The 258,949-nt window shown below is 40.8% G+C and overlaps 4 protein-coding genes and 1 long non-coding RNA gene across 21 annotated transcripts; 2 read left to right on the top strand and 3 right to left on the bottom strand.

Moving 5' to 3' along the window:
- Positions 1–662: 662 nt before the first annotated feature.
- On the top strand, positions 663–30,030 carry CKMT2 (creatine kinase, mitochondrial 2). Of its 2 annotated transcripts, none has more exons than XM_079995699.1 (10): positions 663–798; positions 13,717–13,878; positions 16,536–16,734; positions 19,733–19,828; positions 20,261–20,482; positions 23,532–23,617; positions 25,949–26,072; positions 27,654–27,788; positions 28,245–28,370; positions 29,781–30,030. In XM_079995699.1, exons 2-10 carry the CDS (start codon positions 13,727–13,729, stop codon positions 29,898–29,900), a joined length of 1,260 nt encoding a protein of 419 aa, XP_079851825.1. In that variant the 5' UTR covers positions 663–798; positions 13,717–13,726; the 3' UTR covers positions 29,901–30,030. The 2 variants fall into 2 exon arrangements, with proteins under 2 accessions (XP_079851825.1, XP_079851824.1); XM_079995698.1 differs by having other exon boundaries at positions 672–798; positions 13,677–13,878.
- A 12,574-nt stretch (positions 30,031–42,604) lies between these two features.
- Positions 42,605–49,014, top strand: ZCCHC9 (zinc finger CCHC-type containing 9). 4 transcript variants are annotated; one of them, XM_079995959.1, is made up of 6 exons: positions 42,605–42,721; positions 43,998–44,363; positions 46,187–46,337; positions 46,531–46,623; positions 47,689–47,757; positions 48,251–49,014. In XM_079995959.1, exons 2-6 carry the CDS (start codon positions 44,004–44,006, stop codon positions 48,367–48,369), a joined length of 792 nt encoding a protein of 263 aa, XP_079852085.1. In that variant the 5' UTR covers positions 42,605–42,721; positions 43,998–44,003; the 3' UTR covers positions 48,370–49,014. The 4 variants fall into 4 exon arrangements, with proteins under 4 accessions (XP_079852085.1, XP_079852086.1, XP_079852087.1 ...); XM_079995960.1 differs by having other exon boundaries at positions 42,719–42,860; XM_079995961.1 differs by lacking the exon at positions 42,605–42,721 and adding an exon at positions 42,768–42,901.
- Positions 49,015–49,583: 569 nt separating this feature from the next.
- On the bottom strand, positions 49,584–78,767 carry ACOT12 (acyl-CoA thioesterase 12). 3 transcript variants are annotated; one of them, XM_079995958.1, is made up of 16 exons: positions 78,439–78,767; positions 74,303–74,367; positions 69,566–69,626; positions 67,872–67,973; positions 66,816–66,951; positions 64,468–64,624; positions 62,077–62,196; positions 60,823–60,973; positions 60,272–60,327; positions 58,017–58,080; positions 57,217–57,303; positions 56,125–56,256; positions 54,953–55,086; positions 53,254–53,382; positions 51,717–51,840; positions 49,584–50,579 (listed from the first exon to the last, which is right to left on the bottom strand). In XM_079995958.1, the coding sequence occupies exons 2-16, from the start codon at positions 74,353–74,355 to the stop codon at positions 50,436–50,438; spliced, it is 1,650 nt and encodes a 549-aa protein (XP_079852084.1). In that variant the 5' UTR covers positions 74,356–74,367; positions 78,439–78,767; the 3' UTR covers positions 49,584–50,435. The 3 variants fall into 3 exon arrangements, with proteins under 3 accessions (XP_079852084.1, XP_079852082.1, XP_079852083.1); XM_079995956.1 differs by lacking the exon at positions 78,439–78,767 and adding an exon at positions 78,051–78,407 and having other exon boundaries at positions 74,303–74,372; XM_079995957.1 differs by lacking the exons at positions 56,125–56,256; positions 78,439–78,767 and adding an exon at positions 78,051–78,408 and having other exon boundaries at positions 74,303–74,372.
- A 7,487-nt stretch (positions 78,768–86,254) lies between these two features.
- On the bottom strand, positions 86,255–218,106 carry SSBP2 (single stranded DNA binding protein 2). 10 transcript variants are annotated; one of them, XM_079995730.1, is made up of 19 exons: positions 217,915–218,106; positions 180,013–180,085; positions 177,922–177,983; positions 176,493–176,577; positions 137,722–137,811; positions 124,988–125,071; positions 122,600–122,659; positions 121,437–121,503; positions 120,343–120,413; positions 117,432–117,523; positions 114,150–114,198; positions 113,295–113,330; positions 111,215–111,269; positions 109,868–109,938; positions 109,351–109,429; positions 107,564–107,592; positions 104,290–104,388; positions 98,098–98,768; positions 86,255–97,230 (listed from the first exon to the last, which is right to left on the bottom strand). In XM_079995730.1, the coding sequence occupies exons 1-18, from the start codon at positions 217,971–217,973 to the stop codon at positions 98,739–98,741; spliced, it is 1,191 nt and encodes a 396-aa protein (XP_079851856.1). In that variant the 5' UTR covers positions 217,974–218,106; the 3' UTR covers positions 86,255–97,230; positions 98,098–98,738. The 10 variants fall into 10 exon arrangements, with proteins under 10 accessions (XP_079851856.1, XP_079851858.1, XP_079851865.1 ...); XM_079995732.1 differs by having other exon boundaries at positions 117,432–117,499; positions 217,915–218,093; XM_079995739.1 differs by lacking the exon at positions 217,915–218,106 and adding an exon at positions 217,338–217,427.
- Positions 218,107–236,677: 18,571 nt separating this feature from the next.
- On the bottom strand, positions 236,678–247,664 carry LOC307226849. Of its 2 annotated transcripts, none has more exons than XR_013843581.1 (4): positions 247,348–247,664; positions 240,399–240,445; positions 239,277–239,427; positions 236,678–236,819 (listed from the first exon to the last, which is right to left on the bottom strand). It is a non-coding gene; the product is annotated as an uncharacterized lncRNA (long non-coding RNA). The 2 variants fall into 2 exon arrangements; XR_013843582.1 differs by having other exon boundaries at positions 239,277–239,337.
- Between the last annotated feature and the right edge of the window lie 11,285 nt (positions 247,665–258,949).

Genomic DNA, 258,949 nt, shown 5'->3' with positions numbered 1-258,949 from the left:
CATTAGTTATTTTGCATATTTCTTGTAGGACTAAACGGAAACTAGAAGCCACTCCAGAACTGGCCTTACTGAATATCTTCCAAGACAATAATGCACATTCACACTGCAAAGAACTCATAAGTCATCTACTCTCAGCAACCCGGAGCATCATAATTAGACATTGGAGGGACCTGCCAGGAGTAAACATGGGCCACTGGTAGCAAACCATATGGGAAACAGCCCTACTAGAAAAGCTCATCAACAAACTGAAACTAGCACGGGAACAAACCAAAGAGGATGCCTTCACCCTGGTGTGGCTCCCCTTTATTATATCACAGCCCAACAAGACAACAACAGGAACCCACTGACCACATATGAATTGATATGGCTAAGCTGACCCAACATCCCCCTCCCACTCACACACACAAACAAAACTCACTGCAGTCAACTATAGGCAACCAACCATGCCCTGCCACCGCCAACAGAAACCAATAAATATTTTTTTCCCATAGAGAAGTGAACAAAAATGCCAAGATTGAAAAATATTTCTCAGTAGTTTGTGCACTGTGTGGAAGATGGGGCCAACCAGGTCACCCTCTTGCTCCCTCAAGGACATGGCTGTGTAGCCAAATATTTTGAATAGACCTGAAAGGAATGCAGTTGGCCAGTGCAATAAATACTTCTCCCTTTCTTCCCTCCCCTGCCAGCATCTCATTTTGCTCCTCATATGACCTGTAATTTTGTCACAGCACTACTTGTCTGCTTCACACTTCTTTGCTCCCAGGCTCGTTGCAGGACGTGTCTGGCTTCAGCTTCAAGGTCAGTTGGACTTTGCCTCTGTTTATTCACCAATGGCAGTGACATTTCGAATGGGAGGGTTATTAAAAATGTTTTGAAAGTGCCATAGATTGTAGCCTTTTGGGAGATGCAGTTTGCTCATTTGCATAAGTACTCAGAAAACGGCGACCGTGAGATTTGTCAGGCTACTGTGCTTCTGACCCAGATAGCGATACCAAAACAAACATGTTAAATATATGAAAATAAAGCCTTCTTTTATGCAAATGGTAATGTTTCTGCAGGCAGCCTGCTGAGCAGACAACTTAAAAAATGTCAGCACTGTCCATAAATGTGTTCCATTAACTAAAGAGGCTGAAATGGTATTGTAGATGGGCGTTTTTAATTGGTGTATCCGAACACTGTATCCTAAGATTTGATCAGTATCGAGATTTATCTCTGTCTGAATTGCCAGCATCTCTCCAAATTGGCCAACTGATCTCAGTAAAGAGTTTTGCTTCATTTACATGCCTTGTTTGGTTTCACATCTACTCAGAAGTAAGCCCCATCAAGTTCAATGAGGCTTACTCCAAAGGGATTACAGAATAACAGCCCAGATTAACAAGTACTGTCTTATTTTTGTGTAATAAGCAAACATCAGATGCTGGGGTTTTGAACAAGTTAAAATAAACCCACTTCCAGGTCTATTCTCTTCTTTATGAAAGCAAACAGTCCTTTTTCATTGCTCCATATTTCATAAGATTGCACCGCAGAATTCCGTAGAACCCTACAGTAACAATTCTAAATACACTTGCTTGGAAGTGAGCTCTGCTGAACACAGTGAGACCTCTTCCTAACTAAATATGCATATGAATGCTCTGCTAGAGTGTTCCTTGTTTTTAAATTTTAGATTTGGCAAGCCTGTAAACAGATCTATTCTGCCAGCAGAGGAACTCGAGAGATTAATTATCGTTGATTATAACCTCTCCCTGTCTCTTTTAGTCTAATCGGCAAACTAGCTATATTAGAATAGTTACATAATATAACCAGAGCCATAGACTGTTACCCCTATGCTGTATAGAGTACAACCACTGTATATAGGAATTTAAGTAACCATGTCCATAGATTCTGTAGGTCTATTCTGCATATGATTTAGTTGGATATCACCCACAGAACACATATTTTCTTTGAATGCAGCTTCTACCAAGTGCTTAGGATCACAGGTCAGACCACCTTAGACTGCGATAATATGACATAAATGGTTCATCAGGTAGTGTAGTTTAACAGTTTGTGGACTAACTGTAGAGTATATTGAACTATTCTTTACCATGCTGGTGTTAATAATCAAACTGTATGATATAAAACTACTAGTACCTTATGATAATCCACAGTGATACAATATCCTAGCCTGACAGATGAAGTGCATTGTTTCATTTGCTTACATAATTGAGCGGTACTGAATGTACACAAGTATTATGATTAAAATTAAGATTTAATTAATTTTATGTATGTATTGGTTTGTTCATCTGCTTACTTTCTGAATTTATGAACTCATTCTTCAGTACTGATACCCAAGGCACTGGATCAGGACCTGACTAGCAAAACCTTGAAAGACATTTTTATACCTTAGAAACAGAGCAGCCATTATTGTTATTTGATAACGGAGATAGTTCTCAATTACAGATACCAAAACACTCTTTGATTTTTAAATATGATATTTGGGTTTTGTTTTGTTTAAGCCAGTGAAAGATGCAAATTTGTTCCTTTATCAGCTTTCTACTCTGTTTATCTTGTTGTTTCTTTGCTGTTTACATCTGTGCTGTATCTCAGTGGATGCATAACATTTAGCTTAAGCAACAGCTTAAGGTGTCTTGAAAAAGTCAAGAGTCACATGATCCATATGATGCATTTCTATTCTACTAGGGCAGTATTTTATCTACATCTATTTCTAAACGGCTGAGTTTCCTGCCAGTAGAATTTTTTGCCTAAAAAGCAAAACAAAAAACCAAACAGCCATACTCTTCCTAATATTAATGAAAGAGGGAAAGAAATGAGCAAAGAGTGCTCCTGCCACAACCATTTCTCCTTGCGCAGCTCTAGCTTCAGTGCTTTAACATGCAGTTTATAAATTCACTGTGCTTAATCTGACACCGTTTGAACATGAAAGCCAAGGGGACAACTGTCCTGGAAAATGTTGCCGATATGGGAGGTGCTAACTTTAGGTCAGCTCTGAAACTCCTGCCAAAAGTAACACGAGGGGTCTTTGCTGTTCTTAAACTGAAACAAATAGGAAGTGCTGGAGCTAAGTGTAGTAAAAGACATATCCTCTGACCTGGAAGACCTTTCCCTAATTTCATATTGGGGGGGGGGGGAGTTAATTGTGCTTAGTTAGTGATGAGGAAATTCCTTTTGCACACAGCACCCAACTAACATGATACCCGGGGCTCAGATTACAAGGCTTGGCACCTGCACTGAAAAGGAGTCTGGGGCCTGACTCTGGTATTTCCTGCACCAAAAAATAGTGCTGAAACTGGATTTCTGATTGTCCTAGTTGCAGTGGGCTTGCCACACTGACTCTGCTAGAGGATGCCATGTTCTTCCTTATGCAGATAAACCCATAGGGCAGAGTTTTCCAAACTGTATTTTGTGAAACGTTAGTGTCAGCTGCAGTGTGTAGGTGTGTCACGCAAATGCTACCAGGGCTGGAAAGGGGTTCGTTTAACCTGCACTTTGCTGGAGTATATTTCTGTCTTATTTTGTGCTCCCCACTTCCCCAAGCAGTAAGAAGCCCATGAGCAGTGCTCCAGTGTTCAGGATCCTTTGAGGAAGGTGGCGGGGGAGAGATAGCAAGCACACCGGAGACTCATAATATGTCTTTCATATTAACACATATATACATATTAACACATATAACAACCAATTGGATGTAAGCAGACTCCAAAAGCAGGCAGCACAACTGCTAATCCTGCATCAAATTCTACAAAGCCAAATGTATCCTAAAATGTGTCATTTCGGAACTTTCCCCCATGTCTCTGCCCAAATTCAACCAGCAAAATAATCTCTTCCCTCTGCTTCTCAAGCTCAATGCAGATGCTCGGCTGCAACAAGGTCATGACCTCAGTGGCTGCACTTTCAACATTTATGATTGGCTACAGATGTGTTTCAGGGACGCAGGTGGCGCTATGGGTTAAAGCCTCAGCGCCTAGGACTTGCCGATCGAAAGGTCGGCGGTTCGAATCCCTGCGGCGGGGTGCGCTCCCGCTGCTCGGTCCCAGCGCCTGCCAACCTAGCAGTTCGAAAGCACCTCCGGGTGCAAGTAGATAAATAGGGACCGCTTACCAGCGGGAAGGTAAACGGCGTTTCCGTGTGCGGCTCTGGCTCGCCAGAGCAGCGATGTCACGCTGGCCACGTGACCCGGAAGTGTCTCCGGACAGCGCTGGCCCCTGGCCTCTTAAGTGAGATGGGCGCACAACCCCAGAGTCTGTCAAGACTGGCCCGTACGGGCAGGGGTACCTTTACCTTTACCTTTACAGATGTGTTTCATCAGGAGACATAGCTAGCAGTCCTGCCTTCCTCTCCATGTATTCAGTATATGCATTTGGGACGGGGGTATCTGCACACTCCTCCTGCTCCTCACACAAATTATCATGGATATTGTTCCAGACTAGAGCATTTAGCCCTCTTCGTTGGATCACTCATCTAGTTTGCCAGGCAAAAACTTCAGTGGTGTTTATCAGAGAAAAGTCGAAGTCATCATTATATAATATCTACCTAAAGGTAGCTTGTCATTCTTTAGCAAGAGATCCCAGAGCACATTATGAATGTTCCAGATATGTTTTGGGACTGGACACTGACTAAAACAGGGTGATGCCAGTGTGAATCAGAGGGGAATGTCTGCACCATAAGCATATATATTTTTTGCTTTCTTTTATCTTACTTGCACAGCTGTGCTTAAAAAGATTTAAAAACATAACCCCTTGATGAAAGAAGCTTAAATTCTGCAGCGAGAATAAAAGGGACAAATGGAAAAACTGTCAGTCTCCACTATACATTAATATATTCAGTAGAGCACTTCCTGTGGGCATCTGAAATGAAGCAAGCCATTACCAGAGAGAAGGCCTTCTCGGTGGTGGTGCCTCAGTTGCAGAACACTCACATTTATTGTCTTCTTGGTACCAGGCTTTTCAAATGAGAGCTGTGTTTTTTTTAAAAAACAGTTCTTTCAAAGGGGTGCTCTAGTGTTGCAGTTGAGATGGTGCACCTGCTGAACTACCTAAGTTGTCACATAGTGCAGTGGGCATGGGAGAGTGGTTTGCCTGCAATTATTTACATGAAGCAGAAGCCAATTTGAGGTTTCTGTTGGAGAGGGAGGTTTGGAAGAGAGATTCCTACTCTCTCATGGCCGATTAAGCACAATAGTGATTGCTACCAAGCACATTAAAACCTGGTTAGATTTACATTTACCCTTATTCACCTTTAAGCAAACATTCTCCAAGAAAATACTTAGGCTAGAATAAATCACAGACACTTATGCTTTGCAAATAAGGGAATGTTTTACTCACAATGTTTCCAGAAGTTACAACAAATAAGTCTCTATCTGCTGGCAGTAAAATGAAGATGAAACAGGGAGAGGATGACGTAGAATTACAGCGGTAAATTTTGCTTAGTTTAGGGTGAAATTGAAAAGGAGAATGAATTTATATTTAATTGGCTAAAAGGGTTGTTGAACAATTGTTTAAAAAAAAAGGATGCAAAAAGGGGAAGGTATGGGGAAGTCCGAGAAAAGAGGCTTATGGAAATAAGGTTAAGAAATTATGATTTTTTGTGTTTGTTTTCGTTAAAAATTGGAAAATTAATAAAAAAATTATTAAAAATAAAATAAAATAAAATGAAGATGAAACAGGTTCCAAATGACTTTAAAAGGAAAATATTTTCAGAAAGCTCCATGCAATATTGGGATTAGTGAATATGCAGGGTTTAAAATCTAATTTTAGAAAGACTGAACTCACTTGTAGTGAGCCATGACTGCATGACTTCTTGATTGTCCCAGGAAGCAGGAAAAGAGAGAGAGAAAAGAAAGAATGGGAGGGAGGAAACAAAAGGCTGTAGGGAGGTTACTAGCTCCACCTCCACTGGCACCCCTGAGCTCAGGTTAACCCTTTCTATGCATGCAAGTGTGAAGAAGAAGAAGAAGAAGAGTTTGGATTTGATATCCCGCCTTTCACTCCCTTTAAGGAGTCTCAAAGCGGCTAACATTCTCCTTTCCCTTCCTCCCCCCACAACAAACACTCTGTGAGGTGAGTGGGGCTGAGAGACTTCAAAGAAGTGTGACTGGCCCAAGGTCACCCAGCAGCTGCATGTGGAGGAGCGGAGACGCGAACCCGGTTCCCCAGATTAGCAGACTACCGCTCTTAACCACTACACCACACTGGCTCCCTGTGTGTCAGTACTCACTGTGAGTCAGTAATTGTATATTACAACACTTACAATGGGCTGTGGGAAGTTGGGGAAATGCACTAAGGCAAGGGAAAGAATCCAATCAAGAATTAAAGGGCTGTTTTTGGATATACTCAATATCAAATTGAAAGTAACACTTCCTATAGTTGCTTTCTTATATCTCATTTTAAGCAAATAGATAGATAGCAATCCTAAGGAATATCATGGTTTGAATCTCTCAGCAGAAGGGACCGAGGGGCACTTTTGTTAAGGTTCGTCCTTGATAAAATAAAAATACATTGGGAGCAATTAAGAATAACTTGTGTAAGTTTTAGTGGCTAATTGCCAAACTATTGAATGAATTCTATTAAGTCAGCAACTAGTCTTCTGAGTATTTGATTTTCTTTTATTGAACGAACAAGTACTGTCTGCTTTGAAAGCTTGGATCACAGCACAAATCTGCTTGAAGAAATTCAGGAGAAAGGTGAAAGCTTTCAAGTGTGTGACCTTCTACATTGACTGCCCTCCATTCCTTGAAGTTCACATATCAGGCTCAGGTTAAGAAATGTTGCTCTAGAAAAAGCAATTAAATTTGCTCCATGTTTGTGGCAGTCAGCATTAGCTTGAAAGGTCAGTGATAACAAATTAGAGCAAGGGCCGCTTTTGAAATCTGTGCACAAAATTAAAATGGTGTGCTTTGTTTAGTCACCAGTGTTCTCTGTTAATTACTCCCACACAAAATCAGCTGCCTCATCTTTCGAATATGTCATGCATTGATCCCTCTTTTAATTCTCTTATAAAATGGAATTGGGGTGCCATAAATGCACTTAGCAGCTATCTCTATCCTAGCTGATGTGAGTTTCTCCATTGCTGTAGTCAGACACCTTTTGGCATTTTATTGCTAAAAGACCAAGTCACCTTGACTACTATATTATTGGGACAGGACAGTAACTCCCTGGTAAAGCGCATGCACGCACAAAACCCTGAGATCAATCTCTGGCATTTCCAGGTGGGCAAGTCTGTAAAGCACTACTTTCTGAAACCTTTGAAAGGAGAAAGCCCAGTCAGAGTGGTAGGCAGCCCTCAGCTTGGTAGACCAACGGCAATGCAATAAAGCAGCTTTCCATCTTCCTAGCCACAACTTGCTTCATCCTGGTTGCAAATGGAACTCTCACAACCTTTAACTATGACCCATTCAGAGACTCTTTGGGAAAGCTGAAGTCTCTTGGATACGTGTTGGGTACTGAATTTATTTATGAATGTGTCCGCCCCAGCCACCACATTATGTTTTAGGGAAGCCCCAGGGCAGCTTATAATACAAGTAAAAAACCCCAGATGAACCATATTAATATGGGTCCTCGGGGGTTTTTTTCAGGGGGAACTCACTGGAACTCAGTTCCAACACCTCTCAGGTGGACGCCATTGGCATTCTAAGAGAAAGAGGGAGGCATTCATGGTGAGTTCCAGCACCTCTTTTTCTAGAAAAATAGCACTGTGGGTCCCTGTGAATTAGTTGAAAAGGCGGGAGAGGTTCATATGCTGGGAGGACTCACCCAGATAGAACTTCCAGCTGTTCGTGATCAAAGAGGTCTAAGAAATAGTCCTCTAGCCAGAGTAGGATTGAACCATCTTCTAAAATAGGCAACTTTATGGTGCAACTCTTCCCATCTCTCTGCAGAAGTAAGTTCTGTTGAGTTCAGTGGGTTGCATTCCCAGGTACAGGACAGCACCCTCTGTGTCTGGCAGGACTCAACCCCACAGCATGACATCAGACAGTATTTCATTACTGTTGCTGCCAAGCTCCAGACAAAGAAAGTTTCTTATAGGGAAACCAGCCAGACCAGCAAATGTGCCTCTTAATGGCAGTAGTGCACAGTGGATCATGTCATACTGGCTGACTCCTATAAGAATTTCCAAGTCAGGCTTGTTCTGGTCAGAGCAATAACCAACAAGGCTGCTATGTTTTCCTGTAAGAGACCACCTTTGCTCCTCTAACTTGACTGGAGCATCTGGTATTACCTAGTTTGTTGGAGCCATAACTTTGATAGATGTGCTAAGTTATCCATGCTTCCCACAACTGGGTGAGAAGTCTAAATAGGATTGTCAGGTTCCAGGTTAGGGACACTAACATTATTTCAACCAGGGTTCTGCTCTCTCTGCTTGGATTCAGATTTGGAATATGGAAAGGAGGAAGGAAGCTATTATCACATGAAATAATGTACAGAATTGCCTTGTCCTCAGCATCATGCTCACTGTGCTCTTGCTCTTGCTCAAATTCCTTGCATTCAGTGTTCCTCTGTGGGAAAAGGCTGCATGGAACGTGCAGGTTATACACATTAAGGGTCTCTCCATGTGTTCAGTGTACAAGTTCCCAGACTAAGTGAAAAGCGGCATGAGACATTTTCATACAGTAGGTCTTAATATAAGGCTATCAGCTTGGTGGAAAATCAAGGGCAATATTTCCTTTCCAATTTCCCCTTCCAGATGCTAGGAGTATGGATAAAGAAAAAGCTGTCAGTCTGAAAAAAACATGCCATTGAGACATTGGGCATCGTTTTGTTATGTATTTGAGGCATTAGTGCTAGGACGACACATCATTGGCCTCTGCTGTAGGGCATCAGGATATGTCACAGTAAAAGCAAACAAAACACATTCAGTTCAGCAGTATTGTCTAGGCTGCTCTCCAAGAGTAATGGGATTTAATATAATAACTTCCACTTGCAGTAAAATAAAGCAGGGAAGTAATAAAGGCACCAGCAATGTGAGGAATTATACTGCAGATTCACATTGCACTCAGCGGCGGGGGGAAATACAGCACACAAAGACCCACAACTTTTCTGAAACCCAACTCTGACTACCAGGAAATAATTCCCGGGAAAAGTATAGACAGCGCAGAGGCTCAGAAGTAAAACAGAATTGCACTAGCCAAAGAGTTGTGGCTGACACCTGCAGCACCCTTAACTAACTACAGTTCCCAGGATTCTTTGGGGGAAGCCGTGACTCTTTGAAGTGGCACTATACTGCTTCAAATGTGCATCGCCAATGGGGCCAGAGTATTATTGTGGCTCCATACTTCGAATCACAGAACTGTAGAGTTGGAAAGGACTGATAGGAATATTTTGCCTGATGTGGGGCTCAAACCCACGACCCAGAGATTAGGAGTCTTATGCTCTCCCGAGCTATCCCAGAACTGAGTAATGCATGCTCTTTACAACACCTAAACAGAACCCTCATTGAAGGGTGTTCTAATGAATGAGTATATGTTGCAAAGTGGACCCTCAATCATGCTGCTGCCCTCCCAATATGCATTCATTCTAGACACACACATATACAACATCTGCAACAGATTTATGGCTGTGTGCATTCTGATGAAATAGTTATCGTGCAAAAGTATTGAAATTACCACATCTGAAAGGAACTTTAGAATCCCCTCACTTACACCCCTTCGTTCCCCCGCCCCTCATTCCCCACAAGCTTGCCTACTCTCATCCTCCTTTGTGTTCTCCACCCACTCCTGTCGTTCTGTGCCTTCTGTTATGCATGCCTCACATATAGGAGCATGTACTAATTTTAGATGCTAGTTAAGAGCCAAGGTTGATGAAACTAGCATAGGGGTGAGAGCAAAGGCAGCTCAGCTTGCTCCAGGATCAGGTGTTCTATCAGTTAATGTCACTGGAGGTTAAGGGCACATGAAATAAGCCACTGGGAAAAGCAGGACTGAAAGGGCTACCAGCTAGTAGAAATGTTTGAAAATCCAAGGCGTGTGAATTAGATTTATGCACAGCAGATAATGTCTTAAATAAGACCACAACTGCAAGTGAATTTCAAAACCAGGTCATTGTAACACCAAATAACCTGAATAAGGGAATGAATCACACATTGTTTTCTAACACAGAAAAATCCCCCTCTACTGAATTTAACTGTATCTTCAAATTACCTGGTGGAGTGTTGGTGTGAAATGGTTTCTGTGAACTAGAGCCTTTTCCATGTAAACCACATCTGGACACGGGGTGAGGGGGTACAGCAATGACACCCAGTAAGGCTTTTTACAAATAATGTGATCCTCTACCCTAACGTTCAGACTTTTAAAGCAAACATCTTGTTGATATCATTGAGGCTTCTGCCATTTCCACATTGCAATTTTCTGATGTATCCAGCTCATTGTATGAAAGGGCTTCAAGGTGTAAAAATAATAAGTCAGCCAGTCAATCAATCAATCACTGCTAGTACAATGTACATGATGACTGTGTCACATTCCATTACTTTAAGGAATGGGTGGGATATGAAAACAACTTTTCATGCAGTGCCTCCTTGCCAACAGAAATGGCATGAGCTAGCTAAACATGACAGACCGTCTGATGCCATTAATGTTACCTGTGACTTGATGGAATATCCTACATTCAACAGGGGCAATGCACGGGTTATTTTTATGAAGATCATTGTCTTGTTCTATTTTCTTAATTTTGACAAATCACCAGTCTAAGAAAATACACTAGAAGGCACAATCCCTTGACAGAATAAAATGCAATATGTATCATTCAGAACAGAAGCAATTCCAGCAATTTCATACCCCTTGGTATGACAGTATTTCTTGACCCTCATGGCTATTTTGAAGTCACAAGAATTAGGTACTTCTATTAACTGCAGTAAGCATTTAGAGATGGGCTCCCCCAAGCTCAAAATGGCCTGAGATTTCAGTGAGCCTTTTGCTATGGAAAAGTGGACCTTAAAGGCTGTGTTCAATTAACTAATTTAATTTTGAATGTGAAACTAGACACTGGTATCCTATCACACCTCTAGCATAAGCCCTTTGAACTTTATAAAGATGCATGTGTTCGATGGTGGGAAGAGGGTTTCTGCTTGCTCTAAAGCAGGTCTCAGGACATTAGCCTGAATATCCTCTTAAAAAGCTATTATTTATCTACCACAGCAGTGGTTCTCAACCTGTGGGCTTCAGTCCCCCGGGGGCCTGCAGAAATATCCCAAGGGGTCCATGAAGCAGGTGACAGCAACCAGTGGCGGCAAGGGGGGCACTTCCAGCAACTTCTGAGTAAATTCCCAATGGACGCTCTCCCATTGCCAAACTCTTGTTTTATCACAGTCCAGCAGGTGAAGCGGCCATCACTTCTGCCTGGCCACAGCACCACCACGGACTCAGCTGCCACACACAAATGTACACACACAGAAAAGGATCAGTTGAACTAAAAGTGAAGGATGAGCTTCTTCCTTCACTGCTAGCTGAGCTTATACCCATCCACCTCAATTCAAACATTCTCAGCCTACTGATAGAAAAACGCAAGCCAGGCAATGCAGTATTATGCAGCGTACAACTGAACTCACATGCACGTTCAACACTTGTATATATATATTCGGATGCTGCTACAGACTGCAAGGTTACAAATATGCAAGAGCAATACACTCATTAAGCCTGCACATACCTTAGATCTAAAGTGTAAAAGAGTCCCTACCCAAAAGCAATGTGCCACAGACCAAGCAAAAAAAGAGAGCAAAAGAAAAGAAAGAGGCGGCATATATGACCAAAAAGCATAACACAAAGTCAAGGATCAGAGATCTCTGCCTTCTGCAAGAGCTAAACGTTTCTCTTAAAATCTTACACCAGCCAAGCAACCATCTCTTAGTCTTTCCCATTCCTTAGCCCATGGTCCACAAAGCACAGGTCTGATCTTTGAAAACATTGAGGAGCAAAGAGGTGTCCCATTGGAACTTGTGGAATAACCAACTATTGAAAATCTGGGGTTTAAGTACAGTTTGGAGCCAACTATTCTCTACTGAGAGCGGAGGGGAATGCTGGTTGAGTGAATACTGTAATGCCCTTATTCCTTTGAACAATTACTTATTTCCTGTATTTTTATCCTTTTGTTTACTCCAATAGGTTTGAAGTTGAAGGGACATGAACCTAGTCAGCAATGGCTAACTGGCGTTGCAATGAATAAAAAGTGAATTAATTTAAAAGTGTCACTTAAGTTCAGAGTAGTTTTTTTCTCATTATTTATTGTCTTAACGAATGGAGCCTAAAATTAAAACAATTACTGAGGGGTGTGTGTCCATGAATTATTTCGAGGTTAAAAGGGAGCTGTCGTACTCCTGAAGTTTGGGAACCATTGGGCTATAGTAAAAGGTAAAGGTACTCCTGCCCGTACGGGCCAGTCGTGTCCGACTCTAAGAGGCCGGGGGCCAGTGCTGTCCGGAGACACTTCCTGGTCACGTGGCCAGCGTGAAGAAGCTGCTCTGGCGAGCCAGCACCAGCGCAGCGCACGGAAACGCCGTTTACCTTCCCACTATAAAGCGGTACCTATTTATCTACTTGCACTTAGGAGTGCTTTCGAACTGCTAGGTGGGCAGGAGCTGGGACCGAAAGACGGGAGCTCACCCCGCCACGGGGATTCGAACCGCTGACCATGCGATCGGCAAGCCCTAGGCGCTGAGGTTTAACCCACAGCGCCACCCGTGCCCCTAACTGGGCTGTAGTAACTGCTGCTAAATGATGAGGTTCGGAGCACAGTGCATACATGCATTACAGCTTCTGTCACCTTGGAATGGGCTATAATGTACCCAGAATACATGGGTCTCTTACAAAATACAAGGCAGCTACTCTGTGATTACAGCAAAGGAACAATAGATGGGCAAAGTAGGATGATATTCTTAATCCATCTTGACAACTGGGTTTCTAAAATAGAGACCAGTCCTGAAAATTCAGGTATGAATACCCCTCCCTCGAAGCACTATAAAACTAGGCTACAAGAGGACAGTTGCTTTTTGCTTCTCTCTTTCTCTCTGTATACTTTTATGGTTTAGGGACCACAGCCACTTATTTAATAGCTGCTTCTGAGATAATTGTAGATCACAAAAAAATCACAGTAGCTCGAAGCCATGAAAGAAAAAATTGAAGAATTAGGTTTGCTCCTGTTGCCTGTGTTTTAAGCCAAACATTTCTACTGAACTGCTGGAATTATTGACATGCTTCTTTTCCTTTGTTCAATAGGTCAGTGCTTCTTCTTAGTGATTAAACCCTGATATGTGAATGTGCATGTCTGGAATGCAGAGACGAGTTTTCAAATGATATTTGCACTGAGGACTAATGGAAACTGGCATTTGCCACTGCACAGACCTATACAACAAAAGAAAACCACTGATACTGAAACATATTTCAACAAATTGGTAAATGAAAAAAGCTAACAGTGAGGGGAATCATAAAGGAGATAGTGCTGAGATAGCCAGGATGGACCCTGCTAATTTAAAACCTTTAATGGACTGGGTCCTGGCTAACTTGGCACTTTCTTCTTTATGATCCCCGCCATTCCAATATTTAAGTTCAAAACTAACAACTTGAGTTGGGCTTGTAGAAGACAAGACTAGGTTTGAAACATCTGAGACTTCTGATAAATATGTGCCTGCCTCCATAAAACAATCAACCACTTGGCCCCATTGTCACCGTTCTCATATTATTACTAATGTACCTATTTCAGCTTTCATTGCAGATTTGTGTGCATCTTCCAAAACTAATAGGTGACAAAAGATGGCCAGTACCTTCTCACGTCTCCTGGCTGGTCGAAGAACTGCAGTTCTCTTTGCAACAGTTAGTACCGGAGCGTTGACCACCGGATACCTGCTGAATAAGCAAAATGTGAAAGCTGGATCCTTTCACAGACAAAGACTATTTCCTCCAAGGTAAATATTTTGATTCAAATCATTGATGAACAAGTGTTGGCGCCTGTTGTTTGAAGAGCCTAAGTGTCTCCACTGAATACTATTTGGCAGTAAAGAGAAAAACAAGGCTGTTGAGTGGGAAGAGAGTCCAAGAAGCAAAGGTGTTGAGGAACAGCAGGTGAGAAGGTTGAAGAAGCAGGACAGAACTAGCAATGGACTTAGGTCACAGCTGCACCATACATTTAAGCGGTGTTTTTTTCCCTTTAAAAATGTTTAGGGCTACTCTCATTTTGACTCAAGAAATCACCATTTTATAGTTCAAATCGGGGAAAATGGACAAAAGTACAAAGATTCACAAAATGTTTAGGGGTATGCATACGCCTGCGTACCCCCCCCAAAAGCACTGCATTTAAGGCACACAGGTATACCACCTTAACAGGCATGGCTCTTTCCCCTCCCCCAAGAATCCTGAAGACTGCAGGTTACGGCTCACAAAGCTACAGTTCTCAGCATCCTTAAGAAACTTCATTTGCCAAGATTCCTTGGGGGAAGCCATGTGCTTTAAATGTATGGCTCTGAGTTCTAGAAGACCTGCTCCCTGCCGTCTGGCATTTTCCCACTTGCCCAGGGAGCACGGGGCCCTGACTGATTCCAGCTACAAAAGCTGAGTTTGCCGAAGTGGCCAGAGACCATCTTGGCTGTGTCTTAGTGCAGACCCTGGTTGTCGAGCCTGAGCTTCCACAGCCACTGCCCACAATAAACTACCATGGGCAGGATTTGCCGCAACAGCAGCAGATATATTCTATGCTTGCGATAATATTTTATTCTCTTGTTAATTTTACTGTTTAAATGTGCATTTTGTATTTGACATGGGACTCAGCTAGATTGGGAAAGAAAATGCGTTTTATATTATTTGTATGTGCATTTTAACACTGTGATACCAGATGGTGCTGTGGAGTTCCATTTTTGCCAACCCGATTTCTCATACGAAGTTTACAACGCATTTAACTGAAATGCTTCTTTAATGTGTCTAGATCCAGCCCTACTTTAGTAATGTTTTATTTTGAATTTTTTTAAGATAACATTTTAGTTTTCAGGTAATTATGTTGCTTTGAATGTATACTTGATTTATTGAGTAATGTTTTATTTTGAACTGTTTTGTTTTATGTTTTTATGTATGTTGTAAACCACTTAGAGGTTTCCCCCCCTGAAAATATAAAGCAGTATAGAAATGACCCGGAATAATAATTATAATTATAATTATTATAATTATTATTAAAGGATAAAGTGATCTGAATGGGGCAATAGAGGCTGAACTTCCCAAACTGATTTGCGTTTGAGGGGCACACAGAACACAGCAAGCTAGAGTCATAAAGGTACCCCTGACCATTAGGTCGAGTCGCGGACGACTCTGGAGTTGCGGTGCTCATCTCGCTCTATAGGCCGAGGGAGCCGGCATTTGTCCGCAGACAGCTTCCGGGTCATGTGGCCAGCATGACTAAGCTGCTTCCGGCGAACCAGAGCAGCACACGGAAACGCCATTTACCTTCCCGCCGGAGTGGTACCTATTTATCTACTTGCACTTTGACATGCTTTTGAACTGCTAGGTGGGCAGGAGCTAAGACCGAACAACGGGAGCTCACCCCGTCACGGGGATTCGAACCGCCAATCTTCCGATCAGCAAGCCCAAGACTCAGTGGTTTAGACCACAGCGCCACCCGCTGCTCCTTATAATAAGTAGGTGTCATTTTTAAACTCTCCCTTCCACAGAGATTCCTGTGGAACTAATTATAATAAATCTCCCTCTTCCTTATGAATGATATTATTTACTTCATTTATCACTCATTTTCCTTCCAATGAGTTCATCCCATTTTACAGGGAGGTTAGGCCACAAGTGGATGGCTGACCCATGATCACTGAATGAGCTTCATGGTTGACCAGGGACTTGAATGAGATTCTTCCCCAGCCCTGATCCAATAGGTCAACCCAGCCTTCACCAATCTAGTACCCCCTCCCCCTGACTGTTTGAACTACAACTCCCATTGGCCTCAACTAGCAATGGTTGGGGATGATGGGAGTTGTAGTCCAAATCATCTGGATGGCAATAAATTGACCAAGCTGCTCTAAACATTACAGCAAGCTGGTTCACTTCCGTAATATCTCTAACAAGTATCAAAACAGTAATGAAAAAGTTATGTAAATGTTGTGAGCAGATACATTTCCAGGAATCCTAGTTGAGCTACATTGATTAATACCAGCTGCAGATTCATCTCATTAAATTTACTTGCACTTTAATTTTGCAGATTAACACAAAAAAAATATAAATTCTGAAGGTCATTTGTTTCCTTTCCATCTGCCAAAGTGCTTCCGTCCACTACTGAAACTGTGGTTTCAGCTGGAAGCCAGCATTCCCCCAGGGAAGCACAGTATGTTTGCTTCCCCTACAGATTGTATAAGCCAACAAGCAGCCACACTTCCCAGTTCCCTACCATTTTCTTCAAACCATAACATATTCATAGTGTACTTTCTTTTTTCTTTTTCTTTTGCTAGAGGCATAAAAGCAGATAGGCAAGTAGGATGCCAATTCTGCCCACCTTCCCTGATATGAACTTGAAAATGTAACCAAAGACTGCAGATCAACATGAATGCTTTACATTCCGTTTCTATTCTTTTACCAGTGCAGACTTCCCTGATCTTCGTAAGCACAACAACTGCATGGCTGAATGCCTCACTCCAGCAATCTATGCCAAACTGAGGGACAAGATGACTCCCAATGGCTACACGCTGGATCAATGCATCCAAACTGGTGTTGACAATCCTGGCCACCCTTTCATCAAAACGGTCGGCATGGTTGCAGGAGATGAAGAATCTTATGAGGTGAAGATTTTCTATTATATGCTGCCATCCACTTGTTTAGTTTGTACATTTACTAGATGAAACAGTTAGATAAACACAGATTCTGCACGCAGGGTGTAGTTTTAAAGGAAAATAGGACACTAGAGTGTACACAAAACACAAGGCATATGGATAATGATGGTAGTTGTTTCTCTTCCTTGTGGGATTGTTTCCCCCCTAAGCGGGAAGTTCAGTGAAGAGAAAACACCATTAAAGGCACCCTCTGTATAATAATATCCAGGATAATAAATGCAGGCACAGAAGACAATATTTTATTTGCCTCCTGTAGCTGTCTTGTCTCTTGCTGGTAAATTCAGCTTGAGGTAAAAAAGTGGAACTGTTGTTCACTAAATTGAATGAAGCAGAAATTCTGCTGTAAAAATGTGTGTGCATGCACGCGTGCGCACACACACACACACAAAAGCATTCCTATACACAGACAGCTATCAACATGGCTGCCCTCCCCAGATCAAGTAAAACAATAGAAATACAGTAGTACCTCTGGTTGCGAATGGGATCCATTCTGGAGCCCCGTTCTCAACATGAGCAGAATGCAATTGGCGTCTGTGTGTGCGCGGGTCGCCACTTCTGCACATGCGTGTGACGTCATTTTGCGTGTCTGCGCATGCGCGAGCAGCAAAACCCGGAGGTGACCCTTTCCGGTACTTCCGGGTCGCCGCGGTACGTATCCTGAAAGTACGTAACATGAAGAGGATGTAACAAGAGGTATGACTGTACTTAACTAACTGACCAATCAACTAACTAACTATCCCCCCAACGAAAGTCCTGCCCCCCACAACAAAAATCCTGGCTATGCCCACAGCTATCAACAACAACAAAATCGACCTCACCAGGAAGCTAGCCTGGCTATTCCAGGAACTGAATCCAGGAACTAGAAGGGTCTCAGGCATACAGCGTACCCCCCCCCCAAATAAATCAGCCAAATGAGCAAAACACAGGCAGGATTTTCTCCCTACATTTCTTATTTTCCCCTTTCTATTTTAGGCTAGTTTCTAAGGAGCTTTAAAAACTATTTTAGAAGGGCATCCATGAAGTTCACAACAGTTGTTTAAGATATGTCACACTTGAAAACAGTCTCTTAACAATTGTCAGCACCCTTAACGAATGACGGTTCCCAAGATTCTTTGGAGGAAGCGGCAAAAGAGTGCTTTAAATATATGTGAACTGAGGCACAATGCATCCAAATATCCTGTCACTTTAACAAAAATCTTCAAAATCTTAAGAGTATTGATCTGAAATGACCTACTTTCTTGCGTCAAAATATAGCATGCTGATAACAGAATAAGTAGAATATTATTATTGGGTAGGAGGTTTTGTGGTATATGGGGGGAAACCTAGGCATAATTCTGGGGCACAATACAGCTCTTCTCCAGACTGTGACCTAACAGTCAGAGCAGATTTTAAATCCTACAAGAGGAAACAATAAAGGTTCTGGAGAAAACAGAGGAGATGGAGGCTGTGTCAGATGTTCCCTAATATTTAAACTGCCACTGCCAGACATACTGGCTAATTAGTATAATCAGAAGCAGAAGTTAGTGATAGGAACTATAATTTTGTACAAGGCTGGAAAAGATTTGCCCCACTATAGTGATAACAGTCTCTAGAAACTATTTATTAATTTCTCTCTCTCTTTACTTTTGATCTCAGCATTAGTGCTGTATATATTAAATGAAATTCAGGGTCTTTTTCTCTCTCTCACTCCCCACCCCCACTCCTTGCACGAACAAGCTACACTAGTTCCATTCTTGCCAGATTTGAAGAGCAAATCATCAACAAGCCCAGAAGCCAATTGGAGATATAGATAGATAGATAGATAGATAGATAGATAGATAGATAGATATCATATTGAAAATGGATCACTCTTCAAGAGCAATGGTACTGGGAATAAGGCTAAGCTACTGTCTAAGAGGGGGTGGAATTTAAAGTGCATGCATGGAAGTGATGTGGTTAGCCAACTCATTCAGTAACAGAGGAACGAGGGATATTAATGCCTCTAAATCGTGTCGCATTGTATGTTATGTATCTTGCCTTTTTAAAAGACGACTAGCAATTAAAATAAAATCCTCCTAATGCAGTACCGTTAAAAAGAAAAAGCACAAAAATCAATTACAGAACAGCAACCTCTATTAAAACAATAAATTTAGTCTGGGATAAAGTTCACATCTCCCCAATGCCTGCCAGAACTATAGACCCTAAATAAGTGAATCTCCTGAATATCCCTATTTGGGAGTTTCATAAAAAGGATGCTACCACCACTAAGAATGCCATGCCCCTTGTGCCAGCCAAACTTTTTACTGGACAATGTTGGCACCTGGATTTCAACAGGACTTACTTTCTAGTAAGTATGCTAATGACTGCAGCCTTTGTTAAATTGTGGGTTGACATAGCAGACGACACAGCGATTTCTCCAAAGCAGCTCTTTATTTTATAAGTTGGAATAGAACTGACTGCAAACAGCTCAGCCGGCCTGCTTTTATAGGCAGCCGGCTGTCAACATTGTAGCAACAACAACCCAGGGTTTCCCGCCTAAAATAACTGACGTGGACCTGAGTGAAAACTATCTACAGTATCCCCCTGCTGGCCCAGGGTGAGAACTTCAGTACATAACAGCCTTAATTTTAGAAGACAATCTCTGTCCTGATCTTATCAGTACAGCCCTGCTTAAAACCCAAAGGAAAAGAATAGGAACCCGATTTACTTGTCACAATTTTTCTTTCCGTGTGCTTGACACGTAACATATCAAAGTTCTGCCTTTCTCCGCAATATTCCTTTCCCATCATTTTCTTTATTTCTTCGTCTCTGTGTAGCTCTTTCCCCTTAAGATAGGAGGTCTGGTGTGTGGAATGGTTCAAAAAAGTGAGGAGAATGAAAACATATCAATTGCAAATACACAAAAAAGATGTAACCACCAAAGTGAATGGAAAATAATAATAATGAATATATGCCATTGACTCTACAGGAATTTGCTGAAATTTTTGACCCAGTTATCAAATTAAGACACAATGGCTATGATCCAAAAGTAATGAAGCATCACACTGACCTGGACTCTTCCAAGGTAGGTACAATTTAGGACCAATGTAAGAAATCTTATCTGCAGAGAAAAGGGGCTGAGGAATAACTATAAGAGTATATTGCCATGGATAGAATTAGCATTTGTGTACCTGTTTTCCAAGTAATATTTCTTACAACACATAGGACAGTGCTAGATTAACATTATCAGGTGTCTGCCTCAAATAACTGATTTTGAGTTAATGCCAAAGAACAGAAAATGATTTATTTCATGTATTACTGTTGAATTTTTACTCCCAGGGAGAGGTGCTTGTGGAATTTTTCTGCCTCGGGTATCAAAAATCCTTGGTCAGTCTTGGGTACAGTACTTCGCTTGGGGATGGGGAGCATCATTTGCTGTTCTCAGGCAGAACAATGTATTTTAGCCAGTCCTAGACAGCCCTTTCTGTGACACGAACTCCTTTTGTGTGTGGATCAGATCACCCATGGGCAATTTGATGAACGCTACGTCTTATCATCCCGTGTGCGCACTGGCCGCAGTATTCGGGGGCTGAGCCTACCGCCTGCCTGCTCCCGGGCAGAGAGGAGAGAAGTAGAGAATGTTGTAGTCACTGCTTTGGCTGGGCTGAAAGGAGATCTCTCTGGGAAGTATTATAGCCTGACCACAATGTCTGAGAAAGAACAGCAGCAACTTATCGATGTAAGTACAATGCCCAGCCTGGAGGCTTAAAGGAAATGTACGCCGCTTCCTTTTGCATACAGATGTTTTATGCACAGATAATTAGGCTATTGTTAATGTTGCATGTGAATCCTAAACACATAAAAATAGGCTGGAAAAAGTCTGAGAGGGCCTGAAATATTGCAAAAGGCTTAAGCTTAGGTATACCAAATGAAAGGTCTCTCTTTTGTTTGAACGATTATATTTAGGACCAATTTCGATATTTAAATAAAAATATAGTGACAGTCTGCATTTTTTATTTAATTAGTGCCAGTCTAGATATGTAAATGTGAATTGTTTTCCTTCATTTTTAAAATAAAAAGCCTGATGTGCAGTGGAATAGTGAGGTGGGAAAACAGTTTAGCCCTTTTCTCAATTCAAAAAACATTCTCTTGCTCCCCCCCCCCCCAGTCCCTGCATATAAACTTTCTCCCTGTAGGTCTCCCTTGGGAAGACAAATGGCAGGAAATGAAAGGGTTAAGCACCACCCTCAATCTTCCACTCACTTCTGAGGTTGCCTTTTAGTCAAAACCCCAAATTGGGGGCGGGGGCTGGTCCTTTGGGGCAAATGGGGCAGTGCCTCACCAACCGCAGTTTGCCCCCACTTGCCTGTCTTACCTCTTACAAGCCACCAGCCCCCTCCCCCTTAGTCTTCGTTTTGCCCTTGTAGAACACAGCAGGGAAGAGGATGGGGACAAAACAAATAGTTGGCTCTTCCTGTCACTTGCTCTGGCTCCACCTACTGTTGCCCTCTCTGCTTTCTGCCCCACCAATCCCAATGGGCACCAGCCACCATGTGTTTATGGGAGTGAAACCCCGGAGCTGTGTTGCATCTAGTATCTCCCTAGCCCAATGAATGATTTCCCTTCCAGAAAGTAAAAATGTGGATTTTGCCAAAAAGAGTTTTTGAGCTTTTTTTTAAAAGAAAATTCGCCAAATTCTACACTACCAACATGGGCTGCCATACATCCAGACTTCCCTGGACATTTCAGTGATTTTCGCCCGGGTGCTGATTACAACAGAAATTCCAGGCATATGACAACCCTATTAGATGGTAATGATTATATTCACCCATATTTGTAAGTAATAGGAATGCTTACTGTCAGGGACTCAGCGGGAGCGCAGGGAGGAGAGGAGATGGAGAGCGAGGGGGAGCAATCCGAGGGCAGCGTAGGAGAGGATGACAGCAGCCCAATAGATTCCGTGAGCCTCTCCAGCGAATTGGAAGATTCACAGAAGGGGGCGCCGATGGGCAGGGCAAGGGGGGACCCAAGGGGGACACCCCAGAAACAAGGGGCCAGCGGGGACTCCCAGAGCAGCAGTTGGAAATCAGGACCAGCTTCCCCACCAGAGCGTAGTGGGGGGGAGGAGTCCCAGGTATCAGAGCCCACATATTCACCACCAGCGAGAGAAGATGAGTCAGGGGTGGCCACGCCTCCATCGGAGAGCGAGGGAACGGTCAAGAGGAAAGTTGCAGGCTGGGCGCGCGCGCCAAGTTCAAATGTACAGGCGAGCAGCACAGAAGGTAGCCCGGATAGGGAACCAGGTCCTAAAGCCCGCCGGAAGGAGGGGGAAGAATCATCAGGGTCAGCGTCAGAGGAGTCCAGAAAGGATGAAACCCTAGCGGGCAGGAGGGCCCAGAGGAGAAAGGAACTTAGGAAGAGGTGGAGCAAGGCGAGAGTCTTAAACTGGTGTGGAAGGGGCAGAGACTCAGACGGGACTTCGCCGGTCTAGGGTTGAGACGTAGAGCTGCGCGCTGCGGCTTTAAAATGGAAACTGAACCTCAATAAAGACTTTTGTACATAACTACAGCCTAGCGTTGGTCCTCTGTGAGCTGGGACCTAGAGGCAGCTCTGACACTTACAATATGGTGATGTGTAAAGCAACATTAAAAATCACATCCTTGGTAATATTATCATTCTGGGTAATATTCATTGAAGTCATACCCATTAAAAATAATGGACTTGCATTACTTGGAGTGACATTGGATCTCACCCATTATTTCTATACTTCAGGGAGCAACAAGTGAATTGGTGTTGCATTGGACACCTTTACCTTGATTCCGAGTAATCTGTATAGAAGTAGAAACTTGTGTTTGTGCAAACCATGACATTTTCATCTAGCTGTCCACATGTCTCTAACTGTGGTATTTTAATTTTAAAGGTGATGGTACTGTAAATCAGGGAATACTGTAAAAAGCAGCACTGGATTTAATTTATACCTATTGTGTTCTCATGTACCTTGGTAACCTGTGCAGTGAAAAAATATGTACACCTAAAACTGCATTAAAGGGTGTATACATGAATGTCCTAATAAACTCTAGACACACAAAACAAAAATATTGCAGATATTTAACTTGCTGGTGGACTCTGCAAACAAGATCCATTAGCTCATACCCCACAATCAATAAAGAAATTAAGTCTATAAATGAGGAACACTGCACAGTTGAGCTGGGATTTATGCACCTGTAAATGAAAATTTGTTGGGGGAATAAAGATGGGGGGGGGAAATAATTCCGTTAAGAAATGAAATTCTATCAGAGGCTTTATTTATGAGTAAAAACAAATGGGAACGAGGAACATAATTAATCACTAATACAAAAAGGTCAGATCAACCTGACCTTTAGACTGCTATCATGTATTTTGATTAGGTCTCATGTCTGAGAAACCTTATCTTTAAGATTTTATTAAAAATTAGACACTGCCTAAAAGCTTTTGGCATACAAGTTGAATAATTGGTATAAAATTTCACTTTAATCCTTATACGTACTGTACATTGTTTCTCCTTTATATTTCTTTTTCCTCAGTGTGGTTACAACTCTCTAGAATCATTGCTCTTACAACAAAATAAAAACCTACCAAGTTATCTAGGGAAAGAATATTGTCATTTGCAGTGAAGAAGAATCCAGAGTGAATCTTTATTCGCTCAATGGTGGTGCTTGCATGTTCTTCCTTGCAATGATGATTATGAGACCTAAAATTCACTTCTTTCTTTCTTTCTTTCCCTCTGCCTTGCATATGCTGGTCTGCAGGACCATTTCCTATTTGATAAGCCAGTGTCCCCTTTGCTAACATGTGCCGGGATGGCCCGTGACTGGCCAGATGCCAGAGGAATCTGGTATGGAATATGAATTGTGCACGCTTAAGCTATGAACAAATGGCTTTATTAGTTCCTTCCTAACACAACAACAGCTGCTATTCCTAAAACCAAATGCATGCTTTTGCACACACACACTCTCATCTTCTTCCATTAATTAATTTTTAGGAGAAGTGCAGTAGCATACATAAAAAAGAAAGACAGGTGCTTGAGTCTATTAATCTATATCACCAGTGACAAAAAAGGTAGCATATAACCCTAGTGACTGGATTTCTTTCTTCAGTTCATAAGGAGTTTGATTCATAGAAAAGTCTGTGGACAGGGTTCTTCTCCCTCAGCAGCTCTCTAAAAAGGCTCAAGGAGACCCTGTAGAAAGGGATGCGCTTGAGGGAGGAAGGCATTATTCATAATAAATAATGGAGGCATTAAGTATAATTATAGTACAGTGGTACCTTGGTTCCCAAACTTAATCCATTCCGGAAGTCCGTTCCAAAACCACGGCTTGCTTTCCCATAGAAAGTAATGCAAAATGGATTAATCTGTTCCAGACTTTTAAAAACAACCGCTAAAACAGCAATTTAACATGAATTTTATTATCTAACGAGACCATTGATCCATAAAATGAAAGCAATAAACAATGTACTGCAGTAACACAATCAATCAATCAATCAATCAATCAATCGGTAGGTGAACTGGGTTCTACACAAACAAAAAAGAGCCGCAAAAACGAAAACACAAAATAAATAGCAAAAACAGACAGACCTCAGCGTAACACTCAAAACGGAGCACGTTCGGCAAAAGTTACTTCCGGGTTTGCAGTGTTTGGGTTCCAAGTTGTTTGAATACCAAGGTGTTTGAGAACCAAAGTACCACTGTATAAGCTTCTTATTTATACTAAAAGCAGTTTTGGATTGGTAGTATTATAGAAATTCAGTATAATAAAACCAATGTGGTTTATCAGTAAATAATTGAATGAAAAGGAAGCGAACGAGAGAGATCTCTAAATCATTTGAAGGAAATATTAGTTCTGTCTCCCTGATATCCTGAATAAAGGCTAATCATTTGTGAAGATTTATGATGCTCTGAAGGAATTTCTGTTTCTTTGGAATCAGTGATGTCTTGCTACTTTGATAATGAATGAATGCTTCAGGACTGAAATGTGTTAGGTACTTTACATGTACGTTCAAACGTGACAGTGTATTGTTTTAATTCTCTTTGTTACTTTTTTCCAAAGGAGTTTATTGTTTTATCTTTGAATGTGTCAGCTGTTATCATGTGTCAGTATGGGCCAAAGTATATAAACAGAACTGAAACCTGCCGTGTGTTTGTATCTAAATATATGCAATAAAAAGTTGCATGGGAATCTTAGCCTGGATACTTGAAAATAATCTGAGTGCAAATGAGCGATAAAATAGCAAAATATCCATTTCTTGCAAGACCCAGGTTTCACACTCTGCATCTTCAGTTAAAGGATATCAGGTATTAGGACAGCTACAACTGTCAGAGTAAATTCCCCATAAAGCAACTCCTAACCTCTTGAAATGTCAAGTGTTGTGCTACTTTATTAAGCAAGACTTGCAGTAGAATACAAAAGTGTTCAATGCAATGCAGAAACTGGTCAGGGAGCATCATGTATACAGCATGCCCACACACTGTCCTGAATGCTTTCTAGTAACCAAGAAGCTTAAATGAAAGTAGGCAACACAGAACACACTTGGCTCAGAAAGCATGCTGCTGTAGCTACCCTGAGGTACCATTTGCAGTTCTGCATTTATGTGCTTATGGGGTGGGAAAGTATTTCACTGAGCATAAAATGCATTTTTGCATGCCTGTTCTGTTGTGAAACACTTGAAAAAATGAACTAATTTTAAAGCAAAGTTGAATACGGTTTGGGCTTTAGACAGGATACACCTTCAAATGTTCCAGTTTCAAACTACCATAAACTAGAGAGGCAGATTCCCTCTTTCCCAATTAAAAAGGATGTGCACGCTTTCCCTTTCTCAGTTCCCATAGCAGCACATGCCTCACGCTGCGCTCATTTCAGAGAACAAAACGTACTCTCTAGCGTAGCAGTAGTTGAGTACCAGTGGGATCAGGACTGAGCAGTGCTCTTTATATAACCCTAGAAATGGGAATGATTTTATCATTGGTACTTGTTCAGTGGAATGAAATGGCAGAAATCTTCACTAACCCTTATCCTTAACCTTGCCACAGTAATAAACGCTCAATTCTGCCCACAACAGAGACAGATAAGAAAGGGGAGAGGTGAAACGAAACAATCAGGCGCCTATGAGAATTGTTGTTGAAGGCTTGTGTGACAGTAATACCAATGCCTTGCTCGCTTCCAACCAGGCACAACAATGACAAAACATTTCTCGTCTGGATCAACGAAGAGGATCACACCAGGGTGATCTCCATGGAAAAGGGAGGCAACATGAAACGGGTCTTTGAAAGGTTTTGCCGTGGATTACTAGAGGTGGGCATTTTACTGTGTCATTTTAAAAAAATGTTTCTGAGTTTTAAGCAGTGGTAGCTCTGGGGTTTGGGGGGCCCTGGGCATGACAGTCATTTGGGGCTCCTTAATGTTATGAGAGCAAGTCAGGCATAAACGTTTACTTAACTCTGTACATGAAGCTGCAATGAAAGTCATAATACATTCATTGTGGTCAATTTTTATTACAACCCCTCACATGCTAATTGTTGTAATTTTTGGTTCTGTTCATTGATCTGCCCATCAACCTCAAAGGTGCCTAAGAGGTCCACATAGCTGATGTTACCTGCTATCCCTTTCTACCCCCAAAGGAAGAGTCCCTCTTTCCCTCACTGCCTAGAACAGGCATAGGCAAACTCAGCCCTCCAGATGTTTTGGGACTACAACTCCCATCATCCCTGACCACTGGCTCTGTTAGCTAGGGATGATGGGAGTTGTAGTCCCAAAAACACCCAGAGGGCCAAGTTTGCCTATGTCTGGCCTAGAACAATATATTGCAGGCACACCTGCAGCTCAAAGAGAAAAATGTTGCTACCTGCTTCAGTCTGGTCAGTACAGCTCAAACCTAGGATGGATAATCTTCAGGTGCTGATACACAAAGCCTCCCCTCTCAAGAATGGCCAGCCAAATCTCCTGGCAAATGTTTTCCTCATAAGCAATGCAGCAAAAGATTGGCTGCATTTTAGTCAATTAATCAAGTAAAATTTCATTAAGTGGGTTACAGAACTAGTTTGCATATGCAGGATATGCATGGTGGGGGAAGTCACATCCACACATATGTTTAAAGCACTTTTATACCACTTTAGCAATCATGGAGAATCCTAGAAACAGTAGTTTGTTAAGAGTGCTGGCTTCACAGAGTTGCATTTGCCAGCAAAGTTGTATATTTTTTTTTAAAAAAAAGTTTTAATTCATTTAGAAATTTATACGTTGCTTTTCTATATAAACGAATACAACGCAGCTCACAAAGTTACTAAAACACATCAGAACAAAAATACTAAAAAATTAGTATGATATAAAAATTTCCCTAGCAAACCCAAATAGTAAAAGAGAAGTATTGAACAGCATTTCTCTTGGGTGTGAGTTCCATAATAGAGGCACCATGATAGAAAAGGCTTTCTCTCATGTCCGGGGATGGGGGTGGAGATTAAATTACAAACATGCACAAATATAAATAATCCACTTCCTCAATAAATTCTGAGAGACACTTCAATTTCAAAATGCAAAGTTGCAATTTTCACTCCAGTCGCCCAGAAGGAAGTCCCAATGAAAGTGAACAGGACTGTGTTTTCTTTAATACAAATACTTTGTATGGAGAACTAATACAGCGATCAAGCTAACCTCCCAAGTTGAAGCTTCAATTTAGAGATAATATTTTGTTCTTGCTTTCACTTGTGGAACACTATTGACGTCGGCGATCTTTAGTACAAGTCTCTGATGCCAAAGATGGATCTTGTGCAATTATTATACAAGCTGCTAGGAGCTGTATTTTAACAGAAAGCCAGCACTGTTAACAGATGGCACTATCTGTACCCAGCAGTTCATTGCCTTTTATTTCCTCTGTAGGTTGAAAGGTTAATTAAAGAACGAGGGTGGGAGTTTATGTGGAACGAACGCTTAGGATATGTATTGACCTGTCCTTCCAATCTGGGAACAGGATTGCGTGCAGGAGTCCACGTTAAGCTCGCAAAGCTCAGCAAGGTGCGTAAACCAACTCAAAAGGCTTTTAATCACGAATGTCGGTAAGGAACAGTCCATACAAATTTGTAGTGCCTGCTTAAGACACCTTTACACCTAGAAATGTATTGTGAAAATGAGGCAACCCTGTGTTGCAAACATATACCGTATTTTTTGCTCTATAAGACTCACTTTTTCCCTCCTAAAAAGTAAAGGGAAATGTGTGTGCGTCTTATGGAGCAAATGCAGGCTGCGCAGCTATCCCAGAAGCCAGAACAGCAAGAGGGATTGCTGCTTTCACTGCTCAGCGATCCCTCTTGGTGTTCTGACTTCTGAGATTCAGAATATTTTTTTTTCTTGTTTTCTTCCTCCAAAAACTAGGTGCGTCTTGTGGTCTGGTGCGTCTTATAGAGCGAAAAATACGGTACATCTTGAGGAGCAATCACTATTTTAGAAATGATATATTTCCTTTTATGGCAGGATCCTAGATTTGCAAAGATCCTGGAAAACTTGAGGCTTCAAAAGCGTGGCACCGGTGGAGTAGACACAGCTGCTGTAGCAGATATATACGATATCTCCAATCTAGACCGCATGGGTCGATCAGAGGTAAGATCCCCCCCCCCCATTTTAAACTGGAGCAAAACTTGGGGACAGCTTGTTATGCAAGCTATAGATACTACAGAATATTTTCAAGCTGAACATTTAATGTCTTCACATAAACACAAGCATTGTTAACAGGAAACTCTGTGGCACCAACTTGCATTTACTTGTCAAGCAAGACAACAACATGGAATGCGCCTCATATGCCAAAAGTATTCTTCTTAAAGAACATTTGTATAAATTAGATTATTTAGACTCATGTACTTCAGCCCAGTGATCCCTTATGAGCAAAGGTAAAGAGACTTCCACATAGGAATATTGGAATCTGTTTTATACTGAGCCAGACCATTTGGTCCATCTAACTCAGTATTGTCCACACTGACTGGCAGCTGCTCCCCAGAGTTTCAGATAGCGGACATTTCCAGCTGTACCTGGAGATGCCAGGGAGAAAGCCTGGGACCATCTGCATGCAAAGCAAGTGTTCTACCACCAAGGTGTGCCCCTTCAGTGCCTGCATGCAGTCTTAGGACACAGAAGGCCATTCTCATTTGTTTTCAATGAATGCATTAAGATGGTTGGATGGCATCTTGTACGCCCTCCTTCTGGAAACTCCTGCAGCCAAGCTGGTACCAAACGTATTGCTCTGCTTTAGTGAGGCTGAGGGGGGGGTGTCTTGTCATCTGGGCAGCCCAGAACCTCCCTACACTCTGCCCAGGCTTTGACCCTGGAGAGGTCACTTTGCTGCTGCTAACGCACCCCAGAGGTGCTAACACAGCAAAAACAATCCAGGAGGCAACAGTTAAGAGTTACAGGTATCTTCAGCCACAGTGGTTTGACTTCACCCTTGGAGGCACAATACATTGTCTCTCGAGACTGATGGATGCCAACAACAACTCCTCTCCCAAATTGAAATGAACACAACAGACAACAAGATATGGTGATATGAATCAGGACAATGACCTAATTGCATAAGCCTATGTGAATATTTTCAATGACTTCCTTGAGACCTGCAAAAATCATGCCAGACTGGAATAGATCCTAAACGGGTATCTGATCAATCCCCTTATATTAAAGCATGACTTACTGGGCCTATGCCACCTTTATAGTCTCATTTCTGTACTCAAATGACAACGGATCAGTTACCTGAAGAGGGGGAAACCAATAAATTCGATACATTCATTATCCCCAAAGTACTTTCAAACCAAGTAACTTCAAGACACAGTCGCCCAAAAGGACTGCAAAGTTTCATTATTAGACATGTATCCTGCAGTATATAAGAAAATATATTGTTCAGGGAGGATTCTTCTACCTAGTTTTACTGAACATGCGCATATGTTCTGTAGTAAATAATTATCCACAGAAAAACCAAGGTTTTTAAAGCATAACCTCAGCAAGCTTTTCTTCTTGTTATTTAAGGTGGAACTTGTTCAGTTAGTCATTGATGGCGTCAATTACATGGTTGACTGTGAGAAGAAGTTGGAGAAAGGTCAAGACATCAAGATACCGCCACCCCTGCCACAGTTTGGAAAGAAGTGAAGCAGCTTCCAATGAGTATCAACTGACCTGCCATGAGTCTGTTGTGACAGACTTTTAATTCTGTATATTCAGTTCCTTAAATACTGTAACTTGTCAAACGGGGAAAAATAAAAATAAGACCCTGTCAACATGTTCAGTAAAATGCTATCTGGCGCCCCAGGTATTGCACCCCTATTCGACTGCTCTTTGAAACGATGTGACCAATCCTGTGGTCCTGCTATGGGAACGTAAGGCCAGCATAATGTATCTGTGATGCCAGCAGAAATGAAAGCCAAGGTATCAATGCGTCCATACTATATCCCTGGGAACTCTTGCCACCTCCAACTGTTCACATTGCATGTCCCTGACACTCCCACAATGCCCATGCAGGTAGGCAGCAACCAATCTGCAGCAGCAGCTGGAATGATGTGATGAGCTCTCTTTGGCTATGAACCAGTCAAGCTTGATGCCGATACCAGGAGATTTTCTAGAACAGATAATTAAACGTTTGGTCTGTGAGCAGTAGGCCTGGGCAATATCCGGTTTTCAACATCGTCATATATCATCAGCTAAACATCACGATGTACTGATATATCCTGATGTCTGGAATAAGGATGGAACTATGTAGAGGCAAATGGGGTAATGTCCTGGCAACTTCTACTAGAAAGAGAGAGGTGGGGAGGTGGGGGCTGAAGGTGGTGGTGGCTTCTTTAAACTGCTCTGCTGAGGGGCGGGTGGGTGCACAACTGCCCGCACCTCAGCGGAACGGTTTAATGAAGCCCCTGTGGGGCCTTGATCTGCTAAGAGGTGGGTGGGAGGCTGCCAGGCCTTCGGCTGGTTGCCCAGCCCTACCCTATACTGCTCCTGCTCATGGGAGCCAGATTGGAGGGCTTGCTCAGTTTAGTGAGCCCCCATTCCACACTGGTTTATGCAAGCAGGAGCAGTATGGGGTAGGGCTGGGCAATTTCAGACATCATGATATATTGGCATATCAAAGAGTTTAGCTGCGGATATAACATGATGTTGAAAACCAGATACCACCTGTTGCTCTGCAGTGCAGCGGGAAGGAGCAGCATAATATAAAATCTTAGACTAGCAGCTCAGCCATATGTTTACTTGGATGTGACAGCTACTGATTTCAGTGGGATTAATTTCCAAGTACACTCAGGAACATAAGAGTTCTGTAGGATCAGAACAAAAGTTTCTCTAGTCTGGCACTCTGTTCTCCAGTGGCCAACTAGGTGTCACCCAGTTGGATGGTTGCAAGCAAGATGTGAGCATGATCCCCAGCAATCTGTCTTCTGAGGTATACTGTCACTGATACTGGGAGGTAATACAGACATTATGACAGTAGCAACTGGTAGCTTTATCCTCCGTGAATTTGCCTAAGGCTGAGCTCCTAGTCTTAGTAATGCTGTTGTTTTTGAGTGATGCAGACCTGAAGTTACATTCAGTGACTAACTAATTACGTAAGTGTAACTGGAGGTGCTGCATTACGCACAATGGCACACAACAAGCCACCAACTATTTATGCAGACATAATAATCAATATCACCTTCAGATGTCTTTTACATTTTATTTCTTGTCCGTACCCTTTTCCAAGTTTACTCTGCTTTCCATGGCATGCAAAAATGGCCTTTCCAGGCATTATAATAAGCAAATCGGATAGAAATGCGAGAACTCAAATCCCTGTAGCTCTTCACTTGGCATATCCCAGCAACGCTATGCTCTGTTGTTTGTATCAGCCATTGGTGCCACAGTCCCTTCGGCTAGTTTTCAATGAAGCTGGCCGTGTTTCTACCCCAGCCAAGTACATCCTGTTTTTGGCTCCTGCTGTAAATCATTACTTGGAGTGCCACAAGGGTGACAGCTCAAGTGTTTTGCAGAGAAAAGAATCTGGTGGAAATGTGCAGCAGGAGACAAACAGCACAGAGAGCTTGCCAGAGATAAAAGGAGTGTGTTGATTATGATTTCATCCCCACTCGAGAGGGTGGGGGTGGGGGAGAGATTTTAAGCATTTTTAAATCCTCCAAAGTGTATGCCAATTTTGTATAATTTGCCTCTTTTGTTTATTCCAGTTTCAAATGTCCTACACACCAAGGACATCCTACACATCAGTAATGGGTTCATCTCAGTTTGTGAGGGGTTGGATTAAAACATATATCTGCAATAACAGGTGTGATTTCAACAGTAAATCACAACAGAGAGGATGCATCAGAGACAAACTGGCAGACGTGAATGTTTGTGGAAGCCTTCCATGACTTATCGAGTCCACTAAAGGAAATCAATATAATAGAAAAGCTGTTGGTGAAGAATAAAGGTTAGGAGAGTAGAGAGAGCAGAGAGGCAAGAGCAGAAGGCAAATGACACAGATGCTGTCTGCAGTTAATCCATTGTTGCTCCTGTACAAGCCCCAGAGAAGAGGGGGAAATAGGCGCCTAGGCAGAGAGAAGAGTCTCCTGGATTGAATCTTATGCACAATGCATTTCACACCCAGTTATATCCACATTTAAAGAAGCGTTTCCCAATCCTGAGTCTCCATATGTTGTTCGACTACAATTCCCATCATCTCTGACCATAGGTTGTGGAAGACTGGCTTAAAGCCCTCTTATAGCACTCTAACCATCATGGCTTCCCCAAAAGAATACTGGGAACTGTAGTTTGTTACAGGTGCTGAGAGTTAGTAAGGGACACTCTAAGAGAGCTACAGTTCCCAGCACCCTTAAACGATAGTTTCAAGTATCCTTTGGGGAAAGCCATGGCTGTTAAAATGATATACAAATGCTCTAAATGTATGGTATGGATATGACCAAAGTTATCCTACAGCCTCTTTGGGATAAAGGAGAACAAGGCCATGCATTTTCAGAAAGATTACATGTAAATGTAGCAAATGTAAGGAAGAAAGATTGATAAAACTCCATCCACATGGTGAGAAAACTGAAATGTGATTAGGATGCTCAGCTAGAGACACAATCAGATTGCTGAATTAATACATGCAAACTCCATTGTCTAGTAACATATTATAATCACATTTTATAGAGAGAGCGTGCGCGCTATTGACCTTTCATTCAGATAAAACTAGTGCAGATAAAAGGTTATCAAAAGCTGTGGGGCTAGACTGATGAACAAAAGGAATATATATGCATTCTACCCTCACAAATGTGTGTGGAAGAAGATAATAAAAAACGCACAGTACCATTAAAAAAAAATCTTGAAATAAATGATCCAATTCATTTCCCTCTGCCATAGAATCACATTCTATTATTGATCATCTTGGTCGTCGTCCTCTGCATCACACCTTTAACAACACTGAAAGGTCACCTTGGTAATGCAAGGAATTGGTAACTCTTGAAACCTCTCATTTAATTTGCAACTGGGGAACTACTTGTGTTTTTTTCAAACTTTCCCAAGAGTCTCCCAGCAGCAGGAAACCCCCTTGCTAACTTGCACTCCCCCCCCCAAAAAAAAAACTTCTCCAATGCTAGAGAGGTTAAAAAAAAACAGGAAGAAGAGGTTAAAAAAAAAAACACCAACAAGAGACCAGGTACCGACTGATTCCCCTCCCCATTAAATCAGAATTGCACACAAGTAAATAAGTTTCAAACAAAAATCAAACACCGAGGAAATGCGAGTTTAATCCTGTAAACTAACTGAGAAGTGATGAGAGAAAAACTCATACCTAAGATATTTTCTGCCAAGCTCTGTCTAGTGATGTGAATGGAAGCAGCAGAATAGCAGCTTTCCTAGTATAGCAACTCAGGTATTTGGGAAGGGAGCAGAGATTCATGCCAGTCCGTACAAATTCTCATTTAGATGCTTCACTCCATAGTTTATACCAATTCTAAGCATGTTTAATTGAAAGTTAGACCCTTTGGGTACAATGCTGTCATGCTCTAGAAGGGCTTTTAGATCCAGTGAAGTCACTCCCTAATGGAAAAGACGGAAAGACAATTTTTTGCCCATTCCCTTTTCTCTCCATACCACTTTCTACCTTGTTCTGCAGGATCCTATAACTCTCTGGAGCCGATTTTCAGATGGGAACAGAATGGGGTGGGTATCCATTAGTGGATGCCTCCACTGGACCAGAAGCCTTTCCAAGAGCACAAGGCCACCATTGGCTTCTGAACTTGACTGCATTTATAGGTGATCCTACCCAATCCATGCTTTCAGAAACAAAACAAAGCACAAACAAAAATACAGTCATCCTTCAAAATTTGCACTTTTGCAATACAATCCTTCAGCTAAGCTATGTGTACAAAAATGCATATATTAAAGCAAAAGTGTTCATAAAAAACACATACATTCATGAAAATAGCATACAGAAATTCATTATATAAAGGAAAATTGCTTTGCAAAAATGTGTATCTTAGACAAAATTACTTATAAAGATGTGTATGTTGTGGGGGGGGATGTCACTAAAATGCTGCTGAATTTTCATGACGTTTTTTAAACATCCCACACTGATAAGGAAATATGAGAAACTGCCTTATACTGAATCAGACCACTGAGCAATCTAGCTCAGAATTATCTACTCACTCCCACTCCCATTCACAAAGTATCCAGTCTGCTCCTATTGCTGGTTTGGGTGCTGTGTACACAGAGTTTGTCACAATTTATCTTGTTATTTCTTATGGCATACTGCATAATGATGCATTGTCCCCTGCAAAAAACTCAACAATTTCAATTTGAAGAGAAGAATAATTACCTTGCTATGTTTCAGTTGGTAATACATACACAGTCTGACTAATCTTTTAGAAAGGGATATTCCCAGTCCTACCTGGATATGTTGAAAATTGAACCTAGGACCTTCCAGAAGAACAGATGTCCTGCTGCTCAGTTTTGGCCCTTTTCCATCTTGGCTGTGAGTTCTGGAAGGCTTGCTCCCTGCCTTGCAGGCCTTTCCCCACCTGGCCTGGGAGGGCTGGGCCCTGACTGACTCCAGCTGCAGAAGCTGAAACTGATGAAAGTCTATTCAGCTGGAGTTTTTGTTCAGGGTTGTTGTTTTTTTTGTTGGGGGTGGAGCTGTTGCTGTTTTCGATACTAATTTTTTGTATCTTTATTTTAGATCTTATTATGATTTATGTGGGAACGGTTTAATTTGGTTTTGTACTTTTTGATGTTTTACTAATTATTTATGGCTGTTTTTGTTATGCTTGTAACAAAATGTGTTTTTATGCTACAAGCCACCTTGAGCATAGTTTAAATGATGGAAAGGTGGCATACAAATAAAATTATGTATGCATGTATATCTTGTTTAGTCTGTAGGTTGATCTGAAAAGCATTAGAAATTCAAAGTGTTCTTTAAAAAAAAGAAAAATAGCTCTAATCAGTGATAACCATAGTCAAATGGTTAAATTTTATCAATACAGTTACTGTTGGACTTACATCTGTAGGAAATACTGTTGTTGCAGTCAGATATACATTTTATATAGTTTACAGTTATTTCAGTGGGGCTTGGAGGTAAAATATCTGTATTGTACCCACACATTATTCATGCTACAGATATGCTGCCGTGGAAACCAATTATTTCACTAAACTCTCAAGTACTGTGGCAAGAAGTCAGTATTTTGCAGTTTATTTTGCAGTTTATTAAAATCCATTTCAAAATGTCATTCATTGATTATTCTTTTCTCTATTAAATGCACTCTAATGATTTTTAAACCAAGGCCAGTTCTTTCTGTAGGGAAGGAAGCATTTAATAGTAAAGCAAACTGTTTCTTTGTACATATCTCCATCTACTGGTAAAACTCTGTAAAGCAGGAAGGAACATTTCAGCAAAGAGAAGGAAATATTATTGATAAGCTTGATAAGTTAAGAATATTTTATCAGGAATTTTTAACTGGAAGTACAGTATTTGACTCAATAACAAGGACAGAGTATATCTTTTGCACAGGTGTATAACTAAGAAAAGCGGGTTATTAGTATGCACAGCAAATTGAACGAGGGTATATTACTCCATAAGGGACGCAGGTGGCGCTGTGGTTTAAAGCCTCAGCGCCTAGGACTTGCCGATCGAAAGGTCGGCGGTTCGAATCCCTGCGGCGGGGTGCGCTCCCGCTGCTCGGTCCCAGCGCCTGCCAACCTAGCAGTTCGAAAGCACCTCCGGGTGCAAGTAGATAAATAGGGACCGCTTACCAGCGGGAAGGTAAATGGCGTTTCCGTGTGCGGCTCTGGCTCGCCAGAGCAGCGATGTCACACTGGCCACGTGACCCAGAAGTGTCTCCAGACAGCGCTGGCCCCTGGCCTCTTGAGTGAGATGGGCGCACAACCCCAGAGTCTGTCAAGACTGGCCCGTACGGGCAGGGGTACCTTTATCTTTACCTTTATATTACTCCATAGGTTGTTCCATTATATTAACTTTTGCCTTAAGGCCACATTAAATTATACCAACATCCGACGGCAATAGCTAAACTTAGATTTATGAGGATGGAAACTGCAGGTTGGACATGTGCCCTGCCAGGGTTATTTTGAAGTGGTACAATGAATCTTATAGATATATCCTTTACCATTTTATTGAATGGTCTTTATTATAGAAAATTTAAGGGGGAAATAACTTCATGTTAATAAACATCAATTTTTATTTTAAAGATTTTGTTTTAACTTTTCATGTAGGAAATAATAAAGCAAAGCAGAACACAAAGCAAGTAAAATATGTAAATAAAGTAGGATTTCTTCAGAAAGAGAAATGAAAATATCAAAACAGAAGTCTTCCCCTACTTTCAAAAAAGTGGGAAGGAAATAGATCAGGAGTGATAAGTTCTCAATAAATATAAGATGGAATATTTAATGGGCCTGTGATCATACCTCAGTAAATGCCAGGAAATGAATATTTGCTTTTCATAAGTATTTAAGAGGTTTTTTTATTTCTACAACAGATATGTGCCACTTAACCAGGGGTAGCAGGGAATCTGTGACCCTCCAGGTGTCACTGGATGACAACTCCCATCATCCTGGAGCACCAGCAATGCTAACTTGGGCTGAAGGAAGGTGGAACTGAAAACACCTGGAGGGCTTCAGGTTCCTTGTCTCCTCCCCTCCCATCTCAGGGAATGGAACTTCCATATTCCATGTGTGTGTGAATAACGTAGGCAGGAATGTTCATGAACAGCTTTTTTATGAAATTGTTTTAGTGTTTCTACAGATGCACTCTTTCCACTGGTAACAGTTCTATCAATAATACCTGCTCTCGGCCAGTTTTGATGGAGCTGAGAATTAGGCACCAAACACTGTCTCAGTGTCACCTAGTAACTTTCCTGCATTTCCAATGGCAGCTCTATAAGATACGTATATAGAAGTATGAGCAGCCTGGTCCTTTACAGAGTTAGAGAACTCTTAATCCGCTGAAAATCAATAGCACACCTAACCCTATACATAGAAACAGACTATAAAGCTTAACTTTTGAAGTTAGAAACTCCCAAACATTCACATTACTGTACTGTATTTGTAAATAACTGTCAACTGTAGGAGCATGCTCCCTCTAGTGGACAATTTAGTAATAGCTTCAAATAATTCATCAGCTCTCCATCTGTCCTAAACATCTAGGAGATTCCTGGAGCATCATATTCTACGCCCCTAACTTATGGGAATTTTTGTGATGTGGTCATGTTAGAACACAGCTGTGTATCCTATTGTAAGCAACTATTTTGGCACAGGCAATATGTTAACTTGGAACTAAAACTCATTGAGTTCAATTAAAGGTAAAGGTACCCCTGCCCGTACGGGCCAGTCTTGACAGACTCTGGGGTTGTGCGCCCATCTCACTTAAGAGGCCAGGGGCCAGCGCTGTCCGGAGACACTTCCGGGTCACGTGGCCAGCGTGACATCGCTGCTCTGGCGAGCCAGAGCCGCACACGGAAACGCCGTTTACCTTCCCGCTGGTAAGCGGTCCCTATTTATCTACTTGCACCCGGAGGTGCTTTCGAACTGCTAGGTTGGCAGGCGCTGGGACCGAGCAGCGGGAGCGCACCCCGCCGCAGGGATTCGAACCGCCGACCTTTCGATCGGCAAGCCCTAGGCGCTGAGGCTTTAACCCACAGCGCCACCTGCGTCCCACTGAGTTCAATTACTCCAAAGTAAATATAAATAAGAGTGAACTGGCCATATACTATACGCCTAGGTTAGTGTTATAAAGAATATGCCATGTCAAGTCTTGGGCTTGTGTGCTCCCGCTTCCTTGTCCCACTTCCTCCAAACGTGAGGAGAGTTAAATGTTTCCAATTTTATCTGGAACAAACCTCCTTTCCTATCTAAATACAAGAACTTGTGGTTTTTACCAATTAAATTTAGTTAACAAATCAGGATATCAAACCATGGTTTGATCCTGCTTGAATTATACAGTAATCTCTACAGACTGCAGTTTTCTACACTCAGATGAAAGCCTGCAACTGGGACTTTTAATTGTCACTCCATCCTGTGTAAGGGAGGAGACAAGAGAAAGAAAAAAGGTGTGGCACCTTTTCATCAGAGCTAAGAATGGTTTATCGCAACATCTATAAGTGGCCACTGAACCAGAGAATAAATATAAGAGTCGGGTGCTATTTAGAAAGCACAAGTTACTTTTTGTACAATATGGACTGCTATCATATATTAACCAAACATAAACATAAGAAAATAAAAACAAATATTTTACCTTGGCGGAGTTTTTGAGGCTGTGGGGTTTGTGTGTTTTTTAGGGCATACATGCTCAGGAACTTCCCTATTTCCCCCAACAATAACCGTCTACCCACCTGGTAAATGACACTGACTGTTTTTGAGTTGCATTTGTCCTAAGTACGTACAACTCAACTCACAGTGAGATTAAACCTACTATTCAACAATCTTGGGTTTCAGCAGCCTTAAAACCTAGATGGCCGGAAAGTGAGGTGTCAATGTCAAAATAAAAACAAGGCTGCTTACAGTCTGCCTCCCAACAAGTCCGTTTAAGAAGCCAAAGCAAGGCAGCAGGGTGGGGTGAGGGATGGGTGGGGAGCGAGTGACAGACATCCTGGCATTGACTCTTGATGAGAACGAGGATGTTCCCGTAATTGCAAAAGGTCTCCTATTTCGTGTGTGAACTTCTGGCATCTACAGTCATGGGAAACAGAAAGTGCACCCTCTTTGAATTCTGTGGTTTTACATATCAGGGCATAATAGCCGTCATCTGTTCCTTAGCAGGTCTTAAAATTAGGTAAATACAATCTCAGATGAACAACAACACATGGCATAAGCAAATCAGTCTCTTAAGCTTAAGCTAAGAAATAGTACTCTCTATGAAATTGAATATCAATATATGTATCAAGGCTTTGAGATTAGACCACTGAAGAAGCCCGGAAAACTACCTTGGGAGTGGGCTACCTGCAAGCCCCTGTAAAAGGGCCCCATCGGGGGCGAACAGCGGGCTCTTGATTACTTGGACTGCCAGGGCGAAACAGGTGCAAAACGCTGGCACCCTGTCTACAACTTCATTAACATCCATTTACAACTTCACTAGCATCTCTCGGTATTGTGAACAACACCGAACTTACCTTTTGTTGGTGTCTTCATGAACTTACCTAAAAAGATAAAGAAAACAAAAGACTGAGTTAAGCATTTGAAAAATCTATTGAAATCAGACATTATAAGTTCATCTTAGTCTGGATAGTTTGCAAGTTTCTGTGGCTTTGCACAAGGCTTTGTATTTTTCTCAGAAGAGTGATAAAGAATGTATAATTATTTTGGTAATTATTGTGAGTATATTAGTCACCAACGCGTTCCATAGGAATTAGTGGCTAAACAACAGATAGGAGCTGCTAATCAGATGCCCTTTCAAGTGTGCCCACCTATATAAAAGCCGAAGTTTTAGCAGTATGCTGGTCTGGAGCATTCAGGTGTGTTTTAACACAATGCCAAGGAGGAAAGATGACACAATGCTCTTAGAGTAGCAAGTGCTGTCACCCACGAAACTGGGAAGGGTTCTAAGGCCATTTCCAACTAATTTTAAAGTCCATCATTCTACAGTGAGAAGATTATGCAAAAGTGAAAAACATTCAAAACAGTTGCCAGACTTCTCAGGAGTGGACACCCCAGCAAATTCATCCCAAGGTCAGAACATGCAATGCTCAGAGAAATTTCAAAAAACCCAAGAGTTACATCTCACGCTCTACAGGCCTCAGTTAGCATGTTAATTGTTAAAGTTCATAACTGTACAATTAGAAAAAGACTGAAACGGTTTGTTTGGAAGGGTTTCCAGGAACAAGCCTCATCTCTCTAAAAAGAACATGGCAGCACGGCTTTGGTTTGCAAAGTTGCAGCTGAACAAACCACAAGACTTCTGAACAATGTCCTTTGGACAGACAAGACCCAAGTGGAGATGTTTGGCCATAATGCACAGCACCATGTTTAGCAGAAACCAAACACAGCATATCAGCACAAGCACCTCATACCAACTGTCTAGCACCATAGTGGAGGGGTGATGATTTGGGTTTGTTTTGCAGCCACAGGTCCTGGGGACCTTGCAGTCACTGAGCTCACCATGAACTCCTCTGTATATTACAGTACAGTGGTACCTCAGGTTAAGTACTTAATTCGTTCCGGAGGTCCGTTCTTAACCTGAAACTGTTCTTAACCTGAAGCACCACTTTAGCTAATGGGGCCTCCTGCTGCTGCTGCGCCACCGGAGCCCGATTTCTGTTCTTATCCTGAAGCAAAGTTCATAACATGAAGCACTATTTCTGGGTTTGTGGAGTGTGTAACCTGAAGCGTATGTAACCTGAAGCATATGTAACCCGAGGTACCACTGTATTCTAAGAGTCAATTGTGAGGCCATATGCCTGACAGCTGAAACTTGGCTGAAATTGGGTCGTGCAACAGTGAGGCATCTGATCAAGGCCTGTATTTTAAAATGAACTTAAAGATATATTTGCAAATGTTTGTATGTTTCATGCCAGGCAGAAACCAGCTGGCTAAGTACTTTGGCAGTTGTTTATCTTCCTGCTCTCCTGAACAAGGGCCCCCCTGATTTATAGCAGTAGCAGGAGACAAGTTTCTCAAAGTTGTAAAAGGGAATTACAGGCTGGGAGCAAATGTTACACTGACCCTACATATTACCGGATTCAATCAAGCTGGAAAAACACTAATTAAGAGTTGGTAAATAGTAAGATTTATTGTTTAACAGAAAATAATACCATGTGCCTCCCATCAGACTCTAGCCATATTTTCCTAAGGTTTAAGGTATACTGAGAGAGTTAAAGGGCAATAATTTTTGGGAAGAGCTAATGGGAAAAGCAGCTGGCTGGGAAAGGGGGGTGTAAACTGAAGAGGCTTCTTTTGAAGCTGTTTTTTACTGAGTTCCTTTTTACTTTGCAAAGGCCTTTTCTTCTAAAAAGCTATCTATGTTATGTATGAGATTTGTTGGCTTAATGTAATTAGGCAAAAGATTTAGAAAGTAAGAAATGTTAGATTCTTATGTTAGATTCTTATTTCATTGATGGTGTGTGAGAATGTGAACCCAAGATCTCTGTTTAGATAGAATTTAATACCACGAGCCATTTGTTTTAGCCATTTGTTTTGGAATGCAGGGGCAACAGGGGCAAAAGGTGATCTGGTAATTAAGGTGCCTTGTCGAGGCAAATGTAAGATATATGGCTACTTGTCTGCCATTTATGGATAGAAGGAAATATAGCTCTTTGTCTCCCATAAAAGGTAATAGGAAATGGGTGTATCTTTTATGATTGGTTCTAGCAAACAGCCAACAGGAATTTCAACCAGGCTGATTGGACAGAGGCAGCCAAAGGAGGAGCAAGGGGGCTGGGCTGAGGAAATATAAGTGCTGGCCATCAGGGCTGGAAGGGGCAGAGCTTTGGTAACCATATACCACTGTGCCCATCATTTATTTGTCTGACAAATAAATTATTATTTTAATTTCTCTATTGCTGCATTGAATATTTCATTCCAGCTAAGCGTTAACCACAAGCAGGGTGCTACAACAGGACAAGGATCCCAAGCACACCAGCAAATCTGCAACAGAATTGCTGAAAAAGAACAGAACCAAGGTGTTGCCATGGCACAGTCAAAATCCAGACGTCAATCCAGTTGAAATACTGTGTGGGACCTTCAGAGAGCTTTGCATAAAGAAATGCCAGCAAACCTCAATGAAATGAAGCAACACTATGAAGAAGAACCGGCCAAAATTACTCCACAATGATGCGAGAGGCTAATAAAGTCCTGCAGAAAACAATTACTTCATGTTATTGCTGCTCAAGGTGGTTCTACAAGCTATTGAATCAGAAGATGTACAAATGCTTTTTCACACACAGCTTTTCCATTTTGGCTTTATTTCTGTTAAACACATCAATGAGACGGTGTAATACATCATGTGTTGCCCTTCATCTGAGGTTGTATTTACCTAACTCTAAGACCTGCCAAGAAACAGAGGAGTTCGTTATTATGACTTCACATGCAAGACCACAGAATTCAAATTCTTTTTCCCATGACTGTATGCGCTTACTTACAGCTACATTAGCAGGAAACCAAGAAATGAGGGAAATGCATGGTGGCTTTCTTTTGCCGCCGCCCACTCCGCCTAAACCTGCAATCCTATACAGAGCCCGGCTCTTTTCAGCCCATTGAGGCTCAGGCGGGAAGCGCGCCTAACCCTGCACAGCGCCAGGCTGAACCAGCACATAACCTCGCGCTTCCCGCCTGTGGCTTCAGCTTCAGCTTCCGCCTGGTCCCATGGCAACCGCTCCGCCTCCACCCACCCACCTACCTACAGGAAGTGCAGCAGTACGGGCTCCGGACGTTTCCGGTGCCGCTCTCTCCCTCCCGGGCTGTGCGTTTCGACTGCGCCGGAGGCTTTCCGTGGCGCTTCTCGCCTCCTGACCCCGGTGAGTGAGGGACCTCTTGCTCGGGAGGCGGGGAAGGCGAGGCGGCGCCTGGAGCCGCTGGACACTTGCTTCAGGAGACACCCGGAGCTCGGCTGCTGTCCCGGAAGGCCTGAGGGCCGGGGGCTCCTCCGTTCCCTCGGTAGCTGCTCCGCACGTGTCCGCGGAAGTGAACATGCCCAGGTTGGAGTTGGGTGAGATCCCGGGCGGAGACCCTGCAGACTTCAGGCTTGTTGTCGGATCTATTTCGCGTTTATTATTATTACCCTGGGGTGTTTCTGAGCCTTTGCTGAGTCCCCGGAATTTTTGGTCAATGCCAGAACCAGGTTCGCAAGTCATAAATCATGGTGGTCGTTTTCCACCCTGTCGCTTTAAAGCAGTCTTATTTAGGGAAGGAGGATGCTAAGCCTCCGCTGCCTTGCAGCTATAACTCGTTCCTCCAGAAAACCCCCAGGATAAATCTGTACCCGCTGTGTTGCAGGACATCTTTGGGAGAAGGGAAGGTTAAGGCTACACAAATCCCCAAATGGTGTCCCTAAGACATTTGGATGACGCTTTGTACGCCTCCTTATGGCAACTCCTGCAGCCAAGCTGGTGCCAAATGTATTGCTCTGCTTTCCTTTGGACCACATCAGTGAGGCCAAGTGGGGGATTTGTTGTCTGGGCAGCAAAGGACTTCCATACACATTGCCCAAGCTTGTGCCCTGGAGAGGTCAGTTTGGTGCCGCTAATGCAGCAAAAACAATGCGGGAGGCAGCCATAACAAGTTACCCGTCTCCCCAGCCACAGTAGGCACTGTGATTCTCCAGCTGTTTAACTTAAGCCTTGAAGTCCACTCCACTGTCTCTGGACAGACGGATGGCAACAATTTAGGGAAGGATCTGTGGGTTAGGATTTTCTAGCTTATGAGTGGGCACCAGCAACCCTTGCCCGTCTGTTTCAAGTCATTCAGATCTACTTGCCAGTAGATCTCACTCTTAATTTCTGCCCGTCACTTTGTCTCCAGTTGGTCTCCAGTTCCGCTCAGACTGGGAACTGAAAGGGTAAAGATTGGATCTGAGGCACTGCCCAGAGGGGAATAAAAGGAGGCCTGATTCTGTTCTCTGCTTATCCTCCCCCCCCCCCTCCATGTTGTGGACTACAACTCCTATCAGCACCAGCTAGCACAGTTGTGCTGGTCTAAACAAATAGAAATGCTTATTCAGTTCTGGGTCCACCTCATTAATCAAGGCTGAACCTAATCCAGTCATGTGAACCTAACATCTTTTAAATCTCATAGGAAGTCATGACCAGGTGGGCACGAGCAAATGTCACCCACAACAAGAAGGCTCTGGATGCAACACCATGGGAACATATGAAAAATGATGCCACCGGAAGCGCAACAACAGATAGAAAGCAAAGCTCTTCAGACAACTTTTCCTTGAGAAGTACTCAAGGGAAGAAGAAAAATAAGAAGAAAAAAGACTATACGAATGAAGATGTCAACGGTTTTATGGAATATTTAAAACAGAACTCTCAGACATTGCATAAAGGAGAGGTGATCAACAGCCGTGAAGCAAAGGATGAAATAGCAACAGCTTTGAAAAAGGACCGGCGGCGAGAGGGGAGAAGAGTGAAAAGGCAGGAAATGAAAAAGAACACAATGGTAAGGTGATGTTCCATTGTTATTTCTTTTGGTGCCCGTTACTTTTTCTTTTCATAATGCAAATGACACTACTCACTCATATAAGTGAGATCACAATAATTTGTCTCAGTCCAGATAACCGTTAGTGAACACGTTTGTGTCTTGGCTTCCGTATATTATTGAGCATGCTTTAGCACAGGGATGGGGAACTTATGGCGCTACAGATATAGTTGGACTCAAACTCCCATCAGAGAAAATCACTCATGAGGACTTTCAGAAGTCATGCACAGCAGGGGGAAACAAAATTCTGTATGTTTCTTTACAGCCCCTGTGTGTTAGGTTAGGTGTACAAAGAGTGATGGCACTCATAATCCAATAGTTTAGTTATGCTACTTCACTGGGCATGATTATATTCTGGAGCAGTATCACCTTTCCAGAATTCACAAAGCATTTAGGGGATGATTATGATGTAGAATTTGGTACTCTTGGCATCAGTTTATAGAGTTATTTAATGGCCACGTATACTCTGGCTACCCATTTCAGTGTAATTTTCTGGAACGATGAATCCATAAGCTAGCTCCTACTCAAGGTTAAATAGATAAATGTGTGTAATTTGTTGTGCTTAAGTATGGTTTGTGGAACTGCTTTCAAATGGGGTTCCCTGGGTGTCTCAGGTTATACTTAGTGCTAGAAAAAGGGTGATGTCATTGAATGTTTAGGATCCTCAGCAAGAAGGTGTGTGCCTTTGGCTTTGACCTGGCCACAGTGATCCATGCGACGGTCATCTCCAGGCTTGACTACTGTAATTTGCTCTACGCGGGGCTGCCCTTGAAGCTGACCCAGAAACTCCAGAGGGTGCAGAATGCTGCAGCGAGGCTCCTCACGGGGTCTTAGCCATGGGAGCATATTCACCCAGTGCTTTTCAAACTGCACTGGCTCCTGGTAGAGTACAGGGTCAGATTTAAGGTGCTGCTTTTGACCTTTAAAGCCCTTCACGGCCTAGGACCCTCGTATCTACGGGACCGCCTCTCCCGGTATGCCCCACGGAGAGCCTCAAGGTCCATAAATAGCAATACCCTAGTGGTCCCGGGCCCTAAGGAAATTAGATTGGCTTCAACCAGAGCCAGGGCCTTTTCAACTCCTGGTGGAACGCTCTGCCTCATGAGACCAGGGCCCTGCAGGATCTGATTTCTTTCTGCAGGGGCTGTAAGACAGAGTTGTTCCGCCTGGCCTTTGGCTTGGAGCCAATTTGATTCCCTCCCTCTCTTTCTTTTTTCCTTTCCTTCTCTTGCGATGAGGCTACATTTTAATATTTTAATGTTTCAATATTTTAATGTTGTATTTTAATTTTGTTTTTAAGTTGTAATCATTCAACTTGTTTTTATTATTGCTTGTAAGCCACTCTGAGTCCGGCCTTGGCTGGGGAGGGCGGGGTATAAATAAAAATTATTATTATTATTATTATTTTCTCTGGATAGGTTACTCAAATACCATTGTTAAACGAGACGCTTGGTGAGAAGAATGGCTTTACTCTTTAGGAATCTTAACTTCAGATTAATGGCCAAATTAGACATGGTGCTAAAGATATAGTGCAGTTCTTTAAAAATCCAAATTCCATCAGTTTGGGTGGTGCCATTAACCTGCATGTTAAATGCAAAGATTAACCCTAAAACACTGGGGCTGTGTTACTCTAAACTATGCATCACTGGCTGCAACTTCATCAGATCTCATTGGTTGGGAGGGGGTAGGTAAGATTCATTTGAAATGTGGCTAGCAGAAAAAGAGATTGCTTTCAGTTCATATCTCTTTCTGCTCACTTAGTAATTCACCTTGTATCGCCAAAGGTGTGCTTCCACTGCAGAAAGCCAGGACACGGTGTGGCAGATTGCCCAGCTGTACTCGAAAGCCAAGATATGGGAACTGGAATTTGTTACCGCTGTGGATCTACAGAGCATGAAATCAACAAATGCAGAGCAAAAATAGATCCCGCTCTTGGTATGTGTAATATCTACAACCCGACTGAATGTTGGGCATGATAAAAGTTACATGCCTGTCTTAATATTTTTCAACAATTCACATAGTATTAATGCTTTTAACAATTCTAGATTACAGTAATGCTGGCTCACTGCAGTGTCTTATATAATCTTAGTGTGGATATTTTGATTGTAACATCATTGAATTCTTACAGGGGAATTCCCATATGCAAAATGCTTCATTTGTGGTGAGATGGGACATCTCTCAAGGTCATGTCCCGATAATCCTAAAGGACTCTATGCTGAAGGTGAGTGCAACTGTTGCACCCCCCCCCACCAAAAAGATAACTAAGTTGATGAACATGAGAGTACTCCCCCTTTCTTAGTTCTAGAAGTTAAAAGAGAGACCTTTATCAGTGGTGACCTTGTATGCTTCTCACCATTGTTTGGGAATTTTGGCTCATTGTCAAAGACATTGTTTGCCCCTTATCACGAGTATTTTTGACTGGTTACTTGAGAAGCAGTTCTAAAATTCCAAATGGATTCCCATATAGGTTTTTCAAAGTATTTACATTTGATAGGGGAAAAAAACCCCACTTAATTTTAGAGATACAGCAGAGTAGTATTCCATTATTCTCTTTAAATGTCAGCCATATTGATCCTGATCCAGAAAACCCGTAACACACCTATCTGTGCATGTACATATAGCATAGTTATCAATTCCCCACCACATGCACACAAGTTCTTGAATGTCGGTTGAAGTGTTTATGATAGTTGATCAATCAACAAAGTATAAAATATCAATATATCTGGAAAGCTTAAGATAACCAAAGTTACCATTTGCAAGAGCAGTAACCGGAAATATCAAAATAAGGAATCATTGGGTCGTGATTTGTAGAACAATGGGAACTCATTGTCTCAATAGAATCAAACTTCTTGATAGGATCTCACTTCATTGCTAATCAAGAAATTTGATTCTGTTTGTTTTAGCTTAAATTGAAACAATGGACTCCTGTCAAAGACTGTACTTTTTGTATTGGCTTGCCATTTGGACTCTGTGTATATTATATATATAACTGCCAACTGAAATAACATTTGTGTATAAAAGTGTATGCTACAACAAATCTTGTTAGCGTGTTGTAGCAAAAACAGTGAAGAACCTTGTGGCCCCTTAAAACTAACTCAGCTGCCCATCTGAATCAGCCTTGTAGTTTTGATGTGATGGAGCTCAAAAATACGAACAGTGAGTTTTGCTTCCTTGTGTTTATGAATTGTAAACTTGCTCTGTACACTTGACATCTGGCATTTGTTAATATAATTCATATATTGTGGTTAAATACTTCTTTTGTGTGTGTGTGTTTTATATTCTACAGGAGGTGCTTGTAGAATCTGTGGATCTGTTGAGCACTTTAAAAAAGATTGTCCAGAGAATCAAAATGCAGGTGAGGGATCAAATAATTTCTGTTTATCCTAAAGCATAGTTATATACCTGTGAACCATTCTATATAAATAGTGAACTTGACTACTGATTATGAGTTATAAAACGAGTGGCACAACCCTCAATTTCACCTTATTGACCACATCTTTAAACAGGCGATTAACTGGGGGTGTAATGCTAACTCTACATAGTGCATCGACTGTTGCAGGTAGAGATTGCATTCATTTTGATACGCTTAATTTCTGTATGGCTGATAGAAAGCAAGTGACATACAGAATTGAATAATCAGTTTCAGTGTTATACTGTATTGGAATTTGCAACTTGTTGCTGTCAGAAAGTTTTGTACAAAACCTCCATTGGTTTCATTGAGACTTATTTTGGAGTAAAGAGCATAAACTGGGCTGTAAAACTGCAATGCTGAATTACATATAAGTCTTCCTCAGCATTTGGATCAGAAAGCTGATTTCTTACGTATTCATTTATTTTTCCTTTCCTAGATCGAGTGGCAACTGTTGGTCGATGGCTCAAAGGAATGAGTGCAGATTACCAAGAGGTTTTAGACAGCCCTAAACCACAAAAACCAAAACCAAAAATAGCTAAAGTTGTTAACTTCTGACTGACTGTTAACTTCTAACTGCTGTCTGGCATCATTCTTTACAATTCTCATTGTTTGGCTTAAAGTTATAGTACTAAAAATGGACTGTGAACTGTAGTTCCAGAATAAGCCATAACTGCACTCTCCTAAGTGGTGATCACTTAATAAAACCCTAACTTAAATGGAAGCTTCCTAGAGAAGAGAGGAAATGCCTTGCCAGAAGATAAATTGCAGCAAGTGACTGCATAACAGTATATCTCTGAACAGAAAGTTAATCTATGCAATTGATTGTTTTCCAACCAGCGTGTCACTGGGTAATATAATATGTTACTCAGTGGAGAGTAGTGATACCAATAAACAAATGGGAAGGAGAGGTAATAGGTCAATCTGCTATTCGTAAATGAAACTTGTGCTACGACAGAAGTTATCTCCAAATGAAACTGAGTCCTATTTTAGTGTTGAAGTTCTTGACCTCACCCTGAACACGGGAATGAGACCACAGATGAATAGCCGAAAGCAAAATTAAAACATTGGTGGTAGCAGGGTTGATCTTGCAGCATGAACAACAATGAAATGATTGTGTGGTTTTTTAGTTGAATTAAATACTTGATGAAGCCATTTTCCTCCCCCACAAATAAACCAGTGTAATAAAACCACATGTATCAAGTTCTTGTGTTTTCTGAATAATTGTATTCTTTGCAGTGTTATGGTTTGCAATTTCATTTATGTTGACTACTTGCTGTCTGCTGTGACATCTGGATAATCACAGATTTAGTCTTTAACTACCATTCTCTCCTTACAAATTACTTACACTTCAACAGTTCCAAAGTGTATTTCCCGGATGATCTGTTAATAGCACTGCCCATGTGGCTTCTGGAAGAACTTTTCTCAGCGATACCAGTTTTCTTTTACTCTGGAGAAGCAGGAATGGTTAGCGAGTGGAGAGTGGCCATCTGCAAGATGCGCATCACATTTTGAGAAACAGCTGTAGCTCAGGTTAGAGCATATATTCGCGTGCAAGATTCAGTGACAGAACAGCACTGAAGGAAGACTGTGCTTCCTGAAATGTTGTCTTTGGGCCCCCAATTCAGTTCCTACTAAAATCTACTGGAATTCTGTCTGTTTTAGTTATTCATTGCTTTTCTGGGAAGTTCAATAACAAAATCCCAATCAAAACCCAATACAGGTTGATTTTAGTTATAATAAATAACGAGATGCTTATACAGCCATAAATCTAAATTAGCATAACCCTCATAGTTTTAATTATTTAATTCAAAGGTGCATGTTGATATAACTAAAATGTATACAGCAGCTCATTCTGAAAGCAGTATCAAGTAGTTTAAAATAGCATAGGACACCTATATATTCACATGCTGCCCCATTGTGCAAGCAGGAAAACAACCTAGGCAGCAGCAGTAAATCATTATGGTTAATGGCTTCCAAACAAGTCCGGCTCGATAAGCCAAGTTTTAACTATGGCATCCTACTCTTGTGCAGAGGGAAGAGCAAAGGAGCTGCATGAAAGCACATGGAGCTCATGCATGCCCTTACTAAGCCAGGACTTAATTGTTCAAATACAGCCTTGGCCTAAACACAGTATCTGTGTTTACAACTACAAGAAACGGGAAACACAACCTGACATTCTCAGGATTCTGAAATCAGTGCCTATTACCGAGTGTCATATGTGGATTATGTAACTGCAAAATCATGAATAACAAATACAGCTGTTAGTTGAGATTAACAATAGCCTAGGAAAATTATTTACAATAGAAATGAAAATTTACTTACAATGAGATTTTTTAAATAAAAAAATCAGTATTTTAAATTGTGTGCAGTAATATGTATTGCTTTGACAAGTTTTCTGAGGACTCCAAAAGAACAATGAAATGACTTGACTTAGTTACTGAATTTATCATTAAATAGCTCCATTGTATGATGATGTAGAACACTGTGATGATTTAGATATACAGGTCCTGAACATAAAAGTAGGTAGGAACTGACTTGCCAGCTTGATAAGTATTGGTGTTAATGACAGCTTGTGTACAAGATGTAAAGAATGGTAAAGTACTTGACACAGTATTGCTTAACTAAATGCAGTCCATTGTGCTACTCTGTAACTCCAAGAAATGAATGCACCCAGAAGCTGTATCCTCAATTGATTTTGATGAGCCATCAAGAGTTGCAGCAACATAAGGCATAACACCAGGTGTTCCTTGGATGCAGTAGGAAACCTTTAAACATATAGAAGGTTAACATGAGTTATGTGAAATAACCACTAAAAACATCTTGTTCTACTTCATACTCAACAACTTGGGCTTCATTCTTAACACTATTTCAGTGTATCACTTGCTGTTCAGAGCAGTATGAATATGCAAGAACGTTTAAATTGCTTTCTGTGTCGGCCTCCCAGATAGCATAGGAAAAACCTATGTTGGTGCTTCAAGCCACCACACAAGTGCAGATAGTACTGGCAGGCATGACTCTGTCATCTGGATTAACAGGGAAAGATTATTGAAGTGACCTTGCACCCAAAAGTAAGCCCTGAAGCCCTGTGGAAGCTAAGTAGGTCTGGGTCTCATCGGTGCCTGGATGGGTGACTCACGGCAGCAATGGGAGGCAGTGGCAGTAGCGGTTGTGGCCTGCAAGGACTCAGCAGTGATGGGAGTTGGTGGCAGCAACAGCAGCGACCTGCAAGGCCGTGACAGGGAGTGATGGCAGCAGTAATGGCATTGGCCTGCGAGGTCTCACAGTGGCAACAAGATTTGGCAGCGGAAGTGGTGGTGGCCTGTGAGTCCTCGTGGCAGAGGCCTGTGGGGACTCGCAGCAGTGACAGGAAGTGACGGTGGTAGCGGCATCCTGCAAGGCCTTGCAGCAGCAACAGAAAGTGGCAGCAATAGTAGTGGCAGCCTGCAAGGCCTCGTGGCGGCACAAGCAGTGGGGCTTGCAAGACCTCGCTGTGGTGGGAAGAAGTGGCCGCGGCCTGCAATTCCTGGCGGTGGTAGAAGCTGTGGCAGCCTGCTGAGCCCTGCTGCTGCCACCTAGCAGGCCTGCTGGTAGTCTGGCAGTCCCAGATTATTTGTATTCACTATGACTCATCACCATACTTTGGATTGTCCTGAGTACCACCATTTGGTAGCCAAGCCCAACCATTAAGTAGCAGCAGTTGCCAGAACATTGTCCTCTTTGCCTCTGCATCGTTCCTTCCTTTTTTCAGATACCATGGTATATCAACATATTGTGATGTTTAGGTGGCGATATATCACGATATTGAAAACCAGTTATCATCCAGCCCTACATATCCCAGAGAAAGGCACAGTAAAGGGAGTAAAGCACATAAAATAACTGTATTTAATTACAATGCTGCTTACAAAAGAGGAGTTTCCATCAGGGTAGATCAGGAATCCCGCACACTGGATTTCACGCCTGCAGTAATTCTCAGAAGATGGAACAGATGTCAAGGCAACTGACCTCACAGCTATTATGTAAGGGTCTCTAAATTTAATAAGAGTAGTGTTATCAAGAAGCCACAACAAAAATCTAAGCTGTCTAAAATGATCTTGTAGAGCAACTGTATTGGTCACAAGACAGTAGTTGCTCAGTTTTGTATTTTTCTGTGCAGGGGGAGGGTTGTTAAAACCTCGTGCCTTAACCCTGCACTGCACGGGAGGTTAATACATTTCTTTGTTTATGTAGCACACAATATAGTAACAAAGTAGTGATATGCAATGATTTATTGGTGAGTGGAAGGGGCTGGGGAGAAGTAGAAAGATGGCTCTCTCCATCTGCCCCTTCACCCTTACCATTGTTTTTCTTCTCTCTGCTTCTACATGCCTTCCACAGTAGGACCCATTGCGAACTCGTTCCAAGAAGCAGTGGCAGACTTTGGGCTTTAAAATTTCAGTGGCGCCCTGTGCAGCACCAAATTCAGTCCCGCTTGTCTCTTGCCCTCAGTGGTTCATTGTTGCAGTGCCCCCTGCGGCGACCTCTCCGCTTGGCGCCCAGTGTGGGAGAACCAGTCGCGCTCCCTTAAATCCGCCTGCCTGAAAGCATCTACAGTGGTACCTCAGGTTACATACGCGTCAGGTTACATATGCTTCAGGTTACAGACTCCGCTAACCCAGAAATAGTGCTTCAGGTTAAGAACTTTGCTTCAGGATGAGAACAGAAATCTTGCTTCAGCAGCGTGGCGGCAGCAGGAGGCCCCATTAGCTAAAGTGGTGCTTCAGGTTAAGAACAGTTTCAGGTTAAGTACAGACCTCTGGAATGAATTAAGTACTTAACCTGAGGTACCACTGTAATTGCTACTGCTGTTGCTGCAAAGACATTTGCTCTTGCGGCTCTTGGGACTCGGCAACCTTGCAGACAGGCAGCAACAACACCCTGTGTAAACCATCGCCATGTAAATAGTTCACTGATCCACCCAATAGTGAAATTTCCCCTTTCAGGAGAATATCTGTGTCCCATCACATAGAAAGGGGGACCAAAGAAATAACAAGCATTTTCAGGAACCGTTAATCTACTACCCTCGGGAGAGAATTTTGGTGCTGCAGTACTATGCTAGCAAGCCCCACTGATCAGCTGATTCTCCACACAGGCAAAAGTGGGTTACTTGACAAGCTTGTGACACTTAACCCAGAGATGGAGAGGCCAATTCTTCACCCCCGGTGTAGGGGGTGTTGCACAAATGACCTTTCAAACATGCACCTTTGCCTTCAGTCTTTACAAAGCAGTTTTTGCTATGTCCAGAGTTTCTGTGTAATCAAGACATCCCACATTTTGCAAGAAATAATTATTTCATCCAAACTCACAGCATATAATTATTTTTGGGTGTGTGGGTCCTGTTACTTTATTGTAGAAAGCTTGAAATTTACCTGCTACTAAATGGGCATGCTTTCAACTACTTACCCAGTCTTGCAAGGCTTTCTTTGAGACACGAGAATTAAAAAATCATCTGGCTTATTTCCATTAATTGATATGGATGTAATGTGATATATTTTGTCCTCTTCGGTCACATTCTGGATAACCTTACACATTCTGTAAGAACATGAGCCATACATTAGTGAAGTTTAGTAGCTGAGGTATCATGTAAAACATGAATTAAAGGATATGTTCGTTCTAATCTAAATTGTGACTAGGAATGTGCAGCTTTTGTTTCAGATTAAATAACTGTTACACATGACTTCGTTTTTTTCAGTAAACATTTAAACCAAACAGAATGGCAAAAAGAAGCTACATAGGAAAAGTGATTGCTCACTTCAAGTTCAGCTTAAACCTGCATCTATTAAACTGTATATAACCAGCTCTGCCTCTTCTTCCTCCCTTGCTCCACTTTCAAGTGCCGTGCTGACAAAACTTTTGAAGATAAAAATAACATGCTTTATTAATGCAGTAAAATGAGAAAGTCAATGTTTACCATTTCTGCCTTACTATTTACATAATTCTTCACCTGTTTCCCAATGCAGCTTGTTTAGGGCTCCAGCCCGTTACTTTTCAACATACTGTACAACACTATGCAAAATAGGAGCACATTTAATCATTTTGAAATCTAAGAGGTAGGATATATTTGGGCCAGTTCAACACTTTCACTGCTGACAAGGCATATCTTTATTAAAAAGCATATCTTTACAGAACTATTTCCTTGTCCAACTAACATGGTTAAAGTACCTTTTTCTAAAGACAATGGCCACATCTATACTATACATTATAGATCTATGATACCAGTTTAATAGTCATGTCTTCTCCAAAAGAGTTGTTAGGAGATCCCTATTCCCATCACAGAGCAACAATACCCAGAGTTCTCTGGGAAGAGGGACTGAGTGTTAAACCACTCTGAGAATGTCAAGCCATACTTCTCCCTAGTTGTTTTGCTGCTGGCCATGCTGAGCTAAACCTTGGCTTGGCTTAGCACCATGGTTTCCAACGTGGGACACACGCCCCACAAGGGGGCAATTTGATTTGGGGGGGGGGCAATTCGGGAATGCGTTACAGTGGTACCTCGGGTTAAGTACTTAATTCGTTCCGGAGGTCCGTACTTAACCTGAAACTGTTCTTAACCTGAAGCACCACTTTAGCTAATGGGGCCTCCTGCTGCCACCACGCCGCCGGAGCACGATTTCTGTTCTTATCCTGAAGCAAAGTTCTTAATCTGTAGCACTATTTCTGGGTTAGCAGAGTCTGTAACCTGAAGCGTATGTAACCCGAGGTACCACTGTATTAAAGTTAATGGCCTTTTAGGCTTCCTCCACGTGAATAGGAGTTCGCTTTTTGAATAAGAATTATATGTCATGGGAGGGGGGGGGAAATCAGGATTTCAAAGATACCCAGGTGGAGCATAGCCAAAAAAAGGTTGGGAACCACTGGTTTAGCATGTCATCTGAATCCGGGCTCATGCTTTAGCTCTCTCCAGACTATCTATGAGTTGTAACAAACCTTGGCTACAAAAGCTTATAAAAGCCATTGTGTATTTTACTTGAAACTTCTTCATTGTCCTACTGAATATTACGGAAATCATTTTGACAGATCGCTTTCTATGAAGGCAAAATCTACTTCAACCAGATCATGAGAGTGGATATGGACTTTAAAAAGAAAATATATATATGCTTACGAATAGTGTTTAACCCAGTGCACATGATGTCTGAAGTCAGATAAGAGGGAGAATGCTAGTTCTGAAGATATCCGCACTTGCATTTCAACCTTGACTGACAAAGCATCTGTCTCTTCAAGAGTAAACATTTTTATCTAAAAAAAAAAAAATTTTTTTTTATTACATGGGGAGAGAGAGAGAATTATGGATGAAGATTAACAATGTTGGTAGGTCCTTTAGCTTTTAAAATCAAATATGCAGGAAAGTATGGGTCATAACTTTAAACAGTATCAGCCATACAACATTATAAAAGTTTCTAGGAGAATCCTGCTTACTTTAATGGAATAGAACAGTGGTTCCCAATTAGCTATGTGCTGCAGACCCCCCGTTTTTCAAAATCCCAGTCATGGACCCCTTACTTTAGAAAATATTGGTATCTCTATGGTAGTTTTTGTTATGTGAATGGTGGCACAGACCCCCTGGGTGGGTTACGCGGACCACCAATTGGGAGCCACTGGAAGAGAACACTATAAGAGAATATTGCTATAATTTTACAGTGCAATCCTACTCCCTCAATGTTGTTGGCTGGAGGGGATGGGGGCAGGATACTCCCTAGGTAGAGAAGCATGTTGCTGGGGGAGGGGCTCCTTCACAATGGAAGTCCCAGTGCACCCTGTAGGGTAGGAAACCAGCTGCTGCCAGTAAAAAGGTAAAGGTAAAGGGACCCCTGACCATTAGGTCCAGTCGTGGCCGACTCTGGGGTTGCGACGCTCATCTTGCTTTATCGGCTGAGGGAGCTGGCGTACAGCTTCCGGGTCATGTGGCCAGCATGACTAAGCCGCTTCTGACGAACCAGAGCAGCGCATGGAAATGCTGTTTATCTTCCCGCCAGAGCGGTCCCTATTTATCTACTTGCACTTTGACGTGCTTTCGAACTGCTAGGTTGGCAGGAGCAGGGGCCGAGCAACAGGAGCTCACCCCGTCGCGGGGATTCGAACCGTCAACCTTCCGACTGGCAAGTCCTAGGCTCTGTGGTTTAACCCACAGTGCCCCCCGCGTCCCAAAATGGACTGTTTTAGCACAAGTTGTTAGCAGTTTTTGATCAGATATGTTAACTCCAAAACCTCTTGGATCACATAAGAGGCCCAGCTGGAGATGGTGCAGCAATTTTTTTAGGAAAAACGGCCCCCCACCTTCTTCGCTGGCCAGTGTGAGCTGGTGGGGTTTCGGATGTGGTGATCCATTCCAATCCATTTTGCTTTTTGCGGGCTGGGGTTAGGATTGCTATGCCCATTAAGTTTCAGCGATGAACAGAGTGGATATAGCTAGAGATATAAAGAATAAAGGCAAATAGGAGCTAAATTATGCAAGGAAAAGAGACAAACTGGACTTAGGAGCTGTGACAGTAGATTTGATCTATCAGTTTTGCCGTAGGCAGAAGGAGCATAATAGTGGCCTGGCTATTGATATAAGTGGCTCTAGATATGATCATCTGAAGGAATATCTCAAAAATACTTTGACCCATATTAATCAGTCTGATCCTTGAGAAGCCTGTTCTGTGTTGCACAGACATGTGAAGTATATAGACTGTGCATGACAGACAGGACCTTTCAAAAAAATATTTTTTAATTGCCTTTTTGCTGCCTTGCTTTTTTTGTATAGTTGCAAGGAAATGCTGAAAGTATTGTTATTATTCATCTACTTGAAGAAGAAAAAATTGGGTCTCATGTTTTATATCAATACTGCATACTGTTACTTACAATTGATTCATAAAAATACTATATAATGTTTATCTACTCTAAGCAGAGGTCAGACATCAGTTATCCAAAAGCACAAAACATTTCAGGTTAGTTTTACTGGGAAACTGTCACAACTGAGAATATGTGTTTCTTTCTTAACCGACCAGACTCAAAATCTTCAGCAGAAAAAAACACAAAGTCACATGAATAGTCACATGATCCATGTGAACAAATTGACATTCAAAGCGTGTCTTCTAGCAGCATACTAATTAGCAGTCATAGAAAGGGGGAGAAGGGAGTTAGTTAAAAATGTACATTTTGATTTCGAAGAGGAAGCAGACAAATAATTTTAACAGTTTTAGAAAATACCTTAACAGCTGCAGCTTTTAAATTGCAGAAATGTAGAGGACAGTGTCTAAGATAAAATTAATGACACATAATTACTTTGTAGTCTGAAAGGCCTCATTGTATTGGGACTTTCCATTCATATTAATTCTTTGAATTCGTAGGGAATTGTGTGTGTCTCCTGCACAACTGAGTACTTACGTAGTTCAGGCTAGTGCTAATCATTTCCCATCCAGGCTTTGCTGCCAGAACAGTCAATGCTGTAACATTGCTTTCGATTTTGTCTGCCTAAAACACAAAGCAAGGTAGTAACCAATGAGGGAAAATGTACAAGGCGCAGAAATTCCTATAATTTCTGGAATTTGGTTGCAAAACAAATATTTTGTTCTCTTTCTCTCCTCTTGAAAAAGACAGTGTCTGAACTGAACCTTTTCAACAGTAGGAGTATAAGTCTCATGATGATCAAGGTCATTCTGTTTAAAAGGAGACTAATTTGTGGCTGTGTACACATGGCATGTGTAAAAAGCATATGCCTTCTCTCAAAGAATTCTGGGAACTGTAGTTGGTTAAGAGTGCTGGGAATTGTAATTCTGTGAGATTTAAACTAGAGCTCCCAGAATTGTATGTGTGTGCTTTAAATGTATTGTGTGTATACAGCTATGTTTCACTGATCAATTAAACCAGGAGTAGACAGCCTATGGTCCCTGGCCTAATTCCTATGTGTGGCAAGGAAAGGAAAGATGAGGAGGAAGGGTTGTGGGGGCAGGAAAAAAGAGGGAAAAGGAGTGGTCCTGTTCCACTTAATGCCAATATATGGCCAAATTTCTGTGACTTGTTATAGGAAATATCCCAGATATTCTCTTATAATTCTGATTATAATTAAATATCAGGAGACAGTAAACAAAGAAAAATACAATCATCATACACCCAATTTTTGACATTTAGGGCCATACACTTAATCCCTTAATGTATATTATATATGCAAATGTTACTGATGTTACCTGATTGCCTCTGTCCCAGAAATCAAGTGTGCAATTGTTTTCCTGCTTCAAAAGAATGTATTTCCTGTAGTTGATACAATGCGGAAAGAAGGCCAAAAGTAAGCTTAGGAAATCCTCAGGGTGGAATTCATTGTTGCGCAATTTGACTGTGCTGTCAGCGCAAGCATTTCTGGTTACTACATGGAACCACCTCCTCCATGTGCTGTTCTGGGGTTTGTCCCGAACCAAACACCTGCACCCCAAGTCAATTAGGAAAACCCCGTTGCACTAACAGGATTCGTTGCACTGGCTCCTACTAGTGCAACTGTTTAAAACTTCTTAAAATTCCTCAAGTTATATAAAAATGACAAATCGATATAGCATTCACTCTTCCAAATATGCTGCAGCTAGCAAATGCTTAGTTTTTATAATGTGCAACAATCAGAACTAGGGTTGCCAGGTCCTTGTCTGGAGATTTGCCAGGTATGGTTAACTAAAATTCAAGGATAACCATTGTGCGGATGACAGAGGGGATGGGAACGGGTTCACATAAACTAGCCCCGCCCTTGACCTTGTGATGGTTGGCTCTTTTGTACATATAAGCTATAAATGCATAGACTCCACATATGCAATCTGCGTCCTGCAAAACTAGGGTTGTATCAAATTTAATTATACTCGGACTCTTCTTCTTTGGCGATCACTCGTAGCTGAGTAAGATTGTCTTCCATGAACACGGTCTTAACAGTGAGTCCAATTTTGGATCCATACATCCTTCCACAGTGGGGGCATAGGTTTCCGGGTGAGAGTTGATCAAGGTGAGGATTTGCCAACTGTTCCATCCTCATAGGACGTTTTTCACTTTCATTCTGAGTTCAAGCGTCTTCAAAGTCCACGTTACAGGTAGGTAGCCGTGTTGGTCTGCTGTAGTTGAAACAAAATTAAAAAATTCCTTCCAGTAGCACCTTAGAGACCAACTAAGTTTGTTATTGGTATGAGCTTTCATGTGCATGCACACCTCTTCAGATACACTGAAACAGAAGTCACCAGACCATGACCACCTTTGGTAAAGACTGTTCTCCAATTAGAACGCCCGCAGACCAATGTTTCCCAATTGTCAGTGTTTATACTACATTTTTTTAGATTTGCCTTGAGAAAGTCTATAAACCTCTTTGTTGACCACCAGCATTACGCTTTCCATTTTTAAGTTCAGAATAGAGTAGTTGCTTTGGAAGACTATAATCAGGCATCTGATCAACATGACCAGTCCAACGAAGTTGATGTTGAAGAATCATTGCTTCGACACGTGATCTTTGCTTCTTCCAGTACATTGACATTAGTTCACCTGTCTTCCCAAGTGATATGTAATTATTTTTTCAGAGATGCCATTGATGGAATCTTTTGAGGATGGAGAAGGCGTTTTAAGTGGTCCATGTTTCACAAACATACAGTAAGGTTGGTAGTGCAATAGCTTTGTTAACATGCATTTTGGTTTCCCTGCGAATGTCCTGATCCTCAAACACTCTGCACTTCAGTCAGGAGAAAGCTGCACTTACAGAGCTCAGGCAATGCTGGATTTTGGCATCAGTGTCGGCTCTTGTGGAAAGGTAACTGCCCAGGTAGGAGAAGTGATCAACAAATAGATCCACTGGAATTAATGGACTTAAATTGGTCATGAGTATGGTTGATGTTGGTTACAACCCTAGTTATCTACAAGGGGTTCTTAAATGCTCTAAGGCACTGAGATAGGACACAGGCACTTTACTTCCCAATTTTTCCTCCACCAGCATGGGAAAAGATTACCCAGCATAACACTTAAGGTAGGAGACAAGAGTTCCACCTGCTACTTTCTGTTATATTGCCTTGGAACATTAAAGCTGTCATCTCCAGACAAGGTGCAACAATCCTGCTCAAACATCAAATTGTTTATTAAAACAGACTTCTTTACCAGAGCTTATTAAACACAACATGTTATGGACATGCATGTCTGGAAAAAGTTAGGAAAAATCCTAACTATACCCCCACTCCCATAACAATCCCACATGGAGGAAGAGATTCCAGAATCTGTTGTGTTCAAAGCCGGATTTATATCACATTACTGTACACCAAAATGATTTTGTGTACAATCTGTGAGGAACATCTCATGCACTGATGTTTTCTGTTGACGTTTCACAAACCAAACATGATCAGCTCTACAATAGCAGCTGAGAAATAACATCAGCTGTACTGTTAATGGCATTTTAAACATTTATGCTGTCTTTGGGGCTTACTTACTGTACCTGGCTAATCTAATTTTCTTCCTTGCAATAGCTCCATGATATCGCCTTAAACCATCCTTTGCAATGAACAAAGCAAGAAAAAATAATAATTAGTTATAAATTTTACATTGTAGTTTTTCTAATTTTCAGAATAGCGGACAGATTGAATATAACAAGCTTTTTTAAAAGAGCATAACACAGACTTTACTGTGAAGCCAACCATCTAAATAAAATGTGTAAGTTAACTACAATACTGTCTGAAAAGTATAATTCTGGTTTGTCTTAAGATCACAAAACTACCACGAGTCCTTTTACCTGAGACTGGCAGAGTATTTCAGTCCTTGGCTATGAGTTCAATAATCGTCTTCTAGATGAAATATTAATCCAAAGCACTTTAGAATTAGTCCCCTTTATGGGACAAAAATGATTTATATATTTTTCATCTTACAAAACTCAAATAAATATTCACTTCTCCTACTGGTATACTATCCATTTCATAATTTCTAAATTAATAATCTGATTATCTTGTTTATGTACACAGTTATTCTCTCCCTATTTTTTTAAAGGTTCACCTTTGTAATAGATTTGACTCTGGGGAAGGTAATAAGTTCTCCATGTTCATTTACAGCATTAAAAATTAAAAAGGCACTGTTGATATGCCGAGCTTGGCCTTTGGCCCATTCCTCACAATTGAAGGCCTCAACACGAACTCCAACTTCAATGCTGAAAAAGAAGAGCTTTCAGTTAATTTAGCAGCTGGGGTGCGACAAATGCCGCACCGAATTACAGTATACAGAGAAGCTACAAGCTGTTTTTTTTTAAAAGGAGGAAATAAATTATTATACCTGCCATATTATACAGGTGAGCCTAAGCTCCATTGATCTAAATAGGGCATTTCTGTGCAGACATGCATGGGATTGGACTCCAACCCTATGTATACTTTTATATTTCTTGATCTCTAAAGTACAGTGGTGCCTCGCAAGACGAAAAGAATCCGTTCTGCGAGTCTCTTCGTCTTGCGGTTTTTTCGTCTTGCGAAGCAAGCCCATTAGCAGCTTAGCGGATTAGCGCTATTAGCGGCTTAGGGGCTTAGCGGATCAGCTGTTAAGTGGCTTAGCGGATCAGCTGATATGCGGCTTAGCGACTTAGAAAAAGGGGGGGAAAGGGAAAAAAAACCCGCAGGAACTCGCAAGACATTTTCGTCTTGCGAAGCAAGCCCATAGGAAATTCGTTTTGCGAAGCACCTCCAAAACGGAAAACCCTTTCGTCTAGCGGGTTTTCCGTCTTGCGAGGCATTCGTCTTGCGGGGCACCACTGTACATCAGATGTTAGTTAGGCTCTCACACCAAATGTTATGACATGACATACAACTTCCTATTCTGTGATGAGATTTACTGATTTGCTAAGGTCTGTTACTACCGGGCTAGGATAATGCATAATAACTGGTCAAAGGGAATGCGTATGAATAATGGAGCATACATACAAGAAACTACAATCTCCAGTTGTTGTACAAAAAACAGAGGGGAAATATATGAATTTTTAATACTTATGTTCTTGCTAGTGTAACAAAGAATGGTATAATTTCAAACTACCAGGGCTTTTTCTTTCACTTGGAACTCGCTGGGAACTCAGTCTTGGCACCTCTCAGGTGGGTACCATTGCCATTATAAGAGAACAAGTGAGGAATTTGTGGTGACTTCTGGCACCTATTTTTTCTAGAAAAATAGCACTGCAAACTACATTTTAATTTTTATATTCTTTACGCAAATTGAAACTGAAGCATTTTAGACCACACAGTAGCATTAAGATAGAGACAAGCTTACTACCTTTTCTGAAAAGTATTGTTAACTATAGCATTGAAAACAAGGCGGTCACCAACAGTTGAAGGTCCCCGGAATTTAAACATATCTACAGATTTCAAAGTTGGATGCAGCCTACACAGGCGACTGAAGGAGGAAAAAGGAAAGCAAATTAAAATACATATATTATCATGCTATTTCTTTTCATATCAATGCAACATTTCAGTATTTCTATGCAACAAACTAAGTCTGTAAAATGGAAATTCCAAGTTTATAGCTTATACTGGTTTTAATAAAGGTAGAAACATTCTCTTCAGTTAGAACTTCAGGCATCTGAGAATTGTGGTTTCTGGTATCTATATCTATTATTTAAAGGGGGGAGGGGGGACTGTTTGGCTTAGCTCTTCCATACATTAAATGCTATTTTTCTTCATTCGTTCATTCATTTATTTGATGAATCATTTCCCATGAAACATCTCAAATCGATTTACAGTATAATGAGGTATATAAGACAGTTACATATATAAAAACAGTTAAAAACAATTGAGTACAGAAACAATTTCTTTAAAAAAATTATAAACACTGGTATTTCTTTCCCTGTTTTGGCAGCCTCTAAATATATTGCTGCCAAACACATCACGGGTGGGGGAATGAGGGTCTGTGCCAATGTTTGGGCACCAGGTGCCATTTTGAATCAAGGAGGCAGACCCAAATGTGACTTTGGTGTGACTGCACCCATTTGGGGGCATAGGTCTGGCCACCTCTCAAGGTATTGTTGCTGAACTCTGCGCAAAGGTTCTTGAGGTTGGTATCTTCATTGAAGTTTGGACACTAAGTGCAATTCTGAATCGAGATGGTGAAATGAAACATGACTTTGTAGTGACTTCACTTGATTTTTGATGTGATGGGTCCAAACTCACAAAAAACACTCTTTTTTTCAAAAAGACAGGGGTTTTTTTTAGTTTCTAAAACAATCCCAGGCAGTGCTAGGCCCATTAGGCCCTATATATGAAAGGGGGGAAAATTAAGTCCTTGTGTGAGTTTATTTTAACAGAATGAATCTTATAAAAAGAATTTGTTGAGAATTAGGTATTGTTTTGTTGTGGTGGTGTTGTAGGACTGAAATTTCTTCCTAACCTTTGCTTAGCTTAGAGATAATACTGTTTTGCACCATTATTTATCTTTAGCCTTAACTCAATTACCCTTTATGATGTACCAGAATTGTTAAGCGTGCACAATTATCTGTTTCTAATTAATTGAATTGTGCATCTTTATAATGCATTCAAATTACTTTGGTTTTCATTAGGAATAATTTGCTCCTCCTATTTAAATTGCTAAATATCTCATTTGCAATACAACAATAAAGATAGAAGCAGATTAATGTCAAGAACGGAGGTGTAAATGTGTAGATGAAGTTTGCAATCTTTTTTCACTGTTAGGCCTAAAAACCTGATATTATTTTACTAGAAAGGTAAGCCCATATTTTTACAGACATGGTGTACCTGAAAGACCAAATCTCATTCTAGCAGATTTCTGTTTAGTTCATCTTTGACACTGCTTGGTTAGTATCACAGTATTTAAAAGAGGATATATATATATATAACCCTGTCTGAGCATATATTCAGTTTGTTCTTTGAGTACTGCTTGCTTTTATAAACCTCATTCTCATTCCTTGTAAGCCTGTGGTCATAGCAACTCTAACTGGCACCTTCAAAGGTCAAATCTAATTGTAAGTTGTTTTACAAAAGCTTTGCAGCAAGGTCAGCTATTTGTCAAGCAAAATAGACAGCTCTCTGTCACTGTTTAGCACTGTTTCTCCTACATTTTGGCTCATCACTTTTAAGTGCAAAAAAGAAATATTTTCAGCGTCTGATGTGTTATTTTGCTGCAGCTAAGCCCCATCTCCATTCTTCTGGACCAGATTTATTGCAGAGTTATTTGGGAACCATTTATAGATACAGATATATAAATGAGGCTGTGTGCTTACATATAAATGCCGCTCACTTGGGTCATTGGTGTTATGACCGTGTAAAACCTGTGACAGATTTGCAATTTTAATAAAATGAGCTGTTTATCCAGTAACAAAGGAAAGCCAGTTATTATTGGTATAACTTCAGGTTACAAATCAGAGCTACATGAATAATGAATGGGAATGACACATCCAGCACCCTGGCAATGAATCAGGCCCACTGGTGTGTGAAGGGAATTCTAATAGAAATTCTTGTCTCACACACACAAAGAGAGAGAGAGCTACATGTACCAAGCAACAGGGGGATGATGGAATTCTCTGCGTGATTAGATGAACATTAAACTACTAGACAAAGAGAAAAAAAGTCAGGCAGAAAGAAACCTTGCATTCCTCTCTAGGCTTGCCCAGTAACGAGTAAGACGGAAGGATGCTGAATAAAAAAATGGTACCTTGCTGAAATAACGGCCACTGTCTCCATCCAAGCCATAATTTGGCCACCAAATGTATTTCCTTGATGATTGGCATGCGGAGGCAAGACAAGTTCAGTGCTCTGCACATGGGTGAGATCTGTGGAAATTGCACCTTCTCCTTGATTGCAAACTTGTTCTGAAATGTATGAAGTGAATAGCCAAGGATGTTAGTGAAATGACAGACCAGTCCAATTATACTGTGGCTGCCACTGCCCTATGTCTTAGAAATAAAGCAGCTTCACTGAAATCAGCAGCGTGACTACACTTTGTAAGGTATGTATCCCACAAGACAATTCCAAAAGAGTTTATGGCTGTTATGAGAGCATAGAATACAGGTAATGTAGGGCTAGTTGGCTGACCCTGTTCTCTAATACTGTCAGACTAAAATTCATACTATGTCAGCTTATTAGAATTTGGATCATATAAATGTATGTTTTAAAGACAGAGAGAAATTGGACTACAGGTCTATTTAATACCCATAATTCAACAGGGGAAGGAGGGATCTGTCTTCCAGGGTGAAGAGATCTCTAGCAAAGCAAGATCTTTATATTTCAAAAAATGCCAATCATGCTAATCTGTCACATGATCCCACTTGACCTGAATTAAGTCTTTGGCTTCTGCCCCACTTACATCTGTTTTATAACCCCTGTGTTGTAGCTTGGATTCATCTGAGCGCTTTGCACTTTGGACCTACTTATCAAGTTGTACAATTTGTATTTAGAAGACAAATTCCACCTTGCTTCGTGCACTTTGTAGATGTTTCATGGAAAGCAATCTTAGCACAAAATAATTTAACACTTTACTTTTTTTGCTCTTTATCACTGTTAAGCCAGTGCTGGCTATGGTAGTGTGTTTTAAGGAGAAAAACTGCTTTACGGTGTCACAGTGTGCTGCTGCTTCTTTTTTTAAAACATGAGCATGTGCCAGTTCCATAGGTTGAAATGTCCTATACTGATTTCATCTGGTCCAGAGTTTTCCAATCTTGGGTCTCCAGCTGCATTTGGACTACAGTTCCCATCATCCCTGACCACTTTTGCTAGCTACATATGATGGGAGTTGTAGTCCCAAAACAGCTGGAGACCCAAGTTTGGGTACCCCTGATCTAGTCTAAGATAATTGCTAAACTATGCATCCTGCCCAAAAGGACTTTGTAAGTTTTAAAGGTTATGAGTGCAAAACATTTTCCAACATGGATAGTTTAAGTTTATGGAAACAACACTATATTATATGCAGCCACGTTGGTCCATTAGCAAATTAGCATAATACCAAAGGGACTCACCATTTATGCATTTGTCCCACACCCACCTCCCTGCTGCCCTACACCTCCTGCTACTAGTAAACAACAGTGACCCATGCACTGGGACGCTAGTATTGCAGATCTACCCCACCTTCTGAACAAAGTGAGGGGGCAGATGGTAGGGGAGGGATGTGAACAACAGAAGCAGACTGAGAATACACACAAACAAAAATGTGCGTATGAGTGATGAGCTCAAGGCACTTTGCATGTGTAGCTAACTTTTATTGGGATCTAATGTGGAACAGGGTGGCGCTGTGGGTTAAACCACAGAGCCTAGGACTTGCCGATCAGAAGGTGAGCTCCCGTTGGTATCTTCATTGAAGTGAAGCTCCTGTTGCTTGGTCCCAGCTCCTGCCAACCTAGCAGTTCGAAAGCATGTCAAAGTGCAAGTAGATAAATAGGTACCACTCCGGCGGGAAGGTAAACGGTGTTTCCGTGCGCAGCTCTGGTTCGCCAGAAGCTGCTTAGTCATGCTGGCCACATGACCTGGAAGCTGTACGCCGGCTCCCTCGGCCAGTAAAGCGAGATGAGCGCCGCAACCCCAGAGTCAGTCACGACTGGACCTAATAGTCAGGGGTCCCTTTACCCTTAATGTGGAACAGGAGATCTGTATGCCTCTACTTTGTGCTCTATTTGTCAATAAACAAAATATTATAAAATGCCTTAAGTTTCCAGAGATAGGAAACTCCATAGGAACCCAATCTGGATAATGCTTCCCTGAAACTCCTCATCACTTGGAAATGGGAAGCACACAGCAATGTGTCTGTTTTAGCTGTCCCCCATGTCATTATCTTCTAGGATCTAATTTAAGACATACTTGTTTGTTCCACTGGCACATAGATGGACTGGTATTCAATAGTCCAAGTGTTGCAGTCTGCTGCACTGTGTTTCATTGCTGATACTGGTTTGAATTATATGGTTTGAATTATATTTTATGCTGACCTCATTTTAATGGTTATTGTAAGGCCCCCTGGATACCTATGGGAGGAAGGGTAGGATACAAGAATAATAATAAATTCTAATGACTGACCACTATTCATGCCACATTCTTCCACCAGGTTCTTACAGACGCGTTCATGATCCAGTCGGATTTTTCTTCTCTCAGCAGCCAGGGTGTACTCAAGAGAATCCTGTGCAGTGACGAACTCCACTGGTTTTAAATCAACCTGAACAAATTAAAGATTTTTTAAAAAGGATTGCAAAAGTAAATTCTACTTTTATTATTTTATTTTATTTTATTTTATTTTATTACCTACCCTTTACCCTAAGTTCTCAGGGTGAGTTATTTACAAGTGAAAATACAGCATTAAAAGCAGTTTTAAACTTACAATAAAAAATGCAACCACAAACAACAGTGTGGGTCCTGAAAATACAGTATACATTTCAGGTGTCAAAGCCCTGGGTAAAAAGGTGTGTCTTCATTATCTGAACAACAGCAAAGTCTGCACCTCATTCTGCCACTTTTGTATTAAGCTGCATTAATAATTGGTAAGAAGAGATAGCATACCAACAGTAACTTGACATACATTTGCTCACATTCCAGATTTACCAAATGTTGGTTATTTATTTACACACTGGCGGAGGAAGAGGAGTGCGGGGGCAGCGCACTGTCCCCGGCAGCGCGATCCCGGTGGGGTGCCATCGTGGCTGTCCCCCATCCGCGCTGGGCGCCATGCCCCCGCAGGTGACATGGGACACCCCCAGGAGGCGCACCAGCCCCGCCCCACCTGCTCTCCGCCCCCTGGTGCCGGAGTATTTACACACACAGATACACACATCTTAAAATCAACCTAAGCTAAAATTTGTCTCAGAAAACAGAACTAGAAATGCAATGTGTAGCAGGCACTGAATGCAATGAAATTGTGGCACTTCCCCTTAGCTAGCCCATGGTCAAATTACCACAGTAAAAGCTTCTGATGCATGTTTGCCCACTACAGTTCTTCTGTGGTGCTACTACTCTGCTATCAGACAAACAATATTAATACAAATTATGTAAGGGTAAGCTGCCATGAACACCACAATTTGGTTTACAGACCATTCTGGAATCCATGTAAACTAAGGGCCATTTTTGAATGAAATATATCACCTTGCCATTATGTACTGGTTTTGCCACGTATGTAGAGAAAGCCACACAAATCAGTTTTTGGAAGGTGGTAAGAGGATCTTGCAATGTAACTTTGACACCAACCTACATGCAAAAGGAAACAACAACACCGGATTACTAGGAGTTATATAATTTAGAACTGGTTTATGTAATAATACTAGCATTCCCTTCATCTTAATAAAGAGCTGAGCTCACCAACTGATTTCATAATTATGTTATTATCTCCATTGCTTCCCAAGTGTCTTAACAGTACAATCCTATGTTACATCTTCTACTACTACTACTACTACTACTACTAATAAATTTATTATTTATACCCCACCCATCTGGCTGAGTTTCCCCAGCCACTCTGGGTGGCTTGGCTCCCAACAGAATATTCAAAACACAATAAAACATCAAACATTAAAAACTTCCCTAGACAGAGCCGCCTTCAGATGTCTTCTAAAAGTCAGATAGTTGTTTACTTCCTTGACATCTGACGGGAGGACATTCCACAGGGCGGGCGCCACTACCAAGAAGGCCCTCTGCCTGGTTCCCTGTAACCTCACTTCTCGTGGTGTGGGAACAGCCAGAAGGCCCTCAGAGCTGGATCTCAGTGTCCAGACTGAATGATGGGGGTTGAGACGCTCCTTCAGGTAAACTGGAGTTCAGTTTGGCTGCTCAGAGATACCTACTGAGTTCAGCGGGACCTATTCTCTGCTAAGTGCGTGCAGTACTGTAAACCTAAATACAACTGCTGATTCTATAAAATGTTGATTGGTGGCTAATTTTAAATAGGGTGGGGTGCTGAAAGGAGGGAGGAGACACTTGGGCCATTTCCAGCCAATATTTATTGATTTATTAAATTTATGTCCTGCCTTTCCTCCAAGGAGCTCAAGAAGAATACATGGTTCTCCAGATTCTCACAGCATCCTGTGAGGTTGGTTAGACTGAGACTGGTGCAAGGTCTTCCAGCAAGCTTTGAATTGACTGAGGATTTGAATCAAGGTCTCTTCAGTCCTGGTCCAACCCTCTAAACATTACATCACACTGGAGCTCTTTATAGCTTTTATAGTCTTTGTCGTGCATGACTAAACCCCATAAAGACTAATATAGACTTGAGGGCACATTTTGAACTGATAAGCCTGCAGATGTTCTGTATTTATGAACTTTTTCATTCAGTTTCAGTGCTCAACTCTTTAACAAACTGTTGGAACAAAATGTTTTGAAAAAGAAGAATGTAAACATTTAAAAATTAGCAGTGTACTGTGGCAGATACCGGTTCACTTGAAAGAGAAGCCAGAGGTAGTTCTGCATAAAGAGTACAAGTGTTTGGTGACCACAAAAGTTGTCAGAGAACCTATTTTGCGAGAGTGGATCTACTGAAACAGTATCATGGACATAGCCTCTGAGAAAGTCAATAGCTCTGGGCAGCTAGGGGGCCCTGGGGTATGTTTTGGACCTGTAACCCGGGGGTAGAAGACAAGAGTCATGTTGTGGCAATAAATGATTAGGAAATGTAGAGAAGGGGATAAAAACTAGTGAGAGAGATTTGAGTCCCCACTAAAGACATCCTATTGGCGATGGCCATTTACTTAACATGAATTCATTCTTTCATTTGTTTCATTCTGCCTATATAACACCATGTATAATCTCAGCTTAAAAACACACCAAGACAAACAAATGCAGTCTCTTACCTCCATACTCGTAGTGAATGCCCGGTTTACCTTAGCATTAATGCTGATAATCTGTCCGACTCTATTAACAGAAAAAAGCACCACAATCTCATTATACAAAAACAGAATATTATAAGCAGTTTCAGGCCTTTAGTGGCCCTGATCTAGCAATGGCAACACGACACTGTTAGCTACTGCATGGCCAGCCATCAATACCAGAGGGAGAGAGGGGTATTGGCAGAAATAAAGCATTTTGGCTCTGCAGGGCAATGGCAAGGAAGGTGACTTGCTGCTTGATCAGCCTCTGCCCACTGCCCACAGGCAAACTGCTGAAAACTTATCATAGAACCATAAGGTAAAGGTAAAGGTAAAGGGACCCCTGACCATTAGGTCCAGTCGTGGCTGACTCTGGGGTTGCGGCGCTCATCTCGCTTTATTGGCCGAGGGAGCCAGCGTACAGCTTCCGGGTCATGTGGCCAGCACGACTAAGCCGCTTCTGGCGAACCAGAGCAGCACACGGAAACACCGTTTACCTTCCCGCCAGAGCAGTACCTATTTATCTACTTGCACTTTGACGTGCTTTCGAACTGCTAGGTGGGCAGGAGCAGGGACCGAACAAAAGGAGCTCACCCCGTCGCACGGATTCAAACCGCCAACCTTCTGATCAGCAAGCCCTAGGCTCTGTGGTTTAACCCACAGCGCCACCTGCGCCCCTTCATAAAACCATAGAATTGTAGAATTGGAAGGGTCCCGAAGAATCATCTAGTCCAACTCCCCCCTGTAATGCAGGATTCTCAGCTAAAGCATCCATGACAGATGGCCACCTAGCCTCTACTTAAAAAACCTCCAAGGAAGGAGACAGCATAACCTGGTTTGGACTTTAAAGTGAAAGCGGAGCTACAAATTGTGAAGGGGTTCTTCCTCTAGAAGCGATTGCAATGCAGGTTGAGGCTGTTCTGCTATTTCCAAGGAGCGAGGACAAAAAGAGTAAAGGTAAAGGTAAAGGTACCCCTGCCCGTACGGGCCAGTCTTGACAGACTCTGGGGTTGTGCGCCCATCTCACTTAAGAGGCCAGGGGCCAGCGCTGTCCGGAGACACTTCCGGGTCACGTGGCCAGCGTGACATCGCTGCTCTGGCGAGCCAGAGTAGCAGGTCTTAATTACAGTAGAGTAGCAGGTCTTAATTACAGCCTAGTTTCAGCATGGTATATAACCCTGGTCCTGGAATCTGGTTTTCATTGCCAGGATCCACACATGTGAAGCACCGACAAAGAAAGGATATCTCAGTCTTGGATCAGGCACTCTCGCTGACTGCAAATGGTAACAGGAAATTCCATTAGGTATGTGGGAGGCCCAGCCAATGAGAGGTTGAACATTCTGTCCTTCCTCTGCACCTAGCATGGAAACCGAGTGAGCTGTCCTGCTCTGGTTTGCTGTAGGAGGAGCAGAACTCTCTGTTCCTCCTCTAGCAGCACTTCATCATGCTAGCAGAATTTTGTTTGCAGCTTAGAAACTTTTATGGACATAAAAACATAAGAAGAGCCTGCCAGGTCAGGCCCATGGCCTATCTAGTCCAGTATCCTATTCTGACAGTGGCCAGCAAGCTGCCTATGGGGAATCAGCAAGCAGGACACAAACACAAGAGAGCCCTCCCCTCTCACAGTTTCTCACAAACAGCATTCAGAAGCATCACTGCCTCCAACTCTGCAAGGAGAGCAGAACCGTGATGGTTAGTAGCCTCCTCTTCCATTAGTTTACCTAATCCTCTTTTAAAGCTATCTGTTGCTGGCCATCACCGTGGCCAGTTTTAACTATGCACTGCTTTCATTTATCTTACTTTGCAAGGCTGGAGCCACTTCCACACATTATGTTGCTGGTGCTGCTTGGAGCCAAAACCACACGGTTGCTTTTCTTTTCATTAGTCCCTTAGGAGCATAAGAAGCTACCTTACGCCAGGTAAAAGTATTTATTTTGTCCAGAATTGTCTACTTTACCTAACAGTGGTTCTATAGGGCCTCAGGTAGAGGTCTTTCATATCACTTGCTACCCATTTCTTTTACCTGGTGATGCCAGGGGCCAAACATGCTATCACCAAGCTAAGTTCCCTCACCTTGAATTTCGTACAACTATGTGGTTCTGGCTTATTCTTATATTTATGTCAGGGAAACCCTTTATTTTCAGAGTATCTCCCTGAAATGCTTAGAATCTAATCTCATTCTCCAGAACCCAGAGCTCCTGAAGGCTGGCGTGTGAACACTATCTAAACATTCTTTAAAAAGTCATTGTAAGGCCAGGGGCATCCCATCTATGGTTAATAATTCTGTTTATATATATAGAAAGTTCCGTTGTCACTGTTGAAAAGTACCCCGAAAGCCACTTGCTCTGAACAGAGGCTCTGGGAATTGGAATTCAGGGAACATTGCAGTGTCACAGACCATTGCATTCTCATTTGTAACTGATGGGGACCTTTTGAAGTGTAGCAGGCTGAATGCTCTCAGTAAGGGTACACAAAGAAAATGCAAAAAGAGAAGGAAATCTAAACTACAAACTTATGTAAAATAGACACTGCTGATGAATTCACACGGTATACAAACACAAACAACAATGTTTGTTCTTTAATGGGAGGGAGCTGTTTTCCCTGTAGGCAGGTTAGGTGAGGGGGACCATATATACCGGTAAGTAGCAGATTTTACTCATACAGGATGGATATTCAAAACTTCTAACCATCTCAAAGACAAAGCAAGGAGCATAAAAACCTGGAACAGTTACAGTTTGTCTATGCAGGGAGGAGAGATACCTAAACCAGCTTGGGGGGGGGGGCATTTGCAGGGAGAATTGGCGGGGAGGGAAGAGTTAAGGTTTCTCTTGCCTCCCAATTCTCCCCAGTGATTGCCTTTCTGCCATCACATTCATCTTACAACAGAAACATGGGGTTGGGCACCTCCTATTTCTCTTTTGATTTCTAGTCTTTTGGTGTTTTAGGAATTGACAGGCCAAAACATAGTTGTAGGAGTAATATTATAACTACTACTACTCCTACTACTCCTATTCTGATTTGGAGTGCAAGAGCTGAAGGAACAAGATGCATTGCTCTTAATTCGTTGTGCAAAAATCACATTGTTACAAGTAACTTTCTCCTATACTTCAGGAGTAGCCAACACGGCACACTCCGGATATTGTTGGGGTCCAACTCAAAGCCAGCAGAAATTAATCAGGAATTATGGGAGTTGGAATCCAACAACACATAGAGGCACCATGTTGGCTACCATTTCTATATTCCTTGTGGATTAAAGAAACACAGCTAAATTCTTGGGAAATGGGAATGTAGAAGACTTGGGGACATCTTGTTTTCAGCTTAGGAACAACATACAGTTCAAGCATATCCCAGAAATAAGATCCACTGTGTTCCACAAGACTTGGGCTACGTGCATGCTTGTTTATTCAGCATCCAGTGCACTCCTCTATCTTGTCATTTATTCTGAAATACTGTGTTTTGAGGCTTCCCTACCCCAATACCAGCTTGAATTGAGAAAAAGAATGACCTAGCTGCATTTTAAGCCATTAATGAGTACACACGAATCTCAATGGGGGGGGGCATAATATTAAATATCTGTGTGAAAAGTGATTCACGCAACACTATAACTGGAGCATCACTGTAAATATATTATTGTTTCTTCATACCAGAGGTAACTGCTACAATATGACCTTAGTGTGCATGGATATGGCACCTACATATGTATTTGTGCTCACAATAATAATAATAATAAAGTTGTACCATTTAGTAAATACTGCATGAACCCATCAGGCCTTGCTCCTCAGGAAAACACAGACTTGTAGTCTAAAATCCCACAGAAGTTAATAATTGCATTTGCCATCATTCCGTACTTTTACAACACAGCAGAAAGAAATGTTATCTTAGTTTTCAAAATTAATGAACATTAACATTAATTATAAATGCTTTTAAAGTTAATTAACACTCAGGTGGAAGGTTAACTTCATAAAACTGCCAGACTTCTCTCACATTAACAATCGAGACAAACAGTTGACTGGCAAAAATTGCTCGCTATTAGCTTCAGTGGGGAAACAACCCCCCCTTATTTCTGGAAGTTAAAAGCAAAATATATTTCTTGAGTTGCATGCACTTTTATGAATCCATTAAATGCATAATCTTTGAAAATGGGGGGGGGTGCCAATTTATGACTTTATGAATGCCACTCATCGTCATATCAAGAAAAACATTGTAAGATTTTTTTAAAAGTGGTTTCCTTTCTCAGTAAATGGTTGTATTTGTAGACAAACTTGTATCCCTAGCAGGCACTCCTATCTGAACTCCCCGCCCCCCCAAGTCACACACCCCTATCCTTGGGCTATGTCCCTCCCCCATGCCCTCCTTGAGTGTTGTGTTTTTGTCTCCATGTTTATTTGAACTATGATCATAATACTTGCTTAGCTGAATGCAGAATTGAGGGGTGTGTGTGTGTGTGTGTGTTGGATTTCAACACGGCTGGAATGTAACCTACTGTACAAAGGTAAGAGCCTCATACGTTCCTCCACCTCCTTCTGCTTCTGGCCCTTGTCCACTATTGTCATGAGGCCCCATGACAGAACATGGTCCTCAGGCTGAGAGAAGCTGCCCACCCTTAAGAGAATCATCTCCTATGTTCACTGGACCAATTTTTAATGTTCTGGTTAATCTCTGTTACACAGAAAATAAAGGAAGGCTGTGAAAAGTGCTGATAATAACTATTTGAAGGTATACCTGGCAGTCTCTTCAAACTGAATGTCATCCACCGATGCTGTCACACAGGGCATGCCAGCGTGTTTCTCAGCTTGGAAGAAAAGGCAATTATAAACATGTAAGCAATTATAAGTTTTCTCTCAACATGCCTTTGCCCTTAAGCATGGTTAATTTGGTTGTCTTCTAAGGGCCACTTTACACATATGATGCTTTCCTTCCAAAGATGCACATTGTTAATCATAGAATTGTAGAGCTGGAAGGGACCCCCAGATGGACATTCAACCTCTGCTTAAAAACCTCCAAGGAACGAGAGTCCACCACCTCCCTAGGGAGTCTATTCCAATCTCCTTTTTTGTAGCTTGAATCCATTGGTTCAGTTCCTACCCTTCGGAGCAGGAAAAACCAAGCTTGTTCCATCCTCCATGTCACAGCCCTTTAGCTATTTGAAGATGGCTATCCTTTCTCCTCTCTACCAGGCTAAATGTACCCAAATCCCTCAAGCATTCCTTATAAGCCTTGGTTTCCAGACCCTTGATTATCTTGGTTGTCTTCCTCTGCACACATTCCAGCTTGTCAACATCCTTCTTAAATTGTGGTGTCCAGAACTGGACACAGTGCTCTAGGTGTGGTCTGACCAAAACAGACACCATCAGGACACTATACTTCTGTTGATGCAGCCTAAAATAGCATTTGATGTTTTGGTTGCTGCATCACACTAGTGACTCACATTATGCTTGTGGTCCATTAAGTCTGCTAGATCCTTTTCACATGTACTACTGGCAATCCAGGTGTCCTCCATCTTATATTTGTGCTTCTGGTTCTTCCTGCCTAAGTGAAGAACCTTACATTTGTCCCTATTGAAATTCAACTTCTTAGTTGGGCCCAGTTAAGGTCATATTGAATCCCAATTTTGTCTTCTGTGGTACTGGCTACCCCATCTGGTTTTGTTATCCTGCATCTATTTTATCGCATTTACCAGTTCCAACTGCAGCTTCCCAACAAGCATACATGTTCTTCCCCCCACAAAAAATCTATAAATTCTGTTCATTTGTTAAGATTTATAGATAGCTTCATGACAACACTCTCTAAGTGGCTTACTTAGCAAGATTATCAATAAAACACAACTGAAGTCCACAAAACTGTTTTCTTAAAAATTATACGTAAGGAAATTAGTCCAGCAGCCCAATTACTGTGGTCAATTGGAGGCCTGTGGGAAGCCCACAAGCAGCTCCTGAATGCAACAGCATCCTCCCCACTTGCGATTCCTCACAAATGATATTCAGAGGCAGTATATGCCTCCGACAACTGAAGTAGAACACTGTCATGATCTTTAATAGCCAGAGAGCCAGAATTTGTCTAATCGTCTTTTAAAGCCAATAAGAACACGAAACTGGGCCATCTGTGAACTAGATATAAGGGTACTGGTGAGATAGTGCTTGAAATAATTTACAGCCTCTTGAGTAATGCTTAACTTCCAAAGGAAAAGATGGAAAACTTTTTCCCCCTTTTAACATTTGTAGCCTACTGTTCCTCCAAGGAGTTTAGGATATTTATAGAATTTTCTCCATTTCATCCTCATAATAAGGTTCATCAGGGCAGCCAGGCTTCAGATTTCTCATAAGTTTGTTTTTTAATTATTTGAACCCTAAGACCTACCAGGTAGAGTCAGGTGCAAAAGACATGCAGGATGCCTCTGAGCCTAGGGATTTTGTTTTCAGTATCAGAACTGAACTCAGGTCACATCCACACCATACATTTTAGGCGCATGGCTTCTTCCCCCCAAGAATTCTGGAAGTTGTAGTTTGCTAATCTAAACTATAGCACTCTCTGTGGGGAACAGGCAGTACAGATGCTAATCCTGCATTGGGTTTCCCAATATACAGCACCTGCACCATCTCTCGTTTTTAGCCAGCTCACTTTCAATACTCCCCACTTTCTCCCATGAGTATCTCAGATTCAAATAGCCTTTTCTGTTACACACACACACTCTCTGGCACAACAGTGGTATCAGATCAAACCTCACTGGCAAACTGGTCATTCAGGAAAACATATCCAATCCTATGTTACACCGAGAGAACACCAACCAATCATTCCTGACTATTAGCAAGCAATTGGCTTAACTAAGGAATGTCATCCAACAACTGTAACCATATACCAATCTTCATGGAGAGAGAAACTGACCTGGTGGGTAGAGTGCATGTGTTCAGTAGCTGTGCAAGTTCAGAGAAAACAGTACAGGCAAATGCAGGATGCAAAACATGGGTTTCTGGTGAATGTTGTTTAATTCTACTGCCGGCGTTGTATACAAATGTGTGAAAAATATGGCTTGCTCACTGTGGTGCCCATAACCACAACAGCAGTCCTGAGGACTTTTCCTGGTGCCCAAGAAGCCCCTGAGTATTCTTTCTGGATCCTCATAATTTTTACAAGAGATACCCTCAAAACAACCAACAATTCACAAGTCACCTCTCTATCTACAGAGGGTGTTCTGTGATTTGTTGGTGGGTTGTTGCCATCTTTAGTAAAAATGATGAAGATCCTTTAGGATCTCTGCCGCGCGTGTGTGTGTGTGTTGGCAAGCACTGGATATGTGCTATTGGATGTGAAATATACCACTGTAAGGTGGGGTGGGGGCGGCCCTTTGTAAAACCATACAAGTTCAAGAGAATGCATTTTAATTCTACTGCTTCCAACTTTTGTCCAGAGGCCATAAAAGCACACACACACGCGCACACACACAGAGAGATTCTCTTTTTGTCTTTTGTGGGGAATGGCCCAGGGCAGAGAACCTACTTGAAGGGTGGTGCACATGGCACTCTCTCAAAATTCCAAATTTGTCCATGGTGACCTCCTAGCTTAATAACTTTCCTACCTCATAGGAGAGTTGTGACAAAAAGATAAAATCATTCAGTAACTGGGGTTATATAAAAGAGAAAAACGAACCTGTTTTAATTTTAAAGCTGTGAAATCCCTAAATTCTTTACCAACAAAATGAGTATTGTAATTAAGCTAGTTTGCATTACAAATGCTCCAGTATACCTCACAGCCTTATTGAAGGAAGAAAAAACCTCTGGAAATTGCAAGTGCCAGCATAATAATAATTTTATTTCTAGAATGATACCATACTGAGAGAGAGAGAGAGAAAAAAATAAAACTTTACTAATATTTTTGTGCTCCTTAGTATCTGCTAATGAGCACATTATGCTGGCACTATGCAATCCTAAACTCACACAGCTGAAGGTAAGCCTCAATGAATTCAATAGGACTTACCTCTGAGTAGATATTATAGGATTGCAGTGTAAGGAGCTGGCAGCACCATTCTACCCATGTCTCCTCAGAAATAAGTCCCACTGAGTTCAACAGGGTTTCCTCCTGGGAGAAGTTGGCACCTGGCCTTACCTGACACTGCAAATCCTCGCTTCCCAAACTGAGGGTACTGTGCAAAGGAGGTAGTTACAGCATCATGAAGATGAGGATTGGGCTTGCTGTCTCTTATTACTTGCCAGACAAGTAAAAAAATCCAACGTTTGCGCCCTATCCACCTGTTAAGTGGATAAGAGCTGCACCAGTAGACTTTCTGCCTGTGCCATGCAACTCTTAGAAGGCCTGGAAGAGGTGGTGAACAGCCAGGCACCGTCGCTATCTTGGACCTCGTCAGAGACGAGGGGGCCAGAAGCACCCGCTGCTGCGCATCCCCCCACCCCCGGCCCTGAGGGTCACCCTGAGCGCCTGAAGCAGGCGGGTGGGAGAAGGGAGCGCTCGCGCTTACCCGCCAGGCAGGCCGTGGTGTCGATCCATTTGAGCAGCTGCCCCGCGCCCAACTCCCCGCGGTAGTTCGTGTGCGCGGGAAAGATGGTCTGGCACATGTGCACTTGCGCGGCCGCCATGGAGCCCGCGGTGCTGCCGCCTCCTGCGCCTCGCTCCCTCGCGTCTGTGGCGGCGCCTGCAGATGCAGCTGGGACCTTCGCATGCCCGCCTGCTTCCCGCTGCCGGGCTAATGTGTAATTAGGCGCAAGGCTCGCTTTCCTGGGCGTCGAAGGGAAACTGGCGGTGCCCTTATTTTGGCGGCGAACCAGCTCCCTCCTTAGGCGGCTGCGTCCTCGGCCTACGCGGGGCAGGTTCCTCGAAGCTGCTTAGTAGATAAGGAACGAGCGAACCTCGCCTTCTCGCCCTCGCCGGGTTGCTGCGTGCTTCCCGTCCTTTCTGCCTTCTTCTAGCTGCTACGGAAAATAAAATTTAAACGCGTGCGATAATAACAAAAGGCGCCACATTTTGATATATCATGCATTATTAAAACTCAGCTCGCGGGAGACGGACCAGAAAGTGGGCATGTTGAGCAGGCGTTGCGCAGCGCGAGAGCCGACCTCCATAAAAGTGTTAAGGGGTCGCCCTTTGTCATAAGCGACCATTATCTTTCCTCAGACTTAAACGGATATAATCAGTCGTCTTGCTAAGCAGTTTCACGCTGAAACTTCTCTGTCAGGGAGAATGGCAGCAGTGGAGGCCTCTGGGAAATCGAAATGACCCTTTGATTAGGGGGTTGCATATTTCACAAGTTCTCAACAGTTGAGCTGCTGGGTTGTTTTTTTTTATCTATTACCTTTGCAAAAGCTACTTATCAAAAGGAATGAAGGAAGTGAACCTCCAATTGCACAATAATTTTAAAATTATTATTTGAGCCCATCACAATATTATTGGAGCCCAGGCTTGAACCCACCAACACCATCCTCAAATAAGAATTCTGCTGAAATCACGTTCTGTCCAGTCATCCCCCCCTTTTTTTCTGCAATTGGTTGCCTTCCCATTTTTTCTAATTGTAAATTTAATGCTATACCTGCTGGGGATCCATGCAGGGTCAGCCCACCCATGAGGCCAGGTGAGGAAACTACTTCAGGTGGCAGGATCTACAGGGGCAGCAAATCACAATGTAGATCTTTCCCCCCCCACCCCACTTGTTCCTGATGTAAAACGGATTGCCTCTGCATCCATGCTTACTGAAGAATAAATGGCATCATTTTTTTAAAAAAAGTTTTATTTGCCAGATCTCTGTGCAAAGTAAATTAGAAGAACAGGCTTATACTAAGGGAACACTGGTCTGCAGAGTGGGGAAAAGTTGAGACGGTTAAGCTGACTGGTGTCTTGCCTAGAGGTTCCCCATATGACATCTTGTGGTAGTATCTGGGAAGTACAACTTTTTCAACAGTAAGGAGGCAATAAGATGATGGGGCAGGTGGGTGAGGGGTTACAAAATTCTCATAGAGATCTAGCAAATTCACATTTCAGCCTCTCTGGGATTTTTCTCACAGGTAGCTGTGTATTATATAGCATTCACTGCCTCATTTGTCCTTGGGTCTTCCAACAGCATGTAGAGGATTTAATAGGAAGAACCTGCAATGTCAAAGCTATGTGGAAAGTAAATAAATTGAATTGCTCAGTAGTTGTGCTTTATACCTGGTGGAAAAAGGAGGTGTCAGATTCAGGGCCATAGCTAGGGGGTGGTGAGGTGGGCCCCCGTCAGGGGCGCAGGCAAGGGGTGTGTGTGCAAAATTGGCTTAAAATATGTCCATAAATATAAATATTGCCACCGAAGAAATGGTTTTAAATAGAGGGTGAATTGAATGGGGGGGGGGGTCGGAGGAGAGACAGAAAGAAGAGCTAGGGGGCGCAATCTGGATGGTTCTGCCAGGGGTGCAAGATCACCTAGCTATGGCTCTGGTCAGATTGGAGACTTTTCTGAAGGGAGTGGATTCAGACTCAGAAAGATATAGGGAACAAAGCTAGTGTGTTTGAATCTGGATGAAATGGCTATGCTGACCTTACAAGTGTAAATCATGGCATGTAAGTTTACAGTGGAATTACAGAGCCTAAGTGATTATTGCATTACGATCCAATGTGAACCAGTCTTACAAGCAGGGTGTAAACATCTCCACAGGAAGAATGTGAGGTAGGGGCTGAGAAATAAGCGGTGCCATGGCAACAGGGTTGCATCTTATAAAAGAATATGGTGGTGTATCTTTTAAAATTATATGAGTAGGTGGGATAAAAAAAACAACAACCCAGCCAGAGTAGCAGGAAAAGGAAGGTAAACCTCGTTCTCCAAAGAACAAGCTAAGCACATGTCTGTTGCTGTTACTACTTGATGCTTTTAATGTTTTGTGGTATTATAAATTATTTATGCTCTCTTTTCTGAGTGTTCCTATATTTTAATATGTATGTATTCTCTTGTCCTGGGGCCTTTGGGTGAAGGGCGAATTATTTGTTAAATAAAAATAAGTAAGATTTATTGAGGGGGTGTCTAACAACCCTTCCCCCCCCATGGTTTATAGCCATACAAATTCTAATTCCCCTCCCCCTCTGTGTCCTGTTCAACAGAATAAACACCTTATTGTCCCTAGGATTTTTCTCAGACTCACTTCTTTTTTCTACTCTGTTACTCAGTCACCCATATAATTTTCTCAAGGGAGCTGCTTCTTAGCTTCTTAGCTGCCTGTCTTGCTTCTTTCTGGTTCCCAGCCATCCTTCTTGACTGTCCATCATCTTCGCCTTTCCATTCACTCCCTTCATGCCAGAAACATACTGTTGCACGCCACCCCAATCTCTGAGTGGTGCAAGATTCCAGGGAGTGAGGCAGAGTGGTGTCCCACACGTTACATGGTTTATTTACACACATATACAACCTGAGCCTGCAGTGGAGGGTTTTGCAGAATTAACACCCCAAAAGGGTATTGTTCATCCCATAGACACAACCTTGTTATTCCAGCAGAAATCAGCCTTGGCTTGCTCTCTCTCTGCCTTTCCATTCTTTCTGCTTTTTGCATCCAGCTTCTAGCTCACACAACACAACTCTCAACTCTGGCCTTTTGTCTTTCTGATTAACAGAGTTGGGGAACGGAGGCCCAGCTGTTTACCCTCTGGCACAGAGCCACCGCTTTGTTTTCCTTAATGGCCCATTACCCACATTGGCCTGGCTATTCCAGCACTTGAATCCACGCTGGATCCAGGAATTAGAAGCCAGACAGTCAGCCAACTCCATCCTACAAAAACTGATCACATAACACACTTCCTGCAAGCTTCTTATACAACCTCCTTTTTCTCAAGAGGGGTATCTCCATCTTCTCTTCCCTGAGATTTCAACTTCTTTGCCTTCTGCCCAGCCCTCTCGCTTCCTCTTGAGGTATACATACATTCATACATACATACATAATTTCATTTGTATGCCGCTTTTCCAAAGTTCAAACCATGCTCAAAGTAGCTTACAACATGAAAAATTATGCAACTACATAACAAAAGTAGTTATAAACAATAAATAAAATATTTAGAAATACACAACCAGCCTGAACAATTTCTACACCAATCACAAAATATATAAATGTGCAAAAAAAATCCAACAGCAACAAACTTCCCAACAACAACACCCCAGTTGCAATCCTAACACCATTTACCTGGGAGTCAGCCCTATTTAAGTCAATAGGATTTACTTTTGACTAGTTATAGTAAGGATTTTTAGTCCCCAGTCTTTCTACTCACCTGCACACATCTTCTTGTCTCTAGGGACATGTGTGAGCTTTGAATTCTGGTCAACCTGACCTTCTACTTCCAGGAGAGAAGCTGGACAGTAATGAAACATTCTGTTGTTCAGTTTGAGCTCCACAGCAAGCAGAATGTTTGCACACTCTTATATATCGGAGCTTCTGCTAAGCTTTGCCAGAAGATTTGGTATTTTAAAATATCAATGTTCCTTGGGTTACAATGTATGTATTCTATGCAAAGTTTTGTTCTTAGTCGTATTTAAAAGCTGTTTTGAGTGGTTTTGTAGTTGGACTATGGTCTATACATTTCTGACCTAATTATCTCCAGCTGAATTTCCCTCCAAATTAGGATATTTATATTTTGGCAGGACTTAAAACTATTGTTTTGAAAGCAAAGTGTGAAGTAACAATGCCAATCAATTTCCCCTTTGGAACACCTGATACAAAATATCATTTCTCATATAATCCAGCATTGCAGATGAATAGGTGTGTTTACAAATCATTATGCAGAACCCAACACTGAGTTTATTTCCATTGCCTGTTGTTTTTAAGAGTGAAGTTTACACTCAATTATCATTGGCAGGTGTTCATCAGTGAGGAATCTTGAAATCTCTGCTCAGGAAAACTGGCTCCAGCAGCTTTAGAAATTGCTGTATAATAATGTGTGTATAAACTAAGCATAGTGACCATTATTTTCTCCTCCTTGCCTTTTCCATAGTTTATAGACTCTCTTCTCTATGAATGTTCGTCACTCAAAAAAGAAGCTCTAACCTCAACAAAACGCTGGTATATTTTCAAAGCTAAACATGTTCACATTTGGCTTCAGTCACTAAATTTGGGTCCAAATGTACAGTGTCATATTTGAATTGTTTAGGTTTTCAGAAAAAATGCTCTTTTAAATAAACTCTTATGTTCAAGACACATCTAAGCTGAGTTTGACCCAGCTGACCAGAGTTTCTGCCCATAGTGTATCTGTTGTTTGCTATAAGATTAGGAACTGCAAAGCTGTTGGCATCCCAGAGCAATGCAAAGTCTAAATCTGCTCACGTATAAGCCTTCTTGAATTCCCTGGAGCTGTCTGTGCTCAGCCTGGATAATGAGATCTCTTTTAGGCAGCATAGAGGGATTCTGGAATTAAAAAGAAAGCGGGTGAAGGGGGAGCAGCCCTTCTAGTTACTGCAGAGAGGGAAGGCTTCTATTTTAAACTTCTCTGCAATAACTAGTTTCTAAGGAGGAGATTGTGCAGTTAAATTGTGAAGGGGGAAATCAAGAGTCCATTTCAAGGTTATACAGACCAACTTCAAGATCTGTACTGCATGTATGCTTAGCTGTTAAATATTTCGTATATTTATACAAAGGAAAAATATATAATCTGAAGGGATATGTAAGGAGACGATGACAGAAAGGGAGAACTGCTAGAATCCAAGCTAATGTGTTAAAACATCTAAGTATGTGTTTTTTCACCAATAAAGAGCCATTCTGAACGTGGATACCAATGATGTGTGGATATGTACTATATGTGCAAGTTTCTTCTTTGCAAACTGTGCATACTAGGATTCTGTACAATTACAGAATACACAGCCGAAGAAAACCATTCTAGCTTTGTCCTCTCCCATCCCCACCACTAAGTTCTTCAAGGACAATACTGAGACTGAGGAGGAGGAGGCTGACAAGACAGTGCCACCCCCTGGACTGGATGTATGGAAGCAGGTAGGTGGTGGCTGGGCGAAGGCAGACTGTTATTGGTGGGGCAGTGACCAAGGGCGTACCTAGGAGATGGTTAGGTTGGCCCCTGCCAAGGGCACAGGCCCAGGGGGTGAAAAAGTGTGCCTCTCCAAGGGCGCAAGTGACAGGAGGATGCCAATACAGCTCATTGTTGTATTGGGTGCAAACCTAGGTACGCCTCTGGCAGTGACTCCACTGCCCACGTCTCTGGCCTTCTGCAGCACTTTTTCTTTTGCTTCTAGGCCTTGCATGAGAACTACACTCACCCTCTCTTTCTAAGTAGAAGATCTCCCAATTTCAAACATTTGTATTAAGCCTTTCCCCATAGTTCTTGAATATTCTGTAAAGCAGCAGCAGCTTGATCATGGAGAGGAGGGGAGAGAAACCATGATAAGCAGGCAGTAGCTAGTTAAATTCTTTGACTAAGATTAATGCATGGCAAGTCTTCAGCTGGTGAACTCTGGGGCTTTTCTAATTAACAATATGTAGGATGTCTGAAATAAATGCAAATAAAGTTTTATAACATGCAACTTAAGAAAATCTCAAAAGGCAAAGCAGATAGCAAAATCTTCAAGTAATTTGATGTTCACACACACAATATAAATCCATTCTAGAATAGTTTTGTTTAATAACAAGGATCCTCTGTCATTGTTTTAAGTAATAATATATGTGCGCATTCACACACATACTGTACCTGAATTGGCTTTTCCTGAAGGTTGTTTTGCTCCGTGTTGTTAATAACTCTAGACAGCGAATCTTGACAAGGAGTTAATTCTACATTGTCTTCTCTCTGGGTGTACACATACACATAGCACATGGTACATCAGTCAGCTAACTAAAAAGGATGAACAAAACCCTGGTCAGTTGAACGTCTGACTTTTTGCAGCTCCACAGGGCCCCTTCCTGATCTCATTTCAGAAGTCAGAGGACAGCATGACACAAAGCCTTTCTTGTGTTTTTCAGACAGGTACTTGTGCCACATGGCAAAACTCATTTAAAAACAGAGAGGACTTTCCAGAACAGTTGGATACAGTATGGAATGGTTCAGAAGGAAGGAAAGACATAACTCACTAAACATGTCAGAAGCCTTAGATGTACCTAGAGTACTTCTATGGATTCCAGCCAGAATGTTTAAATTACTCATCCATCTTGAAATATTCTAGGAATAACAAGTGGAGTTATCAAGGGCAATTCCTGGATCATGATAACGACATAGCTTTTAAAGTACAACTTATTTTTGTAAAATGAAACTTTATTCTAAAATGTATCCAAAATTGCAAGACACAACACCATTAAAACAGATAAATACATATTTATGTACAGAGAGCATCAAAACACAAAACAATTGTTAATATAATTTTATACCATTTTAATGAGTTTCCATCAACAAAATTTTACAATTTAAAGAAGACTTTTCAGTTGCAAAACAGTTTTTAAATCATATGTATAAATTATGTCTACTACAACTCCAATACAGGTAAAGTAAAATACAAAAATAACCAATACTGAAATTCAAATACAAAACCCCAAAAAATGTTGCACAGGTACATATGTACACTTGATGAATTCATGCAGTTACACAGTGCAACAAAATTAACTGCTTTAGTTTAAAACTATCACAAAATGGAACAACCATATCTGCAAGCAGAAGAAAATATATTTTTGTAATAAATCATAGTGCATTTAGAAGTTAAACTTTATAAAATGATTGCTGAGTGATTTATTTCTAAAACTCCCCAGTTTGTTCTGACATTCCACTTAATTCTAAATTATACTTCCACTAAATAAAATTTTTGAACAGTTTAAAAAGATTTGATGCCAAAACAGTCCTGCCTGTTCAGTTCTTGGTCTTCAGTTTTGATATCAAATCTACTAAGCAAGGTATTTGTATCACTTATTTTCAAAGAAAATGTTTGTATTTTTTTTTATTTAAAAAGTGTCTAGTTTCTAGAGCACAGTAGGTGGAATTCAAAGAGATACCTCGCTTCAAAAAAGACACCAGACTTACTGTTATCTGTGTATATGTGCACCCAAGCACTCATACACACAAACTGTATATGGAGAGCCATCTTTACACCTAAGGCGTCAAACCCAACTGCCTTGATTGCACAAACACAAAATATCTCAAAGGAATTTATGGCTTGAATGACATTTCAGACAATTAGGTGGGCAGGTGCAAAGTAGGCTATACACTCGTTTGGTTGCTTTGCACAAAGTGCAGGTCACTTTGTAGAAAGTTCACGTTCAAGGAACTGCAGTAAAATATTGAATATGCTAAAATTGTTAAATGGCCAAAATACCCCAACCAATCTCATTTAAAAAAGTATTTGTTATAGTTTTCTCCACCTGTTACTTTTCAGGCTAGCTGCTGTTTGGTTTACCAAAATCCAAGTGTGTAGATTCCACTGGGATTCAGATTTCATAAAATATCAGATGAAACTTTGATAAGATGCATCTACACAGTATGATATTTCCATCTTGGAATTCTGTCGAAGTGCCAAGCATACACAGTGTTTTCAATTAGAGTCAGTGAAACACTACCTGTCTTTCATAGTGGAAAATACAATGTGCTGATAAAGCGTGATAAGGAAGGAAGCTTTCTAACAGTTGACACTAATGCATGAACCAGAATGTGTAGATGAATACAGTGCATTCTGAATAATGTTTCCTATTCTGTACATGAGGTCACTTGGACAAAGATTACTAGGAAAATTAGGCCTGTTTTTGTGTGTGTGTGTACTTTATAATCTTATGGCACTTTAAAAAGGGAATCGGCTACCCATGATGGGATATAGAATGAGATGTCAGCTGTACCCATAGTCAATAAAGTTTTTTGAAGAAAAGAAAGCAGGGAACTACTACTAAAAATCCATTGTTTTGGTTATCAACATACACTAAAGAGACACAGGAAGGGAAGACAATGAAAGGTAAACAGTGTAAATTGTAAATAATGTTGGGTACAGTTACATTAGCTGTCCCAAACTCCCCTAAACCAATTATAAAAAATGTATAGGTGCACTGAAAAGTATCATAAAAACAAATAGATGCTAAATAACTTATTCACAACATTTGCACCGCTGAGCAAACTATTACTACTCTCTCTCGTTTGATAGTAAAGCACTTAATGAAATCTCATGTGTGTTTTCTGAAAGAGTTGTTATTCTTGAGTTAAAGGGTCATAATAGGGCTTTGGTGTTGCTAAGATGTATTCCGGTATTACTATGGTAAATTCTCCAAATTGCAACTTGCTACTCCCAAAAAAGAACAATCTATGAGTAAAAGAAATTCAAGATTTGAGATAGCTGGTGCCGAAGTACAAGGCATATATCAGAAGCATAGGGCAAGTTTACAACCTTTGCTACTCCTTGGACCCAACTAACATTATCAGCCTAGCATTTGCAGCGGGCATGGTGATTTCCATGCTGTGGAGAAACAGATGGCCTGGAATAAGTGAAACTCCTCCTCCATGGTTCAAAGTTTTTCACTTTAACATGTGAATATGTGAAGTAGTAGCAGTGATCCCTAAGTACCAGGCCCCCGTGTCTAAGTAGGTCGCTAGGTAGGTTAACAGTAAGAATTACAGTCAACAGTGGTGCAGTTCTTATGGTAGAATGAAGGTGGCAAGATCAGTGCACATCTATTATCTTCCTATAGCTACTTTATATGTGAAACATGAGGTTAAACTGAAGTGAGGGTATCAATGGTATTTTAGAATGGCTATCCATCAAACTCACTTTAGTGGCTTTAGGGTGTTCAAATTTGTGCCTCATAATATCTAGGGGTGAAATAATCTCAGACAGACATAAATTGCTTAATGGAGATGAATATGTAAACAGAATATTTTCAGTTTACTAAACCATAGTAAGCACTAATAGAAGAGTCAGCATTGTCAAAAACATCTGTATTTGGAAGCACATTCTACTTAAGTCGTAAGATGGTTAAATAAAGGTTCTTTAGAATCAGGATATAAATTCTACGTATTGTAACCAATGCATTGTCTAAGTTTTTTTGTTAAAATGTTTTTACGCAGTTAAGATTCACAAAGATTAGTAAATAGTATAATATTTGCTATGTTAATGCAGTGAATGTTTACTATATAAATTATTCAAAGGTACAGTACAGTAGAATTTCAACCCAACATAGTCTTAATTTAATGAAACCCCATTGGTATACAAATGGGTTTAGGAGTGTATCGTCAAATAATCTGGATAAAATTATGTTTTGGTATCTGTACAAACACAACACTCAACCAACATACATGATAGCTTACTACAAAGGGACTCTGGCTGACTTTGATTATTTATCAAGTCAGTGGAATCCATTTGTGCTTAGCTTAGACCCTCATTGATTCTAGAGGTCTATCAAACAGTGATCCAGGTCTCTCAGTTTTAAACCAAAGGATGCTGCTGTTGATGAGTGTGTGTGCTTTCTAACGTATCTACTATTTTAAGTCCTTGAAATATTATTTGATAATTAAAAACTGATTTGCACAGCAAGTAAAGAACAGCACATTGATAGGCATACACATAGCTCCAGAATTTCTGATCACAACAGATTGCCCTGCTTCTTTAATTACTTAAGAGGTTACTCTTAAATACTCTCATTAATAAGCTGGGTTGGGGAGAAAGTATGATGTTGATGCTGAACCTGTATTTTAGAACGGCCTTCCAAACACAGATATCTAGGAGACTAATTTTGGGAAGTTTTGAATTATGAGAGACACTAAGGTGGAAGAGAGTGCTCATATTTACTATGTGTCAGTATTTAGGATTAAATACTGTTGGATTAGGTCAATTATGCCTGAAGCATGTTACATTTTAATTTAATTTTAAAAATAAAAAAATTGTCCAGCAGCACCTTAAGTTTGTTCTCGGTATAAGCTTTCATGTGCCAAGAACAAACTTAGTTGGTCTCTAAGGTGCTACTGGACAATTTTATATATATATATATATATATATATATATATTTCAACTGCGTCAGACCAACACGGCTACCTACTTGAATTTAATTTAATTGTCATTTTATAGCATTTTGACAAGGTTTGCTATACTGCATTCTATTTCAGTATTGCTTTTTGATGTTTTATTTAAGCACATTTAGATTCTGTATATAGGGCTGCACAGAAGCCGCAAGAATAAACTTGCTAGGTTTTCTAGATGGTCTGGAAGGGGCTTTGAAAAATATGGGACTTTTTTTTTTTTTTGATACTGCTATTAAAATTCTAAATGGATTGTCTCCCTGAAAGCTGTTTGTGTGGATTTTTTCACCTGACAGTCTAAAGTCTAGGTCTACCAGTCTCTATACCTTAATTTCAATAGCTAGTTTTCCTCTAGATTCATACATGCCCCAAACAAACATATTGTAGGCTGCAATCCTGTACACATTTACTTGGGAGTACAGTATGTCTCACTGAACTCTGTGAAACTTACTTCTGAATAAGCAGGCAGAAGATTGCACTGAAATAAGCTACAATGCAGTTGAATTGCACTAGAGTCTGCAAGCTACTCCTATAACTTACATGAAGTAGACTGGTTGGACTATTACATTATAATTTTATGTTGTCAGTGATTGCTGTATGGGCTATATGAAATAAAATGAGAAACTACTAAACATGCTTAATAAGTGTTTAACAATATAGGAAAAGGAGATTTTGATGACAGAACAGGTATATAAGACATATGGCTATACAATCAAAAACCAAGAATCGACAGTAGTAATGTGGTGAAAGGTTTTCTTACACAAAACCTACAATAATTTACAGCATATCCATAGTTATGGATGTTTATAATGCCAGTCTTAAACAAAAAGTAAATTGTCTACATAGAATAACTTGTGCAAATGTTAGCAAATTGACAATGGTTTACTGATGCATTAGACAACTGAAACAGACCTAACCCCAGATGTCCCTTTTCCTTTAAAAGGAACACTTTCAAGGCAGAAAACAAAAGATTTTGTCTTTTAACAGTAGGCACTATAAAAAAACAGATGCCACAATAAATTATTTTCAAGGGAATAATCACAAGAAATAAAAATTAGTTAACTAAAATGTACCTAATTATCCCTTTTAAGAAATCTGTTTTGGTAAAGATCTCATCTTTTCTGAAATAAAAGATATTACTGAATCATAGTCTGCAGAGAAGACTTTATTCCTTGTGGGTTTTACCATTATTTAAAGCCAAAACTCTGGTTATTATTCCTAATCTTTTACTAAATAAAACCCAATTTAAAATGGGTCATTATATTTTTATGAACATCTTTTGTTAGAAGGGAGCGACCATTATCTGTTTTGAATGTTTTAAAATACAATGATAGTCATGGTAATGTATGGGTTTCTGCATTGCATTTTTAAATCTTTCCATCCCATCCATAGAGCTGTAGATCCACTTCCCCCCTGTTAAACTAGCATGCACAAGTATTAAGCAGATCTCTGGGTTACAGTTCCTCTGAATAGCTTCTTGATGGAAGGATTTTGTATTCTTGCAGCACTCTATTGAACCCATGATAGGGACTATTTATACATGGAATTGCATTTCTGTATGTGGATTACCCCTGTAGATTCAGAGTTCTGTCTAAAGTCAAGAGCAGTCAGAAGCTTTATTGGTTACAAATCTTGTAATGCAGGGATTTTCCACAGAAAGATCCTTCTACCAGCACATATCAGCTCAACAACTGCACTTCTAAATCAATGGCATCATCTTGGATTATTAGCTTGTTGGTGTCTGTTTCAGTGTGAACCAGCTTTCCTATTGACAATGTTGACTTTCTGTGTATATTCAAGGGACAGTTTAATTTTTGGACATGTGTAATTTTCTTTATGCCAAACAGCAATATTCAGACTGCTGCCTGCTTGAATGGATGCTGTTTTGCACATCGTTAAATGCTCTACTCTCTTGTAAACTTCACACTGTACAAGATGAAACCCCAATAGGATGATGAATTCATGGCTACAGCTGAAAATACATTTTAACTGCCTAAAGCATGAGGCAAACTTCTATTGTGAATTATGATACTAGGAAAACATACCGTATACAGCAACAGAAAAAGGGGTCATTACTTACTAAATCATATGTTTATGCACTAATATGCATAATTTACAACATGAGTTAGCATTTCTGTATTACAGACCCTTGGGAAGCTCCACGCCTGTGTTTCTTGCATGAAACAAAGTGTGGGATGACAAGATCTATTTGAAAGTGTGTCTTTAAGTCCACACTTCACAAGCTTGCTGCACAAAACACTGAGGTACATAAAGCAAACACTTTTGCTTACTATGGCCTAAGAAATATGGGGTTTAATGCACAAATGTATCGTACCCCACTGCACTTTATCCTTTGTTTGATGCACATACACATGTATGTATGTATGTATGTATGTATGTATGTATATTCAGTAATGTATGGTGCTATTTGCCATGCATTAAGGAGTGATGGACTGAAAAAAGGCTTGATGTGGAGATACCTATATTACCAATTCCACCTTGATTTTTTTTTTAAAAAAAATCTGGCTAGATGTGCATTCCAGTGGAGAAGAAAAGGAAACGGACAGCCACCACAGAATTAAAAAAGCCACCATCTCAAAAGCCCTAAACCAGCAGCTCACAAACTTGTACTGGGCAGGGATGGGGAACCTCTGTCCTTCAGGTGTTGATGGACTCTACCTTTCATTAGCTCCAGCATGGTCAACGGTCAGGGAGGATCAGAGTTGTTGCAGTCCAACAACATCTGGAGAAAAACAGGTTCATCATTCCTGCATTAGGTATCTTGTTAATGAGCTTAGTTTATTGTGCAGTAAGACGTGTAGAATAGAGTATGTCTTGCAAACGAGAAATAAACTGCACAATAAACTAAGCTCATTAACAAGATACCAAAATATAAGAAATTCAGATTTGCTGAAAAATGTTTAGGAGTTTGATTTTCTGTGAGGGATGGAGAATTAGGGATGGAGAAAACGGGTGGAAAGACAAGGTAGCTGTTATGCCCATCTGTGAGCCTTGGTAAGCCATTGGTAAGTATTACAACAAAAGTGAATGGAGAAGGATTTGCAGAACATTAGCCATTATTAGCCATTATTAATTAATGGAACATTTACATTAGCTGAAGCAGCATACCTCTGAATGCCAGATGTTGGGAAAACATCATGGGGAAAGAGGTTGCCTTCATGCTTTGCACTTTTTGGAAGCACATGACAGCCACTACTGGAAAAAGAATGATGGGCTAGGTGGAATCTTGATCTTCCAGAAGGGTCCTGATTCTCTTAACTTTGGAGACTGCTAAGAACAGCCCTCATATATTATCTGGGCAGTATGAGTGTAGAAATAAAGAGGGTGGCGGTTTCCAACGTAATTTGAAATTCTTCACTTTCTGTGACTGGCATAACTCTTGTGTTGTTTGGACAGGAAAGCCCAAGAATTCAACATAAGCCATTTTTGTGGATGACTGTATGAATTGGATTATTTCTGTTGATAGTGGTTTGCTCCATAAAAAGTAATTAGAACCATTACACTACTCATGTAAACAGGGCATGCATTGGCTTCCATGTAAGATTTTGCCAATGATTTTTGTGTAAACTACTGTACTTATAAAAATAATTTTTATTGCGGTTGTCTCGATACTGTTTATTCAGTAATAATAAAAAAGCCAAAATGATACAAGGACTGTGAAAATACAGAACCTTTAATAAAAGTTTCTGCATTTCATGTGAGGAACTGCTGGACTATAGAATAGGTGTTAGAATCTTCCCCCAGGGGGAAAGTGAAATTCTATTAACTTTTTGGTCTCTAAACAACAAGAAGGAATTTGTGTTTTATATATATATATATATATATATATATATATCTGTGTAGAGGAATTGATCAGCAGGCAGCATCTATCTCATAATTCGTTAGATATATACATCTACAACTTGGAGAATACTACATGCAAATCATGTCCATATTCACTGGTTCAGGTCCAAAGTTAAGCACTTCTATGTCCCATTCATTTTAATGAGAGAAATTCAAACACGTGATCAATTATCTCATGGAAGCTGTGGTATTTAAAAGTGTGCAACATGGGCTGAATCATGCTCATTCTAATTATTGTCTGTGGTATAATCTAGAACGAACAGGATTATTCACTGAAAATTCAATACACTAAGCCTAAGCAAGGACTTCAGAAGTCCCAGTTACATAAGGAAAGCACTCTTCTCCATAGCTACAACTCCCACACCATATAATACACCGTTCTGAAGAGTCTTCAGAACCTCAGCAGCAGCAGCTGAGAAGACTGGAAATGCCCTAGGGCAGGCACACAACTCTGGATGCAACCCTTTAGATTATGGACCAAACACAATGATGCTAAAGTAGAAAAAAAATGTGACAATGAATTCCATTGTTTCTGACTACCAGCTTACATGTTTGATTTTAGGCATAATTTTTGAAAGTAAGATAGCAATGTCCAATTTAATAATGCAAAGCGAACATGCTGAGAATGTCTTCCTACCATCAAATCATTGTAAAGTATCTGACTGTTGTGGATTTCAAAAAGTTTTCTTAAAAAAAACACAAAAAACCCACAAATGTGTCTAGAAAATGGATGGTATCAAGTTATAAATAAAGCTTCCATGTTGGTCAAAAGTAGTATAACAAAAGGGGATATACATCTGACAACATCAATGGCAAATTCTCTCATTGCATGAGAAGCTTCCTTGCATATCTTACATTTAAATAACAAAATAAATCTGGATAAAAGTTATTATTTTGGTGATAAAACATGACTATGTATTCATATGAATACATACCTTAAGCATTAAGTAAGTAAAAAATGTTTCAGATAGGATTACTCAAAGTGGGGTGGGAGGGAACCAAATTCTTTCCAAGAAACTATTTATAGATAGGCATAGGTTTATACAGACATAGGTTTCTGTATTATTATTATTTTTTAAAAGCATAGGTCACTGTTGTGCAAAGGCTCAAAATACCAATGTTGAGAGTATTTGTGTGCCTCACAACTGACTCAAGTTGTTCATCTGAACTGAACAAGTTTATTTATGCTCAGAACTCTATTTCTCTGAAATCAAATTGAGACACTTTATAAAATTTGATCTGTGTATATTTGCCCTGAATTTCAGCTTATTTAAAGGAAAGTGATATATTATACCACAAGACTCTGCATAATACTTAGCATTTGAGGGGAGCAGGTGGCACTGTGGTCTAAACCACTGATCCTCTTGGGCTTGCCAATCAGGTCGGCAAAAAATCCACATGACAGGGTGAGCTCCTGTTGCTCTGTCCCAGCTTCTGCCAACCTAGCAGTTCAAACACACACCAGTGCAAGTAGATAAATAGGTACTGCTATGGCGGGAAGGTAAACAGCGTTTCCGTGCACTCTGGGTTTTGTCACGGTGTTCTGTTGTGCCAGAAGCGGTTTAGTCATGCTGGCCACATGATTCGGAAAGCTGTCTGTGGACAAACGCAGGCTCCCTCGGCCTGAAACGCGAGATGAGCACCACACCCCATAGTCGCCTTTGACTGGACCTTTACCTTTTACCCAGTATTTATCAAAGTCACCCTTAACAATTTAGACTATATTTCAGCTGCTGCTGAAATTGTATTGTGACTTTCAATGAATTAAATCAAGACAGCTTTCTGAAGCATTAAGCATGAGCTTGGTGGTATTCTTGAACGTTGCATGCCAAATTCCTTCATAAACATTTGTGTATTTCTTGAAAATAGCAGTCAGGGTACAAATTGACAATACTTGAATTATTTAAAGGACTCAGGAAGAGTCAGTGCAATAGTTACTGGCTAAAACTTGTGATACCAAGGCAAAGTGAGGGCACAAATGAAAGGTACAACTTAACAGTAACTACTCCCTCATCAAATCCATCTAACTCCATAGCCTCACTTACATCCAACATGTTGGCAGATAATCACAGTGATGATAGACTTTTAACCAACTTCTCTTTTTGATGCAAGATTCCAGGTTGTTATCCATAAGGATACAAAACACCCAATTTGATCTTACAAATAGCCTCAATCTTGCTATAGTCAATAACTAATTTAATCTCCGTTGCTTTCAATGGGGTCATTTCACACGCAACACCAAACATGGTTTGATGTTTCTCTGCTTACGCCTCCCTCTCTGCCTTCTTCTGCATGTTCTGCTTGATGAGTTATTTCCTGGTTTGCAGGAAACCATAGCTGGCCATTACATTCAAACTGGCAGACTATGGTTTGCCAACCAGGATTGTACATGAAGGGTTGAAGGGGGTGCTGAGCATAAGGCTCATTCCCAAAGTGTCAAACCATTATTTGATGTTTGGTGTCCTTAATGACCAACTGTAGGAGGATTTTGATCCATATGTTTAAATTAGTGTTAAATTATTTTCCTTTTATTTTATTTTTAAAAAAACTCAGTTGGCAAATGCTGTGTCCATTATGGATGTTAAATGACATCTAAATAAGGTGCCTATAGGATGCCAGTTATGCTGGCAACAATACTTTCAACTAGGACCCAATGTATAGATGAGAAGGAATTTAGGGTATGTACCAAATCAGCTAGGAAAGTAGCAAGAAAATGTTCAGCTGATAACCATGAAAAGAAAAAGAAAAAACAGATGAAAATGAATAGGCTTCCTGATATAAGTTTGGCAAATGTGACACAGAAACAAAAGCTTGAAGGAACTGTGCTAGGGGTTTACTCTTATGCAACCGTTTATCCAGATTTGGCTGAGACATATTACTTGGCAAGTGCTGGCAGAAGAAGCATTGTAAATTACAACAACTCATTTTATGAACATTAAAGATAGTTCAGCAGGAGATGGGGGGAAGGGGAGAGAGAATGTTCACCTTCAGACCATCCTCATGCCAAGTACAAAGAAAATATTTTAAACTCATTTTCAACAGTTTATATACATAGAGCCCACCCAAAATGATTCACTTGTCTACTTCAGTTATTCTGTCTCCATTACCTGATACTCTGTCTGCATCTGGCATTTTAAAAGCCTGCAAATAATTAAGATCTGGATTAGAAAGAGCTATGTATTAAACATTTATCGCTGTTTTCAAAAGGTAGACTATATTTGTAGCTAGAACTCTACAGCTTTTTTTGAAGGATACCTAGAGAGGCACAGACATGAATTCATATGAGTTTATTCAGGAACAATTTACAAGTATAAGCAGGATGAAAAAAAGGAAGGTGCTCTTTTAACTACCGACCTTCCTCTTAAAAAAAAAAATCCATATGATTGATCAGTTACTGTGTGAAAAATTTCCATATGCAGACCTGTGCTAAAACAATTCTATCGGCATTCCCACAGAAGAAAGTATTCGTGTCTTAATTAGCCTAAACATACATTTCTTTCTCTGGGGCAAAGGCAGGGTGGGGGCTTGGCTTTAAGGCTTGCATATGACTATAAGACACAGTATAACTGGATGCCTAGAATGTTAGAAAGAAACCAATATTTGGAAAACAATTTCCTATTTCAATTTTGTCTTCTATATTACTAGCCTCTATAAAGACTTAATAGGGAGTAGAAAGCAATTCAGACAAAAACACAAATTTATAGATAGCAGTGTCTTTAGATGTTGTATACAACATTATTAGCTCTTAATTTATGTGGTATACTGGGGAAGTGTGCAAACAGAAGTGGAAAAAATTAGGCACAGAGTAGATGAAAACATGACGTACTTGGGATCTATGTTCTCCTTCCATTCATGGAAGATTATTTGATCCAAAGGAGGCTTCCAGAGGATAGAAGGGGATGGAGACAATTCTCACAACTTCCCTTTACGTTTGCTCTCTCTTCCTGTGTGTTGCATGTTGCAATTCCTCTGTCATTTGGGCCTTAATGATAGTTGAAGGAATCTGACTTGCATTCCAAAGGGGTAACCAAGTTTGTTGTTTGTTTTTGTCCTGAAAAACACTAGAGACTTAACAAATTTATTATGGCATAAACTTTTTCTAGTCCACAAAAGCTTATTGCATAATAAATTTATAAGTATTCAGGATGCTACATTTAGGATGCTACTCTTTAAGATGCTACATTTAAATGAAGTAATCTGAATATTTGTATGGTCTCAGAACCATTGGAAGATTATAGATAAGGGGAAATTGCAGATAGTGGGTAAGGAAGAAGAGAGATTGAAGGGCCATTGAAGAAGGGCAAGAAACTTTCCTCCCCTCCCAACACAAAGTTAATAAGCCTTTAACTTGTAACAGGTAATTGGGAGTTAGGGTGTCAGTCATCCCAGTAGACAATTGTGGACTGTTAGAAAAAGCATGCCTTAGAATAGAATCTATAACTTAAAAGAAAAAATCTATTACTACATCTATGGAAGATCATACTAAATAGATTTTATTTTTTCGAAAGGCAGAAAGTCAAAACCTGCCACTTTTATTGCTGGATGCTACAGCAATCAAACCAGAGCCCAACACAGTAATGTTGTATTTCTCTGCATAGATAAAGAAGTTGAGATATACTCAGACTTCCCTTGAAAACAAATATTGAAGGATTTGCACCCTGATCCTCAACATTACCAGAAGTAAATCTGACTTATCCCAGTGGAGCTTATTACCATGCAAATATGTTTAGGATCGCAGTATTAGGCTTCTACGAAGAAACATGAAAAGAACCCCTTCTATTTTCTTTTCTCTCACTTTTTAGGCAAAGGACAAGTTTTATTTGTTAAGCAAGATTAATGTGTTTCTTCAGTTTCTTGAGATAGCAGTGGCGTAGCGTGGGGGGTGCCAGGGGTGCCGGCCGCACCGGGCGCAACATCTGGGGGGGGGCGCGAGTCCAGAGGGAAGGGACAAGTTCCTTCCTCCGCCGGGCTCCCCGCCGCCACCGCCAGCCTTGCGCCCCCCGCCGCTGCGGCTGCAGCTGCGCTCCACTCACTGCTTGCAGGAGGAGCAGCCGCTGCAGCAGCGCCGACGCCGCCACAAACGCCTGGCCGGGCACGGGCAGCCTCTGCACCCCGCCGCCGCCGCCATCCCATCGGCCCAGCCACAGGCGGCGGCTGCTTCTGCCGACTGGGAGGGAGGAGAGCTCCGAGGGGCCTCGTCGCGCCCTGCTCTCCCCAAAACCCTCCGAGAGGAAGCCGGCGGGCGGGCGAGGGTCTCCCGGCGGAAGGGGGCGCCGCTGGCTCCGGCTCTCAGCGCAAGTCTCAGCCGCGGGGGGGGGGGGGTCGGGCGAGGACGGAGCGCGGCTGGAAGCCCCCGGACCAGGCCGGGGGGAGGAGAGGCGCTCGCCAAGCCCGGATCTGGAGCGCCTCGGAGCGCGGGCTCCACCTACAGCCCAAGGAGAGGAGGGGGCGGGGAGACGCCCGAGGGGAGGGGGCTTCGGCTGCCTCGGCCCGCGGGGGCTCCGCAAATAATAAATTTAATAAATTCCTGCTGAGCCTTAAGGGGGGGGGTCCTTGGCTCCTTCGCTCGCCCCCAGCCCCAGTGGCGTAGCGTGGGGGGTGCAGGGGGGCGGCCGCAACATCTGGGGGGGGCGCGCTCGCACTCGAGTGCTAAAATCCAGGGGTTAGGGGGCGCAAATTACTTGCCTTGCCCCGGGTGCTGACAACCCACGCTACGCCACTGTGAGATAGTGTAGTTTTCAATTCACATGTTATTGGTATCAAACACAACCTTATGAGAGAGAGCCCTCTTAAAAGCAGTTTTATTCCTATCCATGATGGCAGACATTGACAAAAAACAGAACTTATCCGAGATCTTTTTAAAAAAATAACTTACAAAGCAGTGATATAAACAGCATGGAACAGTTCAGATGGGGAGAGGGAAGCAGTTCTTTTAATAGTTAAAATGTAAACATGAAAAAAGATGGAATAAAAGTCCCTATTTCTTATTTCTACTTAAGATGTCATGTGATAATATTTTACAACGTCCTGCAGGTCTATATATGTATGTGCGCATATCTATGTTTCTGTAACACACACATACATAATACACCTATCCCTACATATACATACACAGATAACTGTTTGCAGTTCAGTTCAGTCTTGGGCAGCTCTGATGTGCCACACAGTTGCTGAAACCAGATCAGGACCCACTTTCTTCACAAAACTGGAAAGATGGTTGGGGTGGGGGGAATGGTGGGTCCAATTGTGGCTGAGATTGTTTCTGTTAAACTGTACACAGGGATGAGTAATTTTTCTTCTTTAGTAGCTCTCTGGAGAGGGCCAACTCAGTGCAGCCTTCATGAAGAGACTTGGTAATGGATCACACACTCATTGTCATGCTGGGGGAATACTGAAAAATAGGAATTCACATTTTAGCAGCAACTCAATGCACCAATCCACTAATAGTGAGACTTGAATGCAAGTTTCTCATGATTCCCAGTCATGATTTCATGCGGTGTTCATGTGCATACTTCTAGCTTCCTAATTAAGAGAGATATAGATATCTTACCTACCATAGTATCAGAAGCCATATAAGTAAGTAGTCTCTGGTAAAACAAAACACTGCTACCATAAGAGCAACTATCAAGGTTACAAATCTGTAATTGGGTGAATTCCTTAAAGAAAAAAACAAGAACTTGCAGACTAGCAAGATAGCATTTGCGTGAATGAGGGCTGATGATAAGAATCAGAGTTTTGATCTCTATAAACTTTATGGAAAATTGTGTTCAGCACTTCATAAAACACTTTTTGGCACATAGCGTTATTTGCTTTCTTTGTGACAAGAAGAGCTGATGTGGTACCTGTCCCCCCCAATGTTTTGGACTGTAACTTCCATCATCCCTGGCCATTAGCCAAGCTGGCTGGGGCTGATCAGAGTTGTAGTTCACAACATATAGAGAGGGCACCAGCTGTCCATGTATTTGTTGGAGATTCATTCCCCATGTTTACAGTCATGAGATTGCTGTCTATCACATGATGGTGTATGTTTTCATTCCACAGTATGGGAAGTGATGGAGACAGGATGTTTGTGTTACTGTGTTCCGTGAAGTGGGACTATTGTCCTTTGTTTTCTCTCTTTGCTATCTGATGAGAAAGAGGCAGAAGCTAAGTCAGAATGCTCAGAGTGTATTATATGCTGTGCTATTGGTTCTGTTACGTAAACTGTGAATACTCTGCGGATCCCTGAGTGTGCTAATGCCTTTTGGCATTAGTCGCTGTGAAGTTTGGGCAGAAGAAAGCTTTTGAAGCTCCTGAACGATTGACCAGGAGGGAGAGAACGTGCCAGTCTGGCATGTGTCTCTGCCAAGGTCCTACATGAGAGTAGGACGCTCCTAACAGCATTAGGGCACAGTTGTTGATGATTAACCATATTCATTTGGCATTATTTCAGAAACATACTTTGGCTTTTGTTTAATATGCACATACTTCATCACAGAACCTGGACTAGCGCACATGCTTTGCAACACAGTATTTATTCATAGCACTTGAATCTGACACCCATAATCACATTGCTAAAGAGTTAAATGTTTTAAGTGCCAAGTGAATTGAAATGCCACATCAAGTCCAGTATTTAGTTTTAGGCAGAACTCCTGTAGATGTTGCAACTCAACAAAGCTGATTTTGATACTTAATGGCTACACTGAAAGCAGCAGAGAAATCAGTGTGCTGGGATATCAGTAGGTTAGCAAATGTTTGGTAGCTATTCAGAGAAAGTCTTTTAAACAACCTTTTAATTGAATTTCTATTTAGCTGCATCTCAAAGACTTGGTAAAATTTGCAGTGAGACGTAAGGTCAAACTGTAGAACGATTTTAAATAAAAAAGCTCCTAAGTTTTCCTCAGCTTCATTTACTGTATAGCAGGACTAAGAACCTTAAAACCAGCCAAGTAGAAAGTCAGTGGGTAGCAGTATCAGGGCAACTTATAAGAGTGGGCAAAATAATATATCCAATAAAATGACTTCACATGCCAATTCATTTAGCTCCCTTCCCCATTTTCCAAAACTGATTTTGTTCCATCCAATTTCTAAGTGAATTATGCTGAACTGTGAGGTAAGGGCAACTACATTTATTTCAGTATTATGGGATTCAATCTAAAAGAGCTATATCTTTTAGCAACACCCTTAGTGTTGCTCTGCTTACAGTAAGTCTTCTGTACGTGGAATGGAGAAGGAAGCCACTTTTGAAAATCCCCCTTATACCCCTTCCGCCCTCTACCCAACTTGCTCTGGAGGGACTTGCAATCCTCTAGAGCAGATTTGGGGAGGGGAGGGGAGGGCTGCAGTGGAGTCGGGGATATCAACAACAACAACAACAACAACAACAACAACAACAACAACAACAACAGTCCCCCTTCCCATTCAGCTGATGGAAATTTTACCATAAGCTTGAGTGGCACTGCTGGATACAACTCAGATTTTACATTAAGCCGGTTTTATTCATTTTTGAATAATTACACCTTGTAAATAATAATAATTGTAGTGATATTTTTCTCACTGCTAATTCATACAATGGCATATTTGTGACAGACACCCAATGAAAAAGCACACAATAGTCCTGGAAATATGAAGCTTTGCTTGAATTAGGGCAAATTTAGGTCTATTGATTCAAACAAAGTAGCAAATTCAAAGTAGCAAAGTATATCAAATTCAAAGTAGCAAAGTATATCAAATTCATCTTCAACATAAATAGTTCCAATTGGTGGTTCCGGCATCCTTTAATTCCAGTTGGAGCAAAACCATTAACTGGGTCAGCATAACTGATTTTTAAAAATATAGGATTCATTACGAGTTCAAAATCTAACCATAAAGAATGGAGTATGAGCATATTTTGAAGACTCATGAAAATATCTACCTTCAGTGCAATAGGTAAAATTATTTGTGAATGAACACTAGAGGGCATTATTGTTTATCATTACCTTAAAAGACTAATACAAATGTGCTCAGGAACATATTTTAATTCAGCCATTTCAGAATGACTTTTTTCAGTTGATTTAGGTAGCCAATAGCCTTGATGTCCATTGGCTAAAAGTTAGAATCTAGTGTTGGGATGCAATTCAAAGAACAGACCGAAACAAAAATTTTATATCATGTCGTTTGAAGAGTTTGGAATATAACTCATAATTTTTGCCATATTTAGGGGCCAAGAAGGTTTTAAATGATTGGAAGAGATCCACAATGAAATAGAGAAGCTAGTGGAAGCATCATGCAAGAAATAAAATAAAACAAAGGAAAAACCACTTATAGCCATATGAAAAAGGTGCAGCCTGTGGATAAAATAATTTATGAATTTTATCTACAATTCTCCTTATTACACACCATTTAGCTAATCAGTCATATCTGCATTGAGTTAATGTTTATTTGGCAAAATCCCTGTTGCCTATCAGTAGTAGCATCTAATTCTTTATTTAGGTTAATTTGTATAATGTTAACTCAAAAATAATTTTATCTAAACAATAAAATCACATAAGCAAATATTAAAATCAGAACATTAAAAACAATTCAGTAACCAGCAGTAATAATGTAGAAGTATTTGTGGTTCTTTGCAGACATGTAGTCCACTTTTTTCTCCACTAATAGTAGAAAGTAAACAAATGCATATTTGAAAATATTGTTTATAATAAGTGACAACTGCCTATGTTCTCATGGGAAAAGAGCATTACTTGGCAATGCAGTAATGTTAAGAGAGAGAAAAAATGGAACAGCACACTCAGAGCATGTACAAAAATAGCACACACAACAAGGTTATAGTTCATGTTTTAGTGTCTCAAGGGAAGTTTATTTTAATTTGCAACAAAATAGGAACAGGAAGAAACATGAACAGCTAATTATCCAAGGATATCACTATGGCATCCTATCAGTGTACAACTGTTTAATAATTAGGTCTAAAGGAAAAGACATACCCCCCCCACCCTATTGTGTTTTTAATTAGATTTTTTTATTATTGTAAACTGCTTTGGGATAAAGGTTTGCTGAAAAGTGGGATAAAAATGGAACAAAGTGTTTATTACAGTTAATTCCATTCTTACATTATAGTTATATATTTATATCCCACCTTTTCCCCTTGCAACTCAAAACAGCCAGGCAGTATCCTATCCAAGCCCATGCCCGTTTCTTTGCTGCATAGTGTGTCTTCCACTGCTCTCCAAATCAGCTGCAGCAGTTTTCCAGCATGAATGAAGTGCTCCCAGGAATACAATATGCCCAGGAATACATATTTACCTGTTTACCTATTTAAAACTCAAACCATCCCAACCCAACTTTCAAATATATTTCATTCTGAATTCTAGGATTATCTACCTCTGTCAATGACATTTTCATGACTCTGTGGAACAGCTGAATGACAATGGAAGAACAACTCACTGTTTAAGAGTTCATCTGCTCGCTGCTATAGAGCACTGCCTTCATGTACTAAAGTCTACTAATCCAAGCAGTAGCAAGTCTATTTTCTTCATATCCAGCATGCCCACTATGGGAAAGAACACTAATCCTGCCCATCAAAGTGTGCTTCATCATAGTAGCCTAATAATTTGTGGGGTGGAAGAGCAAGGACCACAACCATGATGAGCTACAACTTCCATTATCTGTGATCAGAGGCCATAATGGCTGGGACTGATGGGAGTGTGGCCAGGCATCTAGAAGGGACACCATGTCGACTATAGACCATTATGGGTTGGCATCGTCTTCTCAGACATCAGTTTATCAATATAGATATCTGGTAGTCTTTGGCAACACACTGTATGTGAGGAAATGTATATCACATTCACCATGGTCACATCTTCATTCTGTTACTGAACCCAAAGGCACAGCATGGTAGGGACACTTTTACTTAATGGTATCCTTGCCTATATAGGTTGCAAATCTTCATATAGCCAATCTTCATACTTTCAAATGCAGTGTAAAGCAGTTTTCAAAATTGTTTGTCACCACCATCACAACAAATCTGTTTGCACCGAAACATTGGGGTGGTTTTTTTTGCTCCCTTTCAAATAATACTTAAGAGCTTGAAAACTATCTGTTGCTTTGTGACACTGGTCTGTATTCCTTTGCTGATAACAGGCTATCAGACAGGTCCATATATACTTCACTACGAATTCAGCCCTCTTCAATAAATTCTGTATACAGGTTCAGAAATATGTTGAAGAAACTTTTTGAGAACAGCCATGCCAGCATTATACCATTTTCTGCAAAATCATCAACAAGACAATCTCTACTTGTGGAAAGAAGTAAAAAAACAGCTAATTTATCAGAATTGCCAAAGCACGGTGATCCTAGTACAATACCTGATAACAGGCTAAAAATTGGTGTGTGGGTGTATAATATACAATAAATAGGTCTATATTTTAAGCTTCATAAAACCATTTTATCCATAAGCAGAATCTATACTACAATCTTCACACATTATACACATTTTTCATGTTACTGTGTATGCCATTTGCATGATGCTTTCACTATTTCAGTATTTTATGGATCTTTTCTAGTCATCTTTGGCCTTCATATCCCAAATAAACTAGGCCAACTGTGTGAAAGTTATCGTCTCAAACATCTAAATGGACGGGTTGCAAAAATCCATTTTCAACCTTTTCTTTAAACGCATCACAGTAAATTGCAGGAAAATTTGCAAAAAACAACAACATTTAGCTCAAGTAGGTGGTGGAACAACAATGGCCTAAAACGTCTCCAGGAAATAGCAAGCTTTTAAAAGAAAAAGGTCCTAACAGCCAAACTCTGGATTCTCTTCTGAAAAACATCTGATGTGCGCTATGTTCAAATTTGTTTGATTGCCATGATTGTAAGCTTTCTAAAGGACTGAAAGTAATATAAACATGTGCAAGTTATTCAGTAGCAACCAAAAAATAAAATATAATACTTACACTCTCACTCTGAAAAGGGTTTAGAAAGTTTCCACCCATTTCACCATCATCTCGAGGGGTCCCGGGCTGATTGCTCATGCTCATATTACTGGGAGAGTTCTATTTGAAGAACACAACAGGAGAGCCAATGCTGTATGTATGAATTCATTCTTGTTTTATGTAAATGAAAGAATTTAAGGGCGAAAATATAAAACCCATAGCACTGCCACATTGTATTCTTGCCTCAATTCTCACGAGTGATTGACATATATTTTATATTTGCCATATGAGGTCCAAAGCAGAGCTCTTCCTCTATCATCCACATATATGTATACTCTCACATAGTGCACCACCAACAGATGTCTAGTTTCTCTTAGATCCCCTATTAAAGTCACCACCGGCTACAAACCAAAAATCAAAACGTGCCCCCAAAAGGTGTTAACTTCTGGTTTGTGAGGTGGCATATTGATGGGGGTTATACTTGGTAGTTTCAGGATGGCAAGGGAAAAAGCGTTGAACATACTTAATGCAGCTGTCTGGATTATGGCATTTGCATCATCAATACTGAATACATGCATTTTAATACATTGATCACAAATAGGATAAGTGATTAGAGATCATCAGGAAAATAATCCCTTATATTCAGGAAAATCAATAAGCTAAATCCATTTAATGGAACACGTATCAAGATTAAGTTTCAACCTTCTATAAATGATAATCTCGTTTGCATAATGCCCTCAGAGTGTTGATAATCCAATAACAAGTACTGTATTTTTCCTTCTATAACACGCAGATTTTTTCTCCTAAAAAGGAAGGGGAAATGTCTGTGCATGTTATTGAGCGAATGTGTGGTCCCTGGAGCCAAATGGCGCGAGGGGAGGCAAAAAAAATCAGGCAAAAATCAAATCGCGCGTCTCCTAGAAGGGAAACCTGAAAAGAGGAAGTGGCTGCTTTCCTGCATTCTGCCTCAGGGTCTTACTGCCCACCCACCTCTGTTTCCTTGCTGTGTTTGCTCAAACGGAACAAAGAGCAGGGAAAGCCCCTCCCCTCCAGGCAAGCAGAGGGGAAAGCAGAGTGTCGTCTCTGTGCTCCGTGCTGCTGAAAACATGCAGGAGGGAGAGAGAGAGAGAGAGAGAGAGAGAGAGAGAGAGAGAGCTGGCTGGCTTGGGTGGGTAGGTGAGGGAAAACTTTTGCCTTCCTTTCCTCCCTCCCGTTATACCCCTCTCCTGCATTCTTAGCCAGCTGCTTCTCTGCACACCTCTCTCGTGCTCCTTGTCCGTTCTGTGTTTTTCCTTCCCTCCCCACTTAAAATGTGGTTAAAAAGCATGGATCTACATGGATCCTCAGGATCTTTGCATTCAGTCACCCCAAATTCATCATCAGATCACATAGCATGTCCATGGCTATAGCCTGCCCCCCCAAAATCACGCACCCACTGTTGCCTGGGGCTGCAATGGTGCAAAAACGTGGTTAAAAAGCATGGATCTACATGGATCCTCAGGATCTTTGCATTCGGTCACCCCAAATTCACCATCAGATCACATAGCATGTCCATGGCTACAGCCTGCCCCCCAAAAATCACGCACCCACTGTTGCCTGGGGCTGCAATGGTGCAAAAACGTGGTTACAAAACATGGATCCCCATGGATCCTCAGGATCTTTGCATTGGGTCAGCCCAAATTCACCATCAGAGCACATAGCATGTCCATGGCTACAGCCTGCCCCCCAAAAATCACGCACCCACTGTTGCCTGGGGCTGCAATGGTGCAAAAATGTGGTTACAAAGCATGGATCCACAGGGATTCTCAGGATTTTTGCATTGGGTCACCCCAAATTCACCATCAGATCACATGTCTGTGGCCACAGGATGAAGCACAAAAATGATACATCCACTGTTTCATTCAGAATGTTTTTTCCCTTGTAGAGTGCGAGATTGGCTACATTATTACCAAATTAGAGAGGCTTTTAACGTGGACAAGAAACTAGGTTTCCAGGTGGAAAAATCGAAACTAGAAACGGAATTGTTAGAACCTAAAACTAAGACATTGTCAAGAATGTATAACTTGCTGTTAAAATGGAATACTCAGGATGAAATGGTTAAATCAGCTATGATTAAGTGGGCACAAGACATTGGTTATAATATTATGTTTGCAGACTGGGAACGGTTATGGACCACTGGTATGAAATTTACGGCATGTAATGCCTTGAAAGAAAATATTATGAAAATGATTTATAGGTGGTACATGACACCAGTCAAGCTTGCAAAGATATACCATTTGCCCGATAATAAATGTTGGAAATGTAAGGAAACTGAGGGAACATTCTTTCACCTCTGGTGGACATGCCCAAGGGTAAAGGCATTCTGGGAAATGATATATAATGAGTTGAAAAAGGTATTTAAGTATACCTTCTTGAAGAAACCAGAGGCCTTCCTTCTGGGCATTGTCGATCAGAAGGTGTTAAAGAAGGATAGAACTTTTTTTATGTACGCAACAACAGCAGCAAGAATACTCATCGCAAAGTATTGGAAGACACAAGATTTGCCCACTCTGGAAGAATGGCAGATGCAATTGATGGACTATATGGACCTAGCAGAAATAACTGGCAGAATCCGAGATACAGGAGAAGAACAAATAGAAGAAGAATGGAAGAAATTCAAAGATTATCTGCAAAAACATTGTAAACTGTATGAATGTTAATATGATGCAGGATATTGAGACAATGTGGCATTAGTGACAAAGCTGAAGGAATGTGCAAAGATGTTTCATTAGTAACCAATAAGAGAATCACAGTTTAGTTAACCTAAGGATGGAAGATAAAAAGATGGGTTAGCAGCAGGAATGGTTAACTTTAAAAGAAATTAAGACATATTAATCTGGTTAAAATAGGGGAAAAATCTGCTGAAACTAAATTGGAAATTTGAAAACAGAAAAGGGAGATGTGAGGAAGTCCGGAAAGAAAGCTACATGAAACCAAGAATTGAACCTTTTAATTTTGTTTGATTTTTGTTTTGTATTGTTTGTTTGTATTGTTGTTGTGATGTTTTGCTTTTTGTGTTACTATAAAATTTGTTGAAACTTTAATAAAAAATTATTAAAAAAACAAAACAACAGAATGTTTTTTCCCTTGTTTTCCTCCTCTAAAAACGATGTGCGTGTTATGGTCAGGTGCGTGTTATAGAGCGAAAAATACGGTACTTCATTTTAAACAAGGTGTTCTTTTGTTTTTAAGTGTTTAACCACTGTAATAAATCTGCTTAGAGAAAAACAGTGCCAAACATCAAATATATACTTACTTTGGAGATACTGTCCATGTCTCCTGAGCCTAAAATTAAAATGAAGATTCAGTTTAGTTGTGGATTTCATCACTGAGTCTTTTCCAAACGTGAATACCTTAAATTTTGCCACAACTACAAGCCTTTTAATTTCAATGGGTCCAATAAATCACTATCAATAGCATGACGCTGCAAGTTTAGGCATAAAATCCATATCAGCGATGGCTTGGGCACATAAAGGTTGAAATGGGAGGTGTGGGTGTTTGCTATCTCATAGTAAGAAGCTAGGTGTATCATATCAGGAAATATGGCAAGATTTCAGCTTGGCTAGAGTGTGAATTGGAAAAATGGTACAGGACCCAGACACCAGGAGTTTCAGCTAAGGTCATCGTTAAAGCAAAAGGGGGAGCTTAGGGAGCCTATCAAGTAATCTTACAGATACCATTCTATCAGGAGGTCCAGTGCTAGAGTACAAACAACTGCATATAAAGGGCAGGTGGATCTTTTGACCTTGACCAGTAGACTACTTTTTGGAATTATTTTGGAGCTTTGCTCTGTTGGATTATTTCTGTGTTGGATTATCCCCTGGGAGACCACTTCTAGTAGTAGACTGTGTAATTAGAAGTATATATAAGAAACCTTTTGTTGGTCTTCTCTTTATATAGTTGTGTGAAGTCTGTGTGAGACAGTGTATGTGTTCTCAATAAAGAGTCTGTTGAACTTTAAACATACATGCTTGAGCTGCACCAACTTGAGCTCGGTGGGTGGATTCCCAGGGACCAGAGAAAGGTAAGGCAGGAAGGAGGTTGTAGGATACCTCCAGGTCAAGTCCCCGTACCCAGTTAGTAATTCCACAAACATCTAAATCATACAGTCTACTCAGAGCTTAGCTGAATATATCATCCAATGTTTTTACATTTTAAAAATCATTTTTTTCTACTGAATATTTAACTTTTTTCCTTTAGGTTATGATATACTGCAAAATAATATATGCTTTTTCTTTTTTTAACCTATTGTGTTTCTGTGAAGTTGCTACAGCTCAAGTTGAGAAAATTGAAACAAGATGTATGCCATTTTTCTGCATTCTACTTGACTTATTTATTTATTTTATTTTATTTTATTTTTTGCAAATTCACACCCAGAGCATGCTACCACCAGCAGAGGAGTTGTTGTTTTGACATCCTTGCTCATGGGAAATGAACAAAAGTCACAGTTGTTTACCGTCTGTCTGCTGTATTGTGGCAACATCTCTGTATGAAACTGGTTGCATTATCATGAATGAGGAAGAAAGTGGTCAACCCAAGTAAAACAGTCCTGTCAAACACCCCACCAGTTGCCAAATGAGCAAAAGCTCTCCCCCTCCGCATAAACAGACTTTCCCACTCTGCCCTTGCTTGTTCTTTCAGTATTTTGATTTTGTAACTCAACCCTCAGTTGTTTTTTTATTTTATTTTCACCTTAACTTTAAGGAGAGAACTTCCAGGACTTTTAAATTTCCTGGCATGTTATCATGAAAACTTACTCTAGAATCATAGCATGTTGGGGCTTTCCACCTGTGCAGTATTATTTTAACTTCTAAAACACATGCAACTTAATTTATAAAGCACGATAGGAATCTCAAGTAGACAATATATATTTTGTATGTCAGGGTTTGTTTGTTTTTTGCTAGAAACCTGAGAATTGCCATTCAGAAATCAACTTCCCTGGCTGCAAAGAAAATTTTGAAAACGTAATGGAAGTAATTCAAAACAAGACATTCTGAAATGAACTCAGCACAGAGTTAAGAAGTCAAGGTGTACTACTCTTACCTAATGATCCATTCATATGATGTGAATCCATTCCACCCAATCCACCCATAGGGCCGTCAGACCCTGGTCCCATTGGAAACTGCAGAAAGTTAAAATACATCATACTACATGCTATTAAGTAACTTTCACCACTTAATAAATCTATGGTAAAGAATAAACTGCATGGTTAAAACTGGAATATGAATAACAATCTTGTTTCTATTTCTGTCAATCTTGTATTTAAACAGTAAAAATAATTATCTCCAGAAATAGCTAGAAAAAGAGCTAGGAAATTACCTAAACCACTAGAGATACTCACATAAGCAATATTTATATTAACATTGTTACATCAGAGTATAGCCTTGGAGCAGCCACTACAAACATTTCTATATTAATGAAAATTTAGTGGAGCAATGTTGGCATGTATATAAGTCATGTTCTTTCACATAAAGGGAGATAAGACATACAGGAATAATGTTTCATACACTAGTGTTTAAGCTGCACAATTTAAATATGTGTTTGCATTTCTAATATTTACATTAGGTCTGTTGGGTCCAGGAGGAACTGCATTCATTAAAGTGTACATATTGTCTCCAGAGTTGGTTGAATCTGAAACAAAAATATATGTAGGGGGTCACACATCTTCAATGGAAAACAGCCAGTGAACACAATAATTCAAGGCATGCTTACAGTGCCACGGAATTCAAGGAATTCAAGGCATGCTTACAGTGCCACGGAAGAACACGGAAGAACACATTTCAGAACTGCTCTCAAATTGGACGTACAGTACACATTATTGTTAACATCAACTGTAATGTATTTTGCTTATAAGCAGCATTCGGCTAGACTGTGAGCAAATGCTTGATAAGGGATTTGTTGCAGATGTTAAAAGGAAAACAGGAGCAAATATAGCATAGGTATGGACCAGCAGCAGTTTCCTTCTTTTAACATGGAAAATAACTGAACCCAGATGAGAATCCATTAGTATTCAAACTGAAGGACACCAATATCCAATCTGCTTTGCTTGCTCCATTAATGGTTCGTGAGAAGGCACTTCCCCAATGCTTGTGCAAGACGCAATGACAATGAGAAGTCTGGCCTTTCAAAATGGAAGAACTGAAGAGGTACAGAGGAGAACCAGCTATGATTTAACAAGCATCCAGACACAATTTGGCACTGGGCCAAAGGCAAACAGTTCTTGCCTTCTTGGTAATTTCTGCCTGCTGTGGATGCTCTACCAAAGGGACGTATTCAGGTTTGAAAGAATGATTCATAAAGCTGTGTTAAAGGTAAAGGTACCCCTGCCCGTACGGGCCAGTCTTGCCAGACTCTAGGGTTGTGCGCTCATCTCACTCTATAGCCCGGGAGCCAGCACTGTCCGCAGACACCTCCGGGTCACGTGGCCAGCATGACAAGCTGCATCTGGCGAGCCAGTGCAGCACACGGAACGCCATTTACATTCCCGCTGGTAAGCGGTCCCTATTTATCTACTTGCACCTGAAGGTGCTTTTGAACTGCTAGGTTGGCAGGCACTAGGACCTAACGACGGGACCACACCCCGCCACGGGGATTCGAACTGCCGACCATGCGATCGGCAAGTCCTAGGCGCTGAGGTTTTACCCACCGCGCCACCCTAAAGCTGTGTTAGTCTTCCATAATTAATAAAATTATAAGTTGCATCCATGTATAGGAAGATGGAAGTGGTTCAGAATCCTAAAGTGATTGCTGAAACGTTAAGCAAAATTACATACATTTCTCTTACCTGTGTAAGCTTTTTAATTATTTGTTGCCTAAATCATGCATTTCCAGTATTTAAAAAAAAACAAAAAACATTAAAAAAAATATTTTGCATTGCTTTGACATTTTCTGGTTAAAATTGGGATACCTGCTGGACTAGGCATGATGGGTGTTCCCGGTGGCCCCCCGCCTCCTGGTGGACCCTAAAAACCAAACCAAACCATTTAATTAATAAACAAACAAAAGAGCAGTCAGGATCACTGAAGAGACTGAAGTAAACAATATGCTTTTGAAGGGTTTCTGCATGTGACAGAATTGACATATTTTATTTCATCATTCATTCACTCAGATTGTTGAGCGCTTATCAATTTGGAAGTAAAAGAAGGCTATCCAAAAATAAGAGAGCAATTTCTACATACACATGGAACTCCCCAGTTATGTGCAAATATATGTCTATATTGTTTTTAAAGTAGCAGCTGAGCTTACTTGAACCATGACTGGTAGAAGCACCAAGGGCACTTTAACCAAGCTGGGAGGGGAAGGTGTGTGTCAGGCATGTAAGTTCTGTGCCTTCCTTATGCCAATCAGTTAAGGATCCCAAGTGCATTAGCCACATGGCAGCTAAAACAGCAAGCAAAGGGGATAAGAAGACAACCATAATATTTGGTTTTGGCTTAGCTAGCAAGGTCAGCCAAGAAATTTGGATCCTTCCTTATCAGATTCCATCTGGGGATCAAATTACACTACTGACTACTGGGGGGGGGACAGTAAGACAGACTTACAGTGGACGCTCGGGTTGCGAACGTGATCCGTGCAGGAGGCACAGTCGCAACCCGCAGCATTCGCAACCTGCAGCACCGCGTCTGCTCACGTGCATGCCACGATTCGGTGCTTCTGCGGAAAGCGCGATTTAGTGCTTCTGCCCATGCGCGAGCACCAAAACCCGGAAGTAACCTGTTCCAGTACTTCCGGGTTCGGCACGGTGTGCAACCCGAAAACGCACAAGCTGAAGCGTCTGTAACCCGAGGTATGACTGTACTTACATCTTAATTGCTAATTTCTCTCACATGTCAAAATTGTCACCACTTTGTAACTGTGAATTCAGGTTCAAATTTGTACACTCTATATAGAGCACACCTGAATATTCTAGTAAATTTGACAAGCTTGATAACCACGTTTTTTCCACACAAGCATATTAAGGTTTCACAGCAGGTTGTGATTTTGACACTTTTGCTACCTCCAGTTATCTAGACCAGGGGTGGCTAACTTCTTTTAATGCAAATTCCACATCCGGGGGGGGGGTGTGTGATCCCAGTGGTGGGCATGGTCACACCTCTCTTTCACACACCCATACCCCTTCATCTGGTCCCCTTCCTGTTCAAATGATTGACTTGATGACCACGCAAGGGGAAATATGTAGAGTACTGGGCTGGGTACAGAGCTTTAACTCTCTGGCCACGCCAGGCTTCTCTCTCCCTTTTCTGCCCTACTGGATTCTACTTTGCAGGATGAGGCTGGTGGCAATTGTGGATGTCAGATGTATAACCAAGTCACGCTATTCAATCTGTGCCAGTATGGCTATCTGCTTTGTGTATCGTTACGACATGGTTCTAATAATCCTCTAAAATCACTGGTTGTAAATATTTAATAACAAAAGTTTTAGATAAAAAATCTAGCTACATTCCCTAAACCAATTATTCGGATGATTACAATGGTGATTCTGCCACTTAAGATCAGGTTTTCAAGTCCCACTCAGTTTAAGTGAAGAAAATAGAATAAGTCAAAACAGAACGGAAAAAGTGTGAAACATGTTCTTATATTTCACAAAATTTTATTTGTGACTATACTGTTAGATACTTTTTAGACCCTTCAATACAAATGAAATTTCTTAAATTCAAGCTCATAATTGTGTTCCTCAAAACAGCTGCTTTTACTTTTTCATTATTGAAGACTATGCATTGTACCAGTTAGAGAACATATGCTGAAGTAAAACCCAGCATTCAGGGCAATTTTGGCAAGACTGTTAACTGTTTTACTAATGAACATCAACATATGTACTACAAATATATAGCAGACGCAATGATACAAAACAGATCAGCTGTTCACTTCTCAACCAATACACATGGGTTTTCCTCAACATCTGGACAACCATTTCTTAACCCAAATGAAACATAGCATTTATGCTAATGACTGCACATATATAAGCGGACACACACTAGCATACTCACTACATAATTCCCAGGTGACGCAGAAGAGTATGGTATCTGAAAAAGAAAAGAAAAGAAAACTGAGTTTTATTCCCTTTGAGATATAATTCTTTTAATTTTAAAAATGCTTCATTTTGAAATTTAAAAAGTTTCTATTTTTATTTTGAACAAGTCAGCAAATCACTACTAAAAAATACCAGTGATCAAGTTATATATAAATGCCCTATAAATAAATAAATAAATGCCACCTTACTACTGCCATTTCCACTATTTAAATCGTATTAAGTAAAGCTGAATATGAACATGCAGCAATTGTTGTCAGAAAGCATTTTGTGGTTTTAAATGTTCTGTATAAATCAGCAGAATTAAGAATGGAAGAATCTTTGTTAAACAAAACAGCTGAGTTCATACTATGAGGAGTAGCAACTTATTTTATATCACCTTTCTATAAAAAACAAACAAAGGCAGCTAACAAAATAAAAAACCACCACCAAACAATTAAGATATCAAAACATAATAAACTTAACACAGCAGCACAACAGGCTATTTTTAAAGTAGTGATAGTCATAAGATTATAAGGAATGGGTAAAAAGGTAATCCAACTGCCTTGTCACCAAAAGCCACCTGAAACAGAAATAGAAAAGCTAAATGCAAGGAAGATGAAAATAGACCTACAACAGGTACTGAATTCAGCTTATGAAAAGGTCCTTGGATGTGTATCTTGAGGGAGCAGAATGATCTTGATAGATAGTATTCCTGAGCCAGAAGGTATGTTGATAAAGTTATGAACAACTTAACAGTAAGTTTTGCTTTTTGCTTTTTTCAAAAGGCATAAAACAGGATTACAAATTCCAGTACATTTTGATATATACTTACAGAATTGGCATTTGTAGGGTTTGGCCAAGGTCTACCACCTCCCGGACCCCTAAAATATAAAAGTTCACAAGATAATTTGAGCTGCAGGAGAGGTAAGAGGAAGGTGAAATACAATTCTGAGAGTGGAAGTCTTTTTGTGCAGTGTTGGATCCTGCTCTTAATATAGAGGCCAGTAGCATCCTCTAGTCTAATAAAGACTTCCCCAGAAATATAATATAGACACAACCTTACACCATCTAATTGAAAGATAGACAAAGAATATTTTAGGGGGGGGAGGGGGGGAGGAAATTTAATGCTACAGTTTCCGGACAGTTAGAGGATTCTAAAACAACCTAATATAATACCATCCACCACTTGCTTTTGCATCCTTTGCCACTCCTGTGTTGTTGGAAGTCCTTCAGCTTTCTCCCAATGGAAGTGCAGAGTGTTTGAGGACCAGGACATTCACAGGGAAACCAAAATGCTTGTTTACAAAGCTATTGTACTACGCACCAACTTTACTGTATGTTTGTGAAACATGGACCACTTATAAATGCCATCTCCAACTCCCCAAAAGATTCCAACAACGGTGTCTCCAAAAAAAATTATATATCACTTGGGAAGACAGGCAAACTAATGTCAGTGTACTGGAAGAAGCAAAGATCACTAGTGTCGAAGCAATGATTCGTCAGCATCAACTTACTGGACTGGTCATGTTGTTTGGGATGCCTGATCACTGGGTAGAGGAGGAAAATCTGTAGGCATGCCACCCGTAGTCATTTCCTCCATAACACGCACAGACATTTCCCCTTACTTTCTAGGAGGAAAAAAGTGAGTGTTATGGTGCAAAAAATACGGTATTTTTGCACTGCTGAATCAGGAAATGGCATCCGTTTCTCTCCATCAGGTCAGGTTTACTGTAAACTGAATGGTGGGCATTGATAAAGGTAAGTACACGTAAATTGCATGTTGCTTCACCATTTTTCAAACTTCAGGGCTTGAACTTCCGTTTCTTGGAACTCCTGGAATGCTCAGCGGCAGGGAGGTCTCTCTTCAGAGTCCAACAGTAGTCAGCCATCATGACTGCGTCCCAGCGACCCTGATACCTGGTCTCCATCTCTCTCATGTCCTGATGGAATCTCTCCCCCTGCTCGTCACTCATTGAACCCAGGTTCTCAGGAAACCGGTCCATATGTGAAAATAGGTAGTGCATCTTGACGCTCATGTTGCACCCCAGGTTTCTGAAAGCAGTCAGCATGTTGCTGACAAGTTCTGCGTAGTTTCTGGCCTTATTGTTGCCAAGAAAGTTCTTCACTACCAGAACAAATGCCTTCCACGCTTCCAGTTACACTTCGTTCATTGAGTTTCCAAACTCTGGATCTCTGATGAACTGAAGGATCTGAGGACCATCAAAGATGCCAACTGGCACAAGTAAGTGAAGCAGTCACCATCCTTGTCCAGAGCCTTGGTGAACTGCTTGATTAAGCCAAGCTTGATGTGCAGCGGTGGGAAGACTATTCTGTCTCTGTCCACCAGAGGGTCGTTGATGACGTTCCTTTCTTTGCAAGGCACCAATTCCTCCCGCACAGGCCAGTCCTTCTTCGTGTAATGCTGAGCACGGTCCCTACTATCCCACATGCACAGAAAACATGGGTACTTGGTGAAGCCAGACTGTTGTCCCAACAAAACGTTCACCATCTTTAGGTCAACACAAATAAACCACTTATGCTGATCATAACCAATTTTCTCCAGCACATACTTCACCGCTTCATATTTCTCCTTCAGTGTACTCGAGTGAGCCAGGGGTATAGAGGCAAACTGGTTGCCGTTGTGTAGCAGAACACATTTCAGTGATCACTTGCTGCTGTCAATGAACAGTCTCCAATCTTTGGGTTCATACTGTGGCACTCCAAGCCCCATTATCTTAGTTTTGATCCCCCAACTTTATGCTTTGCCACACCTATTTATGGAAGATTTCAAGGTTTTATGACTTCAAACTGATCCCTTTTCGACATAATCACCCAGAACTATCGGACCTGAATACTTCTTGTCATTAAAATAATCATTTCCAATCAAAACAATTATTCAACATGGCATTTTACCCCCACCAACTTCTTCTAAAACGCTTCACACAAGCGTACATGTGAACAAAAACGTAAAAAAACGACATGTGGCCATAGCTCAAAAACTTGACCTGACTGAGCAAAACCAATGTGATTTTTGGATTCAGCACATCAGATTCGTCCTAAATCAACTGAAAAAACGCAGGCAACAAATTTGTTGTTGATCAGTGAATTATCGTCCAAAGCAACTACTCTATTGCCAACTTAATAGAAAGCGTAATGCCGGTGGACAACAAAACAGGTTAAAGACACTCTCAAGACAAATCTTTAAAAAATGTAGTAAAAACACTGACAACTGGGAAACACTGGCCTGCAAGTGCTCCAATTGGAGAATAGCCTCTACCCAAGGTGTAATGGACTTTGAAGAAGCAGGAACTCAGGACAAAAGGGAGAAACGAGCTAAGAGGAAGGCACCTTTGGCAAATCCTCACTGTGATCAACTCCCACCCGGAAACTTATGTCTCCGCTGTGCAGAGGATGTGCGGATCCAGAATTGGCCTCCACAGTCACTTACAGACACACTGTTAAGACCATATTCATGGAAAACTATCTTACTTAGCTACAAGTGATCACCAAAGAAGAATAAGCTATTTCTGGTAACTAATGAGCAAGTAACTATATGTCTGACAGGTAGCATATTATTACAATGTTACTGTCTTGCTTCCTTTATTTGACATATTTAACTTACTAACATAACAAACACTTCTAAAGTAAATGCATAACTATTTACATCTTTAATTCCATTTACTTCCAGAAACATGTAATACTGACAGACACCAATTGCCCCATCTTTACCACACCGCTAACATTCTGCATATCCAATGCCTTCCTTTCCTTATCCATAATAGGGTGTAGTACCATTGGCATAAACATACTGAAGATACAGTTGCTTTCAGTTATTGTTCTTCTGTTGTAATCTACAAGCAGAACTGCAATTGACTTTCAATATAGTCAAGATCTCCTGCTATGTTTTATCCATAGTAGAGAACATGACATATCTGCTGTGAGAGGGGCCACCAGAAGTTCAGCACACATTCATGATAAGCCTTGTGATGGATGTCAATTTGACTCTGGTTTATTTTTTAAAGGTTGATCTTTTAATTACATGTTATAAGGTTTAATGTAAAACAAGATTGTCCCTTTTTGGAAATGTTTTAGCGGCATTTTTATTTTTACTTACATATTCATTCCAGGCATTCCGGGGCCACCTAAAGCATTCAGTGGGGGTCTCATTGCACCTCCATAGTTCTGCAATGATAACCAAGGGTCAGACTACCACAAAACAAAAAAACAAAACCAAAGAGGAGGGGGGAAAGAAAGGACAGCAGGTTAATGACTTCCCTACACATCTGATTATTGGATAGGCCAGGGCCATTCATTTTCAGAATTTGAGTTGCTTGACTAAAAACAATTATTATTTCTACACTCTCCCTAATTTTAATAAAACTATTTAGCATTTCCTAAGAGTCTTATTATCTTAACAATGGAAGGATATGGGGCACATTTACAAATGTTAATTGATTCATGGAGATTGTAACATTTATGATAGATAATACAATTGTCTGTGAGGGACAGATTTAATATCCATTTCACGAAAGTTGACTTTGTATTCCACAGACATTTTGAGGGATTCAAATGGATACTTTTTTTAAGTAAACTGCCTATTTAGTGTTAGTATTTAACATTAGAAGTATATACTTATACTGAATAAGATGACTGCTAAGTTTACTTAATAAGCAATCTACAGCAAAGAGCAGGGGAATTATTCAGAAGGCATGAAAAATGTACTGAAATGCCTATGAACAGCCCATTGCTATGTTCAGGACAAAACGAAAATGTGCTCTCCACCTAGCTCTTAGGCTGTCATATATAGCAATTGATTCTGGAAACTGCGCTATTTACCTGGGGTGTGTGTGTGTGTGTGTGTATTAGCACATGGGTGATATCCAATATTTCCTCTTTGTCTCCCTCACCCCAGTGCACCTCCCCCCAAATTTGTTTCGTAAGATCCTTCAACGCCTTGAAGCTGATGTGCTGGGATGTGTGTGGGCTGCAGAGAGAAGGAGAGGAGATGAAAGTCCTGTTGCACAAGCAGAAGTCACCAGCGGACAGGAATAACTGGGTATCACCCAATGTACGTAGCTGTAACATGACCATCTTAGACTGTGTGTATTCTCAGCTATAAGAATTGTACTATTCAAAGAGAAAGCATGTCAATCTGTTGTGAGAAGGGAAGTCAGGCTTGAGTTCTTAAAAGTGGCCAATGCTATTTACTTTGTAAGTGTACTCATATAACACTTTTTAATTATAACAAAAATTAAAACAAAGAGCCCTAGATGAGTCTAGTCAACAAACCCATGCTGTAGGACATGTGCTCCAGACATGCCGATGTATAACAACATGCTTCTGGAGATATGTCATATTTTATTGAAGTCTTCCAGAAATAGAAGTCATCAAAATAAATGCACACATAGTAAAAGGTAAAGGGACCCCTGATCATTAGGTCCAGTCGTGACCGACTCTGGGGTTGCGGCGCTCATCTCGCTTTATTGGCCGAGGCAGCTGGCGTACAGCTTCTGGGTCATGTGGCCAGCAGGACTAATCTGCTTCTGGCAAACCAGAGCAGCGCATGGAAATGCCGTTTAACTTCCCGCCGGAACGGTACCTATTTATCTACTTGCACTTTGACATGCTTTCAAACTGCTAGGTTGGCAGGAGCAGGGACCAAGCAACGGGAGCTCATTGTGTCACGGGGATTTGAACCGCCAACCTTCTGATCGGCAAGTCCTAGGCTCTGTGGTTTAACCCACAGTGCCACCCGCGTCCCAATGCACACATACTGACATATAAAAACTGTCTCTTTTTAAAACTTTCAGCAAAAGCTTGACTGATTTTCATGCTATTCAGTTCAATTTTCTCTGATTAAGAATCTGAGGATTCATACTAGTTTCCACCTTGTGAAACTAAGATGTTTATTGAATACTGAAGCTAAAATAACTAAATCAGTTTCTATGCTAAAACTGTTGTAGGAAACGATTTGGATATTATTGATTCTGTGAAAGTATACAATTTCTGTGAAAGTATACAATTTTGCCAAATGGTTTAAAAATATTTAAAAAGGAAAAACTGAGTAAGTCTTGCTTGAATGATTCGGTATTATTAGGGACATATGAAGAGATTTACAGTGGAACCTCGGTTTTCGAATGTAATCTGTTCCGGAAGACAGTTCAACTTCCGAAACGTTAGAAAACTGAGGCACAAAGAGCGGCCTACCAATTCAATAGAGAAAATGGTAAAAAACAACAGATACATGAAGCAGAAACTGTTCGACTTCTGAGGCGCGTTTGATAACAGAAGCATTTACTTCCGGATTTTGGCATTCAAAAACCAAAGCTTTTTGCAATGGAGATGTCCAAAAACCAAGGTACCACTGTATATGGATAGGTTCAACAGACGGTGAATGGCCATCAATTAGAAAGTTTAATTATTTTTTCTTTCTTTCATGTTTTCTGTCTTTTAAAAACGATATTTTGCATTTCTCCAAGAAATAGCTAATGTAGCTATTAAACAAATAAGAAATACCAAAGGCTTTATTCTGAATGCAATTTCAGTTAAGTGGAAGAAAAATGAATGTTGCAACAAATTGCACATTTTTAAAACTACAGTCAGTGAACACAGATATGCCAAACAAACTATGGTTATGCCACTATTTCCCCCAGGCATTTAATACTCAGAAATATGCTGCTTCTATACCTGATGATTCATGGAATTAATAGGTAAATGAATCATCCATGTGTAGAATAATTTCTAAGTACAGGACGGTGAGAACAAACAAACAAACAAGCAGAAAATGTGATCTTCTTCATGATCTATTTTTAAGCTTCCAGACACCACTGTTGGAAGCAGAAAGCTGAGCTAGGTGGATTTTGGTCTAACCAAGCAAGGAATGGTTTCAGGGATGTAGCATAGGTGTTCTGTGGGAAGTCATGCCTTTACACATAGCAACTACAAATAGTTGCATTATAAATTCCACATGAAAAGTGGGAATTTTGATATACATGGCCATGTGAACTGCAACACAAGCAATATACCTGAGGTCCTAAGGGAACCATTCCTCTTGGAGGAGTCATTCTCTGCATTGGCCCACCCATATTTGGATGTCCTGGAAAAGACATGTATTAGGGTACAACCTTTAGTTCAATAATCAGGTTAGCTGATTAAAATGTCTTTATATTCAGAGGCACATTCTTAAATCAGATTTCCCCCCGCCAACAAATTGTTAATCATGGTTAATGCAAATATTTATCACACACACACTCATATGGCAGGCACCATCGTAGATTATTGTTCTTTCTTTAACACAGAGGCAGAGTCTCTTCTAAGATGGTGCTTGCCACAACAGTGGTTGCATTAGCTAAAAATAAAAAAAGCATTTTCTTCAGAACTTTAGCTGAACTCATATGCGGACTTAATAAAGCATTCAGCCCCAACAACCAGTTCACTGTAGACAAGTCATGGAATGAACCTCCACTTTTATGTTTAGACAAAAAAGGAAGCTGGAAGTAATAATGGAACTATATAATTTTAAAACAACTAATACAATTTGCTGAGCATTCTTTAACTGACAGTGCTAAATAATATATAACTACATTACATATTTCAATTATTCAAAAGGAAAACAGCTAGGAACTCGGGGTAGCTGCTGAATATAGCGCAAGATTCTGGGCAGAATGCAATAGCTTCTTGGGTAATCCCTAAGCAACGGTGACTTAGGAAAAGGAAATGCTATGATGGGTAAGATATTTGAATCATCAGAGACCTTTAGGTAAAAAAATACTTATTTATCCCCATCAATTCTGACCTCAATATGAAGAATGTCATTATTCAATTTATACTGCAAAAGTAAAATGCTTTAAACTCCAGAAGAACAGCATAGAAGCTGTTCTCTTTGCTTTAAGAACAGCATAGAAGCTGTTCCCTTTGCTTTAAGAGATGATGAACTACAAAGGTTTTTCCCTTGTATCCTATGCCACAGGACATCCATGAGAAGAACAACAGAACCATCCCACCTGCAGTTCCACAACTGTGTTCATTTTTGCCTGTCATTCCGATCGCTTAACATTCTAAGAAGTGAGAGTAAGATTTTTGAACCAACATGCTGTTATCTACTGATGATGCAGATTACCTTGTTGCCGTGTTGGATCCATTCCACTAGGCAATAATGGCTGACTTCCTGGGACACCTCCAAGTGCCTATAAATAAAAACACCAACATTTAAAAGTTCAATTATATATGAATAGAGAGAGGCTTATTTTTTTTAAAAAAATGCAATGTTTCAAATGCCAAGCAATATTAAATATAAAAGCAGTATTTTAATATTATTAAAATATTAAAACAGTACTTTATTGAGTTAGGTTTTTAAGATAAGCTACCACTGACTTTCCTTACATTTTCACAAACTACAATGATTTCCAGTTCCAAACAAGTCTATCATTTTGATTGTATTTAACTTTGATATTAGATGCCTTTTGTTAACCAAAAATTGCTGGAAACCTCAATAGGAATACCGCATAAATTCCATTGATTTCAATGGAATATTGGTTGAACGACTACATGAAAATTAAGCACGTATTTAACCATGCTAATTTTGGTCAAGTTTTATAACATGAAATAACACAATCAGTGCTGTAACCGTGCCTTATATTAAGCAGTGCTTTTTAGAATCCTGATATAAAATGAAAAAATCCACCCACAGGATTGACTGAGCAGACTTCTGAGTGCTCTTCCAGATGAGGCTTTTTGCTGTGCACTCGATCTATAAAGTAAAATTTTCAGAGGGTCCAATTCGTAAACTGCTGTCATTCTTTAAATGGAGGCTGTCTTTGTCTTGCCTCAAATAAAAAATGCAATTCCCCCCCCCCACCGCAAAAAAAAATTGGCCGGGGGCGGGGCGGTGAAGCACAGTGTGTGATGCCTTCATTTGCCCACCATGGCCGAAGGCTGTGAAGAAGGTTAGTGTCACATTAAACAACATTGGTTCTTCACTTCTGCAGTTATTTTTTCTTATCTTGTTCTGTTTTGCTGCTACAGACTGATAAAGGTTCAAGAGACAAAACCCCTCAGACTCTTGACCTAGACTTCTGGGAATCAAGAGGCTGATATGGTGCATTTCCAATAAAATTTGATTTGCATTGTCAAATGCCTGTATAATGTATGGAGTTTGTTGAAATTATTGTTCTCAAAAAGAAAGTATGCAGAGTTTTGACTTTTCTGGTTCAGTTTTCTCTTGCCCCTTGCAAGAGAATGATGCAATAATGAATTATTATTCATTAATAAAAGGACTGTTACCTGATTGGGTATCCTTAAAGGCGGCCTTGGGCCTCCTGGGTATCGGGGGGACATGAAAGGCTGCAAAAGAAAATAACTACATTAAGAACACAGATACAGCCATTTAAAATTAAATCCTAGAAAAACTTTGACACCAATTTCACAACCAACAATAACGTTAAATTATTTGAGCAGCGACATATGTTACTATACTTCTTAACTGACATTTATTGATTCCTGTAATCTGGGACTATCAACATTCTGGGGCCACTAAGCATCACCACTTCTGTTCTCAGAAAAGCAAGACCTACAACCCAGTTCTTGTAGAGCTGAAAGAAAACAGTGCCTACACTCATAGGAATCCTGTAATGCAAGTTAGGAATGTAGGAACAGTCCCTTTATACATACTGTGTTAGCACTTTTCTGGGCCACATGACTGTAAGCAGGGCTGGGGATGAGGTTAAGACACAGCTTACCAAGAGCATATAAAAGGACTGTGTCTAAGCTTAGCAAAGTCAGGCCAGGAGCTTTCCTGAGCTTGTTCAGAGGCTTAGACTGTTCCTCATGGCCTTAAAAACCAAACTTGGGGTGATTCTGTACAGTTCTGCTTGAGTTATGATTAATGTCAAGAACTTGGATGAGAAGCAGCTTGCTTTACTGTTTAACAAAAGGTTCTCCCTTATCAAATACCCACATTTTGACATAAAAAATATTTTGGTTTAGCTCTACTTGCAATTCAAAGAACAATTTCTTGACTTTTGTCTTGTCTATAAAAACTGTGAGTCTAGTACCTATATCTGCATCTTTGATAATGTTCCAGTTTCAGGGATTCACATTATAATTGTAGCTAGACATAGAACATTATTCTCTGGAACTTTGTTTACATGACACATAGAGAAGAGAATTAAAATAAAGATTACGATCTAGACAAAGTTTACAAACCCAATATATTGACAATGCAAATAAAAACTTGTAAATATTCATATAATATAAAAAATTGAGCTCTGTAACTGAGTCACTGATACAACTTGCAAGACCCAGATAGATCTTCATTTCCAAACTCTTACATTAATACAGCAGATGTTTGCTGTTAGGTTACTACGGTGCTAAATTCAATTATTTAAACTGCTCATTAACTGCATGCTAAACCCAAACAGCCTCTCTGCTAACTTGCAATGGAATCTCATTTTGTAGGCAGCTAGATATAGAAGTTTTAGGCCAGTATACTGCCTTTTGGATCAAAATAATTATAAAGAAGAGGTGTTTAGTTGAAGGAATAATCAAGAATAACCCATATATCACTTGAACACATGCTATTTATATGGAATGTCCTTGGTTGACTGCTGTTTTCCTAAACAGCTGCCAACCTCTAAGCAAGAACTTTAAACAGTAAGACATATAATCTAAAATGTTTTCTGAACATTACATAACGTTACACACAACACGCAGAAATACTACCTGATATCAAAATACTAAGAGATACCGATGAAAAAGGAAAATAGCCTTATTGCTGAACTTGATTTGTACTTGATTTAAATTATTACTGGTGTACCACAATGCCTGTAAGTCAAGTTGTAGTTAGACAACACAGAACTCTGAATTGTGTAGCTTGTGAAATGCCATGATCTATTAAATGATGGATACAGATCTCATAGCTCCCAAATCCCCCCTCCCCAAATTTTGGAAATGTTTACACCGCAAAGTAGGCACTATTTTGAAATACTCATTTGCTTAGTTCCCAATACCCCCACATAAGAAGCCTACACTTTCCCCTCAGAATAAGAAACCACAACTAAAGATCACTGGTATGTGCTCAAGAACTGAAAAAACAAAGCCAGGTTCTAGGCCTATTTGAAAGAAAGTAAACGGTGCCATAGGAATAAATTAGTATATGAAAACATTCCAAATGATTTTCCAACATTTTGGCATCAAAGGGTTTGGCAAGCTTAACGAACAATAGTTGAAACCATCAATTTCCAAACTATTATTACATTTGTGTCAATCAAATAATGGTTTAAAATAGTCAATTGTTGGTCCAAAACATATGAAAAATGCTACATTCAGGAATTTCAGAAAACCAGATAAGTAGTAAAAATTCACATGTATGAATACTATTGCGGAAAATTTGCGGGCCCACATTGTATGCCAAAACTGCTGTTACAAAGTACATGGGTATTGGGAAAATAACTAAGCAGACAGACAGACGAACAATACCACACAATTTATTAAGTAGATGGTGAGATTTATGGGGAAAGGGGACAGCGGGTAGGAAAAGTGTGGTTCAAAATACGAACCACTTTAGGTGGACAAGAGAAAAGTTAAATGATAAATCTGAAATGAGCAAACTATCGTTGTAATGGCAGTTGCAAGTAAAGTGTTGCATATGGGTGCTTTTGTATACCCTCCTACCTGACCATGAGGTCCCATCGTGGGATTGCTGGGGTTGTGAGTGGGGGGCTGTGCATGGGGTGAAGGCTGTGAACCTGCAGGTCCCTATGGATTAATAAAATTGGGGGAAAGATTAGAAACATTCTTTTCCTAGGCTATTTATCCCATTTTATTCCTTATTTAATTTTAATTTTTTTATTTTCCCCCAATTTCATTCCAAACTTCCAACACTTTTCAGGATGGAACATGACCTGAATCTGGGTGGCAGTTCCATCCAGGGTCTCAACACGCTACTTGCTCCAGTGCAGCGTACAAGCACCATTTTGAGTACTTTAGAAATGGTGATGAAAAATATTAACCCACTAAAAACCATTTAGCAGGACCACGCATATCAGACGCCCATTAACAGTGTAATTGCACATGCAGTCTTGCACTAGGAAAGACTTGTACCAGTGATTGGGCCAGAACAAACTACAAGAGACAAAACAATTTGGAATACTTCCACTGTAGAAATTGAACAGTGATGCTAGATGCAAAAATATAGAATTTCACTGGCTGAAGGCAAAAACTTTTGTTTACTTATCAAATCTACTGTATGTGCTTCATAACAGAGAAAAAAGTTTAATCCAAGCATGTGAAAAGTCAGTAAGATGTGGGATGGGGAGGAAGATTATTATTATTTTAATCTGAACACTTGTTTTGTTAATTTAGGTACCTGTAAATTACCCTTAACCAAATTAATACAATGAAGAATTTAAACCAATTTGCCATACTGTGCATAATAAATAAAAAAGTTTTATAAAATCTATTAGCTTCATTTTGAAGTTCAAGTGTTAACCCTGCAAAAAAAGCAATACAAAAAGAAATGCAACTGTACAAACCTCATTTTTTTACTCAAATATCCCATGGGATGAACTAACATCTATATGAAGTCTAGTTGCAAAACACAATGTTATTCTATCACACACACACACACACACACACACCACCACCACCACCACCACAAAACATTTAGCACCAGAACCTATAGAAAACAGAAAACAGTTTCCTATATTTAAAAACTGACTTTCAGGTAGTGTTTGGCAGAAGCAACAGAGCTTTGGGAGGCTGACATACAAACCCAAGATTAGTAAAACAACAACAGGCAGCAGGAAGTTACAAATGTCACAAGAGCAATCAAGCTGCCTACAACAGGACTCTGAAAACTGTGATCAAAGAAGGAGGACAGAAGTCAAGACGCACAGCTCTACACAAATGAATCCTAGGATTGTAGAGTTGGAAGGGACCTCCAGGGTCATCTAGTCCAACCCCCTCTAATGCAGGAATCTTTAACCTAATGTGGGGCTCAAACCATGCCCCTGAGATTAACAGTCTCATGCTCTACTGACTGAGCTATTTGTGTGGGGGAAATACTTGTACATTTTCCATGATAGAATAGCGTAAAGGAACGGAAGTAGAAGGATAAGGACTACATCTCACCAGTGCTGGCCAGATGTGAGAAAAAGCAGGGTGAGCACTTGTAGTACTCTGATAGTACTAACTCTACAGCAGGGATTGAAAGTTTTCTAGTATAACATATATGGGCTTTTAGCTCACTCATTAACAATAAGAAATTAGTTTTACTTATGACACTCTTCTTCAAAACACATGGCTGCAGCAGGGTGCCACGACAAATTAATTCCAAGATTTTATTATAGGATGCAAATTTGCTTTAACAATTCTGTGAACACTACTACAAGGGAGGAGAATGTCTTCTTTGGTGTGGATTTATGGAAAATATGCTCTTCTCAATTTTTTGACTGATGATGGTTCAAGAAATTGTGAAAACGTGATTCTAAAAATAATATTGAACAGGATGTTAGATATTACAGACACTGACAGTGTGGATGTCATCTTCTTTGCTAATGTTACTGCTAAAGCAGGGGTCATAAGAAATAAGTAAAAATAAATTATATCTAATTACCAAAAAAAGCATTTATTTTTTTTACTATGTTATGATGATAGTAAAATAGTAAATTGTGATAGCTGCCTTGGGTATCTTAGTAACAGAAGGTAGAGCAAAAATGCTGTAGTAAATTGCAGTGGCTAGGAACAGAGAGGAGGAAAAGGTTTAAATCAAAGCCAAGAGATCAAACAATGCAAGAGATACCTGTGAGTGTGCAGGTCACAACCATACTGACAGGACTTCAATTGCATTACACTATCATTTGTGCTCTGAATAGTACTGAGACATACCTATATCTACCTTTTACACTGCTTTATTTTTTCAGCTTACTTGGGCCTGGCACTAGCACTCAGCCAGGTTGGGCACAGTCCAATGGCCCCTCACTGGCCCAACCATGATGCCATTTACCTCTTTCCCCCAATGCTTTTTCTAGTAATGGGCAGCTGTTCCACTCCTGAACAAGAGCCTAGCTTGCCTCCCATCCATGGTGACTGTCTGCCATGTTAAATAACATGCCAAAGTAGGCTAAGTAATTTGCAAAGTATAAAAACTAATATAAACCTACCATTAAAATATAAATATTCTTAATTAAAATACACAATAAAACAGTGTGATTAAAACAGGACTCAGGTTGAGAAATCAAGGGAACGCCTATGTAAAGAGGTGAGTCTTCAAAAACTGGCAAACACAGCTGGGGCATATAATGCTCTGGGCTACAGACCTATGAAATCTATAGGAATCTATAGGCTGGAACATTGCATAATCAGTAACTTAAGATGGCTGGTGGCAACCACAGAAAGGAGCATAGCTTAGATCCTGTTAAAAGTGCCACCTTCCATCCACTGCTAAAACATGGCTGGCAACAGAGAGTGGTGTTACTACCACCACAAAAGCAGTGGAGGCAGAGAAAGCATATAGAGGCTGGGCTCTATCCTGTGCTTGGGTAAGAGGGAACTGTCAACCCCACAGCAACTGCCCCTTCCCAAGAAATCTGGTCCTAGCCCTAAACGTAATTTGTAAGAATATTTTTCTTCTTCTCTCTACCCAGTTTGCAGTGCCAAAAATGCACACCATTTGTATATTACACAGTAGTCTCTAATCCAAACAAAAAGAATGTACAAAAGAACATAGAGCACTCCAGTGGCAACAGACTTTCCTGCTAATAAGAATGTCACATGAACATTCTGGAAGGAGCACACAATGTTCACATCAAGAAGCGAACCACTGCTTATGCAAGATGACTCTGGATTAGGTACATTATATAAACATGTTTTTAGTTTTTCTGCAGTTATCTCCATGAAATCGATGTATTCTGTTCTTTTACACTAGATGTCTCTTGAGTGTTTGAGAACTGGCTAGCCTATGTTGAAAAGGTAAAATATATTATAACAACACGAATCACACTAGCGATTGCAAAATAGAAAGTCCATGAGTAATCCCATAACCAGCAGGACCACTTCTAGACAAAGCTAGTTTCAGAATATGTCTTTGTTCCTAAATTCTGAAACTAGAAAACTGAACTCCTGTGGTTCTTGTTACTAAAACCTTAAAAGGAAATTGTACATAAGAGGCTGCATTTATATACTGATGCTTAAATTAATAGTTTATGTATCATAACAGGATTCCTTTACTAGGAAAAATCCAACAAGAGTACAATGCAAATCCACAAAAACATTTATGCTTTGCTTCTAAACTGAAAATTATATTATATACATTTGCCCAATTTAAATAATTATCTGTTTTGAAAGCACATAGAAACAAGCTAAAATTGTTTGATGCAACTACATGCGCTAAAGAACTTTCTAAGTAAAACAATAGAGCATAGAACAGCATGTTAAGGCCAACTTAAACACCACCAGCACCATTTATCCTCCATAAGCTTCAGAAAATCAGCCTGTCATCAATACAAGTCTTTACTTTATTCAATTATACTGAGAAATGAAGTAGAACTGATCTGCTTGAATTTTGTACAAGCCAAAGAAGGACCACCACTTGTGACCGTGGGTCTGCCCCCAACACTGACACCAGTGGGGACATCTGCTAACACAAGAGCTATTTTTGGGTTATTCAGAAATTTGACTTAGTTTATGTTGTATTTTATATCTGCACACATGTACAGTACTTCATCAAAATGCACCTCTAATAGACAGTGAGCTTGTCTGCACATCGTGGTAAATTATTAGTTGGCATCTGTCTGTCTTGGAGACAATGGAAGAGCGCACCTTTGAAGGTGAAGTGTGAAGGAAAGTGTGAAATGGGGAAGTGGCTGTGGTTCCAGCAGCACATAATAATCTGTTATGCATTGTAACAAGTTCATGTACAGCGGGGAACTAATAAATGGCTCATTTGAGTGTTGGCCTATATTTTTATGTACTGTTAACTTTGGAACACAGCAGGATGAATGAATAAAACAATCTAGGAATTTATTAGTTTGTGTTTCCTAAGGGGTAGTAAACCTAAAAGAAAATGTAGCTTCAAAAAAGTGCCAAACATGGATGAATTCACTATGAATTGAATTGTCCTACAATCACTTTGCAATTTTTCTCCCGTATGCCTTTGGTGGCCATCAAAGGTCTGGCAATCCACTACTGCCCATATACATAGCTCATTTTAAAGGAATCCAGCTCTGCCACAATATATATTTAGATGAAAATAAAGACAACTCTTTCTTACAGCAAGACTATTCAGAAGTACTTCTTCCCAAAATATTCCCAACATGGTTTTTATGAATTTCAGGTCTTCTCACACCAACTCATACAGCAAACAAATGCAAAACCCCAAAGATTGGCCTGTGAATCAAGTTACAAAGCACTTGTATAATTTGTCTGCCTCAGACACAATAATCTTGACAAAATATATTTGTATGCCATGTTTTAACACATGCCACACAAATACTTTGTGAACTTCTTCATATGATCTTCATATGATCTTATGTCATCTCCCTGTCTAAAAAGTATAACAGCATCTCTTCAAGATCTCCATATAATTTTACTCATAATGGTTCAAACATCACCTTCCCATTCTCCACAGGACAGAACACAACACCTGGGATTCATACCATTGTTTTTTTTTCAATAGTCAAAGAGAATGAGTCAAATCTGGATTATCAGAGACATGCTGATTAATGCAAAGGCGAAACAAGTGCCTTTCCAGATGATAAAAAGAATTGTTTCAGGAAAATGATATCCTGCCTTCAAGTAATCTGATCGTTTAAAAATAAATAAATAAAAATTCAATAAACCCCAGCAAATGGGAACAGCAGCATTTGGAAACTGTATAATGTTAGTTTGTCTCCTGCAATAATTGGGTTCCATAACTTCAGGACACTTCATTCTGTCACCAAAATGAGGAAAGAATCAATTTGTTTTCACAGAATCAATATGTTTTCACAAGCTTTCTAGAACTTCCCAGGTATGGAGTTGAAGGAAAGAACTCTGGTCACTGAGACAAATGCGGATGCGAGGGTCTCTATGCATGAACCACACAGAAAATACCAGGAACATATCCTTCACTGACTCTGAAGAGGACAGCATTCGAGATAGACAAATATATCATTTCTGACATAATTCCACATTCTATATGTAAGTTGCAAAAGCTATTAATATCATTAGCACAAGGTAACTTACTATACATACAACTTCAAGATCCTTTGTAGACTAGAATCTGAAGAAAAGCTAATCATTTTAAAGCCATTCATTAATATTTAAGATTATTTTATTAATATATTCTATTCAACCCATTTTAATCAGAAAGAAAATTGAACTGGTAATGTCTTGCATTTAGTAATTTGTATCAAGAACAACAATGTGGCAATAGGGCTATTGTAACTTACTGTACTCAATATGCCATAGAAAAATGGAAAATCTCACATTGACTTTATGGTGTTCTGAAATCCTTCCTTAACATATAATTGTATCTTACATACACTATGACTATAAACTAGATAAACTACACTTCAATCCCAATACCAACCAACCGTTAAGTGAAAATGCAGGGAATATAGTAGCCACTAGATGGCAAGATAATCTTATATACTTCATATACTCATTTCCACAAGCTTTTACATAAGAACAGCATATAAAATGTGACTTTGAAACTAGCCATCAACAAATTTTCTCATCACTGCACTATCATATAAGAATGGCACTGGTAACAACACCTGATAATTCGGCAATTTTAAATTCTGTTAATATGCCCCATAATACACCAAGAAACGGTCCACATAACAAAGCAATCATGCAGTTATTACTGTTTTCACATTTCTTATATGTTCCTGCTATCACACCAACATTAATTTTCACCAGTCACTAGCAGAAGTTTAGCCACTGGTTATTTGCCTCTGAGCATCTGAGAAAATCTTTCTCTCAGAGCTTCAAGAGTTAACATCCTTACAGCATCTCCCTGGTGAGTTAAATATGAACTGTGTTCTATTCTCTGCATGACTTGACTTGGGGAAGGAGGGGTGGAAATCTATGTGCTGGATCCAGAGACCACAGGCAGTGTTCAGCTCATGTACAGGAGCTTTTCAGTTCTCCCTTCCAGTAGCAGCTCCCTGTACCTCCAAAATGCACCCCCAGGTTGAGGCCCTCTACCGAGTGGCACCACAGAAAGCAGAAGAACTGCCACCAGATAAATATTGCCTTCTCCCCTATCCATTTTCCAGTCATGCATCACTGAGGGTTGGGCCAAATAAAGATAGGTCAAGAGTTTGAGGCTCAGGTACTCCAATAAGCATTACCAGCAAACAACATGAGCAATAGTAATTGCACATACAAATGACTGCTCTAACACCAAATTTGGACTAATGCTTGGAAGGCAGACACTGTCCAGCAGCAGACACATCTGGGAGCAAATGAAATCTATTTAAACCCAGTCCTAATCACTAACAGGTAAATTTTCTAAAACAGAAAGCTATCGGCCTTTTCAATATTCTGTTTTAAAGTGGCTTAGATAGATAGATAGATAGAATTATTATTTTAAAAGTGGCTAAAATCTGATTCTCAGAAATCTTTAGAAGGAATGCACAACTGGCTATTACACGGGAGTATTTTCTATTCATTTTTATTCATTCATTCCCATTTCTATCCCACTCTTCATCTATTCACGATCCCAAAGAGAGACAACATAAAATAACAACAATGAGTAAAACATTGTGCTATCTTCTTAAAAGGGCAGACAGACTATCCATTAACCTCCAGCCAGCTAAATTGTATCAAACCCCTGTAAAAGACAATGGAAAGAGGTATGTTCCACTGCCTCAGAAAAGTAAATAATGTGGGTTTCACCCCAGAAGGCAGGGTAAGGATATTCTACAATTGGGGTGCTACCACATTGAAAGTGATATGTTATGTCATTATACCATGTGCTTCACCTAGTGGTGCCAATTTGCCATCTTTCGGTTTCATTAATTGTAACTATTTCCATTCCATGCTCAGAATCAAGTGGTGTTCCTCATCAATATTGCAGTATCACAGGTATTTTCAAGAGTTCTTTTTGAGAAAGTCCTTTGTTTAAAGGAAATTCCTCAAATGGCAAGGAGTTGACAATTTTGCTCAGCAGTGAGGAGCCGTTGCCCCTGCTGCTGCTGCTGCCTCCAATGTCGCTGTGACTAGCAATGACTTCTATTAATAACATTATGTGTTATTATGTAACCAATAAAGTTCTATACTGGAAGCATTGTGGCATTGCCTCCTGACACATGATGAGGTTATATCACTACCTGTCGTAAGCATAAGCAAATCCACATGTACCAAGAGAGCAAATCGGGAGACATGCACACACCGTGCAATGAGGCATAATTCCACTGCAGTTATTTCAAACACCAATTTCAAAAGGAACTTTTCCTAGCATTTCAGGACAGACCTTCCCTACCCCCGAAGTCAAATAACAGACATGGGTTTTGAAATTGAGATAAATAGCTGGATGAGTAGTTTTTGTTTAGCCCAGTTCTGCCTTGTTTTATTTGTTTCTCATTTAAAAAAAAAATCCGTACAGAGCAATCCTACTCAGAAATAAAATCCATTGTGTTAAATGGGGCTTACTCCTGATGGTGTTTGGAATTATAACCCAAAGCTATTGAATAACCCACGAAACAGGCCTTATACTGCTAAGCATATACAATGTGGTTAGTACAACTACAAGATTCCCTTCCACAGGTGAAATTTAAGCAGTTTGCACCATGTGGCATTGAAGTGGAAGCTGCCAGTATTCCTGGCCCCTGCCCTTCAGCACACACCTGTCAACATGAGGCTTGGAAGCACCAGGAAAGCACTAAATATAGAACCACTGGCTAGGGCAGCCATGTGGCAACATCACATACTGATTACACTTGATGCTCATTCACATATTACATATTAGCCAAAACTGAAAGCTTCTGTTTTGGTGGTGCCTGCTGTGGGGAATGATATTTAGATTCTGTACTGCATCCTATGGTCCAAAGTGTAGCATTCACACATTGGCACAGACTGCCCCTTACGACACAAATAGCAGAGGCACTGGAACAGGAAATGGCTTTTTTGTGGCAGCCACAGAAAACAAACATGGAAATCGGTTTCAGTATTTTCGCCCCAGCATGAATTCCCCACACATACTAGTTCACAACGTCCTAGACTCAAAGCCAATAGCACATATAGCAGGAGACTGCAATCCCTAATGCCTGAAAATGTTTCCTTCAGTGATTCTTTTCCCCTCATGTGTTGAGCATCAGAACTATGAACTACTTGTGCAAGCTCAGCATCTCTAAAAATGATGGCCCCAGATGTCTCGCTGCTCCTGTGGCTCATTCCAGCTCATTTCTTCCTCTACTTTCCCCTCTCTTATAAATGCAATTCAACACAAAGGTTCTCAATGGAACAGTCTCACTCCCTTTTTCCATGAGTTTATGCTCTTGTGTATTAAGGTGGCAGGGATCCTGCACACAGGAAAAAATCTTCCTGCTACTGGTTCGTAAGAAGCAACCTTCTTGATTATGTGATCTTTATGTGGGAGGGAAAAGATAGATGAATGCTATCACTACTTTAAAGCCAGCACTATGTGTGTGGCTGCTTGTTCTTTGCTACCTATATATTTGTCACTATAGTCACATAGTGAGTCTTCAATAATTTCCTTCAGAAAGAAACCTAGTATGTCTTACTATTCAAGAAAGTAAAGAACATGGAAGTTGCAGTAAGTGGTTAGGAGAGTCTGTTAAGTGCCTAACACTTCAAGTTAGTAATAAAAAATAATAGCAATTAAGGATATGCAGTCTAAAAGTATTTGGCCAATTCTATCCAACAGCTGGGTGTCATGATTCAAAGGTCACTTGTACAGCTCTGTATGCAAATATGCAAGCAATACACAAAGCAATGAGCGCAGCTAGTTATGTGAAATAGGAATCCACATGCGGAATAGCTATTTTCTTTGCATATGTTTGTGGAAATTTCAAACTGCACTCAAAATTAGCTCTGTATGCAGAAACCTGATGAGAATGTGTGCCACAGAAACCTAAGATGCTGCCAAGATTTCTGCTACACACCTACAATTTAGGGCACAGTACAGACAGCACCGGTGAGACCTGTGCAAATTGAGAGGGAAGTTTAAAGAACATCCAACACTTCTGCAGCAACACATCACCAGGGAAGGTTGATAACTGTGAGCTAGCTGCCACTGCAAAAAGTTTGTCCACCTTCTTATTGAACTTCTAAGGAATCCTAGGGTTCCCTGGAATACATTTCTGAAAACTACTTTCTATTCCAAAAAACCCCAGGAGGTATTGCCTTTTGTCAGTCAGGGAGCTCACAATAATTTTTGTTTTTTAAAAATTATTATTATTATTATTATTATTATTATTATTATTATTAACTTATACCCTGCCCATCTGGCTGGGTATCCCCGGCCACTCTGGGTGGCTTCCAACAGGAGATTAAAATTACATTAAAAAAAAATACATGGTGACATCTCCCCTTTAACTATGCTGGAAACATTGTTTTTGAACTAGCCTATTATTAAAATTGACTATCATAAGAGATCCAATGCGCTTTCCTGATGACCAATATTTTACTCAGCTTTATATAGCCCATCTGTTCTTTTATGTACCTTTCAGTGCCATTGGCATCTACCAGTTTCTTCAAAACAAACGAGGAAGAGAAGACGAGAGGGCTGGTGAACCCAAGGCTCACCACCAGTCATTCCTGCTCTCGTACATTATACCAAATCATGATTGAGTGTGATGTGTGAACCAGACGCATGTTCTGCATTGCATTTAGTTATGATGCCTTACCTAAGGTAAGATACTTTATTCAATGGAAAAAAGTAGTGATGATTCAATTTCAAAAGCATTTAAGTGTAGCCTTCAATATGTTTGAATTAACTTCCAATTTGCTTTTAAAATCAGATCATTTAAAAATAATAAGGAAAGGAGGAGGGAAGTATTAACACCAAAGCAACAAAGACAGACACCTACAAGGTGCACTGAAAAAAGTGCTTTTATTAGGCCTCGTGCATTTTGAGTGGCATGGGCATTGCTAAAAAATTAAAATGCTATATATCTAGTTGACTAACTCCCATAAAACACTTTTTAAAGAATTGAAATCATCAAAATATATAAATATAATTAAACAATGCTAAAAGCCACCCAACAGTGCAACTTTAAGTAAAAATAGCATAACCTATATAAAGATTAACTCTATTATCCAAAAAGGCCACCAGTCACAATCAACAACACAATTTTATAAACATACTTCAAACAACACCACTGAGACACTGAAAAAGTCACCAAAAAGGCAGCTGAAACCTCAAAACTATAATCCTTGCCATCTATCTCATACAAATTGCACTGGTAGAAACATAACCTCCTGGTGTTAAATTTCAACAGTCTGCATCTAATAGAGAAAAGCTCCCTTCTATGTTAGCCTTGTCCTTTGTTGCAATGTAATTCCCCAAGAATAAGCCCAGAGTAGGTCTCTTTACTCCTGGGTAAGTGACCAACAATTTCACTGGTCTGTGTTATCAAATGCGGAAAAGTGGAGAGACAAAAGAATTGCCCTCAAATGGACAATATAATCCTTAAATCACTACAGTTTTTATACAAGGATGGAATTAATCCTTTTGCTTCAGTAAAAAACCTCAAGGGTCATAGGTTGTGGTTAAATGAACTGGATGGTATTATCAAGGATTTGAAGCATCACACAGAAAGGAAATCCCAAGGGGTAGACACAGGTGGAAAAAGAACAGAGGACAAACCTTTAAAAAGACATGGGTCTGAATAACACAAGTTCTTTCCAGAGTACTGCAGTTTTAGTTATGATAATTAGACAATTTTTACAAAACCTGCACAGTTGTCCAAACTTGTCTTTATATTCATTTTTGATATTTAAAAAATAGTCTATCACTGAACGTTTTCAAATGGATATATAAGATCTAGTTTTTATAGTTCCCCGATAATCTGTCCACTTGAAACATCTAATAAAGCACACAGATTCAGCCCACTCCGGTGGCATTTTCATTGTTTTCACTTTTAGAAAAGAGATGGCATTTACCAGAATTGATGTTTTAATAGAAAATACTATTTTTAATTTTTTTTAAAAATTGTTCAATCATTTTTCTCTATCCTGGGAACAGTACACCACAGTTGCGGGCAGTTTCACAACTCCATCTCTGCTTGAAAAGGCTACAAGCCAATCAGCAGACTCTTTCTCAATATATGTTAGTGGTACTTCTCTCTGTGCTCATCAGACTGTTACAATAAGTAAACCAACACCTCTCTCCGACTTATACAATAGAACATTATATATATTATGGTGTACCCTGAATTATTATTGTGCTCTATGCCTGAAGTCAGAAATAGTCAATGAAGGCAGTACACTCCCATTAACTTGGTTTTCTAGTTTCTCTTTCAGAGAAGAAGCTTTCTGTAACTTGCTTCCTAACCTAATGTTTTTCTCACTTATCTTAACATAACTAATTAGTAGCAGGACTGCTGATATGAGAGCAGACCAAAAACACACCTATACACAGATTTACATAGCTACCTGTTAAAGAGTAGAAACAGCTTCCTAGAGTTTCAAACTGCTAGTTTGAATTTGCATTATTCTACTGTTCTTCCAAAACACTGCTAACCTACAATGTATAAGTATAATGCTACAGTGGTGCCCCACAAGACGAATGCCTCGCAAGACGGAAAACCCGCTAGACGAAAGGGTTTTCTGTTTTGGAGGTGCTTCGCAAAACGAATTTCCTATGGGCTTGCTTCGCAAGACGAAAATGTCTTGCGAGTTCCTGCGGGTTTTTTTCCTCCCCCCCCCCCTTTTCTAAGCCGCTAAGCCGCTTATCTGCTTATCCGATAAGCCGATAAGCCGCTAAAAGCCGCTAATAGTGCTAATCCGCTAAGCCGTCAATGGGCTTGCTTCGCAAGACGAAAAAACTGCTAGACGAAGAGACTCGCGGAACGGATTAATTTCGTCTTGCGAGGCACCACTGTATTTCAGTTAGATGGATTCTAATTAGAAGACAATATTAAGTAACCAGTTCCTTATGCTAGTGTAGAAAATACCTCCCCAATTACATAATTAGACTAAGGGACTATTGCACATCTAATATTCTATAACAGTGAATATTACTGCACTGTTTCACAATTTCCAACTCCTGACATAAAACAGCTTAAAGCTTGCCTTTTATTGATCACTAAACCTGTCCTAATTCCCCATCCCACCCGCTATTGTTCTTAAATACTATGCATTTTATACAGAATTTGAAGTGATACTCTTTTCTGGCAGTGCCAAATAATGCTACCGACCCATTTCTAAGTCCTAAAATTCATAATTTGTCTGAATACCTGAAAAAAACCGGGTGGTACAGGACCTACTGGCATGCCATCTCCTGGGGGAATGTTTCCTAGCACTGGACTGGGAGCTGCTGCAGCGCTCTGAAAAGAACAAAGGGAAAATAAACCTTTGTCATTGCACAATAGGCATAAAACCAAAATACTACTTTGACCACAGTGTGGCAAGGCAGAAAGGAATTCTCTGCATGACATTTTTCATAGTTTCCTCCATTTTTAATCATTAGCCCTCATTTTCAAAATACACAAGTGAAACTGTTAAGCTCAAACTTAAATTCCTTGACTAAATGGCTGCCTTACACTTGTACATGGAATAAGCTATGGATTTTTAAATCTTACTACTAATTTAGCTTAACAGAAGCCCAGTTCAACCATCTGTTTGTATATGCTTTTACTACAACTCTGCCCAAAATTAAGCTTCTGTACAAAACAAGGAATAAGCGTGGGTCAGCCGAAGCAGTCAATATTCAAAGCACGGCATGGCATTATGGGCAAGACCCAAACACAGTTAAGAACATTGCAGATTGAACCAGACACGATCTCTTTACATCCTGCTCTTTGCTTAAAAGCAGCTGCAATATGAGCTTGGTACCCATGCGGTACCAGTCTTTTCCCTACTGTGGCATAAAATAGCTTGGGGGGGGTTAGCCTTTTGTGTCCCCCAAGCATTATGGCCCTGGTCTACCTCAGGAGCCATTGTGGCTACTTGTAGGCTAATTTAAAAGAGCCAGTTACCCAACTGAACTTGGATCATGCTGAATTTTGGTAAAGCAAGAACTAGGGTGGGGAAAATTAACACGCTGCACGGATAGGCAGGTGGAAGGGAGAAAATGAACCCTCCCTTTGTCTCCACTGTTTTCCACAGCCATTGTAAAGCAGTTTCACTATGTTTAAAAATTGAAATTCTGTCAGAATGAACATTTCTACACTTCAGTGCTGTATTTGTGGGGTATTCTGTTCTATTGGTAATAATGTTGTAAATATAACCTCATGGTGTTGAAAGTTTACCAAAAGCTTTAAAATAAGATTAGCTTACAAACAGATCAATATTTTTCCCATGCTTCTTGGGGGGGAAAGATGTTAATTTTTGAAACAAACAAAAGAAATTAGGTTTCCTAAGTGAAACAGAGGGTGAAATTAGCTACCTTTAGACATCCTTCAAACTGAGCAAATAGGAAATAAAGCTCCTGATGAAGAACAAGCAGGGATCCACTACAAAAATTATTATGCCTCCCATTAGATTTAATTTCTAAAGTCTTCATCTGAACAGAACATTTTGTAATTGTGTGAGACTGAAGCAATGCAAAGACATCTGACAGCACAATCCTATGAGCATAAAACTTAAGGAGATTTACTTTCATTTTATTAATGAATTGCTGAAATCTGCCCTATGGAATACAACTTATTCTAATTAATGTAACTGGCCACTGGATGTCACTTTTGCACCCTGTATGTAGAAGAACATTGTGAATTACATTTCCAAGTTTTTGACATAATGTCCAGCTTAAGAAAGTGTGCAGTGAAATTCCAAGAACATAAGAAACTAAATGTGATTAGGCTGGCATAAAGCATTTCTTCCCCCCCCCCTCCAAGGTTAAACAAAAATGGGGCGGGGCAGGACTATAAGCTCAGGTTGTACAATGCTTGTTTATTTTTCAAGTTGAAAATTTGTCTACTAATTAGCAATTCAATCATTAAATTCTGCAACTCTTGCCAACTAAAGTGGTATGACAAGAAAAAGCACAGGCAAAACTGAATGCTATCTTTTGGCGTACAACATATTTCAAACACTCATTGAATGCATTATAGTGGGTTCCTTAAAGAAATTTCGATACCAAAGCTTGCAAAATAGGCTGCAATACAATCATGCATACCCAGATCAAGAAATATGAACTAAAAACTGTTTTGAACGTGCCTCAACAATACCTCCCAAAGTGGTCCTCTTTAGGCCATTTCAAATATCATGTTCAGAGCTCATGGAAAGACCTTTTAAAATAGATCAGAGGTGAAGCTCCACGCAGATGCATTATGTGGCAACTGCAATGCTTTCTGTGACCCAGAGCTTAGATATGTTAGGTCTGGTTTATGGTTACAGCTTTTGAAAATCTGTGTGATACTGATTTCCATGGGCAGACATTTTACATGACTAATTTAAGAAGTTAAACCAGCCTACAAGAAACTGAAAGTAAGAGACTCTTCTGATATATGGTTAATGAAACATTCCATATCAATCTTAATACAGCAGCACCAATTTGTAATCAGTAAGCCATTAAAACGCTCTTAAATTTCACAAAGGAAAATCTGAATGGAAGTGTCAACATTTCTTAATCTATCATAATCTTAGATTGAAAGATTGTCTGGTCAATGCTCTTCTTTTTGTGCTAAACACATACAAAACAAACATATGCCTCAAAGCCTTCTACTATGAGTAGCAGTACGAAACAACTTAAGCTTCTATTTGAAATTTTATGAGTTTCAAGGGGAAGGGGAGATAGTCATCTTAGTACAAAATCAATAATTGCAAAAAGAGCCCTAATTTTTATTGCTCAATGATTGTTTTGAACATTAAAGGCAGACGTTGCTGAGCTCATCACGATTCCCAAGAAAGCCACAGCTGTAATACAAAGGTCCTTAGAGAACAAGCTTCCTGAACTGCGTTATGGAAGAAGGTAACATGAATTAAAGCAAACGCAATCCATAGATTGCAGGATGAAAATAAACTTAAATGACTAAGGGGGGCAATTAGCAAATGGTTTACTATGGAAGCAAGGGTTAGGTCTTGTTGGTTCTAGAAATATTTAAAGGTCTGCATCTGAGCTCTTGGCTGTGACTGCATTGCAAGATTGCATTATTCCCATTTTCAGGGAGAATGGACCCAGCTGGAGGGGTGGGATTAATGTCTCCTTTCACACCAATAAATACCATGCTTTGCTTTAATCTTACCACACTCTTAGTGGCAACATAAACCTGACACAGGTACCATCACATGGCTCTCAGTAGCAGATAATGCTGAGATCCAAGAAAATTTAGGAGGAAATAATAATTTAGGGCTTAGGAAAAATGGATATGGGGAGCTTGAACCCTTCCCACTCCACAGAGGTGGTTTTAGGGTAGTGTGACACATATGGCCGCACTGGGCACCACATTGCAGGGGGTGCCACAGCAGTGCTGGAGAACGGAGTGCAAGATGCAAGGAAGAACTGAATTTTAGTTTCACACAAGGCGCTGCTGAAATTTGAGAGCCCAAATTCAGCCACTGCATTCCAGTGCCTGCTTTCTCTGCAAAACTGTGTTTACCTACCCTCACAAGTGGGTATTTCTAGTTAGAGAAAAATTGGGAGTGGTGCAAGTATTTTACACAGGTGAGAGTTTAAAGCTTGTCCTAGTCAGGGAGAAGGAATAGTAACTGTGTCTTAGCCTACACGAAGAAACCTAAAGTGAAATTGCTGATTGAATATGAAAACTGATGAGTGGAGTGCTGGTGATGTCCTGACCCAGGATGTTAAGTCTTTGCTAAAATCTGCACAATGGGGTGAGCTCCAGTTGATTTGTCCCAGTTCCTGCCAACCTAGCAGTTCAAAAGCATAGCAGCGAGAGGAGATAGATTGATGCCGCTGTGACGGGAAGGTAAACAGCATTTTTGTGCGCTCTTGGATTCCGTCACGGTGTTCCATTGCACCAGAAGTGGTTTAGTCATGCTGGCCATGTGACCCGGAAAAGCTGTCTGCAGACAAATGCCGGCTCCCTCGGCCTGAAAGCGGAGATGAGTGCCGCACCCCATAGTCAAATTTGACTGGACTTAACTGTCCAGGAGTCATTTACCTTTTTACCTTCTTTGTCAGGTGGGTGTTAAGGCCGAAACTCCTTGCAGGCTTGGGCAAAACAGTTCATGAGCTTCTGCAGAGCTTCCTCAGTGTCTGCAGCTCTGACAAAGACCAACATCCTGAGTCAGTACAGTGATTCCTCGGGTTACATAAGCTTCAGGTTACAGACGCTGGAGGTTACAGACTCCGCTAACCCAGGAATATTATCTCGGGTTAAGAACTTTGCTTCAGGATGAGAAGAGAAACTGTGCTCCGGCGGCCCAGCGGCAGTGGGAGGCCCCATTAGCTAAAGTGGTGCTTCAGGTTAAGAACAGTTTCAGGTTAAGAACGGACCTCTGGAATGAATTAAGTTATTAACCCGAGGTACCACTGTACATCACTAGCACTCCATGCATCAGCATTGGTAGTCACATGCTTGAGGTGGTAGATAATTTTGTCTACTTGGGTTCCACCACAACCAGCAACCTCTCCATTGACACTGAGCTAGACAAGCATATTGGCAAGGCAGCTATGGCAATGGCTCGCCTCTCCAAGAGAGTATGGGAGAACATGATCCAATGTCCAATACCAAGGTGAAGTTCTTCCAGACTTTATGGAAGTGAGTCGTGGGTAACTCATAGCTGTCAGGAGCGATGCCTCAGTGCCTTCCATATGCGCTACGTCAGGACAGAGTCTCAAAGTCACCCTACATGAAAGGAAGCATGGCTGTGCTGTTTGTATGCAATAGATTCTAGGTATGGCCCAGGTATCCATGCCAATGAAAAACAAGTGGGAAAAGTATAATCCTTTGGAATGTGTTCCTGCACGGGAGGAGCACATTTCTTTTATCCTGGCTACTTCCTTAAGGTGAGCAAAACAGAACAGCAGCACCACAGTAGGCTATCAACAGAGCAGAGTTAAATAGCTTTCCGTTCCTAAGCCATAAGCTACCACCTTCTTTATACAGTACATTATAACAGGAAAGAAAGCCAAATAAGAGATGAAGAAAATAACTAAGCATCCAAATAAGAGATGAAGAAAATAACTAAGTAAGTATAAACCAGCGCTCCCGCTGCTCGGTCCCAGCGCCTGCCAACCTAGCAGTTCGAAAGCACCTCCGGGTGCAAGTAGATAAATAGGGACCGCTTACCAGCGGGAAGGTAAACGGCGTTTCCGTGTGCGGCTCTGGCTCTGGCTCTGGCTCTGGCCAGAGCAGCGATGTCACGCTGGCCACGTGACCTGGAAGTGTCTCCGGACAGCGCTGGCCCTCGGCCTCTTAAGTGAGATGGGCGCACAACCCCAGAGTCTGTCAAGACTGGCCCGTACGGGCAGGGGTACCTTTACCTTTACCTTTTACCTAAGTATAAACCTATGCAGAAAAACATGGAACAAAAATGAGCCCTATCATATACAGAATCAGATCTAGTGGCTTCAGGAACTCGGCCTATCGGCTGGCTGAGAATCAATTATTTGCTTTGTGCTGTTTAATGCAAGCTTAATTACTTTAATTAACAAATGTAATTAAGTTAATTAATGTATTAAAGTTGCTATAATCCATGATTTGATTATGGACCAAGAAGTGTTGATTTTAATCTAGAAGCCCTACAAAGCTTTGGAACCTTGCATCTTAAAGGGATTCCGTTTTCTGCCACAGTGACCACATCAGTTTAAGTTGGGGAGACATTTGCCAATGTATTATTCAGTTGATGAAAGAGCTTGAATAGCTAAGGTCCACCTAAGTGTTTCTTTGCATTTCTGAGAAAGTTTCTAGCATTTTTGGACCAGACAACTCTAGACAGGTGGTGGCAGAAGTGAAGAAACTTGATTGTTAGTTTTGATAGACTTTAGATATTATCTATTTTAAGCCAGTCAACATTAGTGTGAAATATGCAAATATATATAGTTGAAACCACACTTACACTCAGTGGAGTTTCAGCTGTGCTGGAGTTAAGAGGGAGGAGCCTTTCCCCCTCCAAAAAAAACCTCTCCTTCCCCCTGCAGCCTTTTGACAAGCTGTTCTTATCAGTTGGAGGCCCCTGCAGAACAGCGTGTGGGTGATGCTGGAGGCTAGAAGGGGGAGGACAAAATAGCCACGCTACTAGTTCCTTGAACTGGCTTGGTAAGATGCATGCAGTCAGTGCAGTTCTTTCAATATTGGTGTAATGTGTTCTGAGCAGGCTGTTCCACATCACATCTTAGCCACAGCATTCTGTACCTGCTGCAGCTTCCATACCAATTTTAGCCCACACAGTGCATTGCAGTAATCCAACCCCGAGGTTACCACTGCATGGATCAATGTGGCCAGATTATGCCTGTCCAGGAACGGCTGTTGAATACCTGCCAGAATTGGTAAAAGGTGCTGCTCGATAGAAAGGACACTTTTGCCTCCCTCAACAATGCTGGATCTAAGAGCTTCCCACACTACCTGTCCCTTTATCAAGAGGGATACCGTACCACAAACAGGCAACTTGTCTAGTTTCCAGACAATGGAACTGCCCAACCATAGTGGCTTTGTCCTATCAGGTTGCAATTTCGGTTTACTGGCCCTCATCTGGATCTGTTTGCTGACATTGTCTCAAGCCAATTTTAAGATATTCCATTCTCCCACATTCCTCCAAATTCTGCAGGGTATACCAATGTTTACTATACTATCTTGTGGGGGTTGGGAGGGGCTGCCATAGCGAGGAGGGAGCAGGTAGGTCAGCTTCCACAAACTTCACTAGATGTGGTAAACTCTGGATCCAAACCATTGACTGCAGTGTCTAAAGTAGCATAAAATGTTTCGGCACAACTTGAAATATTATGCTAATGCATCCCATCTTCAGACATCGGCATAAGAACTTAAATCGGTGGCCATCAGGGATACCCCCAACAAATACTGTAAGAGAGTAGAGGTTCCTCAGCATTTGTGTGGTTCCCCCCCCCCCTCGCTCTCTCTCCTTCTCTCCCTCTTAGCAATGGATTTCTTATGTAAAAAATTAGGAACAGGCCAGAGCATCTTTCCTGCATTTCTCAGTACGAGATGTGGCTTCAGCTTTTTCAGTGCTGCTACAGTTTCTGTTGTGGCAGCTACAGCAGATTTACAGAATCAGTGTGGTACTCTTTAATATTAAGATGCCATTACTTAGAGCAATGTAGTGAGCAGAGGTAAAGTATTTCATTTGCATTGAAATATCACATAGGTCCAATTCACACAGCTAAATTCACCATGCTATTATAAACTATGTATAACAGGAGTAAGTGAGCATAGGATTGCACCTGAGAGTATTACACTTGTCACGTTTATGGCAGTGATATGTTAAAGTATTTAAAGACCTTTAGTGCTACAGTTTAAAAATGAGGTACAGTTACACTACAAATAAATAAATCCTTCCCAGAATTAACACTTAACTTCCTGCCCTCTAGTTCTTTTGAGATCAAAATTGCTTCTATCTGCTGGAAACTACAATACTCACAGCAATATTTTCCTCCCTGCTGAACCTCTACAACATAACTACTGAATAGCTTCCATTTAACTTTCAATGACCTATTGAAGTCACTGGAAGGACTCCCCTCAATATTTTAATGGAGTTTTATTGCAATGAATGGCTTTCATTTCGAACATTATAATATTCTTTTTGATATATTTCATGAAAAATGCTAAAAAATATATTTGTGGCTAAACATAAACACCTTACCTGTTAAGAAACAAAAATGCATTCAGATACATAGCCTTGCACTGTTCGTGGGAAGAATTTAACATTTAGTAACATTCTAGAAAAAAAGCAGGTGGGGGAACAGAATTAAGTTCCTTTTGCTGCAAGAGAGGGTAATCAGGCTTACACGAGTTATAGAAGCCTTTGGCAGGGAGATGGAGCCAAGCTTGTTGTAGTAACTCTTTCTTGCTTGTGGCAGTTTCATTTATTTATTTTAAAGTCATCATTACGAGCACACTGATGTACATGGGGGGTGGGGTGGGAGAATAAATCGCATGTAAAAAAATTATTTATTTTTTGCTTACCTGTAATTTCCTATTTTCTGATGAGGCGGTCATCATATCAGAGTAGTATCTACTCAAAGCTACAGAGTCAGATTTCTAGGCTCTGAAAAGAGGCTACCCTACTTCCCAGGCTAAGCCCAGCAAGCTAGGGTCCATAAATTAGATTGAATTTATGGTTACATTTTGAAATAAACACTTGGAGGAAAGTAAGAGGACATTTCGGGAGTTCATATTTACTAGTAACCTAGATCTCAGAATTGCGCTGTCTGGTTCAGAAGGCATGGAGGGCTTTCACTGCTACCTTACAGAATGGGGATTTACAGAAGAACACCCCCCCACCCCACCCCACCACCCCACCCAAGGCACCAGGAACCAACAGCAATAATATATGGGGTCACAAAATGTAATGTCACCCATATGGAGCAGTGACAGACTGCAAGATACTGGATCATGCCCTACTTTATTAAGCTGCATTGATATAAAATGCTGATTACAATGAAATCTCTTTAAATTATCACAGTTAAATGTAAATGTTTGACTTTTCATGTTCTAGTGGCATTTCATCTTTTTATTCTGTGTTATAGAAGCTATCATATTAACTTCTAAAATTATAAAATTATGAGATCAAGGAAAAGCTTCTCCATGTTATATTCACCTTGCTCCTAAGATCAAAAGGTAAGATGATCAGAAATAATAGGCTAGTTTTACATCTGAAAGTTAAACAAAAAGACTCACAATCCTAATCAAACAAAATTCAGGAACTTTAGCAATATCCATGAACATCAAGGAACATACCAGATTTAAGCACCAAAGATGCATTTTAGTTTTCAGAAAAGCTGCTTGTCTGTGAAGTTACAGGGAACCAGGCAGAGGGCCTTCTCGGTAGTGGTGCCTGCCCTGTAGAAGGCCCTCCCATCAGATGTCAAGGAAATACAGTGGTACCTTAGGTTAAGAACTTAATTCGTTCTGGAGGTCTGTTCTTAACCTGAAACTGTTCTTAACCTGAAGCACCACTTTAGCTAATTGGGCCTCCTGCTGCCACCGCGCCGCCGCCATGCGATTTCTGTTCTCATCCTGAAGCAAAGTTCTTAACCCGAGGTACTATTTGTTGGCTAGCGGAGTCTGTAACCTGAAGCGTCTGTAACCCGAGTTACCACTGTAAGCAACTATCTTAATTTTAAAAGACATCTGAAGGCATCCCTATTTAGAGAAGTTTTTAATGTTTAATGCTATATTGTGTTTTTAACATTCGGTTGGGAGTCGTCCAGAGTGGCTGGGGAAACCCAGCCAGATGCGTGGGGTATAATAATAAATTGTTGTGGTGGTGGTGGTGGTTTATCATCATCATCTTCATCATCATCATGGGCAGCAAGCCAAGCTGTCATTATGAAAGGCAAGCCTAACCGACAAATTTCTTAATAATATGCTCTAATGGTTTTCTTTACTTATACTCTAATCACCTGAGGATGTCTACATAGGTTTTGCCCATCAACTACTAGAGCTACATTTAACAGCATAAAACTTGATTCAGTAGCAGCATGTATATGATAAAAACAGGGTGCACCAATAAACACCACAGTGCAATATAACAGAATGCCCGTATTTGAACCTGTCATAGACATTTGTCATAATTCTGTGGGTGATGAAGAAACAGACTTTCCCCATGTTCACTTGTAATGGGATACTTTCAAAAATCTTTAAAAACAAATATAGAAGATTAAGTCCCTGGAAATTGATGGCCACCAGGAAGTCTTCTCCAAGTTATGAAATATACTAATATGCTGTTCTACGGAAAGAGAATAACTAATTACTCTTACTTAAAATAATAATTTAGGAATTCACCGTCCATCATGTCAGACTCAGGATGACCCGCAGAAAGGAACTTGGTATCCCAGAAGGATTACTCAAAATTCCACACTCATACGTTTGTTAGAGAAGTTTACTAATTTAACTTCCAAACAATCATGTCATTCGCTTAATACTATATCCCAAGAGTGGTTATCTGTAGAGGTTCATTTTCCTTAGAGAATTAATTATTATCACAGGTTTTGTAAAACTAAGCACATTCCAGCTATAATTAGAACTTCCAAATTTTAAGCATCAACATTTTTACATTTTTAACTGCCACTGAAGACTTGAATATTCACTGCTTACATCTTATGAGGTAGTTTCATTATTTATTTCAAGCAACAATTTCTTAAGAGAAGATGAAGTGCTCAAGAACCTATTTAGCTTTGGAATCGTATTGTATCATTTAAAGTTTAATTGATTAATTAATTAAATTTATATCTCTCCCTTCTTCTCAAAGTAGCCCAGGGCAACAGACAGGTGACAAACAAACAAACCTATCCAATACAGATGCAGATTGGGAAAGCTCTCATCTTAAAAGGCTTGCTGAACGAAGGAAGTCTTTAGTAGGGCTGAAAAGACAACAGAAACAGTGCCTACCTAATATTCAAGGGGAGGAAATTCCAAATGGTAACTGCCACAACATTAAAGATCTTAGTCCTACAGGTATATTGAGCAAAATGGAACTCCTGCAGATAAGGTGTCTACAGGAGGCCCTCACCAACAGAGAGCAGTGATCAATTAGGTTTATAAGGGATAAAATATTCTTATATATGATTCTAACTGTAGGATTCAAGTACAAGGGAGCTGGTTCATCTACAAGTGAGCACAAAATATAGGTCACCATTCTACTTTGTTAACTCTGACAGATGTCAGCACCAAGAATTATGCTCATATTAGACAAAGCAGATTGGCGCTATATACTACAGAAATAGTTTGTGGTTACCACAACTGCCTTGTCTCAGCTAGCCAAACATATATGGTCGACTCTGCAAGGCTGAAAGTGGATCTAACAGTGGTCTCTTGCAATAACATAATGTGCTGAATCAAAACTGCAAGAGTTGTGCTGCTATAGCTGAACCATGCAAGGCCTTGTTCAAGTTAGACATGGGCAGAGAGATTATTTGACCACTTCAAACTGCAGAAGTGGTGCTGCTACAGGTGCCACATAATGCTCATTCCACAGCTGTAAGAAGTCAATCTTTTAGTTTGGCAGCACCTATGCGCTAGAACTTCCTGCCTTTTCACATCAGACAGACACCTTCACTGTACTCTGGCACCTGCCTAAAATATTTTTGTTTTGGCAAGCCTTATCAAGACGTGTATTTTAATCTGTTTTTAACTTATTGTTCATTTTAATGAGTTCTGAATGTTTGGTTAAGTATCTATTTCGTTGATAATACTGTGGGGTTTGTTTGCAAACTGCTTTGAGGTTTTATTAAAATCAAGCAGTATATAAAACTTGTTAATTAATTACCGTATTTTTTGTCCCATAGGACGCTCTGTCCCATAGGACGCACCTAGTTTTTTGGGGGGGAAATAAAGGAATTTTTTTTCCTTTATTTTCCCCCCAAAACCAGGTCGGGGAAACCAAACCAGGTCGAGGAACAGCGGAATGGCGGCGCTGCGTCTCCCTGCTGTCCCCCGAGCTTGTGGGGCTGGCTGATGTCTGCCCGGCGCGCGGGGCGCTCTGCTTCAGCGCGCCCTGCCCGCCGGGTGGCAGGCTGCTATCCGCAGCGTGGGGAGCCCTGCGGGGAATTCCTGCAGGGCTCTCCACGCTGCGGATGTCTGCCCGGCGTGAGGGGCGCTCTGCTTCAGGGTGCCCCTCGCGCCGGGCGGCAGGCTGCTATCCGCAGCCTAGACAGCCCTGCGGGAACTCCCACAGGGCTGCCTAGGCTGCGGATGTGTTCCCGAAGCGCCGGGCGCTCTGCTTTCAGCGCGCCCGGCACTCCGGGAAGCACACTGCTATCCGCAGCCTAGACAGCCCTGCGGGAACTCCCGCAGGGCTGCCTAGGCTGCGGATGTCTTCCTGAAGCCTGCGACCGACCCCTCTCTCTCTCCAAGCTTCAGCGAAAGCCTGCATTCGCCCCATAGGACGCACCCAGATTTCCCCTTCATTTTTGGAGGGGGAAAAGTGCATCCTATAGGGCGAAAAATACAGTAAATAGTGTGGGAACAAACTCTGAACAGCATTATTTCATCTGTATCAAGAGGCCAGTGATATTCCTTTACAATAATGTGACTGCTGCTAACTCAAAGAGCAGTGATAAATATACATATGACAATGCTTTGCCACATACTGAGATTTTCCTACACTGCCTCTCCAATATGATTGTAGAAATTGTGTGTGTAAAAAGATAAAGGTAAAGGACCCTGGGGCTGCGGTGCTCATCTCGCTTTACTGGCCGAGGGAGCCGACGTTTGTCCACAGACAGTTTTTCCAGGTCAGTTTTTTTGGGTCATAACTAAGCCACTTCTGGCGAAATCAGAGCAGTGCATGGAAACGCCATTTACCTTCCCGCCAGAGTGGTAGCTATTTATCTACTTGCACTTTGATGTGCTTTCGAACTGCTAGGTTGGCAGAAGCTGGGACTGAGCAACGGGAGCTCACAGCGTTGTGGGGATTCGAACCGCCAACCTTCTGATTGGCAAGCCCTAGGCTCAGTGGTGTAGACCACAGCGCCACCCGCATCTCTGTTTGTGTGTGTTAGACTGTAAATGCAAAGTGCTGAATGGAGTGCTTACAGAAGAAACAATTCCTATTACACTGAAAGTGACGTGGCAATAGAAAACCATGGGTGAGATGTAAGGCCGCAGAAACAAGGACCTAGTACAGAGCATACATAAAGCCTCAGCTCTGCTGCTGCAGACCTTACATCCCATGTGATGGGCATTGCCAAAAAGTTATCACTGCACAAAAGTTTAGGACTATGCTCTTTATTAATTTGCACCACATATTTCTATACAGGAATTCTGTCTAGTATAAATTAAGTCTCCATTGGCAGAAGCAACTTTATCAGACAGCATTCAACATGAGACTCTTAATCCCAGGGTCACGGATTTGAGCCCTACATTGCAGAGGGTTGGACTAAATGAGCCCCGCAGTCCCTTCCAACTCTACAGTTCTATGATACTATTACTCTTCATGTCAGTCAACTACTTTCCTTTGGTTTCCATGCCATTAAATATACACCCCGAATGTCTAGAATCTCTAGTCATTAGGGAGTCAAGTTGTTTTCTCTGAAAAAATTCAGAAGGTTCCAAAGGGATAACACTACGTTCCCAGATGAGGAATATTCTGTTTTGAAGCAGAGAGGAGATGGCAACATAGCGAGCATCAGGTAACATTTATTGATTACAAGTTATGTAAGAAAGAAATGTTAGTTGACATCAATAATTTTTACTTTTGGATCAACTGGAAGCTTGAACACTTCTAAGTGTTACTTTTTTGGATATGCAGCATTCAAATTAAAGATGCACAAATGACCCAATTACTTTACTTCTGTAACCACCCTGAACCTTAGCAGCAGCAAGGATTTATTTACGCTGCTGACCTATATGGTTCACCATTAAAGGACCTTTAAAAAGAAGCAACGGACCTGATTTTAAAGAAGCTTGAATATAATCCATGTAAGCAGGCCATCAAATTCCATGTATGTATTATTCTGGCGTAGTGGATGCATTTTCAATTTTTAAATTTTTTTTGGGTGGTATTTAGCTACGTTTTACTCAGAGTAGGTGCACTGAAATTAATGAGCGTGACTAAGTTAGGTGTCCCCTTCTCCACACCCTTCCCCACCCATACAATGGCTACTGATGCATCCCTCAATCAAGATGGCAGATCCGGGATAGGAAACAAGTGACCCTCCAGTTGTTGCTGGGCTCCACTCCCACCATCCATGACTACTGCCCATGTTGTCTGGGGCTGACGAGAGCTGAAGTCCAACCACACTGGTAAAGCTACAGGTTCTCCATTCTTACCTTAGGTTATAATAAAGGGATTTTGCAAGGTATGTGCAAATCATTGTTTTCTCTGCATTGAACACTATCAAATAAAAAACATATACCCCACAATTTCAGATGAGTACTACTGTTTTATGTTACCATACAGCATTTTGAATTGAAGGTACTTAACAAATGGTATTATTGTCTGAAAAGAGAAGGCTAAGAACAGAAGTTTCTCTTTGAGCTTACAATTTGCCTAATCATAGTATTTGTATCTAATACTTTACTTCATGACATAAGTAAAAATTGAGCATATGACATGAATTTTCAGTCAGTTTTAAAGCAATATTGTTAGCACACAACAAAAAGGGATACCAAATATTTTATCTTTTCTTGACATGTTCTGCATATGATATGCACAGAAGATATGAGATTAAGGTCTCTTTTACAGTGGTACCTCAGGTTACATACGCTTCAGGTTACAGACTCCACTAATCCAGAATAATTACCTCAGGTTAAGAACTTTGCTTCAGGTTGAGAACAGAAATTGTGCAGCGGCGGCGCAGTGGCAGCAGGAGGCCCCATTAGCTAAAGTGGTGCTTCAGGTTAAGAACAGTTTCAGGTTAAGAACAGACCTCCAGACCGAATTAAGTTCTTAACCCGAGGTACCACTGTAATTGGTTTAATTCAGTTTTTTCTGCTCTGTGATATTAACGCAACTTTAGCAAAGTATACTGTCAAGTTACCACTGAATTCAATCTGTGAAAAATTCTAAATAGAGGACCAATTCTCTAAGCCTGTAGCTGTTTTTAGTTTTCTTTTTTCCAGTTTGCTCTAGTTTTTGCTTACCTGTCACAGTTATCTTTGACAGCACAGAGATATTGAGTGAAACCATTATTTTGTCCGCCATAGAACCTAAAGCACCCTGGCCTGATCATTGGAAAATTCCCTCCCCCACCCTTTATTTTAATCTTGGCTGACAGCCTAACATAGCAAGAAAGGTTCTGAGGTCAGCCAAGGAAAGAGTAAGATGCCCGTCTTGAATTTGTATCTTCCTTATTGATGGAAATGAGTGATAAAAATAACACATAATATTGAATTATCTAATATCATGACAAAGCTGAAACAAAAAGATACCCAAGAAAAATGAGCAAAAAAAGAAAACAAAACCCCACTAAAAGATGTGGTTAAAAGAATAGATGACTATCCACAATGTTTTTATATAATGTATTTCTGATCAAATGAGCAAATGTTTTGTACATGTTGGTGCTTTCTGTTCTCATTGTTGATTTTGGCTGAGGCCACAGTTACAACAGGAAATAAAAATTACATTAGCCAGGAAGGAAGCTAATGAGTTTTCCCTCCCTCAAATACCATTAGACACTTCCTAAATAAAGGGGAAGCACATTAGTGTAACGACTGTGGGACATAAGAATCAGAAGAAGATGCTGCCGTTAGATTAAAATTATGAAAAATAGTGTTAGTAATGGCAGCTAACCCATAATATAATGATTTGTTACACTGCTCTCAGCTGTTTCAGCTATTAAAGCTTTGTGTTTCAAGTAACATATCCTATGGGGCAGCATTGCAAAACTGAGTATCTTGTTAATTTTCTGCATTTTTATACTACTATCGTTTAAACTAAAAGTATATAGTGATATAGTTTAAACTAAAAGTATTTATAAGAACCACAATTTTCTTAATTGAATCTGGGTTTTAAAAGAATGTAGAAGTGAAACATTTCCTTGCATTGCCATTAACAGTTAGTACTGTAAACATAAAAACTTGATTAGCTAATTGCATAATCTATAGAGCAAGTTATTTCCTGTCATTGTACGTACCCACAGCATCTCTACTCCTAGCCCCTATCTGTTTACCACATACGATTTTCAGATCTAATTGCTTCTACACTGGAATCATACTATGATCATAGTTGAGTAGGTTTTTACATCAGAGATCTCTTAAAACAAGGAAGCTCATATAAAACACTTTGGGACTGACCTCAGCTTGTCAATTCCAAGCAGAGATGGGGGTGGAATTAATCTGGTTTGCTTTTTTCAATGAACCATCAGGCATTCCTGAACTTTGCAGATTGGAATGCGACTCCCAGTTAGATTACACTTTTCTCTCATTTTTGTGTTGCAGTTTGTGTGCAGAAAGTGCACACAAAAATAGGTATTATTTATGTAAGAGATGCATTTAAAATAAATATTTTATGGATGAATGCATTGAAAGGCGTGCGGGTTTTTTGTTGTTTTTTAAAGGGACATTTTAAAGTGAAAACTACATACAAAATGTGCACAATTAAAATGCAGACTTTCCATGCATTCTTTAAAAAAAGAATTACAGTGGTGCCCCGCAAGACGAACGCCTCGCAAGACAGAAAACCCGGTAGACGAAAGGGTTTTCCATTTTGGAGGCGCTTCGCAAAACGAATTTCCCTATGGGCTTGCTTCGCAAGACGAAATGTCTTGCGAGTTCCTGCGGGGTTTTCCCCCTTTCCCCCCCTTTTCCTAATCCTAATCCCCTGATCCGCTGATAAGCCGCTTATCAGCTGATCCGCTAAAAGCCGCTTAACCGCTAATAGCGCTAATCCGCTAAGCTGTCAATGGGCTTGCTTCACAAGGCGAAAAAACCGCTATATGAAGAGCCTCACGGAACGGATTAATTTCGTCTTGCGAGGCACCACTGTACCACAAAATGAACCTATGATTGAGCACCAATGAGACTTAAGTGGGATGGAATTAGGCTGTTCAGTGCATCCCTAATTCCAAGCAGTATATTTAATACTTTCAATATAGTGACATGCTTCTGAAAAATTCACACTTGTAATATTATGCATGAGGGTAATATACACTATTATTATTATTTATTATAGTCAGCAGTAAAACTGTACATTTTTTACAGACCAGAGCCACATACAAACCATACATTTAAAGCACTCTTATACCACTGTAAGAGAATCCTGTGAACTGTATAGTTTGTTAAGGGTGTCGGACTCAGAGACATGCAGTTCCAAAACCCTTAACAAACTACAGTTCCCAGGATTTTCCATGACTGTTAAAGTGGTATAAGAGCGCTTTAATTGTTATGATGTGGATGTGATTAAAGACAAACAAGATGATTTAGCAAATGGAGAGAGGATGGTTGACTATGTATGATTGTAAATAATCATATATCTAAAACTTTCTCATATATATTTCTGTTTTACAATTTAAAATACTCATTTTACATCCTTAAGATATCAATGACTTCCCTTCTTCTCTTTCCATGGTTCACTTTACATATAATTCCCTGCATATTTTACAAAAACTATACCAATTAGTATTCCATTATTGCTTCCATAAAAACTTATTTACACTGTTGAATTTATCTTAATGCTGCCAGCATTTTCAGCTGTATGTACACAATTATTTACCATATATTCAATAAACATTTTCCAATCTTCTTTAAATGTATGTTATTCTTGTTCTCTTATTCTATATGTTAAGTCTGCAAGTTGTGTATATTCTGTCAACTTAAGCTGCCATTCTTCTTTGGTTGGGACCTTGATCATTTTCCATTTTTGGGCTAATCAAACATGGGCTGCAGTTGTAGCATACAAAAATAACCTTTTTTGACACCTGGGAATTTCAGTCTGAATTATCCCCAAAAGAATAGGCTCTGATATTTTTGGGAAAGTACTTTTAAACATTTTTTTCAATTCATTATGGATCATTTCCTATACACTTTTACCCTTTCACAAGCCCACCACATATGAAAGAACATTCCCTCTGCCTCTTTGCATCTTCAGCACTTATCTGATTCTTAAAGCTCAACAACTTTTCTGTCCGGATTTTTACTCTTTGAAATATAGCACCCTAGTTAAGCAGAGAGCTGAAAAAGCTGAAAAAGATGTTACAAATGGATGCACATTTCCCTTCTGCCCAATCTCTTCTGTTCACAATTGCCATTTTAGTTAACCATGGCTTCACTAACATCCTGAGACTGTGATTAACAATAGCTACAGTTCATTTTTTTTAAAAAAAAATACAGTTTCAGAAACCATCGTTTGAACTTCGTTCATTTGAAATTAAGTTAATGCTAAAGAGACTCAATTGCAGAAACCACAGTAAAGGAAATCACTTGCTTCTGAACTCCTCCTTCAAGCCAGCCAGGAAAAATACAGTACAGACTTGAGAATAAGGGTGGCTTGTGTACATCACATTAAGCCAGGGGTGGCCAACCACCCTGCCCAGAGACCTCATCCAGTCCTCCAAGCAAAATGTCATGCCCTTTGAAGCCACTAACATTTGTGGCAACAACAGCAAGTAAAATAAAATGTAGACACAGTGCTAATGTGAACAGAGAAGTTTAGCTGGGAAGAGATGCTGTAGTGTGCATGCGTTCATGAATGGGGGATGGGGAGGAGATCACCAAACCCACCACTAGCATGTGGCTCCTGTAGGGGTGCCCAAGGGTCAGTGTGGCCATCAGGCTAAGAAGGGTTAAAGGACCCCTGACCATTAGGTCCAGTCGTGACCGACTCTGGGGTTGCGGTGCTCATCTTGCTTTATTGGCCGATGGAGCCGGCGTACAGCTTCCGGGTCATGTGGCCAGCATGACTAAGGTGCTTCTGGCGAACCAGAGCAGCGCACGGAAACGCCGTTTACCCCCCCTGCTGCCGCAGCCAGAGCGGTACCTATTTATCTACTTGCACTTTGATGTGCTTTCGAACTGCTAGGTTGGCAGGAGAAGAAGGGTTAGTTACCCTATATTAAAATGTGGTTTAATGTGATGTGTGTCTGCTGCTTCTGGCAGGCATTTCAGAAGAGTTACTTACTCCTACGGTGGAGTCTTTAAATGACACTGAAATCAGCACAGTAAAATTTGTGTGGATCCCAATGTAGAACATATACATTGTCTTTCTATTGTTGTAGTAATGAATGACACATAGTCCATAAATATTTATAGCAATTTGTCATAACTTTTATTAAGATCACAAGAACATTTATTAACAGAAAACATAATTTAACAATTTACTCCTGATATAGGGAAATTGTTTGCACAAGTCATAGAAATGTCTAAAATGTAATACTAGAAATATCTTATTCATGAGCTTAATTATTCCTAACATTAAGTACACATTTCAAGTGGAAAACATGACACATACTCAACTTCCATAGAACTGTTACTTCTTCAAATAGAATATTGCAACTGATTTATGAGTTTGGTCGAGTGGCGGGATTTAAACTTAATAAGCAAAAAACCAAGGTTTTAGAAAAATTTTTGACTTTTTCAGAATCAGAAAGGTTTCAGAAAGAGACAGAATTAAATGTGGTTAAAAAAGTAAGATACCTAGCGGTAAACATAACAGCGAAGAACAGGAATTTATTTAAAGACAATTATGAAAAATGTTGGTCTGAAATTAAAAGGGATCTAGATGTTTGGTCAAGATTGAAACTTTCCTTGACAGGACGTATTGCTGCTATTAAGATGAATGTATTGCCAAAAATGTTGTTTTTGTTTCAAACTTTGCAGATTGTGGACAAAATGGAGTGTTTTGGGAGGTGGCAGAGAGATATTTCAAAATTTGTCTGGCAGGGCAAAAGGCCCAGAATTAAGTTTAAGATATTAACTGATGCTAAAGAAAGAGGGGGCTTTGCCCTGCCAGACCTAAAGTTGTATTATGAATCAGCATCTTTCTGCTGGTTGAAAGACTGGCTACTTCTTGAGAACACTGATGTTTTAGATTTGGAAGGATTCAACAATGCGTTTGGTTGGCATGCATATCTGTGGTATGACAAGGCTAAAATACATAAGACTTTCAAGAACCATGTTGTCAGAAAAGCAGTATTTAATGTCTGGTTGAAATATAAAGACTTATTGGAAAACAAGACCCCAAGGTGGTTATCACCAATGGAGCCTAAGGCCCTGAAAAAACTCAATATGGAGGCCAAATGGCCGAAATATTGGGAAATAATAGAAAAAGATGGAGATAACTGGAGGTTGCAGAGTATGGACAAAATAAAAGATAAAGTGCGAGATTGGCTACATTATGCCCAGATTAAAGAAGTTTTTAAGTTGGACAAAAAGATAGGATTCCAGGTGGAAAAATCAAAGTTAGAAACAGAACTGTTAGAACCCAGCTCTAAGATACTTTCAAGAATGTATAACTTGCTGTTAAAATGGAATACACAGGATGAAACGGTCAAATCAGCCATGATAAAATGGGCACAGGACATAGGGTATAACATCATGTTTGCTGACTGGGAAAAGTTATAGACCACAGGTTTGAGATTTACGGCATGTAATGCCTTGAAAGAAAACATTATGAAAATGATATACAGGTGGTACATGACTCCAGTCAAGCTTGCAAAGATATACCATGTGTTTGATAATAAATGTTGGAAGTGTAAAGAAGCTGAAGGAACATTCTTTCACCTCTGGTGGACTTGCCCTAGAGTGAAGGTTTTCTGGGAAATGATTTATAATGAACTGAAAAAGGTATTTAAGTATACCTTCCTTAAGAAACCAGAGGCCTTTCTCTTAGGCATTGTTGGTCAGAGCGTGCAAAAGAAGGATCGAATCTTTTTTATGTATGCTACAACAGCAGCAAGGATACTCATCGCTAAAAGCTGGAAAACTCAAGAATTACCCACACTGGAAGAATGGCAGATGCAACTGATAGACTATATGGAACTGGCGGAGATGACTGGCAGAATCCGAGACCTGGGAGAAGAACTGGTGGAGGAAGACTGGAAGAAATTTAAGGACTATCTACAAAAATATTGTAAATTGTATGAATGTTAAGAAAGATGTAAGATTAGCAAAAATATGGCTTCAACAAACTAGTTATAAAGAATATAAATTTAAATTTAATTGGAAGACGAAAAGATAAATTTTGGATAAGTAACATTTTATGATTAAGTTTTAATAAGAGTATGTTAAATCCCAAAATTTGAGATATTAATATTGGAAAATTATACTATATGAATTAAACCAAGTTAATAATTTGCTGGTAAAATTTATGAGTTTAGAAAAGCAGGAACAAGGGTTGTGAGGAAGTCCAAAGATGAGTATGAAATGTGGATATTGGAAAAGATTGTGTTATTATCTATGTATTTTATTGTTAAACTAAAATTTAATAAATATTATAAAAAAAAATACTTCTTCAAATAGAGCTGGATCCAAACTTTGCTTTCAGTGGGCTGGGGCACCAAGGCTAGTTATTTTCTCCCTCCTGCACCCTCTAGTGCCCCCTCACTTATTATTTCAATGGGTTCCCCAAATGGCAAGGGAAAGAATTGGCAAAATTCACTCTCTGCCAGCAGGATCCCTCCAATGAATCAAAAGCCTTTTTCATTCAGAAGGAATCTTTCTATCCAAGGAAGACAAATAGATCGAACCATGAACCTTTGCTCTGATTGAAGTCACCTCAATGTAACTTGGTTAATTTCCTTTGCTCCAAATACATTTAAAAAACCAACAATTTAAACAGGATTTTCAGAGTCAGTGCAGGTTTAGAAGAGAAGGATTATCATTTTTGAAGGGCATTTCCTTTACTGTGTATCAACTGCTTCATAAAGCATAAACAGGATATTTATGCAGCACTAAATCACAGCTCCATGTTCTAATGAATCAGCAAAAAACCAACCAACAAACAAAAAGTCCTACAATTCCGTACTTTCCCATCTAAGACACTAAGGATTTCTGCAAGATTTCAAAGCTGAATGTATGTAAGCAAGGTTAAAGCGATTCCTTTATTGTTAAAGCCACAGATTTTATAAATAAAAATAAAACTGATGACATCAAAAAAAATCCAGCTTAATAAAAAACAATATGTGAGAAGCTTTTTAAAACATAGTATATTCATTATAGCATTTCAGCTAAGAGGTTTTGTGCAATAATATCTTACAGAACAAATCTTGCTATTAAGTGCACAGAAAAGTTTTTCCAATTACAAAGCAATAGTTAGGGGATCCCTTCTAAAGCAATAGTTAGGGGATCCCTGTTCTAACCTATTTGTTTCCTTTAAGATTCTTGAAGTATTTTTCCACTGTATTATTTTGATTCTCGAATGACATATATCCTCAGGATCTTGCAAGACATGAGAGATATCTAGGGACTGAAAGGTTGCCCATTTCATCATAGCTTGTAAACAGGGTTGGGGAGATAATTGTATCACACATATAGTCACTCTGCAATGTGTACAGTACATATCCCTTTGGCAGTTGGCAGCACCCTATCAGTGCAGGAGCTAACTACTGGTAACCATATTCCACAGACACCAGCAAACTGCCATGTAGCTAAGAAAGTTAACACCTCTATGAATATATGAACAAAAATGTTGGATTTATGCCTACATAAATCTTGCTTTACACTGTAGCTTTTTATCTGTTGATATATATTGTTTTACACTGTTACACACACACACACACACACACACACAAACACACACACCATCATTGTTCTGTGGCAGGGCTCATGCTTTGCAAGTAAAAAGGTTCGAGGTTCAGCTGCCAGCACCTCTAAAGGATCAGGCAGAAAATATTTTTAAGTGTTACAATCTTAAACAGCAAGAAGGGCTTTTAGGGATTAAAAGGCAAGACGTCTGATGCTTATGGGCTCTTCTATCTCTAAAAATTGTTGGTTGCTTTTGGGATGTGTGTGTGTGTGTGTGGGAGAGAGAGAGAGAGAGAGAGAGAGAGAGAGAGAGAGAGAAATAAGCAGCTGACTTTTGTATGGCGTTGTAAATTGACCTGAGGTAAAAATACAGCCTCAGCATATTTATGTTCATGTCAGGCAAGAAATTGACATAATTACTTCTATCTCTGAAGCTTGATACTAATTAGGAGATAAAATGATGATTTTAAGAGCCACGTATATTAGTCAAACAAAAAAGAGCAGAATTTCAAAAGGGAGAGTCGGTGAAGATGAGCTCATATTCAACTTCTAACAAGCAGTGGCAAGTTACTTTGTCGGCATGGAATGAAAAGCTATTGCTGCAAAGAAATAAATGCTGAGGAGGTATAATGTATTTCCAGATACAACATTTTATTTGGGAAAAAGGAATATACACCTGTATGAGTAATGATTTCCAGAATTTTGTTCCATGTAGAAATTAATTTTACATAATGCATTTTCTATCACGATTAGATTTTTCTGTTATAGTAACTGCCCAGAATTAATAAAATTCCCTCTATGTGTGGCCTTGTTAACCTGTTACACACACACAAGTATTGCAGCAACTGTGAAACATCATTTTTTACAGAAGCTTTTATAATAAGAGCTCAATTCACCTACTACATTATTTTAAAACTTCTGGAATGGTATACTTGTTCCTTCCAAATTGAGAAATATAAAGCAAGAAGAGGAAGAGGAAGAAGAAGATGGAGGAAGAGGAGGAGGAAGCCAAATTATTCAGAAGGGTCTCAAAGGATTGATTGACATAACACACAATGCACCAGATTAAGGTTTGGCTTAGAATGTTGTCCAAATTAAGACTCATGATTAAGTTCTCTCCTTGCTAACCTCAAGCTTTATCAAAGAACAAGTCAAGTTTAACTTAGTACAGTGGAACTTCGACTTACATACGCCTCGTTTCACAGATGTTCCAAGTTGCGTCCAAGGTAAACCCAGCAGTAAACACTGGGTTTGCCGCGATTTGCGCGTGTGCAGAAGCGGCTGCCGCTGTCTGCACATGCGCAGAAGTGCGCTACCGCCGAATGCGTATGCGTACAAGACACCTCTTCTAACGTCCCATTTCAACCAGCGGACAGAGCTTCAGAACGGATTATGTCCATAAGCAGAGGTTCCACTGTATGTCATGTAAACCAGGGCACAAAAATTAGAAAACCAAAAAATAATTATGAGGAAATTGTCCAGGGAATAAATACTTTAAAGAACAATGTATTTTTAATTGGTCAATGGATTTCTTCCAATCCCAATTTTAAACATTTGGACAAAAGAAGCATCAGAAAAAAGTAAATAAAGCGTACTGAGTACAACAGCTTATTGGCAGTAAAGGTAAAAAGAAAAGGACCTCTGGATGATAAAGTCCAGTTGAATTCAACTATGGAGTGCAGCACTCATCTCCGCTTTTAGGCCAAGGGAGTCAGCGTTTTTCTGCAGACAATTTTCCAGGTCACATGGCCAGCGTAACTAAACCATTTCTGGTGCATGGAATACCAGAGCACACGGAAACACCACTTATCTTCCCACTGCAGTGGTACCTATTTATCTACTCGCACTGGTATGCTTCCAGACTGCTAGGTTGGCAGGAGTTGGGACAAAGCAACAGGAGCTCACCCCATCATGCGGTTTCGAACTGCCAATCTTACGTTCGGCAAGCCCAAGAGGCTCAGTGGTTTAGACTACCTATGAGTATCTTGGAGAACATCTCCTCCTGTATGATCTCCTCTGACACTTAGAATCTTCTGATAAGGTCCTACTCAGAGTTCTCTCTTAGGTGTAGGAAAACTGGCTTCTACTTTGAGCACTGATGTCTCAGTTTCAATAGCCACCCCAATAATTTGAAACTTTCCTGCAAGAGACAGTCATTCAACTGCTTCCCTATCTTTCTGCAAAAAAATTGCTTTTAAAAAACTTTTGTCCTTTTTTACAAGTTGACTTGCTTACTACTATCCTTTACCATATTGCTTCCCCCCCCCCAAGTGTTACACTGATTTATAATATGACTGCTGTTTTGCTGGTTTTTCAATTTTCTATATTGACTTTACCATTTTATTATTTTGGTGTTCTTTGCATTGTTTTTAATTGTAAACCACTGTGGAATTTTCCGATGAACTACAGTCTGTGTTTACAACAAATAAATAAGAGCCACAAAGTAATTTCTACACATGATCTCGGGAAATCTTTCTTTCCCATAAGTTTGTTCAAAAACTTCTTATTAACATTATTGATCTTTTCATTTTTCTATTACTCTGAATCAAGAGCCATCTGATCATGAATTACAGTAATGTGTCTCAAGCATATTAATCTGTGCCTGACATGGCCTCAGATAAACTTTACTGAAAATTGAATTCAAAAGTTATTTCAGAATGCATTTATTTCACAAGTGCTACAGAGCATGCACTGGCCAAATTGGGCCAATAATTGAAGAGCAATTTCAGAAACACTTAAGAACCTAAGAACTGCCTTGTTGGATTATTATTTATATATCCAGGACTGCAACTGACCTAGTCTATCTAGTCAAGTGCCTTGTCTCAGACATTAGCTAGCAAAATATGAAAAGGATTAACAGTACCATGAATGTGCTGCTTAATCTGTATTAGTTTATTTGGACAATGAACAAAACGTCTGATTATATAAATGCACAAAAAACAGACAATATGGTTTCCTCCAAGACAGTCAGAAATACATTCATGACCCCCAATATATTATACTCATAAAACCCTGTAAAGTGGTAGATTAGACAGAGAGTACATCCCTGAGCCAATCACCTAGTGATAGGTATGGTTGAGCAGCAATTTCACTGTCATTGGGCCACCAATACCCTATTCTACTACACCACACAGGCCCTAAAAAGGTCAGAAGACTGTAGAGATGGTGTGCTGCCAGTATCATTAAGTGTTATGTCTTAAAACACCTGTAGCCACTTAACAGTTATCATCAGCACTGTAGGACTGAGAGCATTACACTGTTCTATTGATTCAGCTTATGAAGGCATAAAATAGTGGTCATCAGCTATCAATTACATTATAAATGCAACTGCTAATTCAAGTTGTGCATTTTCTCCTAATTATAATTCTAACCAAACATGGCTTTGCCCATGTGAATACAAATGACAAATCATTATTACTTTGCAATAGTCCACCACCAGTCAAGCAACAGTGCCACACCACTGAAAATGATTAAAATTATTAATAGCATCCTCGTTGCAACTTCTGATATCTTTTGTAACAACAACCAACTGCAACGTTCATTACAAAAAATAAATAAATGCAAGATCCTACTCATTTATAATTTAACTCAACACTTTCAAAGTTGACAGTCCCCTGCTATCTGACCTTCTTCATCTACCTTCATTGTTCTAAATTGTGCTGGCAGTCAATCATATGGGATTCAGTCCATTCCTTTTTAATAAAGAAAACTACAAGCAGAAAGCTACCTAGATCAAATATGATCCTATGGGTCTTTGTTAGGGAAGTAAGACCAAAACATCCTATCCAATCCAATCCCTTTATCCCCCCAGCCATTTTGCTATACATTCCTGTCTAGTGCAAGGTTTGTTGACCTGCAGCCCATGGATCCCTAAGGGATTCATGGATTGGCTTCAGGGGGACCCATGAACTGGACACAAACAAAATGACTTTTCCAATGCAATAAATTGTGTGCTTGTGTTTATATGTATTTTTCTGGGGAGCAGGTCCATAGCTTTCATCAGATTCTCTGGAGTCTGTGACCCAAAAAAGGCAAAGAACCGTTGGTCTAGGGCAACCACATAGATTGCACTGCAACTATATAATGTTCCACCACTGGTTGACCACACTGATGCCTGTGGTCCTACAGAACAAACCCTGTAAACCAACCTCCCAACACCTAGATAGCAGAAGCTATGCAATCTTGGCAAAGTGATTACTCTTCAATACTTTGGGTATGTACGTTTTGTTAAATATGGAGGCAGGGAGCTCCCTAAATCCAGTCTTGGTGGCTGAGCTTTATAACTTCTCCCTTCTACCGAATACAGAGTATTGGGAGCTTTCTTCAACCATATATAGCAAAACTTACATATACAAATTATAAAAATCTAAATATAAGACATACTGCCTCATCAAAGTCCAAAGCTTTCGTTTAAAAAAAATCAGATGGAAATGCTATCATAGCTGTCAGCTTAGTGATTGGTGTAACTCAACTTACTGCCATGGATATTAATCAGGTCTAACTTTAGAAGTTTTTGATTATTTCCGTATTTCCAGTAAGTTACCATCCTTTTCTTTACCAAAGATACCAACTTTAGTAGATTAGCTTAAGTTCACAGAAATGAGAGTGGCCCACTGTAGGTACCTAGAATATTGTCCTTAGATATTGGTTCTGAATGGATTCAAAGTAACTGAAACCAGGTTTTGAGTATAAAATTTTAAGACATTCAAACGTGATTTACGGTGAATCTAATCACCACTGTATTACCTTCTAAAAAGTACTGTCTGGAATTGCACAGATTCAAGTATATCAAAGGTCTACAGTAAATACATTTTGCCAAATAAAATTAGCATAATATCCTTTTAGATTGTACAAATGCTTAGCTACATTTTACACACTTGTGTCTACAAACGCAATCCAGTAACATGCAAATTTAACATGTAATCACATGGCTAGATTGTAGCAATGTAGAGAAAAGGGGGGAGATCTTGTAAATCCATAATCTTTAATTCAATAAACAGATGACTGACCTAATGATCACTGCATAACACCATTTCTACTTATTGCCAGACTTAACTATTTTAGAGAACGTCGTCATGGAAACAAGTTTATCTTCAAGCTATGTGTTATATTGTTCAATCTATTATATTTTTACCATATTTCCTATGATAACATACATAATGCCTCTACTAGAGATCAGAGCAAGTAGCTACTTTTTCAAATGAAGAGAACAGCAGCGCTAAAAGCAAGAACTCATGAGAAAGAATAAAAAAGTGCCACATCATCAAGAATTTGGATGAAGCAAGCTGTATAATTCGAAGCACTTAAACTTGGAAAAATATCAAACAAATGTCAAAGTCAAATTGCAAGAGGACAGAATTCGCATACAAGGAATGGTCTTAGGTCTTGCCAAGTGGATCCCACGATCCACTTGTCAAGTGGATCCATGAGCCCTCATTAGTTCTTAGGAGCAGTTCCATTTTTCTTTTAGGAACACTTTAGCTGTCCTGGGATCCTTCTCATAAGAGAATGTGCTTACAACATGCTCATCCTATTTTCCATTGTCTACCTGGCTCTGTGCCTAGAATGAGAGACACGTTTGCTTCGTTTTTAATTATACTTATGAGGGCTCAAATTATTTACCACTTCGTGTCTGGAGGAGGCTCTTGCTGTGACATGAGAAGGTTTCAGAACTGTAGGCATAAATACTTTACACATTGTGCTACAGATCACTAGGTATAATTAAAGTAGGAGGCAACAGGGTGGGAGTGGGAAGTGTAACTCAACTGACCAGAGGCATGTAGAATTCCCATCCTTAGGATCTTTCAATCATTCCTTTGTTTGCTGGCTAACAGAACTTGATGAAGTCCAAGTTACTTTAAAATACAAACATTAATTAATCTGTTTGTAGCACATTAATAGTAAGATATTTAAGTAATTAACATTTAGTACAGACTTTTATTACCATTATTTTCAAGTTACTGGACAAACAGAAACTGCATTGCACCTACAGTATATAAAAAAGGCAGTCTACCCAGTTTCAAATAATGAGTCATAATGAACAAATTTAGGACAGGACCTAAAAGAGCCAAAGTGTAGCTACAATTGAGAAAAAATGCATGTTGCAATGCACTGCAATAAATTTGGTATGTATCACTACTACACTTTGTGTTGCCCCTATGTGTGATGGTTTTATTTTTCATGCATTTCTCTTGGCTTGTTTCTTCAAACTGAAGCTCTCCTTTGGATAGCCAACCACAGTTTCGACGGTTCCATGTCCAGCAATTGTGCAGACGCATTCCCTACAGCACGTGCTGCCTTTTCCAGCCCAAGTTGTGCTTCTGAGTTAAAGCCCATCCCACTATAAACAAGAACAACACCCCAAGCACCTCCTGTTTCCAAGCTGCCTATAGTCTCCCTGGGAAAGGCGGGGAACACGGCACAATCCTGACTCTAGTAGTCAATGGCCTTTAAAAAAAAAGAGAGAGAATTTATTAACTGAAGGCACAGGCATTTTTGCAATTCGGACAGGGGATGCTTCTACATTGGAATGTTGGGGGGGGTGTTTGCAATGGTTGATCTGCAAATTTAAACTCCAAATAAGGCTTCAGAAGTACTTGTGTGTTATATGGAGGGAAGGAGAAGAACTCTCTGGGACTCTGAGTGGGGCAGCTCTCCACCGTCTGCCCTCACACCACCCTGTAATTTCTAATTGGAAAATGGCACCTGTTCTGCAGAGAGGGAGCAGGCAGCTTTTGCTGCTGAGAGCGACAGGGAAGGGCGGGCTGGGCTGAGCTGCCCCAAGCGGAGCGATGTCTCAACTTGTGGCTTGGAGCTTGAAGTTGGGCTCTTCCACTTGTCCTTGTTTGGCACCAGAATAAAATATTGGGAGGGGGGCCAGGTAAGCCCCACCCCACATAATTGATCACATGACACAGTGCACACACACCATTTGAATGGCAATGGCCATTAACTTGGGGGGGGGGCTCAAATATTTTATTGTGGGGGCTGAAGTCCCCACGGCCCCTAGGAGTTGACTCCTATGTTTGGCACTGTGGGTCCAGCGCAGATTCCCCATCCCTCGTTCCCCCAGCAGAGCTGCCTTTCTTCATCGCCTTTCTAGAGATAATTGCACCTGCTTGGGCTGCTCTGCTCTTGCCTAGGCTGGGGGTGGTGTGAGGAGGGTGAAATCTGGTGAGGAGCTGGTTCTGGTCCTGAGCTCCGGGGCTTCACATTAGGTGAGAAGAAGGGTGAATAAGCCATCACTGCCCAAGTGCTGCTGTATAGTGGCTCTTCACCGAGGAGGTTGGCTAATTCCTGGATCCTTGCCCTCTCTTCCATTTTCCCCAGGCCAGGAGGAGGAAGATGAGAGGACACAGCTGGCTTTCCCATTGCTTCTGGCATCTGAGCTTTGCAGGTACCACTGGCCCACTGGATGAGGGCGGGGCGGGTCACGTGACGCCAGGCCCCCTCAATGTAGGGGGCAAGTCGGCACCCCTGACACAGAAGGTAGGCTTATTTTGACTACTGTTATTGTACTGAGCCTAAACCTCTAGGAAAACCATAACCATTTTAAATTATTGAGCTCAAATACCATATTGATGAATGGCTACATGAAGGGAAAATGTATTTCTTCATTTGTGCTAATACGGGACTCTTTCTGTTCCTTCAGGAATGCAGTTGGTGCAATTAAAAACAAACAAAAAACCTCTGAACAATATTAAACAGAAAACTGCTGAGCAACTACAACAAATAATATTGACAACACTGTTTAGGTCCCAAAAGAGTATATTTAGAAACCAAGTAACTGGAAATGAATGCTGAACTAATTCCATGGTTCATCAAACATTTGCAGTAATATGTTGATTCTAGTATAGTTACAGGCAGTGGATCTGAATGCCCGGCAAGTCAGGATTAAAAATTAAAGCAGAGGTCTTGCAGAGTCAGAAATGGAAGCTGTTCTCTGAAGCAGGAACAGCCATCAATGTCCCTCCTACGTATGGTACCATAGCTTAATTACAAGTAACAAAAATTAAAGGCTATTTTTCCTTAAGGTGACTTGAATGCATTACATATTTAATTATTTTAGACAATTCCCTCATGGCTACCAAATCCAGATGGGGCGCAGGTGGCGCTGTGGGTTAAAGCCTCAGCGCCTAGAGCTTGCCGATCGAAAGGTCGGCGGTTCGAATCCCTGCGGCGGGGTGCGCTCCCGCTGCTCGGTCCCAGCGCCTGCCAACCTAGCAGTTTGAAAGCACCTCCGGGTGCAAGTAGATAAATAGGGACCGCTTACCAGCGGGAAGGTAAACGGCGTTTCCGTGTGCGGCTCTGGCTCGCCAGAGCAGCGATGTCACGCTGGCCACGTGACCCGGAAGTGTCTCCGGACAGCGCTGGCCCCTGGCCTCTTAAGTGAGATGGGCGCACAACCCCAGAGTCTGTCAAGACTGGCCCGTACGGGCAGGGGTACCTTTACCTTTACCTTTACCAAATCCAGAGACAACTAGAAAGAAATATTTTTATCTATTCATATTTCTATCTAGATTTTTAAAGGATCATTCTGGACAACTGAAAATTAGTTATCAATATCCAATACTCTGCAGTAGCTCAGAGTCATAAACAATCAGCTATTGAGCTGTATATCTCTGCCTCTTCCCCCACCCCAATCATACAGGTTCTGCTGTCTCTGAGACTTGAATCCAAATTGTTAATTTTTTCACCTCTCTGTTCTACTTAATGCTAGACAGATCTGAGGATCTGATATGAGCAGACCACAACACACAGTCATTATTTGAAAGTGCTTTTTAAAAAAGAGGCCCTGATATTTTAAAATACTCAAAACAGACAATGGATATTGAGTTTTAAAGCCAAGAAGATACAATGCATATGCCCATTTGCAACAGCCATTATTTTCTGAATCACATTCTGTAATTGTTCACAGTTCTGAAATTGTAAGGAAATTGTTTTTGTGGCATATGTGCAACTGCCAGTTGTGTGCCCATTTGTCAAAGAAAGGAGGATGTACTAGCTACTGCATTTACTGGGCCTATGGCCGTATAATAAAAGTTGCTGTTGTTTCTACAAGCCACTGCACAGGATTAAATCTACTGCAGCATGCTTCCACCAATTTAGGCTTCCCCTCATCACAGTGTGAGCTTGAGTCCGGATTGACTATGAGCTCAGGCTCTCCAGTGCAGTCCAAGCCCTCCCAACCACCGTCCCAGCCCAGATGGGGATGTCAGTTTGCAGCCTTACTGCAGGAATGTTAGGGATCTCTTTTAGTCTCTTCCAGATGCTTCAAGCCCCTTCATGGATCACTGCCTTGCCGTGGCGAAGGGGCTTGAATAACTCAGAGAAGCTATGAGCTATGCCATGCAGGGCCACCCAAGATGGACAGGTCATAGTGGAGTTTCGACCAAACGTGATCCACCTGGAGCAGGAACCGGCAAGCCACTCCAGTATCCCTGCCAAGAAAACTTCATGGACAAAGACAACAGGCATATAAAAGTTATGACGCTGGAAGATGAGCCCCTCAGGTTGGAAGGTGTCCAACATGCTACTGAGGAAGAGCGGGGGACAAGTACAAGTAGATCCAGAGCTGATGAAGCGGCTGGGCCAAAGCCGAAAGGACACTCAGTTGCAGATATGCCTGGAAGCGAAAGGAAAGTCCAATGCTGTAAAGAAAAATATTGCATAGGAACCTGGAATGTAAGAACCATGAACCTGGGTAAGTTGGATGTGGTCAAAAATGAGATGGCAAGAATAAATATTGACATCCTGGGCATCAGTGAACTAAAATGGACGGCAATGGGCGAATTCAGTTCGGATGATCATCATATCTACTACTGTGGGCAAGAAACCCGTAAAAGAAATGGAGTGGCCCTCATAGTCAACAAAAGAGTGGCAAAAGCTGTACTGGGATGCAATCTCAAAAATGATAGAATGATCTCGATACGAATCCAAGGCAGACCTTTTAACATCACAGTAATCCAAGTTTATGCACCAACCACTGGTGCTGAAGAAACTGAAATTGACCAATTCTATGAAGACTTACAACACCTTATAGAAATGACACCAAAGAAGGATGTTCTTCTCATTATAGGGGATTGGAATGCTAAAGTAGGGAATCAAGAGATAAAAGGAACAACTGGCAAGTTTGGCCTTGGAGTTCAAAATGAAGCAGGGCAAAGGCTAACAGAGTTCTGCCAAGAGAACAAGCTGGTCATCACAAACACTCTTTTCCAACAACACAAGAGACGACTCTACACATGGACATCACTAGATGGGCAGCATCGAAATCAGATTGATTATATTCTCTGCAGCCAAAGATGGAGAAGCTCTATACAGTCAACAAAAACAAGACCTGGAGCTGACTGTGGCTCAGATCATCAGCTTCTTATAGCAAAATTCAAGCTTAAACTGAAGAAAATAGGAAAAACCACTGGGCCGGTAAGATACAATCTAAGTCAAATCCCTTATGAATACACAGTGGAAGTGAGGAACAGGTTTAAGGATTTAGATTTGGTGGACAGAGTGCCTGAAGAACTATGGATGGAGGCTCGTAACATTATACAGGAGGCAGCAACTAAAACCATCCCAACGAAAAGGAAATGCAAGAAAGCAAAGTGGCTGTCCAACAAGGCCTTACAAACAGCGGAGTAGAGAAAGCAAGCAAAATGCGAGGGAGATAGTGAAAGATACAGGAAATTGAATGCAGATTTCCAAAAAATAGCAAGGAGAGACAAGAAGGCCTTCTTAAACGAGCAATGAAAAGAAATACAGGAAAACAATAGAATGGGGAAAACCAGAGATCTGTTCAAGAAAATTGGAGATATGAAAGGAACTTTACGTACAAAGATTACCTTAATAAAAGACAAAAGTGGAAAGGACCTAACAGAAGCAGAAGACATCAAGAAGAGGTGGCAAGAATACACAGAGGAACTATACCAGAAAGAAATGGATGTCTCATATACCCCAGGTAGTGTGGTTGCTGACCTTGAGCCAGACATCCTGGAGAAGTCAAATGGGCCTTAGAAAGCACTGCTAATAACAAGGTCAGTGGAAGTGATGATATTCCAGCTGAACTATTTAAAATTTTAAAAGATGATGCTGTTAAGGTGCTACAGTCAATATGCCAGCAAATTTGGAAAACTCAGCAGTGGCCAGAGGATTGGAGAAGATCAGTCTACATCCCAATCCCCAAGAAGGGCAGTGCCAAAGAATGCTGCAACTACCGCACAATTGCACTCATTTCACACGCTAGCAAGGTTATGCTTAAAATTCTACAAGGCAGGCTTAAGCAGTATGTGGACCGAGAACTCCCAGAAGTGCAAGGGGCAGAGGAACCAGAGACCATTTTGCAAACATGCGCTGGATTATGGAGAAAGCTAGAGAGTTCCAGAAAGACATCTACTTCTGCTTCATTGACTATGCAAAAGCCTTTGACTGTGTCGACCACAGCAAACTATGGCAAGTTCTTAAAGAAATGGGAGTGCCTGATCACCTCATCTGTCTCCTGAGAAATCTCTATGTGGGACAAGAAGCTACAGTTAGAACTGGATATGGAACAACTGATTGGTTCAAAATTGGGAAAGGAGTACGGCAAGGCTGCATATTGTCTCCCTGCTTATTTAACTTAAATGCAGAATTCATCATGCGAAAGGCTGGGCTGGATGAATCCCTAGCTGGAATTAAGATCGCCGGAAGAAATATCAACAACCTCAGATATGCAGATGACACAACCTTGATGGCAGAAAGTGAGGAGGAATTAAAGAACCTTCTAATGAAGGTGTAAGAGGAGAACGCAAAATATGGTCTGAAGCTCAACATCAAAAAAATGAAGATCATGGCCACTGGTCCCATCACCTCCTGGCAAATAGAAGGGGAAGAAATGGAGGCAGTGAGAGATTTTATTTTCTTGGGCTCCATGATAATTGCAGATGGTGACAGCAATCACGAAATTAAAAGACGCCTGCTCCTTGGGAGAAAGGCGATGGCAAACCTAGACAGCATCTTAAAAAGCAGAGACATCACCTTGCCAACAAAGGTCCGTATAGTTAAAGCCATGGTTTTCCCAGTAGTGATGTATGGAAGTGAGAGCTGGACCATAAAGAAGGCTGATCGCCGAAGAATTGATGCTTTTGAATTATGGTGCTGGAGGAGACTCTTGAGAGTCCCATGGACTGCAAGAAGATCAAACGCATCCATTCTTAAGGAAATCAGCCCTGAGTGGTCACTGGAAGGACAGATCGTGAAGCTGAGGCTCCAATACTTTGGCCACCTCATGAGAAGACTCCCTGGAAAAGACCCTGATGTTGGGAAAGATGGAGGGCACAAGGAGAAGGGGATGACAGAGGACAAGATGGTTGGATAGTGTTCTCGAAGCTACCAGCATGAGTTTGACCAAACTGCGGGAGGCAGTGGAAGACAGAAGTGCCTGGCGTGCTCTGGTCCATGGAGTCACGAAGAGTCGGACACGACTAAACAACTAAACAACAACAACAGATGCTTCAAGACTGCTGAATATGGGGAAGAACATGATAACACCCCCACCAGGAGAAGCAAAGGAGGAGAGATTGCAGGGAACAACTAAGCAATTTTCACTTGCTTCTGTTATTTGATCCAAAAATCCAGAGACGTACTGCTCCAGCAACATCACTGGATTTAGTTGAGAGAGAGAAGAGCACTGTCAAGTGACAGCAGTTATCAAGCAAAGACTAACAGCCACCTTAAGTTACAGGGTTAGGAGCAAAAGAATTTTCCAGGTAGATAAAATGTAAGGAATAAGTAGCCATTCCTCTCAACTCTAAACTACACAAAGGAAACAAACTATAAGACAAAGAAGCACCCACTGTAGTGTACAAGGATTTAAAAACAAAACACTAGGCATTCAAAAAGAAAAAAGTATCCAGTTTTGTTTACATGCTCAATATCCAAGCAACTCTTATTTCAGTAAATCAAGGCAAAATACCACATAGGTGTCTAACTGATTAACTGCAAACTTCTAATTTTATACGAATGTGAAAAGCACATTTCAGCTCCAACAGAGTTCGGGGGGGGAGGCCGGAATCTAAATTCACATTAAATTACAAGCTTGTCCTACGGGGTCAGATAGCTATGAATACACAATTCCTCTTGGTTTCATGCAGCATCTCCAGAAAATGTTTTACTTCCAAACAGCAGAAACCACATTTTGCAGCACATCAGTTCATTGAGTTTACACCCCTTAAAATATTTTAACACATTAATACAGTTGTACCTTGAGTTACCGATGCTTCGGGTTACAAATTCCGCTAACCAGGAAGTAGTCGCTACAGGTTAAGAACTTTGCCCCAGAATAAGAACGGAAATCATGTGCCAGCGGCATGGCAGCAGCAGGAGGCCCCATTAGCAAAAACACGCCTCAGGTTAAGAACGGTTTCAGGTTAAGAACGGACCTCCGGAATAAATAATGTTCTTAACCCAAGGTACCACTGTATGTGAATAATGATTATATGGAACGCCCGCCCCACTGCAGAAATTGTATACCACACAGAATTGCTTCAGATTATTTCAAACTATAATAATCTGACAACTTGCAGAAGCATGCATCTTATTTTCAAGAAAGTACTGGCTTAATTTTACTTAACATTCTTATATTTGCTATAATATATTTATGTTAATTTTTGAGTAGATGCAGATTTTTAATTTCTCATGATTAACACTATTATTGGGATATTGACATTGACATCATGTAAGGAAATAAACTGGAAAAATGCAAGGAAGCACCAGGTGCACAGACAAATACATGCAAGGTATAAAGTAATATGTACCCAATGTATTACAAGATGGATATATGGACCCCGCCTTTGATGTATAAACAATCAGTTAGCCAGGACTATGGAGAATAGGGTACTAGGTAATTGAGAGCTTTAAGAAACTGCAGAACATACCAGAGAGTCACGCCCCTCTATTTCTTACTGAAAATGGGTGGCCTGGTCTGGAAATTGGGGGTGGGGCCTGAGTGCTTTAAGTAAAACATGATAAATTTTGCTTGGGGGAGGGGTTAGCTGGATGGATTTTATAAGACTGATTTGATATTCCTGTGGAACCAACGGTGCCTGTATGCTTGCTTTGACCTGCCACCGAACTATTTGTAATTATTATTATTTATTGAATTTGTATACAACCCTATACCCGGAGGCATCGACTTTGTAACCATAGTTGTAAACTATAACACTAAGTCTCCAATCCTGTCTTCTAACAAAACTCACTCTGTAAAGGCTGCCTTTACAGTGGCTTTACACTGCCTGGAAAACACAGAACACAAGTTGGAGATTTCTCATTAATACACATAAGGTAAGTAGAATAAGGAATCTTGTACAGTATGTGAATTAGGAACATAGGCAGCTGTCTTATACTGAACAAGGCCATAGCTTCATCTAGCTCAGTACTGTCTACATTTGGGGTCTCAGACAGGGTTCTGTCCCAGCTCAACCTGGAGATATCAGGAATTGAAGCAGGGACATTCTGTATGCAAAGCAGATGTTCTACACAACTAAGATGTGGACCTTCCCTAAGCTTTTCTCATACATTTTTATAGTATTAATTTAAACCTTTCCCCACAGATTATCTTTCCCATACCAGTTCAGGTTACATACACATTAGGGCACTTGATTATCTAAGAAACAAATAGGCAGCATATTTAGATTTGGGGGGAGGGCACTTTGTGATTTCATGCTGCTGCCAAGACTACCCTTTGGCAGTTTTCTTTTCAGACATAACCCACTTCCAGCACATTTTTAAAATTTGTATTGCAGTCAGCACCCACTTATCCAAACATGCAACCTGTTAATAAAGCAGAGATACTCCTTTGCAGACACCCAGAAGTATGCAAATGTGGAGAGCAACCTAACCAAAGTTAAGCACTGTAAAATTATCTCATGTCTGAGCATATGCTCACTTACAAAAAATTCAAAAGGACTTAAATCACGGCTAGACCACGTCCTTTATATTTCTGATTTATTGCTAACCTACAAGAATTAGGAAAATGCTGACAAATGAAAAAGTGAACAGGTGAAGCCAGAGTGTGGCTTGTGTCAGCCAAACCCAGGCTCATGGCTTATTTCACTCCAAAACACCCCACAAGCAACAAACCAAGAACAAATATTGGTTACTGTTCATTGTGTGTTTGGAAGGATGCAAACCATGAACCCTAACTCAAGTAGCATGATCAGAAAGACTCTGGATTGTTTCATCTGTGCCACTGCAGCAGGAACAGGGAAGACGCACTGTGGGAACTGCTGAGAAGTGTGTGCCATCATGCTGCTTATTCACATGAAACCATAGTTTGTTTTCAAATATGTTTAATGTGACATGTGACCCAGGCCATTCGTGGGTAAAGCCTGGTCCTATAAAGACCAGATTCTTCAGTAAACACATATTGATACAGCTCTTTTTTTTTTTCATTGAGTCAACAGCACAGTAGACTCTTTCAGAAGATAATGGCTCAGCTTGGACATTTTGCTAAACCATATTTTAGCATGATGAGAACTAAGTGCAAGAATCTGCTGAGAGCAGTTATCCAGAGTTTCGCAGTATTTTGTCAGCAATCTGTGGATGACACACAGTTCAACTTCTCCCTTACATCTGCAGGTGTGACAGTGCATATGCTGGACTTCACCCACTCATGGCCTGGCTGACATGTCGCTATGGCAGGGGTGGATTTAGGGGAGTGCCAGCCGTTTACCTGCATGGGGAGCCGAACCAAGAATGGTTCAGAACCACAACAGTGATGTGGAACGGAGTGCAGAGGGGGGGAACCGCTGAATTTTGGAGTCATATGGGGCACCGCTGAATTTGAAAGCACTGCACTATAGTTTAGCGTGCCATCTGAAAGTGGCTATTACCATGGCTAGTACAGTAAGCAGAGAAGAGAAGAGAGAGTACAAGGCATGAAAAAATTAGTTTTGTGAATTAGTATTTAGTTTATACAATTAACTAATCCTTTTACCGATCAAATCCTCCAACTTTGAACATATAAACTATATCAAATCAGTATTTATATTTTCTACGCATTATCACAGCTGAAACCAATTTACAACATGACAGTGACATTTTCAGAGATAAATAAAAGCCTAAGCATACTTGCTTACAACCACACCTATCAAAACGATGATATTTTACTTTAATCATGTATTCTAGACTACCACCAAGTCTAAGATAAAGCAATCGCCCAACAGCCTCATCTTAAAGCTAGGGGGCGATATCTTGGGGCTGTCTTGTGCTAAAGTCCTGTTTCCTAGCTTCCATCCATTTAAAAACATCCATTTAAAAACTATGCTCAAGTTGCTAGCTAGTAGCACCCAAACCATTTCTTAAAGCTTGCATAAGTAGACCACTAACAGATTTGCATATGCTTCTATCTATTGCTTTTGGCTTTTCCCCATGAACTATTTTTTCCTCGTTAGTTACCTTCAGACAATAGTGACGTTGGTTAATAATTATAGCCTTAGATAATTTTGCTCTTGCCTACAGATCAGCTCTTGCTTACGCTTCCCACTCTTCTCTACCGATGCCAAACATATTCAGTTTAGGAAGGTATGACCACTTTGACTTTAACCATAGGGCTCATATCTGGAAGGTTTTTGTAAGGATGAACCCTTGCTAACCTACATAAAATAAACTCTTTCACAGCAACGGTAAGTTTCCCTTCCTCTATGTATCACAGGGACTGAAGAACTTGGCAAAAGAAACCTCTTCTAAATCCTGGGAAAGTGCCACATACTTTGCAGATTTCTACCTGTGAACAAACCAACAGGCAAAACAGAGTCAATAAGCATAAAACTTACATAGTCATGAAAGGCTTTAGCTTCACTTGAGTGTTCACATGTTTCACGTCTTTCTGGAGCTGCGCAATAGAGATCCCAAAACACACTAAAAAGGGGGGGGGACAAAAAAGCATTGTAATACTTTACATGTATTTCAGGTGTATGATCCCAAACATATGCACAAATTATTATGGCAATTACAGTACTGATTACCATCTCTCTTCATGCTTTCCGATGTTTTGTGCAGCATCAGCATTCTGGCATTACAAACTGCTGAAGTTCTGCAAACTTAAAGAGCACTAAAGACTAAACTGACTATTACACAGACTAAACAACATCTATACATTTTACTTATTATTTTGGTGTGCTGTATGAAGAATATCCAAATTATATATTTTGTGATTTAAGCATGAAGAAAAGATTTCAGAACTCTCATGGGTAACATGAAAATCTAACAACTGAAGTTGTTTTTGCTGCATTTTTTAGGAGCACCTATTCTAAAAGCAAACAATCAATCCAGAGCTTAAAACAACATCAGAAAAAGCTTTAAATACATTTAAAAGCTAATGAACAATTTTCCAGCCTGAGCCTCCAGGGTGCAGCATGTATTCTCTTGCAAAACTTTCATATAAGGGACAGAAAGGGAGAAGAGTGAGCTGGCGGAACAGGACGGATAAAAATCTATTACTTTACTCCAGTGTTTATTTACATTGTAAATATTACAGATTGTAAACATTTAAAATTATGTTTTTATTTAAAAAATAAAATAAAAGGAGGACTATGTAAACCAAGCTAACATACAGTATACAAATGCATGCAATTACTTTAAATTCTGCAGAGTTAAAGGAACCACAGTCTGATCGCTTCCATCAGAAACGGGACCAAGGCCTCTGGCAGCAGGTCCATGCAGGGCTCATCAGGCCTGGGGCGGGAGTCTTGCTAAAATAAAGTTATTAACTAAAACAGAAAAGCAGCCAGTCCCAGGTGGGGCCCGGAGCCAGCCTAGCCCTCCAAGGCTTGGGGCAAGTGTACCCCCGCAAGGCCTCTGCATGGACCTGTCTTGGAAGTTGCTCCCCCTGCCTTCTAGGGAGGACATCATGGCAAGGGGGAGACCTACCCAAGCCCAGCCAGCAGACAGAGAACTAGCAGCTGCAGGGGCCTTCCTCAACCTCCCAGTCAGAAAAAGAGACTCTGCAAGTTACCCTTGGACTTCAGAAGCCTACAAACAACTAGTAACCAAGGAAAGGTGTGTTTTTTTCTAGCTTGGGGGTGTGGGTGGGGAAACCCAGAGAAAGAGACACCATATTGGAAAACCTGAACATTACTCTTTCCGAAAAAGAAATTAACAGTAGATTCTAGTTATTTTTAATGAAAATAAGATTTTGTACATTAACACTTTAATAAACACGAAACAAACAAAGTAGTCTTTTTAAAAACTTGAAATACTTACCACCACCAAGAGTGTAGGAATCCTGGGGGCTCGCCCAATGTGATATTTTTTTCCCATCTTATCTAAAACCAGCATAAATAGTGATTAGAATTTTTTTTATCTAGACAAAATATAAACAACAGAATACAGCAAAATTCCCCCCAATTAATCAAAAATTCTGAGACAAATAGGCTGGTCTTCACCTGGTTCCAAAAAGCTTATAATGTTGGCACCAGTTGTGCCTCCTTAGCGAGGGCATCACTGCAGAAAAGGCCCTCTTCTTTGTGAAAGCCCAACGCACCTCTACTAAAGAGGCTCTTTGGAGCACGGCCTCTACAGGCAATCTTAAGGCACTGTTATGCATTGTACAAAATATGGTTTCCTTTTGTTTGTTTTGTACCTACTAGTGATCAATGACATTGCAAGAACAAGAGATTCTCAATAACCTATCTACCCACCTTCTCCGTGCTAGTCATTATCAGTCACCTGAAGCTTGAATTAAAGACCAAATCTCACCCGAACCACGAAATGAATGAGGAAAGCCAAAGCTGGAAATAACAACATCCTGCTGATCTCACAGATTAGCCACCTTTCTTCTTACTATAGTACATATTAGTTAAAAAGGCCTCTTTCCCTTCTGACTAGAACCAGATACATTTTTCTTCTAGCAAAAAGATCCACATGCTGAAGTTCACGGTCCCTAGCTTAAACTCAATGCCAATTTGTCTCTTTCATGGTACTGGTGTTTTGGGATAATTTATTGAAACCATTGCTGTTCTGTAATATATTTTTCTGTCTGCTATTCTGGATAGCCACATTAGTGAAAAGAAAATATTGAAAGATGTGGCCTAAATATGCACCTTACACAAAAAAAACCACCATTCTCCATTATCCTTAAAATAACATCTATATTCAATGTTTTAATAAAACTCAAGTTTACTTAATCGATAGAAAGATGAATCAGCTGACAGCCGTAACTACTATGGATAATTTTCTAAAAGTTTACTGAAAGGTGCCAAAACAGACACCTTCCAAATGTCTATTGTTCCCAATGGCCAATGATATCAAGTAGCAGGTAAAGGAAATTTGCACTCCAATACATGAAGCAAAGTGCTGCTATCCTTCAAAATTTACACTTCTCTTAATTTTGTGGTGCAGCTTTCCAATCCAAGACTTGTACATTATTTTCAATAATATACCTAAGGAAATGCACTATAGTAGAGAAAATTCCATTCATAAATGTGTATATTAAGAGAAACATACACAAAATGTTTTAACATTTTCATGTGGATCTTTTTTTTTAAATTGCCAACTGATACTGAAATGGAACAAACTGAACTGAAGGCTGAAAATGTTAGAAACTGAAACAGACACATTTGTTTACCCCCAGAGGGGACTCCAGAGGAAACAGAAAATATTCATAGAAATAAATGGACCACTCCAATATAGAACTGCATAATTAGTTAACGATATGCACATATATTCATGTTGAAAACCTGTGTTATTCTGTTGTGTTACTTGTGTTATTCATGAATTTTATGAACAGAAGCAGATAGCCATTTCCTTCAAAGGCTGAATTTTTAATAAATGTATACATTGCTTCTCTCTTCAAAAAGTCTTGAAGCAATTTACAATACAGTGAAGTTTATGCTACTAAGGCCATAGCAAGAAAAGCACAGGAAAATCTTATCTAGTTGTTAATGTGGCTATACAATACTTGAATCCTTTTTAAAAAAAATCTTTTTTGCTTCAAACCAACTCATTTAAATAAGCGATGACCTGTGGCAAGTAAAGCTTGCCTCCAGGAAATGGTCCTAGTATCAAGTAAGAGGGAACAGAAGCAAGCAACAACCACACACAGCTGCTTTTTTCCAGCTGAAGAAAAATGACTGTGGCTGCTGCATGTTCACCCTCACCTTCATGGTAGTTGTCCTTAAAGAGTGAAGGAGTACACACCAGACATCAGTTAGAATGGAGTGAACTCATATAAGTGGACAAAACAACAGCTCATAATACCGTACACTGAATTCACAAGACTAGCCTGAATCCTATCCATCAAGTGAAACTGGCTATCTAGAATTCTGAAAGACATAAAAATGATAGGAAACATACCTCTGATAAAAACGTCTGCGCTGATTTTTGTGCTCCTACATGGAGCAGATATTCATATACATACAGTGCTAACCTGAAAGGGAAAAAACAACATTCACTATAGAAACAAAACTCTAAGCTGCAAGATCATGCACAACTTTCTAGACTGAATGATGCATTAAATCAGAAAAAGAAATGAACTAAAAAGTAGTTTGCTTAATCTACATTTCCAAGTTTTCCCAACTATATATGTGAGCACCATCACAGCAAAGTTAAAAATGTTACTATACAAAAAACTGAGTCTGTCAATATTTTATTATCTTGGACATATGCCCAGTCAGCTCATAACAGTTCAGCTACTATTAATCTATATTTATCCACACACGCTATGCTTACAGTAAACAATACAATGCATCTATAATTATACCAGTACTGAACATTGCTAAACAAAATACCTAAACATTAAATCTTCTGAATTTTTAACACTTTTCACTCCGTGTTTCAGCTTGCAACATGAACAACCCAGAGTTATTCAGAACTAACCAACCTGAGCTCTTGTTCAGTAATGAAGCACCAGAAAAAATGGGAGTAGGGGACAAAATATAGTGTGAGCAGAGTTCTCTCACATAGTAGAATCAGCCTCAAAAAGAAAACTCTCTATGTTGCACCTCCTTGGTTTCCTACTTAAAAGCTTTACCAAAGTACACAGTAGTGGGTTAGCTAATTTGACTCAGTGGCTGAGTTCATATAAAACGAAGTGTTAGAAATACAAGCTGGTATGAGCCTCAGACTCACTTGCAACACAAGAATAAAAGGTTTCACTCCTGGTTTTTGCTCTAAGCTGATAGGTCCATTTGATTACAAGCCTCCAGCAACCTGCCGTGGCCAAAGGAGGATGGAATGTCATCTCCCAACCTATTGTGCAGGACCAGAAGTTTGCCCTGGGCTCGGACTGCAGTCATGCCAGGTGACAATCGGCGCTCACTATCATCCAGAAATTAAAAAATTGTCCAGTAGCACCTTAAAGACCAACTAAGTTTGTTCTTGGTATAAGCTTTCATGTGCAAGAACACTTCTTCAGATACACCCTGAAAAAGTGTGCATGCACACAGTGGCATAGCGTGGGTTGTCAGCACCCGGGGCAAGGCAAGTAATTTGCGCCCCCTAACCCTATCCCTAACCCTAACCCCCAGATGTTGCGCCCGGTGCGGCCGGCCCCCCCTGTACCCCCCACGCTACGCCACTGCATGCACACGAAAGCTTATACCAAGAAGAAACTTTGTTGGTTTCCAAGGTGCTACTGGACATTTTTTTTGAAAAAAATTATATATTTCGACTGTGTCAGACCAACACGGCTACCTAACTGAATCTAGATACAAAAATAAGTGGCCCTTATGTTCAAGCCAGAGTTTCCCAAAATCAGACAAAACAGAAAACTGCAGTTTAGAACCAACAAGAATTAAATCTTTAAAATCTTTCCTCATGCATGAGTCCAAGTCTCCTGTTTGTTATAAGAAACCATAGTCTGTCATTACATCTGAACCAGGTTGTCGGGTATAAAGGCAATTTAGTATGCTGTTCATTAATCCTAAGCGTGTTCATTCTGAAGTAGGCTCCACTGATTTTGTTTTTTGTTTTTCCCAAAAGTGATAAAAGTTTACAACCCCACAGTGCACTATAATAATTTTTACAATTTTGCAGTCAACAAACAGGAAAAATAAATAGCATGAAGTAAGGTATATAATGTGATAGCAGAATAAATAATCATAACCATAGCCATTTGTATCAGTAAACCGAGTTATATAAAATAGAATGAATAAAAGAAATTGTGGCTAATCAATAAAGAATATTGTTGATCCTGTATCCTAGCATTCCATTAAGAAATGAACATGCTCCATTTTATTGTTTTCCCTCTCTAGCTTTTATCACAATTGTGAGTTTGCCCATATTAGCCATATTCTTATACACCACTCACTGATAAGAGGGTGGATTAATCTTCTTCCATCTGTAATTAACAACTATATGGGTTACTTACCATCTGTACATCATCTGGTAGAGATTTCAGAAGAATGCATGTCCAAGTATTTACACTAAGTATGCAGTATTCTAGTTTAAGTTATAATACAGTCAACTTGCAACTTGCGTGTGGGCTGTGTTCCGGGGATTGCGTGTAAATCACATATAGTCAAAACAACCCCAGAACCATCCCCACCCCATGAGCATCCCTACCTTTCTTAAGTCAGCCCCCTGAGCAAGCCTTGCCCCCCATGCAAATCAGATAGTTTTCGAGCTTTCTGCCTTGCTTACTGGGCTCTGGGAGGCAAGTTCTCACGGGGCCATTCAAGATCTCATGAGAGTGTACCAGAGCCTAGAAAGCAAGGCGGAGAGCTTAAAAGCTCTTTCTGCACTGGGAGAACTTGACATGGAAAGAGCTTTAAAGCTCTCCACTTTGTGAGCGCTTAATTTGTGCAATTTCAGCCACCAAGCACGTAAAGCTGAAATCATGCAAGTTAAATGTGCATAAGTTGGGGGTCGACTGTATGTCGACCAGATTATTACAAGCTGCATACTCTTTTCCATTGGGGCGGGTGTGGGGGAGGAACTGCTATGAAACAAGATTTCTGATCCTAATAGATGTACTTTAGCTTACTTCATTCTACACTGCCACTTGTAAGGAACAATCTACAAAAGGAAATTAGGCCTGATGAAAACGTTGACATCTTTCCTTGGCAGAATGTCATTTATCCCTATTCACAACTTCTTGGCAGATATCAAGGAATCTGTTTTTCCTTTAACATGGCGGTGCACGTCTTAACTTGTCATGGAATGAAGTAACTGAATTATAGTCAGAGGGTAAACTGCAGACAGGTAACATACATTATAGGGCTAAAATGGAATTTAAAAGACCACACAAGGGTGGTGCTTGCCAAGCATTGTTGCTTCCTAGGCTGATAAAAGAAAATAACAACACAGTTTTAGCATTTTTTGAATTTAAAGTGTCACAGGGGAAAGCAAGACAAAAGTTATTCCCTGGTGAAATGATGAGCAGTTAAAGTTAAGGTAGCCAAATAAAAGACACACAAAAGATCATTCTATTAAGAATGATCTGTGAGGAAAAACACTAAAAGTAAAAAGTATTTCTGCTGATTTTTACAGCAATCAGAAGAGCTAGGGTGAAAAGGTGTTGCAGGACAGGTGAGAGATTTCTGGGCAAGGAAAGGTTAAAAAGTGCCTCCTTCCCTGGCAAAAAGTTCCAAAATGTTAAGCTACAAAATGTTTTAAACTTCTGGTTTTATCCATTTTAAAGGGCAGGCTCAACCTAATGAACCCCATCAGCGGAAGCCCTCTGCAAGGAACAAAATGGCCTTTTCTCCTCCTAAGCCCCCAAAATTGGTTCTGGGGGTATCAGGAGAACCCACAGAACAGCACAAAAAAGGAGGGAGATCAATCCACCTGTCAAGCTGATGGCTTGCACAGATGGAAAATTTGTAATAGCACAATGCTGAATACTGGCATATGAAGTTATTGAATATATACAAAAGTAACTTAGTGTCCACAAATAGGTTCTTGTTTGTTTGTTTTTAAATGCAGATCTACACATAAGACTTGCAGACCAACAAATATGAATTAATTACATCCGCTTATGCTAGCAAATGTTTTAACAAGTTCACCAACTGATAGCAAAGCATTTCAAGGAAGCTATCAAGGCATTTCCATTTTAAGCATTTGCTGCAGAAGTTCTTTGTACAAACTATCATTTTCTTAAGTCAAGTGTGAAAAACATGGTCTTTCAGCTATCTACTTTTTATTATTTCCAGCAGTGGAGGCTGAGTGGTGTATTTGGGTAAAAGGGGCACTGCCCCTTCAACCTCAGTCCAATCTCAAATTGCCCCCCCCCCCGTCTAATTCAAGGCGTAGATCCGACAAAACTAAAATTAGTTGACTCTGACCTCACCTGTCATTGACTCTGGCTCCACCTATTTAGTAGTTTATTTCATCACAACAGTGGCCTATAACGGCTTACCAATCCCAGTGGGCAAGAGCCACCCCTGCTTTCCAATCAATTTATGAAACTACAGACTACCTAGCAGTATGAGAGCAGATGGTTGATGCAAATTATTCAAACAAAAAAAACTGGTTTTTCCAGCTATACAGCTACTAGAATCTTGCTAAGTTTGTGCATTTCTTCTTGCCTCCTTCAGCTTTAAATTTTGTTCCCACAAAACAAAGACACAGTTTCATGCAGTTTTTAAAGAGGGATAAAACTTTGGTGATTCAGGTCTATCTATTATTCAGTACCTAAAAATACTACAATACAAATATTTTCAAGGACTGATTTACTGAATAAGAGATGCTCATCAGGCAACATTAAGTAAGAGCCATTAACTGAAAGCCTGGAATAGCAACATACATACCTAAGGCTGTGAATACAAATAAGGACATGGGATGCTGATGAATCCAGCCTGAAAACTGACTCTGATAAAGGATATTACTAGTGCACTCAAGCCAACACTGGGAAGGACACCAAAGAGCTTCAAACACTAACAAAGAATAAACCACTTTAGTTAATAGTGTCATAAATTAAAATTAAATAGGATACAGCATCATCAAATAAGGGGATAAGAAATACTGAGGATGCTCTGTATTTCTGAAATAGAATCCATGAGGATCTGAAAACTGCAGTTGTTTATGATGGAGGCAGAGTTGACCTGGCCAGCTCACTTTCCAGTCTAGCCTTAGGTGCCTTCCCAGGAGCAGGGAGCACTTCAATGACAGGATGCGGTGCCACTGTCAAGTCAGGGGGCTCTAATATGGTGGTTGGGGCAACCAAGGCAGGACAATCCATTAGGACACATCCAGATCAGCAGCTTCAAGACTGCTGGGCTCCTCTCCAGGATCCAATTCTGCTCCCTTGTCTCATTTCTCCTTCCCCTCTGACTAGATATCACCACCCAACTTATAACACACATAGATGTACCACATCTCTTGGTTCAGTACCAATTCAACTGAACTATATTGGTATGTGCTTTAGAGGAAGTCACTTTCACAACTATTATCTCTTAACTTGCCCAATTAACAAGCTGATAAATCAGGCATGTCCGTTGCCTATTCCCTCCTCCATGCTTTGCAGGTGTGCAAGTGAGAAGCGAGTAACCCATTCCCCTTTGGCTCATATGCTTCATCTTCCTTCCTCTTCTATTGTTCCCCTCACCCTGCCGGGGGATTTGAGACTGGGGAAATGTAGTATTTGAGCCTCCCCCCCCCTTTACAATCAAGCAGTATATAAATTTTATGGGGGGGGGGACAGAATAAATAATAGTCTGGCATGCTTACATGACATGATTGGGAGGAGCGAGCAAGAATAGACACAACATAAAAGAATAAAGAGCCTACTACTTCCTTGGGCAGGTCTCTAGAGGCGAGCAGGAGAATGACCTACATTTATCCAGAGCCAACAATCACCACTGGCTACAACACAAAAGGCTTTCCCCCCTTTTCTGAGTTATCAAGCAAACACAATGTGCAGCTTGATCAAACATCAGTGGGATTGCAGATTGGGTGGAATATAGCTAATTTCACTCAGAGTAGACCCATTGAAATTAATAAGCATAATCAATCATGCTGAAATTCTTATTGTGGGAGCCCTGGTTTTTCTGCTCATCTGAAATAGTGAGGAAACAATATTTTTCTAATATTTATTTATGTTTTTATTAAAGTGGGATGTGTCTAAAACTGACTATGAAGGAAGGAATTATTTTCAGGGTGAAACCAGCTACATCTTGGATTAATTTATTTTGATGTACCAATCATTTTGACCTTTCTTACTATCTTCCCTGCAAACATACACCCTTCACCATCAAGTTTTTTAATACGGCATTTGTTTAGTACATTTATATCCAAGGTGGTGTGAATGGAGTTCCTAAATGGGTTTGATCCATGAATTTTAGTGGGTTTACTCTGAGTGAAAGTTAGGAAACCACCCAGCATATCTATTTACTTAAAAACAGCAGAGTATACAGTCTTTTCTGGGCAACTGCTACAAAGCGGCTTCCCACTTTGGGGCACGTTTTGCTTTTTAACGAACATGTCTTTCTCATTAAGGAATAAACTTCTGTCTCAATAACTGTGACATATGTTCACTAGGGGTTCAGGAACTGGCAGTCTTCCAACTCCCAACTACTCCCCTGAAAATGATCAGAGAAAATGAAATAAGGAATGATAGTAGTATCCACAATCTCCTTTACATATTCTACTAACCCCAACCTGAACTTCCTCAATCCCATCATGGTTTAAAGCAGGAATGGGGAACCCTTTCGGCCCCGAGGGACACAGGCAGTGGTGGACAGTGGGTCAATAGCTACAGTCAGGCACACATGATCTCTGCACCATCTCACTACACATTTTAACATTTCCTCCCACGTGCAGCCAAGATTGCTGTCTACAGCAATCTTGGCTGGATTGGAAGCATTGGTGGGAAAGATTAAACTACCTCCCCCAACACTCTCGATGACCCAAAGATTGCTATCCTCTTATCTGCTCTGCATGCACTTTTAATTTTTACTTAACTCTAGTGACACAGATGTAGAGGGATTGTGTTAGATTGATCTCTAATGGTCATATATGTGTTGACTATGGCAAGGCACATTTAAGCAACAGCTGTACACCACTTTAAAAGCGTTTTCTAGGGATTATGCCCTATTCTGTGAAGCTCCATGCCCTGACCTCATCCTGCCTTTTTATAACCGATTCTGGTAGATATATGAACTATCATATATGGCTGGTCTGCCTTCTCCAAACTATGCCTAGTGAAAAACGTGGAAGGTCACCAAATGTCATTTGGCACCAAACCACCATATCAACACACATAACAACAAAAACAGGGTCCCAATAGAACCTTGATCTGTGCATATAAGTGTGGGAAGAATCCAAAGAGTGAATGTTTTAGTTATGAGACACTGAAGTCAAAAACAGTCAGAAATTGAAGGTCCTATCCAGTATGATAGCAAGTAGCCCTTGATACTTCAGAAGCCCATTGGGCTTTAGAGGAAGGCATCGTCAAGAGAAAAAACTAAACTGCAATTGGTCTCTGGCAACATCACAGTTTAAGCTTCTAGAACCTGGCATTAAGTTCCCTGTTCCATAAACAGACATAAACATTACACAACCATGAACATAGCTGACTGAATTCACACCTGAGCTCAGTTACAGAAACGCATGAGAAAGCACTGATGTGCAAACAGTGGCACAGGAAAAACCAATAAATTAGGCAGCTAGAGATATGCCAGCACCTAGAAATAAAAATAAAATCCAAGAACTCTTAAGAGAATCTGCGCTGGTGAGTAACAATGGGGGAGAGAAGAAAACATAAAAGTAAAGAATTAGCCACATACTTTGCCATAGGTGGCAATGTTGACACAATCAGGTTTAAAAAGTTCCATAATTTCTGGTGAGAAATTTTAGCTTTGCAAACTAATCCTTAGGTTCCCACATAACAAGAAAGAGGAGCAAGCTGAATAGTTTAGAGAAAAACGGAGATTTTGTTCTCTTATTTGAACATTTCCATTCTAGTAAAGAATGGTAAAGAAATGAAGAATTGATGGCTTCCTTGTACAGAAAAAGGCTTCCTATCCAGATTTTTAAGTGATAATTTACTATTTTACTGCTGTGTTTTTATTATTGTACTAGGGTAGTGTTTCTCAAACCTGGGTCCCCAGCTGTTGTTGGACTACAACTCTTAACTTGCCCAATTAACAGGCTGATAAATCAGGCATGTTAGTTGCCTATTCCCTCCTCCATGCTTTGCAGGTGTGCAAGTGAGAAATGGAACCAGTGGTCAGTGATGATGGGAGTTGTAGTCCAACAAACAGCTGAAGACCCAAGTTTGAGAAACACTGTACTAGGGCCTGAGCCTCTGCTTGCTTCGCTTGCCAACTGCACCTAGGCAACAACCCTAAGCCACCCCGTCCTTGCCAAAGCCACTCCTCCCTTCTCCCCTGAGGCCTTATCAAGCCTCTACAGTAAGCCTGGGCTTCCTGCCTGCACATCCCTCTCACGCACCAGCCTCTCTCCCTCCTTGGCCTCTGACATTGCCAGCAGCTCAACCCACTTTGCGGTCATGCTGTAGTTCACAACACCACCTGTCAGTGGCATACACTGACTTGAGCCAAAGTTGATATTGCTGAGTGGCTCAGAAACTGACTGAACAAATACGTTATGATGTCAGTACAGTGTCAGTTCTTTTCTTGAAGATGCTTCAAATTCAAACAGAACAGAGACAGAAAAAACATGATAACTTTTAATTTCTTATAATTTTTATTCCACCTTTTTTGCAGTACTGTACTCTAAAAATGGCAGACTAAGGTGGGATTGGGGACAAAATTCATGCCGGGGCCACTCTAGAAAACTCTCCAGGTTGTCATAAGGGAAGTCACCCATTGTTCTGAGAATTGTGGTAAGCTTCACATGGATGTCTGGTCCTTGTACTGTCTAAACTGATTATTAGGGAACACAAAACATTTTCTCCTCTGAAGGCAGATCTCTAAAGCCACAGCTATTCACATTATGAGATGGTAGAGGCTTGAGGAATGTTTTAGCTTCCTCTTTCTATTTTAAGACAGCACAATTTCTTACACTGGGATTAATCCCTGTGTAGGAGAAATCATGCATTGCACAGAATATGAAGTAAAGAATACACTCATACAAAACTGATTTATTCTTTCTAACATACTCATGCTAATACTATGTGACCACCACATATTAGGTCAGCCTATTTAGGATAGCCTAAACAAAACAGATCACAGCACTTTCAGTGAAATGATCAGGGTCTGACCTTGAAGAGTTTTGGTGCAAAATAGTTCCACAGTTGTGGGACAGCCACCAAGTCTATGGGTTCTTATGATTAGGACTTGGGTCCAAATAATGGTTTGTGCAGTTCTGAGAACATCAAATTGAAAGAAGGCAGCAACTCCTAGTCTACTGATCCTTGTGGAATAGCAGGTTTGTTCTCTACAACCCACTGCTGTCAGAAGGTGCTTCATCACATTCTGCATTAAGTAAAGTTTTTGAAAAGAAGTAAAGAACACTACATAAATGCAGTAGTCTAGATTCAAGCCAAAAAGCAAACCACTACTAGATATGCATCTGTCAGAAAAAATGCAACCTTCTCACATGCTGAAAATGATGGGAGTATTCCTGGCCCTATTGCATTCTAGATTTAGAGGTACAATGGTGGTAACAGATCCAGGAGCACTCAAAGAATGTAAGAATAAGTGATCTGGGAAGCTAGGCGAAATGTTCAGTAAATATCAACCTCTAATTCACAAAGCTTGCCTGGTATGATTGCCTCAGTCTTATCTGGATATGGTTTCAACTATTTGTATCCACTTCCAACACCAGGTAAGAGATCATATAGCTGGGGTAGGGAAGTAGGGAGAAAATACACTTACAATTCATGCACCAGAGTCAACAACTACTTCACACACCAATAAGCTTGCTTGAAAAGTAAAAACAAATTTAGAAACATGGAGTACCAGATGGCTAAAATACTGCTGTATTTTAGTGACCAGAACAGCATGATGTTCCAGTGAATTAACCAAATAAAAGCAAACCAAGAATCAAGGATACAGGGGAAGTTCTTTGCATGCAGATAAACAGCTGAAAACAAGTCCAGGTAACAAAAAAAACACAAAAAAACAACCACACAAGCAAAACAAGGACATGATCTATTAGTTCTGATATTATAAAAATAGCAAAATAAACAAAACAAACCCCATTAATTTGGTAAATGTCCAACGGTAGTTATACATGATCCATAAGCATTATCATATATGAAAGTCATTCCATGATGAGAAATCTTAACACAACCACCTTAGAAATCACAATATATCAAAAGGAAAGGTTTAAAGGAATTGATTTTGTATCTTGAATTAATATTCAGAAATCTGCCAAAGTTTGAAGGAGAATTCAATTAGAAATTGGTTGTGAAATCCCTTTTCCAGGGGACAGGGTGTTTCCCCTAACTTTGTCTTAAAACTTAAATGCAGAGGGTCAGGCGGAATCTTCTCTAATTTCCAGCTTCAAGTCTAGAGCTGGGGAGGAGGTTCAGAAAACAAGTCCTTACTCAGAACTGGAGGGCGCAGAAGCTCAGTGTACATTCTGGTCAGAGCCCACATGCCTCTGAAGGAGTAGTATTAGCCTGTCTCTGCCTGTAGTTCCAGGCCTGGATTCATTTCACACACACACACACACCCCGCCAGAGTCTGACTCCTTTCTTGCCATGACAAGCACAATGATTACACACTGCCACTGTGTATTTGCTACCAATACAGTAGTAGAGAAGATTCCGCCTGACCCTCTGCATTTAAGTTTTAAGACAAAGTTAGGGGAAAACATCTGGAGGGCCGAGGTTGAGGAAGCCTGTTTTATACAATACTGGGGACACAAAGATCTATTTATGTACATGCAGTAGAAGTACAAATACCCAAGAGAGTTTTGTTGGCCAAGCAGACAAGCTGATTAGTATTATTATTCCTCGCCTACATAACATTAGTAAGGTACTATACACTTTATATTATATAAACTGATTGGTAGTGGCACACAATAACATAGAAAAAAGGTTCCCTCAGGGAGATTATAATCACTTTCAACAGTTGAGGAGAAGAGGGGGGGCAGGGGGGGAGAAAGGATGAGTGAATGCCATTACACCTACTTTAGTTGCAGTTGTTTATCTGCAAATTAGTTGCAGTTGTTTATCTGCAACTAAAACAATACCTGTTTGTTTCTTTGGCAGAAGGAAATGCTGCACCAAAGTGCATATAAATGTGGGAAGAATCCAAAGCATGAACGTTTTAGTTATGAGATGCTGAAGTCAGAAATTGGAGGAATTTAAGTTACTTAAGGCCACTGGTTTTCAATGGGTCCACTCTGAGTATTACTAAGATTTTATATGGGCAATATTAAATACCTCTGGCCAAATAAGTCTAGACTGTTTTTTAAAAAAAGTTTTTAAAAAGTTTTCTGCTTGAAACACTTCAATTTCTATTACTTGACTTCTAGAAGCAAAAATAGGAAAGCCACAGCACTCTAGAAATTAAATGTTGCTATAATAGAACCACAGAAACCCATATTTAAATCCCATCTCCAAGGGGAAGGATTCTGTCTGTATGCCCAGATGGGGGGCAGACAACGAGCCATAGAACTCCCCAATGGCATCCTGGAGGAATCACCCATATTTGATGTGCATCATATGTTGATCCTTAACCCAGGTTTCACCCTGATGAAGTCATCAGCCAGCAATCGGGATGGTTGGGATACATACCCAATCCCTAGGCCTACTGACATCTGTACTCAATAAAACTGTGGCCACGCCAATCTCAAAAATGCCACATCGCTTATTGCTTCCTGTGCCCCCACCCCAGCAACCTCAGACTCACTGTGACTGGGTCCACAAATCAATCCTCTCAATTGTTAAATTGCAAGCTTAACCTATGAAAGCTTAACCTATGAAAGCATGCTTCAAAATGCATGCAAACCACCAGCTTTTATGTTCAGTTTGCCAGCTGCTTTATCACCAGACCATGTCTTTAAACTCCACTGCATGTAATATTAGTTGTTACATTCCAGAAGGTAATAAGATACCTTAGTTTTCTCAAAGCAACGCCAACAATTAAGTCTTGTGGCATCTGAAATACTGTCCAATATATTTTGGCATAAATCTACCTCTTGTCTTTTGACTTTACACAGTAAACAACTATTTTCCTTACTTCTCTGTATTCAGGGTATATACCCCATGACCATCACAGTCGTCATGTGCTCAAGCACTTAAAAAAATATGCCCCATTATGGCTGTGTCTGGGTGTCAAATTGAAAAATATATTATGGTCCCAGGAATCAGACTTTGCAACTATCTATGGACTTGCATGCCCCCCTCCCTCGCCTCGTTCCTTTTTTCTGAGGCAATCATCAGAGTTGTGAAGCTTTCACTTCCATTTTTTTAAAATTAACCACAGCTTGTCATGTTATTCAAGTCCTACAAACTGTGGCTAATCTTAACTATGGCTTGTTCAAAACAATTCAACTTCAAACCATGGGTCTGAAATCTGCATGGATTACAGCCTGTATGACTGTGTCCTGTGGGAAGCCCTTTATCAATAGACAAGATAATAACCTAGGCAACAATGTAATGAATTTACTTTTGTGATCTTATTTAGCAATCTTTGATGGGATTAAATACCATCAGTATATTAATTTATTTTAAATCCATACAATCCATATACTTGCCCATATTTCATCTTCTATGCTTGTCCAAAGTTTATTTTCCAGTTCATAAATCTTTGTCACATTTTTGCAGTTAACTTCAACAGATGTTTCTATACATTTCTGATAAATACGTCATATATCCCAATTAAATAGTCATGAATTCTGCAACCTTTGGCTTGTAACAGTTTGTGTATTTTCAAAATGAAAATCAAGGAGATAATTGATAAGTAAATCAATTAAAAATAAAATTGCTACTAGGTTAGTTTTTATGGTATTATTTTGGAAATTGCAATGGCCCTGGGGCATCTCTCTCGTTTCCAGTTTCCTTACGGTTAGAAAGAAAACTATTAGACAAATAGCATTTTAATGTTTGTTTGTTCTGTAACAGTAAGCCACCAGAACCAAAACAGGTATTAAAAACATACACATACTTCTAACAATCCCATCAGTCACCACAACTGACTGATGTAGTCTCCAACTGAAAGATTAACAACGAAGTTGTATGTGCTTAAAGAAGCTTGTACCAATTCAAATATAGGCAATTTACACCTTTTTAAAGTATAACACCAAGGATCACATTCATATATCTGATCCATCATATCACTTTAAACAGTCGTGTTTTCCCTCAAAGAATACAGGGAACTGTAGCTTGCTAACAACAGTACTGCGAATTCTTGGGAGACCCCCATATCCCCACAAAGACCTACAATTTCCAGAGTGGTTTAATAGTCAATCCCTTTTCACAAGGAACTCTGTGAACTGTAGTTCTTGTGATGCTGTATGATGCTGCTTGTGGGGCTTGCGCTGCTTCCTCCCACCGCCAGCCTCAAAGATCCCTGAAGCCTTCGGAGCGCAGCACGAGTTCCTGCTGCGCTCCGCAGGCTTCAAGTTCCTTTTGCTGAAGCCAGGAGAGTCTTCCCGGCTTCAGCAAAAGGAACCCAAAGCCTTCGGAGTGCAGCGTGAGGTCCCGCTGCACTCCAAAGGCTTCAGGCAGCTATCCCTGAAGCCTGGAGAGCGAGAGGGGTCGGTGCGCACCAACCCCTCTCGCTCTCCAGGGTTCAGCGAAAGCAACGCGTAGCCTCCGGGACGCGGAGGGAGCACTCCCTCTGCCCTTCGGAGGCTTCGTGTTGCTATCGCTGAAGCCAAGGAGCCTGCATTCGCTCCATAGGACACACACACATTTCCCCTTAATTTTTGGAGGGGGAAAAGTGTGTCCTACAGAGCGAAAAATATGGTAAACGGCGTTTCTGTGTGCTGCTCTGGTTTGCCAGAAGCAGCTTAGTCATGCTGGCCACATGACCTGGAAGCTGTACGCCAGCTCCCTCGGCCGGTAAAGCAAGATGAGCGCTGCAACCCCAGAGTTGTCCGCAACTGGACCTAATAGTTAGGGGTCCCTTTACCCTTTAGATATTCACTGTCATACATGGCTGTTTTTCCAGTGGCCTACTGATATGTCTTTGGTTATGTTATATAGCAAGGTTAGATTTCATTGCTGCTCCAGTTATTTCTCTCCCCAAGGCTTCCAAGAATACAAATAAAACCACAAGGGCTGATCTTGTCAGATCTCATAAGCAAAACGAAAAAAAGGTTGGCCTGGTCAGTACCTGGGTAGAGGTCTTCTGAATTTTATTTAGAACAATGGAGGTTATTCAGTGTCCACAGACTGGATTATTTCACATCCAGCAGAATGGCGCCCCTTCCACCTAACTTCTGGATTTAGTTATTGGGGTGGGCACTCTACATATATAATGAATAAATAATTCACCCCAAACTGAACTGCTTTTCCTGGTTAGATACCTTTCAAAATCAATTTCTCATGAGCTTAATAAGATAACTAACTTGGTGCAGTCCTCTATACCTTTTTGAACTCCCATCTTTCCTGACCAAGGCTTGCAGAACAAGATGGGAGCTAGATTCCAACATTGTCTGAAGAGCCATAAGTTCCCCATCCCTAGTATATATAAAGCCTGTCATTGAAGTCTAGATAATTATTATCTATTCCACTTTGGGTCTACATGAAACTCAGAAACTGACAAAACCTCAAGCTGAATTTGCACCATTCTACCACATCAGTTCCTACCTCTTTCAGGAATGCACTCATATGAACAAAGACAACTTGCACAATGGAATATCATGGACATGGTTTGCAACAACTGTTATGAACAGGACAGTATGTTTCCTAGAGGCTGAAAGGCGTCATACATCTTTCACTTAAAGGTAAAGGGTAAAGGTACCCCTGCCCGTACGGGCCAGTCTTGACAGACTCTGGGGTTGTGCGCCCATCTCACTCAAGAGGCCGGGGGCCAGCGCTGTCCGGAGACACTTCCGGGTCACGTGGCCAGCGTGACATCGCTGCTCTGGCGAGCCAGAGCCACACACGGAAACGCCGTTTACCTTCCCGCTGGTAAGCGGTCCCTATTTATCTACTTGCACCCGGAGGTGCTTTCGAACTGCTAGGTTGGCAGGCGCTGGGACCGAGCAGCGGGAGCGCACCCCGCCGCAGGGATTCGAACCGCCGACCTTTCGATCGGCAAGTCCTAGGCGCTGAGGCTTTAACCCACAGCGCCACCTGCGTCCCTACATCTTTCACTTACTACAATATAATCATAGGCTTTGGTGACATTTGCTCTACCACATCCCTCAAAGCAATTGGTTCAGCAATCATTTTCCACAGCAACAAGAAAACATTGGCATTCAGTAAAGAAAAAATGGCATATCCTGCTAAAAGGCAGACCTCCTGGGCAAGATGCTTCATTTTCTTGGAGAAAGTGGCAACATCACTTTTATTGTGTAAAAATAATTGTGTAGAAAGGCGCTTACTCATAATCAATACTCCCCCAATAGTCAGCCATCATGTATACAAATAGATGAATTTGGATTTGCCACCGTACAAAGTTCTCATTCACTACATCAACACAGATCTACAGGCTGGCTCTGGGAGCTAGGCTAAGGAGCAGAAATGGAAAATTGGAACTGGCACCACATCAGACACTCAAGCCATTTTCTGTACATAATGCAAGAGATCTGAGCAAAAACCTTATATCCTTATAAAAGGTCAAGAACTGCAGTAATTCAATAATTTCTCCTTAACACTACCCTTTCTGGTAGCAGACAAGAGTATGAGACAATCCAGAAACCAGTACATGGAAGTATTCCCCTTTCTATCCTCTTAAATGGTATATTAGACTGGATGCCATACTCCCAGATTAATTTCAATGGGTCTATCTAAGATGGTAAGAAAATGCACACAAGTGAACTATATGAACACATTTTCTTCACTGGCTCTTGCTCACATGCTAGAACAGAAGTAACAGTGGGCAGTTTGCTAGCTCTCTTTTACTAGCAGCACTGGGAGTATGTAGTGCACTTGAGGTACATTAGATTTGGATGCAGCAAATCTAGACTTACATTTATTCCAAGTTACACTGCTCGCAAGTTGGCCTTGGACATATCAGCTTCTCTCAGACTAACTGGCATAGAGGGTTGCTGAGAGTGTCCAAAGCACTGCTCTAAGATCATTAGAGGAAGGGCAGGATACACATATGATAGAAATCTACTGCTGCTTAGAAAGTTCAAGAACACAAGCTCATCTTGTTCCCGTAGACTTGGGAATTACACCAATCGAAGTCTCTCTGTAGCTCTCTCAATGCAAGGCTTATACTGATGCTAAATGACCTCCCTCTTAAATGAGATATTCTAAGCAGCTGCTATTCATTTCAGCCACTTGCAAATAGATTTCATCAGTAGAGTGGGAAAAGTTGAGTTTTTAGCAAATCAGGTTAGAAAGCCTGTAATTACTTAATGCTCACATTTTGTCATAACCAACGAAATGTTAAGACTCTTACCTAAAATGTACACATGTTGCAAATATCTCAAAAGACCATTTAAGAGATTTAAAACCACTAAAGTCATGAACGGACATAAATGTGACTTGTGAACTTGAGAAAAATAATGATCTTTAATGAATGCGAAGCATGGCAAAGGCCAGTTATCAGTACAATATAAAAGAAAAGTAAGTTTGTTTTTCATTTATTGAACTTTTAGACTGTCCTTCACGCATTTCAGATCCCAGGATGGTATGCAAATGATATTTAAAAAACAAAACAATGGATGTCCCCAATGAACAGAAACACAATTAAAAAATAAAGACCACTACCAGAGAAGTCAAGCTTTTATAAAATAATAATAATACAAGTTTGCAGCAGTCAGTAATTACACTAAAGACTATGAACAAACAGATACTTCCAAATACCAGGTGAACAAGTTTTTACCTGGTGCTGCAAGCAATTTGGAATCAATTTGCTTATTACGCTACACTTTATGAACATAGCATTGAACTTCTTAACAACATATCACCAGCACAATTTTGTGCACGTATACTTGGAAGGAAGCTTCATAAGAACTCCATGGGAGTTGAAGCCTGCCCTATGCACCTTTTTAGTAACCAGTATCCATAGTATCCCCTTCATGGATCACTGCCTTGCCGTGGCGAAGGGGCTTGGAGAACTCAGAGAAGCTATGAACTATGCCGAGCAGGGCACCCAAGATGAACAGGTCATATTGGAGAGTTTTGACCAAACGTGATCCACCTGGAGGAGGAACCGGCAAGCCACTCCAGTATCCCTGCCAAGAAAACTCCATGGACAAAGACAACAGGCATATAAAAGTTATGACGCTGGAAGATGAGCCCCTCAGGTCGGAAGGCGTCCAACATGCTACTGGGGAAGAGCGGAGGGCAAGTACAAGTAGATCCAGAGCTGATGAAGCGGCTGGGCCAAAGCCGAAAGGACGCTCAGTTGCGGATATGCCTGGAAGCGAAAGGAAAGTCCAATGCTGTAAAGAAAAATATTGCATAGGAACCTGGAATGTAAGAACCATGAACCTGGGTAAGTTGGATGTGGTCAAAAATGAGATGGCAAGAATAAATATTGACATCCTGGGCATCAGTGAACTAAAATGGACGGCAATGGGCGAATTCAGTTCGGATGATCATCATATCTACTACTGTGGGCAAGAAACCCGTAAAAGAAATGGAGTGGCCCTCATAGTCAACAAAAGAGTGGCGAAAGCTGTACTGGGATGCAATCTCAAAAATGATAGAATGATCTCGATACGAATCCAAGGCAGACCTTTTAACATCACAGTAATCCAAGTTTATGCACCAACTACTGGTGCTGAAGAAACTGAAATTGACCAATTCTATGAAGACTTACAACACCTTATAGAAGTGACACCAAAGAAGGATGTTCTTCTCATTATAGGGGATTGGAATGCTAAAGTAGGGAGTCAAGAGATAAAAGGAACAACTGGCAAGTTTGGCCTTGGAGATCAAAACGAAGCAGGGCAAAGGCTAATAGAGTTCTGTCAAGAGAACAAGCTGGTCATCACAAACACGCTTTTCCAACAACACAAGAGACGACTCTACACATGGACATCACCAGATGGGCAGCATCGAAATCAGATTGATTATATTCTCTGCAGCCAAAGATGGAGAAGCTCTATACAGTCAGCAAAAACAAGACCTGGAGCTGACTGTGGCTCAGATCATCAGCTTCTTATAGCAAAATTCAAGCTTAAACTGAAGAAAGTAGGAAAAACCACTGGGCCGGTAAGATACAATCTAAGTCAAATCCCTTATGAATACACAGTGGAAGTGAGGAACAGGTTTAAGGATTTAGATTTGGTGGACAGAGTGCCTGAAGAACTATGGATGGAGGCTCGTAACATTATACAGGAGGCAGCAACGAAAACCATCCCAATGAAAAGGAAATGCAAGAAAGCAAAGTGGCTGTCCAATGAGGCCTTACAAATAGCGGGGGAGAGAAGGCAAGCAAAATGCAAGGGAGATTGTGAAACATACAGGAAATTGAATGCAGATTTCCAAAGAATAGCAAGGAGAGAAAAGAAGACCTTCTTAAACAAGCAATGCAAAGAAATAGAGGAAAGCAATAGAATGGGAAGAACCAGAGATCTGTTCAAGAAAATTGGAGATATGAAAGGAACATTTCGTACAAAGATTTCCATAATAAAGGACAAAAGTGGAAAGGACCTAACAGAAGCAGAAGACATCAAGAAGAGGTGGCAAGAATACACAGAGGAATTATACCAGAAAGAAACGGATGTCTCATATACCCCAGGTAGTGTGGTTGCTGACCTTGAGCCAGACATCCTGGAGAGTGAAGTCAAATGGGCCTTAGAAAGCACTGCAAATAACAAGGCCAGTGGAAGTTATGGTATTCCAGCTGAACTATTTAAAATTTTAAAAGATGATGCTGTTAAGGTGCTACACTCAATATGCCAGCAAGTTTGGAAAACTCAGCAGTGGCCAGAAGATTGGAGAAGATCAGTCTACATCCCAATCCCAAAGAAGGGCAGTGCCAAAGAATGCTCCAACTATCGCACAATTGCACTAATTTCTCACGCTAGCAAGGTTATGCTTAAAATTCTACAAGGAAGGCTCAAGCAGTATGTGGACCGAGAACTCCCAGAAGTGCAAGCTGGATTTAGAAGAGGCAGCGGAACCAGAGACCAAATTGCAAACATGCGCTGGATTATGGAGAAAGCTAGAGAGTTCCAGAAAGACATTTACTTCTGCTTCATTGACTATGCAAAAGCCTTTGACTGTGTCGACCATGGCAAACTATGGCAAGTTCTTAAAGAAATGGGAGTGCCCGATCACCTCATCTATCTCCTGAGAAATCTCTATGTGGGACAAGAAGCTACAGTTAGAACTGGATATGGAACAACTGACTGGTTCAAAATTGGGAAAGGAGTACGACAAGGCTGCATTTTGTCTCCCTGCTTATTTAACTTATATGCAGAATTCATCATGCGAAAGGCTGGGCTGGATGAATCCCTAGCCGGAATTAAGATTGCCGGAAGAAATATCAACAACCTCAGATATGCAGATGACACAACCATGATGGCAGAAAGTGAGGAGGAATTAAAGAACCTTTTATTGAGGGTGAAAGAGGAGAGTGCAAAATATGGTCTGAAGCTCAACATCAAAAAAACGAAGATCATGGCTACTGGTCCCATCACCTCCTGGCAAATAGAAGGGGAAGAAATGGAGGCAGTGAGAGATTTTACTTTCTTGGGCTCCATGATCACTGCAGATGGTGACAGCAGCCACGAAATTAAAAGACGCCTGCTTCTTGGGAGAAGGGCAATGACAGGCCTAGACAGCATCTTGAGAAGTAGAGACATCACCTTGCCAACAAAGGTCCGTATAGTTAAAGCTATGGTTTTCCCAGTAGTGATGTATGGAAGTGAGTGCTGGACCATAAAGAAGGCTGATCGCCGAAGAATTGATGCTTTTGAATTATGGTGCTGGAGGAGACTCTTGAGAGTCCCATGGACTGCAAGAAGATCAAACCTCTCCATTCTGAAGGAAATCAGCCCTGAGTGCTCACTGGAAGGACAGATTGTGAAGCTGAGGCTCCAGTACTTTGGCCACCTCATGAGAAGAGAAGACTCCCTGGAGAAGACCCTGATGTTGGGAAAGATGGAGGGCAGAAGGAGAAGGGGGCGACAGAGGACGAGATGGTTGGATAGTGTTTTCGAGGTTACCAGCATGAGTCTGACCAAGCTGCGGGGGGCAGTGGAGGACAGGAGTGCCTGGCGTTCTCTGGTCCATGGGGTCACGAAGAGTCGGACACGACTAAACGACTAAACAACAACAACAACATCCATAGTAACTGTAGTGAAAATTGGTTATCCTAAAACCATATTTACTGTATTTATATCATACTCCTTATCCGTATACACTTTTTCAAAAATACTAGCATAACTCAGATTTCTCTTTATCAGTGTCTGAAAGATTCATAATGCCTGATACTCATTCATTTGATCTTTGTGGACTTCATTAAATTGAAGGTTTTCATAAAGTGGAATATTCTGTTCAGTTGCTTACTACCAACATGTACAAAATTTAAGATTTTGTATATGCACTTTCGACCATTCATCAGATTATTTTCCATGATTCAACTCCTGCACCAAATGCCTGAATATCTTCTGTAACATTTGAACATAATTTCCATCCATGGACCAGTAAAGACTATCATCTCTGCTTACTAAGCCCATTCAAACAAGCTGTGATTTAAAGCAAATTTCACTAACTAACAAGTTTCCCATTCCATCTGAACTAGGAAACCATGCTTACCAGCTTTGGAGCAAACAAGGAAGTTAAACCAACTTCAAATTATAATTTAATATCTTGTTTGGTTCTAAAATTAGTAACCACAGTTAACCAATTTGGATGAAATGGCAACCTATGGTTAATTAGAGACTTCTAGGTTAAATCATAGTTCATGGCAATCATGCGGAGTGCGCAGGCAAAAGACCTGTGCATATTACTGATTTTAATGAGTATACTTTGAGTATGGCTAACAATGGATACAGCCTTTAATATCTTGGATACAAGTTATTTGCTGCAGCACGAATTAGCTGTGCAATAATATTATTTGAACATGTTGCTTCAGAAATAAGTTAACTGAGAAAGCACATCAGCATACTGTCCAACATTCCTCAGATGAAAATAGGGACATTTCTCACTCTCCAACTGACCCTCCCATTTTTGGCGCCTCCCCCAGGTCATTTCCTATGAGAAGGGCGAATGCCGCCACCACTACACCAATGGGGCACACACTCTCTCCACCATCCTGAGAAAACCCCTTAATCCCAATTTTATTTTATTTTATTCTTTGGTAGATTTACAAAAAGAAAAACACACACCAATAAATAAATTTTTAAAAGGGGCAAGATTAGAAGCAGATACACAAAGCATTAAAAATATAAAAAATCAAGACTCGCACTCTGCTCCCGCTTTCTTCCTGCCCCTGCCAGGCCTGCCCTCTGCCTACGCTCAGAGTCAGTGCATCACGTGAGGCTGGGCCTTCGCAGCGACAGCCTCTCCTCTTTCGCTCTTTGGAAGCTGCTACAAGCAGCCCAAGGGAGGAGGCCAAAAGCGGCAACGGGGATGCTCCTTTGCAGCCACAGCTGCTGCCATAGTCATCGCTTGGGACAAGCACCAGCTCATTCTCCTCCCCAAGCTTGGTGGCAGTGCTGGCCGGAGGGGGGGGGGGAGGATAGGGACATTCCAGGATCAATTCAGAAGCCAGAATGGCTTTCATAATTCCCAGAGTCTCTCTAGAAAATTGGGACATTGAGAGGTATGCATGAGATTTCCTTGAAGGTTTCCAATCTATCCTCTGAAAAAACAAGGGGGGTATCAACAGGAAAGAAAACTAGTTTAGCAAAAATTTTAAAACTCCTTCCCCTGAACCTTTACATCTCTGCAACTAAATCAAGCAGTTGCAGATTATGAGCCTCTTAGGGGGAATGTTTTGCAAGGCTTGAAAAATAGGATATACTATTACAACCAATACAACTGACTGGAGATACACACTGGATTTTATTCTGTCTTTTAATCAATTTAGTAATACATTTTAAGATGTCACTTCCCAATTATGCCGTTTTTCCAACTTACTAAAATTGCATGCCTCTTACCATTTTTACTGTGTTGTCACTTTCTTTCAAAAACTGTATAAAATTAAAACTGAAATCAAACTGAAATCAAAACATCCTTTAAAAAACACGATCTTAACAAATGCATTTAAGGTTATGAGTGATGCTGAAAGTATTTCATACTTTATTTCAAATTCAAAAGTAACATTACTTTGGGAACACTTTTGCATTCCTAGCACAATTCTCCTTCTACTACTGTCCTACTTCTCTAATCTCCATTATGCTGTTACTGTTACTTCAGCTCTTCCAGATATTGCACTCCAGCTTTTTAAAGTTACTTCTATGGCATGTCTGTATAATGCATTTGTTTTTCATTTGTGCAGTGTGCATGTATCTTCCCCTCAAGCTTGCATTTCTGTTGCAGGGACAGCATAAGAAAGCACAATGGGTTGGAGCCAGAGAATTATAGCCACTAGCATTGTTCCGCAAATGCTTATGTGAGTGCTAGCAGATGAGCTTCTTCATTGCCACAAAATATAGATACTATGGTTTCCCTTCAGATGATATAGAGCTTTCACCTTTTAATATACAGATTCTATCCCTGTTTCCACACAGGTAGGAAAACATCTTTTGATTAGTTTCATTGTTTTCTACAAAACTATAGCACAAGGACAAACAAATGAGTGGAAGTCACCTCATGTACACATGAGGGCCCTTTGTATCTCATGCTGAATAAAAAAGGCAATACTTTTCCTAGTTGTGACTGCCAAATCTCAGTATTCTGTTGAGTTTATCTTTCAGTTTGTCCACAGAACAATAAGTTAGGTTAAGGACTGTTTGCATAAATTTAACATCAACCAGCAGTAGGACTAACCCCCAGCAGCAATTTTATATCTCGTAGTAGCTTTTTCCTCTGTTTCTTTTTATTGTTTGGAGACCTGCCCCAAACTGGAATACACTGACCAGAAACTTGCAGGATTATCACTGAAACTCTGAATTGTGATTTGAGAAGACAGATCAATTGTGCAGAAAGTCCCATCCTTTGTTTCTTTTCATATCCCACTGGATTATTTTAAAAATCCAGACAGAATATCTAAGATTCGGTTTACAAACTGCCACATTTATATTGCTTAATAGTTTTATTAATATCATTATTAAGAGAAGCAATATTTAGGCCTGAGAATTCTTCTAACATGCCACTGCTATTTCTGGTGGAAGTCACTGGAGAATCAAATCAATACATGTCACTGAGCAGCAATTCAGCAAATCTGGAGCACTCATAGAAGATACAGGAAAGTTAAGACACTCAAAAAATCCTTATTTCACACTTTTTTTGTTTCAAAGCATATACAATATGCAAGATGTCAGTTTGTTTAAATAAGCAATGACAAAAGCAGACAATTGAAACTAGGTTCTTCTGGATATCTATAATTAAATTCAGAGTCTCTCATACCTAGGTAAGGCGCATTTGCACAGGCAATTTACCCCTGGTTCACTGCCGAATGCATTCTTCCAGCTGTACACTTCACACTTGAGCAGAAGTAGTTACCCCTTAGCTCACTGTTATTCCCCCTTGTAGACTTGGAAAGGAAAGAGTGGCCAGGATCCAAGGAGCTGTTTAGGCGCACCAGCATCCAAAGTGGCCCCGAAGCTCATAGGCCTTTCCCCACTATTATATTACACATTACTTTGGACTCTTCCTTCAGTTCCAAAAGCAGTTTAACATGTGAAATGTGAGGGGGGTATTTAGGGAGACCACACTCAGATATCATCCTTGGGTTTGTTGGGTTTATTGTCACAGTTCTTTGTATCCTGTCCATGATGAGCAGTTTGAGAGTAGTACATTGTTAATTTTTTCCAAATACTTAAGTAGTGTGCACTTCTGAAAGGCAGATTCCCTTATCCTTCCATACTAATTGTGGTTATCTATGGAACACCACCATTTCCCCCCCTGTCAGCCTGAGCACAAAAGCACAGGGCCTTCAGCCGTTAAACAATCTATGGCCTTTTAAATGCATGAGGAAATTCCAGAGGAAACAGAACTAGTAACAGAAAAATGGAGGGCTTACCTACGTATTCTTTAGACTGCGTTTGTAGTATCACATAATACAAAGTTTTTATTTCTTCTACCTATATTATACAGAACTGAACTTCAATATTGCAAAGACCTGCATAGCTACATAAAATTAATCCTGGGCAATCTCAATGAAATGTTTTAATTGGGCCTATGCAGATTTTTTCCGTGTATTTTGTCTCTCATGTATTTGTTCACCTTTTGGGTGGGGGGTGGGGGAGTCTGTAATATGTGACTGAATGATATGTTGCAGACACCATTAATGATAAACAGGTAGGATTATTTGCTGAGGGTGTGGGATGGGTAATTTTAAAGCAATGTAAGTGGTTGGGTTAGGATCTTGTTTGTTTCTGATACAAAGAAATAACATCAGACACAAACTTTAAATTAAAAAAGCATCAAATGGAAATATTATGCAAATACTATCCTGGATGATTACGCTGTCAACAGTAGGGATGTCATACGTCTGGATTTTTCCAGACATTAAAGAGGTTTCAAAGGTGGAATTGACCTCCATGGGGAATTTCTGAAAGGCAGTGCTTTGTCCTGGATCTTAGGCAAGTCAATCCAAAAATCACAATTTTTTGGTGTCTTAAAAAAGTGTCCTGGTTTTTACTTTTTTAAATACAGCAAACCTAGCAGTCGCGAGTCATGTTAGCCAAATGCTACCTCAATGTTGGAGGCAATATTCCTCTGAATACCAGTTGCTGGGAATCACATGTGGGAAGAATGCAATTCTGCTCATGTCCCGCTTCTGGGCTTCCCAAAGGCATCTGTTGGCCACCCTGAGAACAGGATGCTGGACCATATAGGCCTTTGTTTGAACTGATCCAGCAGGGTTATGGTATTCTTATCACTCCATATATACCAGAATTTAAAATTACAGTAGAGTCTATTATCTACTGTAACTAAGACTAAATAAGTACAGCTGAATAAACCCATTCTTTCCCTCTTGACCCTGCTTCTACTTCCCAGCCTCGACTGTCTCCCCACTGCCCTTTTGTGTTCTGTGAGATGCCATGCACAGTAATGGCTCTCTTTATATTAGAATGGTTGGGTACTCATGGAAATAGGATACGAGCTTTTGGTGGAAAGCTTCCATCAAACTAAGGATGCCATGTTATCTGTATGTGCAAATTGTTATCCGGTCATTATTCTACCAAAACTATGTTACACTTTTTAACTTCTTCATCCACTTTTAAGTACTTGCGGCTATCAACATGAAAAATGGGAATTCAGAAGGTCAAACACAGGATTTATATATAAGTTCCTGGTAATATGGTAGACACTGTGGTTTAAAACATTGACTCCTTGCTAGAAAATTAATGGGGACTTTAGTAAGCAGCAGCGATTCTCCCCCAAAGGGACAGGGATAGTGAACACATTAAAAGTGAATATAAACCCTAGAGTATTATATAGTCAGAACTCTTTTCCTATTCCAATTAATTTATTCTACTTCACTGAAATTAATTCCTCATTTAAATCAGTTCTTCAGGGTTGGGAAATGGGGGAAAAGCTTTGTGGAAGAGCCAGGGTCAGAGTGGCAAGGGGGAGCATTTACTGGAAGCTCAAGCTTCAACACACAATCCTCTGGGGGTGCCTAACAGAGTGCACATCCCATCAGAAGGCCTAAACTAATGTTTCTGAACACATTCTGCCTGGATAAGTGACTGAAGACATGACTTCTGAATCTTCCATATTAGGTGCATTCATATTTAATACTCTGAAGCCACTGAAAACCTAGTTAGTATAATATACTTTAAACTAGATATATCAAGAGCAATGGTTCTCAACCATGAGACAAAATCCCCTACTGAGACATAATTAGCAAGGGGAGACAAGTTCATTCTTGACCCTTACCTCCTTGCATCTTAACTGGGTCAAAATACCATTGTAGCCCCTCCAATTAGTGTAATACAAGAGGACTATGTGCTCCCCACAATCTACATGCAAACCAATACAATGCTGTTTCCCACAAGAATTTCTTATGGTCCTCCTGTCCCTTCCACCTGCCATTAAAACACACCACATGTGCCCTAAAGTCATGTTTTTCCTTTGATGTGCACTTAACATTACAATGCAAACTGTCTGTTCTCCAAAAAACCCAATTCTGATCACACTTGCTTCAATCCATTAGATTGGACAGCACTCTACTGTTGCCTGTGGCGAAGTGAATACATTCCTAATTCCCAAAGCAAGTCTTTGGCAAGAGTTAACTGTGTGAGATAGCAGATTCAAACAGGGACTAACCAACAAAGAGGTGCTACAAACATCCATCCCTTTTTAATTCTGCCAATAAACCTCAAGAGTGAATTTGGGATTCCCTACACACTGACCATTATATGAAATCCAATGGAACAGCTTCCAAGGCGATTGCAATATAATCCCATTATTCTGTTTCTTTTTAAAGATTCTGAAGCAGTTTTTGGGAAACTAACCATAGGAATTACTACTATATTTGCATTAGACAAATATAGGAAATGATAGAAAAGGGGAAAAGCTAACATAATTATAAAATGGATATCCAATTTATTACCAATGTTTTTCTCAAATTCTTTTTGTCGTTGTTGTTTCAATGTGGAAATGAGGGCCAACTACACATGACACTAAATGCATCATTGGCAATCACATCAGCTTTGTTTTAAGAGCAAGAGTGAGAGGCCCTGAGGAGGCATATAGGGAGGACAGATATAACCTTTTTCTCCCCCGGCATGATCCCAATAAATACCCTTGCAACTCTCATACACTGGAATTAAGGATAGGAATAAAGCTCCCATTAGCACCAAAGGGAGCCTTTTCCTATTCCTAATTGTGGAGCTCAGGGGGAAATGTTCTTCAGGAACTTGGCTGGCGAGAGAAAGGATAAGTCTCTCCTCCCAGCATGCTGCATTCCTAATGTGAGGGTCTCCATCCTTACAATGACCATTAGGATCTACACAGCATGCACAACAACAAGCAATAACATTCCTATTTAATAATAGGGAAATAGGGACACTAGCATTACTTTTCCCAGAATGAAGTGGTGTGTACAAATTTCCCACTGTGTTAACACGCAGAACCATTCATGAGCATGTCCAATCTAAATGGAAAAACAATTCATGGTGAACTAAAAGAATGCTGCAGCAACAGCAAATGATGCATGCACTGTTTCCTAAATCAAATTACATAAATTTTCCATATAAAAAATCACAAAGAGGAACATGGACAGAGCCAACACATAGAATTACAAATCTATCCAGTTGTCCTAAACCTGAGCTTACAAAAAAAAAAAGACATTCAAGTAAACTTATTTACAATTAAGTTTCTGCCTTTAAAAATGGTATAGAGACACTCTCACTGGCACACCAAACTATAAAAAGATGACAAATCTCTGGGAAGATTTTTATACAGTTAAGTTTGTCCAGAATTCCATGCTGTTATTTTCAAGAATTAACCGATGCTTTGGGCATGTTTGGGACCCTGTGTACAGTTCTAGTCAATTACTTTCAAGACGCATACAAAACGCTTACTTTCAAGCTCAACAAAAAAGGATGTATAAAGGGGAATGGAGCACCTTACCTGTGAAGCAAAGCTTTTTACAAAAAGGCTTTTTATTAAGGAAAAACACTTTCCGTTTACTGAACATCAGGGCAGGGGAACCTGTGGCCCTCAAGTCATTTGAATCCCACAAGCCCCAGACAGATGGTCAATGATCAATCATTTATGGCAGCTGGAGCTGAATAACATTTGGAGGGCCACAGGTTCCCCATCTCTTCTGTACACCAACAATGTTGCTGCCTGTCCATTTGAAGAGGCTTGTAGTTCTTTGACTGCTCTCTCACCTTTGTGTCCCCAAATTCAGTCTGGATCCAAGGTGTGTCACTTCTCCCCTTGCAGCACTGCAAAAATACAGCCCTTGCTCTCTCCCTTCAGCAAAATATCTGGTTTATGTCTTGGCCGCCACTCAGCTATACTACTACAATCTTCTCCTCTTTGGTCTTAAAGTCTCATACCTTCGTCCCCTATCTAGCACTCTGATGCCAAAATCATATGTTGTATGAATAATATCAAAAAAATAAGGGATGGAATATGATAGAGGTTTATAAAATAATAGAGATTTATAAGATGTTGTGTGGTGTAATTCTACTGGAACTCAGAGCTGCCCAATGATAGATGGACAGCAGATTCAGAAGTACTTCCTCACACAGCATGTGATTTAAAGAAACCAGTGCCACATATTGTGTGGATTGACACTAGCTTAGATGGCTTTAAAAAGATGGATAAATTCAGGTAGTATAGGTCTTAAGGTAGTAACTCTTAATTATGACTATATGGACTCTGCAGGTTCAGAGGGAGTTTGCCACTGAATACCAGTCATTGGGGGGAAGAGCAGATGATTACTGCTTTCATGTTCCACACCTGAGCTTCTGGTTGGCAAGTGAGTGAAGAAAGGGGGTAGACTAGGCAGAGCTTTAGACTGATACAACAGGGATGATCTTTATGTTCGGGAAACAGCATGCAGGACAGCAGCATGCTGCTTTAAGTATGAATCCACTGTAATAAATTGAAGGTCAATTCAACAGGCTAGAAGAGAACGTGTTCCGCATTTGTCACAACGCTGAGCTTCTTCCCCATGGGGCACTACTTGGTCAGTCTCTGCAGATGGTTGCTTAAAGCCTTCCTTTCTAACCTTTGAACCAAGGATCACTATACACAGAAGCTTATTAAGAAGCAAAATCCCTTAGAAGCTGCTTCTTTAAGCCTGGAGGGTCTCACACAACCCAGACAGCATCGCTCTGTTCATGCCCTGAGACAGGAAGCTATAAGGAATAGAAAAAGAGGGGGGAGGGGTAACAACATGTGGGTGGGTAGGTGCATGATAATGGAAGTTTAACTGGGGAACAACTCTCCCATCATCTCAAATTGTTCCTTTCCTATTTCCATTTCCCCAGTTCCAAAATCCTGTAAGAATGGATTTTTTTCTGTCTTGACTGAGGCTTCTCTGTATAGTATGTTTAACCCTGAGTATCAAGACTAAATAACATTATGCATGATGACATCAACTGACCTTAATCAGTGTAGTGTCAATAATGTCCACATTTCCCAATGGAAACTAAAAACTGAGCTGGTTGAAATATAGCAAACTTGTAACCAAACTGTATTGGCCTGAACCAAAACTGGAACAACTTCAGTAAGAACTAAACTGGAAAAGAATCAAAAACACCAACAGTTTGCTCCCTGTTGTCATAATAAAATATGCACATACAGAAAGAAACAATGTTGAAGTAGTGAGGCTTGAATAGCATAAGGGTGCTCTTTCCCACTAGCATGGAAAATAGAAACGTTATGAAGGGAAGAATGGAGACAAAAAAGCAAACAACTTAAGGCGTTTGCACATAAACTGGTTTGACTCATGGATCACAGCTCAAATCTGAGGAACAAGCATGCTAGCAGGAACAAATGTACAACCTGTGGTTCATGCTGCAAGACACGCTCATTTTATTATAGTAAGCCAATTCACCGTTTAAGGAGGTTTTTTTATGCAGAGTTGGTTTTATGGGTAAAGCAGCTGTGAAAAAGGGGAGGGGTGCTTCTAAGGGCCGTTGCAAAATAGGGGAGAATGTTTTTCTTTCACAGTTACATAGAAGAGAGGTATTGTTGCCATTTTAAGCAAATAAACCTCTTCTATGTAAGCATTAAGACATTAGTAAGAGATATTTTAGAACAAAAATACTTCCAAATTTTTCCCATCAACACCCCAGGAACAGCTAGTAAAATTTCCAGCTTTTTTACAGAGTAAAATCGGGAATTTCTGTGTGTTACCAGAATCTTTTGCAGCAGAGGAATTTAGACAAGTAATTTTAAATTTCAACTTTTCATTCTGTTATCACAGTATAGGAGAACTGCTTCTTTGTGCAGTCAGCAAGACAATATTTGCACACAATACTGAAGAGTAGCATCGAGCTGCTCATGCCCACATTGTAAATGTGGGACTTTGGGTACAGCAAAATTTAAATTGAATGTACATTCCAGCCAGTGTAGACTTTACAACAGTATTAGAAACTCAGATATATAATTTAATCACCAAATAGCACCTTAAACCTAGGTTACAGATACCACAATGGAATGTCTAGGTGCCACTTTTTTTGCAATGGTGTCGCTGCTGCTGCTCTTATTTATTTCAATACCGCTTTATATTTCAAACAACTAATCTCAAAGCAGTATACAACACATTAAAACATCAAATAAAACAGTCAGAATAAAACAAATCCAGGCTTCAGTGAAAATATTTCAGATCTTTCTCTATGTGACATTTTGCTTTCCCCAGTTGCCAACCTGGCATCCAGAGCTCTCCATGTGGTCGCACTGGACCTGCACCAGTTGCAAAACGCGCCTGGTGCCTGGCTAATTTCTAACACTGCTTTACAGGTGAAATACCAACATAGGAAATGGAAACACATATTTAGACATGAGTTGCAGATATACTTAAAATGTTCCCTAGAACTTTAGCAGATAGGAAAATGGTAAGCTTGACATATTAACCTTAGTACTGTAAACAGACTCACAACATGTCATATAAGTTACTTTAATGCCGTTACTTGTTTTGAAGTACTTTTTAATTTTACATAAGCTTACTTTTCCAGTACAGTGGTATCTCGGGTTAAGAACTTAATTTGTTCTGGAGGTCCATTCTTAACCTGAAACTGTTCTTAACCTGAAGCAGCACTTTCGGTAATGGGGCCTCCTGCTGCTGCCGCACCACCACTGCGCAATTTCTGTTCTCATCCTGAAGCAAAGTTCTTAACCTAAGGTAATATTTCTGGGTTAGCGGAGTCTGTAACCTGAAGCGTCTGTAACCCGAAGTACCACTGTACTTTGCTGCTTCCATTCTTCATTCACTGATCTCTATTATTTAATCATAGAATCATAGAATTGTAGAGTTGGAGGGGACTCCAAGGGTCATCTAGTCCAATCCCCAGCAATGCAGGAATCCTGCTCTCAACGGTCCCTGGGTGGGCTTGAACCACCACTTTCTAGTTAACAGAAAGATGCACCGACCCAATGGAGGTACATGACCATGGATACGATACATTCTATCTGCACTTTTACAACAAAAATCTAATCTTGTTTACTTGTATTGCAACAAGGCTTACCTTGAAGTATGCATACTTAGGATTTCAGCCGTATTATTTCCAGGAACTTGTGCACAGATTATCAAATTTAAGCAAACGGTTTCCTTATTAGCATCATAGTCATTTCCAAAGAAAGGTATCCCTCATCTTGGCTACCTTGACTGAGTATATTCCAATTCAAAACCATGCTTTTAGTTTCCAGCTTCAGGTATAGTGGCAAGAAATAGTTTAAAAGTTATAAGCCAGCAGTCCTGGTGCACACCATTGAGTCCCCCATATACAGAGCCCTGCTTATGAAGTTGCCTTGTTAACGAGTCATTGATTCTGTATCAGAACATTTACCGACTCAAAAGAGCCTGCACACAGAGGGCTGTGTAGGTAATTTGGCAACTTATTCATGTTCATAAATAATGCTCTAACCTACAGTTTTATTATCTTACATGGCTAGTATCAAGCGAAGATAGGCAAAAGTGTTATAGCATATTGCGTATTTTAAATTTATTTAATTTTGGCTTTGTAAGACACTTTGGGACTCCATACACTAAAATATAGGTTTGATTACAAAGAAGGCAATTTAAAGGGCTTGCAGTCATTAAAAAAATCAACAACAGTGAAGCAGATTGTCCCCAGTGTTTGGTCATGTAAACCCTCAAGTAGCCAGTACTATTGTTATAACAAGAATAGTAACTATTTATGATTAAACAGCAGCAACTGAACTACACTGAAAAGGCATCTGTTGTGCTGGTCATAGATATAAACACCTCCGTAGTCTGGCTTCTGAAATCAAGAAAAGCCCTCCATCTTTGGGTTGTGCTCTATGAACTAACCAATACAATACACTCCACGTTCTGCTAGCTATGTTGTAAGGCTGCTCAGAGGCATGTTTCATACTTTGAACACTATTTACAAGTGGCTACAAGAAGGCTATAAGAAGGCTATAAGACGTGGGTGGCGCTGTGGTCTAAACTACAGAGCCTAGGGCTTGCCGATCGGAAGCTCAGCGGTTCGAATCCCTGCAATGGGGTGAGCTCCTGTTGCTCGCTCCCAGCTCCTGCCCACCTAGCAGTTCGAAAGCACGTCAAAGTGCAAGTAGATAAATAGGTACCGCTCCGGCGGGAAGGTGAACAGTGTTTCCATGCACTGCTCTGGTTCGCCAGAAGCAGCTTAGTCATGCTGGCCACATGACCCGGAAGCTAGCCAGAAGTTAGCCAGAAGCAGCTTAGTCATGCTGGCCACATGACCCAGAAGCTGTCTGCGGACAAACGCCGGCTCCCTCGACCTATAGAGTGAGATGAGGACCGCAACCCCAGAGTCGTCCACGACTGGACCTAACGGTCAGGGGTCCCTTTACCTTTACCTATAAGAAGGCTAAGAGAAACTGTCTGGTACAATATAGTCAGAGCTAGTACACCTATATACTAGAACCTAGCACATATGGATGGTATAGAAGTCAACCCATGTTATACACATATATGAGTTCCCAAAACTTAAGTCAATTCAGAAGAGAGCCTCTTAGGCTGCTAACTAGAAACAGACTGTATGACACGAGTTCTGAAACCACTAGCTGCTGGTATTGTCTCACACATAAACTTTAAGCTTCACTGTACAGTATTCTCCGAGGAAAACATTCAGAGCCAAACTACACACAATCTTTTTAAATCCACAATCATTCTAAAAGAAGAAGCAGGAACTCAAAACTATGTGCAAATAATAAGCCCTAACTCACAGCAACAGTGCAAATTCTAAGTTCTCTGGGCAGGGACCACATCATGTGTTCTGTACTGTGCCCTAGCTAAATACCTGTAACTGTTTAGCAACAGAAGCAGGAAATATATTCAAGTCATTCCCCCTCCCCCCCCATTTTCCTGACAACCCTTTTCTAGAAGCTATATTTTAAGAAGTAGAAAAGCATTTTCTTTCAAGACAGCAGAAGAACAGGCATCTCCAAAACAGGTCAAATTCCAGACATCATACTTGCATGCCAGGATGGTCTCTTATCAAAACAAGTACTGGGTCTCTCATTATATGATCTAACTTCATTTTGTCACAAAACAAGACAAAGTCACATAGATGTTCAGGGGCAAGAAGTTGCTGGACTCTCTGTTTATTCTTTATTTCAGCTTTATAGTGCCATTGTCAAAGCTCAATATGGTTTACATAAAAACATTAATAAAAATGTCATTAAAACCAAAATTACAACAAAGCCAGGACATCACAGTTTTAGAGAATTCAGTTTTCAGAGGATTAAACCTGGTTCAAACACACATATTTCAGATAATTAAGTCTTGATATGCATGAGCCTTCGGTCTGACCATCCCATCCTCACACGACCCCTTCTCTTCTTGAGCATGCTGCCATTGACTCAAGTACTGTATCTTTGATTAACTATAGTTTCCTACAGCATCTATGTAAACTATATTTACCAGGATCAAAACAAGACAAGATCTTAAATCAAATTCAAACCACAGTTTATGATCCTGGTTTATTCAAATCCTGGCAACCATAATTCCCAATTGAATCCATATGGGAAATGATAGCTAACTTAAGACTTCCTGGGCTAATCACAGCACACCAAGAAGGAAGGAGAAAAGGGACAGCAGGCACAAGGCTTGCCCATATCTTAGATTATTAAGATGAGATATATACATACAAAGCTGGCCTTTGTGTTCTTCTTGACAAGACTAGTATTCATTTGACTAGCAGTCATATAACCTATTCCAAAGGCCTCTTACATTGGACCAAATTCGGCAGCTTGCAATTGCTGACACACTCCTCTGAAATTACTTTAGAAGAAATGGAAGATTTTATTTTATTTTATTTTATTTCAGCAATGTCTTGTCGATTCTACCACCTCATTAAAATTAACCCATCTTTTGGGACACACCCGTTAAAAATTACTATCAAAGCAGTTGAAAGAGAAATACTAAATTTAGAAAAATGTCCACAGCCATTATTACAATAGTAGCTTTAGTCATCAAAGTGAACCTTTTCTCCTTCAGCATAGCTATATATTTTCTTTTTCACAAAATGAATGTTCCTTATATAGTCATAGTAGAACTACATACAGGATATGAAATTATATGCATAAGTGACTCTTTAAAACAAATCAAAACATTCATATGGCACCCCTGCAATCACTTTTCTCTAGAGCCAGAAAGAATAAAAAGTTATCTACCACAAGAAAAACTTGTAAAAGCTGAAAAATAGTATTTTCCAACATAGAAATTCACCATCTGATGTCTTCAATACACTTACTTCATCAAACAAAGTCAGCATAGGAAAAACAAATATTTCCCAAAATGAATTACTGGACAGAAAGCCAAATCCATTGTTTCCTATCTAAAGACTACCAAAACATACGCAGTCTTGTTGACCGGCATATAAACCTTCACTTTCATCAGGTTTATAGTGCCACAGGCTCACACTGTACAACAGGCATGGGAAACCTGTGTGTGGCCCTCTAGACATTATTGGTCTCCAACTCCCAGAAACTGAGGGATGACAGCAACTGTAGTCCAGCAACATCTGAAAGATCACAGACTGCCCACTCCTGCTGTAGAACTTCGCTTGTGTATTTACATTGTATATTAACAGCACTGTAATATAAATGCTCTGAATACTATTTAAGAGAGGTTTTCGATCAATTTTCTTCCTGAACTGATGAAGTAAATAAATTGCAGTTTACAAGTATCTTGAAACATGATTCCCAGCACCCAAATCTTCATACAAACCTAAACACAGCTTCTTGGGCGTAAGCCCCATTAAACAAAATTTCGGAGTCAACATGAATAGAATTTGACTTTCACCTTCTGTAATCCTGGATCCATTTAAGCATATATATTCCATTTAGGTCAAATGACATTAAGAATGCAAAATTGGAACCTGGATTGAAGCCATGTGTAATGTTTACATACAGCCTACAAATACTCATACAGAAAGATAAATGCATTCAAAGTGTATAGCCACATCATACTCTTCCAGCAAAACATATACAGTAACTATTTAAAAGAAATTGTTTCTAAACTAAATGTTTCAGGTCAATTTTTTAACCTCCAATCATGCTTGTGGTTCAGAACATCATTAGTGTATAAAAAGCTCAGAAAGATGTTTCTCTCTTCCCTCCCACCTCTATTTTGATATCACTGCTCTCAATAGAACCATATCCCTAGGGTTAAAATTGTACAGTGGTGGAAAAATACTATAATAAAAAGCAACATTGCTTTATAGATTTATCAAAGAAAAAAACAGTACATATAACTGCATATACAGCAATATCCAAAAGAATCAAGCATCTAACGATCCCCCGTGCCAAATTCTAGACTACGATCCTTACCCAACAAAGAGGACATAACACTCAAGTATTTTCAGATTTATTAGTTTAAAATATTGCATAGGACCAGGCAAACTGTACAAGAGGAATACAGATCCTTTGCTGCAAGCTGTAATGAATGGAGCGACAAATGTATTTAGATCAAATAGCACCATCTAGCAGTTCCCTAAACTTCACTTCAAAGGGTACTTATTACTTGGTGACAGTTGAGTGTAGCTAGTTTGTCTTCTATAACTAAACAGTTATTCACGTAGTGTCCTATCTTAGAGCATGCCTTTGTTAAGAGTAGAAAAAAGTATCAAACATTACAGCATCTCAGATGCATACAAACTTCCCAAGAACCATCAACACAGCTAAGGTCTACACCAGGGCCCTATTTTACATTTGTTCCCACACAACCTACTCAGCAATATAGTTTACAAACTTGAAGAAATACAATAATCACAACTAAAAAATCCAGCTACTGTATGTAACTTTGGCCAAGAAATGTATTGTTGTATTATGTACATAAACGGGTGAGAGAGTTTCTAAATGCTTTGTTTTAACTGGTTCTCTGGTTTAAGTTTATGTAACTCATCCATTTGTTTAACATTTTAGTCACACTATTAGTTTTTGTGTCCCTTTCTCTACACAGACTTAGACATGCCAAAATCAAATATCTGACAAATGATTTAAGTCTCTGTGGCCTGCTTCTTTGTCTCTGGAATCAGGAAGTAACTCTCTTCTTCAAAAGGTTGCAGCAAGGAAAACCTAGGTGAAGGTTCAGCACAAACTGCCTTGAGGGAAACTTCCCAGTCATGTTTAGCACATTAATTCTCATCCTGAGTAAAGCTTCAAAGTTATGTACAATGACATTTTTTAAAGACAATGTATACCAAAAGCTTTTCTGGCTGGGGGTCCCTGATCTCAAAAACCTCACCCTAAGCCTGTGAAGGTGACGAGTGCAATGACCAAGCCTCTGTACAGGAGGAGTACTCCTGAGAATGATACTATTTGCCGTAGTAGGTACTATATTTTCCTATCTGCCACAGGACCAAGCTTCATGACCAGCTCCCCTCTGTGCTCTACTACTTCCAATGAGGAAAATGAAAACTGTAATTATAACTAACTTCCAATGAGGAAAATGAAAACTTTAAATCACAAGCAAACTGACATAATAACCCCTATAAATTCTGGTTTACTTTGAATTTGTTAAGACTACTTTTCAATGTACTCTCTTTGGCCAATTCTTTGGTAAAAATAAACACACAACAAGATGAAGAGAATGAGATGTCTTACTACAAGAGAACACAAAAATGTGTGTAGCATTGTTTACAATTTTGCAGATCAGGTGAACACTGTTTACAACAAGACTTTGTGTACTTTTTTAAGTTTTGGTGTCTTCATAACAGGTGACTCAAGGTACTGCAATAGAAGTAATAACTCTCCTGTAAGGGGGTGGGGTGGGGGTGTCTTTCCTTCATTAACACTGTAACAGACTTAAAACACAGCAACACCCATTTATTATTGCCCTCAGCACCACTCCCCAACAAGGGCTATGTCCCAATTTTTCTGGAAACCCAGGTCCAAGTTTTTCTCCTCCTCATTACAGAATGTTCAGTTTTACTGACAAACAACCCGAATTCACCTTTCAGCCTCAGAACATTTCCTACCCCAGTCCTTTCTACACACGTTTTTCTTTTTTTAAAAAAAAAAAAACCTGCAAACTATTGCAGTCGTTTTCTTATTTAAAAGCATATAGTACCCTTTTACCCCCAAACCTAGGCCAGAATGCACCAACTGAAACCGTTCCTGGCTGTATGAAATAATGAGGGGAAGAGTGGGGAAGAAAGATACTAGGTCTCGATTTAAATAATAACAATAATAAAGAGAGGGGAGAGCGTTGAGTGTTGTGGAGTTAGCAGGCAAGGCAACGAGGCTTCTGTTTCTTCCTCCCCAGCGGAAGCTTTACACCAGCACACAACCCCAGACTCTTTTGTTACCAAAGTTACTCCAACACCATCTTCGTCCCCATCCCTCCCCCCCCCCAGCCCGACCCGGGCAGAGCGAGGGGAAAGGAAAACACAAACACGGGGAAACGCTCCCCAACCTAAATACTAATCCCTACCCTAAGCCTCCCGAGGCTTGAGGCACTACACCGCCGACTTCAACCACTTTCCCCCCTCGCACAGCCCGAGAGCTACAACCTTCCGCCGCCCGCCCGCCCGCCAGTCCTCCCGCGTCCGGGGCGGGCGAGGGGCTCGGGCACGTCCCGCCTCGCCTCGCCTCATCCTGCCCGCTCCCCGGCGGCCCGAGCGGAGGGGAAGCGCCCCGCGCCCCGGCCCCACCCCCCTCGCAAGAGGCTCCGCTACCCCCTGCCGCTGCCTGAACCGGGAGGGTCTCGCGCACTTCACTTTTTTACCACACACGCGGCCGCGCGCGCGCGCAGCCGCCGCACGCACACACATACACACACACACAAACGCACACTCACCCTCCTGCCTACACCCCTACTTGTGGCATCACACCCCCCACCCCGCCCTCCCGCCTCCTGTTTTTTTCCCCCCGCGCCGGGGTTGTGCTCCCCCGCGAGCTCCTGCGAGGCCCCCCCTCTGCCACAAGCGGGAAAGTTACTTTGCGCGGGGCGTCCGCGCGCCCACCTCCCCCGCCCCGTCGGGCTGTGCGGTCCGGCGGGCTGTACTCACTTCTCCCTGGCCTGGCTGTCGGACGGGACGCTGCTGTTGCTCTTGCCTTTGCCGTACATGCCTGCAGAGAGCTCCGACTGTCACGCACCTGTCAACCCATCACAGCCTCCCCGGGAACAGCCCAGTCACCATGGAGACGCCGCCACACACACACGCCATTGGCCCGCCGCGAGCTCGGACACACCTCCCGCGCAGTGATTGACAGGCGGAGACCAGGACAGGCTGCTCTCTCCTCCCTCTCCGCTGGCTCCCTCCCCCCACCAGCCTCCGGCTCCTCCTCCCCCTCCCGCTCTCCCTTCCCCGGCGCAAGGGGGAATTAGAAACGGTTCTAGAAGGATTTTAAACAACTGGCTGTTCCGTGCGCTTGCCTCGCCGCCCTCCGCCGCTGCCAGAGACGGAGACTGCTGAGGAGAGACGGAAACTGCGGACTGGACTCGGCAGCCGGCACAATGCAGAGGAGGGAGGCTCAGGCTTTCTTCAGCCCACGCCGCGCGGGCGGCTTTGCCCCCTTCGCCGTCCGTCCTGAAACCCGCTGAACTGGCGGGATATTCGCTTCGACGGCTTCGCACCCCCCCCCCGCACCCCCTCGCTGTTTTGCTCAGAGCAGAAACGTTACCCGCTTCTCGCAGCTGCTCGACTAGTCTCAACCTCCTCATGTCAACAGCCCACGTGCGGCAGCGAAGAGGACCCGCCGCCACCACCACTTCCTCACCCAGAGCCAGAGGCACGCAGGGCCCCCTCGGGTTCCCGCCCGCCAAACCCAGCAGTCCAAACACCCAGCCCTCGTTTGCAGCAGAGGTTGCCCGCTCCCCCCAACCCAGGCACGAGAGTCCCTGCAAAACCAACTTACACACAACCAGCAGCTTGCAAACAATAGTCAAGTCAATAGGTGAATGGTCTCTCATTGTTACGGCCTTCGGTTAATAAAGAAACTCTTTTGCTTGGTTGGAGTGCTCTGCTTCTTTCTCTGTGTCTGTCTCTCTCACACACAAACAAACACAAATATCCAGGGTTGGCCCTGCCCTTAGGCAAAGTGAGGTGCCTACCTCAGGCAGCAGATATAGCGGGGGAGGGGAGGGGAGCAGAAGTGAAGTATTGAAAGTCAGAGGTGTGTGTATCACAAAGTCACCCCCCTTATCTGGCCTGCTGGCCTCAGGTGAGTTGGAGGGTGCTAACCCTTCACCAATGTTGAAAAATCAACTGGAGGTCTGGTTGGCTTTTGCACCCACCCCGCCTGCAATTCCCCTTACGACTTGTCCCTCACCTCAAGCAGGAAAATGCCCTGACCTTGGCTACTACCACCACAATAATTCCAAGTGTTACATCCCCCATGCAACTGGCAATTAAATAATAATAATCAAATGACACAAAGCCAGTCTCCATCTCAGGAGGAGTACTGCATCCTAAAAATTATGGATCCAAGGGAGCTCTGGCATGGGGTTACAGATCCTCCTAAACCCACGTTGTGTTAATAGGAGAGCTCCATTGCATTCCATATCCACTGCTAGGTGCATCTCCAGGATCCACAACATTCCCTAGTGACATGTTGCTGTAAAATCCCAAATCCAGTACACAGATTCTAATAGTAATTACATGCAGACTTTTGAAGTTCATTATACAAACACACCTCATAACTGTCCCTGCTGCCAACAGCAAAAATCAAGGGTGTTTCCAAGTCATCACAGAACCAACATTCAAGGCACAGCATTTTCTGGATCCATATCACAACTTTTACAATGTAAAGAAAGTGGTTCGTGTGTGTTTTAAGCAGTGGTGGGAAGAAGGGTAGACCACACTGGCCAGTTTCAGGTCAGTTTCTCCAGTGGACTTCCTCAAAATTCCTGGTAGCTGTGATTCTGGCAAAGTATGCTGGAACAGAAGAATCTGGGTCGTATTCTACAAGGTGGCTCCTGTGTTCTTAGGTAAGAGTTCATACAAAAGGATTGCATACCACAGATTAGTTATGCTTTAACTCTTGCTTTGTAAATTTAAAATGCAGCAGTGGGCCATAGGGATTGCATCAAAAAGAGTAGGCCACACAAGACTAAAATCAGCTCACTCCTATGTAAGGTTAGGAAATCAAGTTAGGAAAAGGATAGGGAAGTCTGTGCTATGTTTCTGAGTTTATTCATCACTGTGATATATTTTACAACATAGCCAGTATGGATGTGTGATATGGGGATATAGTGATGTCAATGATGATGATACAATGTCAAAAAAATATAAAAGTTTTTAAAATTCACTAGCAGGGTGTGTGTGTGTCAGCAGAACCATAATTTTCACAAATTACAAAGAAGGAATTAGGATTAGGAGTCTATACATAAAGAAGAATAGAGGACAGGAAATTATAGTCCTGTGAGCCTAAGTTCTGCCTCAGATAAAACAGGAGAAAAGGCTAGAACTGTTAAAAGCAAACAAGCAACCATGATGCTGCCTTTCTGAGTTAGAACCCATAGAATGCCTTCAAAGGGGTCTGGGGCTTTTGAATTTTGAATCGTTTATAATTATTTGAGAGTGTCAATAGACAACTAGATAGAAATGAACTGACAGGCATAATATATTTGGATTTTCAAAAGGTTTTTGACAAAGTACTTCACAGAAGGGTTCTATGAAAACTTAGCAGTGATGAAGTAAGAGAATGTTCCTCTTATGGCCGGATATGTAACAGGTTTTAAAAACAAGGTAATGTGAGGAAGGAACAAATGGGAAGTTTTTACAATGGAAGGAAGTAAGCAGTGGGATCCCTCAAGTCATGTGTTGAGACTGGTGCTGTTTTGCATTCCTAAATGATTTTAAGGCAGGGGTGTAGATGTAGAACAGTGAAGTAGATATGTTTGCAGACAAGACCAAATTATTCAGGATGATTAAATCCTGAACAGACTATGAAGAGCTCCAAAGGATCTGTTCAATTTGGGCTTCACAGGCAACAGAATAGCAGATGTGGGTGTCATTAGATAACTGTTTGGTACTGCCACAATTAGAAAACTGTGTACAATTCAGGTCATCCAATCTCTGAAAGGATATCACAGAACTGCAGAAAGGTACAGAGGAGAGCAACTGAAATGATCTGTGGGTTACCGTATTTTTCCTACAATGGAATTATAGAGGTTGGGGAGGTTAATATTTTCTTTTGTTTATTTGGGGAGGGGGGAAAGTTGGCATGCAGCACAATCTAAACCTTAGATCCAGCAGGACCTCAGAGTTTGGATTTGGTAGAGCTTGGCCTCTCCAAACTGAGCCAGGGCTCAGCTGGGGCTGCACAGAGTTAGTCCTTACCTGCTCAAGAACAAAGCTTGGAAAACAGGTAAATTACACTGTCATAATTTACCCCAGCTAGCCAGCTGCCTGTAGTTTGGATACCTGTAATTTGGAAGTGGATGGCAAACAGGCAGAACAGTTAAGAACAGGACCTGAAACTGCTGGTGGAGGCAACTGGTTAAATATTCTCTTAAGAAAGTGGCAAAAGATGTTGATCAGACCTGGAGGCTCTGCCTCCCTGGAGGGGCTACCCTCACCTTATCTTGCCATCTTTGGCTGTTGTGTGGCTGGGACACAATGGTTCTGCTCCACCATGGTGGCAGCGTGGTACCGTCCAACTGGAAGGGCCCCAAAGAAGGAACCTGTAGTTCTTATCTAGGGAAGTAGCCTGATCCTCATCCAATTCCTCCATCACACATTGCAAGGTCTGCAGGTCGTGGGTCATGACACACAAGTACAGTATACATTAGCTCAATATAAATTGTCCTCTAAGGGCCAATGAAAAGAGAGAGGCCTTCAAAGCCAGTCAAAGGTATGGTGCCTGTCAGGCTCATAGTAACACTATGATTTTGTTACATATTGTAACAGAATGATGAGTGTCCCCTTTTTGTCTACAATTGTCTCGTTAACCCATGACTTCATGGGACATTATACAGTAAAAAGGTAAAGGACCCCTGACAGTTAAGTCCAGTTGCATACGACTCTGGGGTTGTGGCGCTCATCTTGCTTTACAGGCTGAGGGAGCCGGCATTTGTCTGCAGACAATTTTTCCAGGTCATGTGGCCAGGATGACTAAGCCGCTTCTGGCGCAACAGAACACCGAAACCAGAGCAGCGCATGGAAACGCCGTTTACCTTCCCACTGGAGCAGTACCTATTTATCTACTTGCACTTTCTGGTGTGCTTTCAAACTGCTAGGTTGGTAGGAGCTGGGACCGAGCAACGGGAGCTCACCCCATCGCTGGGATTCAAACCACCAACCTTCTGATCGGCAAGCCCAAGAGGTTCAGTGGTTTAGATCACAGAGCCACCTGCATCCCCCATGAGACGTTATACCTAACTGAATTTAGCTAAGAGGCTCATACTGCCCCTATATTCTACAGAGTATGATGTATCAATAAATCCATTTTAGATTTGGAAGGGGTGCAAGGGAAAATAGGGCTTCTAACATACTGTATCATAAAGCCAAATGGATTACTTACCGTAATACCTATACCACCCACAGTGGCAGAGCTTCATGCTCCGGCACTGGGGGGGGGGGTGGAGAGCAGGCGGGGACGGGGCTGGCATGCCTCCTGGGGGCATGGCGCGTTGCCCGAAGAGGCGTGATGTGCCTCCTGGGGGCATGGTGCGTGTCCTGGGGGTGTGGCACGCTGCCTGTGGGGGCGTGGTGCCCAGCGCGGGTGGGGGAAACAGCCGCTATGGCACCTCACCGGGATTGCGCTGCTGGGGGTGGTGCGCTCCCCCCGCACTCCTCTTCCTCCACCAGTGACCACCCATTAAGTGAAAGATATAGGAAAGAGTGGGAGACAATGGTACTAGATCTCTTTGATTGCCAGTTTGCCAAGGGAGAGGGTGTTACAAAGACTGGTTTATGGAAACCATAATTGACACTTAATGGCAGCCAAGAGGGGAGTAGGGAATTTATCTAATCTCTTTTTGTGCTCCCAACCTACCCCTGTGCGGGCGGGGGGCAGGGAGGCAGCTCAGAGACCAGAGGGGGCAGCTGCAACTGCTCAGAGGACTCTGAAGGAGAAGAGAGAGGAGAGGAGGCTGAGGGAACACTCCACAATAGAGGGTGTTTGAAAAGGAGTGAGAGACTCCCAGCTCTGCTGGCAAGGGGTGACATAACTGGGTTCCTGAGCTCACACAGAAAGAATGTAGCTGGTCAAGGGAGCTGTGGACTCAAAAAGGTTGAAAACCTCTGATATAAACAATGAATAAAATTAGCTTTATGAAGGATAAGGCTATCAGTGCCTACTGGCTCTGAAGGCTATGTACTACCTCAAGTATGTCTGGAATACCAGTTCTGGGGATTCACAAGACAGGACACTGCATTCAGGTCCTCCTTCCAGGCTTCCCAGAGGTATATAGTTGGCCAGCATGAGAACAAAATACTAGACTAGTTGGGCCTTTATCTGACCCAGCTGGGCTCTTCTTAGGTCTAACCTGTTTCTATCTAAACCAGGACATTAACACCAGCCCCCAAACCAATTTCCTGCAGTGTACTCAGGTTTCTTCTATGGCAAGTCTTTGTTCGAAAATAATTCTACTAGTTTTAGGGGTGGCTACTCAGATTTCACTGTGTCTCTTTGAAGTGGCGTGTGGTGCATGAATGGTACATAGAGTGGAAAAGAGTGGTGAATGGATCTGGTGCAGGCTCAGCAACATGGGATCTGTGCCTGTGAGGTTTTTTCATTTGTTACACCTCCATATGGATGATTATAAAACATATCATGCTGACCCACAGAGCTGCTGCTGCTCTTTGTTCAACAGTATCTCTGGAGGTGAACTTTTTCCCTTCGGTTTCAAGTTGTGTGACAACTCAGTTGTCCTTTTTTATAATAAAAGCAAATCACTGTTACCAAATGGATGCATTTCTGCAAGTTATCACGTTCCAATTTGCTATCTCAATATTACGCCCCTTACTGATGCTATTCCCTCAACTATTCTGAGGCCCCAGCAGTGATTTTCCTCACCAAAGCGATAAACGAACAAAAGATTCAGAAGAAAACTCAGAAAAGGCTTGCTAAGGTTCACATACCATTCCACTTCAGTGAGCCTGAACTAGTTTATGGTTCTACAACCGCAATTAAACTTTCTGGGTTTCAACCTGCTTCAATTTGAAATATCAGCCAGACCAGTATGTGATGTATCAAATAAGGAATGAGAAAATTTAGACTACTACAAGCTATAGGGAAGATATTATAATCTTTTATTCTGGTTGTCATTATTTGCTAAAGAAGAATGCATACAAAACACAAACCATTGAAAACATGAAAATACATTTCCCCACAATGTATAATTCCTTTGCAAATTGTTTTGTAACATCTGAAACAAAATACATTGCAAGATCCCAGAAGGTGTGCAGCATGTTTAACAATAAATAAGCTCTGCTGTATCCAATGGATCTTACTTTGCTTGTAACTGAGCCCAATCAATGCATTTTATCTGGGAAGGAAGTGATTCTAAATTCAGAACAATTTTAAGGCAAGTGTGTAAATTGCTTTGCGATCCCTTGCACACTTATTTGGAAGTAAGCCCAGCTAAATATAGAGGGATTTACTTCTGGTTGAAATGTTAGACACATTTATGGAAAGCATGATATTTTTTAGTCTTCAGAAACATTAATAAACAAAGCAAGCATTTGAAACAGATTTACATTTATTAGTAAAGATTTAAGACAGCCACTGCCTACTGGGGGTTAGGAAGAAACATGCTCTAATAGTAATGCACTGAATATTTCTAACTGCAGAATTTCTTATACATGGTTACCTCTTGTTAGCTGCTAAACTGAATGGATCAGAGGATTTTATTCTGAATAGAAAGGGACAGGTCCAACCTGAAGGAAAAATACATACAAGGTAAGAGCTGTTTAACAATGGAACAGACACCCCCTCAGGAGATGGTGGACTTTCCTTCATTAGAGGTTTTTAAACAGAGGCTGGATGGTCATCTGTCATGGATGCTTTAGCTGAGATTCCTGCATTGCAGAGGGTTGCACTAGATAACCCTAGGAGTCCCTTTCTATTCTATTATTCTATTATTCTAAATTCATATTAATCATCATATTACCATAAATCTAAAACTTAAGTTTGGGAAGACAAAAATCCATTCCGATAAGTAGGCAAAGAAATGGCTTGGTTAACTATGATTAGACTGCATAAAAATGGGGGAGGAAAACCACACCAGGGAGATTTTTATTCTCATGAGAAGACACTGAATATTAGCATCTAATTACTCAAGGAAATATGGGACGCGGGTGGCGCTGTGGGTTAAACCACAGAGCCTAGGACTTGCTGATCAGAAGGTTCGAATCCCTGCGACGGGTGAGCTCCCATTGCTTGGTCCCTGCTCCTGCCAACCTAGCAGTTTGAAAGCACGTCAAAGTGCAAGTAGATAAATAGGTGCCGCTTTGGCGGGAAGGTAAACGGCGTTTCTGTGCACTGCTCTGGTTCGTCAGAAGCGGCTTAGTCATGCTGGCCACATGACCCGGAAGCTGTACGCCAGCTTCCTCGGCCAATAAAACGAGATGAGCGCCGCAACCCCAGCGTTGGCCACGACTGAACCTAATGGTCAGGGGTTCCTTCACTCAAGGAAATAAGTAATGTTACGTTGGATTTGGCCAATAATCCACATAACCCTATATCTACTGGTTGCATCAAAAAGAATGTGCAACAAACAGATCTATTGCATGTCATTCTGAACTTGTGGCAATATAAAGCAAAGAATGCCCTAATCATGACAGGGCATTCCCTGATCACTTCTGCCTGGTAGTCATGGAGGGATCTATATTCCTTGGATTTGTATCATATCGGTATAGACTTATAGGCCAATATAATCAAAGAATTGTATGACTAGTTCAGCGCCCTTGGGAGAACTTGTGGATTTACATTTCAATAATAGCCCCACCTATCACAGTGAAAACTGTTTTTTGGTTTTTTTTAATCAGGGTGAGGAAATCAAAAGCTGTTTCTGATATGCTGTAGGATGGCCAGCACTTCAAATAATAAGAATACAACAAATACCCACAAGCCCTTGAGAACACCTAATGTGCTTCTCTCAGCCTGCGAAGCTGCAGTGAGGAACAGGATGAATTTTCTTTATACATAGGCCTTGGCTGTGGGTGCAGAAATGTGCTTTTTTTACATAAAGGTTAAAGTTTCCAGATTTTCAAGGGGGTGGACTAGATGACATTTGGGGTCCCTTCCAGCACTAAAATTCTATGATTTACCCAAGAAATGATGACAATTGATCAGGAGCATTTAGCAACACAGTTATTTGAATTAGAGTATAACAGTTAGCTGATCATCTTCTGTTCACAATAGAATACTAGGCTCTACTGCATTATTGGGGGAGGGAGACCTTCTCTCTTACAGAAACAAATATGGATGTATGATACAGGATGACCTCTGATAACCTCAGTTGACTCATATAATAGGTGAGGTATTGTGTTAGTTTTGTGCTTGGGACAGTTCCAAACGTGGCTGGATTTCCAAATGAAGCTGCTTATGATTGGATGCAAGACTGGGGTTGCCCAGGTGTATCAGAATGTAGAATTTGGACTGTACCCAGTAATATATCATTACTAGGATAACTAATCTCTTCACTGAGCCTGCAGTTTTTAAAATCTATTAATCTGTGTTTGCATAAAAGATTCTGAAACAAGCAGTAGGATTTGAAGTGGAAAAAGTAAATGGCCAAAGCAACCATACGGTGAGAGCTTTGAAAAACCTTTATTCAGTTTTCTAAAACAAACGTTGGGTGAGTTTTCTGTTCCCCAGGGAGCCTTTTACCATTAAATGTCCATACTAAATATTAGAGATGAGCAAAATGGTTCTAGTTATTCTCTTATTTATTTAGCTCACATTTGTGAATTAAATACCATGCCAATGGTATGCCATTTCAGTCATGCTGAACCAACACGTTTAAACATACAGCAGCTTCATGTGACATTTTTGTCCTGCTTGATGTGACAAAATTTTTAAGAAGCTGTGAGAAGTGGTGAGAATAAATTTGAAATCATCTCAGTCTTGTGTTTTAGATTCACAGACTGATTCTGTTATGCCAGTGGTTGCTACGCAAGGCTATGCCAGGGTCACACGCCAGCCTAATTTAATTGTAATCGCGTGCACTCCCAGCAGCAAAGCAGAAAGCAAAACAATACAAGTAAAAACCAGAGATAACACAGCAATACTAACAGGCACTTCTGCCCGTTCCTAGCATCTCTTCCTCCACCCATCACCAACCATGGGGCTTAAACCAGTGATATGTATGATTGACATAACAGAATCACATTGCATAATTTGACAGTGTCAGTGTTGTTGGACATTCCACCAGTATAACGGAATTCAGTAGTGATTTTATCTCCTGCCCAGCAAACATGATTCCAGGGTGGGAGTGCATTGTTAATTCTCCAAGGAACAGAGTTTTTCAGACTTTAAAATGTTAGTATCTTCTGGATTTAGAGATCCCAAAACGCACTTTTAAATAATTTTCTTTTTCTTTCTATTCCCCCCCCCTTTATTTGATAAATTCAAAAAGAAACATAACGTAGAATTTGCATTACAAGTTGAAAGAAACAATAAAGACCACCAAAGGAAAAAAACACTAATTTTCCAGTTAACTACAATATCAATCATCTTCCATTCTATTATTCTACATTTCATATCTTTATACATGACTTCCCATCTACACCTAATGTATTTACCCAATAATTTTCATGGACAATCTATGTTAGCATAAAACTATGTTACTTAACCTCACCTATTTTGCAACACTTACATTTAATTATTTATATTAAATTTTATATTTAGCCTTTAAACTACCTTTACATCTTCATCACAGTGCGTGGTGCTGGGAAAAAATCAAGCCAGTTCAATCTTCTCTGTTACCCTGAAATAGTACCTTTACATATACATGATGTATAGAAAGTATTTTAATTAATATATACAATTGAAAATGAGGAATATACTTTCTATTTACTATTCACCTTTCATACTAACAGGTTCCACTTTCAAACAAGTCAAGCAAAAATTTAATCTGCAATCAAATTCTCATACCATAGCTTTGTTTTGTAGGTGAAGATATCACATTGCCTTTGGATCACAACTTCTCCTAATATTTCTGTCCATTCTTTGGGCCAATCTGCACATGCAGGAAAGTTCTGCAATTCTTCGTCCAAATTTTTTGAAATGAAAACACTGAAGAGGTGATTGATAGGGAATGAAGCTGTTTAACTGTTTCCTGGCCATTTGTCTTCTGAAAGCTGGCCTCTTCCATGCCCCAACTGTTTTTCTATCTGTGGAGAAAAAGATGTGAACTCATATTTTCTCCATCATAAGAAATGCCCTGGTTGATCAGACCGGGCCTATCTATTCCAGTATCCTTTTCTCTCAGTGGCAAACCAGATGCCTATGGGAAGACCACAAGCAGGACATGATCTCAACAGCACTCTCCGCACTTTTGATTCCTTACAGCTAGCATTCAGAAGCATATTGCCTCCAACACCGTCACTGTGGCTAGTAGCCACTGATAGCCTTGTCCTCCATGCAAGACAGAAGCATCTAATGGGGTCAGGTTTGAGCAGTCAAATAACAGGAAGATATTTACTAGTCCATTTCCTCCACTGCCCCAAATTTCAACCCTTCATGGCAGCTTTTCATTCTTATTTTTTAAGGAGATGAATCACTGAACTGCCCTTCATGTACAATTCAGCCATCTGGCATGATCAGAAGGTAACACTGACATCCCATGAGGATCACAGATGCCAGCACAGCATAAGGCCAGGCACCAGGGGCCTGCTGCCAATATAACTGCGTTGCGCCACTGCTAAAATCTAACCCATAACACCTCTGCTGTGGCTACCAGTGCTTCTGCGGTTGCAGCTGCCCACTGCCTTGGAGCAGCAATACGTCATCAAGACACTTTGCTGTAGTGCTGGGAGGGAATACCACCAATGTGGCTTTTGTCTTCCTTGCTGAGTCACTCCACCAGTCTATCCTCTTGTGTGTGAAGTGCTAGATGATGGCTGTTGACTTGCAAGGAAGTGTGTGGAGAGCAATAATTAGAGCTGAGATAAATCGTGATGAACTATTAACTGTGAATGCTCCCCATTTGGTGAAAAAAGGACACATTATGCAGTCAAGAAGCTAAGCTGTAACTTTCTGGATCTCCACTGAGCATGGCATATTTATTAACTTACTATATTACACCCTATACAGTATTCCACTTTTGTTTCATGATACTCCTGGCGGCAGCAGAGAGAGGGGTACCAGGCAGTCACTCATCCAAGCACTGATCAGACCTACACAAGCCTACCTTTAGCAAGTTTGCTGCATTTGCACCATGCAGAATTTCCCCCAACTCTGCTTAAAAGGAGAAATTCATCATAGGAGTTTTTGTGGTGTTGTTACTGGAAACAATGCCAACTGCTCAATGTGGTTATCCACATACAGTTTTTCCCATGATAGCTGCATGTCCTTTAAAACAGCTCTCGGTTTGATTCAGCATGACTGTGGTTAACCACTTCCAATGCAAATACGGCCTTTTAAATTGTCCATATTAAAGATTACAATAATACGAAGGGCACTGTTAGCTCTGTTATGAACAAAGAAAAAATGTTCACTGTTTAATTGATTGATTTAAAGAGCTGTTTATCTCATTTCTCCCTTTCAGGCATATTTTGATGATACATTTTCTACCATATGTATTTTCCCATTCCCTGTACTTTTCTCTCTCAAGGGGAAATTCTGGGTTTTTGAAAGCAGATATAACGTGTGCTGGCTTATAGCATTGCATGCTTCTGTGCACATATGCCCTTCTGAAGGTTAGAGAGGCTGTTTGCCAGAAGAGAGAGGGTATCATGAAGCAAACCTAACAGAATTTCTGACCCTCTGATCACTTTCCTTAGACTGCCAAAGTAATACTAGAGTCTGTGGCCATAAGGGCAGTCTCCATGCAGAGAATTTGGATTTCCTAAAAATCCAAATGATCTGGTCAGAGCCTGGCGCTACTGAACTTTTTCCAGCTCTGTGACAAGTCACACCTTCATTATCATCACTTAGCAGCTGTCATTTTTCTAAGTACTGTAGAGATACTAAAGGATAACCCTGCCTGCAGGCTCACAATCAAATAGATACAAAAGGAAGAAGAAATGATGAGGGAAGAGGAAAGCAAGCAATGGAACAACTGCACATTCCCAGGCTGATGCATAGGGCCAGATTGGCCCCTTGCTATGCTGTTCTTTTTGGAAAGCAGGTTGTGCAGACTCCCAGCTGTCCTGGCAGATGCCAGTAGGTTCTTCCTTTCAGATCTGCAGTGCCAGGGCAACAGACTCTTTTCAGAGCTTCTTATGAGCCTGCAAGATCAGACCAAAAGTCCATCTAGTCTAGCATCCTGCTTCCCACTGGGGCAAATGAAAGGTTCATGGACAGGGCATGAAAACAATATTATTGAGAGATTGTGGGGGAGGTTAGGCTGTATATCTGGGTCTTTTCCAATTCCTGGATTCAACTGCTGAATTAACCAGGCAAAGGCCATAATGGCCCCCTAAGTATGGGTTGTTATGTATGGGCTCTGTACCAGAAAGCAAATGGGTGGGCCCCCTCCCTCAAGGCCAGAGTGGTGTGTTTGAGCTGGAAGCTAGAAGCATGCTACAGGCTAGGCAGCTGAGAGAAAGAGCCATGCTTGATTTCTCCTGGAATCCAATGCTGTGGCTATGGGGAAAGCAGTTATTATATTTAAAAGTGAGTGAAGAACTGTGGGTCTTACACAGCGAATGCCCATTGTGAAAGAGGCCTAAGAACCTTTAACAGACTTACTTTCCATTAAATTTTCTCTACATGTCTTAAAAAAAAAAAACCCCTCTAAGTTAGTGGTTATTACCACGTCATGTAGCAGTGGAGAAAGCACTTTTGTCTGACTTGAGTCTACTGTCAATTAATTACATTAGGTGTCCCTGAACCCTGAGTTCTATAAAGATTTCTATCCATTTTGTCCAGGTCATTCATAATTTATGGGCCTCTATGATGTCCCTCCCTTAGTCACCTTTTTTACTAAACTAAAAAGCCAAGTTAAGTTGTTGTCCTCACAAGAATGTTGTTCCAGTCCTTCAATAATCGTTCTTTGCTTTTTCCAGCCCTTTGATATCCTTTCTGAGGCGGGGGTGACCAGAACTGTACACAATATTCCAAGAATGGTGCATTTTAACAATATATCAAAGCAGGGAGGTGAATCTGCAGCAAATATGTGGGTGCAGAGCAGGTTCCCAAGCAACTGTATTTTGACAGGTTGTGTTAACAGCAACACTTGACCATTATTCCAAAGCCAGACAATAAAATCATTACATAAATATCTCCTTCATGATAATAATTGTTAGCCATGTCCCCATGACATGCCAGGGAGGTTTTAGGACACCAAAAACTTAAATACTCAGGGACAAAGAATGTTTAAACTAACTTGGGAGTGAAAGTACAATAAGGAGGTGGAAGAGGAAACAGTCTGTGATGCACACTGGCAGTTGGAGAGACAAGAGAGGGGAAGGCAGGAGCTTGCGTGACAGGCTGTCTTCCCAAAGTAGGAGGGGAAAAGGAGGGGGAGGAGAAGCTTGGCATTTTCCCAGAAAAGCTGATAGCGGGTAAAACAGAAAGGAAGAGCTGAACACTGAGAAGGGTGGAACAATGGGTGGGGCTGGATTGGTTTCCTATATACCCATTTGTAGCTGGGACGACCAGTAGGCAAACTTGCAGGAATACAGACAACTCTGGTTCCAGGATTTAGGAGGAACCTCCCGTGAGTCTCTCTAACCTAGAAGAGGAGGGCCATGCAAGCTGAGAATTTCCTTAGCTGATCTCATTGGATAATTTGTGAAAAGTGGAAGTGATATCACATTTAGGTTGCTGAGCCCTCTTTTTTGGGGGGGGGACCCTGGGAAATGTCCAGTCCTGCCACCCTCTGGAGCTGACCCTGAAAACTGAGCCAAGAGAGCTGAAACCTTGTAATCTGCTGGATTCCAGAGTTCTTGAATAGTAGAAACATCTGTGATCCAATAAGGTTTTAGGAAATGGGAAGTCTTTTCAATTTGGTGCTGTAGCAAAAACACTATGCAAAGTGTTGTGGGGTGCATGTATTGGGGTGGGGGGTGACTGTTGCTAAAGACAGCCCTAACATAGACTCAAACATAGACTCTCTTATTTAGAAATATTGTTACATACCACCCATAACAATATACTTTGGTTTTCACTGTATGAAAACACAATTTGATTTATAAAATATTTTGTAGGGCAGATTTCGGAAGCATACTCCTAGTTTCCAGGATCTGAAGTAAAGAATTAAATGTGGATTCATTCTCTGCTTGTGTGTGTGTTTTAGTGTGGTGACTGCCTAGGAATTTAATGTGCTTTACTCATAATAAAAGAATCTCTAGCATACTATTGGGCTATGAAGTATTTCAGTACTTGCCTGTAGGCCTATTCATTTTGAAGTCTAGTCACTCTTCTGCTCAGCTAACAACATTGTTTACCACAAAAGGTTCAGCAAAAACTATTGCTAAAATTACTCAGTGGTCAGTCATGTTTCTTCAAATTAATTTTCAGACTGAGTAAGCTGCCTGCTGTGAGAAGATTTGAACAAAATGTTGCAGAAAGTCTGTACTGCTTGACACATGTTTCTAAGGACCTTTTAATAAACAAATGATACATTAATGTATATTTTTCTTTATGTACCAAATGATTTAAAGTTGCATACTTTGCTTCTTTTTACCTGGAGCTTGTTGCAATATTTTTAGCAAATATCTCTAGTGGATAAATTATTATGCAACTAGAGATAGCAGTAAAATAAATTTGCAGCTCTTCATTACAGAAGATGTTGTTATTAGCAAATCCTAACAATCCTATGAATATTTTTGACTGCCCCCTCTCTATGCAAAAGTCAGATATTCATTTTTATGGGTCAGTATACTGGACACAGCATCAGGGTTGAGATTGTTGTCATCAGACCCACACAAAAAAGCAATGACTGGGTGCTCAGGCTTCTGTGTAATTGGGATAATTATTTCTGTGATATGCAACAATTATTCCAACCTGCATTATATTGCTTACTGAGATGTCTGTGTTGTATGAATGGAGAACAGAATGCACAATTAGTCTAATTGCACCTAATATGCATCCAGTGGGCAACAATGATTGAGATCTGCATTGTGAAAATCATATATTGACTCCTGTGAACAATGTCCTGAACACTATCATGGTGGGGAAATGAAGGTTTTTGACATTGTTAGGAAAAAGTCAATAGGTGCATATTAAATGCTACTAAATGCAAATTAGCTAATAGTTAATTAACTCTCCCCCCCCCCTTGAACTTACAAATGTGGTTAATGGGGCACCATATCACTGTTAAGAGAACAGCTTCTGTTCTGTATAAATTGTTATAAGGTATGGTTCTGGTTAATATAAAGCAGTATGATCTTGTGCATGCATTTATTACCAGCCTTATGAAAAATGGCTTGGAGTTCACAGGTTGGTACAGAACAGTCTGTATATGTAATAATATATATTATAATATTCACAAATGTAAAAGAGTTGCCAGTTCTCCAGACAGGAGACTTTTAAGATCCCTAAATTAGATTCGTGTTCAACTTTGTTTTTTTTATTATTTGTATTTTCCTGTCTCTAGTGTGCTTTACTTCCAAAATTAGATTTTAGCTTGCAAACCACTACACAAAAGACTTCTATATGCAAGCACTCCTCAGTTTCTCATACCCTGCCCATCACTCTGCTGAGAGCTCTGCTATAGACATCACAGACCCCGATCATCCTGACATTGTTTCCTCCGGCTGAGAGCTTGCTCACTCTCTGATGTGCTATAAAGGGAAATCAGTGGGTAGCCCTCTGTCATTGTCAGGGCTGGGTTGTAGGCAGCAGTCTGAGGGGAGCCAGGAACCAGTAGCTGTGTGGGATGGAGCCAGTAACCAAGACTGAAGAGTAAATCAGAACCAAAGGACGAAACAGGAGGCAGGATCAAGAAAAGCAGCCCAGAATTCAGGGCTAAAGGACAGTCAAAGGATACAGGAATGCCACATAATACAGGAAGAACTTGCTGACCAAGCAAAGCTTAACCAGAACAGGAAACCCTTTTATACTCCTCCTTGTCCAGGTGGATCCTAAAGTCAGTCAGAGTGGGTCCAAGGATCCTAAATTACCTGGGTAGAAGCTGCAACATGCAATTCAGTAGCTCATCAACATGAGACCTAAAGTTTCCTATTTTGAGCTCCAGCAGTTCATGAAGCTGGGTTGTCCAGAGCCCTGTACTGACTGTATTCAAGCAGTCTGTAACCATAAAAGTGCCAAGACCAAGCTGTAATCTTGGATGGCTGTGCTGAAATCTGATATATTCTTTATAGTCAGTAGCTGAAGGGGAGAAGTGTGATCTTGACATTCAACAAGCCAAAGGTGCTGCTTTGTTGGGCAGACAAAGCCAGGAGGCCAGATTCCTTCTATTTTTACCAGGCTTGACCAAACCAGAGAGACTTTGTACTGCCTATCAGGTGCAGTAACTAATCTTGAACATCCCTGTTCCCTTCAACACCTGGAGGAGGGTTCTGAGGCACAAGATTAGCAGAGCTTGGGCTAGGATGCAGCTTGAGATCCTGCGAGTCTCAAAATCCCTGACAATAAGAATACAGTATGTGCAAGCTGTATTGATTAGAAAGCATGTTAGTCTTTAGGGACATTCCTCAACATGTAGCACAATCTATGCAGATGCTTTTCCAGATAAAGGAGTCACCATGCACCTAGTTGTTTGGATTCTCCTATATTGATAGAGTGATCTCTAGAGGCTGTGTAATGCAATATGCTTTGTGCAGTTTGTCCATACTTGTGAAGCTCATCTTCCTGCTGTGAGTGTGTTTAACTGAGGTGCTGGGAGATAAAGATGTTGATTTGTAAACTAAATCCAGATTTATTTATTTTTTAAAAAGCCAATGTTGAAGTCCAGATATTGCTGGCTAAAATCAGTGTTTGTCCAAAATTTATAGAGTGGTTATGTCATAGCTTCATTAGCTATGATGGGCAAAAGAGAAGATCTAATTGGAGTGCATGAGCTCACTATGGTTTTCTTTAAGGTGACTCTTGCTTCATCCTCTAATATTGATAATACTTTTGTATTACTCGTTATGCCACCATACCATAGAAAAACCTGTGTTTTTCAGGATTTTAGCTCTATTTTCTCTGAAATGCTGAAGTCTTAAAAATAATTAATATGTCATTTTATTTACTGGTTCCTTCTCTATCTTCTGGCAAAGGTACTGGGAGTGTACTGAAGCATAACAATTAAAGCAAGCCTAATTTTTTTTTTTTAAAGTTAGGGATTCAGAAACATCCCAAAATTTTAACTCCAAAGGGGTTGGGCTTTTGTGAGCAGCCAGGTGGTCATGTGAGCTGACCTTTAAGCATCTCACCCTTCCATTTCAGGCCATAATGTCCTCACCCTTCTTCCATATTACCTGATACACTGAGTGGTTCAATAACTTGTCCTTGAGTGATACTCAGCTTGACCATGCGAATCTTGGGAGTAAGAGTGAGGGAGAGTCCGAAGGAGGCCTCAGATAAAGACTATGTACACTCTAATCTGTTTGCAACAGAAAAATGTAGGGGTTTTTTCTCCCAATACGGAACTGTTCATGCTAGTTCTCAGAATGCTTTCAATCTAGATTGCTTCTAGATCTTGCCATCCACAAAGGGGTGTGTGGTTACTTGATACACATTTGAAAAAAACCTCCCTTTTATTAGGTTATTTATGCTGTTTTGTCCCCATACATGAAGAAGGAAGTGTGAATTGTAATCTTGGTGTACACTCACTCCCTCAACATCACTGAGTATGACTACACCTGGCCCCAATTGCCAGGGCCACTTAACATCTGTTTTCAAATGGACACACTGCAGAGTAATGCAGACTCAACATGCAATGAGTTTTTATTTTTGGAATGAAACCATTTTCTCAAGAAGTGCTTTTCAGGGGCAAAAAAGATGCAGTAAATTTAGATTGAATGTGGACTAAAAAAAAGTAGTCATTCTCCATTGATTCTAGAACAAAATGTTGTGTCTGCACAGCCAAAGTCATGTGAAGCTAGTTAAATTCTGGCCAGGAAATTATTTTCTATTACTGTCATTTTAGGGGGGGGGGGATTCACTTTAAGAAAATTCAGTTGTTGTGAATGTAGTTTGCTTTACCAAGCTTTAACCAAATCCAGACTTTTGTGGGAACGGAAGAACTTGGCTTAACTCTTAATGAATAGCTGAAAAATCTTATGCATGTCCCCATCCCTCCCCCCCACCGTCTGCCCTGCCATTGAGGCCCAGTGTAGAAAAGCTGAAATCCTGAACAGAAACCATTTCTTCCTGTCCCGTTCCATTAGAAAAGTAAATAAATGACACAAAGCTGTTTATTCTCACAAGACCTCCAGTCCATTCTGTTGTGCAAACGTGTTTGGATAACGCTGATGAGCTGTCTACAGGACTGACCCACTTTTCATCCTCCAGAAGTGGATAAATTAATATTGTGGGGTTTATAAAGGATAAAGTGCCAGAGAAACCCGATTGCTATTTTAAACATATAAAATTGCAAAAATTAGCAAATGATGACAATGGAAGCAATAACTCTGAATTGCAGCAAAACATTTTATATTTAGTCTCTTGCTTTGGGGGGGGGGGACTCAGTTTGGTTAAACAAGTAACATTTTGATTTGGATTGAAAACTAGCTTATATTATATTATATTATATTATGTTATATTATAAGTGGGAAAAATCATGACTTAAAAATAACATCCCAAACTTTGTAGCCTTCCTTCATTGGCATAATAACATCATCTCAGGGCCATATTCAATCTATTTGAAGGTCTTCTTTTTTCCCCCTCCTGGAAGCAAATCCTGCTGGGAGTCAGCAGAGACAACTTCCACTTAAATGCATTGATGCCTGAGTTAAACATCTTAAAGCATCCATGGTACAACAGTTTTCATCTATAGTTTAACTATTTTTAGCAAAGTTTACCCAATTATGAGTGGAGAATTATTCTGCATTTTAAAAGCCTGTGGCAAAATATTTTATAGAGTGCTATTACTTTTGTGAGGTTTGTTGAGTAGAAAAGCAGTACAATCTAATAATTTACTTTCTTACTGAAACTCGGGCAATGCAAATGAGAGTAGGATTTTTGTCAGATTTGAAAATCTCAAAGGACACCCTGTTTCCTTTTTATGTATTGCCCCCATTACACCCAGTTGGCATCCTGTTCACGCTATCAGTTTTAATCAATACGTATAAGGTATGCTAAAAACAAACAAACATTGTAGCTGATGGGTGCAAGGAGATTTTCACAGCAGCAGCAAGAAACACATAAAATGTAATCCATGGAAATTTAGGGATATCTAAATCCATTGAAGTGGGACGTGGGTGGCGCTGTGGGTTAAACCACAGAACCTAGGGCTTGCCCGATCAGAAGGTCAGTGGTTCGAATCCCCGCAACGGGGTGAGCTCCCGTTGCTTGGTCCCTGCTCCTAGCAGTTCAAAAGCACGTCAAAGTGCAAGTAGATAAATAGGTACTGCTCTGGTGGGAAGGTAAACGGCATTTCTGTGCACTGCTCTGGTTCGGCAGAAGCGGCTTTGTCATGCTGGCCACATAACTCAGAAGCTCCCTCGGCCAGCTCCCTCGGCCAATAAAGCGAGATGAGCGCCGCAATCCCGGCGTCGGCCACAACTGGACCTAATGGTCAGGGGTCCCTTTGCCTTTACCTAAATCCATTGAAATATGTGGGACCTGTGTGGTTATTTCCATATTACTTCACTGAGACTTTTCAAGCACGCTTACCTTTCTCCAGATTGCATCCACAGTATGTAAATCTTCAACAATATTTAGTTAAAAGCAACCTCAACTGAAATCACTGGGGCCTATTTCCAAGTAGGCATGTTCAATTTAGGGTAGCAAAATACACAAGGTGGAGAGCAACAGGTACAAAGAGGAGTGTTTTGCCTACACAAGCCTTTTAGGTGACTTCCAGATGTTCTGTTTATTGAGCATTCATCCTGATATGTTTACAGGGAGGTTATATGAAATTGCATCAAGCAATTGTTACCCCCCTCCTTTTTACAATGCATTTGAAGGGGGGGTAACAATTGCTTGATGCAATTTCATATAACCTCCCTGCAAACAAATCAGGATGAATGCTCAATAAACAGAGCATCTGGAAGGGGAGGGGGTTGGGAAAGAGCACCAGAATAACTTTTATTACACAAACTGAATTTGCTAGCATGTGATGGAATCCCACCTGAAAACAGCATCAGTTACTAGGTCTACCAGTTGGAAAATGGCAGGAAAAAAAGGTAAGGTTAAGCACTTAATTTCCAGTCTCTTCACTGTTCACTGCCCTTGCCTATAAAAGTTTACACCCCAATGATTTGTTAAAGCCAGTTTAGATGAAATATTAATTGTGCGAGTGCCATCAATGTGTGTGTTTTTTGTTCTGTTAATAATGGTCTCCCTTTTCTTGCCATGGCCCAAACAAAAATGTTCTCTCTAAAGCTGCTATTTGCATTTCAAGGGAATTTCCCGCTGGTGTCAAGACAGAATTTTCGTTGATGGTATTGTCTCTCCATCCCAACATTGGAAAGGCTTCCTCTTAGCTACTATATAGCTCAGGGGTCCCCAAACTAAGGACCACGGGCCGGATAAGGCCCGAGGGACTCATATATCCAACCCATGGCGACCCCCGCTGCCGCCGCCCTCTCTTACCGGCACTGCACTGCACGGCTGCCCACTTCTGGGTCGGAAGAGCACCGGAAATAGCCTGTGCTATTTCTGGTGAACATCCAGGTTGGAGGAGGCCCGTGCACATGCGCACAAGCTATTTCCGGTGCTCCTCTGACCTGGAAGTGTGCTGGAAATAGCACTGGAGACACCGGCCGAAGGCACAGTAAGTTTGCTGACCCCTGATGTAGCTCAGTGGTAGAGCATCTCCTTTGCTTGCAGAAGGTCCCAGGTTCAATCCCTGGCATCTCCAAGTAGGTTTGGGAAAGACCCCTGCATAAATCCCTGAAGAGCCAATGCCAGTGCATGTAGATAGTGCTGCGTTAGATAGACCAGTGGTCTGATTCAGTTTAAGGCAGCTTCCAATGTACTTACATAACAAAAAAGTGCATATTAATTACACCCATGCAATTGAAGTTGCATGGTCCTAATGAGTCGTAGAGTGTAGACCAATCAGAGATGATCATTCAGCCCTGTGCTATTGTATGTATGTATGTATGTATGTATGTATGTATGTATACTGCCTTTCATCTGAAGAGCACAGGGTGGTTCACAACATAAAAACAAAAAATACGTAATAATGACTTACTTTCAGGTACTCAGGTTCCAGGACAAATGAGCACCTTGGGTGACACTGACAGCCAAGACATCTGGAAGGCTCAAAGGAAAGGTTTGGTGCCTCCCTCACTGATGTTGCCAAAACCAGGAGAAAGTTGCAGATCTGAGAATATTTATACCAGCTGATGATGCCAAAATGTTCTTTGTGTCAGATTAATATTTTTATCTCTAATATTAATATTACTATTATTATTATTATTATTATTATTATTATTATTATTTATTAAACATAGTAGTTGCTTTTTTCTATGACAACTCAAAGTGACTCACAATACAGTACAGCTAAGGTGAAGCTCACCCAAAACTTGTTTGCCAGCTTTCAGCAGAAGTCAGTTATGGACAGCACTGATTGGTCCTGTGACATCACAAAACCATCTCCCTTTCATTGCTATACTTAAAAAAAACCTACTATTGTGCTTCTTAAGACAAAATACATGGACAAACATATATTTACTAATCTAAATCTACAGGCCAAATTTAAAAATAAAATAAAATAGGTGAGGTGAGGTGAGATGGGTGGAATGAGGAGTAAAACTGATGGTGAATGGATCAGAATGAGAAGCTTTGGTGTATATGTCTGCCTCTTTTGCAGAAAAGGCAAATGGAAGCCACTCACCAACAGCAGAAAAGAATGTGGATTATATCCAATGTTAATGCTACTGAGGGTAGAGCCTTTGAAATTCACAGACATGACTAACTTAGATGCATTAATTTAAATTAATTTAAATTAAATACTTTCGTTAAGATTAGCACCTGAATGTTTGCACCTGAGTGTTTCCATAAATCCTTTTTTGAACAGTTGATCAGTTATTTAAACAGCACAGAAGCTGGTTTAAAAGCAGCATCTTTCTCAGACAGCACAAACTGCCAGAGTCCCAAAATGATGTCACCCTGCTTGGATTAGTCACTGCCTGCAGCAAGCTCAGAAGTGCCAACTGCTATTAAGAATATTGGGTTGACCCTCTTTTCCATCCTTATGCTAGCAAGATCATCATTGAAAACAATGGGAGTTATGGGGGTGGGGGAAGAACAGAAGGAATAGTCTCTTTATTTTAAATAACTGTTACTGTGGCTTCTATGAATAGCAGCTTACCTTTCACTTCTCAAGGCTAGCCATTGATAACTTCCAGGTGTTACAGTCTGCAGTGGCAAAAAATAAAAAGAAAATACCGTATTTCGCTCTATAACACGCACCTGACCATAACACGCACGTAGTTTTTAGAGGAGGAAAACAAGAAAAAAAATATTCTAAATGAAACAGTGGATGTATGATTTTTGTGGTTCATGCTGTGGCCACAGACATGTGATCTGACAGTGAGTTTGGAGTAGCCCAATGCAAAAATCCTGAGGATCCATGTGGATCCATGCTTTGTAACCACGTTTTTGCACCACTGCGGCCCCAGGCAACAGTGGGTGCGTGATTTTTTTGGTGCAAGATGTAGCCATGGACATGCTATGTGATCTGATGGTGAATTTGGGGTGACCCAGTGCAAAAATCCTGAGGATCCATGTGGATCCGTGCTTTGTAACCACGTTTTAAGTGGGGAGGGAAGGAAAAGCACTCAAGGGACAAGGAGCACGCGTGGGGTGTGTGGAGAAGGATGCTGCTAATAATGCAGAAGAGGGGTTTAAGGGGAGAAGGAGCATGCGTGGGGTGTGTGGAGAAGGATGCTGCTAATAATGCAGGAGAGGGGTTTAAGGGGAGAAGGAACATGTGTGGGGTGTGTGGAGAAGGATGCTGCTAATAATGCAGGAGACGGGTTTAAGGGGAGAAGGCTCCTCTCCTCTCCCGCTTTGCTCCTTTAAAGCAAGCAGGCTCTGCTTTTCTCCCTCCTCCCCGCTCATCCCCGGCTTAGCAAGCTGAAAAACTTTGCTGCTATTTAGCGAGCTGAGTGGGGAGGAGAGAGGGACAGAGAGCCTGCTTGCTTTAAAGAAGCCAACCGGAGCCACTTACACTCATGTAAGCGGCTCCTCTCCTCTCCTCTCCCGCTTTGCTCATTTAAAGCAAGCAGGCTCTCTGTCCCTCTCTCCTCCCCACTCAGCGGCTCTTCTCCTGCTTTGCTGTTTCAAAGCGAGCCACGGAGGAGGGAAGGAAGGGGGACCATGGATCCTCTGCTCACGACTGCAGCAGATCCCCCCACCATCTGTAGGCATTCGCTCCATAACACGCACATACATTTCCCCTTACTTTCTAGGAGGAAAAAAGTGAGTGTTATGGTGCAAAAAATACGGTAATTGAGTAACTGGGTACAGAGGCAGGTGCTGGGGAGAATACATCAAATGTGCTGCCTTCCAGAAGTTATCAATGTACAACTCCAATCAGCCCCAGGCATCATGACCAATGGTCAGGGGTGGTGGGAGTTGTAGTCAAATAACATCTGGAGGGCACTACGTTGGCCATCCCTGTCATAGAGTCATCCGTCTGACACATACCAGTCAAACTTTCTCTTCCTGTACTTGCTACTTTTTATCCAACATGGGCCTTTCTTTTCCTGCCTGTGTTATTTAGATTGCAAGCAGGGTGCAGTACACAGACTTGCAGACTCCCGGTACTGAATAAATGTTTAAGAACAGCAGCAAAACACAGATGGGGCAGGTATACCAGGCTAGAAAGCGATAAAGATGCTGTTTGTTTAAAGACACAGTTTTGTGCCTTAGGCGTGTTCCAGTCAAAAACCCATTGAATGTTGCTCGAATGACAAACATCACTGAAGTGAATGTGGCTGCAACAGGAGCAGGGCTTAGCAGCTGGAAATCAAAATGAAGGTGAATTCTAATGGTTATTTTTCACTGTAACATATTGCAGTCCCGGATGATACCAATATCAGATATCTTCCATCCATGTGTGTTGACCGAGACTAGTTGTCCCAAGGTAGAAGAAGATAAGCTGTAGCTGTTTGAATCTGCTGTTAGCTGCAAAACATGGGATTTGGCTTTTTAAAAGGAAAATGAGACATTTCTTCACTGTTTTTTTGGATGGTGTGCAGTAAAAAATGGGCAGGAGAAAACAATGAAAGAGCATGGTAATCAGGCCCCATTATATCATATAAAAGTTAGCAAACAAGAAAAGGGGGAAAGGTGTTTAAAAAACAGCAGCAGGAAAGCTAGTCATTCACTGTGTATATTTGAAAGAGTTTCAGTGTATCTGGAAAGTAACAGAATTTCTATATCAAACAGTCTAGTTTTTGAAACTGATGCCTGAATATTTTCTGCCATAATAGCACCTGTGCAAGGCCTTTGCCTTGGGCAGGCTTAGCCAGCCACCCCTTTGTGATCCGTTGTTGTAGCCCAAGGTCTCTTGATACAATGGGAATTGTGCAATGCAGATGGAAACCGGACTGAAGGTTTTCAGCTAGAAGTCAGGTGCCTTCAGCAAGAGCAAGAAAAAGGCAGGGTAGCTGGAGCATTTTGCAGCTCAGCAGTTCATGTTTACAGAGACTTGAATGTGAGCAACAGTTCAAGATTAAGGTCGGGACCACTCAGCAAGCTCACAACCTGTCCATTTTTCTAACACTATTATAACAGTTTTCCATAATTGCCTAAAACACATTGTTTTGTTTGCTTTCTTTTCTTTTTTTCTAAAGAATGGGGTAGCTTTTGCATTGTTTCCTGCAAACATGATCAGTTAGTTTTAAAAGAGGAAGAAAGGGGAAGTCATCCTTATCTCATTTACATGGATGTGAGTTTCTGTTCACCCCACCCCCACCCCGGCCCACTTACTTGAAATTAAATTCTCAGGAGAAATGTACTCCTTGATATAAGAGGAAATAATTTCTGGACAACAGCAGGGAATATAACTAAGGCTCTTCCAGACATTTTCTAATGTGAAGAATATACTTTCAATTACACAAGAAATGTCTCGTATGTTATACTTTCTTTGCTGTTGTATGGGGATAGAGAGTGTTCTGTTCCATAGGCAAGGTGTATAATTTGCCAGGGTTTTGAGTTCTGACCAGTTTACAGTATGTTAGATTCAGACTGTATGATCTCAACAGGAGAGCACAGAAAGGGAACAGACACAGAGGATCAGAAGCAGTCAGGGAACATTAACTGCATACATGCATAATTATTACTACAGTGACCTGATGGAAATTCTGCAAGGATTTCAGAAATACTTCTCATAACCTTAACTCTAGCTGTGTGACTGCTCAGCTGTAATATGAGGTATATAAAGAATCAAATCCTTTTATTTTCTCGTGTGTGTGTAGCACACTTCCCACAACTAATATGAAAATTAAATACAAACAAATGACCATTTATTTCTACAGGAACATTACCAAACCTTGAAAAACTGTAAAGCTATATAAAATTCAACAGAACATTTTTATATCAGCTGAAGCATAGAAGCTGCACGACCACAAAAGAATGCAATATTAAACTGTTTTGATTACTCCCTGTTCTGGTCTTTGTGTATATTTTAATTTGTCCTAATAGAAAAGTGTTTATTCACCAGGACTAAACATTCAGACACTTCATGCATATCATAGTCTATGTATCATGGTGTATATTTTGACCAATTAAACAATTACATGACAATTTAGTGCTGCTGATGGATCAGATCAAAGCATTAAATGTGTGAAGTGTCTACAGATGCTAATATTAATAAATCACAATCCACTTGTCCATAGCTTTATGCTAGCCTGCCTCCACATAAGGTCAAACTAAAAAAGTTTTCTGACAAGTGCTGCATGTTTCCTTCTTTCTGTCTTGTTTCTGCGGCTGAATTTAGGCTAAGCTAAATGTTCAACAGAAGCCATGCAGAAAACCAAACAAAAAAGAAATCTACTAATTTAGCTTTAAAATAAAAGTTAAAGTGACAGAAGTGCCTTTAAATTGTGCAATAATCCTTCCAGTCCTTTTGCATCCCAAAAGACTACAAATGTGACCAGACACTGCAAAATGGCAAGTTGTTTATCAGTAGTCTGTGTTCCAAAGCGACACCTGTAAATTCCTTCTCTTTTTGCATCAGCAGAATTAAGATATCTATAAAAAACCCTCCAAGCCACTTTTCTGCATACATATTAATGCATAAATATGCATAGCAAAATGACCTGTCCCTCACCTTGGAGATGAGATACATTGCATCAGATTCTTCCCTGCCAATCTAGCTACTTTCTGTAGGATGTAGGAAATCTCTGCTTCATACCAACAGGGAATTATACCAGGGTGTTTGTTTTGTTATTTTACAGTTAAAACATGGCATTTAAGCCTTTGCTATCTCTTAGGCATTCCACTCACTTCAAGGATGCAGTGAAACAACAGCAATTTTCTTAGGCGTATAAGATGTACGTAAATGTGATTAGCTCCTCCCTACTGTAGCTTCTTGAAAGTTAATTGTTTCTTTTATACCCATAAATGACTTTGGGAACCGTCTCTCACACAGTGATTCTGCTGTACACACATACAGTACTATTACTTGAAAATAAAACAAATATATTATTTAATTGAAATACTTCCATTTACGACAGATTTGTTTAGAATTAGCATGCCAGGCTACAGTCCCAAGGGTATAGAAACACCCCAGGCAGTGGGGCAGCTAGGGCTGAGCCCCCGAGCCAAATTCCACAGCCCCCAAAACACTAGGTGCCCCCAAATAACCTTGTAGAGTGCAGTGCACAGGGCCCACGGCAACACCTGGATTAGCATTCTGGGGCCCACTGGGACTGATACTGGTCACTGCAGCTTCCTTCCTTCCTTCTTAAGTTTTAAAAATATTTTATAAGGCAACCAGCCAGGCATGTACATGGTTACAGAGACTTTAAATAGATTATCCCTTTTTAAAAGAACAAAATGGTGCTTATTCCTCAGCACATGTGCAGCAGAAGCAAACTCCATTTTATTCCAATAGTCATGATGGTGCTATGATTTAAGGAATGTAGGAGCAGTTGGATAGCATGGAATGGTGGCAAGAGGGGAAGGGGAATGTTAATTGTGGGCTTTACAACTGAAGTCAGAAGTCATACATATGGCTATCTAAAGCCCCTACCTGATGAAAAACCATTATCGTATTGGCCTGAATATAAGCCACACTTTCCCCCCAAATTCCGACCGTGAGTGCGACTTATATTTGCGACCTTACTAAAATTATCCAGTATGAAGCCAGGAGCGCAGGGCAAACAGCACCAGGAACGTGACAAAGCGGCTCCTGCCTTGCTCATAGTCCCCCATCTATGAGACGTGCCCATTATTGGCAGTTTCCAAATACAATTGAATACATTTTTGTTTCAACAGCCTTTCCTAGCTGAATGAGTGGGTTTCTGACATGGGTGTTTATTTTGCTTTTTAGACATATTTACGTTTGTGGTTATAAAAATGTTTTCATTGTATACTGCTTTGAGGTGTGGAAGGCTAATAATAATAATAATAATAATAATAATAATATACACATTTCATTGAGTGTGAGGCCAATTTAATTTAATAGGGCTTCTGTCTAGACATGGATAGGGTTGTGCTGAAAGAAGTCTTGAAGAAACTATGTCAGTCTCTGATATTATCTGTAAAATGGGAATAGCAGTGACCTTCTTTATGATATCATTGTATGGACAAACAAAAGACAACAACAGATTACAAAGTTGGGTATTTTGTTTTATAGCTAGAACCTGGTTCTAAGATTATAATGCAAGAGTTCCAGGTATTCTCTCTACTCTCCCAGTTTATATAATAAATAACTTCTTGAAGATCCAAAGTGGTGACTGGATTCTGTCATCAGAAAGATATGTCGGTGAGTAAGAATTTCTGTGTATCTTGTAAAACAGCTCGGCACTTGTACGTGCATGTGTAGAATTGCAAATGATTTTATGAGATTCTTGGGAATGTGTGCCTGCTTATCTAAGAGGGAAAAGTGAACTAAGAAGAAATATATGTCTCCTGACCTCAGCCTTGCCTGCCAAGCTTTAAATGTTTCTTTGTGTATGTTTTCTTTCTTTCTGAAGTGTATGCTGTCTCATCTCCTTCAGTAAAACTGTTAAGCATTGGAGCACACTTCCAAATAACTGTATCATGAAGAGGAACAGAAGAGGAGAATGTATCCTGTACTGTGAACCAAATGTACAGGGCAGGGATGGAGAACCTGAAACGCAGCTCCCAATCAGCCCAAATGAGCAGGGCCAATGGTCAGGGATGATGGGAGTTGTAGTTCAAAACATTTGGAGGGCACTACGTTGGCTACCTCCGGTCTAAAATCTAGTAAAATATGCCCAAATAATACCTTCAAGGAATTCACTGGACATACCCACCCCAGGTTGATTATCCTGATAGCTGGACCAAGATCACCCAGTGATTCTGTTGCACAGCAGCAGAATACAGGAACAAGCGTAAGCCTGCCAAAATTGTGCACACAGCCCATTTACAGTGCCTAATAAAACTGCACCAAAAAAGTAATATCCTGTAAAGCAAAACGTGTAGAGAGGGGGCTAAAGACCTAGTAAATACAGTGGTACCTCAGGTTACATACGCTTCAGGTTACATACACTTCAGGTTACAGACTCTGCTAACCCAGAAATAGTGCTTCAGGTTAAGAACTTTGCTTCAGGATGAGAACAGAAATCTGGTTCCGGCGGCGCGACAGAAGCAGGAGGCCCCATTAGCTAAAGTGGTGCTTCAGGTTAAGAAGAGTTTCAGGTTAAGAACCGCCCTCCGGAACGAATTAAGTACTCTACCCGAGGTACCACTGTAATTAAGAATTGAGAGGGGCAGGGGATGTTCTCAGGTGCTAAGGAGGTATGAGGCATGTTGTGAGTGATTATCCTCAAACATAGCGTGCAGGAAGGGGAGGTTTAAGCCTTCACTCACCAAACTTCATATCGGTGAAAATTGTTGTGGAGGTGTGTGTGTGGGGGGAAGTGATTAGCAAAATCAATCCTCCTGGCAAACCGGAAAATATCCCCTTACTCAGGGGTCAGCAAACTTTTTCCACAGGGGGGCTGGTCCACTGTCCCTCTGACCTTGTGGGGGCCCGGACTATATCTTTTTGGAGGAAATCCCCACCACCAACTCTCCCCTCCCTTCTCCACAGCACTGGATGAGCCCCGGTGGCTGCTTACCTGTGCCTTGCGAGCGGCAGGGGCTGGCGGTGGTGGAGGGACCTTGAGCGGCATGAAAGGGCTGGCTCTGGAGAGGGGCTGCTTAAAAAGGCGCTCAGTCAAGAAAGCCCAGCCCCCTTTCTCCTCTAGGCAGGGCGGGGAGAAGCCAGGAGGAGGGAGGGAGGAGGCAGTGCCACAGGGTGTGTGGAAATGGTGCAGCCCAAATGATCAAAATCCCCACACCGATCCAGGCAGCAATTCCTGGACCGTCCGCGGGCTGGATCTAGAAAGCAATTGGGCCAGATCCAGTCCCCGGGCCTTAGTTTGCCGACCCATGCCCTTACTCATATTTAGGACATTCCACAACTTTCCTCAGCAGAGTTTCTTTTTTTCTTTTTTTCTTTTTTTTCTTTCTTTCTTTCTTTTTAGAAAAATAAGTGGCTCACATAAATGTAAACTAAGCTTTAGTAATAAAGAAAACAGTAACAAAATAACATAATGAGGGAAACTAAATTCAACAGTGTGAGGCAAGTCTGAGGCAAGAAAAGAAGAAGAGACAGTTGGTCCCTCTTAACTGAAACTTAACGGAACACACTGAAGGGAGGGGCTGATTCCGGAGCGTAACAAACAAGCCCCGCCCACCAGATACCAAACATTCTGCTGATCAAATTAGGCCCCAGTGTTTTTCTTACAGGTTTAAGCCTTCACTCACCAACCTTCATATCGGTCAAAATCCCTCCACATGGCAATTAGCATTGAGGGGGAAATTCCAACAGGTGCCCATGGGTTCTGTTTTGTAAGACACAGGTGGTACAGTGTAACCAAAGTGCTGTCCTGCATTCATCTCTGAAACTAGGCCTAAGGAAAGGAAATGGCCAAACTCCAGAGCAGTCAGAGATCAGAGCAATCCGGAAACACAGGGTCTATAGGAGAAGCTGAAGGCAATCACAGAAAGAGCTATCAAGTGCAGGCTTGCTCTTGTAGCAGGGTGAGGAGACAAAGACAGGGTCAAAAACAGAAAAGCAGTCCAAGAGCAGGGTGAATGCTTCTCAGCAAATTCTTTGCAGGAAGTTGAGGTAGGGTCAGCCCACTCATGAGGCAAGGTGAGGCAACTGCCTTGGGCCCAGGATCCACAAGGGCAGAAAAGCCGGCCTCCAAGGAAAACACTACCTGCTACTGCTGCAATGACAGTGCCAGCTGCAGTGTACTCCTTGGAGGCTAGATCTGCCACCTCCTCGGCAGCCCCCGCCATACTGCCTCTAGAGTGGTCTCTCAGCAAAAAGGAGGTGCTGCTGATCTCCTCTCCACCCCCAAGGATGAAATGATGGGGGCTGTCCTCTGGGGTCTCCTGGGCACTGCACCCACTTGATGTAATTCAGGGTGGGCCCTTTCTCCCACGCACAATGGCTTTTGATTCCCACTTCAACTATCAGGCAAGGTTGATTTGACCATCCTTGTTCCCAATATAGATATTTAGTCCCCCTTGTTCCCAGTGTAGATCTTCACTCACTCCTTCTTTCCACCATTTTGTGGTTTACCTCAGGTGCCAAAAGGTATTGGGCCAGCCCTGGGTCCAGTCAGAGTGGGGAGATGGCTCAAGAAGCTATGTTGCTAAAGAGCTGCATTGTTCCAGCAACTAAGTCTTCAGTTGGGAGCTTATGTTGTCTGCACAGCTGCAGCAGGTTAGCTCATCCTTCAAGGTTCCCTGCTTCTGAGACATCCTTTTTTTTCCTGAGGAGGTCCCTAATTCTGGTTCTTCTGATCTTAGAAGCATGGGTGGCTACCTGTGCCTGCGTCTTCTATTGCTCGGCATTTCCTGTGCCTGGGAGGTAGTTCAACCTTCTTTTATGCTAGAGGCAAGGCAGCTGCTGCTGGTGAGTTAGAAACTTTGACATCACTTCTCTGAAGATGCTTTAGGTGTTTAGGGTAGAGCTATGAGCTTCTCTTTAAAGAGAGGCAATAAACTTAGCTTCTAGCTACCTGTCTTGGTGTGTCCTCTAACTCTTCGATGGCACATACTCTTTCTGACACTTTTGTTATGTGTCTTTCTTAATCTGCTTTTCAAAGTTTAAGCAAAAACAGTTAACCTGGACAGACAGTAAATTGCTTACAATACATAGCAGCTACCTTAAAATAGATAAAGCGAAAATAGAAAAAGTTTTACCTGCTTTCCTTTTGGAAGCCATTGGTTTAATTTGAGTTTTGCCTAAGCTGGATGGCTCAGTTGGTTAGAGCATGATGCAGATAACAGCAAGGTCGCAGGTTTGATCCAGCGAAATATTCCTGCATTGCAGGGAGTTGGACTAGATGATCCTCAGGATCCCTTCCAACTCTATGATTCTATGATTATAGAGCAGCCTGCTTACCTTTCATACCTTCAGCAAGGATGGAATAAAGGTAAAGGTAAAGGTACCCCTGCCCGTACGGGCCAGTCTTGACAGACTCTGGGGTTGTGCGCCCATCTCACTTAAGAGGCCAGGGGCCAGCGCTGTCCGGAGACACTTCCGGGTCACGTGGCCAGCGTGACATCGCTGCTCTGGCGAGCCAGAGCCGCACACGGAAACGTCGTTTACCTTCCCGCTGGTAAGCGGTCCCTATTTATCTACTTGCACCCGGAGGTGCTTTCGAACTGCTAGGTTGGCAGGCGCTGGGACCGAGCAGCGGGAGCGCACCCCGCCGCAGGGATTCGAACCGCCGACCTTTCGATCGGCAAGTCCTAGGCGCTGAGGCTTTAACCCACAGCGCCACCTGCGTCCCCTAAGGATGGAATACTTGCTTGTAAATAAAAGGGAAAATATGAGATATTAAAACAGCATTTTGTATTAGAAAATATTAAAAAGCAATAGTACTGTTACCATATATGAACTGTAATATTATCCTTCCAGAGCAAAATGATTTGTGATAAGGAACATAAGCACAAAGTAAAGGAACACTTTATATTCTAAATAGCATTAATACCGAGATGATGCAAGTAGTGAGGTTGTCTAATTTAATTTTGCTGACAGAAGATGTATAATGAGAATGTATGGAATATGGAGATTAAACCTATTGTCTTGTAAGCAAAGCTAATGCCTTAGAATTGCACAGCAGCAAACCTGTGATTTGATTGTGAACCTCTTTCTTCCATAAGCAACATTAATCTTGCATACTAGTGATGTTAATACTGCTTACCTTATAAAGAGACAAATATATTTTCTTTTCTATTAAAAATGTGAACAGGGGTTCTTTAAAAAACAGAATAGAGACTCGTCCATTCATCCCATTAAATAATTTACCTATTAAATAATTTGTGAGAGATGGCAAGATAAGTCTTCCTTCTAGGCCCTGTGATTTCTGGATATCTCCATTCCATCCTTTAGCTCTGTTCTCCTCCCTGCCCATTCAGAATGATCTCCTGTTTCTGCTAGTCTGTTGCTAGGTGAATGAGGGACAGCAGAGACCGTGGTGTCTTTATGTTATATGGTTTATATACACACATATATAACCTGAGCCTATGATGGACAGGCTCACAGCATTCACACCCCAGGTCTTGCTTCTCCCATAGTCTCAGCCTTGGCTTCAAGCAGAAATCAAGCATGGGTCTCTCTCTCTCTCTCTGGATTCTGCAAACAGCCTGCTTCTAGCTCTGCTTTCTCCCCCCCCCCTCTCTCTCACACACACAGCATAGGAAAGGAAGTTGCTTTGTGCCAGAGGGAAAATGGGTGGGCCCTCTCCCTCACCTAGATGGTAGTGAGAAAAACAAAGCCCCCCCCCCCCGCCCACACAGAGGCTTTTGTTTTTCTCACTACCATCCAGGTGAGGGAGAGGGCCCACCCATTTCCCCTCTGGCACAAAGCAACTTCCTTTTCTATACTAATAACAACCCATAGTTAGGGCCATTAACTCACCAAGAAACTTGCCTGGCTCCTTCAACAATGGAATCCCCCAAACTCTCAACAATATCAATGTAGGAGATTCATCGTGTAGATGTGGCCCTTTTGGATTTTGCAGTGTTTCATCATCCTTCACTCTCATCTTCATGCTTACCCATTCCTCTATTATCCTGTTTCTATCCATGTATCTTTTCTCCTGACTGAAATATGTCTTATTCAATGTCCATGACTGTTATTACTCCATGTCTACTCCGTGCTACCTGATGCCAGGTATGCTCTAGGACATTGCTGTTCAGATCCCTTACTTGAGGGAGTCAGATCCCTTACTTGAGGGAGTTCAATATCACCTGTGTGATTTGGAACTAGCCTGTAACCTGATGCAGTCAAGTGACTTCAAAATTCCCACACTTCCCCATCTATACCATTGTCTCCTGCCCTGTTTTCAAAAGCAGAGAATAGTCTGAAGGAACATGACGTGCTTCTACTGCTAAAACGAACCAGATCTAGTCCTACAAGCTCTCAGGATGGGAGTCTGCCTGTGAACCATAAATAAGGAACTTTCAGCTCCTCAGGGGAAGAAAGTAAATAAATCATGACGCTTCTCCAGTCTGACCATGCTATAGTTTCTTGCTCAAAGGGCAAAATACAATTTGGGCTGCATCTGATATTAGTCATAACCAGAGTAGACCCACTGAAGTTAATAAACATGACTAACTTAATATCAGTGGTTCTACTCTTGAGCAATCCTAAGTTGGATACAGCCCTTAAAGTTTGTTTATGTTATGTTGGCCTGTGCATCAGTGGGTATTTTATTATGTAAAGCTATCCTGCTGAAGAAATTGTAGTATATTTTCTTGAGTTCTTCACTCTCTGAAGTCCAGTCATGTGTTCCCTCCTTCCTATGTGGAGGTGGTGGTGATGAGGGAAAGAAATACTCCTTACTTTTGTTTTTTCATGCTCACTTGGCAGAGGTTTTCCATTTCCTGCTCATCAGGTCTTTCACCAAAATGGTCAAAGGCTTTTCACACTTCATACAATTGTTAAATTAAAGAAAGAAAAAAGAAACGGCAGGCACATTTAGCGGGAACATTAAAGTAATCTTGCTGGTTGAATATCATATTTTAGGAAAGAAGTAAAAACATACATTTTGCATGAAATCAGAAACATGTGGTAATAAAAGAGAAGATGAAATGTACCCAGTTTAAATGTACATATGAAAAGATCTGGTAACATTATGCAGAGTGAGGAAACAAATACTTGGTATACGGCTGAACAGTCTGTGGAAAGATCAAATGAGAGGCCCTGCATGGATCAAAGTGGCAGAAGGCATAGCCTAATCTATATCTAACACTCACCTTGGTTTAACAAACTGGCCATGATGTGATGCAGACTTATCTGAACTTCTAGGCCCTGCCATCTGTAAGAAGATACATACTGCAAATTATAAGTTATAAATATCAGGTTTTGGTGCCCCAGAGCATGCAAGCTTTCTTTAATTGGTTCTGCAAATTATAGAAGCTTTCTAACAATCTCTTCTGTTCATGATGCACATACAGTAATGCCCCAGTGCAAGGGGAAAGACTAAAAAGAAATGGCCTAATGTATGCATCTCTCTCTCTCTCTCTCTCTCTCTCTCTCTCTCTCTCTCTCTCTCTCTCTCTCACACACACACACACACAATTTCTCTCTGAACAGACACAGACGTTTTCCTCTAAAGCAGACAGTTGTATTGACAATGTGTTTGTCAAAAGTAACAGACACTGAGCTGGTGAAAAGTCTTGTAGTATGCAAATAATCATGCAACTGCAAGATACTGGAAATTGTAGGAGATGCTGGATAAAACAGGAAGTCACAAGGGATTGGCCTGTGAGAACAAAAACAAAACAAAAACAAAAATCAGTGTATGGCCAACTCTGGTGGTAAACAATGAGTATTTATATACAACTTCTGAAAGCCAAGGGTAGGTAAGATTCTGTGGTGTGCTATCTTGGAACCAAGTTAAGGCATTTGTAACTTCATAAGAAAATGGTACTGACAGAAGGGTCTAAGGTCACTTCCAGATGACCTGTTTCTTAAGCAGCCATCTGGATGTGTTTGCTGTGCTATTATACAACATCACAGCATGCAGTTGTTATCCACCACTTTCCAGTGTATTTCCCTATCACTTTCCATACTGCAAAACTCTACTTTAACTGTGCAACCTAAATTTGCCAGTATGCGAATGAATCTCACCTGCAAATAGCAAAAGTGAGAAAATGCCCCAAGACTATTGTTTTTGCCGCTGTTTGATTTTGTACAACAGAAGAGAGATGCAGTTGTTGGATGAAATGGAATAGTAAGGGATTAGACTTAATGGCTGAAGAAAAGCTTAACAGTTATGTAATTATGAACCAGTTCTGTGTAGTATTAGATAACAACGCCTGCTCCCTCTGCCAGTAAAGCGAGATGAGCACCGCAACCCCAGAGTCGTCCGTGACTAGACCTAATGGTCAGGGGTCCCTTTAATTTAAAATAGATAAATCTAATACAATGCTTCCATGAATTTCAAACTTGGGTGTAAATCCTCATACCTGAGAATAATGATGCCTTATATTTGGACCTTTTGTGTTTTGGGTATCTGCAGGGCAGACCCAAATAATTTCGACCATAGTGAAATAGGCTCCTGAGTAATGGCATGGGTTTTAGGACTTTGCTGATAAGTAGAGGCCCCTGTCAAACTCACAACACAGGGAGAAGTAGTGAGTTACTACAGACAAGGAGCTACACTATGTAACAGACTGCAATGAAATTTCTTTATGGTACAAAGTCTGATAATGAGTCTGCTTCAGAGAAGATAATACTACTGGTTGGTTGATTTATGTATTTAGACTCTTTCTATCCTGTGCTTCCTCAGCTCAAGGTGACTCACAATAACAGGGAATATTAAGAACAACTTAATATGAGCATACTGTTACAAAAGTTGGGTGCCTGCCTCTCGCTCTGCTGGTGGCAAGAGCCCACTGGGTCCCAGGCACACATACAGGGTCTGTGTCCCTGCATTTATTCAATCCTAGGGTTTAGGGCAGAGCTTTCCAAACTGTGTGAAGACACACTGTCAGTTGCAATGTGTAGATGTGTCACAGGAACGCTCTCCACACTCCTCCTGGGGTGGAAAGGGGTTAGTTTAACCTCCAGTTTGCTAGTAAAACTGAATTACTGTGTTGTGAAATGATGCATGTATAAAAAGTGTGTCACCAACACGAAAAGTTTGGAAAGCTCTGGTTTAGGGGGACCCCCCCCCCTAGAACTATCACAGTACAAATCCGCACAACAGCAAAACAACATATTCAGCACCTAAACACTTAGCAAACTAAGACTGTTTTGTATCAACTATGAAAAGCAGTAAGGGAAACAGCTCTGTACTTCCTGTGTCAGGGATTTCAATAATGATGATCTAGACTAGAGCCTTAGAAAATTAAGAATTGCTCTCTGAAGCTGATATTTCTTTCCACCAAAGTGAAGGTACTCTAGGGCTGCCTGGTTTTTACTTTTTGAAATATGGGAACCCTAAGATACTCAGAGCAGGGCCTGACTTGCCAACTATAATAGCAACACAGAGTACTAAAGATGAAATAAAAATGTATGTGTAGATATACACATATGTGGCTTAGCTTATTTCATATTCTTATTAAACGATTTATAGAGAAGTATTAAATATTTGGCATTCCACCTCATTTTTGGATACCGTTGTGGAAACAATTTTACAGCCACATCTGTTTGCCACATGCTTGCATTGCTGCACATCACCATAATGCCAGGTGCCATGACAATGTGCAAGAAAAGCATTGGGGATACCTATGTCCTAATTGCTTATGTCTTAGTAAGGCTACAGGCCTAAGTACAGGCCATGGGCGTAGCCAGGATTTTTGTTGGTGGGAGCAGATCTTTTATTAGGGGGTCAGGCCTTTTTTGGGGGAGGGGAGAACCTCAGTTAACTATGTATTTATTATTATTGATTTAAGGGGGACAGCTGCCCCTCCCTGCTCCCCCTTGGCTATAACCATGGTACAGTATAGGCTAATAGAGCACAATCCTGATAATTTTAAATCATTGGCAAAACTTTAATTGGTTTTAAGGTCTCAAAGTTGCACCATTAATAATATACTCAGGACTGAATGATATGCCACTGGTGTTGCCTCGCCATTGGTAAGTAATTTTCTTTTCTGATGAGTCAAGCCTACCCCAAATTCTACTTTTCATTGAAATGAAAGGATGCATCCTATTTTTCCATAGCATTGTGCAATAAATCTGATGAATTAAATACATGTCTTCTACTTTTTGACAAAATGGTGTTAGTTTTCTGTATCGGTTATGGATTGTTCCTATATGCTAACAGCAAACTAATACTTTGAGTATGAATCTTTATGTAACCACACCTGCACCATCTATGCAGAAGCCGCACACATTAGCAGGGACTCCCAAATTTTCCTGAAGTATAAAAATTATTTAGGAAAAACTGTGAGAGGAGGTGGGGCGAACCTAGTTAGGACTGACTCTTGGGTGGGGGGAATAGAGTGCAGCATCCCCCAAAGCCTAGAATCTAGCAGTGAGCAGAATATTGAACCAGTGGCTACAGAGTCACTGGCTAAGGAGCCAGATTCCTGAGCCTGATGCTGGTGATCAGGGAAACATGGGATCTAGACCTGGCAGACAGTATCCCCCTGAAGCAGATTCTATTGCACTAGGGCCCATAGTACCAGGACCAGGACCCTGATGGGTGCCTTCCTGGGTCTGAAGAACTGAGTATTTCCCAAATTTCCTCACTGGTCCAACAAGACTGGGAGCATATCAAGTGGGAGGTGACAGAACATAAGAAATGTGCCTGTCTTGAGGCCAGAGGACTGGCACTGTAGGAACTTTAGTTCTGAGAAAAGGAGGAGGAGGAGCCTAGGAGAGGTTCTAAAGGCTTTAGCTAAATGCCAACCCTTGGGAGCCACAGAGCTCTCTGTGGTTCTGCAAGAACTGACCTGCCTTGCCCTGTGGGTTCTTCTTTGGAACCAGAGCACAGTGTGGACTTTCATTAAAACCATCTCATTGTTTTGATCAGATAAATATAGCAGCATGCTGTGCAGTTTCACTTAACATCAAGCAATACTAAATAGGGTTGTACTGAAAGGTACTGCTGTACCGTCATGATTTGTAATGGTGTAGCATGCAGGGCTGTAGCTCAGTGGTGGAGCATCTGCTTTGCATGCAGAATGACCAAGTTCAATCTCCAGGTAGGGCTGAGAGAGACTTCCTGCCTGAAACCCTGGGGAGTTGCTGCCAGTCAGTGCAGACAGTAATGAGCTAGATGGGCCAATGGTCTGACTCACTATAAAGTTTCCTATGTTCACAGCAACCATGGAGTCTTTCTCTGAATGAGGCCCTAGAAGTCAATGACTCAAAAATGCCAACTTACAGTCAAGTATATATGTGTCCAAAATGAGGCACCATGGGATGCTTATTGTTCAGTGAAAGATATACAGTGGTACCTCGGGTTACATATGCTTCAGGTTACATACGCTTCAGGTTACACACTCCACTAAGCCAGAAATAGTGCTTCAGATTAAGAACTTTGCTTCAGGATAAGAACAGAAATTGGGCTCCAGTGGCGCGGCGGCAGCAGGAGGCCCCATTAGCTAAAGTGGTGCTTCAGGTTAAGAACAGTTTCAGGTTAAGTACGGACCTCCAGAACGAATTAAGTACTTAACCCAAGGTTCTACAACGTTCTATATATACCGTATTTTTTGCTCTATAACACGCACCAGACCATAACACGCACGTAGTTTTTAGAGGAGGAAAACAAGAAAAAAAATATTCTAAACGAAATAGTGGATATATGATTTTTGTGGTTCATGCTGTGGCCACAGACATGTGATCTGACAGTGAGTTTGGAGTAGCCCAATGCAAAAATCCTGAGGATCCATGTGGATCCATGCTTTGTAACCACGGAGGAGGGAAGGAAGGGGAACCATGGATCCTCTGCTCACGACTGCAGCAGATCCCCCCCGCCACCCGCAGGCATTCGCTCCATAACATGCACAGACATTCCCCCTTACTTTCTAGGAGGAAAAAAGTGAGTGTTATGGTGCAAAAAATACGGTAGTTAAGAAAAGCATAGTCATATTTGAAGTTTCCACATTGCCTATCTTACTGCACATATGTGTTGGGAACCTGCATCCCACCATGGTAACATGGACACATATGTGATCCCCACCACAGTTTTGGCCATGTGTACATTAGTTTTCTCAGCTATGCCTTTGTAAATCTGTGTACCAAGAACAGTGGCTTGGATCTAGACTTGCAGCAAGGGAGTTCTATTCTGCTAGAAGAAGGGGACAAAGCTACTCAAGATGGCGAAGCATGAGAAGTGATGCTGGGAGCTGCAGGGAGAAGCAGGAATCTGTAAAAACCACATTCCCTCCTTCCTCCAACAAGATCAGAGGCCCTTCTGTGAAGAGAGGGAGCACTTGCAGTCACTGAAGGTCATGTCTGGATCTAACCCAATAAGCACAAAGTTGCTGTGTCTGATTCAAGTAAAGGAATCATTTGTGTCCTGTATTTCTTGAAAATCTGGTTATTCTTCCTTTAATTTCATAGGTGGGATTCTTAAACCAAGAAGCTACTAAAATAAATTAAGCAGTTTTATGTAGGTCATTAATTTTGTTCACATCAAGTGATATTTAACGATTTATATTTCTGTGTTTGGCTTGGCATGATGATACCAAATTGTTTGATCGCTTGTATTTTCAGTTTTGCTGTATAGTTATCTGAGTCAGTGCTTAGCTCATGTTCAGGCACGTTCTTCATGGAGCACAAATAAGGCAAAATTTTATCTGACAATAGAGAACGTAGCAGTAGGAACACTCAAGTCAATGGCCAGACTTTTATTGAAATACACTGAGGGCACACCCTGTGGACTGAAAGGCACCAGGCCACTGAAACTATTAGGAGTTACTGACTGACTGACTGACTGATTTACTTTATTTAATAAACTTGTAAACCACTTCACAGCCTGAAATCATCAGTGGTGTACAGCATGGGGAAAATAAGAGAAAATGCCAAAAAACCACACCAAGTTCTAAAAACAATGCAAACCATTCCTACAAACTTGAAAAACAATAAAGCTATACAAATGGGCAATTAATATTCCATAAATGGGTGGGTCACACATCAGGGAAGGCCTTTAAAAAAAAATGCTTTCAGTAGGCACCTTCAGTTATGGGAAAGAACCTGTAACATGTACTTCAAAATATAAGGAAAGCATCTAGGATACAAGCATTAAAATGGAACTGTAAAACCAACTGCCAGGGTAGCTTCTGTGGGTTGGCATTCTTACTCTCAACCACTTCCTGTCCCTATGCAGTTATTCTGCCGCCTGCTTCTGGAGGAAAGAAGAAGCAAGTGTGGTGTAGTGGTTAGAGTGTTGCAATAAGACCTGGGTAAGAGGTGAGGTCAGGTGAGAGGTAAGGTCAAGGCAGCCCAAGGTCATGATCAAGGTGTTCCATGGTCAAACAGGTATAGGCAAAAGACATGGTAAACACAGCCTAAGGTCCAATTAAGTGAGAAGGCAGGGACACTGAGAGGGTTTTTAAGTGTGGTCTTTTCAAACAATGGGAGAGCTGTGAATACATTGAGAGGGGAGGAACACAGAAAGGTTGGGTTTTTTAAAGTTTTAACAAATATTGGAATGAACACAACACAGAAGCTAACACAAGAAAGCCCTTTTC

This window comes from Podarcis cretensis (assembly GCF_951804945.1).
Source record: "Podarcis cretensis genome assembly, chromosome: 11".
Lineage (NCBI taxonomy): Eukaryota > Metazoa > Chordata > Lepidosauria > Squamata > Lacertidae > Podarcis > Podarcis cretensis.
This window is presented reverse-complemented; position numbering and strand designations above follow the sequence as displayed.

Bases quoted from the DNA above. Each gene is read 5' to 3' on its own strand.
- ZCCHC9 (XM_079995959.1), top strand. From the start codon at position 44,004: ATGACCAGGTGGGCACGAGCAAATGTCACCCACAACAAGAAGGCTCTG. The intron at 44,364-46,186 runs GTAAGGTGATGT...GTATCGCCAAAG, and splicing joins AAATGAAAAAGAACACAATG to GTGTGCTTCCACTGCAGAAA. The intron at 46,338-46,530 runs GTATGTGTAATA...GAATTCTTACAG, and splicing joins AAAAATAGATCCCGCTCTTG to GGGAATTCCCATATGCAAAA.
- CKMT2 (XM_079995699.1), top strand. From the start codon at position 13,727: ATGGCCAGTACCTTCTCACGTCTCCTGGCTGGTCGAAGAACTGCAGTT. The intron at 20,483-23,531 runs GTAAGTACAATG...GCTGGTCTGCAG, and splicing joins AACAGCAGCAACTTATCGAT to GACCATTTCCTATTTGATAA. The intron at 27,789-28,244 runs GTGCGTAAACCA...CTTTTATGGCAG, and splicing joins AGCTCGCAAAGCTCAGCAAG to GATCCTAGATTTGCAAAGAT.
- ACOT12 (XM_079995956.1), bottom strand. From the start codon at position 78,168: ATGGCGGCCGCGCAAGTGCACATGTGCCAGACCATCTTTCCCGCGCAC. The intron at 64,625-66,815 runs GTCAGTCATTAG...CATACATTTCAG, and splicing joins AGAATGTGGCATGAATAGTG to AACAAGTTTGCAATCAAGGA. The intron at 51,841-53,253 runs GTAAGTAGTTGA...TATTAAATTTAG, and splicing joins AGAAAGCCTTGCAAGACTGG to AGACCCTTACATAATAGCTG.
- SSBP2 (XM_079995730.1), bottom strand. From the start codon at position 217,973: ATGTACGGCAAAGGCAAGAGCAACAGCAGCGTCCCGTCCGACAGCCAG. The intron at 122,660-124,987 runs GTAGGAGGGTAT...TTTCTTTTGCAG, and splicing joins CGATGGGACCTCATGGTCAG to CCTTTCATGTCCCCCCGATA. The intron at 113,331-114,149 runs GTAAGTATATAT...TTTCTTTTTCAG, and splicing joins ACCCTACAAATGCCAATTCT to ATACCATACTCTTCTGCGTC.